At 41.7% G+C, this 221,974-nt stretch overlaps 2 protein-coding genes and 1 long non-coding RNA gene across 4 annotated transcripts; 2 read left to right on the top strand and 1 right to left on the bottom strand.

Annotated features, from left to right (window-relative positions):
• Positions 1 to 282: 282 nt before the first annotated feature.
• On the top strand, positions 283 to 184,074 carry ZNF609 (zinc finger protein 609). 2 transcript variants are annotated; one of them, XM_033108717.1, is made up of 10 exons: positions 283 to 389; positions 24,656 to 25,529; positions 134,153 to 134,378; positions 174,896 to 174,983; positions 175,726 to 178,057; positions 178,892 to 179,258; positions 180,704 to 180,879; positions 181,123 to 181,339; positions 181,825 to 181,888; positions 182,189 to 184,074. In XM_033108717.1, the coding sequence occupies exons 2-9, from the start codon at positions 24,783 to 24,785 to the stop codon at positions 181,881 to 181,883; spliced, it is 4,212 nt and encodes a 1,403-aa protein (XP_032964608.1). In that variant the 5' UTR covers positions 283 to 389; positions 24,656 to 24,782; the 3' UTR covers positions 181,884 to 181,888; positions 182,189 to 184,074. The 2 variants fall into 2 exon arrangements, with proteins under 2 accessions (XP_032964608.1, XP_032964607.1); XM_033108716.1 differs by having other exon boundaries at positions 181,810 to 181,888.
• Positions 184,075 to 187,852: 3,778 nt separating this feature from the next.
• On the bottom strand, positions 187,853 to 200,679 carry OAZ2 (ornithine decarboxylase antizyme 2). Its single transcript, XM_033108718.1, is given in 6 exon segments — positions 187,853 to 189,072; positions 189,331 to 189,416; positions 190,454 to 190,629; positions 191,788 to 191,868; positions 191,870 to 191,945; positions 200,469 to 200,679. Coding segments are annotated over 6 exon segments (570 nt in total). The 5' UTR covers positions 200,489 to 200,679; the 3' UTR covers positions 187,853 to 188,941.
• Positions 200,680 to 210,994: 10,315 nt separating this feature from the next.
• LOC117023920 (uncharacterized) lies at positions 210,995 to 212,804 on the top strand. The gene is made up of 3 exons (XR_004423280.1): positions 210,995 to 211,101; positions 212,093 to 212,186; positions 212,617 to 212,804. It is a non-coding gene; the product is annotated as an uncharacterized LOC117023920 (long non-coding RNA).
• Positions 212,805 to 221,974: the final 9,170 nt, after the last annotated feature.

Genomic DNA, 221,974 nt, shown 5'->3' with positions numbered 1-221,974 from the left:
GATTTGGCTCCTCCATCCAGGTTCCGGGTTTCCCTCGCGCGCTCCCGCTCCAGACTCCACACCAGCCCGGAATCCGGATCCGAGGGCCCGGTAGTCCAGTGTCCGGGCCTTCTGGGCGGCCTTGGCTGTCCCGGATCGCGGCGGCGGCGGCGGCGGCGGCGGCGGCGGCTGTGGCGGCGGCTGAGGGACCCGCGGCCCCGGACACAGCGGCACCGGCCGGGCGGGGCGGAGCGGCACGGGGAGGGGGCGGAGAGCCGGAGCGGAGGCGGGGTGGGGTGGGGGGGAGGGGCCGCGGGAACGGATGGCGGCCTGCACCCCGTAGCAGCGGTGGCTCTACGGCCCGGGGCTCCGGGCCAGCGGAGGTGGCGGCTCCCGGGACCGGCCGCGCGGTGAGTCCGGAGCTTTGTGTGTAGCTGGGGCTGGGCGAGGAGAGAGGCGGCGGTGCTGGTGGGGGGCCGGGGGCAGCGGCGCCTTTCGGAGGAAGTGGGGGTTGGGGGGCCGGGGCGGAGCGATGGGAAGGTGTGTATTGGGGGGAGGGGGGGTCGTTGCGTGTGTGGGGGAGGGGGCGTCGAGGGGAGCGGGGTGAAGTTCAAAGCGTGGCCGGGGCGGTTCAGGCTGAGGGTAGGGGTGCCGGAGAGGCGATCAGGGTCTGGCCAGGTTGTAGGGGCAGGCCAGAGAGTTTCAGAGGCCAGTGTGGGTATCTTGAGGGGGCCCAGGGCGACTGGGGGTAGTCAGAGTTAGGGGGGTTCAGAGCGAAGGGTTGGAGCAGGACGTGTGCGTGGCCCAGGAGGGGGAAGCAAGGTAGCTGGGAGTGTGCAGTAAGTACGTTGTGGGTGTGTGCTCCTTCCAGTCTTCAGGTCACATTTACTCTGTCCTTTTCTTCAAGATGGAGGGATCCCTGGGCCTGGCCCTTAACTGCTATCCTTGTACCCCCCGGGAGGGTTTGTGACCCTGTCCTGTTTCGAAAACCCACGCTGTCCTCTTTTTCCTTTATGTGTAATTACGGTTGGATCATCTCTGTGCTTTGCTCAGATTCTCCTTCCTCCCTCTTGGGGTTGAGGAGGAGGAGACACATCTGACCAATTAATGTGTGTTTGTGAAACAGGCAGCAGCAAACAGTCATTTCAGCTTCTAGGAATTAGGCTCACACAGGGTGGAGAGATCAGAGCCCTTCGGGGGGAATATTCCTGAGCAAATCACAGATGATTAAATTCTCTCAGAAACAGCTTCCTACCTAAAATGAGAGTGGGAAAGATGGGGGAGAAAGCCTGTCTGTTTCCAGCCATGTGTCCAGAGCCCCAGGGGTTGAGGAGAGTCCCGGTCCCCCACAGGCCTCTCTTTTCTGTATTAGGCTTTGCTCTGCAGCCTTGAGTTAATTTCACCCCTGCTGCTTTGTCTTGGGGGAGGGAGTGCTGGTTTAGGCTGTTGTGAGGAGATGACTGTTCTGCTGCCACACACAATAGTCGTGTCATTTTATCGGGAGTGCTACCCCAGGGCTGAGAACTGCTGCTGCAGAGATAAACCGGTCCCTCTCACCCGCCTATTGTGTACACAGTGAAGGTCAGAGGTTCAAGTCTTGTCTGAGAGCTTTGGATATGCTCCATCTCCCAGGGTCCTCAGTGCCATTTTCTTCCTTTTCCAGGCTGGGGCTTGCCATTGGAGGAGGCCAGACAGAAAGGCTCTTCTTTTTGAGTGAGGAACAATGCAGAGCTCATTGGCACACATTTTTCCGAAGAATAGGGGATGCCAGCCATGTTGTGCCTGCCTCTTTGGCAAGCCTGTACTAAGTTGTGGAGGAATTGTGTCTGGGAGACGCACTAACCCTTATGTTTATGTCAGACCTCCAAGGGAGGTTTCTACTCTTGTTTGAGCCATCACATTTAATTCTTTTTTTATAGACATGGGACACTCATACAATGATTTTTGTTCATTTGTTTAGGAATACCACTAAAAACCCGTGCAGGGTTTAGATAGGGAGTCAAGGACCTAGCACCTTTTTAATGGTGACTTCCTGGTGAGTAGTAATTGCACAACGAAAAAGCTACAGAATTTGCCTATCTGGTCAAGGGCTATGGAAACAGAACCACTTTCCTTTTAATCTTTAATTCTGATGAAAGGAGGTGACTTGCTTATTGTGCAGAAAGTACATATCTGTCTCTTTATTAGGGAGAAATGTGCCAAAGAGGTGAATATTGTAAAAGAATCATTTGAAGTCTTGAGGGTTATTAATAAGAACAAGCTAGAAGGAACCCTATCCTTGTATATATCTCATAGAAGTGCCCAAAGAGTACTATTCGTTAGGTAAAAAATTATTTGGGGCTAGAAATGAGGTTTCCATTTAGGACATTAAAGAAAACTTAAGAGGTTAGAAATCAAACTCGCGAGAGGGCCGTTGTACACAGTACACTATGTACACAATAGCCAACCATTTTCTATAGGGTTTTGTTGAATAGGAACTTTAGCCTTTGGTTTTGGGAAAGGTCTTTCTGGGGTGCTGAGAGTCAGGCTGTGTTGCCTTCCTCAGTCCTTTATTTCAATGACAATGAGTCTCTTAAAATGATGGCTTGCCACTTAGGTGTTGGACTTTGTTAGGAGGGAACAGATTGTTCTGACCTTTACGTTTTCTGATGACAGAACTGTCTTAAGGTCTTACTGGAGGTGGTGTCTGTCTTTAGGCTATTTCCTACTGTATATGTCTTAGGCCTCTGAGTGAAGCCTCAGCTACACAGAATGCAAAGCTTTTTGCTCTTGGGCTGTTGGCATTCATTTCTGAATCCTGTCAGGTGACGGTGAAGGCAGAAGCCACAGATTAAATTTGCCCTGATTAGATTTAGTGGTTTCAGATTTGGACCCTTGCCACTAGGAGTCATATGAGTCTTCCGATTGTGACCATCTTTCAGAGAGCACTTTGGATTTTCGCCCCCAGCTTCTTGGTAGAAAATGTTTCCTTGTGAGAGGTCTAGGATAGCTGGACAGATAGGTGCTTTTTTTGTGTGAGGATATGAAGCATAATTTTGACTCCTGGTAGTAATTACATTGCAATTAGCATATAGCAACTGAATGACTGGAACAGGATAATTTGTTGAGGGGTTTACTGATTGCTCTGTCAGGTGGATGTGCCACTCCTTGTTTATTTGCCTGGGAACACCGCAGGCTGGGTTCAGCCGTGGAGACCTAAGAAGTACAGGAATGGTGTGTGGTCTCCAGAAGTTCTTGCTCTGTGCCTTTTCTCTCTCTCCTCCCTCTTCTCTCCTGTCTCCTCTCCCTCATTACTGCCGGGTACTGTAGCATCTTCTACTGCCACTTTCTCCTGCTCCAAAGGTAGCCAAGCAGTTGTTATTTCCCATGTGGAAAACTGGTCATGAATGGGAATACAGCCAGACAGATGGGGCCACTCGGAGATAAGGCAGCCTTATGTTGTGTGGCAAGTTTTCTTTTTAGCAGCGGAATTCTCACTTTTTTTTTTATTTAAAAAATCGGTTTCCTTTAAGAAAACAAAACAAAACAAAAAAACAAGAACAACAACAACAACCCCCCCAAATACAAAATCACATAGTGTACTAAATATGCCTTCATGATCTCTCTCGGAAAAGTCTGTCTGGCTGTGACAGACAAAATGAAGATAGGTGAGGCTGACTGGCAGGTTCTGGGCCCATGAAGTGTCAGTGAAGGACTCTTTTCACTAGGTAACAGGTAATTCACCAAAGCACCTGCCTAGCTGAGCATGTGCAATTGGCAGCAGCTGTGCAGCTGAAGAGGGATTATTGAGCAGGTGGTTAAAGAATCACATGCCACAGTGACAAGAAAATACTTGGTCTTCCGTGGTTTAGGTTCAGTTCATATGTGTGAAATTGCTCTTTGTTTCACATTTCTTAGTGCCTGATACTAGCTTGTTAGTGAAATGATAATGGAATAGGGCAAAGAGATTCTTCTTTCTCTGTGTTTCTTTTAGATTACCGAGTAGCTTGCCTTAGACGTGGTCCTAGACGGCCCTGTTGTATTTCTCTGAGTTCTGGCTTTATGCCTTATGAATGGGAAGGAAATAGTGGTAATTCAGTGTTTCTAGTATTTGTTTATTAGAGAGAAATGGGAAGGAGAAAATTCTTTGCTTTCAGTGTGGTGAAATAGATTCAGCCCACTGGGAGGATACCCAGCAGGTTTTATGCAAAGGATGTAATTGACTTTTTTGTGTTAGGTCTATCTAACATTCCTTATTCAAGAAATTTGCATGTGTTTTTATTTTATGAATATAATTCTCCATATGAAGTTTGCATTTATTCGGTTGTTTGTTTGATTCCATTTTTAGTTTCTCCCAGCACCTTTATAACTCTTTTCTCTGGCATTGAGATTAACCTCACTTGTTAGAATCACGTCATCACCAGAGGGCTGCATCATGTTAAGGAAATATCTCAACTAAATATTTATCTTAGAAACAAATACGGCATTTTCTATAACTTGGGGGAGAACTTTCTATTTTGAGGTTTTCTGCAAATTCCCAGATTTTTCTTACAGGTTATCATCTTTATCTTCTGTTAATATGATTTTATTTTTCTTTCACATGTTCCCGCCATTATAGTAGGCAGTGCTATGGAGCCTAAAATTTATAAGCAAGTAACTTACTGTTTATTCTCTGACTTTTTAATGCCCTCCAGTCATTTTTTGTATTAAGTTGAGAGGCTGTGTGCTTCTTCTATTGACACACACACACAATCAAATTCATAGGGTAGGACCGTGTTTCCCCAAAAATAAAACCTAGCCAGACCGTCAGCTCTAATGCATCTTTTGGAGCAAAAATTAATATAAGACCCGGTATTATATTATATTATACTTGGTATTATATTATATTATACAGGGATCTTATGTTACATAAGATCGCAGTCTTATATCGGACTTATGTTAGTTTTTGCTCCAAAAGACACATTAGAGCTGACGGTCCAGCTAGGTCTTATTTTTGGGGAAACACGGTAATTAACAGTTGATTGAAGGGGAATAAGTGATATTAACTGTCTTAGAGTTCAGAAATCCCTCTTCCAAGAGGAATGGAGGCTCTGACCTGTTTGTCAGAGTGAGACAGAGAGAGAGATTTAATTAGGTAAGCAGGCAGGCATGTCGGTAGGTGGGTGATAGATGGGTGCGTAGATAGACAGACAGGAACATTTGCAAGAATCTGCTTAAAACTAGTTTGTAACCTAGCTTTAAGTGGGAGTCTTAGTTATTTGCATAGTATTCACTTCTGGGAAAGAATAGAAACTTCTTTATTCCCCTGTATGAAGCCATCACAGCTGTTTGTTTTAAACAGTTCACAAAGCACTATAAACTTTCCTAGCATTCTCAGTGGTTTGCTTCCTCATGCTTTTTTCTGTTTCCTATCTCCCATCCTAGTTCTCTGCTCTGAAGACTTCTCTAGCAGCTTGGAAACACTCTAATTACTGCAGCTATTATAGTCACAACCCAGATCTTCCACCTCCTTCCCACTCACCACTTTCTATCTTCCTTTCCCCTCCCCTTGCTCTAGCAGCAGGAGTTGAACTGCAGTCTCATGAGCACAGTCAGATCTATGAATGAGCATTATATCTTGTCAAGGCAGAACTCCAGATCCAACAGGGCTGATTTTTCATGGTTCTCTTGCTGTTTGTTCTTGGATCAGAGTCCCAGAAATAAGAGATGGCAAATACCTTTTAGGTCATATCTAGTCTATCACTCAGGAGCAAACCTACGATCTTTCTCTTGTCTCTGTGAGAATTTTTTCCCCTTCCTTCTTTTGTAGGTGAGAGCTGTCTGATGCCAGGCAAACTCTGAAACTGCATTCTTTGTATTGTGCTCTCTGGTCATTAGTGTCTGGTGAACTTTGCTCTCTTGGATTTTGATTCTTAGCCTATTTTCAGCATTACTTGCTCCCAGTAATATCTCCATCCCTTCATCTTCAGTCCTTTCTTGATTTTTGGCACCACCTTTGTAAGGGTTCCTTGTGTACCATCAGTTTTCTATGCCGGAAGTTACCATTTTTCAAATCTTTGCCGCAAGGGTCATTGTGGCATCCTCTTAAGGAAGTGCATTTGATGGAACCACAGGACACCCATCATTGAAAGTGGTAATTAATGAAATGGCTTAGAAAACATGTCCAAGGTTGTGCCCTTAAGAAACCCCTGTACTGTATGAACAAATGCTGCTTCTTTCTGTTTGATTTGGGGTACTTCCTGTTCTAGTCCTTTGTTCTCTTTATGTGGATGAATTTTATTTTTGTGTGGCTTTAGTTGCAGTTAACAACAGTTTAGTCATTGTGTGATTTTTAATAGTGTTATTATATGTTTTCTTTGCTAATACAGCTTTTCAAAGCACAGAGGGAAAAAAGCATAGAATCGGGACTCATACAACCCAGGTTCTCCTATTATACCTCTAAGAAGCTGTGTGACCCTGTGCTTGTCACAGCTTTGTTTGCACTTTTCCTTATCTGCAAAATGAGCACATTAGACAGGATCATCTCTAAGGGTCCATTTAACTGTAAAATTTTATGATATCAAGATTGTGAGGAAAGTAGGTTTTCCACTGACTGGAAAGTGACAGATGTGAGCAGTTTTTTATTACTGTGTTAAAAATATAGTTTGTATTCAGAAGGGCTAATGAGTGCAGCCTTCGTTCCCTGGGGCTTCACTCTCCCCTTTGATATGTTTTTAAAGTTTATGCTGTGCTTCTTTTACTAGACCATCTTCTTTTAGAGGGTCTTAGACCCGCATTCTGCAGGTTCACCAGCTTGTCAAATATATCTTTTCCTAGTCTGTTCAAGCCATAAAAATGAGAATCAGAAAGCTGCAGAAAAAGAATCTCAGCTTGTGAGAAGGAAATCATACCTGGAAGGATTTGCTAGATATCAGTAAGTAATTTTGTACATTCAGTCAGGGATCTAAGATCTTAAATTTCTTATAACTGAACTCTTTGAGCCAAATGAGACTGACTGGGGAGATGGGTTGGGCATTTTTCCATTTTTGACCAGTCAGTAGAAAACCTGCTTTGAATTAACCTCTTGGGATTGAATATGAGTTGCTCATTGTGTTGTATTTGGAAAATAAAATTCTCTTATTTTTAATGCTGAAAATGCCAAATTGGTGACACTTGGTAAAGTATGACTAACAAGGGGATCTCTGAAATACCCAGTAAAAGGGACTAAGGGATTGAAAGCAGGTGGGTGACTGTAGGAACTTAGAAGTTGACAGTCATGTTAGGAAATCTTCGCTTTTAAGACGTTTAAAGGAATAAAATTACATAAGTTAATACCCCAAGTTAGGTTTCTTATCAACATTTCCCATTTGAATCTTGGATTTGGGACTTCCAGTAGCAGTTATTCACTGAATGTAAAGAGGAGGATGACAGTCTTTCATTCTTTTTGTTTGTTTATTAATATAGCATAATCACATGTTTAATCTGCCTGTGAACATTGGAAGAAGCATCCACTATTTTTAAATTTGCACTTAAAACATCCATCAGTCTGTAGTAGAAAAATTTGGTGAGTGGAACTATTGTTTGTTTTGGACTCAAAAAAAAGTCCTGGGAGTGCTTTGCTTTATTCTCAACCGTCTGTAGCATATTACTAATTTTCAGGTAATCTAAAGGTTATTTTTGGGAAGTGCTCCACTTGAATGTGAGATTTTAGAAACCTTTATATAAGACATATAAGTAGTTTTTGTAGATAGTTGTTTTTGTTTTGTTTTGGTTTTGTTTAAGGTGGCAAGTGAAGCATACGGTATTGAATTGGACAGTGGCCAGAGTAGGTGCCATTCAACCCTTAGACATCAAACCACACCATGAATAAAATCCAGATCCTGGCAGTTAGGCCACATTGCATGCCTAGTACTGCACTGCATGCTGGTGCCACATTGAATGCTGGTACCTGTAGTTTCTTAGGCTACAGTTCAGTATTTGTAGAGGAAGGCAGTAAGTAGTGTCTGCTCTATTCTATTTAGAATACGGCCTGTAGGCGTTGGGTATGTTACAAGCGGTATTCCTAGTAACATTCCTAGGTGAAGCACTTTAGGTTTCCTTGGGATGAACTTTCATTCATGCAAGCAGACCTGCATGTTCAGGAATGTACCTTATAAACTTCAGTTACAAATTCTGAGGTTTGGTGTGAAGCCCAGCATTTATCTTTGTTTTGGAACTGAATGCTTCTAGAGCAGTCTTAAAGAATGGAATTAGAAATGGAACTATAGGAAGAGAAATTGGAATTGTGGAGCTTATGGGGTATATGAATCTGAAAGGTATACAGGGAAGGGGGAAATTTTTTTCTGCTCCCTCCGGTCCATCGTTTCTGAAATCTTCCTACCTTTTTCTCCCCTAAGCATTACAGTTCTTCCAGGTGATGTGGGACAAAACTTTGAACTCATATTTGGTTCTTCTTTTTTCTTCCTCACCACCTTATCTAATCATTCATTACATTTGGATTATTCTGGATATCTTGCCATTTAGCTTCAATTTCTCATTTGCCTCACCTAGTTCAGGCCTTCATCTGTGTAGTGCTGCAGTATTATTACAGTTTTTATTTATTCATTTAGCTAATATTTATTGAGCACTTACATGCCAAGCTAGACATGGTACCTGTCCTTTCAGGACTTATAAGTCTAGTGGGGGAGACCACTGATCAAGTAATGAAGGTGCAGTAATGCTCTGAAAGGAAAGAATTTGGTTCTAAAAAGGTAGGTAACAAGAAGGAACCCCACCTCCTTCCTGAAGCCTTTCTTAATCCCCTTCTTCCCCACCCACCTATTTCCAGAGTTGATTTCATCTTGCTCTGTATCTCTTTTAACCCTTCACTAGGATCTCTGTTACATAACACTTTATCACCCATTGTCTTTAATTGTAATGAAGTAATTATAATTATTTGTGAATATATTTTTTTCCTCCCTTACTCTGAACTCCGTAAGATACCTGTGTCTCGTCTCTTCCCATGGCTTCTAGCCCAGTTTTTTGAATATAACTTTATGTTTAATTAATGTTTGCTGAATTGAATTGGATTATGATTTTTGAAATAGAAACTTCTTGTGATTTTTTTCCCCCCCAGGCCTCCTTTTATGTTAAGGTCACCTCCTTTCTACACATTTTATCACTAACCGAATAACCTAGGAACAGGCAGAGTACGAAAGCCTTCAGAAGTCGTTTAGACTCAGGAACAAGCGCTTGTCGCCCTTACTGCCTGCAGTACTGTGGTGCCATATATCCTCGTGGATGGAAGCCTTGGGGGAGGGCGAGGGTGGTACATGGCCAGTGGAGGTAACGCAGGTCAGTCACGGGAACCAGACTGGTTCTGCTATAGGAGTGTAGGCCTTGTTGGGCCCTCTGGGAGGGCTTTTTAGTTTTTCTTATTTACTTTTATTCCATAAATATTTATTGGATTCCTACTGTGCGTGTGTAAGGTCTTGTTCTAGCTGCTTTAGATCTATCAGTGAACAAAATAGACGAAAAAATCCCAACCTCATGGATCTTATCTTTTAACAGATGGAAACAGAAATAAGCATAATAAATGATTATACGCATATAGTATTGAAAGAGTGACACAGTATATGCGGAAAAAATAGCGCCGAGTAGGGGGATTAGGAGTGTGGAGGAGGGATAGGTAGGGGAGGTCGGCCGGTTGCAGATTTAAATAAGATGGTCAGAGTAGGCATCATTGAGAAATGTGGTGCTGGTGTGTTACTGGGTGGTTATGCACTTCCCAGAGATTGCTGACCGCTCTTCCATCCAGCACAGAGAAAGAGGTAGTGTCTGCATTTGTTCCCGAGTCCAGCTGACATTTAAGGGGGAATTAGCTATTCGTTATTTTTTCTCCTGGGTGCTCCTCTGGTTGTCATTCCGGAAAGTTAATCATGTTGAAAATTGCAGTCAGTCATGTCTGGAAGACACTAGGGGTGGACTGGAAGCCTTGTACCACAGAAGGGTAAATCCCACCCCTCTGTGGACTGGGCCTTGGGTGCTGACAGTAATGGGTGAGTTAGGCCTCTGGGTTTTCTCCTTCCTCAACTGGAAAAGCCCAAAATCGTCACCTTCCTTCCCTCTTTCTGGTGAGGCCTCAGCAGCTGTATTTTGGGGTAGTTCTTTAAAACTAAGCTTTCAAGGAGTATGCACTAAAATTGAATTTAGCCTAAAAATTGAATTTTCCGATTTGTGGTATTTTTTACTTCCTCTTAGCACTTAGCTATGTTATAGAAATCGCAGTACCTAATTCATTAGCCAAAGGATGAAGATGTCTTAGGATGTCTAGGTGCTTTCTTGTCTGACTTGTGTGTATTGTAAATTTTCTTGTAATTTCGTTGCTTGCCCTTTACTCACCCTTCTACTTCTTCGTTATTTTTCTTCATTATTGGTCTTTCCTTTTTTTCTTTATAAAAGTTGATAGGAAGCAGAAATCCCTTTGGCTAAATTGCTGTTTTGGTAATAGGCTGCAAGCTAAAATTTCTACCTAATATACATGAGATAGAATGTCTTATTTCTGTCCTTGGGTTATGTAGAATGCAACTCGTGGTCAAGTTCTCAGCCTGTTAACACTCTATGTATTTGACAGACTGAAGTGCAGGGTACCTGAAGGTGCTATTTTTATTTATATCATCAGCTCGTGCAGTTACAGTACACAAGGAAACCTACTTGCCATTCTGTAAAAAATGTGTTCTTTTTGCGGTGTAATTTTAGAGTGAGGGTTCTTAATGAACTCGGGTGCATGCTAAGAAAAATCTGTTACTTTTAGGCAGATAAGGTTCTAATGTTAGGTGAGCTTCAAGGCAGATTTCACATGGCTTTTTTCTGGACTTGCTGTATATCAAACTTGAAGTCATATATTCTCACTACATATGCTTAAGTGGTATAATAACATAGACCTGATACTGTGAACTTTAAAGCCAGCAGCTGTTAATTCAAGTGTATGTTGTTTTTTTTCTTTAGTGGTTAAAAGGATCTCGTTTTAACCAAGTTGTATTGCTTCATTAGTGAAAAATGCTTTAAGACAGATAGCTTAGTTTGCTAGTGAAAACTGTATTTTTAGTAGTAATGTTTCTGTGGTTTGTATTAGTTGTCCCTTCCAGTCCTAGCAGAGCTAGAAATCCTGGCCGTGTAGATTTCAGATGAGTTCCATAACACTATCTGACAGAGAGGGAAGTTACAGGGCAGTATCTGGCAATATTCTTTTTCTTATGGAGCCTTTCTATAAGAAAGAAATGCAGTTTTAACAAGATCACATTGGGGTATGTGACAATGGCAAAGTGACATTTTCTTCCAATAACAAATCTATGTTTTTACCTGGATATGTGATCTGCAGCACTGTATTTATTTAAAAGTGTTACCAATGTAAACATGATTAGTGCCATTTCTGCCATCATTACATAATTTTTTTCCCTTTTTCGGTTGGCAACATAATGGTATCATGATTTAATTCACATCTTAGATACTTAATGGCAGGAAACTAATCCTGAAATGTGGTGTGCTAAGGTTGTATACCTCATAGGAATGATAGAGGCAGCCAGGGATTACATTTTTACAAGGATTGAAATCTTTGCTTAAGTAAAAATGTCACGTGCCTAATCAAAATAATGTGACTGAGTTCAATACTAGAGATCGGAGAAGCTGCAAAATAATAGGCCAGATAATAATAATTGGAAGTTTATACACAGATTAGTTAAATACTTCAGGGAGAGCAAATGTGAAGATGTGGTTTAGAGTAAGACAAACTACTACTTACAGTTGGCAGTTTGAGAACCTACAAAGCAAAGAAATAAGCTGGATTTTTACTTTAAGGAACAAACAAGAATTGATAAAGATTTCAGTAGGTCAACACTATTTAATAGTAATCATATCCTGATTAAGCTCAGCATTCTTCAGGGAGGGGAGAAAGTCTATCATCTGGAGATTCAATTTTAAGAACTCAAGCTGTAATCAAATGTGTACATTAGGAAAAATAGAAAGACAGATTTTAAAAAAGTAAATGACCCACTGGAAGTTTAAAGACTTAAAAACTATCATAATAGTAGTCGAGTTAAAAGAAAGCAAGGGATCAAAACAGCCATACAATACAGATGATTATTTGGCATAGTCTTAGAGGCTGTGGAGAGGAGAAAGTCATCTTTTAAAAAAATTAGAAACATTTTTAAGCACTGCCACAAGAAGCCCACAAAGTGATGATGGTTGAGTGTTACCTAGAAATTAGGTGAAAGAAAAAAAGATGAATTTGATAAGCCTCTTTGCACAACAGGTGGTAAGTTTTCTGTTTTTGTTTTTTTAAGAAGACATGTTAAAAATAGAAAGGCAGCTAGAAACTTGGTGAGACAACTTGATCATGGTATGAAAAAGCTGCATTCAGGGATGAAAATATTAGAGAATTTCCACTTCTGTTTTTCCCCCTTGCTAAGCAGATTAAAACTTCTAGGTCAAATGATGGTGGGTGCTTAATGTTTTCTTCCTGATTAGAACATGAATTAATCTTTTTTTTTCCCCCTTTCTTCCGCCTCCCCCCAGACACTCTGGTTCAAGCCATTGTTTCTCAGTCTAGTTGTGTAGGACACAGCTCCCTGGCCCATGCTGGTATTATGAGCCCTGCACTCCCCAGGCTGAGGCAGTCAGTTGCTGGTCGTTGGTCCACTGCTCACAGCAGCTCACGGCAGCTCTCGCCGCTGCCGGCCACTCATGCTGGCCACTGGCCGTTCATGGCAGCCCGTGGCAACACACGGCAGCCCATGGCAGCACACAGCCCACGGCAGCCCACGGCAGCTCACATCAACCTCCGGCTGCTCACGGCAGCCCAGCTCCAGGGAGAGCTGTTGTTCGCGATCTTAGCTGCAGAGGATGCAGCTCACTGGCCCATGTGGGACTCGTACCGGTGACCTCGGCATTAGGAGCATGGCACTCTAACTACCTGAGCCACTGGGCTGGCCCCCTTAATCTTTTTTTAAAGCACAAAGTACAGAAAAATATAAAGAAATTCCAGGAATTATCCCAGAAATGTTAACATTTATTTAGTATTTCCAACACATTTTTGTTGTTAGCTGCTTAGGCTTTTCTTGATCAAATCAATGATCTTGATGGGATCAAATTTATCTACTCAAAATTTAGCATTCAAGGATAAACTGTGGAACTCTAATGAGAGAATTATCACTTCAAGTTGCATGATCACGGCACTCGGACTTGTGTAGATTTCAAATGTGATTTGTCAATAAAAAGGGTTTGGAAGTAGAGGGACTGAAAACTATATTGGAAAATTAATAAAATGTAAATTAATGACGGAGATAACTTGGTACCATTCATATAACTTATTGGGGCCATGGCAGTGAGTTAGTTTACATAAGAAGAAGTCACATATGACAAATCAGTAACAGTTGTGTGTAGACAGTTGTTACCAGTGGACATTGGTTAGTTTGAAAAGACTTTTGTTAAAGTCAGGCCCGAGGCTATTTAAAAACTTGATTCACAGAATGGCAGACAATGGTTTGTTGTGCATTAGCAAAGCGATTTTCTGACAGTGTACACTTATAGGTCCACTGTAGCTCTAAAACCCAAAAGCTTTGAAAACAAAGTTTTTTTGTAAGGTAGGTACAAACCTGACTTCAACTAATAAGAGGCTACTTATAGTCTTTTGTTGTTGTTCTATTTCCAGTAAATATTTATTCATTTTGCTGTGGGAATATTAGTGAGTTTGATGTTGGGGGCTGTTCCAGTTTCTACTGAGAGTGTTACACTGTCTATGGCAGGGGTGTCCAAACTTTTTTCAATGGTTTTCACCAAGGGCCATATGCGATTAAATACACAAACAGCCGGGCCACTCACTCGAGGTGAAGTACGTATTGCCTCACCTGGTTTATTTAAGTAAACTAAATATATTTTTGGAATTAGCTGCGGGCCAATTAAAAATGGATTGCGGGCTGCAGTTGGCCCGCGGGCCGCAGTTTGGACACCCCTGGTCTGTGGCATATTAATTTCCTCAGCTTTTTACAGGAGAAATAACTGAGGCTCAAGGAAGCGGGTGATTGGCCTGAGATTGTTACACATCTAGGGAAGAGTACGGAGTAGGACTGAGCTTTTCTGCCTCCTCCCTTGTTTTGTTTTGTTTTCCATTGCACTGTGCTGGTTCCTCATGACGTTACCTCCAGAAACCATCTTGATGATAAGTCTTCTAGGCGGAAGAGTCTAAGTAGTGACCCTCATCTTATTTGACATTTTAATAAATGTTTTACGTAAGTGACATAGTTAGGTTTTCCTGTGACATTAAACTCAGGTAGTTAGGTTCCCAAGTTGTTTACATTATACTTTAGGAATATCTTGGCTGTTGTGGATGGATGTTATGCGTGAGGGATGAAAAATAGAAGATGAACTTCAGTGTGGACAAGTATTAAATTTAAAAAGAGGTAGAAAGTCCAAACCACTTTCTTAGCCTGGTTAACTTCTAACAATTGTAAGCCCTCAAAGGAAACAGGAATCTAGGTAAGCTATTCCTAGAAAAATTAGCTCAGTGTGTTGCCAGGGAAATGCTGGGTATCATTGGGAAGAGAATCAGAACTAAATAAAGGTAAAGATAAACTCCCCTTTATGCAAAACCAAGGTTTGTCTGTGTTTGTAATAATTATTCTGTTGATCCTTGAAAAATACATATCAAAGCTGGTGACCAAAGGAGGTGAAGGCTTTAATGAAGACATGTAAAACAAAACAAAACTTCAGCTTTTAAAGACAGGAAATTTTATCAGCCTTATTAAGTGAAGAGAAGAACATACCAATGTTTAGGATCCTGTATTGGATAGAAAGCCCATTCGAGTTAGAAATGGATTGAATTTAATTATTGAGTTGCTCTTATCAATAGTAAATAAAATGTGTTAACTCTAGACCAGGGGTGTCCAAACTGCGGCCCGCGGGCCAACTGCAGCCCGCAATCCATTGTTAATTGGCCCGCAGCAAATTCCAAAAATATATTTAGTTTACTTAAATAAACCAGGCGAGGCAATACGTACTTCACCTCGAGTGAGTGGCCCGGCTGTTTGTGTATTTTACCGCATATGGCCCTTGGTGAAAAACGTTGAAAAAACTTGGACACCCCTGCTCTAGAGGTAGTAGAAATTAAAAATAAAAGTAAGGTCAGGAAGGTTTTTGTGTTTTTTTTTTATTAAGCTTTTTATTTTGAGATAATTGCAGTTGTAAACATAATACAGAGGGATCCCTTGTACCCTTTACCCAATTTTCCCCAGTGGTAACATCTTGCAGAACAGATAAACTACACCTATCTTGTTCAAATTGCCCCAGTTTTACTTGTGCCCATTTATGAGTGTGTGTACCAGGGATGCCAAGAAAATGTGTACAAGTGGGTGCTTTGGTCAACGTTGCTCAAGCAGTAGTTTACCGTAATCAGAAGTGTCTGGACTCTGATGGTAACCACTTTGAGCATCTCTTGTAATTGCAGAAGTCAAACGGGACTTGTATCCATCTTTTGTTATTGGTATATATTGAGTATTACAATTTAATACAGTTTTTTCCTTTCTTAAAATGTGTATACATTTTTTTGGCACCCTCTGCATTTAGTTTTATGCAATTTTATTTCCACCACAGTCAAGGTAACAGAGCAGTTCCATCACCACAAAGGTACCTCCTGTTTCCCCTTTGTAGTCTCACCTACCTCACTCTTGCTGCCCCTCCTCCCATTTCCCATAGGTTTTTAAAAATTATTGAATTGATATATTTTATTATAAATAACCTATTGAGGGAAACAAGGGGTATTTTGAGGAGTACAGATACTCCCCAACTTAACAACGGTTCAACCGTCAGTTTTTCAACTTCAGAGCGACCAGATGGCTCAGTTGGTTAGGGTGCGAGATTTGAACAACAGCGTTGCCGGTTCGATCCCCACATGGGCCAGTGAGCTGCGCCCTCCACAACTAGATTGAAGGACAACGACTTGGAGCTGAACTGGAGCTGATGGGCTCTGGAGAAACACATGGTTCCCCAATATTCCCCAATTAAAAAAAAAAAAAAGGAAAACATTTTTTTCAACTTTACAGTGGTGTGAAAGGGATAACATTCAGTAAAAACTACTTTGAATTTTGATCTTTTTTGGAACTAGCAAAATGCCATATGTTCTCTCTTACAATGATGAACAGGAGCAGCAAAATGATTTTGCCCAACTATAGGCTGAGTGTTCTGAGCACATTTAAGGTAGGCTAAGCTAAGGTATGTTTGGTAGGGTAGGTGTATTAAATGCTTTTTTGACTTTTCAGTATTTTTAACTTCTGATAGGGAATATCTGTATATCCTTTTTATAAAATCATTATTAAATTAAATGTTTTATTTATCAAATTAATACATGTACTTTTTTGTTTGTCTCTTCACATTAACTTTATATTAAAATTCAAATAGTACTATGGCTTTTAATGAAAATCAGCAATCCACTATTTACTCCTTCCTAGTACCAAGTCTCACTCCCAATAGGCATGTGCTTTAAACTTTTTAATCTTTCTCTTGTATTTACTACCATATTTCTAAATAATAAATAATACACTCTCTTATTGCCCTCCCTTTCTTATCAAATCCTCCTAATATAGTTAATGTCACAAGTTTTAGTTAGATCAATATTTATTATTTATTGTGTTAAATATTGTTTATTGTTGGGCCACTTAGTATATACTGCTGTTTTCTTGTACAACTTTTGTTTTTTTCCAGGATGTAATATTACCTCATTTCTTTTGGTTTATTGTTACTGTCCTTATTACTAATTAATTTTTTCAGTCTCTCCAACAGATCTGTAAATCTTACAGTATAATCAAACATAGGCTAAGGCTTAAGTAAGTAGTTCGTTTCTTTTCTCCTTTCCCTGCCTTTCCTTTTTTCCCTTCTTTTCTTTCTTACTATCACTCTAAATATCTTAACCTGAGAAGATTTATGGCATGATTCCCTTTTACCATGTTCACATAAAATGCTAGTTTAGGATCAAGACCATGATCCAGTAATTCAGTGCTTTTGTTGATAAGTACTTACTATTTTATTCTATTTTTGGACATATAAATGAGATATAATAGAATGCATTAAGTACACTAATCATAAATGTACAACTCAGTTTTTCCATATTATACAGCCGTGTAACCACCACACAATTCAAGATATGAACATTTCCAGCACCCCATAGGTTCCCCTCATGCTGCTTCTCAGTCAGTAACCCCCACTCCCAGACATGACCCCTTTTCTGACTTCTGTCACCTTTAATTCATAGGTATTTAAAATGTGATGACTGGGTGGTTGAAGTCTGTTAGTCTGACTTACGCATTTCAGTATATACCTGAGGGCTCTCTGGATGTGGTTATGTCCAGGATACCTGATTTGTGGACTAGTCCTATTTTGAGAAGCAACTATGCGTAGCTGAGACTGTTTGAAGACTAAGAGAATACTCACAAGCAGTTAGGCATTTTAAGAAATGTGGGGGCTGCTTTCCTTTCTAACCTTCCCCCTAGACTTTTAATGATATCTGCATCCTTTATCCTAGAGAGAGTCATGCACACTCTGTTCTAGTAAGTTTGACAATTGTCAGGTAATTGAGACAGTTTATATAACTAGTGACAAATCAAGCTGAAGTAAGAATGGAGAGAAGTGGCAGCCTAGGCACAGTTATGATTCTGCCCATTGAGGAAAGCAGTATTCATTCACTCTCTTACTGACCAAAATATTCGAGGGTAGACAACCAAACACTGTTCTTAGGATAAAGTGGTGAGTAGGGTGTTTGCAGTCTAGTGGAAGAAACAAATATTAATCAAATCATCGCACACGTTGAGAATTAGCAAGTGCACAGGGAATGTCTTTCAGGTAAAAGCCAGGAGGCAGTCAGGTGGGAGTGGGCTGCAGAGGGCAGAGTGTGGCCATAGGACAAGGCTGGAGAAGTGGACGTGGCTGAGAGGTCGTAAGGATGCACTAGGAAGTCCATCATTTTTTATGGCTAGGCCAGCAACGTAGGTATCTTTCAATAGAGGTTTTCTTTTTAGAGTTGTTATAGAATAGTGAGGTCTGGAATATAAAAAGTGAAGGCAATTCCTGGAAAATGCTTAGTTTTTTATTTTTCCCCTATGCCTGTGAACTTGACCCATATTGTTCCCTGTTTTAGACATGAGGAGTTTGAGATACAGAAAAGGTTTGACATAACAATTCTGTGTGGAAGGCCAGTTTCTTAGATCTCCTGATTTCTAGTGATCTCCACTATTCCTTTTTTTTTTTCCTGAGAATTTGATATCACCCCTTTCTTTTTAGCACAAAAAGTTTACCTCTGGGAATAAGAACTAAATTATAAATGGCTACATAACCGTCATTATTAGGGGTGGGGGAAGGGTAGAGCTCTCTTGATTGTTTCCTTTAGATGGTCTTTGCCTTCTGCGTCTTGGCCTACGTACACATAGGCCTTGGTAAGGGTTTCCTCTAGTGTACTAGTTCCACCAAATGGATCCCTTTCGGGTTGGGACTGAATTATCTACATACTCAGTGTGCTGTTTAGCCTGTCGTGAGATGTATGCTGGCACGGAGCAGTACCCACAAACACCAAAGCTCTAAACCTGAGCACTGTTGAATATCTATGTCCTGGCGGCAGTGTCAGTTGCTTCTGTGAAATGAAACAGGTCAAGCCTCATAATCTTTGAGCATAGCAGCCTGTGAGGGCCATAAAACTATTCATGAGATGCAGCATATAAACACTCAGGGACTGAGAGATGCTACACTTTTATGTCCTTAGGTGACACATTGTCAGATGAGCCCTGTTGAATTGGATCCGTCTTCTTAAATTGGCACGTTAGTCTGTTCTTTATCTGATCCCCACTGGAGATATAAGCTGAGAGCTGTGGTACTTGAGGAGATGACACAGTTCCTTTGTTACAGTAATTAATGTAATAAATTAAAGGAGAGACCCAAAGGAAAGTTGATTGTTTCTCATTAGAGCCCTAGGTGGAAATTGAGTTGATTAGTGAGCTTCTATGAAGTGTAGCAGGTGGAAAAGGAGATGCCTTTTCTTCCAGCTGGGTAAGCTCAGCGTCACTGAGGATGGTTTACGTGTTGTACTAGCCTCAACTGAGGTTGGCTAAGTATGAAGTTATTTCAAGTAGCATCTGGAATTCAGGGAAGATGGTATGATATGGTTTTATTCTAGCAACCTTGCTGCATCTCTGTTTATTGAGAGTTCCCAGGGGGCATCAAACCCTAGGAACCTGTTCACACAGTTTAGATTTGAAGGCCTATCCTGTCAGTGAGGTCAACAACCTATTGGGTTGGAACAGTTGGTGAAGAGATAGTCCAGATGTTAAAACCATGAGCCTTGAGGTTGGTACCTTGGCCCGGAGGGATTTTTGAAGCAAGATAGTCTTTCGTCAAACACTGTCGTGTAGGGTTTTATGAGCCACATGTGAATGTACGTAGTAGTACTGTAAAGGGAAAACCCAGGACACTGAGTTTATGGACCAAGAAAGGATTGCCATTTTCTTTCATAGAACTGAAGTGATTATCAGTACTACCTGTAATTTAATTTGTAAAAAAAGAATTAAAACATTTTTCCTTTATTTTTTTAAATACCTTAGGTACTCATGGTGTAACTGTGAAACAGTCCTCTTTAGATACCAGAATTCTTTGAGAATGTTTAGGTCACTATATATATATATATGTGTGTGTGTGTGTGTGTGTGTGTGTATATATATATATATATATATATTTTTTTTTTTTTTTAGGTCACTATATTTTTGAGTTGTCTTATATTTTTCAGATTTGTATCCTCAATATGCTTAGAACCATGATGGATTCTCCTTCCATTTTATAATGAAAAAATTAACATTTGATGAAGCAACTTGGCTAGCAATCTGGCTGGGGTCAGTGGAAATTTGAGGCCAGAAATCACATCTCTTGATTGTAAGTTCTGTGCTCGTTTTCCTGCACCGTACTACATTCCTAGAATTAAGTATAGCATTTTTTTTTTTCTGTCCATACAGCTTTTGGAGAGAACTACCTGAGCCAGATAGATCATCCAAATGTGTGTGATCTATGTGGTCCCAAGTCGATCATACACACTCATACACAACTGTTACTTGCTCAGGTCAGAGCCTATAAGAAGATTGATTCAAAACCCATAAGAATAGGGGATGACAGATAAATTTACAGAACAGCATTGGACAATTTGCTACTTACACCAGATTATCTGTGGGTAGTTGGCAATTAAAGAGCCTCTGTTTGAAGCCCTCTAGGATGGGTACAGAGCTTTATTTGGGTGGAAAGAGAAATATTGTTCTCATTATGTTTGGATGTAAGTCAGGTAAGTTGCTGCTTGTGTCCCCTGGGCAGGGGCAGAGACCTCACCTGAGGACTTTTTTCGCATTCTTAGCCAAGGCCTGTTTATTCTTCAGTAGTGTGATCTATGGCATGTGCCCTAAAAAAGCATTTAATACCTGAAATGTGTGATTACAAGCCAGTCTACAGGCTGGGAGTCTGAGAGAGAGAGTTGGGTTCCAGAGAAGAAACTGGGATTTGAACTCCTGTCGTTATAGGTGGGGGAGTGATTGTCATGACTTCTCTTGGTCCCTGCAGAGAGATCAGATGCAGGAACAATGCACAAATAGTACTGACAAGGAATTCCAGAGTCTGGTGAATTGTGGTACTAAATAGGAAAGTGGTGGGGTACAATTAGGCAGAAGGAGAGAAGAGGGAGGAAAATATTTACAGAAGCTCTTAAAAGTTGAAAGTGCCTTGTGTTCACTGTAAGGTATTGGTTTTCCTGATTGTGCATTTTCTCTGCCACAGAAGCAAGAGGTCAGTGCTTTTCATTTCCAGCTAGCATGTGAGTTGCCCTACCTCCTGGGGTTAAACATCTTTGCAATGACCTGTCAGAGAGTTGATTATTAGCTGTAGAAAGCCAGGGATGCTGTAGGGAGCAGATGGAAGTGGTTTGGCTGCTGCAACCAGGCTGATTAAAGAATCTTTGGCAATTTTACAGTGTATCTTTGGAAATGTACCACCAGAGTTACTACTATGAAGCCTGCTGAGTTTGAAAAGCTGGATTTCTGAAGTCACCTGGTTGAAAAGTAGTTCTTACGAAAACTCTTAACACCCTTAAAAATAGTAGGACAGTGGCTCTTTAAAGAACACCAGTACCACTAAAGATCAGTCCTCATAATATGTTTTCTTTGTATCCTGGTCATTCAGAAATTCTGGGTAGTTTTCTAACAGGGAAACTACTTTTTTCTTAGCTATATTAATAGAATTATAGATTTGAAAAAGGCCCTTAGGCATGTCCAGACTACCCCCCCCACCACACATAGAGGAATTCATTATGTAATTTGATTAACAGCCGATTATACTTTTTCTGCTTACTACTTTCAATGATAAAGATATGCCTTCATTAACAAGCATTGTAGGCCATGGTTAGAAATCTCAGGTTATTAAATTTTTTTCCTGAGTTAAATATCTGTCTTTCTGTAACTTCTACCCACAGGTCCTGCTTCTGCCCTCAGCATCAGAGAATAAATTTCTCTCTTCCACATTACAATCATCATATATTTAAAGCTAACCAGCCTGTTTCCCTTCAGTATTCTCCTTTCTAAAGAATACACAGTTTCTAAGACCGTTTTTCTTATGAAATGACTTCTTGTTCTTTGACTATATACTCTTCTGGACATCTTTCCATTTGATGAATGAATATCTCACTTGAGATGTGGAACCTAGAAATGAGCACAGACCATTAGATGTTGTTTTCTCCAGCTCCCTTTTGAGAAGAAGCACAATTTATTTTTAATTCAAGTTTATTGGGGTGACGATTGTTAATAAAGTTACATAGATTTCAGGTGTACAATTCTGTAATATATCATCTATATATATGGAAGCACAATTTTTAAAAAATGTTATGGCAATATTTCTTGCTTATTAGAAAAAAACAAAACAATTTGCCATGACATATGGAATTGGGACAAGAAGAATTGAGGAAGTGTTTGTCCTTACTGGTGTTAAGGCTGAACTTTCTGAGGTTCTACATTATTATAATCACTGATTTTGCCTCATATCTTTTTTAGGAATGATTTTTTAATATCTACATTGAAGTTACTCTTCATATTACAAAATTCAGTTGGTATGTGCATTTATAAGAATTAAATTTATGCTACACTGAACTGATTTTAGTACTTCAGATAGTTTTTAACAAGGTGGGTATATGTGTTCTTACATAACTGAAAATCTATTGCTTCTACACACGACAAACAACTTGATTCAGTGTAAAACTCCTGACTGACAACCTTTTCTGTTGAAAATTCTGCATTTTTCATTCTCTTTTAACATTTGATACTGCAGAGCAGTCTGAGGTTGACCTAATTTTTGTCCTTAAGGTAGGATTTCTTCCTATCTCCATATGACAAGTCAGCCAGTACAGTAGAAAACTGTCAGAATCTCTCAGTGAGCACTGACATTTTTATGTACTTCATATTCTTTATATACACCTCCAGAGTCTCCCTTCCATTACCATCCTGTTTTCAAGAGGAAGTTTTGTTTTATTTTTTAAGAGGACGGTCTTTTGAAAGTTGAATTGGTTTTCCAAGGATAAACAAACATGAGGTTGTTTTAATGGTTAAATAATCTACTGATGACAGTGCACGCTGGAGGAAAGTGGGGGGCTGAGCCTCAGAGGAATGTGGGTTATGCTGTGAGCCTAGCCACAATTGCAAAGATTGTAGACGAGATAGATTATGATGTTAGGAAGACCTTTGCTTTAATAACCTTCTGTAGTGCAGATTCACTTGGCATTCCCTGTTCTAGAAATGCCCTCTGCCCCTCATAATAGAATTACTTTTCAGTACTATGTTTCACTGCGTTATTCACTGTCTTACTTGCTGCTGTATTCCCAGAACCTAGTCTAATGCCTGGCACATAGTAGGCAATTAATACAATTTTTTTTGAACGAATGAACAGGTAACGTATTTCACTATTGTTTCATGTATTATTGAGAATTCCAAACATTTTAATAAAAATTTCTTCAGAATTCTGGATTTTCAGAGGTATCGTTTCTCTGATTCTTCAAGGATTTTGTTTTTCTTTACCTTATGGGTGGCATTTTTTCATAGTTCCTGCATCATGTTCCCCACCGCCACACACACACACACACACACACACACTTTGCTTATCTTTTTATGAAATAAGATTTATGTAGACTTGATGCCAGCAGTGGTTGGTTGCTGTTGGCACTAAGCTCTCTTCTTGGGTGAAGGATGTGTTTTCTTCTCAGATCTATAGCTAAATGGCAGATTAATGTGCGCTCCATTCTGTCTCAAATCGTCGTTGCTATTCACTTGGTGCATTCACTTGGTGCAGCTCTGCTTTCCTAGGATGACATCTTTTCTTGTAACTGCACCCTGGTCTTTTGATACTGTTGAGAAAGTAAGTGGAAAGTTCAATTTGTCTTGTCTCTGTTCTATTTGTAGCATTTACCTGTGTTAGGAATCTACTTGGTAGGATTCGTTGTGCCACCAGTGGTTTGCTTTTTCTGCTCTGTTATCTTATGAGAGTTATTTTCTGAATGGATATAGGAAGATGGCGGACAGGGCAGTGAGCAGGAACAGAACTCTTGGGTTTTGTCATAAAGTAATACCAGGATGGTGTATGCTGGCTGTTAGGTTTTTCTACATGGTACACTCGCCCCAGGTCTTATGAGTTAGGAGACTAGATGGATATAAATTGCTTTTTTTTACTCCCCACCCTTTCTTTTTTTTTTTTTAGTCACTCTCTATTTCATGTGGTGAGGCCCTGCTATTTATAAAACAGTGCTATCAAGAATGTAGAGAGTTATCCAACATTCATTCTGGTGTTAGGTTTCTCAGTAGCAGTTTTTAGTAGTTCAGTTATTGACAGGGTAAAATATTTTCTGTGTGTGTGTGTGTGTGTGTGTGTGTCTGTCTGTCTGTCTGTCTTCATAGGTGTTTTAGTGGGAAGTGAAAAAGGCCACATTGAATTCTGCTGTTTGGATGTAATTTGAAACGTAAAGTGTAATAAGGTTGATATAACTGAATTTAAGCTGATTGGTTGAGGCCTTTCTGAGGCTATCTCCTCTAGTTGCAGTTTTTGTCACCTATCCTAATGTATTTGTCCCAGTTCTTGTTTTTTTATTTGTATTTACCCATAATTTGTATTTACCCATAATTAGACACCTACCCCCAAGAGTAGAACGACAAAGAATGTTTATTATTTTGAGTGGGTACAGGCCCTGTTAGTAAAGGACTTTTGAAAGCCTTTGCTAGTCCATGTTCTGATAATTCAAGAAGCAGCAAGGAGAAATGGGGTGTGACTAAAGTTGTGCTAGAACCTGAATCTGATATGCCAGGGCCTGTATTGATTGAGGGAGGAATGCCAACTGGCAGTGGTAGAAATAAGTCTCTTGGTAATGGGAAACTAACTGTAGAGGATTTCTAGTTAAGATTTACCACAGAATCTCTGGGCAGTTAGAAATATTATACTCTTCCCTGGGGAGATGGAGTGGGAATTAACTTTTTCCTTGGTCCAGTGTGACTTGGTTAGAAATACAGTTGAACTTGTTTGTCTTGTCCATTGTGATGTGATAGGCCCCTAGAAAGGGTCTGGTTTGTGTGGGAGTTTATTTCAGGCTGTCTCCTTGCCTGTATTGTTTCCTTTAACAGCTCTTGACCTTTTCTTTTTCCAGCAATGATGTTGTCCAGTGGGCATGTACTGACCAATGTGGCGGGTCTGAGAACGTAGCTGAAGCTGAAAATAGGAAAGCTGGGGGCAAGGAAGAGCCTTGAATCTTGAGGTGGGACGTTGACTCTAAGATGTCCTTGAGCAGTGGAGCCTCCGGAGGGAAAGGAGTGGATGCAAACCCGGTTGAGACATACGACAGTGGGGATGAATGGGACATTGGAGTAGGGAATCTCATCATTGACCTGGACGCCGATCTGGAAAAGGACCAGCAGAAACTGGAAATGTCAGGCTCAAAGGAGGTGGGGATACCGGCTCCCAATGCTGTGGCCACACTACCAGACAACATCAAGTTTGTGACCCCAGTGCCGGGTCCTCAAGGGAAGGAAGGCAAATCAAAATCCAAAAGGAATAAGAGTGGCAAAGACACTAGCAAGCCCACCCCAGGGACTTCCCTGTTCACGCCAAATGACGGGGCAGCCGTCAAGAAAGAGGGGCAGGGCCGCTCTGGGGACGGTGCCAATGCAGGAAGCCTGGTTGCTGCTGTTGCTCCCAAGGGCTCCGAAAAGGCGGCTAAAACGTCCCGCAGTGTAGCCGGCTCCAAAAAGGAGAAGGAGAACAGCTCGTCTAAGAGCAAGAAGGAGAGAAGCGAAGGAGTGGGGACTTGTGCAGAAAAAGATCCCGGGGTCCTTCAGCCAGTCCCCTTGGGAGCGCGAGCTGGTCAGTATGATGGAAGCGCAGGGGTGGACGCAGGAGCTGGGGAGCCACTTGGGAGTATAGCTATTGAGCCGGGGGCAGCGCTCAACCCTTTGGGAGCTAAACCGGAGCCAGAAGAAGGGGAGAATGAGTGCCGCCCGCTAAAGAAAGTCAAGTCTGAAAAGGTAAGAGGGGGCCAGATCTGGCTGCCCACTGCCAGTCGGTACTGCCCTGGACTAACTGCCAAACACTCTGTGCACTCTGTGGGGGGCTCGTTAGTTTGTGGGTAACGACCAATTACCAGGTCAGAGCAAATGGTAATGATAATGCAGTTTTGTTTCAAATCGGGATTCCCCACAGATTCATTGAAAGCAGGCCTGAACGTTTTGGAGGAGAATATTTGTTTTGGGGGGCCGCTACTTGTTCTTGTCCCGCCTCAGACACTTGCTGCTGGAGACGGGCAACAACCTTTATTTGTGTGGTTGCCAGCTTGACTGGCATTTCATCCTCAGAGTCATTGATAAATAGGCTTTCAGTGGAGTGCTGTTCTTAATGGGATAAATTGGGTCTCTGGGGGGACAAAAGCGGTTAAGTAAGCTTCATGGCATGATGTCTACCAGGTGTTCTGTTGGTGGTTACCAAAGAGCACAGGGCACAACTAAGGCAGGTGAACAAGGGGGCAGGGCGGACTGTACTATGAGCTACTTATTTAGTCAGGCCTTAGGAGTTAGTGGTTATGAAAGTTTCGCCTTGAAAAAGATTCTTTGGCCACTAAAGGGAAAGTTCTTGGCCAGGTATCTCCCTCAACTATTGGGACTCAGAGTCTCCTGGTGGGGTCCTAGATGCGAAACAGTGTAATGATATCATGCCTTCTGCTTGACTTGGAAGGACAGGTGCCTGCAGCCCCAGGAGGGGCTCCTCCTCTGGGAAGATGATCTTAGTTCATGTCTCAGGAAATGGAGCTTGCGGGGCTGGAGCGGAGTAGCTGTGAGTCTAGGTCAGCTCAGGCTGGCTTGAACTTCGGCAGCTTACAGTTTCCTGCAGAGCAGCTGGCCTGGTCATGAGCTGTTCATTGGCTCTTGATTCTCTGCTCTGTGCTCTGCTCGCCCTGTGCTTTCAGCTGATCCCAGCAGATGCAGTATAAATTGATTTCTCTGTAATTACATCAGCTGCCACAGGGAATACCTATTTCCATATGTAAGGGTTAATAAAGAGAGGGTGGATGTATTTGTTTGGGTGGCGGTGCCCTCTCAGTGCCTGGATTCCAGGGGTAGCTTCTGCTTTTTTTTGCTGAAGATATTTTGGTCTTTGCGCATGGCACATCTGTAGCTCTTAGCAACATCTGGGCTTCCCTGGTAACAGGGCTGTGAATTTTCTTCCACTAATAACACAGGGGTTCATTCCCTTTTACCGGTGGCAGCTGCCAGAGAGGCTGCTGTGTTGAGGTGGCAGATGCTGGTCCACCTCAGCAGAGGCAAGTTCCAGCTGCTGACTGGCTCCTGCGTGCTGGCTGTAGTTTCCCGTCTTCTCTGGGGTACAGATGGATAAGACTGTTTTAAAGAGGCATGGGAGTACCAGCCGTTCCTGCTTCTGTTCCAGGCCCATTAGGCTGTTCCCTGTATCTGGCTTCAGGAAACTCTTGCCCTCTATCCCTGTTCATAATCATTCTTCTTCCTGTGCTGAAAAGCAGCCACTTCTGAGGGTGGCCTTCATTTTGCTTTCGGTTTAGAACTCTTGCCTCATGTTGCAATCTTCTCAGCCCAGTGGTGGTCTATGGGTGAAAGGATTAATGATGCTTAGCTTCATGTTGGGTTTCATTCTAAATGTCCACGGTAGTCTCCAACAGAGAAGCAAATGGGACCCATTTTCTCTTATAGGTGAAGAGCCTGGTCGGGTGGCTGCCCTTCAGCTTATAATTGGGCTGAAAGATGCAGTCCATTCAGCTAAGAATACACCTGGGTGCCAGGGGAGTTTGCCCTTTAGTAATGTTGCTGTGCTATAAGCCTCGTCTCCCAAGGAGACTGAGAGTGGGGCAGTGGAATGAGAACGAGAAAGGGGAGAGACTGTTTCAGTTTTTGGAAGAAAGATAAAATTGCTGGGAAGTACTCTTAGCAGCATTTGTTGTGCAGTTGGATGTTACTATCAGCCAGAACCTGTTTTCTCAGTTCCTTTCCTTGTTCCCCCAACTCTTGAACAGTCTCGTGGTGAGGGGGTACTTTTACATAAAGCCTTTGACCATTGAAATAAATGATTATTTAAATAAATGTTTGGAAGTTGCTAGGAGGCGAAAACACTGCAGGGAGAGAGTATTTCTAGAATGGGAGGAGGGAAAAGACTCAAGGGAAAAGAAGGCTGGGAATCTTGCAATGGAGCAGCTTTTGAGAAACGCAGACCCCAGGGTTTTGGGCATAATAGGTGCTCAGTGTTTAACGATTAGTACGATAGCTTATAAGCCAAGTCTTTAAAAACTTCTTTAAGATTTTCTCTCTGAGACATGGGCCTGCCTGTGGCTTAACTGGTTTGGAATGTTCCTTCCATGTGGGGACAACCAACAGAACCAAAACAGCAAAACAGATGTTTTTATATAATCTAGGAATTACATACTCTGAGCTGGGAACTGTCATGAAGAGGGAAAACTCATAATATTTGGAAAGTGTCATGACTGTATGACTGGTCTACTTCCCACCCCCCGCCCCGGAAATAGGAGAGAAGACAAATGGAGTTTGCAGTGTAGGATAGAATTGTCACAAGTCTACCCCTAGTCTATGAGGGAGATTTGAGTATTTAAATTACCTCAGGACCTTCTCGCTCATCAAGGTAGGTATCTTAGGCTATGGCTGAGGGAATTTTCTGTCAGCCAAGGATGTAGATTTCCCCTCATGGGGTCCCACTTTTGCTCCACCACACCTCTCCCTGGCAGGACTTACTATGCTGTTTCCCGAGTTCTGGGAGAGATGGCTCTTAGCAACTGCTGCTGCCCTGAATTGTTGTTAAACACTCCTGCCTTATACTTCCTGCCAGCTGAAGAGATTGGGGGGGGAGTTGTTGAGGAATAAACAAGACGGAGCCTAATGGCTCCTGCCTGTTCTCTTGCCTGTGGTTTGATTGATAGGTTGTTAAGTTAGGGATGGAAGGGGAGGTGGTAGTGGGGAGGAAAGGCGCCTGTCTGAATGTCCTGAGTTTAGTGCTTGCATTGCCACTCTGACAGGCAAGAAAAAAAGAATTTATTTACAAGCCACAGAAGGCAGTGATCTATCTGTGCCGACTCTCTCATGCAGACTAAGTCAGGGCTTAAACCAGGAGTTTAAGGTGAGACTTTTTTTTTCCCCAAATCACGTAAAGTAACCAGTAGGCTCTAGTGGCTAAAGGATCTAGAAGCGTGCAACCAGAAGCTCCCGTCACCTCTTTAGCTGCTACTTTTGATCTTGCAAGGTAGGAACATTCTGCACTCACTTTCCCACATTTGTGTCTCAGCTTCTGGTGCTCTCAGAATGCTGTATATATGTACCACTTTCTCCATTACTCTAGGATTCAAAGAAAATTATAAAGTGTGCTCTTTGCCGTTTTGCCTTCTGATCATGCTTGCTATCATATCCTGTATTCTAAGAGCATCTTCCCTTGCCCTTGGTTTTGTTTTCCTGCTCTAGTTCAGGCCTTCCAGCTCAATTCTCTTGTGTTGAAATCCCTCATTGCCCCACCAAGGTCAGGGCTCTTTTATTCCTTCTGATCCAAGGCTTTCTCTCTTAACACTTTCCTCCTTCACTAGCTGTTCGTTCTCAGCGAGTGAGGGCATAGCAGTCAGCCTTGCTTCCTTAAGCCAAATGCCCTCAAGCATTTTCCTTCATGGAAAAAATTTAAAAGAAGTTGATATTTATGTGGGACAGAGATGCATTCACTAAATACAGTGGAGCCTGAGCTTAATTTATTTTTTCTTCAGCAGCTCTGTTTTCCATCTGGGTGTTGTAATTCAAGGAGGGCCCAAAGAAAGATTATCTTGTCCAATCTCCTCATTTTCTGGAAGAGGAAACTAAGACCAGCGAGGTCATGTGACTTGCCGAGGCTCTCCCAGGTAGTCGGCAAAGCCAGACGCAGAAACCCGGTTTTTGGTTACCACATTCTTCTGTCATGTTGTTACTCCAGGATTCTTCAGTCTTGAACGGTTCTGAGGGATACTCTGTTTTCCCACTTTAAAGCCTACCTCAGAAACACTGGATGTGGATGCCCACATGCCCTCAAGACCGCTTTCATTTGTTTTTCATACTGATTTTAACGTTGTGGACACTCAGTAAAAGGATCTTTGAGTTTAGATTTCTTTGGTAAGGTGGTGATGTTTGCAAAGGATAACCATTTACATGTGGAGCTGAACCTATCCTAGTATGTGTAAAAAGGGGAAAGGTGCTTTTAAACTGCTGCTTAGAACTTGACTTCTTGAAGGGGGTGTGTGTGTGTGTGTGTGTGTGTGTGTGTGTGTGTTCTGGAATATTGGCATTCAGTCAAATTTTCATTGTAATCATCCAGGCATTGTCAGTTCCGTCTTTATTTGGAAGTTGCAGGTAGGCAGGAAAAAAAACAAACCCTGCCCTTGGGTTTCTTGGACATATCATTAATTGGCAGATTTTAAATGTATTGCGGATACTGTTTCGTAAAGAGATGGTAGCCTGTGGGAAACCATTATTACTTTTCGTTCGTTCTGTGTATTGAGTGCATGTTAGATTCTAGGTGTTGTGTTTGTTGCTGGGTGAATCAGTAGATATTGTCTGCTCTTTGAGGAGCTTCCAGTTTACTCTCTAGAACAGTTTCTGAAAGTGTGGCCATAAAGCCATGTGCAATCACATCAGCTGCGTGTCCAAAATGCAGATTCTTAGACACTCCCCCACCTCTTCTAAATACATTTGAGGGGTTGGGCCCCAGAAATCTGCACTTCCAAAAGGCTCTCCAGATAATTGCTATAATCTTGAACATTTGAGAACCATTGTGAAGTTTCTTAATAAGGTGGGCATTGGGAACCATTTCTAACTTAAAACACCAGGCTTCTAAACTTAAATTTCACATCAACTCCTATGTATAACTTAGTGGTTAAGAGTTAAACTCTGGAGCCAGACTACCTGGGTTTGTTTCCCAGCTTTGCCGCCTATTAATTGAGCCATCTTGAGCAAGTTACTTAATTGTTCTACCTCAGTTTTCTCGTATGCAAAATGAGGAAAACAGTAGTTCCTAAGTAGGGTTGTTGTAGGATTAAATGAGTTAATCCATATAAAACACTTAGAATAGTGCTTGGCACTTGGGAAGCGTTCGATAAATACCAGAAAAAAAGAAAAACATGATTTGGGTCCACCCTAGGCAATAATGGGCTGAATTAGAACAACATTCCAGCTCTACAGGCAGCCCAGTGTGAGAAGATAAACAGACTGGTTAAGACTTTTCAGCACTGTGCTCAGAAGAAGTTCCAAATCTGGGCTGGGAAATTCGCATGCTTGATGATGTGTTCTAAAACCCCTGATATTATTTAGAGTAGGGTTTTTTTTGGGGGGAGGGACGGGCAGAAATTGGCTTCAAAGGCTATTGAAGTGGCCTGCTGAATTTCAGATTTCATATGAATTGAGTTTCCTTTCTGGCCATATCCCTGGTGTGGGGCCGGGTATGTTGGATAGAGGTTCCTGTGGGTTTGCCAGCATGTGCAATCTCATGGATGCTGGAAGAGCACGAAATGTTTTTGTTTCTGCACAGGAGTGCATGGAAAATCTAAGTCCCCGTCCTTAATCTTCCTCCCCAGTGTGAACTTACATTTTTGCTATTTGGGTAAAAGTGCTTTTTTACCTGCAGAGCTCATCCAGGGAGGCAGCAGGGCTCGGGCTTTCAGGCTGGAGGTGGTAGTAGCATACACAGCTGAAATCCTGCCACTGCTGCCTGGCTGAGCCCTCCTCTCTGTGGTTTTCACTCTGCAAGCCATGCTTGAGTAACCCGCCTCCAGAGCTGCTGACAGGGCCGTGCTCAGAGGCCTTGGAAATTACACTGTTCATTTCCTTATCATCCCCTGACCTGCAGTGCAGAGCCTTCTGGTGCAGGAACAAGGCAGAAAAAAATCCAGACGGCTCCCAGCCAGCATGTGTCAAGGGCTACAAAGAAGGAAATTGGACTTGCTCACTTAAAAACCATGGGGTTAGGCTTTGATTTTTGGTTCCTGCCGAGAGTTATTTGTGTGTGCGCGCATGTTCTGTCTCTGTGTGGATGTATAGCATGAGTCTGTGCATGGCAGAGCCGTTGAGGAGGGGCATCTGAAAGTCAAGAGCAGAGGGAAGATGGCTTTGCAGTTAATTTCTCAGTTGTGCCATTGGGATGGGCCTGGAAGGATTAGCAGCAGGAAGGTGCCAGGCCATATTAATATTTTAAAATATATTTCTCTCAGTGCTGTTTAGTCATGGTTGAGAGCACCCACCCAAGTAAGAAGCTGCCCTGGCTGGCTGAGGAGACATTTTAAACAAATCCTGTTTCCCTGAAGTCATTCATCCTCGATGACATTGACATAATCAGTGTTTAAGAACCTGAGAAAGTGTAGACTTTGGGTCTTTCTTGGATACGAGGAATAGCTCGTTTGAAGATGCCAGATAGTGTGACAAAGGAGAAATGGACAAGAGGAATGGATAGCATTTTGAGATTTTCTGTTTACAGGGCAAAATTCTATTATATTTTCAGAGCCCGTCCTTGCTTTTTTGAAGTATTACAAAACAATCTACTTCATTTTTGTTTTGGCGTTTCTCTTGCCCTAGGAGATCCAAAGGAAACACTTTTCAGGCTGAAGATGTAAAATGTGGATGGCAAGAGGTTCTTGAGCAGAGTTTACAATCATTCTGTCCTTGATTTTCCTTTTTCTGAATTTCCACTGCCTTGGTGACATTGGCGCTTTTGTGAAGTGGGAAAAAAAGAAGTCTTTTCGCTTTCAGACTCTGGAGGTGTTTCTAAATCCTAAGTGCCTCTCTTGTTGGAAGTACTCTGTAGAGAAGTGTTTTCCTGTGAGGAGGTGATAGCGAAGGTGAGAGGGCGTTACTTCCTTTTACCTTCTCATAAAACACTGGCCCCTGGACCAGCGGCATGACAGCAATTTCTGGGAACTGTTAGTAATTTGAATATCAGTCCCCATCCCAAGTCCCCACATCAGAAACCCTGGGGTGGAGACCTAGTGATTGGTGTTTTAACATTAGCCCTCCCGTTGGTCAGGGTGCACACTGAAGTTTGAAGTCCACTATTGAACAGCAGCCTTCCCTCTTAATAGTGAAGATCAAATTCATCAAATCTTTTTTGTTTTTATCAGATTTTTTTTTTAAAGATTTTATTGGGGAAGGGGAACAGGACTTTATTGGGGAACAGTGTGTACTTCCAGGATTTTTTCCAAGTCAAGTTGTTGTCCTTTCAGTCTTAGTTGTGGAGGGCGCAGCTCAGCTCCAGGTCCAGTTGCCGTTGCTAGTTGCAGGGGGCGCAGCCCACCATCCCCTGTGAGAGTCGAACCAACAACCTTGTGGTTGAGAGCCTGCGCTCCAACCAACTGAGCCATTCGGGAGGCAGCTTAGCTCAAGGTGCCGTGTTCAGTCTTAGTTGCAGGGGGCGCTGCCCACCATCCCTTGTGGGAGTTGAGGAATCGAACCAGCAACCTTGTGGTTGAGAGCCCACTGGCCCATGTGGGAAGCGAACTGGCAGCCTTCAGCGTTAGGAGCACGGAGCGCCAACCGCCTGAGCCACCGGGCCGGTCCCTCATCAAATCTTTAAGGGATAAAAAGAAACTATGGACAGTCAGTATGATTTTTTTTTTTTCTCCTGAGTGATGTTCAGATACATCTTTGCTTTTTGTGAACAACCTGACAGGAACCTAAAATTGGAAGGAATACCTAAGGGTTCGGGACTTTGAGAGCAGAAGAGATATTCAAATTATTTAACTTTTCTAAGACTTTTTTTTCTCATGTAGCATGTGGAAGTGAATAATAGTACTGACCTCAAAGGGTCAATGTGAGGATTAGATGAGATAAAGAAGCACTCAGCATAAGGCCTTTATATACTGTATTTTCCCGAAAATAACACTGGGTCTTATATTAATTTTTGCTCCAAAAGGCGCATTAGGGCTTATGTTCAGGGGATGTCATCCTGAAAAATCATGCTAGGGCTTATTTTCCGGTTCGGTCTTATTTTTGGGGAAACAAGGTAGTAAAGGCTCAATAAATGTTAGCTGGTGCTGATATTTATGTTATTAGCGATGAGGGGCAAGGTCACTGTGAAGTTAAGGAGAAAGGATATACTTAGAAACTTTGAAGAGTTAATCCCCTGAAGGTTTTGGAAAATAATGAGTTTATGATAGCTAATATTCTCCCTCCTGCCGATTTCCAGGAAGATTTGAGGAAAGATTGATTCGGAGCATTTGGAGCTGTATTGGGGTTTGGGGTTGCGTTGTTTGATTGATTGGTTAGTTTGGGAGGGATTGTTGGACTCCTTTTGGCATAGGGCTGATCTTAAGTTGAAGAACCACGGCTCTGTGATTATTTTAGTTTAGAAAGTTCTTTTTCCTCTGTTAATCCTTGACAAGTGCAGACTTTTAGCCTTTGAAGGGATTAGACTTCCTACAGGTAGCTGAACAGTCTGGAGAAAAATAAGGATTGAGATACTTCTTTTTGTGAATTTGTCACTAGCTGCAGGAAATAAAAAGACAGTTCTTAGATTTTTGGAGGTGTTGTTTTCAACTTGAAATGTCCTTTGGGAGAGTACAATTTGACTGTGTGCCTGAAAAATACTCTAACTGCTTTTTAAATTTGAGACCACTGGGTTCCAGCCTTAGTTATAAATACTAGATTGTGTTTAGATGAACCAGACCTGGCCATTAAATCCTTTCTTGGCCTCTTTTTTTTTTTAATGAGGTATAATTGACATAACATTATAATAGTTTCAGGTATACAACACAGTGATTTGGTATTTGTATATATTGCAAAGTGATCACCTCAATAAGGCTGTCACCATACATAGTTAAAAAAATTAGTTAAAAAAAATTTTTTTTCTTGTGATGAGAACTTTCAAGATCCACTCTCGTAGCTACTTTCAAATATACAATACAGTGTTATTAACTATAGACACCATGCTATATGTTGATCCCCAGGACGAACTCATTTTCTAACTGGAATTTTGTACTTTCAGCCCCCCACCCCCTTCACCAACCCCCAGTCCTTTCTCTGTGTCCACGAGCTTGGTTTGTTTGTGTGTGTCTTTCTTTGCTTGCTTGTTTGCCTTAGATTGCACATATAAGTGAGATATGGTATTTATCTTCTCCTGTCTGACTTATTTCACTTAGCATAATGCCTTCAAGGTCCATCCATGCTATTGCAAATGGCAAGTTTTCATTCTCTTTTTATGGCTGAATAATATTCACATATATGTATGTATACCACATTTTTTAAATCCATTTATGTATCCATTTATCCACCAGGAAACATTTAGGTTATTTCCATATCTTGGCTATTATAAATAATGCTGCAGTGAACATGGGGGTGCATATATCTTTTCGAATTAGTGTTTTCATTTTCTTAGGATAAATATTTGATGTGGAGTTGCTGGATCATTTGGTAGTTCTGTTTTTAATTTTTTGAAGAAACTCCATACTGTTTTCCATAGTGGCTGCACCAATTTACAGTCCCACCAACAGTGCACAAGTGTTCCCTTTTCTCCACATCCTTACCAACACTTGTTATTTCTTGTCTTTTTGATAATATCCTTTCTAACTGGTATTTGGTGATATCTCATTGTGGCTTTGATTTGTGTTTCCCTGATGATTAGTGATGCTGAAGCGTCTTTTCATGTACCCCTTGGCCATCTGTACGCCTTCCTTTGGCCTCTATTTTTGTTTAGTAATGGGTTCTCTTCATTGTAAAACATTTTTTTATAAATTGGTACCCAGCTTAGAGTTGATATTTCCTACCTGATATGTTTCTTCAGATGTTAAGTACTTAGCTCTGTACTGAATCAAACCTTATGAAAGGCAGAGAGTATTGTAGAAAGTTGAACACATTCATCACACACCAAGCAAAATAGCATGAAGTTAGAGAAATTACCATTCAGGCTGAAGAGTCTATTTATTGGTGCTAGCGCTTCTCAACTGGAGGTGCATATCAGAATTACTTCTGGAGCTTTTACAAATTAAAAGTGCCCTAGTGAAGTAAAATCTTTAGTGCTGTGGACCCCAAGCATGTTCATATTTTTTAAAAACTTCAGCAGGTGCTTTGAATGTACCTCTTGGTTGAAAACCACTACTGTTGTGGAAAGGGCTTCAGCTTCACTCTCCGGCCTCTGGGAATCCCTGTTACTCCCTCTGCCAGCGGAACTCTTGGTCAGCCTTGCTCTTTGCCATTTCCAGATGGAGCGACGCAGTGCCCGTCGGGTCATGTGATCCTCAGGTGGTTTACAGCAACTTGGGGTTCTCCTCCAGCTCTCCTTCCTCATTGCTCACTCATGTTGGGGTCAGTCCTTTAGGAAAACAGCTGTAATGAATCTGACTTCTTATTATCCTCTGAATCAGGAGAATTCATTATTGAATTTCTGACAGTAGAGCCTGTAAAGTAGAGCATCCGTATCAGCATTACTGATTAAATTTTAAGTTGTTGTTCCAGAATGTTTAGGCAAATTTGAGCAAAATTCTTGACTAGATGCATTTGCATGTATAGGCAACTTTTTTTTTTTGTGATTATTTTTTTCTATGTAAATCAGAAGGGAGAAGGCAGGTTTAGATAATCTAAATGTACTGCTAATCCAAAAGCAGTTTCTTTTCTCATTGATTTGTGAATATATTTCTGTGTTTATGTTGGACAATAGGTGTTCTTAATTTTCTGGAAACCTGTGATACCCCAAAATAAAATAATGCAACTATCCAGTAAAGACCTTATTCCCGAGCCTGCTTCTGGACACATTCAAATGAAACATGCTGTTTTAAGAAGAAAGAGCATCACCTCACAGAAATGGAAGTCCCCTAAGTTCTTTGCTTTTTTTGGTATAAATACATATTATTTCTTTGACGTCAAAAAGAGAATTAAATGTTTTTGAGTATAAAGTATTTCCCTGCTGGACTTTTAGTCTCATACGTAAGGAAGAGTAATTAGAATGCTTGTTATTATCAGAGATGAACACATACTTGAATATGCTGCAAACTCATCATTAAAAACACTGTGGAATATCATATTTTGGCCAAAATTATAATTACGTAGCCTTAAGTTTTTATAATAAAATTTAAAATATGTTTTTTAGTACTGGTACATGTATTACCTGTGCTCTCGTAATTTGCATAAATCTGTACTTTCGTCGGATCTTTTTAGCTTTTAGAGTATTTCAGATGCATATTCCACTGAATAAGAGGAGAAGAAATTGGCAAATGTGGGGAAGACATCATACAAGTAACTACACATTTATATACACCATGTTAGACTAGATCTTAGTTCCATCAGTATGCAGATTTCCTAAACATCTGGTGGAGTGTCTGTTTTAGATAAAATATGCCATAAGGCATTTTTCATTTTGATTATACATATGTGCTTGGATTGAAAATGTGGGGACTTGAAATCAAACAGGCTGACTGCTTATTAGAATTTCAGAAAGAGGCTGAGAAATTCTTTCATTTTTGTTTGTCCTTTCCCTTCTCTTACAAGGATCAGGTTCTACAGTTAGGGTACAAAGCATTCAGTCAGAAAGTACCCTGAAAATCACTTAGGATGATGCCATGCTGGAGGTTGACATACTGGCTTCATAAATTCAACAGTGTTTTTCTCCAGCATTGAAACAAAACCATTATTTCTTCAGTGGCGGTCTCATGTAAAAGCTGGCTTGTGTTTAAGAACTATATTGATAATAAATATGTATTTGTAAATACTAGAATTACCCTAACCCTAGCGAAATGCTTACACTATGAGAAGCACGTGGAAATGGAAACCAGGTAAGTGAATACCAGTTGGTCTCCCATCTGTGGCTCCCTCCAGAGCGTATATTCGATGAGTAAGAGGAACTGTGAGGCTGAAACCATTCAAGTTGTTCTTTTTTTTTTGCCACCCACATATTGTTGATTTGATTATGTTAAATGTATACGTCCGGTTATCTGTTTGGTGTATTTTCTGACAGTAGAGGAAATCACGGGGTCCAGATTCTCTCTGTAGTGGAAATTTACAGGTCCATGGATTAAATCCAGTTTAGATTATTCTTTTGTAGCATTTATTTTTCAATTCTAACTTTCATGACCCCTCACAATACCCACAGATTCCTTTTCATTAGGTTCCGCTGGTCACTGAAGAAATAAGGTCGTTTCTGTAATAACCACAGGTCTTACCCTTGAGTTAAACAAGAAGCACCCGGTAGGCAAACTGAAAAGCAGAGCTGTTCTCTTACCAACATCAATGTTCGGAGCCATTCTCTTTTTCGGGCCTAGTGCCTTTGGTAACTTCTTTGAGCTACTCTTCACTTTTCTATCCTTTTCTGACTTTCAGCTAGAATCTAAACCATGCTTTTAAAAAGTCCTATTGTTGTTTTATTTTTTGTTATCTCTGAGACTCACTTTTACATTTGTTATTGGTCCTGTCTTAACCAGATGGGATTATATTTAGTTATGCAGATTTAGAGAGGACTTTCCCCTCCTTCCCAATTGAAAACAACCAGGGAAAAGTAGGCGTGGTCGATGTTCTGTGGGCGTTCATCGCAGTCTGGCACAGCATTGGTTGTATCAAGAAAACCACTATACTATTGACAGTGAGGTTTGACCCATTTTTAAATTGCTATTAGCTGCTGCTTAGAGATGACACTGCGGTGAATAGTCCGTAGTTGTATACCTTATTGGAAGGTTTGGTGCCAGTCTATGCTTTTAGCTGTGTGCTGGTGGCAGCTTTCGTATAGAACATGCAACTGCCCTATAGGACTGGAGTGACGAAGTTTTCACGTTGAAGAGCTACGTACAAGTGATTCTGGGTGTGTGGGCCAATGCATCAGCGAGGAAGAAGAAAAGTACAGTTTGCCGCTCACTGGGAAGCAGTTTGGCCAGGGCAAAGTTCCCAGAAATGGTAATTCTAAGCTTATTGATTTGGGAAGCTCTGGGTTTCTGCCCCTAAGCCTTTGTGAAATGGAGATTCTTTTCAAAGGTGGGGAAGGGATTGGGATAAGGTAGCTTAAAGACTTACAATAAAGTCACTTTCAAAACCTCTAATGAACCCTTTAGAATTAAGCAGGTAGGTGACCTCAAATATCACACACACAGGAAAAGATTAGCTGTTGTTTAGAAGCCAAGTTAGGGCTATCCCTAGCTTCTGCCAGATTAGTGACCTGAAGTGGCATTCAGAGCAAAGTCTGGGAAGATAATTGGAAAATAATATGTATCCCAGTGACATTTTCGTATCTGACTAAAATTTTCAGAAGTTTCAATTTTTTTATATTCCCTAGTGACATTTCATCCTCAATTTCATATCTAATAACCAAAAGCAGGGAAAAAGAGCCAGGCAAATCCCACTTTAATCCTTCCCATTCCTTTGCCCTCATAGAGCTTTGGTACTGGCGAAACCTTGTTGAAATGAACCGGGAGCAGTGGGGAAAGAGTCTTGAATATAAACTTTGATGGTTTGTTTTTATTTTTAACAACACTATCCAAATTTTAGCACTTTCCCTACTACCTGTTTACTTGCTCTAGGCAAGAAAAACAGCAAATAACTGGTTTATCACCCTTTGGGGCTAGTTTGGACTAGGAATTGGAGATTAGGGTAATTTAGGAGTTGATAGCAAGAGTTGATGTCTTTCATCTAAGTAATACCTCCCAAGAAAGAAACAATAAGTATTTTTAAAGGAAACATAGATTTTAGTATGGTACTCTTGTGAAAATGATCTTTTCTTAAATGTTTTTATTTTGATCTTAGGGATGGTTCCTTATCGTTGCATTTATCCTGCTTATATGTTTGTGTATCTTTCAGAACCATTTCCAGAGTTCTTCGTGCAGGCTACTGAACAATAAGTCCAAAGGGGCATACAGTCTAGTAGGAGAGACAGAATGGAATCAAATAATCTCATGCATAGCAGGGTGGGGGTCTAAGAAAATATCCGTGAAGAAGTTTGAGTAAATATCTTAAAGGATGAATAGTAGTTAATTTGGAGGTGAGAATAAATGAGTGAATAGCCAAGTGGAAATGAAATGTCCCTTAAGGTCTGGAGGTCATGAGAGAGAACTGGAAATCTTAAGATTTAAGAGTTACTAATGTGAACAGATAAATTGATGCCATAGAAGTGTGTGAACTTACCCAGGGAGAAGGTATCTATCGAATGAGGTAAAAAGAAGGGAGCCCAGGATTGATTCCCGAGGAACACCAAGAAGATAGCTAACTTAGATAGCATATTAGGAAGTACTTCCCTGTGTAATGGAGCGCATACAAAATTACAACTGGAAACACATGTCTACAAAGCCATTTAAAAATCCTCTGAAAGAGCTTATAGAATGTGCTTGGTTCTGTAGTGAGATTTGGTTTACTGGATCGAGTCATGCTTTAAGGAAGTTTCTTTCCCATGCTACTTCTGAGTTATGAAAGAGTGATCTTTGCTTTCCACTTCCATCACTTCCTGTATTTTTCCTGCTTTTCACTGCCTCTTCTAAAACATTCTCAACTTTCATAATGGAATTAAAACGAAAGCATAGACTTTGTGATTAGACCTGTGTTTGAATCCCAGCGCTGCCATTTAGTTGATGTGGAATCTTGTCAATTACCTTCCTCTCTGAATCTCATTTTCCTTTTAGTGTGAATTAAAAGTACACTGTAAGTGCATAGTATGTGGTGATTTAGTAGTTTTAAGTCAGCAACAAATGTTTGTTGTTTTCTTTTCTCTTCTTTGCAGCTTCTCCAGTTTTCTGAGGTAGGTGAGTTTTTTCCATCTGTGATCTGTCTGTCCTGCCTCCTCATGGCGTCTTGTAACAGCAGCTTCTTTGCTAGGGCGAAAGAGTTTTGCATTTCAGTCCTTTCTGGAGAGGAAGTACAGGGAGGGTTTCTGGGTTGTTATAATCCAGGGTGTGTTTAAGCAGTAGCACCACTGGCCTTTGGGGCGAGGTAATTCTTTGCTGCGGGCTGCGTTGCAGGATGTTTAGCAGCGTCTTGCCTGTACCCATTAGGTGCCAGGAGCATTCCACCCAAGTTCAGACAACCCCGAATATCTCCTGCGATTGCCACATGGCCCCCAAGAGGTCAAAATCTCCATTTGAGAATCATTTGCCAAAAAGCTGCTTCTTGATGTGGGTGTTACTTACACAGCTGGGTGTGTTTATGAAAATGCAGACCTGTACGTATGTGACACGCAGTTTTCTGTTGTGAATTTTGTTTCCACAAAAACTTTTTAAAAATCCTTTTTTCGCCGAAGGCAGGAGAGAACCAAGCTTTAACCTATAACTATGTCTAAGTTTGTCTAGGTTTTCATTCTTCTCCCTCAATTCCTAAAAGGTAAGGTGGAATTAAGGGGAGGAAGGGTCCATGGTAGGATAGAAAGGCCATAGTAAGAAATAGTCTGAAAACCTGGCTTCCAAATGTCTCTTTTCAACTCCTAGCCAACAGGGTGTGGAATTCAACCTAGGAAAATTTCTATTACAACATTTTAGAAATAAACTCTGGGCACATGACAGAGTTGAATCGTCAGCCAAATAGGTATCTTCCTTCCCACCCTCTGTGCTTCATTCTGTGACAGCAAAGGAGAGGAGCGTCTGACTGGGGCTGCTTCGTGACCCCTTTCTTGAAGGCCCCTGAAGTTACCTTGGAAAGTGTTTGCTTTTACCTTTCACATAAAATCTTGAGTGTTTTTCTACTTCGTATGGGTGGGTAGAATGTCCTTTCATATTGCATGACATGGACTGCCCCCGAGAAGTCCGTGGGGAGGATCCAAGCTGGAAGCAGGAGGTTCAGTAACCCACCTCAGTGTCCTGCGAGGAGTCCGGGGAAAGATCCTGTTTTGAAGTTTGAAAGATCCTTTAAAGAGAGGGCAGGCCTTGGGCCAAGCAGCCTTTGAGGTGGTAACCAGCTCATAAACGAGAACTGGCATGTGCCAACAGAGCCTCTGAACCTGGCTCCAGAGTTGGCTGAGGGGAGTCATGTGTGGAAGGCTCTGTAAGTGGAATGATTGTTCTTGGCTTTGCCCGTTAGTGTGGCTGGAAACGGCGCAGGGAGGGAGCTTGGACCTGGTCTCTGAGGCCTGGGCATTGCCCTGAGAGGAAGCGTTTTTTTCCCCCTTCCTTTTCTTGTTTTATTCCCCCCCACCCCACCCCCCCTTAGTATTAACATTTCAAGGTACAGGAAATGGTTGGATATGGAGTGTTTTACAACTCTTCTAGGGCAGCATTCATATTCTGGTCTGCCAAAATGAAAGCCAGAAGGGTTTTAACTAGGTAGAATCCAGGCTCATAACTTTTACGGCAGTGCCCTAAGCAGGTACCCTCGGTTTATTTGAAAGTGTTTTAAGTTTTACCAAAATCCTGTCCTTGCCCGAGTGGTTTGTAAAAGAGGGTAGACAGCCATGGTGGCTAACCAAGGAGACCAGTAAGACGTGAAGTTGGCAGCGTGCGAGCCAGCTGAGGACAAAAGCAGAGCATTGGTGTGGGAAGGGGGTGCAACTATGCCTTGGACCTCTGCCCCCTTATTTTTCTTTACCGGCCCTGGCTGCTTCCAGAGCTTGCTCAATAGAGTGGGGGGCCGGGGGTTGTCTCTTAATCCCGGTATAGGAGTACCAAACTTCAGATGTGTTATCTAAGCTCTGAGCCTCTGGCACTTGGCTGAAGCACTTGCTGAGGCATCTGGTGACAGTAGACAAAAGCCTATTTTGTCAGAGAGAAGATTGGGGCAAAGTACAAGCATTGTTATCTGTGATGCCCTCGGGGCAAGCTGGCTACTTGGCAAAGGGGAATGTCTTGACCTTGTGATTACGTAACCTGCCCACTTGTCTTCTCTTTCTTTTAGATTATTTTCTACTAGTGAAGTTTGAGCATGCAAGTGTTAAAACCTACTATTAATGCTTTTTTTTAAAAGTATAAATATCATAAAAGTAATAAGTACTTTATTACAAAGATTTGGAAAATGCAGAATGGTAAAAGGAAGAACAGAAAAATCATATTTAATTCTACCATATTCATTTTCTTAACAGATAATTTCGTTAATGTTGTTGAATTGGCTGAGATTATTGGTTCAGGACTGGCTTAGACATGATCTATATATACCTCATGAATCTTAACCCTGTTCCCTTAAGGATTTTTAATTTACCCATTTGAGAACTGACCCGGTCTGGCCCTGCTTGGCTAGATTTTATTACATTTGATGAAATTTCACCCTGGAGTATGAAACTCTGTCTTCTATATTTAAGGGTTTTGTATGTGTGTGTGTGTGTGTGTGTATGTGTGTGTGTGTGTGTTTAAATGTGTTTTTCTAGGACCCATCAACTCCAAGTCAAGTAGTTGTTTCAATCTAGTTGTGGAGGGCGCAGCTCACAATGGCCCATGTGGGGATCGAACCGGTAAATACCTTTATAACTTGTCTCAAGCCACATTTTTATCTTCATCTGTGATTGTCTTTAGAAGTCTGGGTGTTTGTTTTTTAAATTAGTGATGATGAATGAATGTGTAGGGGGGAAATGGTTTTGCTATTTTTAAATGCTAAATGTTGACCTGCTTTCCTCTTTGGAAAGAGGTATCTGTGGTGTCAACATAATTTGCTTTCATTGATGAACTTCGTCAAAAGTCTTAGAAGACTTGTTTTAGAAAAACATAAGGGCTATCTTTCATGGAATCTTGAGACAAATCAAGGGACTTTTTCTTTTCATTTAGAGTAACATTTTAGTTAAGACAACTGCATAGAAACAAATCTTTTTCTATATAATTTTGTATCTGATTTACATGGACTAGTCTGGAGCTTCAGTTTATTAGATGTTTACATAGCTGTTTAGGTTTTCGTTTAACTCCTAGAGGTTTGTGATAAAGAAAATGGAACTCTTGGCCTAGTCGGGAAATGTATTTTGGACTTATTTATTGTTCCTCCTTAATGTTTTAATGTTAAAACGAGGCAGAGGCTACATGAGACTGGTATCTAAAAGTGCTCTTTGACATTGGCAATAGCAGGTGTAGCCATTCCCCAGAGACCTTCATTAATACGATACACCCTTAGGATCTTTTGGCAGGACGGAAATGGGGAGAGATGCTAGCTGGGGATTTTTAATTTATAGTCTCTGAAATTACGCATTCTATACTGATAGGCTATTTTGTAGATTTTTTTCCATTTAACATAGACTCTCTTCATATAATGGGAGCGAGAGCTTCCAGTTAAAATAATTATTCTAGCAGCTCTGAGACAGATCTTTGGAACTATCGTCAGCACTGGTTTGAAGAAATCAAATCAAGATTGACTACCTAAGAGTAGGCTTTGAACGAGAGCCTGGCTTAAGAATTTAAGGAAATCTAAGAAAACCTTCCGTATGATTAACTTAAATTTCAGATGAATGGAAGGTTGAGAAATGATGACTGGTGACCTAAGCTGTGGGCAGAATTGCTGCTTGTTTATCAGATGGCTCTAGTGTTCTTGCCTTTCCATGTTTGTTGTCAAAGAGTAGAAAAGAACCTGTTTCCAGAACCCTTTTTTTTTTTTTTTTAAGATTTTATTGGGGAAGGGGAACAGGACTTTATTGGGGAACAGTGTGTACTTCCAGGACTTTTTTCCAAGTCAAGTTGTTGTCCTTTCAATCTTAGTTGTGGAGGGCGCAGCTCAGCTTCAGGTTCAGTTGCTGTTGCTAGTTGCAGGGGGGGCGCAGCCCACCATCCCTTCCGGGAGTCGAACCAGCAACCTTGTGGTTGAGAGGACACGCTCCAACCAACTGAGCCATCCAGGGAGCTCAGCAGCAGCTCAGCTCAAGGTGCTGTGTTCAATCTTAGTTGTAGGGGGCAGAGAATTTTGGGGGAAGAGGTAAGCTAAACAGGTTATATATTGGGGATTTTTTTTTCCTTCCACAAGTTTTTAAAAATTAAGATACTCACATTTCCTTTTTTTAAATGTACAATTCAGTGGTTTTATAGTATATCCAAAAAATTGTACTACCATCACCATTATTTAATTCCTGAATATTTTCATCACCCCAAAAAGACGACTTTGGACCCATTTTGTGCATTCTTCAGGATTTTCTATATACAAGATCATGTCATCTGCAAATATACTTTTTTTTTTTTAAGTTTTTTTGTTTTTTTTAAAAGATTTTATTGGGGAAGGGGAACAGGACTTTATTGGAGAACAGTGTGTACTTCCAGGCCTTTTTTTTTTCCAAGTCAAGTTGTTGTCCTTTCAATCTTAGTTGTGGAGGGCGCAACTCAGCTCCAGGTCCAGTTGCCATTTCTAGTTGCAGGGGGCACAGCCCACCATCCCTTCCGGGAGTCGAACCAGCAACCTTGTGGTTGAAAGGACGCACTCCAACAAACTGAGCCATCCGGGAGCTCACCAGCAGCTCAGCTCAAGGTGCCGTGTTCAATCTTAGTTACAGGGGACGGAGTCCACCATCCCTTGTGGAACTCGAGGAGTTGAACCAGCAACCTTGTGGTTGAGAGCCCACTGGCCCATGTGGGAATCGAATCGGCAGCCTTCGGAGTTAGAAGCATGGAGCTTTAACCACCTGAGCCACCAGGCCGGCCCTGCAAATATACTTTTATTAATATTAACACTTCCTTTCTAACACGGATGTCTTTTTCTCTTTCTTCTTGCCTAATTGCCTGGCTATAGCCTTCAGTACAGTGTTGGATAGAAGTGGCAAGAGCGGACATCTTTGGCTTGTTCCTGATTTTAGGGGAAAACGTTCAGTCTTTTCCTTGAAGTATGATGTAAACTGTGGGGTTTTTTTCAGAGATGCCCTTTATTAATACGGAGTTTTGAAGGGAACATTTATACTCTTGTTTGAGATTTAAGGGTATTTTTATTTTTTATATCATGATAGTCCTTGAGTGTGTGTGTGTGTCAGGGAGATGGGTTGGAGAAACCTGTGGAAGGTAAAGCACACAAAGTCAAGAGCACCTGGGTTCTGGTGTTCATGCCATCACTTAAACTGTATAACTTTGGGCGTTCTGTTTTCATCTCTGTGACTCCTTCATTCATGCTTTCTGTTAATCCAGTTTGCTAGATATGTATTGGAGGATACAGGGTTTAAAAAGACTGAGATCTTTGGCCTTAGATATCAGTTTACATGCTATGCCAATAACTTCAATTTTTCTTTTATCTGTGAAAATGGAGGTTTTGGACATATGTTGATTTGTGGGCATGTGTTAAGCTCTGCTTCTTTTCAGAGTTCAGTATGGTCTCAGTGTAGACTGGCCTTATATGTAGATAGCATGCGTGCTACCTAAGTGTCAATCTCTTATACTCTCATTTTTTAAAACTCCTATAGTTATGGGGCTGCCGTATGGCTCAGTTGGTTGGAGCACGAGCCCTTAACAAGGTTGATGGTTCAATTCCCGCAGGGGATGGTGGGCTGCGCCCCCTGCAACTAAAGGTTGAAAATGGCGACTGGACTTAGAGCTGAGCTGCGCCCTCCACTACTAGATTGAAGGACAATGACTTGGAGCTGATGGGCCCTGGAGAAACACACTGTTCCCCAATATTCCCTAATAAAAAAAAATAAAATAAACATTAAGAAAACACAAAACCGCTGTAGTTACAGCAGTGACTTCCACATCTTTGTCCTCTACTCTGCCCTCTTTCCTGAGTCTGACCATGGTTTCCAGCTGCCTGACGGATTTCCTCGCTTGGTTTTCCCAAATATACTTCAGACTCACAATGTCCACAACAAAATCCTGATTTGTCCCTAAAGCCCACCTCTCTCTCCGTGCTTTCCCAGTTTCAATAGTGGGAGTATTTTCTTCCTTTCTTCCCAACTAGAGACTTGTGAGTGATCCTGGACCCCTTTTCCTCACTGCTCACATCTAGTGCTCACAAAGGCCCTTTGAGAAATCCCTTGTTACCTCTGCTTTTTCCTGCACTTGTTGCCACTTTCCCTCATCATTTTTTACTTGGACCAAACTCTATTCTCACTCCCTTTCTTTCCTACTTGGTAAATTTGTCATTGAGGATCCAGCTTAAATGTCACATCCTCTTTATAGCACATTCTTTTTAGCCAACTCCTCAGACTTCCAGGTTTAGTGAAACATCTTTCTACAGTTATGCACCACTTAATAATGGGGATATGTTGGGAGAAATGCATCGTTAGGCGATCTCGTCATTGTACAAACTTCAGAGTGTATTTAGACAAACCTAAGTGGTATAGTCTGCTACACACCTAAGCTATATGGTGTAGCCTATTGTTTCTAGGCTGCAAGCCTGTACAAAATGTTACTGTACAGAACAAATGAGATTAAATCAAACACAAGAGAAACTGATGCAATGAAGAGACACAGTGTACACAAATTATATGAGGCTGTTACCAGCATAACACAGCAGACTTTAAGGCAAACTTTTTTTTTTGTAAGTAGAAAGATTTCACTCTAAAATAATGATAAAAAATATAGTCTAGTAAATACATAAACCAGAAATACAGTTTGTTACCGTTATCAGGTATTATGTGCGGTGCACAATTATATGTGCTCTCCTTGTATCCCACTGGCAGCACAGGAGGCTTATTTGCATCAGCATCACCACAAACACGTCAGTTGCACTATGACCTTTTGACAGCTATGGCGTCACTAGGAAATAGGAATTTTTTAGCTCCATTGTAATCTGATGAAACCCACCATCGTATATGCGGTCCATCGTTGACCGAAATGTTGTTATGGCATTTGTATTAATGTTATGGAAATTTTGAATATTATATAGTTATTAATAGCATAAGTTGTAGAATCATACCGACTTGAGTTGGAATAGCTGTATGACCTTGAGTATATAACTCAGCCTCTCTGAGCCTCAGTTTTCTTATCTTAAAGTAAAGCGAATAACTACTTCATAAAGCAGGAGAAAAAATTAAGTGCAGTTATGAAGGTAATAATTATAGTAATCGTGGCCAAAATATATCGAACATTTATTATTTGCTAAGCACTGAGCTAAGTATAGTACTTGATACACATTGCTCATGAAAAACAGCTCTGCCTAAGGTATAGCAGACATTCAGTAAAGAAAAGCTAGTATGTTCTTTGTTGTTTTCTTCCACTGGGCTGAGCATCTGAAGGGCAAGAATCCTGTCTTGTCTTTGTGATAGACAGTGTGGTAGACCATTAGCCAGGTGTTAAGTTTGCATTTATTTAGTGTGATTTGACGAAATGCTAGGAAGTCTTCAAAATAATATTCCCTACTAACTTGACGGCAGTTCCTTTGGGATTTGAAGGTTTTGAGTTTCCTATTCAAGTACACCTACTACCCCTGTTGAGAGAGACTACTTGGTGCTATTATCAACAACTATCCTATGGGAATTAGTTGTTTACCAGCTGCTTTCTAATCTGAGAAAGACCTTACAGGGTGAGACTGGGCAGGAAAGAAAGGGGAGAGGAAGAGACCTGAACCCACAGTATCATGGGGAACAAAACTGCCATTTCTCATTTGCCTCAGAATTACTCTTTTTCCTAATTTGTAATGGGCATCACCCTACCTAGTACACATGGGTGACATGTGGTAGCCTTGGCTCTGCTATAGGATTAGATCATGTAAAATTGAGTCATTTCTGGTAGTTGAAGGTCTGAAATAGTTGGATTATGTAGCACTCTTTGATATTATTTGCATTTGTATACTCATTCCCTGTATAAACAGTTAATAGCTTTATGTTGAGTGTTGAGAGAAAATATTTTAGACCTGGTCCCTAATTTTGGCCAGCTGTCTTGTAAATGAATGTTAGCTGTCAGCTACCATATGAACTTCCCAGAGGATTATTGAGCACAAGATAAAATGATAAACCTGAAAACACTGAAAAGGCTACACGAATGCAAAGTGGATTATTCCAGACTTTAATACATGACTTTGGAAAACTCACTTAACTTCTTGGGCCTCGGTTTCCTTATCTCTGAAATGAAAGACTTGGAAAAAAGTATTTCCAAGGCCCCTGTTAGTTCTAAAATTCTGTGAGAGGTTTCATTCTGTCTCTCTTTACTGGTGTCCATTGCTTTCATGCAGTCTCCACACAGGAGCCATAGTTACTCGTTTAAAACTTGTTCAGTCCATATTACTCCTTTCCTCAGAACCCTTCCTTTCATTCAAAGAACAAGCCCGGGGCCTGTAGGCCCTACATGACCTGTGCTGCTCCCTGCCGTACTTCTGCGGCCTTACTCCTCCAGCCATACTGGACTCTGCTGTTCCTTGCTCATCTCAGACTTGCTCCTCTTTTCTTAGGACTCTTACACTGAAAAGCCCAGCTTCTAGAATTCTCTCTTCACAGACAGCAGCATTGTCAACTCTCTCTTCAGGTTTTTACTCAAATGTAACCCTGCTTTAAATTTACAACTGCCTCTGCACTGCTCCCCTCCTGCCCCGTTATTTTTTCTCAATGCAGTAACCTTCTCATTTACTAAGTGTGTCCTCAATGATTATGTTTATCATTTATTGTCTAACTATCTGCTAGAATGTAAGCTCTGCCAGGGAAGAGATTTTTGTTTGTTGGTTGGTTTGGTTCGTTGACCCTTGTTTCCCAAGCACCTTTAGTAGTACCTGGCTATTAAATATTCATTAAACATGTGGATGGCCTGTGCAGTGTGGTGAATACTATTCTCAGTTTTAGCTGATATGAGCCTCAGTTGACTCATTCATGAAATGCTGGTTTTGATCTCTATCTTTCCAGTTAGAGGTTTTCCTCAGATACCTGGTAGTCCTTGGTTGTCGGCTCATGTTTTAAACATCTTTAAGCTGGGGCACTGAAAGATTTGTTGGACACCGAGTGCATCAGCACTGCGTATTTACGGTGAACTTCACAGTGAGATGGCTGTTAAGTTGTTGAACCTTAAATGGCAGTTGGTGAACCCCAGATGTCAATATCTTTAGGTCTTTCCTCATGGGTTTACCAGATTGCTTAGAAAAGCCTCTTCTAATCCTCCTGGAAGGTAAGGACTGAGCGCCAGCTTTCTTTGTGCCAAATGAGGGGACCTGGGGCCTCGGCCTGCGCATTCAGTATCCTTCAGTCCACATTCAATCCTTTATTTTGGGTATGATCCTCACGACCTTTCCTGTGCCTGGAGCACCCTCGTCCAGAGAGCCTGTATTTGACCGTCTCCAGGGTAAACGTCTAGTCTCCAGAGTTGAGGAGGGGAGGGGATCTGAGTGATGAGGGATATAATTGCTTCTTAAGCAGTTTTTTGTTTTGGTTTGGTTTTTAGTTTACATTTGTTTATTGTTGTAGCATTTTGTTTTGAACATCCTACAGTGCACCCAAACATGAGCCATTTATCTTAAGACAATTGTCTTTGCTTAAACCATTTTCAGTCGGTCTCATTCATACTAAATCAGCAGCCTCCCCACCTTGAGTTATCTGATGCTGCCAGTTCCTGAGCTCTTGGGGGGAAGATTCTGTGGTGTTGATTGGTATAGTTGGAGGTTTTCACTATTGCAGGTTTAGTATTCAGCATTCTTATGTCCTCTCAGTTACCATTCTTTCATTTGCTTTCTAGGTCCCAAAATGTTACCGTTGTCTCCTCTTCTTTCCTTCTCTTGTGGGTTTAAGTCTTTAGAGAATCCTTTATTGTAGTTTTGGTATGGTTTAGTCTATTTTATTTATTACAGCTATTTTCTTGTCTGTCATTTGTCTTTTGTTTTTTTTAGGAAATTTTTTTTTTAATTGGGGAATGTTGGGGGACAGTGTGTTTCTCCAGGGCCTATCAGCTCCAAGTCGTTGTCCTTCAGTCTAGTCGTGGAGGGCACAGCTCAACTCCAAGTCCAGTCACCGTTTTCAATCTTTAGTTGCAGGGGGCACAGCCCACCATCCCATGTGGGAATTGAACCAGCAACCTTGTTGTTGAGAGCTCCTGCTCTAACCAACTGAGCCATCCTGCAGCCCCTCCATCAGCTCAGCGGCAGCTCATTGTCTTCAATCTAGTTGTGGAGGGCGCAGCTCACTGGCGCATGTGGGAATTGAACTGGCAACCGCACTGTTCAGAGCCCATGCTCCAACCAACTGAGCCATCTGGCCGCCCCTCTTTTGTTTGTTTTGAGTTGTACATTTTTATAGAGATGATTGTAGTGTCACATGCAGTTGTAAGAAACAATGCAGAGATCCCTTGTCCACTTTCCCCCGATAGTACTGTTTTACAAAACTATAGTATATCACAACCAGGACGTTGATGTTGGTACCATCCAGCAGTCTTTTTCAGATTTGCCATTTTACATGTGTGTGTAGTTCTGTACAGTCTTGTCACAGGGGTAGGTTTGTCTATCCACCACCACTGTCAAGATTCTGAATAGTTCCATCACTGCAGGGATCGCTGGGGCTGTCCTTTTATACCGTAGCCACCTCTCTCTTGTACGCCCTGCCCCTCAACCCCAGACAATCACTAATCTCTTCTCCATTTCTAAAGTTTTGTCATATCAAAAATGTTACATATATAGAATCACACAGTATGTAACCTTTTGGAATTGGCTTTCTTTCAGTCAGCGTAATTCTCTGGAGATTCATGCTGGTTGTTGCATTTATCAATAGTTCATTCCTTTTATTGCTGAGTTTCAATGGCATGGGTGTATATGTGCCACAGTTTGTTGTACCAATCACCTGTTGAAGGACATTTGGGTTGTTTAGTTTGGGGCTATTCTTTTAAAAATTGCTATGAACACGCATATGCAGGTTTTCATGTAAACATAAGTTTTCGTTTTTCTTGGATAAATGTCCCAAGAGTGCAATTGCCGGGTCATATGGCAATTATGTGTTTAGTATTTTAATAAACTGCCAAATTATTTTCCCAGATTGTCTGTACCATTTTACATTCCTACCAGCAATGCATGAGAGGTCCATTTTCTTTGAATCCTTGCCAGTATTTAGTGTTATTATTTTTTATTTTAGCCATTCTGATAGGTATGTAGTATTTCATTGTGGTTTTAATTTGCCTTTCCCTAATGACTAACAGTGTTGAAGATCTTTTCATGTACTTGTTTGTTATCTGTATATCTTCTTTAGTGAAATGTCTCTGAGTGTCTTTTGCCTACCTTCTAGTTGTTTACTGTTGTTTTTAGAGTTCTTTATATATTCTAGATCCTGTTCTTTATGAGATGTATGGTTGCAAATATTTTCTTCCAGTCTGTAGCTTATCTTTTCATCTTTATATGAGTTTTCATAGAGCAAACATTTTTAGTTCTAGTAAGGTACAATTATCAATTTTTCCTTTTATAGAATGTATTTTGGTGCAAGTCCAAAGAACCCTTTGCCTAGCTCTAGATTCTGAAGATTTTTTTCCTATGTTTCTGCTGAAAGTTTTATTTATATTGTACACTTAAGTTTATGATCCATTTTAAGTTAACTTTTATAGGAGGTGTGAGGTTTAGGTTGAGGTTCATTTTTTTGTTTGTGTGCCTGTGGTTGTCCAATTGCTCTGGCACCATTTGTTGAATAGATTGTCCTTCTTCCATTGAATTACTTTTGCACCTTTGTCATTTGGGCATAGTTGTATATGTCCATTTGTCAGTTCTCTGTTCCATTGATTTACGTGTCTATTCCTCTGCCAGAACCACATTGTCTGATTACTGTAGCTATTCAATAAGCCTTAATATATACGGTAGAGTTGATTTCTCCCACTTTATTTTTCTTTGTAAGTATTATTTTAGTTATACTTAGGCCAGTGCCTTTCCATATAAATTTTAGAATTAGCTTATCTATAGCTACAAAAAACCTTGCTAGGATTTTGATAGGAACTGCACTGTGGGAAGAATTGACATCTATTTATTTGTTTTTTAAGTTTACTTAATGTGTTTTTAGTCTTACAGAAGCTTGTATTTAATGAAATCTGTTGGTTTGGTTTTTTTTAATGATTCCTGAATTTCATGTCTAACTTAAAAACAACATCCTTACCCCAAGATTATAAAAATATTGACCTATATATATATATATTTTACTCTTAAGTATTTTGCTTTTAAGTTTAATTCTTTTTAAACCATTTGACATTTATTTTGGTGTGCTGTAGGAGTCTAATATTTTTTAAAAACCCAGTTGGCAAGTCATTTGTCTTCTCATCATTTACTGAGTATTATTCATAGTTTTTCATTGGTTTGAGATGCCATCTTTATCATAATCTAAATTGTTATATATATGTATATAATATTTGCGTCTATTGCTGGGCTTTCCTGTCAGCCTTATTGTATCACACTTTCCATGATCTGTTGTGGTCCTGTGAGATATTATCATGTCTAGGAGGAGGCATAGCGATGGATAGGTAAGAGCTACTTGGGGGTTAGACTAGTTGAATGCCAGCGCCGTCATTGCCAGCTAGATGATTTAGTGTGAATTATGTAAATTCTCTAGACCTCGGTATCATCTGTAAAATGAGGATTATTTTACATTATACATTTTTATTATTACATAATTATTACACACATTATAGGGTTGTTGTGAGGATTAAATGCATTAATACCTGTAAAGCTCATTTAATGCTATGTGACATAGAAAGTGCCATGTTAGATTATTGTAATGGCAAAATTGTTCTCAGATTCTTTCTTTCTAGAGCTGCTTTAAAAATATTTTGTTACGTTCTTCCCCAAATCCAATTCAGCTATTGATTAGAGTTACATTTACTTTATAGATTTGAGGGGAAAATGGTCTTTGTAATAGTATAATAAACTATTGCATTATTATTATATACTGTTGGCTTACCATCTAAGAATATGGTGTGTATCTTCATTTACTTAAGTCTAGAGTCAGGGCTTAATAGATGGAGAGATTGTTTTCTGTTCGTGTCCAATCTGAAATACAAAAAGAAAGAAAGAATTGGGGTCTATGTAAGCTTCAGGAGTGGGACATTATTGGCTTGTTCTTTCCCCTGAAAATGACAGCAATAGAAAAAAAAACATGATGCCATAGATGTTGTGTAGGTGTTTTGCACCTGTGCTGGTGGTTTAAGCAGGTCTTCTCAGTGCCCTCACATATCTTCCCTAAACTGCGTAAGTGTTTAAGTGAATAAAGAAAACTCAAGGACTGATAATCTTTGGAATGCTAATAATAAAACTCAGAATATATGTGAATATATATATACATATATATATATATACTATGAGAATTTTGAGTGAGTAATTTAAATGAAATATGCAAATGCAATTGTTTATTGGGATTTGCCTAAGGGAGAGCCCCCCCATCCCTGCTCTAGGAGAGAATGCCTCGTATACTCAGTTTTTTCAGTAACTATCCTCTTTTCTCTCCTCAGTCTTTCTTACCAGCTGCTGCTAGATTCTTTGTATTTCAGATTGGTCATTTTTAAAGGAGAAACTACTTTTGGTTGTGTGTAAATGAGATGCCTGAAACGCAACCCCCACCCTGCATGTATCAGTAGCTGCTTCAAGAAAATAGCAAGGAGGGCAAAAGACTGATTCCAGTGAGGAAATTCGTACACATGCACTTAAACCATGCTTGTTCCTGTTTTCCTGATTTTTCTCCCAGAATTGTTTAGATTTGATAGGTGGTTATGTTTACACTAGAAAAAGAGTAAAAATCAAAACAGCTGAATATTTTGACTATGAAGTGTTGAGCTGAAAGACAGATCAGTAGAGATGACAATCAAAATACAGCAATATACTTATTCTTTTGCTATTTGTATAAGTCTGAAGATTTTAATAACTTTTGGGGAGTACAACAGTATAGTAAAGAAATTAATAAAGGTAATAGTTGTCAATTATATAGAATAGTAATGTACTTTTTAAAAACATTATTATACATGCAAAAAATACACTAATTATAAGCTTACAGCTCGGTGAATTTTCACAATTCGAACACACTTATGTAACCAGCATCAGACCAAGAAACATTACTGGCCCCTGGAAACTTCCCTTGTGCTTCCTTCTAGTCACAAGCCCCCTAAGGCTAATCACTGTGCTGACTTCTAACAGCATACATTAGTTTTGCCTGTTTTTAATTTTTATATGAATGGGGAGTCATACACTTTTGAGCCTGTGAGAGTCATACACATAATTGCATGCAGTTGTAGTTTGCGCGGTCTCATTGCCCTACAGTAGTCCGTTGTGAGAATATATCAGAATTTATTTAACCATTCTACTGTTGATGAATATTTGAACATTTATACTTTTCAGATCACCTCTCATTCTTTTTTCTTTTCTTTTTTTTTTTATTAATTTATTTTTAATTTATTGGGGTGACAATTGTTAGTAAAATTACATAGATTTCAGGTGTGCAATTCTGTATCACATCATCCATAAATCACACTGTGTGTTCACCACCCAGAGTCAGCTCCCCTTCCATCACCATACATTTGATCCCCCTCACCCTCATCCCCCACCCCCCAACCCCCTTACGCTCTGGTAACCACCAAATTACGTTCCCCAGATTAATTTTCAAACCCCGTGGCCATCCTGTGGTCACCGACTGCCCTCCAATCCCCTCACCCTCCCCCCCACCCCCCACCCCTCCCGCCCATCTAGCAACCCTCAGTTTTTCCTCATTGTCTCCCAAATTGTTCTTTTTTCTTTTTAACATTGTAGGGGCTATGGACATTTTCTGAAGTACATTGATGAGGAAATCTGAAAATTTTTATTTATCAGTTCTCTATCTTAGACATTCCATAAGGTGAATATATACCTTTTATTTTAGAAGCTTGCTTGTACATATATTTTCCAAACCCGTTACCTATGTTTTTGGTGTATTAACAAGCCCTCCAATTTAATGGCTTAAGACAACCACTATGTACTTAGCTTTTTTTTTTCTTTTTCATTATGAGGGTTAGCAGTTGGGGCTGGGTTCTGCTCCATGGTTGTGATCTGTGCCAGACCTGGCTTCTCTTGGTTTGGACACCTGAGCCACCTTCTCCATATGTTCTCATCCTCCAGCAGGCTACAGGAGGGTTATTCACATGGTGGTCTCCCTCCCCAAGAGGAGGTGTGAAATGTGTGCCAGGCTTCTTGGAGCTCAGGCAGAGAGCTTGCACTACTCTGTTAAAGAAGTAGAATTCCATCTCTGATGAGAGAATTGCCAAGTGGGTGGGTTCAGGAAGAAATGTGACTTTTTTTTTTTTTTTTTTTTTTTTTTTTGCAATTTTCCGTACCCATGTTTTGCATTTGCTTTTAGGAACATAAATCCTAGTGATCCAACTTGACTGACAACTCCTTTTGTGTTTTTGATATGCATTCATATAAACTTTTATTTTCACCTCTGTTTTAAAACCGTGTTTAGCGGGATAAATGGAAGTAGGTCTGTCTTGTATCAGGGTGGTATTTTAATTCTGTCTATTCTTCCTCCCCGTCTTTTTTTTTCTGCACTATATATTTTACCATTCAAGATGCTTAAGAACAACTCTTCAACAAATCCTTTTCTGTGTCATTCTACCCCACCCCTACCCTGGTGTCTTTCCTTTGAACTCTCCATGGCAGTATTTAGCATCTGTAAGATTTTATTACATTCAGTTGTTTTCTTGTCTGTTTTCTGTTATTAGACTCTAAGCTTCTGTATGTATCCCCAGTGTCTGACGTGCAAATTTTTTTAAATGGATGAATTGTGAGAGAGCTGTTAGAGTTTTTTCTCTCCCAAATCTAGCTTCTCTAGTTTAGTACAGAATTGTTCATCCCTATGCTTCTATTTGGATGTAACTGTTGCTACTTTGACTAGATGAGAGTAATTTTTTTTTTTTTTAGTTAGAAATTAGAGATTTATTTTTTATTTTGAAAAAGACATAATAGACAAAATACAAAAATAAAACCAAAACAACCAGGCATATCAATATTTGTGATGACACGTTATGTGACATTACGTGTGTGTGTGTGTGTGTGTGTTTGTATGAAATCACATGAAGAGAAAGCATAGGAAAATATCTGAAACCAAGGCTAAACTTGAACAGACTTCTAATGAAATACAACTAAAAGTTTTGCTTAAGTGTTTAGGCAACGTTTAAGATATTATTACCACTCTTTACATTTCATTTGCAAAAGTCAGCAAAGTTGGCTTCAAAACATGATCCCTGGTTGTTTTAGTAGGATATGTTTTGGCAACGATCCTGCCAAAACAACTACTTCACTCATCCACTGTGTTGAGGTCTTCTTATCTTAAGGAGTGTGATGAACACAAGGATCTGTGAACCCATGTTTATGAAGATCATTTTCTTCAGCTAATATTTGGGGGATACAAGAGGAAACTTCTTGTTGTTCTCGCCACTTGAGTATATTCTCTAGATGACAGTAATTTTGATTTAAGTTACTAAGGAAGGTTAAATATCACCATCTTTATATGCAAATAATTGCTATTACTTTTTTGGTACTAGTGTTATTGATTAAATATATTTTTTTCTCCTAAGATACTGTGCTTTTATTTAGAATGTAGTATTTTACATAAATATGCCTTTAATACTTTGGAAGATGGAATAATTCAATATATATGAGGTCTGACAGTTAAGTTCGCGAACTCATCCTAGAAAAAGTGCTACATACCTCATTGCTGACTATCACTATGGTCACCTTCGAAGTACTCCCCTTGGGAAGCTATGCGCCAACGCCAGTACCTAGTCCACCCTTCAGAACAATTTTGGAACTCTTTTTCTGGAATGGCCATCAGAGCTGTCGTCGTATTACCCTGGATGTCCTGAATGTCATCAAAATGTCTTCAATATTTCCTTTATCTTCGGGTAAAGAAAGAAGTCATTGGGGGCCAGATCATGTGAGTAGGGAGGGTGTTCCAATGCAGTTGTTTGTTTACTGGATAAAAACTCCCTCACAGACAGTGCCGTGTGAGCTGGTGCATTGTCCTGATGCAAGAGCCATGAATTGTTGGCGAAAAGTTCAGGTCGTCTAACTTTTTCGCATAACCTTTGCAGCACTTCCAAATAGTAAACTTGGTTAACTGTCCAGTTTGTACAAATGCATAATGAATAATCCTTCCGCTATCAATAAAGGTTAGCAACATCATTGCAACAACAAGTTCACAAACTTAATTGTTTGACCTCTTACAACGAACATTTTGTCTTGTTTTTTTGCTACTAATTTGGGGGGAATTCCTCACCTTATAGCTGCAAACTCCAATGTACTATAAAATCAGAAAATGCCAGATGGCTTACTTTACCAACCGTCTTAACGAGTGTCTGAAACCTTAACCCAAGTTTCACCAACCAGACATATTTACTGTTTTGGTCCGTTGCAGACAAGGTTTGTCGGCCCCTGATCTTGAACAGTGTTTCTCAATCTTTTTCTTTATTATTGTTTCATAAGTAGCCTTTTCAGACTTTTTCTTCCCTAATTGCCTTCCCCTCCATAATTTTTTTTTCTATTTATTGGGGTGACAATTGTTAGTAAAATTACATAGATTTCAGGTGTACAATACTGTATTACATCATCTATAAATCCCCCATAATATTTTAATACCAAATGTATGCTGTGTATCTCTGTATGCCGTTGCCCTTGGGTGGAACATAAACCATCATAATGTCTTACGGATTCTCCCCCCCCCCGCCCCCGGTGATATCTCCCTTATTGAGAATGCACGTACTCTAATGTTCAGGTGAAAAAGGAGGTGAGAAAAATTTTCAGATGGGTTGGTATCGAGGTGTTCAAACAGTATGTGGGGACCTGCCGTTAGATCTCTAAGCTATTGGACTATCAGCACAGGACAACGAGATATTGCCATCTTGGCGTTAAAAATTGGGGGAAATTTTAGTGACTCCTCACTAGAATATGCCAGGCTTTTGCTTCAGTTCATACTCTGGTTTAGCATAGAGTTTATTAGTAAATTTGGCTATAAGCAGAGGCCAGAGAGTTTAATTTTTAAAAAGGTTGTCTGAAACGTGAGGATTTTTATCACCACTGCTTTATGACGCTAGCTCTCTGCATCTCTCCTGTGCCTCCTGATACATTAGAAGAACAGATTTCTTTTCTCCCATCTCCCCCATCCTCATCTTCTCTCCTTCCCGAGAGCATCTGTTTTTGGACAAGTAGGAGTAGGCAAGATTTTGTCAGGATTTAAAGGCTGGAGAGAGAGGAAGGGCTGGTCAAAAGAGAATACTCCAAAGCAATGGAACACATAAAACTACTTTTTGTCAGTAGGTGATGGCTTTGTGTTTAGAAATCGAGAATAGCAATTAATCTTGATGAAAACAGATCAGTTTTTAAAATATAGATTAAAAAAAACTCAAGTCTAGTAGCAAAACAAAGTCCGATTTAGTCCCTTTTCTCTTCTCCACCAAATAGGATATATGGAAAAGGGGAAAAGAGTTGCATTTCCCTGCAAGGAGAATAATTGGCAGAGTGGAACATGGCAAATGAATTCTACTGGGGCTATCACTGATTTTTCTGGAAAGGGAATTGTTATCGAGATGGAATCTCTTCTCTTTGCCCTTGCCCTGTGGGTCCTACTATTTACTGAACTGAGACATTTCTTCTCTTCAGTTTAAGTGGGTCCTTCTGTGATAGGTGAGTCCAGAACCTACCCCCCAGTATATGTTTTCTATGTTGTTTGAGAGTAGGAAAGCTTAGAAAACGGTCTAAAACCAATCTTTCTCAAACTTTGAACTTGTCTTACAATATTTGTGGGTCTCCAGGGAAAATTAAAAATATAATTTTGCCTGAATTTAATAGACTTGTTTGGCAAGTAGTCACTGTGAGAGAGGGAAGCAGAAATGATAATTAACCTCTTCCAGGTTCAACAATGAGATTTAAACCATTCTTTTTCTGGTATGTTCTTTCTGATTTAAGATTTCTCTTTTTTTCCTCCCATCATCAAATGGAGCTTCAGCCCTGTTATACTGAAGTAGAATTTAAATATTGTCAACTTTCAAGGTTCTGTGCACTGCAGTCCAGGACTCATATTTTCATTTGTGTGCTACAGTAGTTCTTATTTTTCTACTAAACCTGGTTGTCTGTTCCATATCTCGGAATGGATATGGAATGTCCATTAATGCACCATCCACTCAATTGCTGAAGCTGAAACAGAGAATTGTTCTAGACTCTCTCCTTTTCACTTATTCCCGAAGTTACGTGTCATGTGAATGACTCCTCTTAAAAACATCCTCTCTCTTCCTCTGCACCCCGACTTCTCTGGTCAGACCTTATCACTCATTACCTGCGTCATCCCAGTTACTTCCTAGTTGGTTTCCCTGCTTCTGATTTAGCGTCTCTCCAGACCATTCTCTACTTTGTTGCCAGGTTATCTTTCTAAAGTGACAACATGATACCAGTCTCCTGCTTAAAATCTTTTAATTACTTCCCATAACATTCTGGATTAAATTTCTGTTCCTTAATTTTAAGACACACAATCCTTCAGAATCCCGTCCCAGTCTGCTTTTTCTAGCTTCACCTTCTACCGCCTTTATTTCAGCCATGCCAAAGTGCTTGGACTTCCCTAGACATGCCATGGGGTTTCATACTTAGTATTGTTTCATATCACTGTGCCTTTCTCTGTGTTTCTTTCTGTGCCTAGAATACTTTCCTCTGCCATTTTTTGTTTTTAAAGATTTTATTGGGGAAGGGGAACAGGACTTTATTGGGGAACAGTGTGTACTTCCAGGACTTTTTTTTTTCCAAGTCAAGTTGTTGTCCTTTCAGTCTTAGTTGTGGAGGGCGCAGCTCAGCTCCAGGTCCAGTTGCCCTTGTTAGTTGCAGGGGGCACAGCCCACCATCCCTTGCGGGAGTCGAACTGGCAACCCTGTGGTTGAGAGCCGGAGCTCCAACCAACTGAGCCATCCAGGAGCTCAGCGGCAGCTCAGCTCAAGGTGCCGTGTTCAATCTTAGTTGCAGGGAGTGCAGTCCACCATCCCTTGTGGGAGTCAAGGAGTTGAACCAGCAACTTTGTGGTTGAGAACCCACTGGCCCATGTGGGAATCGAACTGGCAGCCTTCGGAGTTAGGAGCACGGAGCTCCAACTGCCTGAGCCACCGGGCCAGCCCTCCTCTGCCATTTTTGATCAAATAACTTCTAGTTGTACTTCAAGAATTAGTAGTTTTACTCTTGGAAGCCCTTGTTTCCCAAGACCTCATATGTATTTGTGTCATAGCATTTATCACACATACTGTATGATCTAATTCTCTCTTTTCCACCTAGACTGGAAGATCTTTTTGAGGGCAAGTATTTTGTCATCTTTATTTTAGGCTCCATGTTACTTAACATAGGAACTGGTTCCAAGTAGCTACTCCATGAATGCTCATTGACTGAATCTAATTTATCTTAAAAAGAAAAAAATTAAAATGGAGCAGAAAGATTTTTAACTTGAGCTCTGAACTCATTTATTCCAAGTAATGTTCATTAGACCCAAAGTCCAACAAAATCAAAAATTTGAAAGGCCTTTGGGACCTATTGGAATATAATTTGATGTGCTTTACCGTTCACTGGCTTTTGGTATCCAGATTCATGCAAAATGTAATTAAGGTAATTTTTGTCACCCAGACAAATGATGCTGAGGTTGGAGGTTCTCTTTTCAGGCCGGTGTTTCTTCGTGTTGAAAACAGCAGTCAGCATTCTTTTTTGCTTATGATACAGACTTGGTTTCTTGTGTACCCTCGTCTGAAACCCCTTTCCGAGGCCATGGGCCCCTGTCCAACTTAGCCCAGAGTATTCTCAGCTGCAGTGCCAGGACTAATCTTTTCTGGTAAATCCTCTAAGCTGTCCGCAAACAAACCCCTTCTAACCAGTCTAGCATGAAAGCCATGAGCTGGCAATGCAGAGGCAGGTACACTAGCTGTTAGAAGGCATTTGGTTTGCAGTCTCCAGATTGCCAGTCAGTGCTTTCTCCTCTGCTGTTGGCCCGTCAAGTTGTAGGTATTGTGCTGCGTATCTCAAGGTGGCCTTCACATGTTGAGCAATTGCAGAAAGCAGTGATTTCCATCTAATGAAAGAACTGTGTACCTGTGGTTTCTGCCATTCTGATTAGCTGGTAAAAGAGGTTAAGACTGGCTACTTATCAGGATTAATTGAGACTAGCAACCCACTTTCTTGAAGTCTTGTGTCTCTCCTGGAGGATACTTTTAAGTGTACAGATTGATGGTCTTTGACAAAAGAATGCCTCTGTTTAACCACCACCCCACTGAACATGTAGAGTATTTAATTTCCATAGAAAGTGCTTTTGTGTCTCTTTGCAGCCAACCTTCTCCCCTTATCCCATTACAACGAATCACTAATCTGATTTTTAGCACTATTCTAGTAGCGGTGCCCAGTCCTGGATTTTGTGTAAAAGGAATCATACAGTATGTACTTTTTTATGTCCAGCTTCCTTCTCTCAGTATAATGTCTTTGAAAATCGTCCATGTTGTTGCACGTATTAGCAATTTCTTTTTGTTGCTGGGTACTTGAGTTCATTATATGGATATACCACAATTTGTTTATTCACTAACTGAGGAGACGGGTTATTTCTAGTGTTGAGCTTTTATAAATAAATCTATAAATATTTATACATTTATTTTTTATGGGCATAGGGTTTCATTTTTTCTTGATTAAATACCCAAAAGTAGAATTACTGGGTCATTTGGTAAGTGCATATTTAACTTTATAAAAAAATCATCAAACTATTTTCCTAAGTGGTTGTACCATTTTATACTCTCACCAGCAACTTAATGAGAGTTTAGTTGTTGCAAATCTTTGCCATAACTTGATATTGGCTGTGTTTTTCATTATAACATTCTGGTGGGTTTGAAGTAGTATTGTGATCTTAATTTTTCATGTTTTTTAATGCTGCTACAAGTACTATTTTGAAAATTTTCATTTTCCATTTATTTGTTGCTAGTATCTAGAAATACAGTTGAATTCTGTGTTAACCTTATATCAGTTATTTAGCTCTTATTTTTAGGAGAGTTTTGTGTTTTGTTTTGTTTTGTTTTAGATTTCCTAGGTTTTTCTACATAGACAATCATGGTATTGATATTGCACTTATTCAACTTGAGGCAATAAGGCTAGGATCCACATAATCGGGATTTTTGGCTTGTTCAGTTTTCTGGATATTTGCAAACCTTATCCTCATAGGCCTCCGCATGCACATTAGGGTGACGTAATCGAAGTGTGAACCATGCATGTGAAGTGGATGAATACAGTTGCAGTAATAATCATATGTAGAATTGACATGGCAGATGGTAGACGAGGCTGCTTCGCCCTGTGGGCTTTTGAAAATTTAGAAAGAAGGTCCTGTGCTCTAAAGAACAATGAAATTTGGCTCTGGCCCAAAGGAAGCACTTCCTGAAAACTAGGTTACATTGGCTGATAACGGTATTACCTCCGGCCATTTGTGAAGACGGTTTACCAATTCATTTATTGTACAAATATTTAGTGAGTGAGTGCCCACCAGGTACCAGGCACTGTTTTGGTACTTGGCACACACCAGTGAACAAAACAGTAAAAAAATAAAATAAAATAAAAAATGCCTGTTCTGATTACATTCTAGTGGGAGAAATACGCAATACATATTAAGCTCTGTCTTTTTAGAGTGACGAGGGCTTTGAAGAAAGATGAGGTACAGAAGGGGGGGATATGGTGTGTAGACCCTTATATGTTTAAAGACTCTTACAGACTACTTAATTAAAGCTGCAAAGTCATCAGATTCACCTCACAGACCAAGTAGCAGGAAGAAAGGTTAATTCATAATTAATTATTCAGTCAGTGATGATCCTCTGATGAGGATGGTCTAAAGTTTAGCTGTGTATTCCCCACTGATTTTCTTCCCCAAACTAATCATCTTATTTGCAAGAAAGATTTCAGAAAAAATGGTTCCAAGCAAACTACATTGATCCCTCACCACAAAGCACCCCATTTTCATAGAAAAAGATTTGCATTTTTTTCAGCATCTACAAATACAGTACAGGAAACAAAGGTCGTAGCCTTTTAGCAATTGCAGAATTGTCCATTTTACCATCTTGCTTAGAAATGGTCAATATTATGTTTGAGATCAGTGAAAAAAAGGAAATGGAAAAGGTGCCAGTTTTTTTTTTGTTTGTTTATTTTTTTTGTTTATTTTTATTTATTTTTTTTTTTTTACTGGAAAAGGTGCCAGTTTTGAGTGATTATACTTGTGGACAATTGTAAAACATTAGCTGTGATAGAAACAAACACTACATCAGATGGCTGTTAAATCTGATCCTTTTCATTGCAGACTGATGAATCAATAGATGTTAGTTAATGTGCCCAGTTAATAGTACTAGTGAGAATCCCTGAAGATAAATTTTTAGAGCATAATTTGTTCTGCACATCTACTAAAACAAACCACTTGAGATGAAACATTCAAAATAGTAAACGAAATATTTGAAAAAATATTATGGAAGTCTTTCCTCAGTTTGCGTAAGTGGTAGTGCTGCTTTATATCAAGAGTTCACTGAAAACCCTGAATACAAGCACATGAGTTGTTTTATTCAATTTTGCATATAAAAACTCAATTTTGCTTGCAGGCCTGAATTCCACATTAAATTATGTTTTCAAAATGGTGAACCTAATAATAACAAACACTTAAAATAGGGCTCACTGCCTGCACTAAGACTGTTGTGAGAAGTTTACGTATATTTGTTAATTTAATCACCACAACAAGTTAATGATGTGGGTACTGCCGCGTTTCCCCGAAAATAAGACCTCGCCGGTCAATCAGCTGTAATGCATCTTTTGGAGCAAAAATTAATATAAGACCCGGCATTATATTGTGTTATATTATATTATTATATTATATAGACCCGGTCTTATATTATAGTAAAATAAGACCAGGTCTTATATTAATGTTTGCTCCAAATGACGCATTAGACCTGATTGTCCGGCCAGGTCTTATTTTCGGGGAAACATGGTATTAATGCCATCCCATCTATAGCCGAGGAAATGAGGCACAGAGTAGTTAGGTAATTTGCCATGGGTCACATAGCTAGGAAGTGGCAGAGCCAAGATTCAAAGCCAGGTAATCTGGTTCAAGAGTCGATACTCTTTTGTTTTTTGTTTTTAAGTTTTAAAAAATTGTGGTAAAACATACATAACAAAATGTATTATCCTACCCATTTTTAAGTGTACAGATCTGCTGATAAGTAGAATGTGTTAAATGCATTCACATTGTTGTGCAGCCGATCCCAGAACTCTTTTCATCATGTAAAACTGCCACTCCACGTATATCCATTAAACAATTCTGCAGTCCCTTCTTCCTCTGCCTCTGGAAACTGATTCTACTTTCTGTCTCTATGCATCTAATATAAGTACCTTATATAAGTGGAATCATAATATTTGTCTTTTTGTAACTGGCTTATTATACTTAGCATAATGTCCTTAAGGTTCATTCATGTTAGACCATGTGTCAGAATTTACTTCCTTTTTAAAGATGAATAATATTTCTTTCTTTCAATATTTCATTGTATGTCTATATAGCACATTTTGTTTATCCATTCGTCTTTCGATGGACACTGGGTGGCTTCCACATTTTGGCTGCTGAGAATAGTCCTGCTGTGAACATAGGCGTGCAGATACTTGCTTGAGTCCCAGCTTAAATTATTTTTGCGTATATACCCAGAAGTGAAATTACTGACTCATACGGTAATTCTGTGTTTTAATTTTTTGAAGAATTGTCATATTGTTGTCCATAGTGGCTGCACCATTTTTCTTTTCTTGTGCTTATTGTCTATTTATATATCTTTGGAGAATTATTTAAATCTTTTACCCTCTTTTGAATTGTGTTGGATTTTTTTGTTGCTGAGTTAGTTGTAGGAGTTCTTTCTATTCTAGTTATTAGTCCCTTAGTAGATCTATGATCTGCAAATATTTTCTCCCGTGCTGTAGGTTGTCCTGAACCTTTTGATGTGTAAAAGTTTTTAATTTTGATTAAATCCAATTTATTTCTTATCTTTTGTTGCCTGTGCTTTTGGTATCATAGCCAAATTCAGTGTCCTCTATGTCTTCTTCAAAGAGTTTTGTAGTTTTAGCTCTTATGTTTAGGTCTTTAATCCATTTTGAGTTATTTATTCCATATGGTGTAAGGTAAAAATACAACCTTTATCCAATGGCTTAATTTCTGGCCCATTGTCTTTACCTCCAAGATTACTTTCACCCTCAGTTTTAAAGAGTTGGCATAAAGGATTTAGGAAAAGTGGGTGGTAAGAAAGTGGCAGTAGCAAGTATAGACTATTTACTTAGATATTTTAGTAGATAGAGGGGGAGGGAAAGAAACGGAGTGTTGTATTTACTTTAAGTAGGGAATATTTTTAAAAATGACATGCTCATTCATTAAAATTCTGAGAGGTCAAAAAAGTATTAAGAAAAAAGGTATGCAATTTGGAAAACAATAAAATACTATGTTTATGGATATATATATATATATATATATATTAAATGCTTAATATCTATGTTTGGCATCACTAAACCATGAATTCATGACAGTGGTTTCCCTTGGGGTGGGGACTGAAGGAGAAAAATAGGATGAGGAAAGGGTACGTAGGAGACTTCAATATATAATGTTTTAATTTTTTTTATAAAAGGGATGTTTGAAATAATATAACAATATTAAGAGTCAACAAAGCTGGTTGATGGGTACCAGGGTTATTTATATTCTTTATTCATATCTGTGTTAAATATTTTATAATAAAATAATTTAAAATTTAAAACAAATAGAACATAAAATAAAGTGTATCAACGTTAGCCACATCAGAGAGAGGATTAGATCTTCCTCTAAGATAGGAGAGGGCAGAGAAAATAGTTTAAAAAAATGTTTTAGAAAGGAATTTTGAATTGAAAAGAATAGAACTTTAAGGGAGCGTAGGATAGATAAATCTTAGTCTCATTTTAGTGGCAAAGTATTTGTAGAGCATGAGGTGGGAATACTGTGTAGTAGTTTTGGGAGTTCCATCACGGTTGGTTGAAAAGTTTGACAGATTCAGGATAGGGAGTCATGTAGAAACAAATAAGTTGCTGAATAGCATTAAAGGGTTACCAAAGGATGATTATGAGGAATTTGTTGTTGGGTAGCGTACCAGTTTGTAGCCCAGGAGAAAAATAAAAGAATGAAAACAAAACAAAAACAGAAAAATTGAATGATAGGAATTAGATTAAGGTTGTATTAGGAATAATTGGGTTATAAGGAAGAGAAATCCACTCTAATAAAAATCAGTGGGGGAGTTATTTATTGTAAGGCTTCAGGAGACAATCATAAGGGCACCCAAACGCAGAAGTACAGCTAGACACCTCTCGAGTCCCTTCATCTCCGCATCTCTTCTCTCCTTTCTTGACTGGCCTACTTTGCTCTTGGCTCTACAGACCTGGCACAGCACTTAACTGCCTAAGTCCCCTCCCTCTTGAATTGAGGTTTGACTCATTAGTGGGTTATCAGATCAACTAACTTGGTTGCAGCCAGCATTTTTTATAAAAGAAATTCAATACAGTTAGTAAGGTTATTTTAAGTTGTGTTTGAACACATACGTATTGCAACATAAAATTAACTCATCACATTTATTGAATGCCTACTATGTGCCACACAGGGATACATTAGTAAACAAACCAAAGTCCCTGCCCTTTGCTTCCTTCTGCCCAAGACCTCTTAGAATGTACGGCAGAGTTCATTTGCTCCATGGGGAGCACAAGGGGGTCAGTGCCAGGGTAGGGATAGAAGGGGTACAGGAAACCTGCCTGAGCTATATGTAATAGATCTTGCACTGAGTAGGAAGCAGGTTGTCTGCCTGTGGGGTAAACTCTACCCCTCGTGTTCGGGTGCCCAGGGTCCACCTGAGACCGAAGCTGGAGCCAGAGAATCCTGCTCCCGCCACAGCCTGGCGTCGAGTAACAAGCAGCAGCAGCCACCGCTGTGCAGGGGCAAGAAGCGAGGGCCAGCTCTGGGCACAGGAGCATGCAGGCAGCTGGAAAGTGACCTTATCTGGGGGTTTTTCACAGATGCCCTTTATCAGATCTAGAACGTCCCTTCAATGCCTGCTTTGCTGAGCGTTTTATCTGGAATAAATGTTAGATTTTGCCAAGTGTTTTTGCTGTATTTACTGAGATTGTTATATATTTAAAAATTTTTTTAGTCTGTGCTATTTTATTCTCTGTTAGTGGTGAATCATACTGATTGAATTTCAGATGTTCAAGCAACCTTGTTCAATGGATAAAACTCACTCGATCATAATGTACAGTAGTTCCCCCTTATCTACGGGGTGTGTTCCAAGATCCCCAGTGGAGGCCTGAAATCACGTTTAGTATCAAACCCTATATATATTATGTCCCCTACGCCCTCAGACACATGTACCCTTTCACTTAAAGGAAGCACATTTCAGCTTCTCTTTGACATATCCAGAATCCCAGCCTCACTTCTCTTGTGCTTTGCAGCCATTATTAAGTAAAATAAGGGTTATTGGGACACAAGCACTACAATAGTCAATCCAATAACCAAGGGTTACTAATAGACTAACAGGCATGGAGTATATAGTGTGGAGATGCGGGACAAAGGAATGAGTCACGTCCCCGGTGGGACAGAGCAGGACAGTGCGAAATTTCATCACACTACTCAGAATGGCACACAATTTAAAACTTATGAATTATTTCTGGAGTTTTCCATTTAATGTTGGACCTCAACTGACCGCGGGTAACTAAAACTGCAAATAAGGGTACTGCGAAGTAACCTTTTTATATATTCTTGGATTTGATTTGTTAATTTTAAAAGAAGTTTTTGCATCTATAATCATAAAGGATATTGATCTAAAGTTTTTATAGTAATACGGCCTCACAGAATGTGTCAGGAAATATTTCCACCTCCTCAGTTTTATGGGAGAGTTTATAGAATTGGTATTTTTTTCTTCCTTTAATATTTAGTAGAATTTACCAGAGAAGCTTTCTGGGCCTAGAAGTTTTGGGGGGGCAGGGAGGATTAGGGAAATAGGAGTGGGAATCCTTTTAACTAAAAATGTAATTTCTTTAATAGGTGAAGGACTATTCAGATCATCTCTTCCTGAGTGGGCTTCGGTAGTTTGAGTCTTTCAAGATTTGCATTGTTTCTGACAAATCTGTAGTCACCCTTATATTTGTTTCCCTCTATATGAGTCTGCTTTTAAATTTGAATTTAAATTTAAATTTAGTGGTTTAAAAAATTTTTAAGCTTGGTTGCTTTAAATTTTTCTATCACGTGTTTTAATGAGGTTGATTTTGATGCTCCTTGACAGTTTTCTTCATGCTTCTTTTACTTGGGGTTTGTTGCAGTTCTTGTTTCTGTGAATTTATGGTTTTCACCAACTTTGGAAAGTTTAGCTGTTAATCAAGTATTTTTCTTCCCCATTTTTGCAGACCTGAATTACATGCTTATTATTCCTCTTGAAGTTGCCTTTTTTTTCCCTCAGCCTTTTTTCTCTTTCTGTTTCATTTTAGATACAAGTAGTTTGTTTCTGTGTTTTCAAGTTCACTATCCTTTCTTCTATAGTGTCTAGTCTGCCATTAATCTCTAACAGTGTCTGTTTCATTTGAATCATTATAGTTTTCATCTCTGGAAATTTTATTTAGATCTTTTGTATTTACAAAACCCCACTTAACATGTTTAATCTGTCCTTGAGCTTCTTGAATATATGGAATACTCGTATTACAAAAATTATTCTAATGTTTTTGTCTATTCTATCATCTGTGTCATTTCTGGGTTGATTTCAAAAGATTAATTGTTCTCATTATAGCTCATATTTTTCTGCTTCTCTGCATGCCTGTAAATATTTTATTGGATGCCAGACATTGTGCTGGATTTTTGTTTGTTTGTTTTTGAATATTCTTGAGCTTTGTTCTGAGTTGTGATTAGATTTCTCAGAAATAGTTTATCCTTTAAGCTTCTTCAGGTAGAACCAAAGCATTAAGTAGAGGTATTTTCTCCACACTAAAGCCAATACCTCATGTGGACCCTGTCTGATACTCTATGAATTGTGAGGTTTTCTTCTCAGGTGTGGGAACAGGCCCTATCTTGTGTGAGCTACAGGTATTTCCCCCTCTCCATTTTTTTGGATGGTTCTCCCCCCAGCCTTGGGCAGTTTCTCACATACGTGTGCTGACCAGAACTCAGCTGAGCACTTGAAAGAGTTATCAGATCTCCAGAATTTGTGCAGCACTTTTCTTTGTTGCACTGTGCCCTGCAAACTCTGGTTTTTGACCTTTCCAAACTCCCAGCTCTGTCTTCTGCTGGGTTCTGTTTGTGTTTTCCTTCCCCACCAGCAGCTTAGAAATTCTCTCAGGCAGTAAGCTGGGGCAGTTGTAGTAGAGCTTACTTTAATTTGATTCTCATCTCTCAGGTATCACTATTTTTGTTTTTGGGTCCAGTGTTTTGATAAGCATTTCATATATTTTTATTGGTTTTTTTTTTTCCTTGTTTCAGGCAGGAAGGTAAATCTGATCTCTATTACACAATCTTACCATTTAGTTTTTAACAGGCTTGCTCTAGCTGCTGTATTGAGAATAGACTGATGGTTGTCAAGGGTGGAAGCAAGGAGACCATTTGGGAGAGAAATACAGTAATCCAAGTCAGAGGTGATGAAATAAAAGGTAATTTTCACTATATGTTGCCGTCGAAGTTGAGAGCCCTTGATCTTTTATTTCAAATTTTCAAAAATTTGTTTAACTCAAACCATTTAGTGGTTCTCTTCTGGGTTAAGTCTTCAGTACCGCCCATCCTCCTACTCCCACAGTCCATTCAGTTATTGTAGATGGTTCTGGAGGAGGTTAGTTCTGAATAGGGGCAGATTTCTTAAAGGAGAGGGGAAAGGAAAAACCAGTGCTAAAGTGGAAAAAAAACGTCTTCTAAGAAGAGGTTCTAAAAGATTTATTCTGGAACAAGGTATCCTTATCTATTTTTTAGAGGTTTTCAAATTCTTTATCAGATATATTTTGTCATCTTCATGTGGATGGATGGCAGACGGCCCTGCAGCCTTGCCCAGACCTGGTCTGCTGTCCCAGCCTTTCAGGGGAAAAGTCCAAGTACTGCTGGGGAGCAGAGACTAATGTCCCTTAACTGCCTTCCGTTCACCCTGAAAATTGTGAATTGACAGTCAAGCTTCAATTCTTGTGGCACTACTAGATACAGCTTCACAATTTGACTTTTATGTAAATAATTACACAGAAAAAAATATTAGAAAGGAAACTTTAAATTTGAAAATTATGGATATTTTACATTTGAAAAACAATTTTTTTCTGTTTAAATTCTGTTTTCCTTTCTCCCTAGAGTGGCACTGTCTTTTATTTTGAGAGTGTCCTTCCTACTTTGAGTATTTAAAGGCCCTTTTATGAAATGATGATGATAGATGATAATGTTTGATTTTTGTTTTTACTTTCCTTTTTTGACTAAATAGAAAGTTGTCAACCCTATATTACTCTTCTAATTTATTTCCCCCCAGAATTGGTTGTGGTCTATATAATCCACCACAGAGAGAGCCTAATTTAAATGGTTGGTCTGAAAGTCAGGCTGAGTGGTGAAGGAAGTGTTGGCCAGGATCAGGGTGAATCTGGAATGTGACGCAGAGATCAAAGTACTGGAGCCCTCTGATGGGGCAAAGCAAGTGATTGTATTATAGGAGCCTGTGGGAGGAATGGGAATTATGTCAGCTAATATCCTAGAGGTGAGGCCGTCCGAGTGATGGCAAAATCCATAGTGCAGCAGTGTTTACGGGGATAAAAGGCATTGTGAAAAATTCGTTTTATATCTTGGTCATTTTTTTCTTTATTTAGTGAGGGCAACAGATTGTCAGGACTAAACCAAGTATGTTTAGTACATGTCTAAAACTAAAACAAAAACAAAAACAAAAGATCTCTTTCCCTCCTACTGACTGGCGATGCAAATCTAAACTCAGGATAAATCATCTGTTTTCTCTCCACTGTCATCCTTGCTACCTGCTTGTTCTTCCTTAAAAGATGTTTTTATTGGCGGTGGGCTGCAATGTGCTTTGGAAAACAAGCAAAAATTGTCACTTTAACTTACTATCAGCTATATCGTTGTTGGTCCTGACTTTGCTACAACTTTTTTTTTTTTAGTTTAAAGATGTGATGCCACACAACTTTGTAATAATTGCTTTAGTTGGAATTATTACAGGAATTATTACGTAGGAATTCTAATCATGTCTCTAATTCTCTGCCTCATGGAACCCTAAGATTCTGTTTTTCCCCATAAAAATGTTTAAATTTTTGGTGTTAAACTGACTTGTGTTTATGTAAATAACTTACAAGATAAAGAAAAGTGTAGAGAACCAAAACCATCCATATTCCAACATGTATCAATAACTATTTTTAACATTTTTAACATTGGGTACCTTCAATATGTACATTTTGCTTTGTACCGTTGAGCTCCTACTGCTTTTTTTAACTTACCCTTTTCTTTATTTCATTTAAAATTGTTTGTAAACATCTTTAGTTATTGCTAAATATTCCAGAGTCAGGGTGTATCATAAATTACCCAACCATTTCCTAACATTAAACTTTTAGGGCTGTTCTCAGCTTTTTATTTATAAATTAACCTTCTCAATTTCTTTTAATAGTTTAACCTACATTTATTTTTTTGTGGATAGACTCTTGGATATAAATAATGTTACAGTGGATGTCTTGATGTATACATCTTCATTTGCATTATTTTTTTTTTAATCTATACATGACTTTTATTGCATCTTTAAAATATCACAAATAAGTCTGAGGAATCACTCGACATCTTGGTGTTTCTGTAGTTGGACAACTTAGATCTTATTCATCAGCCTGCTGAACTGTTCCTTTTTCAGAAACATAGATACCATCCAAAATTTTTCTGATATCCTTGTTTTTAACTGTTGTGGCTTGTTGAATCAAAGCAGATGAATTTGATACAAGTTCAGTATCATTTCCTTCAAGAACTAACTCATCTTTTCGGGCTTGAGATACTAAACCAGCAATACCTGACCTCATCAGAACCCTTTGGATGTATTTTCCACCGAAGAAATTTCGGATTTTAACAACCATTCTCCTGAAGAACGACGCTGATGGGGAAGTGAGCATGCGCAGACCTCAGCTTGTATCAGACGCCCAGTGTAACACCCTTGATCATGTTCTGTGAGTGACTACAGAGAGTGCAAACAGGAGCCAGCTCCTTTCCATGTCCCCTCCGTTTGTCAACCTGGAGCCGCTTCTTTTTCCTCCCAAGGAGACTGAGTTCTACATGGATATAATTGGAGTCCCTCCGCGGGGCGCCTCTGGGGTGCTTCCCCGTAACCGGGGTCCCTTCACAGTGATGTCCACATTTTCTGGGACGTCCAGTCTGATTCCTGAGAATAGTCTTCATCCTCATAGCAGACGCAGCAGAAAGAGCTGCATTCTTTCTTTCTTGGGCAGATTCTTAGAAGTAGAATAATAGAGTTGAATAATTTTTCAAATGTTTTCTACCTATTTATATTTTTTTCTTTTGTAAATTCTGTTTTGGTTTTTGTTTTCATTTTATCTTTGGGACTTTGTAGATCTTTGTTTTAATTATTTGTATGAGTCCATTATTACAGCTTCTAATCTGCTGTCAATAATAGCAACAGCACTTACTAAAATGCCAGGTATTGCCCTAAATGCTTCATATACATCAACTTGTTTAATCCTCATGACAATCAGATATTGTTTTTTACAGAAAGGTTAAATAGGTGGTCAGTTTTTCAACCCTAACTAAAAATTTCACATAGGAATCTTTGACCTTCCCTCCTCACCGCTAATACTTAACACTGCTAGTCTCTGGCATGATACCAGTGTATTTCATCTGTTTATAACTTAGTGACATCATGTTGACCAGTACTCAGTTGTTATACACAGTGTGTTTAACAGTTGTACCATTACCTAGGTTTATTGAGATTTTTTTTGTAGTGAGTAGATTTAGTATGTATTTAAAGTTATTCACTACTTGAGATAATTTTTAAATTATTATTTATATCCTATCTGCTTTGAAAAGGGATTTAATGCAACGTACAATAAATGAGACATGCAATGGGATTTTTAAACATTAAAGATCAAAAGCCTTAAAGAGGAAACAGGATAATTATACCTAAAAATCTAGGCTCATTTAAGTAACCACAATTTAGTATTAAATTTAGTTCTTTTTTCCTGACAGTTTTGGTAAGAATGAAATTCTAGCTCTTGGGGATAGCCCAGATTCATTCATTTGAGATTATGGCATTTGGTATGTCATATATTATTCTGAATGCTAAAATATCTGCCACTGAATAAACCTGAAATGTAGTGCATACTTTTCACTAGTCAGTGGGCAAACTTTTGTCTATATATGCAATGATTTTAAGGAGCATTGAGAAATATTAAGGTACTGGTTCTATCAGCACAAAATCACTCTTCTCCCTCTGCACCCACTCAGAATTTATCAAACTGTGTAAGAGTGATAAATATGTTTGTAGGTTGAAGTATGACACAGGTGTGACATTGAAATGTTTCTTAATTTTTATTCAGCAATAAAAATTTGTTCCAAGGGCAAAAAATAATTTTATCTGGGGCCGAAACTTGTGGTCGGGATTGTTGGAAATCAAGAAAAAAGTTGAGAAGAGAGATGGAGGCTGTTTTGAGAAGAAATGGAGGCTCAACAATTGAGAATGAGTCCTGTAGTCGGTGGAGTGCTACTAGAGACCTCCTGAGCAGGGTAGTGATATCCTGAAAATAATGTTTTAGGAAGTTGAATTCTGGTAGTCGTGTCTAGAAAGATGGTTTCAAAGGAAGAGACACTAAGAAAGCACTTAATAGCCCACTGCTGTAATACACACACTAATGATTCTTGAGTTTGGTATTGACTGCCTTAATCCAAGGTGTACGGAACTCCAGCTTAATCTGGTTTCTCTTGAAATCCCATTCTAACCTCTCCTGAGAGCCCACCATACTGAACTTCCTTCAATTCTTGCTGTGTCCTTTCTCTAAGCTTTAATGCATACATTTCTCTGCCTGTCACATTTGCATTTTCCCTTCCCTTCCCATTTCTTTCCACTTCTCCCCTTCCCCTTTTATCTTAATATAGAGATAGAGATAGAGCCTCTAGATTGCCTGCGTTCTAATCCTGGTTCTGTCCCCTTCTTAGCCATGTGACCTTGGCAATTTGCTTAATCCCTCAAAGCCTCAATATCTGCACCTCTACAAGATGGATAATAATAATAGTTTCTAATTCATAAGGTCCTTAGGAGAATTAATGGGTAAATAGATGGAATACTCTTAAAACAGTACATGGCACTTATGTATCATATAAATACCGTGTTTCCCCAAAAATAAGATCTAGCCGGACAATCAGCTCTCATGCGTCTTTTGGAGCAAAAATTAATATAACACCCGGTCTTATATAATATAATGTAACAATAATAATATATTAATATAATATAATATAATATAATATAATATAATATAATATAATAAAGACAAGACCAGGTCTTATATTAATTTTTGCTCCAAAAGACGCATGAGAGCTGATTGTCCGGCTAGATCTTATTTTCAGGGAAGCAGAGTATTGTTATTGTTGTCTGGTCATGTTCATTTTTCTGATCTCAGCTTAGAGTTTTACTTCTGGGAAGTCCGCTGACCCAAAGCTAGGTTAGGTACTCCTTTATGTTTCCATAGAGTCCTCCACTTCCCTCGCCCTGCGTATTATCATGGCCTAGCTGTTTGACTGCCCCAAGTTCTTTTTCTGTTACCATCACGTCACCATATCCTCCTTGACTGACACATGGTAATTGCTCAGTAAATACTTGTTGTCTAGCACACGTATGTAGTTCAGATAGAAAACTCAAATTGACTACAGTGTGGGGAGATTTTGGTATTTGAACTAAATTGTTTATTTCAGAGTTTTATTTTTCAGATTCCTTTGCATAGCTTTGAAATCCTAAAACATTTCGTTTGTTTTCTTTTGGCTGTCGCCATTCCCTTTTAGTCAGCAAGTCTTTGATCTGGACCTTGACCCAAGAGGTTGAGGTTTTTCAGTTTCACCCTATTTACATCCCCCAGTCTATTGTGCAAATCGAGCTATTGTGCTAAGTGACCTTTTTAGTGTCCAAGAGAATTCATGCATTTACTGTTAAATTCACCTTTTTAGCTTTGGCTAAAATATGAAGAAATGCCCAGAAAGGATCATTACCAGGCTGGGCCCTAATCTGGTGAACTATTATAACATGAAGCCTCAGAGATGTAAAATTTTCATTTTAGATGAAGGACGTGGTTGTTATTCTGCCTTATTTGCAATGTCTGTTTGGAAAGAAGAGGTACTGTGGCTTAAAGATGGAATCAAAAGGTGATGAGAGTAAGACTCAAGTCCTGGAGGTAAAAAATAGCCAAAAGCTGACCTTGGTTATTCAGCCAGGGATGGGGTGGCGGAAAACCTGAAAGATTAAAAGTGAATGAGTGGTGGCCGGCCAGATGGCTCAGTTGGTTAGAGCGTGATCTCTGAACAACAGGGTTGCCGATTGGATTCCCACGTGGGCCAGTGAGCTGCGCCCTCCACAACTAGATTGAAGACAATGAGCTGCTGCTGCGCTGCCAGACTGGCTGCCTCTCAACAACAAGGTCGCCAGTTCAATTCCCGCATGGGATGGTGGGCTGTGCCCCCTACAACTAAAGATTGAAAATGGTGACTGGACTTGGAGCTGAGCTGCGCCCTCCACAACTAGATTGAAGGACAACGACTTGGAGCTGATGGGCCCTGGAGAAACACACTGTTCTTCTGTATTCCCCAATTTTAAAAAAAAAAGTGAATGAGTGGCAACAACCAAGTGGAAAGGTCAGGGGTTTATAGCAAGGACACCACCGGTGACCAAGTCAGAAACTTTGGAGGGGACCCTGTGGTGGAGTACTAGAATAGTCTGTGTGAAGTATTTCCAATACTGACATTTGTTTATCACCTGTTATGTACCAAGTGCAGTAGTTACCGATGGGGGGAATAAAAAGATGACATGGCCTCTTAGAGAATTTCATTATCTGATAAGAAATATAATGACTATCTGGTTGGATATGTAATAAAGAATTACAATTGACCCTTGAACAACATGGTCCACTTACACACTAGCTTTTGTTTTGTTGTTGGTTTTGTTTTTAATATGCAGTTGGTCTGCCATATCCATGAGTTTAGCATCCGCAGATTCAAATAACCACAGATCAAAGTTAGTATTTTCGATCTGTGGGGAATCCATGGATGCAGATGGCTGACTGTATGCATTGTTTGATGCCATTTTATATAAGGGACTTGAGCATACACACCTGTTGGTATTGACTGGAGTCCTGGAACCCATCCCCCATGGATGCTGAGGAAGGAATGACTGAGAGAGTCAAAGTTATACTTGGATTTTCAACTGGAGGGGTCAGTGTCCCTAACCCCCCACATTGTTCAAGGGTCGACTATATATTAATAATTGCTAACACTCCCCACCACCTCCAAGTATATAAACTCCAGGAAAACACAGACCATGTCTGTTTTGTATCTGGCACATAATAGTTGCTCAACAAATATTAACTGAATCAATCAGTTTGTTTAACCTTTCCCAGTTTACTAAGTGCCTTCACGGATATTTTGTTTAGTCTTCTACCTTTTCTGTTCACCCCCTTTGTGATGTAAGCTAGATGGATGATAGTATCCATCAGAATAACAGTATAACATAAAACAGAATAAATTGAGTTAAATAGAAATTCAAATATGAGACTGTAAAGGAGACAAAATGAATTCTGGCTTGGTAGGGTACCTAATGCCTCTCTAAGAACATAGTCTTTTATCTATGCCTTTTTAAGGAGAATAAGATTTTAATAAAAAGAAGAAAATAGGAGCTTGTGTAGCCATATCTTGCACCATATGAGTTGTTATACTCTGTCCTGGATCTGTAGTAAGCACATACTTTCATTTATCCTTCCTCTTGTCGCCTTAGTTTTTTGTTTTACTTTTTTCAACAAAGGATCCTTTGGCTTTTTACAGCCTATCAGATGCTATTCTATCTAGATAGAGTTTGTTTATTCCTTGTTTATATTATTCTCTTATCCAGTAAATCCCTTATTTTCTGTTCCAGGAAATGAAATACTACTCTTTCATACTCATTATTTAGATTCTAACATAGAAAACTTCCTACATAAATTTTCTGCCCATTTCTTTGCATTCATACACATGACCTTGTGTTTAGAAAAAGGGGAGGAGAAGAACAAGAGATGAAAAAGGGTGTCAAGTGAGATAGTTAGCAAAGGGAACAAATAAATGATGATTATGAAAAACAAATTGGCAGGACTTCTTAACTGATTGGATTAGGGGAGCAAGACTAGAAATAGGTCAGAGATGACTGAAATCCATAGAATGTGTATTTCAAGTCATGAACTTCCTTCCGTACATTTTTCATGAACTTTGAAAGGCTTTCTATGAACCTGTGAACTTGAACAGGAAAACAGCATCTTTAGATTTCGATCATAGACTTAATGTCACTAATTTCTCTGCCTAAAATACTCTAATGACTCATCAAGTTAAGATAAAATACAAATTATTTCACCAAGGCTGAAAAGTCCTACATATCTGACCGTGAGTGCCTATTTAACTGACCTTAACCATATACTATAGCCGCACACGCCTCGTACCTGGCCCTGCGATGTTTGTGCACTGCTGGCCCCTCAGCTTGGTGTCTCCTCCCTGATACCTGGTTTACTTATCATTCAGCCACCAGTTCTTCCAGGCCCACTCATCTAATGGTACCTACCTTCCCCCAGTTGTTTGCAGTCTAGCCCATTACCTTGTTTTATTTTTATTTTATTTTTTTAAGATTTTATTGGGGAAGGGGAACAGGACTTTATTTGGGAACAGTGTGTATTTCCAGGACTTTTTTCCAAGTCAAGTTGTTGTCCTTTCAGTCTTAGTTGTGGAGGGCGCAGCTCAGCTCCAGCTAGTTGCAGGGGGCGCTGACTACCATCCCTAGCGGACTCGAGGAATTGAACTGGCAACCTTGTGGTTCAGAGGACGAGCGCCAACCAACTGAGCCATCCGGGAGGCAGCTCAGCTCAAGGTGCCGTGTTAAATCTTAGTTGCAGGGGGAAGAGCCCACCATCCCTTGCAGAAGTCGAGTTGTTGAACCGGCAGCCTTGTGGTTGAGAGCCCACTGGCCCATGTGGGAATCTAACTGGCAGCCTTTGGAGTTAGGAGCACGGAGCTCCGACTGCCTGCGCCACCGGGCCGGCCCACCTTACTTTATTTTTGTAATAGCACTTACACTGCCTAAAACCATCTTATTTATTTTTTTGTTTGTCAGTCTTTCTCTTCTAGAGAAATCTTTGCAAGGGTTCCTCCTCGTCTGTTCTTCACTTACTGCTGCAGTCCCATTGCCCAACCTTCTTACTGTATCAGTCTTAATGTCACAAACCAAAATAGGATAGATCTTAATTTTAAAAAATGAATAATGAACAATACTACTTATTAAGATTTGATTGCTTAATACCTAAGGTTTCGGTATTCTGACTCCTTGTAATGCAAAATGGATTCTCTCATAATAGTTTCATTTCTTGACTCTCTCAGAACGGATCTCTAGAGAGAAACTTGTACCTACCAAGGCCTTATAGCCAAAAACCTATCGTGGGCATCAGATCAAGTGTTACCATTACGTTTCGTCTCCTCTGAGGCTGAGGACCAAGAACCAAACAATGTGTTTGGGTATTGTGAGGATGAAAGTCATTCGGTTATTTTTTAGATTAGGCTTAGGGCATGCCATTTTGTTAAGCTACCTTAAGAACTAGAGTTTGTTCAAATTCCAGTGAAATAAGGATGTACCTCCTGCTGCCTGTAATATTTTGATATTACGTTTAATTTTCTATCATCTGACATCTGAATTATCCTTTTGAGGCTTACAACCCCAAACTTCTTGCAAACTCCTGAGAATAAATCCCAGATTCTAGTATAAAACCTAATAATTTCAGTTCAATCTTTTCATTCTTGAAGGTCCACTTTTCATTCTCTAAATGAATGTCTGTTTCTCAGATTGGCATAGTTCCAAGGATATTGAGGAATGTTGGTTGCTAAATACATGTAAAAATTCTGTTCACTGAAAATGGTTGTAATTAGTAGTAATAGCGATCATTTATTGTGAGTGCCTTCAAAGTAGACAGTATGAGGCAACAACTTACCTTGATAATCCCACAACAGCCTGGACAAGTAGGTGATAAGTATTCGCATTTTACATTTGAAGCAACTTTGGCTTAGAAACATTTACTTCCCCCAAACCACACAACTAAAAAGGATCAGAAGTTGATTTATCACCTAGGTCCGTGTATAACTTCAAAGCTGGTCATCTTAGCACAATGCTTGGCTGCCTGTATCATTTAATTTGATGGAAGCACTAATATGACACCCACACTGGACTCACATGTTACTAATAATCCGTCTACATCCCAGCCACACACATTCTTGGAGTTCCTGCCTGCGATAACGTCTACGTAATTCTATTAAATTTCTCACGTTTAACTAATGGTGCTAGACAAGTAGGAAGGGGGTTTTACAGCTTTCATTTATTTGCAATAATCTTATGATTGTCATAATTAAACAATAACCTGAGTTCATGGTTTAGAAGTAGAAGCCAGCAAAGATTTAATCTTCATATTAGCAGCTTTGTGTCTGTGGGGGTGGGGGTGGGGGGGTGGGTAATTTGCCTAGAAGGAGAGAGAACAGTTACTATGCAAAGAGGTGAGGTCACTTCTGAAGTCTAATTGTCTAATCGCGGGGCTGGGGGAGTGGGGGTGGGTGGGAGGTGACCTATACTTATAAAAAGAATTAGGAGATAACGACACCAAACAATATATATGAGTCAGGTGAGTGCTATTCACAATAATTACCCCAGTGGCTCAGAGAAGAGAGAGCTGTGTGGTCAGGAAAGCTACTGGTTACGAAATCCACTCGAGCACAAGGAGCTGTAAGTACTGTACACTGAGTGTTCTAGCACTGCTTCTCTGGTCTTATTTAATTTGGGGGTGATATAGAGGAGAGGTTAACATTTAAAGGTTGACAGCACACAGTGAAGGTTTATTTGGACTTATTTTTATAACACCTGAAATAACAAGCATTTCGTTTTGTTTTGTTTTCCAGCGTAATGGTGTATGCATCCCTTAGAATTGCCTCTGTGGTATATTGTCATATTCAAGGCAAACCAGGGTGTGTATGTTTTGTTGTAGAGCAAGTGAAGAGAAATATACCCATTTCAGGGTGGCTTCAATCGTATGATCTGAGTTTAATGAAACCAGCTACATAGAAGAGCATGTTAAACTCAGACACTTCCCTTCAATCCACTTAGATTACAGGGAAGGCCAATATTGTCTCTGATGCATTGCTGTGCATATGGCTCACCAAACATATCCTTTTATCCACTCAGTTCCTTCATTTTTGTCAGTACTTATCTCTTTACTAGATAAAGTAAGTTCTTGATTAATAATTTGATTGAAACTGCTCCGTAGTTACCCATAATGTCATTGCTTAGGCTACTACGTACGTATGTACGTAAGAACGCCCACTAAGTTACATAAGCATTTTAGTAAATGAATTTAATGTCCTTAATTTTAGAAGCAAAATCAGGCAAAATGAGGTCTGGCAAAGGGATTTGAAGTCATCGCTGTGTTGATTCTTAACATCTCTTAAGAGAACCAAGATAGGAAGGATACTAGGATAAACCACCTTAATATTGAGCTAAGTTTCTTTTTTGTGTCCCTTAAAATTCACCATGAGTTTTGGTTAAAGTAAGGAGGGCAGTAAGTACCCATTTGAATAGTGACCTATATATTTATTCAGGCACTTTTCTGTTGACATATTTTAAATCAGTCTCCTGGACCAGCTGTAGAGAAAGAAGTAAGCATGACCAGTCAATGGCTGATAATTGAACTGTCTGAAAAGTGGACGTGGTTTTATCGGAACTTCAAATGAGACTCCATAGCTGGGTACTTTAGAATATGTATGTATGTGATACATATCAGAATCTGTGGCCATGATGTAATTTGAAAAGACTGCTAAGAGCCAGAAATTCTAGCCACTTCTTAAAAGGCCAGTTAACTAAACATATTTCATTAGCATTTAAAATTTATTTAGTTGATTCACAGCTTAAAACAAAATGTGAGTAAAGGAACAGATGCAGAAGAGATGGGGAAAGGTTTAGAATTAGAGGGTCCTAAGCTGTCAATGGAGGAGGGAGTGAAAGAGACAGTGTTGCCTACTTCCCAGTTTTACCTGGGGTGACCCTGCTTACACCTCACTGCTTTTGAGAGCTGGTGGGGAGAGATTGTATTACAGCCTAGTAGTGTGTAATCCAGTTCTGCTGGAGGCCAGCCACCATCCTCTTCCAGGTCATGGTGTGGTATCTCTAGTGTCATTCAGAGGTGAGGACTGTTTCATGGCAGGCAGCCTGAAGCTGCTGATAATAACACAGAAGCCTTAAGAGTGGTAAGCTTTGAGAAATCTGATTCCCAGAAAGAGTGAAACATAAATTCCATACAGCATGTAAATTTCACCTGTTAGGCAGTTATAAGGAAATACGGGCTAAAAACGATCTGGCTAAGGAGAATTGAGAGAAAATATTTATAAGCATACTGAAAATGTTTTTAAAATATTTTAAAAGCATGCTTTTATTTTACACTTTTAATTGGAATAGCATGAACTGATATCCTTTAAAGAGCCTGGAATTCAATCTCAAAAAATTATCAAGACAGCTTTTCAAACGTAATGGACTAACTGTATTGTGGCAAAATATTTTCCCTCACCCAGCCTTTTTTTCTGAACAATTTTAAATATACAGAAAAGAGAAGTAAAATGATTACCTACCACCTAGATTCGATAATTATTAATTAAAAGTTTTGCCATATTTGCTTTGTATATGTGTATTTTATTTGTTTCCATTATTATACTACACAATAATTTCCTAATATCATTTGTTATCCACGTGTAGCAAGATATTTAACCACCTAATTAAGTTTGCCTTTCCTCACTTTAGTAACCCTGCTCTTCCCAGGGCCTGTTTTTCCTTGTCTCTTTCCCATGGACCTGATGCACAGCAGCAATTGATGAAATTGTGTGAATGTTCATAAGTTTTAAATTTGGGAACCTCTAGAGTAATGGTTCTCAACTTGGGCTTCACGTTAAATAATTTGAGAAGCTTTTAAAAATCCTAATCCCCATTCCTCCCAACACTTAACTCAGAATTTCTGGGAGTGGGGGACTCAGGCATCAATATTTTGGGGGATCCAGGTTATTCTACCACATGGGCAAGATTGAGAATCTCAACTACAAAACCTAGTAATCTTCAATGAGTGTTCAGAAGCGTTTGGAGGGTCAGTTGACATTTTTCTGACCAGAACTGAGATGAAGAGTGACATGCATAGGTGGTTAGGCTTTTTCCTTTTTTTCAATAAACATGTAGTAAACATCTGTTAATACGATGTTTAAAACATGAACTAGATTCCATTCATAATGATGAATAAGATCGGTTAACTGTTGTGCCCTGGAAAGATCATAGGCTTGGGGGGGTGTCAGACGCCTATGGAGTGAAATTCTCGCTTTGCCAGGAACAAGTTGCATGACTTCAGCTAAGTCCTGACTCTATGAGGCTTTCGTATGAATGACCTCGCGTTTCTTTGCAGTGTCTCTACTGCTGTTACCACCACTCTTCATGCTCCAGCCACACTGGCCTTTCTATTCCTTAAACATAGGACATTCATTCCTGTTCTAGAACCTTTTTTCCCAGCTTTCTTCCCCCAACCCTATCCCCTGCCCCCCCCCCCCCCCACTCTAGCCTGGAGCACAGACTGGCTATTGCTAGTCATGTAGGTCTCAGTTTAAATGTCACCTCCTCAGTGAGCCTTCCCCTGACCACCTCATCTAACGTAACCTCCCAGAGAGTCCTTAGCATAACATCACGTTTGAGTTTCATTTTGGCACTTAGCCCTTATTGCTATTTTCTTGTTTGTTATGGTCTCCCTCCTCCAGTGTAAGAGCACCCCGGGAACCCGGACCTCATCTGTTTCCTGTATGCCCAGTAACTGTAGGAAAATGCCTGAGATATGGAGGAGGCCTAATAAATATCTGTTGGACAAATGAATAAAATGGTGACAGTAATCCTATCTTTTGTTTGAGATAATTTGTGAAAATCTCCTGGGACCGTCTCCTGTCAATCCCCACATGGCCTTTTTCCCAAGCAGCATCTTTTCTTGTAAATACTGAAAGCCTAGCAAATCGAAGCAGGTGGAGGGTACTTCTGCTGAACACGTACCAAAGTGTGTTGGCTCTGCCATTTCAGTAGCCCCCTCCGCAAGCTGAGGTTAGAGACTTCCTTTTGCTTGTAATGAGTCTCCTTGTGAAATAGCATCCACAGGAAGTGCTGTCTTAATAATTCTCCCTCTGAACAAGAATTTGCTGATTAACCTTTGGGTAATGCTAAAGAAATAGAATATATTAATCAGTCATTCATTGTTTGTGTGTATCACTGAGAGTCAAGAAGGAGGCAGCATTAGTCCACTGGTTAGCTTTCTGTGTTGTCTTTTCCAAGCTAAAAAGCAGATGCAGTAAATGCACACAGAATGTTCTTGACTTTTCTTTTTCTTGTGTAATTTTTGAAGCTTTAATTTATTGATCGTGTACTATGTGCCAGCGACTAAATGATTAGAACACATCTTACATCATTTCTATGAGGTAGGAACTATTTCTTATTTCCATTTTACATGTGAACATAGTGAACTTTAAGGACGTTAAGAAAACTTGTCCGAGTGGGTGATTTGTGGAACCAGCATTAAAATCCAGGTAGTGTGACTTGATCTTCCACAGTTTTAACCACACTACCTCCCATTATATCCTTTTCTTGCCTCATCTTTATCATTTAAATATTTCTATAAACTGCATTTGAGACAACTCAGGGTAAAAAAAGCAGCAGGTACCAGGAAAACATTTCCCACTTGCCCAGAAGCCATGTTCTAATTGGTCTTAAAGAATACTACCATGTTTCCCCGAAAATAAGACCTAGCCAGACAATCAGCTGTAATGCGTCTTTTGGAGCAAAAATTAATATAAGATATTATATTATATTATATTATACCTGGTCTTATAGTAAAATAAGACCGGGTCTTATATTAATTTTTGCTCCAAAAGACACATTAGAGCTGATTGTCTGGCTAGGTCTTATTTTCGGGGAAACACGGTAGTACCATCATTTGTTAATGTGTGTTAGTGGATGAGTCTGGAAAGTGGAACCAAAGGTCTGGACTTGTACTTTTCATTAAGCTTTCTAAGTATTTTTTGGTATCTAATCAAATGCTTGGATTCTAGGCTGACTTTAGCAAGGGATCCAAAAGGAGCGTTTATGTTTAATTCTTTTTTTTTTTTTGAGGTGTACTAATGTTATTTAAATGCGTTAACTCCTTTATTTTCATGTTGCATTTTGTGGGACAAGTAAAATTAGCCCAGAGTTGTATAAAATCATTACACTTTATTACTAAGATTAGTTTAACATGAGGAAAGCAGTTTTGTGTGACACTCTCTGAAGATGGCTGCTTTTCACATCTCATCCTGCAACTTGTGTGTGGTCTGCGCTGGTATTCAATTCCATTTTTTTTTTTGTAACGTAGCTGTATTAAGAGGAAATAGGTATTGATGGTTTTGAGTAGGACAGCCCAACTAAAAGATGCTCGCTTATTGGAGCAAGTGAAATTTAAGAAGAAATTCTTGTGCTACTAACATCTAGTGAATATCAAATTAAATGTCCTTCTTGCTCCCCCGTGATGCTGATGTCACTCTCAAATTAAATGCCCTAGTCCTGGATGTTAAGGTTATTTGTCATTTCATTTCTACACACATTTATTAGTGCCTATCACTGGCCCCAGCATTCGTGTCTCACGGTGCTGCAGAAGCTCAAATTTAATCCTAGGGCCTTATGGCGAAGGGGCCTACACTTCCCTGGTTGTCAGTGTTCTTAATATCTCCGTAATTCTTTCACAGCACATCTAGGTCAAAAGAATATCTAATGGTTCTGTTTATTAACTATTAGATCTAAACAACTTAATAAGTATTTATGTTCTAACGTAGTAGTCATTTGTAAAAATAATACCCCCAATTAAAAGAAAAATCATTTTATTTCATGTTTAAATCACCCTGGTTACTTATTAAGGAGACGTGTGCCCCTGTTTAGAGCTGCATAACTTCTCCCCCTGTGGAATCACATTGGACACCACCACCCTCGTTTCCCATCCCACACTGATTTTCATGTCCTTGCTTTTTATCACAACTGTTGAAAACCCAGTTTTGCAAAAGATGTGGCATCCTCAAAAGGAATGTAGAGTGATCTCCTGTTGAAACTATGAACTGCCTTGTCGTTTGTGGGGCGAGTTTGGTGTAGTTGGCGTCGCGCCCTACAGGTGTTGAGAATTACTTTGTTTCCCTCAAAATTTTAAAATATTTCGCAGTCCTCCTGAGTTTGTTGTGCTGCCCCAGGGTACCTCAGCACATAATTGGCAGGCACCACCCTGTGCATAAAATAGTCCCTGTGTAACCAATGTTATTCTGCACTGTTCCCCTGCTGAAACTTCCTGATCTATCCGCCCCCCCCAAATAAATACATATTTACTTCTGTTTATGCGCAACACACCCTTTTGTACCTCTGGTATATGGCGTTCTTTTCACCTCACACTCACCCATCTTCCTCAGTCACTTTTCCCCTTCTATTCTTCCAAATTATATTTCTTCCCTCCTGAATTCTACTTTAAGACCTATCTCTTTAGATTCTAATTACTACTGTTGCCATTTTTCACATTCTGCCATTGTAAGCTGGGAAAAAATGGTTCCCCCAAGAGATATCCACATTCTAATCCCCGGAACCTGTGCATGTTACCTTATATGGAGAAAGTGCCTTTGATTTGTGATTAAGGATCTTAAGAAAAGGAGATTATCCTTGATTATCTAGGTGGGCTCCAGACGCTGTCGTGTGTGTGTGTGTGGGGGTGGGGAAGACATGGATTTGAATACACAGAAAAGAAGGTGATGTGAAGATAGAGCAGACAGAGACAGGTTTGAAGATGCCGGTCTTCGAGATTAGAGTGATGTATTAGGTTGGTGCAAAAGTAATTGTGGTTTAAAAGGTTAAAAATAATTGCAAAAACCACAATTACTTTTGCACCAACTTAGTAGTTACAAGCCTAGGAATGCTGGCAGCCACCAGAAGCTTGAAGAGTCAAGGAACAGATTCTCTCCTACAGCATCCAGAGGGAGCCTGGTCCTGCTGACCCTTGATTGCAGCCCAGTGAACCTAATTTTTGACTCTGGCCTCTGTAGCTGTGAGAATAAATTTATGTTATTTTAAGCCACTCAATTTGTGGTAGTTTGTTATAGCAGCTATAGGAAACTGATAGATTTACCTTCTACATTATTAGTTAGCGCTTTTGGTGTACACTGTTTCTGGTGTATTTCTTCATAGAGCCAAACTCTTAAGAGTTTCACGTCCATGCTGACAAAAGTTCTCTTTGATCAGATTGACCTGCCTGAAAAAAGTAAACATGCCTAATTGGCTGATATTTATTCATTTACATGCTCATTCATTCAGTACAGTTTTGAGAATCTGCTATCTGCCAAGCACTGTACTTGGTATCATTTTCATGATTAAATAGTTCCTGAAACAGACATCCACTCGTAAGTTAACTGTTATACTTATTTGCTGAAAATCATAGTTAAGCCTCAGTAAATAGTAGTTCAAGCTGTCCCCTTTCCCTCTTTTCCCCCTCGTTTTTCAAACTGATAGCAAGCTGATTTTGCTAGAGCTTGTTTAGAAGGAAAATCATGTTAATCCTAAAATGATGTATTCTGTTCTGCATTTGGCCATAACTCCTAGATTGTTAATATTAAAATGTACCTTAGAAATAATTCACCTAACTCTCCCATTTTCCACGTGCAAGAACCACGTTCTAAGCAGGAAAAGTGATTTGCCTGAAGTCATAAAACATAATGGCAGAAATAGAATTCTATCCCAGTTTATCCTTCTTTCTACTATGGACAGAATTAAGTTTACTTTAACACAGGCTTAGACTTTATATTTAACTCTTGGAATTTTGCACTTGTTGGATGTTTCCCCCCAAATGAAGAGTACACTTTTTGAATATCCCACCTATACAGTCAAATACTTAACTCCTCTGGATTCAATCCTGTTGCCTTGGAAAATTTGAATCTGCGTTAAAGGGTAAGATTTCCCAATATTGAAAGTTTGTTTTGGACTTTATTTATATCTTCATTTGTTTCATCACTATTAGAATGACAGTATTAGAACAGAGAAGAGATGTCTATGGTGAACAAGTATAGTTCCCTTATTTTGCAAGTGGCCTCTTTGAACTGGTGGTTGTACAGAGTAATGGGAAAATTGATGGTTTGGGAGCTGACAGATGTAGATTCTGGTTTCAGGTATATAATGAACTAACTATAAGTAACTAGATAAGTTGGCAAATAACTTCCTTTCTCCGAATGTGGTTTTATTCATCTGTAAAATGAGAGGATTCTGTGAATCACTGAATCCAGAGACTTGACTTTCAGTGCCACACCACCTTCCTACTTGACCTCTACAGACTTTTAAAGTATATAATCCATAAGGACAGTCATAGGTCTTTTTATTTTGTAAAGTCTATGCCACTACGGGGAATAATCACTTTGCACAGAATGAGTGCTGAAGTTGATACGTGTATTCCTTCTATAGACTGTTAATACGAGAAGGGAAAAGAAGGAACTTTTGGGCATGGATTCTTCAGTAGAGCAGAAAATCAAACAGAGTGCTTAGGTACTTCGGTGCAATAGCTCATAATACTGCCACGATGATGCTGAGAATGAGAATGACGGTCAACATGTATATACCATGTGTTAAAAACAGTGCTAAGCCCTTTAAATGGATTAAATGAATGGATGAAATGGGTTGATAAATGTAGAACACAGAATAATGCCTGGGACATGGTGAGAGCTATATAAGTAATAGCTGCCATTATCATTTTTATTTTTATATTATTGTGGTGGTGGTCGTAGGTAATCTTCACAGCAACCCTATAGGGTAGGGTATTTTTATCTGTTTTGCAAATGGGAAGCTAAATGCCAGAAGTTAAGCCAGGAAATAGAATAGAATTCAAATCTCTAGTCTATATACCGGGGGTACCAAAAAAATGAAATGTATGCAAGTGGACACTTTGGTCAACGTTGCTCAAGCAGTAGTTGGCCGTAATCAGAAGTGTCTGGACGCAGATGGTAACCACTTTGAGCACCTCCTGTGATTGCAGAAGTCACACGTGACTTGTATTCATCTTTTGTTATCGGTATATATTGAGTATTACAATTTTAATACAGTTTTCTTTTCTTAAAATGTATACATTTTTTTTGGCACCCTCTGCAGTTGAGTCTTCATTTGGTTAGGAAATGCCTAGAGCTGTTGGGTAGCTCTTTTACTTCGAAGTAGCCAGGAAAGGCCCCTTTGAGGAGGTGACATTTAGGCTGACCTTGAAAGGTAAAAGCTAGCCATACCAAACTTGGGAGAGGATGGGTAGCACCAGGAGGAGTTCTAGGCCGAGAGGACAGTAAGGCAAGTGCAAAGGCTTGGAGAGGAGAATGGGTTTGATACAGTTCTAAGCATAGAGATGTCATCTTCTCACTGAGTCCTCTGAATATTCTAAAATTACACACCTACACACACTTTCTATTCCCTCTTTCCTGTTTTATTTCTCCTTAACACTTAACCACTGTCTCATATACCATATGATTTATTTTGGGTTTTTTTTTCTGTCTCCCCCACAATGGGATATAAGCTCCATGAGGAGAGGGTTTTTTGTCTGATTTGTTTGTCACTGTAACAAGGGGCCTCTCTTAGGCCATGGGGCTACTTCAGCAAATGAGGACAACCTCTCCTTCCCAAGAGGCTACAGGCTTACACCAGGACACGCAGTTTAGCTAGCAAAGCGTGATGTGGATTTGAGCCTCCTCCTGCCTCCTCAGCTAGGAGCCCTTAATACAAGACGTACTTGAACAGCCATTACATAATAATCCTCTATGCATAGTGCCTACAACAGTGCTAGCCTGTAGCAGGCCCTGAAGAAATATTTGTAGAAGGACAGAATCGGTTGGAGTGAAGGGTTATGGGATGAGAAGGTAGGCCAGAAACTGGATCTGGTAGGGACTTCTAAGGAGTGTTTTTGTTTTTTCTGTCCCTCATAGCAGTCAGCTGGGAAGTCCCCCGGAATACTTTTCGTTGAATCGTAATCTTCCATCTTTTTAATAAGCAGTATAGTAATTCTGTAGTAGGGAAAGGCTGGGACTAACTAAAGACCACCGTGCCATTGGACGCTGGCCTCAGGGATCTGTCTCCCGCCTTCTTTACGCTCGTTCGTTTGGCATTGCATTTTGTCTGCATATGTTGGTTTACCATGTTCTATTGAGCTCTGTGTGAGGGGCTTTGGGATAAGCTTTATCTAAAATAATCATTTTTTCTTGTAACTTCAATCCAGACACAGTAGGGTAGAACTTTTCAATCAGGATTATTGCAGAAAACCCAGGACCTCTGGTCCTTGTGATTGAATAGTGAGTGAGGGCGGGGAGTAAGGGCCCCCGAACATTATTCTATTTAGGAACTTCATACCTGAATTAGCCTAGAGCATCTCATTTTTCATCCGCTTCCACCCTCACCCCCCAAAGAACAGCAACGCTCATTGATGTAATTTAGGGTTCTCTGTTCACCGAGGAGATGACAGCTGGAATTTGGCATTAAATGACTGTTTGAGCTTTTGTTTCTCTTTCAGTGCTGATGTTTTTTGGCACCCACGGCCACATTTGAGAATTCATTTTTTCTCTGAGAGGATTTTGTTAGCAGTTGGTATCTTACTGCCTTCCTCTTCTGTGATAGGATAAGACTACAGCTTGGAAAAGAAGGAAACTGCAGAGGTTTATAGATGGAGTTCTGCCCCCACATGCCCGGGGCCTCAGATGTGCATGTTTCTGATGAATCACTGCTGTAGTAGTTAGTATTTACTGATCTTTATATCGCACTATTGTGCAAAGCACAGAATCTGCCCAAGGAATTGCATAGCTAAATCACCCACTTGATCTGTTGTTGGCTTTCTCCCTCCTTCATCTTGGTTGGTGGCTACAGGGAGGAAAATGGGAGATATAAAACTGTAAGCAAGAGGAAATCTAGGCTATGTCACATTATTGCTGCCTGGAAAGTGGCCTGGGAGTTCACATGCACATTTGATGCTTTGTGCAGCTGCCATAAATCACCTGCTCTCATTGGGGTGGGGATGAAATATTTCCACATGGTTGCTCAAGTCTCTCTCTCTTTGCCCCGGTGCGCCCTCCCTCTCTCTCTTTCATTAATTGCTTAGCAGTTGCTGATGCAATTAAAACGAGATGTGTCGGCAGCCTCTGTGCTTTGCTGTCAGGGCCCTCTCTCTAAGGTCTTCATCTTGCTGCTAGGGATGGGTGAGCATCTGATTTTGAAGCAAGAGGAGGGGGGGACCTGTGACTGCAGTGAAATGCATTTTCCTAAAAGCAGCAGCTTGCAGAGCTAGATTTCTCCTGACGTCTCATCATTTTACCACGCCAAGCCCTAGTCCCTTGTGCTGTTCGTTAATGGGGCTTATATTTGGCAGCATAGTATATGGAAATGAATCCTGCTGAATTGCTCTTGTTGGTGATATAGACAGTGCTTTTTATTTTTAAATAAGCGAGAATAAGACAGACACAGCAGCCTCAAAGTGCAGAAGAGTCAAAAACAAATCCACCTGGTTCCATGGGAAATAAGAACCGGGAGATGTTAAGAGAATTAGATGGCAACACTTCGTCTGTTTTGGGTCACCAGGTAGAATACACGCTACACCTGCTATTATTCGTGTCTCCCTCCCTGCTGCATTTGCAGCCTGCCTCTGACTTCTGCTCCCTTTGGCTTGTTCCTGAACTTGGAAATTACCACGAAAAGCTCAGATCTATCTATTAGTGTTTCTGGTCCGTTCCTGGTAGGGGAGAATTGACTGCTTGCTTTACCAGTGCTGTTTGGTAGTCATGTGGCAGGTGGGTTGCTGCGTGACATGAATTCTCCATCTGCCTACCTGTACCTGAGACCACAGTATGGGTTTGCCACCTTCACAGAGGGTACCACAGTGCTACTCAAACTTTAGCACGCATGGAGTCACCTGGAGGGCGTGTTAAAACAGATTTCTAGGCTGAACCCCCAGAGATTCTGATTCAGTCAATCTGGGGTGAAGCCCATTTGCATTTTTAACAAGTCCCCAGAAAGTGCTGAGGCTCCCAGTCTGGAGACACACTTGGGGTACAGGCCTAGGGATAATGCTGCACGTCTATGATTAGCTGAGACTCAGTGTTTGTTGGTTTGATCTGATTTTTCTAGTAGTTACTTCTCTCTCAGGATTAGATAGATTCCAGAGATTTTTATCTGCTTTTACTTTCAAGCAAAGCTAATCTGTTGAAATTATTATCTGAATTTTTGACTTTCAGTCCCCCTCCCCCACAGATCTTGTCAGATCGTCCATGTTCGTTGCTAGCTGTGGATCTGTTCGGGTGCTTGATTCTGATAGGCAAAGATATAGTGACTTTGAAACTGAAATTTTTTATATTATGATTAAACAACTGATATTATGTGCCTGAATGACAGGTTCAATATTTTTTCCTAAGGTACAGGGGAAGTGTGCAATGTGTTTCTTTGTGAACTTTAATTTACTAAATTCCTTTACCCACCGTGATTTGGTCAGATCTCTTTCTGACCTGGCAGTGGGGATCATTATTGTTTCTTCTTTGTAATAGACTTTATTTTTCACAACAGTTTTAAATTTACAGAGAAATTGAGGAGATAGTATAGAGAATTCCTATATACCCTGCACCCAGTTTTCTTATTATTAACGTTCCCTATTATTAGTATAATACATTTGTTACAATTAATGAACCAATATTGATTTATTATTATTATCTAAAGTCTGTATCTTATTTAGATGAATTTACTTTCCTTTTTCTGTTCCAGAATCCCAGCTAAGATACTAGGTTACATTTAGTTGTCCTGTCTCTTTAGGCTCCTCTTGTCTGGCCGTTTCTCAGATTTTTCTTGTTGATGACCTTGACAGTTTTGAGGAGTACTGGTCAGGTATTTTGTCGGATGCTCCACTATGGGAATTTTTCTGACGTTTTTCTCATGATAAGACTGGCATTGTGGGTTACTGGGAAGATAACCACAGAGGTACAATGTCAGTTTCATCACATCAGATCAAGCATACGTACTGTCAACGTGATTCATGACTGTGGATGTTGGCGGTGAGGTCGTGTTTGGCAGGTTCTTCACTGTAAAGTTCCTTTTTTTCCTCCCCTTTCCATGTTGTCCTCTCTGGAGGGCAGGCACTGTCCACAGTCCACAGCATAAGGAGAGGAGAGGTTGGCTCCCCCTTCTTGGGGGCAGGGGTATCTACATACATTATTTGGAATTCTACATGGGAGATTTGTCTCTTCTCTCCTATTTATTCAGTTATCTAATCATTTATTTATATCAGTATGGACTCACAAATGCTGGTTTTATATTTTGGGTTATAATCCTCTACTGCTTTATTTTGTTGCCCACATTATTCCAGCTTTGACCACTGGGAGCCCTTTCAGCCAGTGTTCACTTTTCTTTGACATATCATTAGTGTGTTCCCGTCCCCTATGCATACAGGCTATATGCTTTGTTGTTGTTTGAGTCGTCTTCACGTTCTGGCACCACAAAATGCAGTAGACTTATCTTGTATCTTTCTTGCCCCCGTCCTAGAGTCAGCCATTTCTCTAAGGAGCCCTGGTTCCTTTTATTAGAGAATTAGAAAACAATTGTATTAGAGAACAAGATTGAGCCAGTAGGCATGCTTTTTTGCTACTGGAATGGGACCATTATTTTTTAAACAAACATATTATTCGTTATTTTTGACAGTACAGTAGTTCCCCCTTATCTGCAGTTTCACTTTCCACAGTTTCACTTTCCACAGTTTCAGTTACAAATGGTCAACCACGGTCCAAAAATATGAAATGGAAAATTCCAGAAATTAATCATTCATAAGTTTTCAAGTAGTGTGTTCTGAGTAGTGTGATAAAATCTCGTGCATTGCACTCCCTTCAGCCTGGGATGTGCATCATCCCTTTGCCCATCCAGTGTGTTCATGCTGTACACGCCACCCATCCATTAGTCCGCTTAGCCACCTTGGTTATCAGGTCAACCATTGCTGTGTCATAGTGCTTATGTTCAAGTAACCCTTATTTTACTTACTGATGGCCCCAAAGTGCAAGAGTACCGTGTTTCCCCAAAAATAAGACCCAGCCGGACCATCAGCTCTAATGCGTCTTTCGGAGCAAAAATTAATATAAGACCCGGTCTTATTTTACATTATATAAGATCCGTTCTTATAATAAAATAAGACCGGATCTTATATTAACTTTTGCTCCGACAGACGCATTAGAGCTGATGGTTCGGCTGGGTCTTATTTTCGGGGAAACACGGTCGTGATGCTGGCAATTTGGGTATACCAAAGAGAAGCCATAAAGTGCTTCCTTTAAGTGAAATGATATGTGTGTATAGTAAAAAACATAGTATGAATAGGGTTTGGGTACTATCCGCAGTTTCAGGCATCCACTGAGGATCTTGGAACATTTCCCCCACAGATAAAGGGGGACTACTGTATTAGTAAACGAACAAATTTGTTGTTGCTGTTAAATTTAAATATAGTCTTACAGAGGTTAGACTACATTGTTCATATCTGTATTGATCCTTCAAATGCTTATTAATATTTTAGATACCCTTATGTAGTTGTATGTAGTTTAAATCAAATTTCTCCTTTTGAGAGATTTTCCTAGTACTAAGCCTCAACTATTGTGTTTGAGGACACTGGAGTGATTGTAGGCATTAAAGAGCGAGAAGAGACATCAGGGAACCAGGGAAAGACTAGATAGCATGTCCCCTGCTTACAGTTTTCATTAAGGGAGAAAAGGAGAGATTTTCCCTGAACACCAGTGCTTTGAACATTAACACCTAGAGGTTGGGTATGGGGAGGGGAAAAAGGAAGAGGGGAGAAGCAGACATTGCCTAATGATCAAAGAGGGAATTTGACTCTTCGGTGTACGAGTATATAGCATTTTGTGCTTACGAAATTTCTGCACCGTGAATCTTATGGAGACAGAATGGGAATAGCAACCATTGAGGAAGTTCTTTTGTTTCCTCAGGGAAGTTGACAACTTTGTTTTCTCCTGATACCGAATTCCCTTTTTTTATTCAGGGTTCTTGCATGCTATTAATTACAGAAATTACCGAGATCTTGGGCAGTATAGTTGTGGGTAGGACTGTGTGTTTACAAAAAGAAGGTTTTGAAATGTTGGCAAGATGAACTTAATGATAAAGCCACTTGAATTTGCCAATATTTGGAGTTTAATCTACATTCCAACCAAGCAAGCTGACTTTACCCAACTAAGAAAGTATTAACACATTAAGAATTACTTGATATATTTGAGAAATTAATAAAATTGGAGACTAATCAGGATTAGGCACCTTGAGAAACCCAAACTCCTGGTTTGGCTTCTTTTAGGTTGAATTTATCTATTTCATTTGTATCAGAATTTACAGATGGAAATATGGTTTTTGTTATTAATAACTACTGTTTATTCAGTACCTACTTGCTGTCAGTTTCACGAACATTTCTTTAAACATTAACACTGATTCGAGGTCAGCTTAAATGTATTATAAATTCTGATACAGACTTCCGTAGTTGTGTGCTTCTCAGTTCCTGTGGTCAATTGAGAATTCGTCATCAAATTTTTGTTATAAAAGTTGAAAAGAAAGTCATCATCGTCAGAATTATATTCAACAACAGGGCCTAGATTTTGTTTTGTTTTTTTCTTTTCTTTTCTTTTAATTCAGCCAAACTGTCAATCTTGTCTGAAAAGCTAAAATAAACTTTTGGTATCCCAGAAAATTTACTTCCCATATACTATTCTAGGAAGCTGATGGAAGATGTTCTTCACAAAATAAGGAAAAAACAGGAAAGAGGTAAACATGTGATGGAGGAAACAGGAACTCCAATAAAAAAAGGCTAGGGGATTCCTCAGAATAGTGGAAATTTCAGTTAAACAACTGTTCACCAGCACGGAGAGGGCAGCCAGTCCATTGGAGAAAATGCAAAGTCACCCAGAAGAGACTTATATAGGAAGATGAAATAAAATACTTAATGGGTCTGAATGTCTCGGGAGGAAATTTATACCAACTGACAAGGATTTTCTGGGGTGAAATATTGATGATACATAGAAATCTAAGCAAATGAATAAAAAATAATATTGACAGGAAAAGCAAAACGTAGTGCAGGAAAGGAAAACGAATCAGGGTTTACTCAAGTGTGAATAGGCTTACATAGTCATTATAGGGTACACTGAATATTGAACTAATCAAAATCATACTGTCATATAGGGTAGCTGGGGAAATAGAAAGGATGTATATGTATGATGGGTACAGAAGGAGAAAAGAAATCTGAATCAGTATCTTCCAAAGTGGAAAATCAATAGATAATTCCCCAAAGTGAAAAATCAACAGGTAGCAACACAAGGCATGTCATTTAGAAACATGGAGCTCTGTTCCAAAAGAATCACTTAAAAGATGTCCAGGTGGTTTGCCTCTAGGGAGTAGAAGTGGGACAGCAACAGGGGCGAGGGCTACTGTTTGTTAAGAACAAAGTTTGTTCTTAAACTTTGTAGAACTCTTAACACTTTAAACTATGTGCATGTTTCACTTTGATCTTTAAAAAAATAGTGGGGGGCCGGCCCGGTGGCTCAGGCGGTTAGAGCTCCATGCTCCTAATTCCGAAGGCTGCCGGTTCAATTCCCACATGCTCCACAACTAACATTGAAAGGACAACAACTTGACTTGGAAAACAGGCCTGGAAGTACACACTGTTCCCCAATAAAGTCCTGTTCCCCTTCCCCAATAAATAAAATCTTTAAAAAAAAAAAAAAAAAAAAAAAAATAGTGGGCCTAGGAGGAAAATGTTTTAAAAAATCTTAATTTAAAACACAGTTACTCTCTAAACAGTAAATTTCATTGTGGTTAGTTCAGTGCATTGATATTTGTCCATATTTCTGATTTATCATTTAATATGCTTTGACTGCAAATATAATAACAGAAACCCTGTTTTTAAATGGCTTAATAAGGAAACTACTTATCACTTATCAATATCAGAGGTGGGCCAGGTTTGGGGATTTCTTTGTTGTTTGTTTGTTTGTTTTGGATAATGAGATGACTACAGCTTTGTAAGCATTTCATGCAAATACCACAACATGAGGTTAAGACGGGAAATCTGCTTCTGTTTCTTAGGAGCAAGGAAACCTTTCCCAGAAGCTTCCAGCCATTTGATTCTAACATCTCTTTGACCGTAACTGGGTCATAAGCCCTCTGAAACTAGTCACTGACAAGGGAACTGGGATTTCAGTGATTGATTTAGACTAATCATCTCAGGTGAAATGGCTGTTGGGAGTCAACCACAATGTTGGCCACCCCCATCATTACCTGTTAAGTACTTACGGAGAACCCACTCCTCTTTCAAGAAGCTTTACTGTTTAAAGGAAAAAAGAAAATAAGTGTAAAGCAATTGATCGTCAATATGGACAGTGCCACAGGTACTTAGTAAATATTTATTGAATGAATTAGGTGAATGTATGTAAAGCTTTTTGACATAGATGTAAGTGCTTTAGGAGTTCTAAATTAGAGGAAAATACATGAAGTTTAGGCAAGACCAGGAAGCTTCTTGAAGAAAGAAGACTAGAACTACTGTTTACTCATCAGCTAGTCACAGAGTTGTCCTACTAAAGTAAATATACTTTTGCCCACTGGACAAAATATTTCACCAGTTTGGAGGAGGGGGCAGGGTTTATTTGTAGTGTTGACCAATTTCCATGGCATAAATAATCTTACCCTGGCCAATTTCAGTGTAACAACATGGAGTCAACTGCTTGCATACCCCTGCTTCTCTGTAACAGCATTTTTAAAGTTCTGATTAACCTGAGACCACATATTGATAAAGGCAATATTTAGCTTGTTTAACCTTCTAACTTATCAATAATAAAACCTAGATTATCATTATAAGGTAGTTTTGGTGTGTTGGAGAAATGAAGAAAGCCTTTCTGTTAGCTTTTGGTGCTAGATGAAATATTACTAATTCTGTTTTTACGGAGTGCCAACTATGTGCTCAGTACTATAAAAACAAAAATAAATGAGACCAGAATCCCCAGGGCCTCCCTTCTCAGTCTGTTAAGACCATTATCAACAGTTAACTTCCAATGGCAGAGGGTGAAGGGCTCTTGACTTTTACAGTGCCATGAGAACCCAAAGGAGAGGACCACTTAATTGGGGGTATTTGAATGAAAACTTCAAAGGAAATAATGGCATTTGCACTGAGGTGATGAAGGGAAAGGATCGTTTCAGGCAGTAGGAACAGCATGTCCCTGGTTGCTGGGGGATGAAAACTCTGACACGTTCCATGCTTTTCCTTTGTGATGTACAGGTAAAGCTCAGGATGGGTAGAGTATAGAGAAGAGAAAGGAAAGGTGAGCCAACGCCAGACTGTGAAAGGCCTTTAGTTATATTAAGGAGTTTGGATCTCCTTATTATAAAGTATGAAACTCTTTAAACAAGAATTTAATACACAAGTTTCTGTTTCTTCATATCTTTGCCTAAGCTGGGTGTTTATCATTTTTTTTAATTATGCTAGTTTGTTGGGAGACGAGCTTTGTCGTTGTAATTTGTGCTTTCCTACTTATTAGTGTGGTTGAATGTTACTTTAAAAATGTGTCTATTGGTCATTTGTACTCTGTGTATTGCTTGTTCATATTCTTGACTCATTTTTCTATTGAACTGTTTTTCTCTTAATGATTTGTAGGAATGATTTATATAAACTGTAGGTGTGAATCCTTCATTTTAAGCTTTTTTTAGGCTTATAATTCTAGGCTTTGTGGTCGATGGATTGGAAAAAAGAGAGACTGTTGTCACCTTGGCCAATTGGGAGACATTGCAATAACTCACAGCCGTAGACCAGAAATAGTGTGGAGCTGAACTGTAGCGATAGGAGAGGAGGGAGGTAGGTTAGAGACCAAGCTGCCACTCAGGGACTTCATAGTAGAGCTTGGATTAAATGTCGGCATTACTGCCAATACATTGTCTCCTTTCCTTTCGATTCTATGAAAGAGAAATAAGAGAGTTTTACACAGCAGAGTCTACAGTAAGGTTAAAATGAACTGAGGGCATAATTTAAGAATCTTGCATATAAAAGGAAAATGTAGATGAATATATTTTTATCTGCTCTCAGGAGATGAATAACTTTCTAAGCGTGAATGCAAAGGGAAAAACACAAAGGAAAAGAGTGATAGTTTTTACTAAATACAAATTTTTATTTTTTTTATATCTAAAAAGATCACAAACATCCCCCGAGGATCCTGCTTCACTATAGTCCCCTCACACAGTCTCTCTCCTTTCTCTCAGGTTCCTCAGACCCCTGAACCTAAAAGCAGGGTTGGGGTCCTTTTTCTTTCTTGCAAATTGCAGATCATTGTCTCTCCTTTTTCTCTAAAAGCCCCCAGGTTTGTAAGTCTTGTCATGTGTCTGTGTTACTCATCTTATAGACTCTGGGGTTACGTCCCTGCATTCTTTAATTGGAATGTTTAATTCGTTTACATGTAATGTAATCACTGCTGAGATTTATGCCTACCCTTTTGCTGTTTACTTTCTATTTGTCATGTCCTTTTTTTTTGTTCCCCCGTTCCTCCATGACGGTCGCCTTTTGTGTTAAATAGCTGTGTTCTGTGTTCATTTGAATTCCCTTGTTTCTTACAGTATTTTGAGTTATTTTCTTAGTGGTCGTCCCAGGAATTACAATTAACATCTTAATTTATGATAATTCAGTGTGGATTAATGCCCGTTTAATTTTAGTAGTATGCAAAGTGTTGGTCCTGTCGCCCCTCCTCTCCTTGGTGCTGTCGTCGTCATACAAATAACATCTTTAGACATTGTGTGGCCATCAACACAGATTGTAATTATTGCTCTATGCAGTGATCTTTTAAGTTGGATAAGAAAAACAAAAAGAGTTACAAACAAAAAATACATTCATACTGTGCTTTGTATTTACCTCATGGGGGGCGCAGAATAACGATCCCTAGAAAATCCATGTCTTAAAACCTGAAACCTGTGAATAGGTGACCTGACAGAGCCAAAGGAATTTTATAGATATGATTAAGCTAAGGATTTTGAGAGGGAGAGGTTAGCCTGAATTATGCAGGTGGACCCTATGTAATCACAAGGATCTTTGCAAGGGAAAGAAGCAGGAAAGTAAGAGTCAGAGAGAGATTTAAAGATATTATTCTGCTGACTTTGAAGACGGAGGAAGAGGCCGTGAGCCAAGGAATGCAGGTAGCCTCTAAAAGCTGGAAGAAGCAAGAAAACAGACTTCCCCCTAAATCCTCTGCAAAGAAATGCATTCCTGCCAACATCTTGATATTAGCCCAGTGAGAACCATTTCAAACATCTGAGCTGCAGAACTATAATAAATTGTGTTTTAAGCCTCTAAGTTTGTGATAATATATTGTAGCAGCAATAGGAAACTAACAGAACTGCGGAGTTAGCTTTCCTGTGCATTCAAGTTACTGCCTAGTATCTTTTCATTTCAGCCTGTAGGATTTCGTTTAGTAGATCTATAGGGCCGGTCTGCTGGCGTTGAATTCTCTCAGTTTTTGTTTATCTGAGAATAACTTAATTTCTCCTGGTTTTTGAAGACTAGTTCTGCTGGCTGTAGAATTTAACCCTCAGCTAAGCAGTCGGCAGCTCTGGGTTAGCCTTCCCTTTCTGCTTATGCAGAGGCTCCAGGTCACCCAGAGACGAGAGGTCAGGCCTGGGCACGCGCACAGCCTTGTGTGAGCGAGTGGCCTTCTAGACTCCCAGGGACACATCAGAGCTTTTCAAAGCCCCTATGATCATCTCCTGCCCCAGCTTTCCTTCATAAAGCCTTTTGGTTAGTCTATCGATTGTTCCAACTGTTATCCAGTGCCTCAGGCAGCCACAAAGTTAAACACTTGCCTGTAAGTATCTTCAGCCAATGCTCCTACCCCCAGAAGAGGCTTTTCACACTAGCCAGCTCTGAGCCTGGTCGAACAGACAACCTTGCAAGTGGGGTCTTCTAGGAAACCAGCAGAAAGGTCACGTAAGGCCAGTTCTTTGGGAAAGAAGCTTTGAAGGCACCCCAGCCCTGTTCTGCCCCCCCACTCCTCCCCCAGCGGCTGTCTGCTGTCACTGGGATTGTAGGCGTCTGATTTGCAGAGGAGGCGATGGGAATAGGGCAAGTTAAGATGCCACAAAAGCTCACTGTTCTTAATGAGATTCAGCTGTTTTCCCTGAATAAATGCTCCCCACATTACTACAAGCCTTTGGTTCATTTCCAGATTTCTGAAAAACTTAGACAGTTTTGCCCGTTGTTTTTATTGCTTTTATGGAGGAGCAAATTTTCAGAGATCTCTGCCGATTTTGCTGATACCGCCCCCGCCCTCTCTCATTCTTTAGAGGCTTTATTTCTTGGCTCACAGTCACTCTTCCCAAAACTACTCCCAGTTTAACTCTTGGTAAATTCAATGTCCATGGTAATGATCTTGCCGACACCTTCGCTTCTTAGTTCCTTGACCACCTCTGTCCCAGGGATTTTTGTCTCAGCTGTTCCTCCCACGGTCATATGCTAACCAGGGCCCTGGGCCAAGCTGTTTTTGTAAATAACGTTTATTTAAATACAGCCTTTGCTCCTTTGCTAATATATTATCTACAGCGTTTTTCACACTACACACTAGAGTTGAGTGTTGCAGCAGAGACCATTCATTGGCTCTTAAAGCCTAAAATATGTACTGTCTGACCTTTTATAGAAAAAGTTTGTGGACTTCTGCCCTAGACCTACTCAGACCTGCATCTCTATCTCAGTTTCGAACATCCTGTTCTCCAACCAGCTCCTCCTGTTTGTTTGTTTGTTTGCTTGTTTGTTTGTTTGGCAGTGGCCTTCCTCTAGAAGCTCAGCTCCATCAGTCGTTGACCTCACCACTTTTTGGATGGTGCATCTCATTTTTTTCAGATCTTCCCTCCTTACCCTTCCCTCCTTACATTACAGTCGCAGTAGTACCTTGGTTTTCGAATGTCTCCATTGACAAACATTTCGGTTTACGAACACTGTAAATTTTATGGATCTATGATATCATTAGATGGTAGAATTCATGCTAAATTTGCGGTTTTGGGGGTTGATTTTAAACGTCTGGAACGGATTAATCCATTTTGCGTTACTTTCTATGGGAAAACCGAGGTACCACTGTACTTCCTTCTATACATTCCTAAATTGTTCACTGACAAAACCCCAGCCATGGTTAAATCCAACTTTTGATCTACTCCATGCCTGCACCTGGGCATCTCAATGTGGCTAGGGAAAACCACACAGTTATTTTGCTTGTTCTCACTTTAAGTCCATGATTATTAGCCATACATGGGTGGGCCTCTAATACTTCACAGCAGTCCTGCTGCATTTCCCTGTGTATTTGCTCTCATACCTTCTTAGCTCTCAAACTTCCTGCACTCCTCTCCCATATTCACTCTCACATTGCTGACTCTTTCACTGAAAAAAATAGAAACACGCTTCCACCCATTCTACACACATCTTCCCATTTATTTTTATTCACATGTACCCATTTATCGGTCTTTGCTCATGAGCTGCTTGTGTACCGGTGTGGAACTAATCTCTCCTCTTATACACAAGATCTCTTAGTTTTGTCTACTCAAAGATCTCACTCCAGCATTTCTCCTTTTTCTCTATTGCAGAATTATTTCCTCCCCCCCCACCGCCCACATATAGGCTCATGCCCAGCAGCAAACATGCCCTAAATATCTTTAATCTTTAAAAAACAACCTCTCTCGATCCCACATCCTCATTTAGAAAGTGCCCTGTTTCTCGATTCCCTTTAGCACAACTTCTCAAAAAGCAGTCTCTCCTCCAGTTATAGTGTAGACCCAAGTATAGTCTGCACAGCCGTCTCCTCCCTTTCTCTCCGAAACCAACTCTACTCCGGCTTTTCCCTCTGCGATTTGCAGTAACTGCCCTTGCCAAAGCCACCAGTGACCTCTTCATTGGGAAATCCGATGACCAATTCTCAAACAATTTTTAAGTAGCTTTCTTGAGAATAAAATTCACATGCCATAAAATTCCCCTTTTGAAAGTATAAAATTCAGGGGTTTTTAGTATATTCCCAGTGTTGTGCATCACTGCTGTGAAATTTTAGACCATTGTCGTCACCCCAAAAAGAAACGCTATGGCCATTAGTAGTCACTCCACACTCCTGCCTTCCCTTAGCCCTTGGAAACCATTCTTCTGTTTCCTGACTCTGAATTTGCCTATTCTAAACATTTCATATAACTGGAATCAGATAATATATGGCCCCTGTGCCTGGCTTCTTGCACTTAGCATAATGTTTCTCTGGATCGTCCACATTATAGCATGTATGTGTACTTTCTTCCTTTTGATGGCCAAGTAATATTCCATCATGTGGATATACACCACATTTTCTGTATCCGTTCATCAGTTGGTGGACATATTTGAGTTTCTGGTTTTTTGCCTATTATGAATAATGGTGGACATTCATGTACACATGTGTATTCAGTTTTCTTGTGTATATACCTGGGAGTGGAATTGTTGAGTTATTTGGTAACTCTGTGTAACATTTTGAGGACCTGCCAAACTTCTTTCCAAAGTGGCTGTACCAGTTTATAATACCACCAGCAACCTAAGAAGGTTCAAACTTCTTCACATCCTCACCAACGCTTGTTACTGTCTTTCATCTTGGTGGGTGTGAAGTAGTACTGCATTGTGATTTTAATTTGGATTTCCCTAATGACGAACCATTCTGAGCATCTTTTCGTATGCTCATTGGCCATTTGTATATATTCCTTGGAAAAATGTCTGTTTAGATCCGTTGTTCATTTTAATTGGGTTGTTTGTCTTTTTGTTGTTGTGTTGTAAGAGTTTTTGTCCCATAAACAGATAATGTGATTTGGCAAATATTTTGTCCCGTTTTCTAATGGGATGTCTTTGCCTTCTTTTTTCTTTTCTTTTTGCTTTCTTGGTAGTCCTCAGTTCTCAATCTTTATCCTACTTGACCTTTTAGTAGATTGGAAAGTATCTGAAAAAATATTTTCCTCACTTGATTTCCAGAACTATATTCTCCGATTTTTTTTCTCACCTTATTGTGTGTTTCACCTCATTCTTCTTTGCTGCTTATTTTTAATCCCTCCAACCTCTAAACATTGAAGTGCCCCCGGCTCAATCCTCAGACTGCTTATTCTGTCACAGCACTCTCTCTGTTATCTCCTCTGCTTTCATTTATATGTTGACAATTTCGAATTTACCATCAGTTTCACATATTCATCTGCCTACTTGACATTTTGACTTAGACGTCTGTCTGTTAGGCATTTCAAACTTAATATGTCCAAAACCATATTCCTGCCTTTTTTCTCCAGAACCTGTTCCTCCCTCAGTCTTCCTTATCTCAGGAAGTAGCAGTTCCATTTTTCTAATTACTTGGGCCAGAGTCATTCTTGACTCCTCATTCTCTCCTTCTCCACATACAACCTACTTGCCTTATCTTGAATATGTTTAAAATCCAGCCTCTTCTCACCACCTCTTCTGCTACCAGCTGGTCCAAACCACTGTTTAACCTCTTTTGGATTATTGTAATAGCCCTTCACTAGTCTCACTGTCTTTGGTGCCCTGTAATCTTTTCTCCGCATAGCAGTCAGAATGATTCTTTTAAAGCATGTCAGATTACTTCACTCCTCTGCTTAAAACCATGTAGTAGCTTCTCATATCATTCAGAAAAACTCAGTTCTCACTTACATCATCTGATCCCTGTTTTCATTCTGACCTCTGCCTCTCTTTTCCTGTCACACTAACTTCCTTAATATTTCTCAAACACTCCAGGCACATGCCTGTCTTACGGCCTTTGTGTGCTGTTTCCTTCCGTTTGCAATGCCCACCCCTCTGTTAGCCTCAAGACTTCAATAACAGTGCCATGTGGAACCATATTGGAGCCAAAGGCAAAGGAAAAAAAATCAATAATATCAATCCAATCTTTATTTCAGTTGTAATATTTTGTTCATTGTGGATTTTTGCATTAATTTTGACTTTTAAAAAATTGCCTTAACATATCATTTCTCTTGATTACTGAGATTTTTGTTGTCCCTTTAAATTTTGCACCCAAGGTTGAGTACTTCTTTTGCCTGGTTTGCCTCATTTGCCTGACCCTGCTCAGGAAACTGAGAATAGAAGGGAATCTCTTTCTGACAAAGGATATCACCATAAACCTACAGCTAACATTGTAGCTAATGGTGAAAAAAAAAAAAAATGGGTGCTTTTGCCTTAGGATAAAGACCAAGGTAAGTGGTGTGTCCTGTCTCACCACTTCCACCCTCGTTACACTGGAAATTCTGGCTAGTCCACTAAGGCCAGAAAAAGAAATAAAAGATATCCAGATTGGAAAGGTAGAAATAAAACTGTCTTTATTTATAAATGATAAGATCATCTATGTAGAAAACGTAAAGGAAGCTGCAAAAATGCTAAGGAAAATGCAAAGGTATCAGAACTAATATATGAGTTTAATAATATTCCAGGATAAAAGTTCAGTGTATGGAAATTGTATTTCTGTATACGAACAAACACGTTGAAAGTTTTTTACATTGTAATTATTAAAATACGATTTATAATAGCACTAAAAATTTGAAATAGGGATAAACCTGACCAAAAAATATGTAACACCTGTACACCGAAAACTATAAAACCTTGCTGAAAGAAATTTAAGAAAAACTAAATAAATGGAGAGATTTACCAAGTTCATGGATTGAAAGACTCAATAGTGTTAATGATGTCAATTCTCCTGAAAATTGATTAATAGATTTAGTGACTAATTTTGAGCAGGGTTTTTAATAGAAATTAGCAAAAAGATTTAAAATACACTTACTTTAGTTTAAAATACACTTAATTTACTGACTTCAGTTCTTATTATAAATCTACAAAGATCAAGACAGTATGGCCTGGTTATTGAGGTAGCCAAATAGATCGATGAAAGAGAGTCCAAAAATTGACATATATATAAAGGCTCAATTGATTTTTCTGTAGAGGTGTAAAGGCAATTCAATAGAGCAAGGATAGTTTTAACAAATTGAATATCCATGTGCAAAAAAGTGAAGTTCTGTCTATACCTCACAACATACATTAATACAACATTTAATTCAAAATGGATCTAGACATACATGTAAAATCTAAAAGTATAAAACTTCTGGAGAAAAATCACAGAAAACTTTTATGACCTTGAGTTAGGCAAAGATTTCTTAGATATAAAAGTACAACATATAAAAGGAAAAATTGGTAATTGGACCTCATTAATGACAGGAAGTTTTGCTATTTAAAAGACACTGTTAAGAGAATGAAAAAGCAAGCGATAGATTTGGGGAGAAAATATTTGCAAATCACATAACTGATAAAGGACTTGCATCCAGAATGTATAAAGAAGCCTTAATATTCAATAGTAAGAAAATAACCCAATAAAGAAATGTACAAAATGTCCAACATCTACAATTAAAAAGACTGATGATACCCATTATTTTTGAGGAGCAGCTGGAACTGTTTGACACTCTTAGTAGGAATATAAAGGATAGAACCACTTTGGAAAACAGTTTCACAATTTTTAAAGAAATTAAGCCCTTAACTAACATAACCCAGCCATTCCATTACACCACATAAAGTCTTGTACGTGAATATTCGTAGAAGCTTTATTTGTAATAGTCCAAAAATGGAGACAGTTCAGATATCCATTAACAGGTTAATGGGTAAGCAAATTTTGGTATAACTGGGCATTAAATTATTACTCATTAACAAAAAGGAATGATCTGTTGACAAATACGTGAATGACTCTCAAAATAATAATCCTGGGTGGAAGGAACTATATAAAATAAAGAGTACATATTATATAATTATATTCATATAAAATTATAGAAAATGAAAATTATAGTGACAGGAAGCAGATCAATGTTTGGCTGGGAATGGGATGGGGAAGGGCAGAGGATTTCTGGAAGGACTAAAAATCACCAGGAAGGAAGATTACAAGGAGGCATGAGGAAACTTGAGTGTGTGATTGATATGTTCACTTTCTTGATTATGGTGATGATTTCACAGTGTCATACAAGTCAAAACTTTGAGACCTTACAAGTCCAAAAAGTTGGTCTACATATTAAATTCAAGACCGGAAATACTAGGTTGAGCTATAAGAAATTACTGTTGACAGTTTTTGTCCTATAAAAATGGTAGTTTCATATATGTTTAACCTAATAATTTTACCTCAAAAGGTTGAAAGTATTGTATTATCTTCTTTTTATTCTTGTTACTCTGAAATTTTATTGTGATGTGCTTTGGTGTGGGTTTCTTTTCATCTGTACGACTACATAGTAGGTAAGTTCTAGACAGCCCTTCAATCTAGAAATTGATATCTGGACTTTCTTTTGTTTCCTTTTTTAGAAAACATTTTCCTTTATTCTTTCCTTTCACAATTCTATTAGTTGCATTTCAGCCCTTCTATATACTGTTCTTCGCAGTTTATTTTTTTCTCCATTTTGCATCTTTTTTCTAGATTTCTTTAGCTTTAGTCTTCAACTTTTGTGTGTAGGGGGTGTGTGTGTGTGTGTGTTTGTGTGTATTTCTACAATCTTTTTAAACTCTGAATACTTTTAGATAATCTCTTCTTGTTCCATGGATGCAAAAAATTACATCTGACAGGATAGTGTTTTTATTTTGTTGTTTTTCTGCTCCCTGCATTGTCTCTATTTACTGCAAGTTCTTTCATTGTTTAGTTTAGATTCAGAGGGTTTATATCAAATGTCTTGTCCTTCTTGATTATCCACTTGTATTTAAATGTGAGACATTCCAGTCCTTTTTTTTAGAAACTCTATTTTTCATTGCTGGGGCTTTATCAACGGGTGGGCATTACTGTAGGGGGTGATTGACCGTTTGGGTGGCGTCTCCCAACTGCCAGCATCTGTAGGCTTTTGCCTACTTTTACAGAACGCAGTAGAGGGAAAATGGTTTTGTGTTTCACTGTTGCTGTCAGTACTGTCCTTTTCTCCCTGTTTTCAATTGTGCTTGGTGTGGGAGAGGACAGAGCCTGCCTGGTTAACATCTCCAGAGAGTAAATCCTCGGACTTCGGCTAGAATCATGAGGGGAACGGATGGAGTGGGAGATGGGGAACCTGCATTGGGGGTAGACATGGTCTAGAGGTCTGATTGTATCTTGTAAAGACTTTGAGCTGATCTTCCTGTTTTGAGTCCTGCCCTCTTTTCAGAAGTGCCTGATGCCACTAAGCTTTTTCTGGGTTTTGAATGTTTGCTAGCATAGTTCCTCCACTTTCACCTTACAGGCTTTCAGGTCTCTTACAGGCTTAGGTTTCATTTCACACTGGTAGTAGCCCTGGGTGTCTATTTGCTGCCGTTATCTTTAGGAAATAACTTGAATCTGACATGTAGTTCTGCTCTATTTTTTCATTCTATAGCAAATTGTGAATGTTTTTTACTGGGTTAAGTTACCCAGTTTTTTTGGTAAATATCTCTAAGAGTTCCCTTTGAATACACTAATAAATAAGTTATTTCTAAAAATCTTCTTGACTAGTTTCTGGCATAGCTACCCAGCGCCTATTTGGGTGCTCTCGGTGTCCTTAGTTAATACTCATTTGCCTTTGGCTTCTTGACCCCTGTGCCAACCATGCTCAGTAGATTTGGGCTTGACTGAATTATTTCAACATTCTCAGTGCTAAGTTTTTCTCCCCTAAATGACGACTCACAGAGGAGGAAACAGGATCTAATGCATATTTTTCATTGAGATAATGTGCAAAAGGGAATATGCCTTGTGAAGTCAAATTACTGATGACCTTGTTACATTTTTAGGAAGAAGTTAACCCCTTAAGAAGGCAATAGAAACCAAGTTTGTTTTGTCCTCTTCCTGTCCTACCTAATTACACTGCTGTTCACTGTCTTGATTTCTTAACATTTAGGTTGGCTTAAGGAAGAGGGAGGAAAAGGAAGGGAGTCAGGGATAACGTGAGCTGATGACGGGTGCCAGCAGCATTTTGTCCTGCGGCCTTCAGGGAATGCTGGGTAGAATGATGATTATTGGAACAGAATGGAAGTCAGCCAAAGCCTTGAGTTTTAGTAAAATGGAATAGTTCTCAAGTTTATTAGAACCCCCATTTAATGCTTTTTCATTAGTTGTCTCTAATTTTAACCTTTCCCATAAAATGTAGCAGAGAGGCGGCTGTAATGTGGCAACTCATGGCCCTTTTCTTTTATCTCCACAATAGAGATGTTTGTCTTCAAGATGATAATTTTTCTTTATAGCTTTTCTTCCTGAGTCGTTGTCTCTGCCTGTTGCATTCTAAAAGAGGTTCTAGAAGGACAATGCTTTACAGTTTATTCAGTATTGTAGGAGAGGCTACTGTGCAGAACACAGAATGATACCATTTAATTCACAAGGATGGCGGAGACTAAAGGAATTAGTTCATCCTTTAGAGAAGCTGAAGGAACTAGCAGCCCGTTGTTCTCCAAAGTGGATCTGGCCACCCACCAGTTACTGAAATCTCAGTCTTGTCTCTGTATGCATTTCAGTGTCCTAAGCAGTCAGGGGGAAAATCCTGTCTTCCCTCTCTCCTTTAGACATGGAGGAGCTATTTTATAGATCAATGAGACTGTATCAGTCCTGTCAGAGCCCTTTTTTTAGCACCTTGCTCAGCGCCTGCTTATAGACGGGCCTTAGGAAACTTTGGTGCATAGATGCTGAAATAACTAAGTTCTGGGCCAGTGGTTCAGGGAGCCACATTGAGTTTCTGGAAAGTTGTGTTATATTGTCCTACATTTGTGGAGAGACTAGTAAAAGTTACCCCAACTTAGATTCTCTAAGTCATTCATTTATTCATTCATTCAAAAATATTTATTGCGTACTTTCAATGCGCAGGCACTGTGCTAGAGACCCAGGGATAGAGTGTCGGAGCCGGGAATACCCTTCTTCGTGGAATGTCCAGTTTATTGTGGGAGGGACACATGACAAAACTAGTCTTTTGGTATGAGATAAGTGCTACAAAGGGAAGTGATACCTCTAAAATACTATGGAAGTGGAGTGTGTAGTTTAAGTTTTCTGAAAACTTAATGTGGTTATTAGTAAAATTTCTTCACTCCCTGAAGAGGTCATCAGGAAAGTTTGGCATGTTTCCTCACTGTAGCAATGTGCAGGTACTAGATAATAAGGACTGTTTTCCCTTAGGGTGTAATTTGGTTCTTTCCCTTACTTTTAAACTGAAATAAATCCTGTGCAGTTTAAAGAATAACAATAAAAAGAACACCTGTAACTATTAACCCACCTTAAGAAGAAAAGCGTTGACATTTTAGGTTTAGAACCTCCTGATTCTTTCCTCATTGCACCCTCTCCTTCCTCTTTACCTCCCACTGGCATTTTATATTAATCTTTCACCTGCTGATCTTCATATTTTTCCAGTTGTCTGTATTGCCAAGCAGTTTTGCTTAGTTTCACCTTATTTTTTTGTTCTTGATGTAAATGGAATCACAATGTCACGCCTTCTTTGGTGCCTTGCTTTTTCCTTGTCCACGTTGATATGTACACTGTAGTTAATTTATTTTCCCCTCTTTTCGTGTTTCACAGTATGAATATATGAAAATCTCATCAGTGTGTTGGTGGACATTTGGGTTCTTTTCAGCATTTTTGCTATTGCAAACATTGCTGCTGTGAATAGTGTGTTGTCCCCTGGTGCACATGTTTCTCTGGTGCAGGGTTTCTCTGAGGTACACACCCCGAAGTAGAGCTGCTGGGTGATGGGGTGTACACATGCTCTACTAGGCAAGGCCAACCTATGAACGTGGTTGTGCCAGTTCATGCCTCCACAGGCTTGGCTGAATTGGTACTTATATTGTCAACTTTAAAAATGTTGCCAGTACGGTAGGTACACAAAACTGTCTTAAATACGGCCAGTAAGGGGTTAAGAGCCATGTGAACACCTATCAGTATGTTGTGTACCGAAGCCTCTTTTCTTTCTTACTCTCGTTCTTTAAAAAGAAACAAACCCAAAAAGAATACAGGATGGGAGTTTAAAAATTCTCAGAGCTAACGGCAAGGTTTATAAAGTACAAAGGCTCACTTCCTCTGAGTACTGAAGCAAGGACAGTGAGCTAAGATAGCATCCTTCTAAATATATGTGACTAGAGACTTTTCTCCTGAATGGACTGTCTAGACTTATTAGGATGGTAAGGAAATAATTTGGTACTTTGCCACATGGCTTGAAATACTGTATATAAAATGAGAACTTCTTAGAATGTGACTTCATTTTTTTCTTTTTCTGCTGGAGATTAGAAAAGGAATTCTTTGATTTATTATTAGACAAAACCTTAGTTTTGAGAGAGGACAGAAAGATCTACTTTGGGTCTGTTGGTGTTGATCGTAATATAGCACAGAATGGTATACACACAGTGAAATTTAGTAGGAGTTTCTTCTTAGACTAGTGGAATAATTGCATGTTGATTGAAAACGTGAGGTATACAGTGAAGTTGAAAAGCATGTATTTCTGCCACATGTACTTGTTAGAAATACAAAAGTAACATTTCTCTTCTGTACCCATCTCTTCCTTCTGCAGTTGTGACTTGGTTTATTTAATTTCTTGCTAGTTCCAGCGTGTGTGTACCTGTTCTCTTACTCTAATCCTTTGTTCAATCAGATCAGTCCAGCTTTGGGGCTAGAAATCCATTGAATCTCATCTAGCAACCTGAGCAAAACCCATAACAGGGGGGAAGGGGAGAATATCTTTAGAACTAAGTTCTGGAACACTGGAGATATGAAAATCATACCAAAATAGACCATTTCAATGAAATATTAAAATTGTCATTTAAGATTGAAAGAAGATATCTCTTTGCTTGACGAGTACATGAATCTGACCTATTTCACCATTTATTATACTTGAAATATACGTTATCTCTATGGAGCTCAAATATTGTGAATCTTCTAATACCTGTCATGCTTGGACCCTAAGCCAGTCCAGAGCCACTGTGATTTATGTGCAGCCTTTATCTCATTTATATCATTTTGAAGAGGTTCCTGGTTGGCAGTGTTTTCGTTTTGTACTGAAAATGCTGTCTGAATGTAGAGGTTTTCACTTTGAAGGGTCCCCTTGTAATAAAGCTCAAGTTAAGCAACAGTGCTATTAAGGATAGCTGCCCCTTGACAGTCATACCAGTTTGGGTTAGAATTTAGAAGAGACTAAAATGCTAGTATTTTATTAATCTCATAAGGAAACTGAAGCCAAGAGAACCTAAGTGACCGCAGCTAATGTCTAGAAATGTCTCGAGGGTCCTAGGAACCGAGTAATAGGAGCCAGGAAAACTCCCTTTGCAGAATTAAGGTCAGCTTGTTACAGAGGTTAGGGGAAGAGCAGATAGTGGGGGTCTCCCCGAGCTTTTTAAAGACTGAAGTATTTGTGCTGTAGGCATTTTCCTCTTATGAGAAGCCATCTCACCCATTTGTTTTTCCAAAGGTTTCTTCTCAAGCCAGTGATTAGCCACATGCCTCATTGAGGGCGGAGATTAAGTGCTTTCTCTCTAACTCCTTTGAGAATTATGGGATTATTACCACTTTGTCACCTGCTGACCAGTTTTATCTGCTTGGGGAAACTGGGTTATGCATTCTGTTCTACAAGGAGAGGAAGATTGTACAGACCACTGGAATTTCTGGCAACCTCTTTCCCAGTCTTAATAGTGCGTGGAGGACATGTTTCAGCTATCCAGATAGGGCGAGTGGTTTAACTACACATCATAATGTCATTCGGGGACTTCCTCTCCTAGGTTTCTTTCTGGCTTGCTCCGATGAACACTAGCAAATTCCATGTTAACTCTTCTGATGGAGCCCCGTATAGAGTAGAATAAGAATTATGGAAGGGGCACTCACCTCACATGCACATGTTCCAGCCTCAAATAAGGATGGGCTTAAAAAGCTAAAAAGGAGCACTCGATATTTTAAATTGATGATTTAGTAGCCAACTCCTGACCTGTTCTTAGCCTGAAAAGAGTTGCTCATATCTCCGGCTTGTGAACCTTCTATTCTTTGTTCTGAAGGTAAGGGTCAGTGGATAAAGCCCCTTTGGAGGATTCCTAGGGCACATTTAATCATAACAGAAACTGCAGCAGCAGCATTTAGCATTTTTAGGGTATGTGCCAGGCAACAAAGCTAAATGCTTTTTATATGATACTTCATTTAATTCTCATAATAGTTCTGTGAGATACTTACTAATATGATTTCCATTTTACTAATTGGATAACTGGCTTAAAGAAGTCCAATGACTTGCCAAAAATTGCACAGCCGGTACTGGTGGGTCTTTCTGAACCCAAGTTGGCTATCCTCAAAGGCCGTTTCTCTTAATCATTATCTCCTACTTATCTTCACCCTGTACTTCTATTTGAAGAAGTCTTTCTTCCCTTATCTATCCATTCTTAAACCAAAACCCTCTTCTACTAATTCCTGAAATATTCCCCATCTGTGAGATTTTTCAGGGATTATTTTATGTGAGATTTTTTTTCCTACAAGGTTAAAATTATAAAGTGGTTAAGAAATTTCACATATTGGAAACAGACCCAGAAACTTAAGAGGTTTGTTTATTACAGAGATTTGGCAGGAAAAACTCGTATCCTTTTGAAAAGCTCTTGATGGTCTTCACAGATAAATGACTGAAAACTGAGACTGACGGATACTGTAAAAATTTAGATGGTATGTGGTTGATTATACTGGTTATGATAAAAGCTAAAGCATTATTCTCATTTACTAGAAAGTCAAAGAGCTGCCAGAGAAGTTGCAGAGAGGAAGAAAAAGCACATACTGTGCATGGCCCCCATTTAATTTATGAGCTCAAATCTTAACTGTCTGCCAACTACTTGCTGATTAGACATCTCAATTCTCAACCTGTATCTAACAGATCTAGCCTTTCATTGTTCTGGCTTAAGAGGGACCCAGACTCTGCTCAGTATTCTAGCTCTTGGGCCTGAACGGTTTAAACATTACTGTGGATAAATATAAGGCCATGCATATGGGGGAGGGGGCCTGAGGTAAATTGAACTCGATATTTAGTGCATATTATATGTTGTGTATTAAATATTATATACCAGAGTTAATTCTAGAAAACCTGAGAGTTGATGAAGCACCAGAACCAAAAAGCCTTCAAATGTACATACATACCCTTTCACTCCCTAATTTCATATGTAGGAGTTTAGCCTGTGGAAATACCATGTTTCCCCGAAAATAAGACTGGGTCTTACGTTAAGGTTTGCTGCAAAAGACACATTTGAGCTTATGTTCAGGGGACATCATCCTGAAAAATCATGCTAGGGCTTATTTTCCGGTTAGGTCTTATTTTGGGGGAAACATGGTAGTGAAACCAGGTACAAGAGGTTTAGCCATTAAGATATTTCTCTCAGCTTTGTTCATACAAGTGAAAGTTGAGACAACCTAAACATCCACCTGTAGGGCATTGGTCAGATAAATAATGGTTTATTTGTCTAAAAGAATACTATGCAAACATTTAAAATTGTGCTTTAAATTAATAGCTAATTGACACAAAAATGTTCATGATACAGTGAAATTCTGGTAATCTGGCTTTTTGTGATCTGAAAATTCCAGTTGGTCTTCAAGAAAGTTCCCACATTCAAGAATAATCCAGAATGTTCTGATGATCCAACTATAACTCATTCCTGTAGTAAAATTGAGTGGATAAGAATAGAAATGTAGAGTCAATTGTGATAGAATTGAATTGGATAAGAAGGCTTGGTGTTTACTCTCTGGCCATAGTAATACTTTTGCAGTGGAACTCCTTGGCTATCATTCAAGTATTTTATTTAAGGGAGATGCAAAAATGTAATACTTTTAAGAGTAGGAGAGGTTCAAAGAGTTTTATATCATGAACAGGATGAGGCATGGCTCCACCTTCTAAAAAAAAAAAAAAGCAAAATATTCGCTCAACAGCTTATTTTAGGAGAAATGAATAGGTTGATGTTGAAGCTCCTCCCGAGCCGGGTGGCTGGGGAAGCACTGTGATTGCCCATCTTACTAGGAACACGGGACGGACAGAGGGTCGGTCCATTTTCCTACGGAAAAGAGGGATGCTGAGCAGCTACAACTACATGTACACTGTGGTTTTGAAAATGAAAACCAGAAAAGGCAAAGACTTGCAGGGAATATGTTGAAATAGTTATGAAATATAAAAATTATAAAGATTTCACGGGTCGTTGGCTCTTAAACTCCAGAAACTGGATCAGTCAGAATGAATTTCAGGAGGTTTGTTAGAGTGATCAGAAAAGCCTTCGTCTTTCCACTGGGCTTGTAAAGCTTGAACTGCTTCAGCTGCCCTGCCACTCAGGAAGAGAGCCTGTCTGAAAATGACGCTGGACCAGAAAAAACAGCACCAAGAGAGGGAGGGATAGAAACTAGGTCTCAGTGACATCACTTGAAGCCCCTACAACAGGGCATGTCTGATTTGGACTTATGTTATTTGAGAGCCACTAAATTGTCTTTTTGTTGAAGCCAGTTTGGCTGTGGTTTTCTGTCAGTTGTAACTGAAAAAGCCCTAATGCAATTCCTTAGAGATTGTCAAGTTCAACCACTTCATTTCATAACAAGGTTGAAGTTTGGAGAAGTGAAGGGACTTGCCTAAGGTTATACAGCGAAGAGGTGGGAAACTGGGACTAAAACCTGGCCCTTCTCCTTTACAAGCTCATCACTCCAACGCAAATCAGTTCAGTTAGGTTTGACGTAAAGTCTGTGGTGGGTTTGAGGATGCCATTTAAGATAAACTAATGGAAATCAGCACGACTGTTGCACAGCGTGTCTTTTGGAATGACAGTTGACTGCTATTGTCGGAGAATTGACCCCAATAGTCTAGCTCTTATTTTTCTAAACTATTGGATAAGAATTCTGTCCACAGCATTTCATAATTGATAATAACTGAGTCATCTGTGAATTTAGTGGATGATACTTGGGCAGCGGTTCTAATGTTGCCCATTCCCTGGTCCTCCTAAGCTTCTAGAATCATCAGAGTCAAACATTTTTCCATGGGTGTGTCCAGTAATATGAAATGAAATACGGACCGCAAATATATGCCAAGCTCTTTCCTGCCTTAGGGGCTTGCATATGCTTTTCCCTTTGCCTGCATTGCATATCCCTGGGTTCTCACGTCTTCTCATTTTCAGGTCTCAGCTGAAATCCAGCCTCTTCAGCGACACCATCCCTGACCACCCTGGGTAGCTCACATTGTTTCTCTTCTCACTTGCCCTCTTTATTCCTCAATAGGATTCTAATTTACGTTTACTTACCACTCCATACCCAGTGTCTAGCACAGGACCTACAGAGGGTACTCAATAATTGTTTGTTAAATGATTGAATTTGAGGTATCCAGGCCTTGAAAAGAAACAATAAAAAGCACTAAGTATATGGACCCTCCTAGCCTGTCCCAGGTACCTTACTTGCCCTCACACCTCCACTGACTGGACACCCGGCACAAATCCTGAAGAGAGGAAACTAAGAGCTGTACTTAACTACTGTACTGATCATTGTCTCAGACATTTTTGAGTTCACATTTTATTACCTCTGTTATTCAGCTCATCGTGCCTTGTTCTTTCTCTTCTCTGTGACTTCTCACCTACCCGCTTGGCTCTGACCCAGATTCCTCACACGAAAAGGGTATATCCGAGAAGTGAGGTGGCCCTGAGAGCAGGCGAGGAAGGATGGAATGACAAGGGCCACCAGAAATCTCTTTCAGGACTCTAATCGCTCTGAGGTCACCGTTTAGAGTGTAGAATGAGAGGGAGTCTGAGTGCCCTTTTTTCTTGCTCAGTGCCCTCCACTTGAGTGCTTAGCTGGCAGGCGGGCACCTTTTCCTCCTCAGTTACTGTCAGAGCAACATGAAGGTCAGGCAGAGAGAGACAAATGAGAGCAGCTCAGAGGAGGGAGGTTACCACGGTAACAAGCAGGCGGGACTGCTATTTGGAAACTGGCCTAATCTTTCTCCTCCTCCTCCCGCCTTCCCAGCACATGAAGATGGGTATTGTTTAGCTGACCTGCATCCTTGGGGTGGGAACCGTAATCCCTTTCTGGCAGTTCCCAGTGACACTGGAGTGAGCTGCTTTGCATTTTAATTTGATAAGCAGCAGCGGCAGTTTTCTCAGAAGTGCTGGAGACATGGCTTTTTTTTTTTTTTTTGGCCCTGTTCCAGGTAGGATTTCTGGTTGCCACAGACAGGCGTTTGGGATTGTTGTTTATTTCTCAACAAAGATTTTGCGTGTTTGTACATGCGTGGAAGATGCCACATAGTTCTCAACAATGAGCATCAAATGAATACAGGCAGCCACCAGGTCCTGAATGTCTGCTGCGTGAAGGTCATAGAAATGTTCATGTTGTACTGTCCTTGTCCTTAGGAACCATAGGAACCAGCCAGCAATTTGGGGCCAGTCCTACTGCCCGTTACCTGTGCAATAGATGTACTGACTTAATGTCCTTACCCTTCTGCCTTCCCCTCTACTGATATGCCCCACACTTCTTACTCTCTTCACCTACCTGCTCATTTCCTCATATATAATAGTAAACCTAAATCACATACGTAAACATCTTTCCGTTTTCCTTTAAAATGAGAACAGCTTTTTAAAAAACTAGAATAATACATTCTCAATATAATGAAAAATCAAATACTGAAAGATATAAAAGAGAAATTAAAACTCATTCAGATTCTCACTCCCCAAAGATGACTATAAGAGCGTCCTTCCAGATCTCAACTTCTCATCTACATGTTGTCTAAGAATCGTATGTACTCATTACTCTGATACCAAAACCTGGTAAGGGTAACACAAAGATCAGTATCTCGGATGAATACAGATGCAAAAATCCTAAACAAAATTCTAGCAAATCGAATGTAACAATGCATTAAAAAGATTATACATCACGACCAAGTGGGGTTCATCCCAGGGGCACAAGGATGGTTAAACATACTCAAATCGATCAATATGATAACACCACATAAACGAAGTAAAGGACAAAAATCATATGATTATATCAATTGATGCAAAAAAAGCGTTTGATAAGATACAGCATCCATTTATGATTAAAACACAATAAAATGGATATAGAAGGTAAATATCTTAACATAGTAAAGGCCATATGTGACAAACCCTCAGCTAATATCATAATTAACGGTGAAAAATGGAAGCCCTTCGCTCTCCATTCAGGAACACGACAGAGCTGTCCCCTATCACCTGTGCTTTTCAGCATAGTATTGGAAATCCAAGCCAAAGCAATGAGGCAAGAGAAAGAAATAAAAGGCATCCAAATTGGGAATGAAGATGTTAAATTGTCACTTTTGCAGATGACATGATACTATATATAGAAAATTCTAGACTCCACCAAAAAGCTATTAGAAACAATAAACGAATATAGTCAAGTTGCCAGCTATTAAATCCATGTTACAAAAGTCCATTGCATTCCTATATACTAACAATGAAATCTCAGAAAAGAAATAAAACAATTCCTTTTACAGTTGCAACAAAAAGAATAAAATACCTAGGAATAAACTTAACCAAGGATGTGAAAGACCTATACACTGAAAATAATAAGACATTTTTAAAAGAAACTGAAGACACAAAGAAATGGAAAGACATTCCGTGTTCATGGATAGTAAGAATCAACATAGTTAAAATGGCCATATTACCCAAAGCAATACACAGATTTAATGTAATCCCCATTAAAAATCCCAATGGTATTTTTTTTTTAAGATTTTTATTATTATTATTGGGGAAGGGGAACAGGACTTTATTGGGAAACAGTGTGTACTTCCAGGCCTTTTTTCCAAGTCAAGTTGTTGTCCTTTCAATCTTAGTTGTGGAGGTTGCTGTTCAGCTCCAGGTCCAGTCGCCGTTTTCTAGTTACAGGGGTAGTAGCCTACCATTCCTTGCAGGAGTCGAACCGGCAACCTTGTGGTTAAGAGCCCACTGGCCCATGTGGGAATCGAACCGACAGCCTTCAGAGTTAGGAGCCCGGAGCTCCAACCGCCTGAGCCACCGGGCCGGCCCCCCAATGGTATTTTTTAAAGAAATAGAACAAAAAATTATCAGATTTGTATGGAACCACAAAAGACCCTGAATAGCCAGAGCAATCCTAAGAAAAAAGAGCAATGCTGGAGGTATCACACTTCCTGACTTGAGCTTGTAATAACAGGGCAACAACAATCAGAACAGTATGGTACTGACAGAAAAACAGACACACAAGCCAATGGAATAGAATTGATAACCCAGAAATAAACCCACATAAATATGGACAGATAATTTTCAACAAAGAAGCCAAAAACATGCAATGGAGAAAATATAGCCTCTTCAATAAATGGTGCTGGGAGGGGCCGGCCCAGTGGCTCAGGCGGTTAGAGCTCTATGTTTCTAACTCCAAAGGCTGCCAGTTCGATTCCCACATGGGACAGTAGGCTCTCAACCACAGATTGCCAGTTCAATTCCTCGTGTCCCGCAAGGTTGCCGGTTCGATTCCTCGAGTCCCACAAGGGATGGTGGGCTGTGCCCCCTGCGACTAGCAACGGCAACTGGACCTGGAGCTGAGATGCGCCCTCCACAACTAAGACTGAAAGGACAACAACTTGACTTGGAAAAAAACAGTCCTGGAAGTACACACTGTTCCCCAATATAAAGTCCTGTTCCCCTTCTCCAATAAAGTCTTTAAAAATAAATAAAATAAAATAAATGGTGCTGGGAGAATTGAAAAGCCACATGCAAAAGAATTAAATTAGACTGCTATCTGTCTGTCACCGTGTACCAAAATTAACTCAAAATGGATCAAAGACCTAAACATAAGACGTGAAACAATAAACTGCATAGAAGAAAACATAGGAACTAAACTTAATGGACCTTGGGTTCAAAGAGGATTTTATGAATTTGACTTCAAAGGCAAGGGAAGTAGAAGCTAAAATAAATGAATGGGACTATATCAAACTAAAAAAGCTTCTGCACAGTAAAAGAAACCATTGACAAAGTAAAGAGGCAGCCAACTGAACGGGAGAAGATTTTTGCAAACAACGCCTCCTATAAGGGGCTAATATCCAAAATATATAAGGAACTCTCAAATATATGGTGATGGAAAGAGAACTGACTCTGGGTGGTGAACACACAATGGGATTTATAAATGATGTAATACAGAATTGTACAACTGAAATCTATGTAATTTTACCAACAATTGTCAACCTAATAAATTTATATATATATATATATAACATATATAACTCATATAACTCCACAACGAAAAAACAAACAATCCGATTGAAAAATGGGCAGAGGACCTGAAAAGACATTTATCCAAATGGCCAATAGACATATGAAAAGATGCTCAACATCACTAATCATCAGAGAAATGCAAGTAAAAACCACAACGAGATATCACCTCACACTGGTTAGAATGACTGCCATCAACAAGATGAATAATAACAAGTGTTGGAGAGGCTGTGGAGAGAAAGGAACCCTTATACACTGTTGGTGGGAATGCAGACAGGTGCAGCTGCTATGGAAGGCAGTGTGGAGGTTCCTCAAAAAATTACAAATAGAATTACCACATGACCCAGCAATCCCTCTCCTGGGTATCTACCAAAAAAATCTGAAAACATTTATCCATAAAGATATATGGGCTCCGATGTTCATTGCCGCTTTATTTATGGTGGCCAAGACATGGAAACAACCGAAGGGTCCTTCGATAGATGAATGGATAAAGAAGATGTGGTATATATACACAATGGAATACTATTCTGCCATAAGAAAAGATGAAATAGTGCCATTTGCGACAACATAAATGGACCTTGAGATTATTCTGCTAAGCGAAATAAGTCAGAAAAAGTAGAGAACCATATGATTTCTCTGATATGTGGTATATAAAACTGAAAACAACAAAGGAACAAGACAAACAATTGAAGAAACAAAAACTCATAGACACAGACAATAGTTTAGTGGTTACCACAGGGTAAGAGGGGAAAAGTGTGGGAGATGAGGGTAAGGGGATCAAATACATGGTGATGGAAGGAGAACAGACACTGGGTGGTGAACACACAATGGGATTTATAGATGATGTGATACAGGATTGTACACCTGAAACCTATGTAACTTTACTAACAATTGTCACCGCAATGAACTTTAATTTTAAAAAACATCGTATGTACTTACATAGAGATCAATTTAGCATTAATGAGATAATGAAGTACATGCTGTGTTGTAACCTTTTCTTCACTCAAAAATGTGCTGTGGATATCTGCCCTGGATGATAGAGATCTATGCAATGATGGCCATTTAGATTATTTCTGGAGTTTTTTGTTTGGCTATTAAAAGCAGTACTGAATCAAAACTGCATCATACATCGTTGTGCACCTGTCCTGTTACCTTCCTGATAAAAATTCTAGAAATTGAAGTTTTGGGCAAAAAAGTATGTGCATTTTACACATTGATACATATTGCCAATTGCCCTCTCCAGAGTTTCTACCAATTCATATTCCCACCAACTATTAATACTGTGTAAGACTGCTGTTTTTTCCATACTCTTAACCAAGTTGGGTATTGTTCAACTCTTTCACCTTTGCCAGTCAGATAGGTGGAATATTATATTGTGTTTTCATTTGTGTGTGTGTGTGTGTGTGTGTGTATATATATTTTAAATAATTATTTGCAAATCCTTATTTTATTTTATTACTACTTTTTTATTTTAAAGATTTTATTGGGGAAGGGGAACAGGACTTTATTGGGGAACAGTGTGTATTTCCAAGACTTTTTCCAAGTCAAGTTGTCCTTTCAATCTTAGTTGTGGAGGGCGCAGCTCAGTTCCAGGTCCAGTTGCCGTTGGAATCAAACCGGCAACCTTGTGGTTGAGAGCCCACTGGCCCATGTGGGAATCCAACTGGCAGCCTTCGGCATTAGGAGCACCAATCGCCTGAACCACAGGGCCGGCCCCGTATTTATATATTATTCTGAAGTCCTTAAACTCAGAAGACCCCTTCAGATTGTGCACTGGAGACCTCCCTACTTCTAATATATTTCCAGTCTTCTTTTCCTAGAGTGCTAGCAACTAAGCAAAGTAAAAAAACCAAACTAATCAACTCTCATCTTTCTCCAAATCAAAATTAAAATCTTTCCTCCTCTTTTTTCTTTTTTTTTCAGCAATGGAATACCATTCACTTGAATTTAAGCTCCAGAGACTAGGATTTTGGTCTGTTTTGTTCATAACATAGCCTTGGTATCTAGAATAGTGCCTGGCATGTATTAGGTGCTCAGTAAATATTTGCGGAATGAAATCATCTCCTAACCATCTGTGTCAGATGTTATTATCATACCTGACTCCTTTACGGATTATTGACATGGCCGATACTCATGAAGTCAGATTGCTTATATGTCCTGAACTTCTCCTGAGCCCTTCCCATTATCCCCCTATCTCTGACTTACTGGGTGTGTTACAGCAAGCATCTAGCTAGGAGCCCTCCTTTTCAATCTCTTAGTCTACTCCCTCCTTTCCATTCATTTTACTTTAAATATAACAGATGTACTTTTAAATCGGAGAACATCACTCCTTTGCCTTACTGCCTCAGTAGTTTCTTAACACCTGCTAAGTTAAGTTCAGATCTTACTCTCCTTGCCCTCTACTCCAGCTTGTGGTTCTTTGAATATATTGTGTGTTCATGGCTGTGCAGCTAGTTGTTGCTTTCCTCTTCTTCTTCTCTTGGGAGACTCCTAACTTACGTTAGGTCCCCTCCAGTATGAACCCTTCCCTATTCCTTCTGTCAGTCACTACCTGGGTAGGATACCTGTAGGTCTTTGTTTATCTCTCTCTTGTGATTATTTATCAGTTACTATCCTAATCTAACATGGAAATTTGCAAGCAAGGATATAAACTTTGTATTGACTCTACAAGTACAGGATACCTGTTTTGCTGAACCTTGTAGAATTGTGTGATTCTCCATTTTACTCCGTTGAACGGATTTGTGAGTATTAGAATAAGGACCATATTTAAACGGATTTGTGAGTATTAGAATAAGGACCATATTTAAATAACGAAGGCATTAAAAATCTGTTAACTAGAATACAGTGACTCTTATAACTGGGTGAATCAACTTCATGGCTTCTGTTACCTGCTGCTCTGATCTCCTCCTGAGTTCCAGGCCTGTCTCTCCAGCTGCCTACTGAGAACTTGTGTCCAGAGCTGAACTAGTTTTCTGATTCTGTCCCACCAACAATTTGTTACTATCGCTGTTGTTTGCTTATGTCTCCTGTCTAAGATAATGGCACCGGAAAACTTGAAATCAGCTCAGGTTTTTCTTACCTCTTTGACACTGCGTCAACCACCAAATCCTACGTATCCCACCTCTAACCCATTCCTTTCTTTCCATTACAACTACCACTGCCTTGGTTCCAGCCATCATTATAGATTACTTGGACTGTTATAGTGGGCTTCTGATTGGTGCCCTAGACTTCTGATTAATCTCCCTCAGAGCCAAAGTAAAAATTTTAAAAGCATATTGGATCATACCACTATCCTGCTTAAAACTCCACTGACTTCCTTTACCCTGACATGTAATCTCCCACCACTCCCTCCACGCCCTCCCTGCCAAATTGTGTGGTTCCCTCTCAGGCCATGTAGTTGGTATTGCATCTGATGGAAATAACCGAATTTTCCTTATCTTTCTGTTGAACATATTCCTCAAGACTCAGGTAAAGTGTTACCTGACTCTCTCAGGTGGACACAAGTTATGTTGCCCACTTTGTATTTACCTCTTTTGCATCCTTATGACACTGCTTTAATAACTTGTTCACATTTGTTTGCCCCACAGACCTAGAAACAAGCTATTTAATAAACACTAGCTTTAAACAAAGTATAGGCTTTTCAGCTGGTATCTTTAAGTTTCTATATATACAGCAAAGAGATAATTTAATTTTATGTGCATAGCCATTTACCTTGTGTTTATATTCATATTAAAATTCATCACTTGTCATAGTACAATGGTTAGACCATAGTATTTAATGTTTATGAATGAAGAAAGGATGTATAAAAAGAATGCTTATTAGAAACCAAATTAAGTTCTAAAGCAAAGCACTCTAAACTCTTTCTTCCCAATAGAGTCGTTGGGTGGATAGACTGGATGGAATGTCTCTATTTCTTCAAGGTGTTTGAAAAAGCCTTTCTGTTATTCTTGATGTCATGTCAGTGAAATGTGGACTGGCTGGTAATACAGTTGTGTGACTTTATAGCTGGCTGAAGAGCTACAGGTCAAGAGTATTGATTAGTAGATGTTTGTCAGCTAGGGTAGAGGTGGTATACCACAAGACTCTGCCTTTGGTCCAGTCTTGTTTGACAATTTTAGTATAGCTTCGGTGACTAAATAGAAAGTATGCATATAAATATGTGGGTGATATGTAGTGGTCGGGACTTTTTCAGTTGTGATGGAAACCTGGCTCAAGCTAGTTTAAGCAAACAAGGAATGAAGATCCTTGGTTTCAGGCAGAGACTCAAATAAGTCATTGGGATTCTGTCTTTGCTCATCTCCCTATTCTACTTTCCTCTGAACTGTCTTTATTCTTAGAGAAGCCTTCTTCATGTGTTAGGAGAAATGGCCCCTGGAAGCTCCATATTTGATTAGTACTTCCAGAGAAAGGGACCAGATGAGGAAGGAATCTCCATAGCCTGTGGGGAACTGATTCCATGTAGTTTGGGTAGAGTTGGGCCACTCCTGTAGTAGAATGAGGTTGGGGGAATGGATTTCCCAAGGAAAGAAAAATTCCTCTACCAGAAGAAGGAAGGGAAAGCATGATGAAAAGTCAAAACTGACTATCATGAACCACTACAGATGGATGGCTGAAGCACTGAATGTCTGAATAGAGATTGCCAATGTCATAAGAGACTGAAAGATGGAATAAAATTAACAAGATACTGTTAATATTATTCTCATCATCATTAGCTAACATTCATTGAACTTTTATTGTGTCTTGGACACTGTACACTAGCACTTTGCATGCAGTTAATTGCTATACAATGACTGTATGAAATAGAGGTACCCTTGATGTTTTTATTTTACAGAAGAGGAAACTGAGGTTCAGAAAGATTACATAACGCGTCTGTGGTCGCCCAGCTATTAAGTAATAGAGTTGAGATTTCAACCAGTCTGTCTTGTTGAAATAAGCACTTAAAGTTTAAAACAGTTTCCTACATTTTTGGTACATGAATAAATAAGGTACAGAACAGTGTATACAGTGCGCTGTCATTTGTGTAAAAAGAATAAAGGGAAGGTATGTAAAAACAAGGAAATACATGTGCATTGCATTGGTTGCTTCTGGGAAAGAAAACGGGGGGGTCGGGGATTGAAGACAATCTTTTCAAAGTTTGATTAGAAAAGATCTAGGGAGCTTTAATGGATATGAAATTCAATGGGAGCTTCTGAGAGTGACTTGACTCTTAGAAGAGTTGGTCACAGATACCATTTGAGATTGCCAGAATCCTGTAGGCACACTGCTAGGCGCTTGATGTGTGTTAAGGAATTCAATCTTTTAAACCATCCCAGTAAAGTAAGGGTTATTTTCTCCCCCCGCACGGATAGATGAGGATGGAGTACAAATAGAGGTTTTATGAATACCTATTATAGACAAGATTTTACCCTTGGGTGGTTAGTTAGATGATGTTTAAGGTTCTTCCATGCTATGATTTGGTCTTACATCTTCTTTTAGGAACATATACATGATACAAAATGAGAGGCTATAATATAAACATGCTCTCTAGCAAAGCAAATGAGCTTTGCTGCTGCTTAAGGTGCTTTTTTTAAACTAGAATGACCTCTCATTGGAATTAACCCATAGTTTTCTGTCAAATTTATGAGGCTTATGTGGAAGTTAAACAAAATCAGTGGATATTCTGTGACCTTCTAGAACACAACATCACCTAGGAGACACTTGGGCAGTGAAGCCTATCTAACCAGATGGCCATTTCCCTCCTGGTTTTACAGTGCTAAGGTGTCCATAATCACAAGTAAATACATACTTGTACATCACCCTTCAGACCAAGGTACAGTTTTATCTCTATACCTTTAGCTCATGTAGCAAAGACCAGGGAGAGTTCTGTAGGAAATGATGGCTCCTGGCTAAAGATCCATTTTTAAATTTCTTTTAGATAATGGCATGTTTCTGAACTACTAAGTTATAATTTCAGAGAAGTCTTATCCTTGGCAATTTTAAAACAAGTAGACACTCAAGGGAATGATTTCCCCTCGTCCCCCAGCCAAGAGTAAGGGTCAGTTTTGTCAGTAGTTAATGACCATTATTTGTTTGTCCATTTTCTAAACAATTAACTGAGCTCTTCATTCTCCCAAATTTTTTAAATACTTATTACTCAGTTGCTGAAATTTATTAATCCCTAATCACAAATATCCCTTACTTATGAAATAATTAGCATGTACATTTTAGGAGTGTTCTTTCCTACTCCACTCTTGCTAATAATTTTCCTTGCCTTCATGTCTGTTTCCTTCACCCAAACTAGAAACTCTTGTTTGCCCAACGAATAATCTCCCTCAACTCCTTGCTACCAGAACCCCAGTTTTGTTTAGGAATCAGATGGGTATATACTTCTAGAGAAGCTGAAACTTGTTCTCGAAATATTATCTGTAGACCCCGAGGTGTCTCTGCGACCTTTTCAGAGGTTCTGCTAGGTCAGAACCATTTTCAGAAGAATACTAAAACATCATTTTCCCACTCACTCGTTGGCTTGGTACTGGTGGTGCAGACGCAGTGAGGCGTACAATGGCTGGCCACCTTAGCACGAATCAAATCAGAGGCACCAAATTGTACTAGTAGCCGTCACATTCTTCATTGCTAGGCCTTTTAGTAAAATATAAAAAATTTTATAAAGCCAGTTTCACTTTAAAAATATCTTTAAATAAAGCAGTAAAAATTATTATTTATTCAGTCTCGGCCTTTGAGTACATGTCATTTTATATTTTATTTGATAACATGGGGAGTACACATAAAACACTTGTGGAATTGAGTTGTGAGCTGAACTAGCCAGTTTTTTCATGAAATGCCGTTTTTTTACTTGAAAGAACAACTGACAAATTATTCAGACTTGGGTATTTGGCAGACGTTTTCTTGAAAGTGAATGAAATGAGCCTATTACTCCAAGAAAAACAACTGACGGTATTTGTTGTTAATGATAAAATTTGAGCTTTCAAGCAAACATAATTTGGGGAAATTTGTTTCTCCTCCCTCACTCCCCAGGAGTTTTACAGCTTACCAGTACTTAAAGACTTTTTCTGATGACTATGACTTTTTCACATCAATGAAATGAAATGTGTCCATATTGGAAAGCGTGGTATAACTCAGTGAATTAATATTTTCCAAATGACTAATGCATGCTGTTAAAAAATCATGCATGGGTAAAAGAAACTTTCAAAGTGCAAGACAGACCAATGGATTATAGTGTAAGGTACAAAAAGTTCATTGCAAATAGAGTCAGATTTCATATTGCCACTAACGTTTAAGAGTTGACACTTGTTGGGTTTTGGTGTTATATCAAAGAAAAATATCCACAATTATTTGAAAAGCCTATATATATATAACCTATGTGAGGCCCTTTTCTTTATGTACTTCAACCAGAACATTTAACCAAGATGGAATGCAGAAACAGCCATGAGAATCTAGCTGTCTCTTAAACTAGATGTTGAAATTTGCAAAATAGAAGTAAATCGGTGCTGCTCTTCTTTTGTTTTCCTTTTGAAAAATTGTAGTTCTTTTTATTTAAAATGTTATATACGTTAATGCATAATAGGTTTTTAAATGTTACTTAAACAAGTCAATGCACATTAAAATATTTCTTTTTAAATTCTAGTATGGTGAATATCAATAGATATAAAAAAAAGGTCTTTGGGTTCTCAATTTTTTGTTAACCTTTTTGAGATAATGTAGTGTAGTGATTCAGAGAGATGTCATGGACCCTTTACCTGGTTTTCCCCACTGGTAACACCTTGCAAAGCTATAGGACAACATCACAATAGGGATGTTGACATTGATGTTCAGATTTCCCCGGTTTACTTGTTCTGTGTGTGTGTGTGTGTGTGTGTGTGTGTGTGTACGTGTGTACGTGCGTGCGTATGTACTTCTGTGCAGTTTTATCCCATGTGTAGGTTTGAGTATTTACCCCACAGACAAGGTACAGAGCTGCTCCATCACTGCCAGGGCCACCGGCGTGGCCCTTTCCTTATCACACCTGCCTCCTCCCTTCTGCCTCTCACCAGCCGTGTTCCTGGCCACTGCTTATCTCTTCTGCCTCTCATTTTGTCACTTCAAAATTGTTAGTTGATTTAAATAAGTTAATTAGTACATCTTAAAATCTTTGTTTTAATTTCTAACACAGTAAATATCAATAGCGAGAGCCTACGTACATAAAAGCTGTCAGGTTCTCAATTTTTAAGACTGGAACGGTTTCCTGAGACCAAGAAGTTGGAAAACAGCTGGTTAAAGCAGGGGGCGTCATGCCCATCTCTCCTCCCCAAGCTACTGCAGAGCCAGATGTGGTTGCTTACGTCTCAATTTAGAATTCTTATGCTTTCTCGTAGAACCATCCATGTGAATGATGATTAGGTTCTTGAGTACAGTTTGGGCCATTCATGTTATAAGTAAATTGAGACTTTTCTTCTAATATCTGTGATTCTGAAAGGATCAGAAAAAGGCTTTAGCTTTCTGTGTTCACCTTATTTGGTTTGTGGGTTGTTTGTTTGTTTTTATATCCTAAGGGGTAAGAGAATGGAGTAGAAATGACAAGCTCCCCTCTGACTTTTTAGGAAATGAGTATGTGAAAGGAGGTAAGACGTGTGTTCAGGAGAGGAAGTAGTTGCAGGCAAAGAATGAGTTTTTCTCAAATTCTTTATTCTTGAGAAGCTAATTCCAGTGCTTTTTTAGGAACACTACAGGAATGGGAGGGATTATCAACCTTTTAGGGGGCGGGGGGTCAGTTTCAGAGGTCCCCCACCCCCCCAAATACTTAGGCCCCTATCATCACTCATCAGCTGCAAAGTTAATAGCTTTTCTAAAGGAAAATTTGTGAATTTGAAGCAGGCAGAAGATTGCAGAATGAGAAGATTTTAGACGAGCAGAATAGACACTTCATTTGGCAAAGCCTTTGCCATGTAATGGAGTAATGGACACTGCCATGTGATTGGTGGCGTGTATTGGTTTTGTTTGTGAGATGTCTTTTTCCTTTGTTAAATTTCCAGCGTAATTAATCCATTCTCACACAGTAGGAATTTAAAGAAGCTTGAATGTTAGGATCGTTGGATCCACTATCTCCTCTTTACCCAAAAGAGGTCTTCAGGGTCTGCACCTGACGCTGTGTAGAGATCTTTGCAGGAGAACGCCCTATAGTTAGTCTGTAGTCTTGAAATAATATTTTCACTGCACTTACATTTTCTAGTACACACTGGAACAGCCTTCACTGCTGACCTTGACTAGGTAGAGTGTTAAAGTAAGTCTTCTGTGAATAATAGAATATGTAGCTTCTACAAACTGTTTGATGTCTGGTTGCGGTGCCAGCTACCATGTCTTTCTTTTTCTCGTTTTCCTCCTTGCCTTCTGCTACAAGATGTCTTGGAAATTCACCAGAGTTACAATCAAATTCTTTTTCAGAGCAGCCTAAGTGAAATCTGGAAGCTCAACCGGCCAGCAGCCTCTTTTTCCTTTTTCTTTTTCTTTTTCTCTCCCTCCCGCTCCCTCTCTCCTCCTTTTCTTCTTTTCCTCCCTCCCCCCTTCCCTTTCCTTCCTTCCTCCCTCCCTCCCTTTCTTTTTTTAAAGAGAGGCTTAGTGTATTTAGTGTTTCACTTAGGGTCAAAGAGTACTTAGTGTTTGAAAGGAGCTGACTTCCTTCTTCATTAATAGTTAAATGTGTGTTGTTTTAGGATTGACTCTCAGAATATTCTATTGCATTTTGACAAGAGCTTTGCTGGAAAGAGGAATTCATATTGCTCCCTCCATCCTTAGTTATTCCATGATATCTACCTGCCAGGCTCTCACAAGGAATCACTGGTATTTCAGAATAAGCAAAAATAATCCTTAGTTTTTTTTAAAAATACAGTAAACTTATTTTGTCTTGAAATCCCAGTTAACAGGAGGCAGCTCAAATGACTGAAGATATTTGCCTCTGTATTTTATTTATTTATTTTTTTTGGGGGGAAGGGGAACAGGACTTTATTGGGGAACAGTGTGTACTTCCAGGCCTGTTTTTCCAAGTCAAGTTGTTGTCCTTTCAGTCTTAGTTGTGTCGGGCGCAGCTCAGCTCCAGGTCCAGTTGCCGTTACTAGTTGCAGGGGGCACAGCCCACCATCCCTTGCGGGAGTCGAACCGGCAACCTTGTGGTTGAGAGGATGCGCTCCAACCAACCGAGCCATCCGGGAGCTCAGCGGCAGCTCAGCTCAAGGTGCCATGTTCAATCTTAGTTGCAGGGGGCGGAGCCCACCATCCCTCGCGGGACTCGAGGAATTGAACTGGCAACCTTGTGGTTGAGAGCCCACTGGCCCACATGGGAATCGAACTGGCAGCCTTCGGAGTTAGGAGCATGGAGCTCTAACCGCCTGAGCCACCGGGCCAGCCCTTTCCTCTGTATTTTAATTTGAGAGACAAATAACACAAATACATAAACAAATAAATGTGATTTTAAAAAATACCTGCTTTTTCTAATAACCCACAATAAAAACTTTGTGAGCAAGTCAAGTTTTATATAATGTGTCGACAGGGGAAGTACTTACGTGTTTGTCCATGAATCGGGAACCTCTATTACTGTTAGTATTGCCAGTGCTGAGTCACTGTAAAATCTTGAAGGACCTTTGCAATTATTAAAGAAAGAACATCTTATTAACATAGTAACATAGTAATATTAATAAGATGTTCTCTCTTTAATAATATATTTGACATTCTACTTTCTACATCATCTTCTCTGATAATTCTGAATAAATCTGAACGTTCATCTAACCATTACCCCCAGTTATCTTTCATTCTTGGATAAAAGGGAGTTTCTAGAGCTACTGCAGTTGTCAGTAGAACCAACTTCCTTTCTACCTTTTGGCTGTGAAGGTGAAGATATTAGACTCATATTTGTGAAGGGAAGAAGGGAGAGTGTAAATCAAATATTTCTTTACTGCATTTTCTACCCCCAAAATTCTGTTGCAGCCTTGAAATTTTCCCTCCATCAATGCGTCTTGTGTGGGAGGCAGCCAAAGTCAGTGTGTAATTACTTCTTGCAGGGAGTTTAATAGCTTTGGCCTTTCTTTATTCTCTCCAGTTCGCATTTCTGTGTCACCTGCCTGTCAGCACTCAGACCCCTAATAGGTGCTGTTAAGACTAATATCTAAAGGTGAATTGAAAAGAAGTATCATTAAAAGATAAAGAATATAAATTGTTGGGAAACTTAAGAGATTTCCATCATTAAATTCTCTGTGAGTCTCTTTGAAGGTTTTTGTTTTGTTTTGTTGTTTACCTCCCCATTCAGTGAGCCCCAGAATCCATGGTGGCATTTTTTAGCACTTCAGAGAGTGAGAATTTGCCCCGCTTTTATTATGGTCCTGGTTGTTAAGATATTTAATTACCTTAACTTTTTATATTCTTGCTCTTTATTTTCCCTGCTGGTACCAATCTCCTGACAATCCCTGCTCCTATATCCTAGGTATATGGGAAAGGTGGCAAAATGAATCCTTTCCTGATTTTCATTCTCTCCTAGAGAATGATAAATGAAGCTCTGTTTGTTCCAGTGAGTAGTAGAATATGAAATCCCATAAAGCCACCTAGGTTATTAGATGAATATCACAGAGCTGCTTATTATGCACTATGGCTTAGTGTAGATTATAGATGTGACCAAACGGTAATTAGAGCTGGAGCTGTAATTAAACATTATTGTGCTGCTCTGTGATTTCTCCTTAGATTTGTTGCAAAGTGGAAGGAAACTGAATAGTTCCAAACCGATAGGTGGATTTCTCCCCACCTCCAAAAATCCCTTTTAATTAACTAAATAATTAAATAAAGCAATCCTCACAAGACATCCTGAACTCTACTACGTAACTCTGATCAGTAAGGTATATAGTTTGATGCAGACACGTGTTAATCACCTCCTCGTGTGTATCCAGTTATTCTTAGTGATCAGCTATGTTTCTTCTCTTCAAATGTCGTATCGCAGGGTTTAATTGGACAAAGAGCTTGATTGCAACAGTGGTGTTTCCTACTTACATCTTAGATGTTGTTTTCTGTATCTGTCAGTACAGAACTGGGGGCTTGGCTTTATCTAGACTGTGAGTAGCTTATCTTCTCCCTGGACTCCAGCAGCACTGAATAACCTAGCAGGAAATGAAACCACTTCCAGAACAGAGCCGTCCTTGCTGGCTGAGAGGGAGAGTAGTGTGGAGGTGACACGCCGGGGACTCACCTCCTTCTGTGCTTGGGATCCTGCCTCTGCAGTGGAACAGATTGGCAACGGGACAAGCCAATCAGGCAAAGCAATCTGAAAGTTCACAGGAGTGACCTAGAAGATGCGGGCCAATCTCTGTGAGGAAAGAGGACCTTGCAGGAATTTTTCTTGCTCGTAGAAGAAAGGTATAGAAAAAGGAACAAACTCCAGGCAAGGGAAATGCACATGCTGATAGTGAAATTGCTTTTGTCTTGCCCAAGAGAAAGAGCGGAGAAACAAGGGGAAGGCCAGGAGCGAAGATGATCTATACTCTGTCTCTAATTTCCCCTTTCTAGTAACTCTCAAGGGTAAACTCTCCAGGAAACTTGCTTTCCAAAAAGTTATGAGCCACCTTCTCATAGCATTCCCGAAAGGGCTTACTGATTAGAGCCAGATTCTAGCACAGCTAGTAGTAGTTTACTTTTTCTGTGGTGTTTCTACCTTCAGGTCTGTGCATGTACATGTTTACAGGGTCTTTCAAGGATCTACCACATCCCAAGAAAGTTGCCAAATTAAATTATAAATGCCTGATTTTCAAGAGTGCAAAAGAGAGTGAAAATGCCTTTTGGCGTTTACTATCATGCAGCAGATTCATTACACAGGCTTCCACTTCGATTTCATTTTATGAAAAAAGCAGCGTTAGGGAAGTCCAAGGTGTGTGTGAGTGTGTGTGTGTGTGTGTGTGTGTGTGTGTGTGTGTGTGACAACAGGCTGATAAAGATGATGTTTTGGCAGCTTTTCAGGGACCAGAATTAATCAGAATGAGTGTTTAGCATTGTGTGGACTCTGACAGTGATGATCTGCAAACAGCAGTGACTTCTAAGCCAAACGTCAGAGCTAACTGCAGAGAATGGATGCAGTATGCAGGTTACAGTTTCTAGAGTAGTATTCGAGGCCAGCAAGGGTGTGTGTGTGTGTGTGTGTGTGTGTGTGTGTGTGTGTTAAGAGGAGAAAGGTGGATTATAGGTAGAGCAGTGATCATGCAGTAAACTATTCCAGAACCAGAGGTATGTTGCAGAGCTGTCCAGCAGCTTGGATTATAGGTTCGAGGTGTGGCTCTCTCTGAATGTAGGTCTGTTTAAGGAGTATATTCAACCTGGACTAAAAAAGTCTTTAACAAGGGGAAGAGGGTCCCAATCCTTGACTCTCATTATCTAGGTCTGCTGATTGGTATCATTTAATCTTCAGGGAAGATCCATCTGTGTGTATTGAGTGGCTTTGCATACGCAAGACACTATGTTCAGTTAGGATTTGGGCACTGTAGATTCGGAGTTGGTACTCTGCCACCCTGATAAATGCTGGGATTTAAAGAGTGAAGGGATTGTTACCCTCTATTACAACTTTTCATTTAACACTTGATGTGTTGCATTCTTCTTGGAATCTAAATAATTGGGATCTTGTGAGAGGTTCTAGATTTGGAGGTAGATTGACGGTCCTTATGTTCAACTACTTCGACCTCTGTGTGCGTAATCAATGTCATCTGTAGACTGTTGTGGATTGGCTTCTGGATAGTAACAGCACCTCCTGTTTCTTACAGATAAATTTGATGTTAGATTTACATTCCAGAAAGCCATTCTCAGTAACCAGTTTCTGTTATAACAGAAACCCCCGTCACGTTGCTTCCTGGTCTCCTATATAACTTTTAAGTAGATTTCCTTCTAGCTAAAGATGAATGAAAGCTCCAGTCTTCTTGAAGTGGCATTCCTAGGATCTGGATATTTCTCCTGCCTTTACGCCCTCCCGTGTTCTTGGATTTACACCTGGTTAACGTATTACTTGTTGAAGGATAGACTGTTGGGAAGCATCGTGGCAGCAGTAGAACATGACTCAGAAGCTGGTCCTTTTCTTCCTCTGTTATTGTTGAAATCTGGCCCTGGTTCTCTTTCATTAGAGATTTTTAAATGAGATGAGATTTTTTTTTTATATGCTTTTAGCCAAGCACAGTTTATGAGGAAAATTGTTAATAAGAAGAAGAGCTTCTCCTAGCACAGGGTGCACTCATCTGTAGTGGTATCGTGCCCTAGAACTTGAAGGGAAGGGTCCGTCCTACACTGAGAGCCCTCCACTCTTGGGCAGGAGAGGACGCAGGACGTGGCGGAGTACAGAGAAGGTGTTTCCTCTGAGTGTTCTCCCTGTAATCAGTTCCTCCTTTCTCTCCCCGCAGATGGAGTCCCCCGTCTCCACACCCGCGGTGCTGCCACTGCACCTTTTGGTACCCGTGGTCAGTAATGACATCTCCTCCCCCTGTGAGCAGATCATGGTGCGTACCCGATCAGTCGGGGTCAACACATGTGATGTGGCTCTAGCCACCGAGCCTGAGTGCCTGGGCCCCTGTGAACCTGGGACAAGCGTCAACCTCGAGGGCATCGTGTGGCAGGAAACCGAAGATGGTAAGTGCTACGTGTGGTTTTCCCACTGCTCCTCAACCTGCTTCTGCCTGCAGGCGCTGATGACTATAAATAATACCAAGTATTTAGTAGGATTCTCAAGCGACCGTAGTCTGCTGGTGATACCTCGGCAGAGGATTACAGCAAACTTCTCAGTGAAATTGCCCAGCTTCTAAAGATTGCCTGTTGTGGGGGTTTTTTTTAACGAATTATCTCCCCTGCATAGCTATTGAAGTGTTGGCCCTGGTACGCAAGCAGTCATTTGATAGGCGTTGGCCAGGTAATTCAAACTGTGTCTATAAACTCTATATCCTCTCGATCATTTTATATGAGAGAATTCAAATATAAATAAACTTTTGGGCTTGAAGAGAAAAAGTAATAAAAGGGCAGCCGTGGGAGTCAAGGAAATGGAAACCATTTAAATTGACTTAGTGTTGGCTCATTGCATGTGTAACGCTTGCCTTTTTGAACACCTGGAGGCGCCGCCAGTTCCTTCCCACTGGTTGCCTCATTGCCCAGCCACCCACGCCACTTCATGCATCTGTCGCTTAGTACAGATTTTATAGGCCTAGGCAACAGGGACATGTTTACGTGGTCTTGTTCTCAGGCATCCACCAGGCAGTTGGCTCGCTGTAGGGTACCACGGCCCAAGGCGGCCATCCGGGCTTCTTACATGTTCCATTTGCCCCTGAGAACAGGATTTCTTCTGTTTTAGAAGTTCATAAAGCTGAAAAAATAGGAGTGCAAAGGGACTCAGCCAGGTATCTCAGATCCCTTGGTACCATCTGTGGCAATTTGATTTCAGCAAATACATTCTTTTTGTGAAAAATCCAAGTTCTCGTCACCGGCCGTGTGGTTAGAGAGGCTGGGCCCCGGCGGCCCATCAGGTCTCTGCATCGATAACCAGACTCGCAGCGCATCCCCACTTGGAGGGGTTGAGAGGCCCCGAGGAACTCGTTCTCTCTGATTATCATAAGCTGCCTCGTCAGGCTCCTGTGGAGATTCAGGCGTTTCATTCTGGCCATTCTGATAAAGCCTGTTCCTCTGCACATTCTGTTGGGATTCAGTATTTAGAGTCTACCATGCAGTCAGCACTGATGTGATACAACTTAAGAATTCTGTGTTCTGGGCTCTCTCATCATTAGTTATGTAGGAAAGCTTCAGCTTTTAGAATAATATTGCTGATGAGGTTTCATTATATACCTGAGACGACAAAAGCAAGAAGAAGAAAAAAATCCTATTGTGTTAGACACTGAGGCAGAGACCGTGGAGAGAGAGCCTGGCGCTGGGGGCTGACTCGGGTACATGTATACATGTGCCATCTGGAAATCAGAAGTGGCTGTCTCTGATTTTTAAAATGTCATTTGCCTATGGCCAAACAGCTGAACAGCCACAGTATCTGTTGGAATGACAGACACATCCAGACCACAGCCTGTGCCATCAAGCAACCTTCGGGGTCTGTCCCTCAATATACCGAAGATAGAAGACATCAGTTTCCTACCTATTGATTCTAACGATCTTTATGCTAGTGAATTTTCTCCGAGGGTGAAATGCTTTTCATGTATGTGAACCTGAGGAAAACTGCGAATGTGAGGCTAACCTTTTACTCTCCTGAGAACAGTGAACAGTGGATCCCTTTTTATCTGAAGATTCCTGTTCTCTCGCCCTGCCAGGAGGATGATAGCACAGAGACAGATAGATAGATAGGTAGGTAGGTAGGTAGGTAGGCAGGTAGGCAGGTAGGCAGGCAGGTAGGTAGGCAGGTAGGCAGGTAGGTAGGTAGGCAGGCAGGCAGGCAGGTAGGTAGGTAGGTAGGTAGGTAGGTAGATAGATAGGTAGGTAGGTAGGTAGGCAGGTAGGCAGGTAGGCAGGCAGGTAGGTAGGCAGGTAGGCAGGTAGGTAGGTAGATAGGTAGGCAGGTAGGCAGGTAGGTAGGTAGGCAGGTAGGTAGGCAGGTAGGCAGGTAGGTAGATAGATAGGTAGGCAGGTAGGCAGGTAGGCAGGTAGGCAGGTAGGTAGATAGATAGGTAGGCAGGTAGGCAGGTAGGCAGGTAGGCAGGTAGGTAGGCAGGTAGGCAGGTAGGTAGATAGATAGGTAGGCAGGTAGGCAGGTAGGTAGATAGATAGGTAGGCAGGTAGGCAGGTAGGCAGGTAGGCAGGTAGGTAGGCAGGTAGGCAGGTAGGTAGGCAGGTAGGTAGGTAGGTAGATAGGTAGGTAGGTAGGCAGGTAGGCAGGTAGAAAGAAATCGTTTGCTCTGAAGGTTCCTCTGGTTGTCACTGGCAGCCTATTACCAAGTTCCTCTGTTACATATTTTTAATGCACCTCATTACAATTATATACTATTTCACAGCACTCGTTATAATTTGCAATGTTGTATGTAAAGATGCTCCTTGACTTACAGTGGGGTTATGTCTCGATAAACCCATCGTGAGTTGAAAATATAGTAAGTGGAAAACGCATTTAATACACCCAACCTGTCGGACATCATAGTGTAGCCTGGCCTGCCTGAGACGTGCTCCGAGCACGTACATTAGCCTGCAGTCGGGCACAGTCACCTCACTGCTGCCCAGCTTCACAAGAGAGGAAGGTACAGCATATCACCGGGCCAGGAAAAGAGCAAAATTCAAAATACGATTTCTACAGAATGCATATGGCTTTCACACGGTCATAAATTTGAAAAATCAAAAGTCAGATCATAATTAATCGGGGACTATCTATAATTATATTTTTCTATTAATGTATATCTCTTCCACCGTTTTAGAAATTCTGTCAGCTCAGGAACTGTTTTGCTCACCATTATATACCCAACATCTCACACCTGTGGTAGGCCCTCTAAAATATTTATTTAATTAAATCTGTAAGATTTTTAGTTCTCCTACGTTTAATACCATATTTTATCCCACTTAGCATATTGTGTTTCAGGATTTAGTACCTCTCTTCCTTTTTCTTTCTTTCTTTCTTTTTTCATCCCAAGGGAAAGAAGTGTTCTGCAATTACATGCACACTCTGCTTTCTGGCCATCCCAGAGGGCCTTCTCCTGAACTATCAGTTGGCAAAGTCTGAATTGGTTCACATTCCTTTTCATCTTCAAGTAACAGAGATTTCCTGCAAAGATCATTCTTTGCAGATCTATAAGATCTAGTACTGAGTCAGTCCTCAAGTTAATAAGAATTATATACAGATCCTTAAAAAAAAAAAATCTTCCAGCCTTCTAGGCTTTTGTTTGCTACCTGACTCTTTGTACTTCTGTCTATCTCATTGCCCAGCAAACTACTATCTTACCACTTACAGCTCAGAGAGAAGCTGTGAATGCTTGGCCTCTGAGGGGAACAGAGGACCCCAAGATCCCTGTAGAACTGAGCTACCTTGTGAGAACAGGTGTAGAGATCATGGCCTTAGGTCTTCTTGGTTTCTTTGCTTACCTGTCCTGCAGTGTTGCTTCTTTGTTCCCTACTGAAAAGCTTGCCTTGGAGGTGTTTTGAAATTCCTGCGGATCCCATCTCTTTTTAGGCAGCCCATAATTCAGCCAGCACTGCAAAGGTTAGGCTCAACCTTAGGACTATGAAGAATCCCCAAGTGTAACCTGGAATGATTTCCCTGGCTTTTGATATGTATTATTCTCAGCACTTACACAGAGGTCTGATTCCACCTGATTTCACTTTGTCTCACCTCACTTCAAATAAAAATATAACAGGTTCCAAGTCAATTCCTGGTTCACAAGGCTTACCTTAACCCAGATCCTGGAAACAATGTATAAAAAGCCTTAAGGCACACCATACCTTTTTTGCTGAGGCAAAATTGCTTATTAGCTTCTATGGTGTTTTAAAGAAAGACATGGCTGACTTTAGATAAGAATTCCAGGAGATGCTGTAGGTTCTCCTTTTTAGACCACAGCACTAAGTGGAAGGCCATATACGTAGTGATGTATTTTACTTTGGCAGTGTGCTTTCTGGAAGAATTGGTGGTAGAGTGGAAAGAGCACTGAAGTGAAAATCAGGACCTCTATAGCTCTGCCACTGTCATTGTGACCTAGAGCAAGTTCCTTAACTTCTTTGGGTCTTAGTTTTCTCATCTCTTGAACTAGGTGACCGATAATGACCTATCCAGCTTTTAAGTTCTGAGCACTGTGGCTTAAATCTTGGAATCAGCATAGATCCAGTACTAGTTGACTATGGCATCTTGAAAATGAACAGTTGCATACACCGATCATGGGAATGAAAACTGAAGGATATTAATACCAATGATTAAATTTCATTATACACTTGTTACATAGATTTGTTTCATCAGAACAGTGAACCTATTCACCTTGCGAGTCTCAGATTCAGGAAATCTTTTCCTCCCGGTTTTCACTTCCTGATCCCAGACTAAGTGGAAGAATTCATAGAACCTGGCTGTTTTTGATGCAAGGGTATGCTAGCTGACATAAGCTGAGCTCACAGTATTGCTTAGCGATCCTTCATCTCCCTGTTGCATTCACATTCCTCAAAACTTGCGTCATTCTCAAGATTCATTAGCCCAGTTCATTCTCTTTATGCTCGTAAAATAGGATCAAAGATACACAGCTAAATTCCCCAGCTTCCCTCCTCTCTTTCTTAAAATATATTTTTCTCATCCTATTCTTTTTTCTCCTCTTATTCTTAAGATTCTTTGAAACTTTATACCATGAATTTTATCTAGTCTTCCTTCATCTTCCTTCTTTCCCTTCTGTTTAAACTCTTTACCCTCTGCAACACTTCCTTATAGTGAAAATATTTTCTTCATCCTTGTTCTACCCTGTTGAACTACTGACCTCTCTCCTTTTCTTCACTAGTTGCTATTGCTGTTTCCAGTCTCTTTTTACCGGTCCAGTATCATATAACATCTTGCCATCAGATTTCTTCTGCCACTATTTGAAACATTTCTTATACCAGTGATCATTTATTTTCCAAAAAATCTTTTTTTAGTCCTTCCTAGACTTTTAGAAGCTCTACTGTTTCTTTATTCTTGAAACTCTTTTTTTCTTACCTTTGTCATACTTTACTTCCCTAAATTTCCTCATTTCGTGAAACTCTGGACGGTGTTTAGGATGCTGAAATGGTCCATTCGGTCCTGTTGGCCTGTATGTAGGTGGGGCCTGTAGCTGCTGTTGCCCCACTCCTTTCCCCCCAGACAAACCCCCTTATCCACAATGTATTTTTCATTACTGTGTGTGCCATAGTTGGGGAAAGTTGAGGAAACACTGAGTTAAGACTGGTATTTGGCTGCTGGGAACAGAAGATGAAGTAATAATGATTTAATGTAGGAGTATTCTGAAGGTGGGCAGTTTAGAGGTGGTGTGGTGGCTTCACAATGTAATCAGTGCTCCAGGCTCCTTGAAGTTAATTGTTTGTTGCAAACTTGCTATTGTCGCTCCAGCCATCACATTCACTTTTCAGGCAGGAGAAGAGGAAAACAGCATCTGCCTCCCCACCTAATGTTTCCCTCTGACAAGCTTTCCCAGAAGCCACACCCTACGGCTTCTGCCTACGTCTCATTGGCTTCCCCTTCTGCAAGGAAGGCAAGGAAATGTATAGCTTTTGTGCTGGGTACATTACTTCCCCACACAAAATAGAGGCTCATGCTCTGCATAGCCGTCACACATAACTCCCAAAAGTCGCTACCTTAGCAGCCTTCTTTTGGTAAATGCAGTCTTATATATTCATGGCTTTAGCTGCCTCCCTTGCATGAACAACCCCCAGAACTATAGATTGTAACATATGTATTTAACTTTTCACAGTCTACTTAAAATTAGTATTTTTACCACCTCAAGTAGAATGTAGAAATTTTATCACCATATAAATCCCTTTACTTTCCCTTCTTTATGTTGTAATTGTCTTAACAAGCCCATTGCATGTTTTTGTATGGCCTATTGGTTATACAAAAGTAGGCAGTGTTTTTTAATGGTTGAAAATGGTTGGAAAAAAATTTCAAACAAATATTGTGTGGCACGAAAATTATATGAACTCCAAATGTCAATGTCTATGTAAAGTTTTATTGGAACTCAGTCATAACTCACGTCACGTATTTTTAGCCACTTTTTGCACTAAAGTGACAGAGTATTCCAACAGAGTCCATATAATCTGCAAAGCCAAAAATATTTAGTATCTGGTCTTTTACTGAAAAAGTTTTGCGAATACCTGGTCTTAAATATTCTATCTAATACGTTGATAACCCCATCAGATAACTTTTTAAAAATTTTCCCTTTCAATCATCATATATACTTTGAAGAACTCAAGAGAATAGTTTATTATATTTATGCATATACTTAACATTTCTTTTGCTCTTCCTTTATTCCTTTTGTTCCAAGAGTCCCTCTATTGTTTCCTTTCTGTCTGAAGAATTGTTTGGTAATTCGTTCAGAGCATGTACATTGACTGTTAATTCTCTGAGAATGTCTATTTCACCTTTATTCCTGAAAGATTTTTTTTCTGAATACAGAAATCTAGGTTTACCTTTCCTTTTTTAGGAGTTTTCAGCTGTATTTCTTCAAACATTTTTCTCTGCACTGCACCACCCTCTTCTCTCCTAGGATTACAGTGACATAAATATAAGCTAGTCATTATTCGTTTCCACCCAGGATTCCTGTGTGTCTTTTCTCCTTAATTACACTGTAAGATGGCTGGGGCAGGGAATTGCATTTTATATATCATTTTATTTCCCCAAGGACTAGTTCACTCTTTACACAACAAAGTAAAATAATCAGTAAATATTTAATTAATAAAATGGACCATGCCTTGTACCCATGTGTTTCAGGCATGTAGGTAAAAGTGGTAATTTTTTGGTAAACTCTCTTAGATTCATTTACTATGTATTAACTAAACATAATGAGGGATTTTGTAATGTACTTGCTTTTTTTTTTTTTTGGATGTTCCATATCAATTTTTATTTATTTTCAATGTTTTTGTTTTTTAAGATTTTTATTAAAATATAGCCAGCATATGTTATATTAGTTTCAGGGGTCCACCATAGTTATTCAACATTTGTATACCCAAAGAAGTGATCACCATGATAAGTCCAACAATCATCTGACGCCATACCATGCTGTCACAATATTATTGACTATATTCCCTATGCTGTACATTAGATCCCCATGACTTATTTTTTTATACCTGCAAATTTGGACCTCTTATTCCCACCTTTTCACCCTTTTTTAATTTTTCAATTACAATTGACTTTCATTATTATTTTATATTAATTTCAGGTGTATAGCATAGTGGTTGGACATCTGTATAATTTAAGAAATGATCCCCCTGACTAGTTTAGTACTTGCCTGGCACTATACATAGTTATTACCATATTATTGACTATATTCCCTGTGCTTTACTTTACATCCCCATAACTATTTTGTAACTATTAGTTTGTATTTCTTAATCCCTTCACCTTTTTCACCCTGCCCCCCAATCCCTTCCAATCTATCCCCCGAAAAATCTAGTACCCATTTGACACCATACATAGTTATTACGATATTATTGACTGTATTCCCTATGCTATACCCTACATCCCCATGACTACTGTGTAACAACTAATTTGTACTTCTTAATCCCTTCCCCCCTTTCACTCACCCTCAACACCCCTCCCATCCAGCAACCATCAATATGTTCTCTGTATCTATGAGCTTGTTTCTGTTTCATTTATTTTGTTCTTTAGATTCCACATATAAGCAAAATCACACTGCATCCATCCTCCTCTATCTGATATACTCCACTTGGCACAGTTCTCTCCAGGTCCATCCATGCCGCCGCAGATGTCAAGAACCTTTCCCCTTCCAACGCCGAGCAATATTCCATTATATATATGTACTATCTCCTCTTCAGCCATTCTCCCATTGACAGACACCCAGGCTGCCTCCACATCTTGGCCATTGTAAACAATGCTGCGTTGAACATATGGATGCACATGTCCCCTCAAAGTAGCACTTTGGGTTTCTTCGGATAAATACCATGAAGTGGGTTTACTGGGTCTTTCTTTGGGTCTTTGTCTCTTATTACAGCCTTTGTTTTAAAGTCTATTTTGTCTGGTATAAGTATTGCTATCTCAGCTTTTTTGTTGTTTCCATTTTCATGAAATATCTTTTTCCATCCCTTTACCTTCTGTCTGTGTGTGTCTTTCAATCTGAAGTGAGTCTCTTGTAGACATCATATGTAAGGGTCTTTCTTTTTTATCCATTCAGCTCTCCTGTGTCTTTTGAGTGGAGGATTTAATCCGTTTACATTGAAAGTAATTGTTGATAGATATGTAGCTATTGCCATTTTATTATTCATAAATTTGATTCCCCCTTACCCATCTTAAAGAAGTTCCTCTAACATTTATTGTAATACTAGTTTGGTGATGATGAACTCCTTTAGCTTTTTCTTGTCTGGGAAGCTCTTTATCTGCCCTTCGATGGTAAATGATAGCTTTGCTGTGTAGAATAACCTTGGTTGTACGTCCTTGCTTTTCATCACATTGCATATTTTGTGCCAATCTCTTCTGGCCTGCAAAGTTTCTGTTGAGAAATCAGCTGACAGTCTTCTGGGAGCTCCCTTATAAATTACTAGTTGCCTTTCTCTTGCTGCCTTTAGGATTTTCTCTCTTTAACCTTCGCCATTCTAATTATAATGTGTCTTGGTGTGGGCCTGTTTGGGGTCATCTTCTTTGGGACTCTGTGCACTTTCTGGACTTGTATGTCTATTTCCTTCGCCAAGTCAGGAACGTTTTCAGTCATTATGTCTTCAAATAGGTGGTCAATCCCTTTCTTTCTTCTCCTTCTGGTACCCCAATGATGCAAATTTTGTTACACTTGATGTTGTCCCAGCGATCTCTTAAACTATCCTCATTTTTGGGGGCTCCTTTTTTCTTTTTGCTGTTCTGATTGGGTATTTTCTGCTACCTTGTCTTCCATATCTCTGATTCTATCCTTTGCTTCATCTGGTCTGCTGGTGATTCCTTCTAGTGCATTCATTTCAGTTCTTGTATTCTTCACTTTGGACTGGTTCTTTTTTATGGTTTCTTTTATATGCTTGCTGTCTTTGTTGAAGTTCTTACTAAATTCCTTGAGCATCCTTATAACCATTGTTTTGAACTCTGTATCTGGTAGGTTGTTTGCCTCCATTTTGTTTAGTTCTTTTTCACAAGTTTTCTCCTTTTATTTCATTTGGGATATAGTTCTTTGTTTCCTCATTTCAGCTGCCTGTTTGTTTCTATGTAGATCTGCTACATCCCATAGTCTTGGCTGGGTGACCTTAGGTAGTATGTGCCATGGCACAGTCTCCCTGGTCACCTGTACCAGGTGCTCCAGGAGTGTCCCTTGTGTGGGTACTGTGTGACCTGCTGTTATAGTTGAGCCTTGTTTGCTATTGGCATGTCAGTGGGTGAGATAGATCCTCAGGCTGATTGGCTATGGGGTTTAGCCACATCTACAACTTGCAGACTACTGTAGTCTGGGGTGGGATTCGCACCAGTGGACTCTGGTGCCTATTGAGACCACCCTTTGGGAGTGCCATTTGTGGAGCTAATTGGGCAGTGTTCTACTTTGGTCTGAAGCCACCCTCCAAGTATGTTGGTTCTGGAGCCTCTTGCGAGTGGCTCCAGTGCAGGCTTAGGTCACCCACTGCCTGTGACTGGTTGGGGACTACCCAGTAAGAGCTACAACGTGATCTGCAGTTGTTGGCTGCCTGTACTAACCCTCGAGCATGTGGGAGAGGGCACGCTGCAAACCAAGGACATCTGCCATCAGCACCAGGCCTGGGGAGGCCCTACAAAATACCAGGACATCCCAAGGCCTGCTGCCACCTGCCAGCTCCCTTAAGGTTCAGCCACTGGTAAAGCCTTGTGCAGTGTGGTATGCAAGTTGGGTGAGGCAGGGAGTCAGTAAAATAGGAAGAGTTGTGGTTATCAGGTTAATGTAAATTCTGGTTTAGTGCCAGTGCTGAGCCTGAAGCTACTCAGCAAAAGTCTCAAGAGCACACTGAGGCCCGTAGCCTCCAGCCTGGGGTCTGTGGACTCATAGCTTTGCAAGAAACAGTGCAGTGTGGGTGGGGCTGGCTGCTGGGAGAAAGTGCCTCAGGTGTTGGGGGCGTTGGGTGGGGTGGGGTCCCAGTGAGTCAGCAGTCGGAGTTTTGGAGCTCAGCAGACCAATCAGATTCAGATTTGGACGTAAGCGTAGGGGGCGGGCTCAACACAGGAAAGATGGCGCACAGGTGCCGGAGAGGAAAACTCCACACAGGGAAAATGCCGACTGTCCTCCAGCCTTTCTCCCCGAAGCCACACAACTCAGTCAGCTGCCCATATGTCTCCAACACCCGGAGTCACTGTCCTTCCACCACAGCCCAAGGTGAGTGCCTGCGATCGAGACAGTCTGTGTGCGGGACTGGTAAGAGGACACCTGGGTTTCCCACAGCCTTCCATCCCACTGGGATGGTCCGAATCCCCACTGTTTTACAAAGCCAGATGTTGTGTGGCTTTTCTTCCCGGCACCCGTTCTGGGGCTGGACAGTCTAGTGTGGGGCTGGGGTCCCTCGCTCCTTCTGGGGGAACCTTTGCAGCCGATTGTGATTCTGAACCACCACACGGAGCTTTGGGACCCGTTCTGTGTCTCTGCCCTTCCTACCAGTCTCGATGTGGCTTTTTCTTTATATCTTTAGTTACAAAACTTCTGTTCAGCCAGACTTTCAGATGGTTCTCCAGGTTCATTGATCTGTAATTTATTTGCAATTTTAATTTGTTTACGGAAGGAAGCAGGCACGGTGTTTATCTACTCCACCATCTTGGATTTCCCTCCTTCCTTTCCTTCCTTCCTTCCTTCCTGCCTTCCTGCCTTCCTGCTTTCCTGCCTTCTACTACCACTGTTTTGAAATTACAAAAGTCAGAGGTAGAGGCTTTAGATCTTTTCAGAGGAAATGGTTTGAAGTTACACTCGGAGGAACTTGAGCATGGAGGAACCTCAGAAGCAGTCATAAGGAATGAGGAGTGCCGGGTGTAGGCCCCAACCCCGCCCCTGCTACCCCACCAGATGCACAGAGCAGTTCTTTCTACCTTTGGGTGATTTGTATGTTAGGCTCCTTTGTAAAACTATATTTGAAGAGGATGCCGCTTCAGATACAGTTCACCCTCCCACTCCGTGTAGAGATCTCTCATAACAGCTCTGAAATTTGTCTGCTCTTCTTTTACCAGAATATCAGAAAGACAGACGTTGTAGTGCTATATGACCAGGTTTTTGAAGCTGAAGTGAGTGCAACTCCCTTGTATGCCAGAGGGTATAAAAAGCTATGTGATAAGCTTGACCTGTCCTGTGAAACTTAATTCTAACTTAATAATAGTTTAAGTTTTCAATTTTTGCCCTTGGTAAAGAAAGGTTTGATCATATACACGCACATGCAAACAGAAAGGTGTATCCCCCACCTGCAAATGAAGGTATACATTTTTGTTCCAACAACTAGAGGTATCTGGCACTATTTGAGAAGTGTGTTTCAAGGAATAATAGTGCCTTAAAAGCATAGTTCAGAACAACTGTCTCTGAACTAGAGTCAGGAGAGTTGAATTCTACAACAGTTCGTACGTTTACTAGCTGTGGGATCTTAACTTCTCTTGGCCTTAGAATTCGAATTGGGTGATGGGGGTGGGGGGGGTGGAGGCTTGGGCTAGATCTGCACTGTTCAGTAGAACTTGTGTTAGAGATACGTTGTCCAAAATGGTAATCTAGTTACATGTGATACTGAGCACCTGAAATGTGGCCTATGGAACTGAGGGATTGAACTTTAAATTTTATTTAAATAATCAGAGGTAGCTAGTGGTTTACCATTTTGGACAGCATAGGGGCTAGGTGATCTTCTCTGAGGTGGAAAGAAAAATAATTGTATGGGACAATGAAGAGGGTGGGTAAATAGCCGACATACCCAAGGTGGTTTCTGTGCACTCTGGCTTATGTTACCTGGGACAGCTTTCGGCCCTGCTTCAAACTCTGTGGTTGAGCCCTGTGCTTTGGTCTGTGGGTTGCAGTTTTCTCATCAGTGTAATAGGCAGTGGTTTTGCTTAGCAGGAAGTTCGTTTGCCTGTGGTAATACCGCTAAGGACCTGCCTCAGCTGCTCTTCATCCTCATCTGATTGCAGATCCCGGCTGTGGGTCTTTATCTTTCTCACTAAAAGGAAGGGGCTGTCCATTAACCTTCTTCATGGAAATAGTAACCTTGGGAGTTAGCCTTGGTGATTCTGTGTGGTTCTGATGTAGGAAAGTATGTGTGTGAACTGTGAAATAATCTAATTTTTGGTGTTTATACTGGAAAGTGAAGGTGATACCCAGCTACTGTTTTTTTCTGGTTCCTTGGCTGTATATAATTAATACTCCTTCACCTTCAGTCTTGCATCACTTACCTGCACAGAGATGCTTCACAGTGACCATGCTTTCTCCACTGCTGAGCCAATTGCTTACTAGCCTGACTCCCGCAGAATCCAATAGCACAGTCATAAAGAGCCTAACAGCCATTGTCTGGTACCACAAATCTTCATAGCAACAGACCCACCGCATGGCAACAGCAGCCACACAAAGAAAACAGTAGGAAAATCAATACTTACTTTCTCTTACCCTTCCCCCACCCCAAACAACAGCCAACACATTCTTGCCACCTTGCACCTTACTCCTAGGGGATGCTTTAGCCACCTCCTCTCTTTCTCCCAGCAAAGCAGTCAGGCAGTACGGTTGGCCAGGCTGCAGGCTTGCCAGATAGGTAAGGTTGTTTCAAAGGAGATTCTTTTGATATTTCAGTAACAAAACCATCTCAGATGGGCTCAGAGACAGACCTGTTTTATTACTAATGCCATCCTTTAACAAGTAATTTAGTTCCTGATACTTATATATGAACCCAGGTTAGTGATACTTAGACAGTAAATATAGTTCTGGTATAAACTGGGGCTAAATACTAGCCCCAGCTAATTTAGCTTTGGCATATGATTCTAAGAGGAAAAGGCCCCTTATTTTCTTGTCCTGTTGGTAAGGTCACTTAACTTGGTCTGAGCCTTAGTTTCCTCATTTGTAAAATGAGGAAATTGGATTACCTATCTCTGTGATCCTTTCGCCTCTCATATTTACAATTCTGGGATCATTTGTGTGGGACAGAAGAGAGAACTGTCTTTGTTAATCCTTGGTTGTGGCAAGGTCTGCAAGGTTCAACAAGGAAGGTGTCGAACGCTCCAGTCTCAGTGCTTACACTGCTAAAAACAGGGCCTGGCCCTGCCTTGGTGGGTAAAGCTGCTGTAACAGTGATGGGCAGAAGCTATTAGCAAGGTTGGCAACGAGCCTTTTCTCCCACAGCAGTGGTTTCAGACCCGTGCAGGCAGAGAGCTTTGCTCCCAGAGCTGCTGCCTCGTAATGATGCCAGTGAGAACTAACTCTCTCTCTCTCTCTCTCTCTCTCTCTCTCTCTCTCTCTCTCTCTCTCTCTCTCTCTCTCCTCCTCCTCCTCCTCCTCCTCCTCTTTTTTCTCTCTCTTCTGACTACCTCTGTGAAATAAGGGGCTGTTCTCCACCTCTTGTGATACTTCATTATCCTCTCTCCCTCAGGCTTTAGAGAACAAAGAAATCATAGGGCATCAACTTTATAATTTAGGCAGCTGGAAATAATTTTCCCAGGATAGGGTGTGTAGGTAGCTGATCCCCCTGGCATGAGGCAGCATTGCTAAATGGCCTGTGTTCTGTCTGCCAGGCTAAGGCTTTGTTAGGCCCACTCAGGCTTCTCTGTATTTGAGTTAAATTATAGTGGCAAGCCAGGCCCATGTACTTTTAGAGAGATTGGGGTTAAGGAAAAATGGAAAATGTGTCATTTATAGGCCCTGCTACTTGCTAATTGCTCAAGAAATTTTTGTTTAATCCACTGTCCCTGTGCTTACTCCTGCCAGATCCTTTATTTCCCTTAGTCGCTGCCTTCATGACCTTCTCCATAGCAACAAGCTCTATGACAAAAAGGCGATGGTGAGAGATTGAGTAGTCTCCCCTCCCACAAGTTCTACTCTGTTTTCTCTTTAGGATATCTAAAAAAAGGCCTAAAAGACTGCTATCAAATAATTTTCTACTTCCATTAAACTCATAATCAAATGGAACTTTTAACCCTGAACTAATTCAGTGAACAACTTTCCTTCTGATTTGATTACGATTATCCTCATCTTTTGAAACATGTCCCACACCATTCAGTACATTTGAAATACTGTGCATCTTCCCATTTACCTAGCTCCCCTCTGTGTTTTGGCTTTTAGCCTGCTCTCCTTAGAATTACTATTTTTTAAAAAAACCAACACCTCCCGGAATCCAGAATCAGTGGAGAAAGAATGGATATAGAAAGTGGGACACCACCTCCGCCCGCCGTGGGCTGTTACATTAGATATTAGACTGGTGTCTACCCTGGAGACGGGGCAGAGTGCCTGAAATACAGAACTTCCCTGTGTCTCCGCTGATGCTGGTGCTGACGTACAGGCGTCACAGACCCAAAGGTTTTGTTTTTGTTTTGATGTTAGTAGGTTTTACTGAACAATCATATAAATATGTATACAAATCATACGCATGCAGATCATTGAATTTTCTAAGTGCACACTCTGTGGTATCAGCACCTAGGAGATGAAGAAAAGCAGTATTACCAGGACGCCAGAAGCCCCTTCATACCTCCCTCCAATAGCTAACTTCCTCCAAGAAAATCAATTCTGACTGCTAACATCATACGTTAGTGTTATCCATTTTGAACATTATATAAATAGAATCATGTCTGGCTGTTCAACATCCATGCCAGTGAAGTTCATATTGTTGCATGTAGTTGTACTTTGTTTATTCTGATTATAGTATTTCATTATGTGAATACAGTAGCCCCCCCCCCATCTACAGTTTTGCTTTCCATGCTTTCAGTTACCTGTGGTTAACTGCAATCCAAAAATATTAAATGGAAAATTTCAGAAATAAACAATTCATGGGTTTTAAATTGAATGCCATTCTGAGTAGCGTGATGAAATCTTTCGCCATCCAGCTGTATCCTGCCCAGGTCGTGAATCATCCCTTTTTCCAGCGTATCCACACTGCACATACTACCCATCCAGTGGTCACTGAGTAGCCCTGTGGGTTATCAGATCTACTTTTTCTGTATTGCCGTGCTTGTGTTCAAGTTACCCTTATTTTCCTTAATAATGGCTTCAAATCGCAAGAGTAGTGATGCTGGCAATTCAGATATGCCAAGGAGAAGCCATAAAGTGCTTCCTTAAAGTGGAAAGGTGAAAGTTCTCGACATAATAAGGAAAGAAAAAATTGTGTGCTGACGTTACTGAGATCTACAATAAGAATGAATCTTCTCTCTGTGAAATAAGATATTTTGAGAGAGAGAGAGGGGGGGAGAGACCACATTCATAGAACTTTCATTACAGTTATAATTGTTCTACTTTATTATTAGTTCTTGTTATTAATCTCTTACTGTGCCTGATTTGTAAATTCAACTTTACAATAGGTATATATGTACAGGAAAAAACATGGTATATATAGAGCTTGGTACTATCTGCAGGCATCCACTGGGAGTCTTGGAGCATATCCCTGGTGAATAAGAGGGGACTAACGTACAATAGTACCTATTTATTTAAGTTGTTTATGAGGATTTGGATTGTTTGCAGTTGGGCGCTTTTGTGAAAAATGCTGCCGTGAAAATTCTTGTACATGTCTTCTGGGGAATATATGTATACATTCTATCTGTATATATTTAGGAGTGGAATTCCTGGATCAGAAGGTATGCATATGATCAGCTTTAATAGATATCGCCAAAGTAGAACCAGTTTATACTCCTACTTCCAATTAGAATCCTAGTTGCTCTGCAGCCTTGCCAACACGTGACCTTATTTGTCTTTCTCATGTTTGCCATCTTCGTTGGTGTGTGGCGGTGGTATCTCATCTTGGCGTTAATTTGCATTTCCATGATGAATCCGGAAATTGAGTCATGAGCATCTTTTCATGTGCTTATTGGCCATTTGGGAATCTTTTGTGAGCTGCATGTGCAAACGTTTTACTCATTTTTGGATTGGGTTGTATGTTTTTTTCTTACTGACTTTATCAGATTTTTGTATTGTAAATATCTTTTATCCATATCTTGCTTTTCTCTTAATAGTACCTTTTCATGAATGGGTCTTCATTTTTATAAAGTCTAGTTTATCTTTTTTTCTTTTAGTTCATGCTTTTTGTATCCTGTTCAAGGAAATTTTGCCTTTCCCAAAATAATGAAGATATTTTTTTCTTCTTTTTTTTCCTGAGAATTTTATTGCTTTTCATATTTGGATCTACAATCTAGCTGAAGTTGATTTTTGTTTAGGGTGTGACTGGAGAGTCAAGTTTCTGTTTTTATCAGTCTTATACCTGATTGACCCAGAACCTTATTGAAAAGACCATGCTTTCTCTGACTGCACTGCACTGTCACATTTGTCATAAATCAGGTGACATATGTGCGGGTTTATTTCTGGGCTCGCTCTATTATTCCGTTCATCCATTTGTCTAGTCTTGTGTCAGTACTACACTGTCTTAATAACTATAGCTTTATAAGTCTTGATATCTAGCACACTAGCTTGTACTTCGAGGTTGTCTTAGATAGTTTCGGCTTTTGGCATGTAAATTTTAGGATCAGTTTCAATTTTTATGGGAAAAACCTGCTGATTTTTTTATTGGGATTACATTGAATCTACAGATCAATTTGGGAAAGACCCAAAGTTTTATCCTTTTTTATTTAAGCTAGTGTTACTCAGTCTGAGGGAGGGAAGGAAGGAGGATCAGAGCAAGTCAGTGATAGCACTTGGGAGAGCTGGTTTAAAATATGTCAGCTATCCCCCACTCGTATTCTGAATCAGCACATTCAGGATGGAGCTTCGGCATGTTTTTTGTGAAACAGCTCCCCTAGAAGTTATGTTTTGCTACCATCACCACTATTCTTCACCACCCTATTTGAGAACCAGTGACCTAGACTGCAATCTCCTTGGCTATTATATATAATATATTATTATATAAGGCCCAGTCTTATAGTAAAATAAGACTGAGTCTTATATTAATTTTTGCTCCAAAAGATGCATTAGAGCTGATTGTCCAGCTAGGTCTTATTTTCGGGGAAACACGATAACTCACTGAGGCTAGTTATGGTAAAATCTGAATGATTTAGTCAACACCAGGTCTGCTTTGGAGGTTGTATTAGTTTCCTAAGGCTGCTATAACAAAGAGCTAAACACTGGGTGGCTTTAAACAACAAATTTATTGTCTCCCAGTTTTGGAGGTCAGAAGTAAGAAATCATGGTGTTGGCAAAGCTATGCTCTCTCTGATGATTCAAGGGGAGAATCCTCCCCTGCCTCTTCTAGCTTCTGGGGGTTTGCCAGCAATCTTGGCGTTCCTTGGCTTGTAGGTGCCATCACTTCAGTCACATGGCTGTCTTTTCCCTGTGTGTCTTCACATCTTCTTTCCTCTGTGTGTGTCACACTGTGTCCAATTTTCTCTTTTTTATTAGGACTCCAGTCATATTGGATGAGAGCCCACTTCAATGACCTCATTTTAACTTGATTGCCTCTGTTAGCACCCTATTTCCAAGTAAGATCACATTCTGAGGAACTAGGGGTTAGGGCCTCAGTATAACTTGGGGGGACGCACTTCAACCCATAACAAAACCATCCAAATTTTCAAAATAATTATTGTCACAAATTAGAGACAGGAGGGAAATCTAGAACTGTACGTAATAGTGAGAGGCATTGCTTCCTAAAGCCAGTCCGGGCAGAAGAGCAGCCAGCCTCTGATCCCAGCTGTCCCTTTCTTTACATTACTATTTCCCCTGCCCTTGGCCCTGAGAGCCACACTGTGTTGTTCAGTTCTACTCGTAGCAAGTCCTGAAAATGCCAAGTGGAGGTTAACAGAAAGAACAAGAGGTTTCAGCAGTTAGCTGCATCTGTGAGCCTCTTGCTAAAGAAGGCGGAAAGGAAAAGTGCCCTGTGTGGGCCAGCCCCTGCCCGAGTTGTTACCCCGGTTCTTCCTAGGGCTTGCTACGTCATAAAGCAGCAAAACTGTGGACAAGTGTGATTCCATCTCAACCCCAGGCAAGCATTTCCTCAGACCTTTCCCGCTGAGATGATACTGTCCTTCTTATTTCCAGTGGTTTTCAGACAAGGATTCCCACTGGACAGCTCAGGGCATGGTGACCTCTGCTGAGCCGTCTCCCGCTGTGGGTACAGTGTGTGGTTACCTCAGCAAGAGGAAAGGGAGGATGTGCGATTTAATGGTGTGGTGAACCTGCCTTTTTTTGCCCTTGTGCAAAGTTTCTGGGTGGAGGAACGATATCAGATCTTGAGTATTTCTCCCAAACCACCCCACAGCTTGGGGTGGGGGTGGAGCGGTTTACATTTGATGGCTGTTCCACTTTGGCCTTGCATCTCTGCCTGTACTAGTGCTTTTCCTCCTTACAGTTTTAGCAGTAACAGATCTATTAACCACTCCCCACATTGGTACTTGCTCAGTGCATTGAAATTCTGTGGAGAGAATACCATAGTTATGTGGAAATGGTTCCAGGATGATAGGTGTTACCTTTGTGCATTCTTTGGCTCATTCAGCCCCAAAAGATCTCAGACATAAGGACTCAGGATTTTTGTTGCCTGTCAGTCCTAGAACTGAAGGCAGAAAAATTTGAAGATACCATTTTCTATAGCACTGGTTCCCAGATTTGGCTGCACGTTAGAATGTGGGGCCAGAGATTTTAAAAATCCTGATGCCCAGGTCTCACCCAGTTAAACAGAATGTCTGTGGGATCAGGAGTCGTTAAAGATCTCCAGGTGCATCTAATGTGCAGCAAAGTTTGGGAACCACCGCTCTGTAGGCTTCAGACATGTCTGCACCAGACCCAATCCTCAATTGCATTATTGGGTAACCTCAGATTTATACTAAGAATATTTAAAATATTCCTGGGAAATACAGATTCTCTTTGAAAGTATCCTCTCTAAAGGAATACTAACCACATTTCTATCTTGTGAACCAAAAGATACATGATTTGATCCTTCCCTACAGTCAAATCCATGACTTGTAAATGAATGGATTGCCAGGATAAGTGAGATAAAAACTGGAGGTGTTGCTGTTAGCTTATTTGAGGTCCTGCCTGCATGAGGTTTCCTAGCAAAGCATTCTCTCTAGTAACTTTCACTGCAGTAGACACATTTGGGGCTAGGGCTTTCCCTGAAATATGTCACTCTTTACCAAAGTTCCTGACATTAGTTACGTGTCAAACCCATACAAGGGGGAGGAGGGGCGGGAGAGAGAGAGAAAGAAAGGTTTTCAGAATAACAACCAGTTTGCTGGGGAAAAAATCTTAACTAGTAGATGAACCACAGATGGTCCTAATTTCTCCTAGTCTCTTCACTTCTGGAGGCTATTCACTCATGAATTTCTGATTATATTTACTCTCTATCAACATCTCTGGTTTGAACTTTTGTCCTGGAAAAAACAGTGCTCAGAAATTTGCATAATTTCTAATCACATGGCAAGATTAACTATTAATAATATACCAGAGATCAGCTGTGGGAAGCAAACAATTACTACCTTCCCCCAGTTGGGGCTTCCACAGAGGTAGTACGTGTTTCCCTGAAAATAAGATCCAGCCGGACCATCAGCTCTAATGCGTCTTTTGGAGCAAAAATTAATATAAGACCCGGTCTTATTTTACTATAAATATTATATCTTATAGTAAAATAAGACCCGGTCTTATTTTACTATAAATATTATATCTTATAGTAAAATAAGGCCCGGTCTTATTTTACTATAAATATTATATCTTATAGTAAAATAAGGCCCGGTCTTATTTTACTATAAATATTATATCTTATAGTAAAATAAGGCCCGGTCTTATTTTACTATAAATATTATATCTTATAGTAAAATAAGGCCCGGTCTTATTTTACTATAAATATTATATCTTATAGTAAAATAAGACCCGGTCTTATATTAATTTTTGCTCCAAAAGACGCATTAGAGCTGATGGTCCGGCTGGATCTTATTTTCAGGGAAACACAGTGGTACCCAGAGGTCCAAACCAGACTTCCTCACAGGCATGCTCTTGTAGCGCCCTTCTCTCTCAGTTCTAGCGTTTCCTGCCTGATACTGCTGCAAGCCAAGATGCAGCTATGCTTGTAGGTTTCCAGAAACTGTGACTTATGTACTTGAATGTGATCTTGTTCCACGGCATCTCTAAGAGGACTAGGAAACCTGAAACTCTTACTGATGGGGAGCTGAGATGTTTGTTACAGATGCATCCTCTCCTTGCCCCTTCCACTGCTAACATCAGTAGACAAACATGTGTGTTATTCTCCTTGACAAAGAAATTGGAACTACACAGAGCCCATTAACAGGCTCTTGATCATTTAGTAGTAGCCAAAAGGAGCTTAACCCATATATAAGTGGTTTGGGGAGAGTAAAAAGGACTTTTTACCAGGAAAGTGGAGAGCCCAGCTGAAGGCATATTCAACTTCTAGAGAACAGGACTAAATTTAACAACTTTGGCACCAGTGTAAAGAGTGTCAGCATTAACCATTAGTGTTTATTGTTAACCACTCCCATTAACACTGGACATTAGGCTCAGCACTTTTTATTTCTCTAATCAAGCTAAGGAATTACAGCTTCCAAGGGAATCTTTTTGAAGGTGACAAGCTTTTTAGAAAAGAAGAACAAAGGAAAAGAAACAGGGGTCTTTAAAAAGATAACAGATGATAGAACTGGCATTTACACACTCAGGAATAAATCCCTTTCCCAGAGCTTCTGCCTTGAGATGTGAGTCTTAGGGGTCAATTGTAAATTGCATAAAATATATAAAATGGCTTGGTGCCAAAAGACTGTTGCTGAGTCTACTAGTTTTTAAGTTCAAAGTGGACACTATGTAAATAATCTGTAGATGGTGTGCAAAATTGATGAGCTCTTGATCCAGTTGGTAGCTTTGTTTTTGTTATAAAAGTTGATAAATCGAAAGTTTGAAGTAGAGCAGTTTTTATACATATCTTTGGACCAGTAGATCCTCTACTAGATCACAATGTAGTAACAGGAGGAATGGGTATGCTTGAAAGTCTTTGTTTTAAGCTGTGTCCTACTGTGCTTTGAATTCAGAATGAGAGGCAGTAAATTGTATCTCCTCCTACATTTTCTATCCCACCTCTAGCAACTGTTTTTTCTTTTGATGTTTTTTAAAAATTACATTCTTTTTTACTTATTTAAAAAGTAATGACTGGTTTCTTGGAAAAGACACGAAAAGCTCAAGCAACAAAACACTGGATTTCATCACAATTTAAAACTTTTGTTCATCAGAAGACACTATCAAGAGAGTAAAAAAGACAACTCATAGAATGGGAGAAAATATTTACAAATTTTGATATCCAGAATATATAAAGGGATTGATATCCAGAATATATAAAGAACTCCTACAACTCAAAAACAAAAACAAACAAACAAAAAACAACCAACCTAAATCAAAACTAAGCAAAGGACTTGATTAGACATTTTGTCAAGAAGATATACAAATGACCAATAAGCACATGAAAAGATGCTCAGCATTATTAATCGTAAGGGAAATGCAAATCAAAACCAACATGGAGATACCACTTCACACCTACTAGGATGGCTATTATCAAAAGAATGGAAAATTACAACTGTTAGGATGTAGAGAAATTGGAACCCTTGTGGATTGCAGGTGGGAACATAAAATGTTACAGCCATTGTGGAAAACAGTTTGGTGTTTCCTCAAAAAGTTAAGCATAGAATTAACATATCTAGCAATTCCACTCCTAAGGTATACACATATACCCTAAGGAATTGAAAACAGGTATTGCAACAAAACTTATACATAAATATTCATAGCAACATTATTCGCAAGACGGAAACAGCCCAGTAACCATCAACAAATGAATGGGCAAACAAAATGTGGTATACGAGGTTTGCCAGTTAAGTTTGCGAACTCATCCTAGAAAAAGTGCTGCAGACCTCATTGCTGAATATCACTCGGTCACCTTCGAAGTACTCCCCTTGGGAAGCTATGCACCGACGCCAGTACCTAGTCCATCCTTCAAAGCAATTTGGGAACTCTTTTTCTGCAATGGCCATCAGAGTTGTCATCGTATTCCCCTTCATGTCCTGAATGTCATCAAAATGTCTTCCTTTCAATATTTCCTTTATCTTCAGGTAAAGAAGCCATTGGGGTCCAGATCAGGTGAGAAGGGAGGGTGTTCCAATACAGTTATTAGTTTACTGGCTGTAAACTCCCTCACAGACAGTGCCGTGTGAGCTGGTGCATTGTCTTGATACAAGAGCCATGAATTGTTGGCAGGAAGTTCAGGTCGTTTTCGTCTACCTTTTTCACGTAGCCTTTTCAGCACTTCCCAATAGTAGTCTTGTTTAACTGTTTGTCCAGTGGTACAAATTCATAATGAATAATCCCTCTAATATCAAAAAAGGTTAGCAACATCGTTTTGACTCTTGATTTGGACTGATGGAGCTTTTTGGTTGTGGAGAATTGGCTGACTTCCATTGTGCACTTTGATGCTTTGTTTCAGGGTCGTATTGGTGCACCCATGTTTCATCACCGGTGATAACATGGCCCAAAACATCGTCTTCCCTCTCCAAAAGGGCTTGGCAAACTTCAACTCTCTTTTGTTTCTGTTCGTGGGTGAGCTCCTTCAAGACCATTTTGCACACATCTTTCTCATGATTTTCAGTTAAGATTTGCTTGTTTCTCTATGGATGTTTACTTCGTCTGCTGTGCTTCTCACAGTCAGCCAACGATTTTGATGCACAATTCGATGAATTTTTGCAATGTTTTCGTTAGTCCTGCTCGTTACTGGCCGCCCTGACTTTTCATCAGTGACACATTCTCTCTGCTCAGAAAAACGTTTAATCCATTTGTATACTGCCATTTTCTTCATGGCATTATCCCCATAACCTTGGACTAACACATCCCTGATTTCACTTCCCCTCTTGCCAAGTTTACAAAGAAATTTAATGTTTGTTCATTGCTCTAATTCAGGCTCAGACATTCTCATGATCGCACACAAAAACACGCAACAACAATAATGAACACCACTCAGCAAGACACCGGCACGTGTCGACACAAACACAGCTGTGAGACACTGATATACCAAGTTTATGAGACCTTAGCGAGCTGTTTGTACAGTGCAGCCAATGTAAGCACACGGTGGCAAGTTCATGAACTTAATTGTGAGACCTCACATACTTATAATGGGATATTATTCAGCGATAAAAAGGAATGAAATTCTGATACATGCTACAATGTGGATAAACCTTGAAAAAAATTATGCTGAGTGAAATAAGCCAGACATAATACAGTAAGTATTGTATGATTTCACTTATATGAGGTACCTAGAATAGGCAAATTTATAAAGACAGAAAGTAGAATAAAGGTATAGGAGCTAAGGGGCAGAGAGCATAGGGAGTTTCTGTTTTAGGTGACGAAAAACTTTTGGAACTAGATAGTAGTGATGGTTCCACCAAAGAAAAAAAAATGTAATGACTTTTATTGATGAAAATTTGGGAAACAAAAAGAAATCATAAATCACCTAGAGATAACCACTATTAGGATTTTGTTATGCAAACATTTTTTTTTATTTTTAACAAATTGGGACCCTTTGTATATTTGTAATCTGATTTGTTTATAAAGGAACATATGAACATTCTCCTGCAACATTAAATGGTCTGTAACAGTTTAAATAACCACACATTACTCCATGTTAAGGATGTATGGTGATTGATTTAGTCAAGTTCTATCCTTTTTATCAATGGCTTCTTGCCTGCCTTTTGCTTGCTTTGACATTTTGTTTCTTGCCTCTTCTGCATTATGTATCTTTCCCTTTGCCACCAGTGTGCAGCTCTATTGCTGCTTCTATTGTTTTCTGGTAGAGAGAGGTCAAACATAACATCAGTAACCTTCATCTAAGCCAAAAATAAACCTACAAGTGTTGATGTCTTTCATTCTAGTCTACAATTGTTATTCTCAAGTGCAGTGTACGGGCCATTTAGTGTTTCACACCTGGAAATGTGAGCTGCTGAACACCAAGAAAGTGTATCCTCATCTTGCAAGCCAGCATAGTTAAAAATACAGGCGTTAGTTTGGGGTCAGACTGATTGGAATTCAGATCCTAGTGTTGCATCTTATTTAGCTATGTAACATTGGAACAGAATGCTCTTAGCGTCCATTTTTCATCCATAAAATGGGAATAATACTTTGGTGGTTGTTGAGAGGATTAAATATCAGATAATATGTGGAAGACTCTTAAGCACAATAAATGGTAATTATTACCTTGAAAGCTGGCAAGGCTTCACAGAAATACTGTATACCGCCACTCCCATTCCCTCCCCTCACAAATCAGAGAAAGCAACAAGGGATTGAGCCCAGGGTGTCTGAGACTAAGCTTTTTGTATCATTAGGAACTGGGAAACCTCTTCCCTGGCTTTAGGGGGTTGATACTGGAGTCTCAGTCTTAATTCAGTCGCAGCTTCAGTGTGTGATGACAGATTAAGGCCTAGGCTGCTCTTACTGACGGTTCATCTCAGAGGTGGTAGAGGAAGATAGATGCTTGTTGCAAAATCTACAACAAATTTTGTCTGGCAGCAAGACATAAGTAAAAGGTAAGAATTTGAACTGACTTCAGCTTTGGTTGAACAAATTCAGAAATTTACTTTTAAATGTGAGCCCAGTGAAATAAGATACATATGGTGGATTTGGTTTTTACAGTCAGTGTTAACTCTTAGGTGAAATTTGAAGAAGTAGAATTGTAACTTTAAATGAAGCATCAGAAATATAGGACTCGGTTTAGTTGTATTTATGGTTTAAAACAATTCTAAATCTTTACACCACATTTTAATACCATAAACTTACTGCCATGGAGGATGTTGTCACTTAGGTTTACTAACAGTACTCTTTCCCTGAACCCCAACACACACACACACACACACACACACACACACACGTGCTGCTAGAAATTTGGTGAACCACACTGGATAGAGAATCGCAAAGTAACTGAGATTCTTACCTTTGAAAGAAGGAAGAATAAGTATAAGTAGTTGAGAAGGTCCTATTGTGCTGGCAGCTCATCAGCCAAAGATGAGACCTGGTACCTATGCAAACCCTGCCTGAAGGGCTAAACCAGTTCTGGGGGCTGTTTTTTCTGTTTACCTGCTAAGTATTTATGTATTGAAAAGAAAACAATGAAGATGTTATCTCTTCTAATACAGCATCATTGGAGGCTTGGGGGGCCGGGGGTTACTTTTTATTTTATACATGCATACATGGAGTGGCACAACATTCAAAGCGTACAAAAAGGGTATACAGTAGAAAGTAAATCTTCCCCTGTCCACTAGCCTACCTATCTTGAGGCAACACAGTTACAATTTTGAAGTACAGTTATTAATATCATTTTTAAAATCAATATTTAGCACGAGATAGAAATAATATAGCAGACATGGGGATACATTTGGGGATATCAGATAAGAAATTTGGTAAAGTAAATCAGTAATTTCTAAATCAAATAAGCACAATCACAATAGACGGCATAAAATTTGTATCCAGAAGTCTTGGTGCTTAGCTGATTGAAGATAGATTACATTTAGAGGAGGTTAAAAAACTTGTAGGTGAAAGATGCCTGTACTAAGGCAGGACATCCAGTGAATCAGAAATGTGTTCAAGGGAAAGAGCCACCCAGTTTCAGTAACTTGGCTTTAGCATCTCAACCTCTTGAAAGTAGTAAGCTGGGGAGTCGGGTAGAGGGAGAGGGAGAGACCATTGCACAAGATAGAACTTTGAGGAAAAACCTTGCAGAGTTTACATCTTTACCTAAGACTAAGAATAGCTAATATGATTGTGAAGTAAAATATTCGTTTAGTGTATTTAGTACGTATATTGGGGGTTAATGGGGGAAATTCTTTTGCTATTTATTTAAAACTCAAAAAGAAAAAACCTATAAAAGTACTGTTTGGTAATGGCCCAGTAGAACCAGTTTAGTAGTCCAGAAACAGATCCTAATTTATAAGCAAGCCAAAGGAAATGGGAAGGATTTTTTAATACATAATAGGTATTGGGGAAGAAACCCTCTGTAAGGGAAAAAAGTTGACTTAGAAACCCATCTAAAACTATACATCTCTTTTTTATAAGTTTATGTAAATGTACATGTATCTCAAATCATCATGTTGTACACTTTAAGAATCTTACAATTTTGTAAATCATACCCTTAAATAAAAAAATTTAAAAATAATAAAAATAAAATATTTTCCAAAATAGAAAAACATAAGTTTGGATGGATAGATAGATAGATAGATAATACATACACATAGATAAATGCAAGGTTTATTAAACAGGTACATGTTTGTTTGATTTTTGTAAAGCTGTTCAGTTAAAATAGTGCATAAATAAACATCCAAATTTCTAGATGAAAAACCTAAGCGTAAAAGTGCAATGAAAGAAATCACAAAGAAAAAGATTGACAGATTTGGTTACATTAGAAATGTAAACCTTTGCTAAGTTAAAGAACATCTTAAACAACTTTGCCTAAAGCTAGTGCTGTTTTACTTTCAGATGGGCTGGAATGAAAAGAAATTCATACCCTGTCACATTTTTGCCCTGTAATGCCAAATAGGCAGCTTTGTTTCCTAAGATTGGTGGAATTGTTTTTTCACATTTGCTTTGTATATGGGAGCTCTCTCAGGAAATCTTATATAACTGAAGTATCTTCAAATACATACATGCAAATAACTATCCCACCAAATACTGTGTATTAAGAGCCCTGTTAATTATTACAATCAGCAGATGCCATATAATTGAGAACCAAAAGAGGTCACTTTTAGCTAAATTACAGAACTCAGTTTGTTTTCAGCTTTTCCTGAAAGGGCATCTCTGGGTAAGGCACCTGAGCAGACCACAGCAGCTCTTCTTCAGCCTAGTTATTTTTAACTAGGAGACTGCAATAGGTGCCTGTTACTACGAGGGGTTAGTTAGGAGCAGTGAGCCTGGGTTCAGCTTCTGTTCAGTGCGGGGTTCCCCAGCCAGTTCATTACCGGCATTTGGAAGGGAAAGATGATGACAGGAGCTGTCAAGCAGGCTATCCAAGGAGAAAGCATCCTTGATACAGCAAGGACATAAAATGACCTAAAGGTTTGTAAGCTACTCTGGCAATGACAGCTGATGGAGAAGGCCTGATGAGACGTTTCTCACAGGTGTTCTTCAGACACCAACGCTGTAGTTTTCTACAGTTGCAACCCTCTTGGGTTTTGTTTCTGTTCGCATGTTGTGTGTTAGAGCCCTCGCACCTTACTCTCATTAACCACTGCTGTCACCACCATCCACAGCTCTCTGTGCACGAGAAGTTCAGTTATTCGGAATTTCAAAAACAAAACCAAAAGAACCCTCATAACATGAAATGTTAGAGCTCTCAGTTCACACCTGTCATACCATGTTACCTAAGATACTGAAAATCTCTACAGACTGACTGCACAGTAGGGCAGCTCCTGGGCGGGGCCTCCGTCTGGGACAGCTGCCTGATCTGACAGACTTGGGTAGCTGCTCGGCATGCAGCCAGCAATAATTTCATTTTAGCTAATCTTTCAAAACTTACGGGTCTTTATTAAATAACCCCTTATTTCCTTAGGCAGGTGAGGATATTCTTACCTACCCTGTGCATGCCTTGGAGCTTTTGAATTAGTCGTGGCAAGAATTGCTGGTGATGCCTTCCACTTTATATTAAGAGGTTTTGTCACCTTTACTTCCTTAGAGATTATAACCTTCCTGGAATCAGTCTGAAAATTATTCAACCCCAATTCTCCACCCACAGACCTGTACAAACAGAACATTGCTTTAAATTAATAGCTTTTTGTAGATTGGGTGAGAAGTCATTGGTGTTTGAGTAGTTGTCTGTGATTTTAATTTCTTAGCAATGCCCAGCATCTCCCACAGTCCAAGACTGAAAACCAAAGGTCAATAAAAGTGGTAGAGAAGCCATCAGGTTGCTAATGAGCTATAAATTCTCTCTTATTCTTTATAATGTTGAAGGAACCTTGAGTTATAGACAATGTGGTTGCTCTAGCACCATCTAGAGAAAAGTCTCAAAAAGTTTAAAATGTTATTTTACAACTTCACCATACCAGTTCATTTAAATCTAGATGCTACATTCTTCCTGTCTCCTTTTTTACGAAATAAGTCATGATATGGTAAGGTGTAGTTCACTCGGCCAATCAACCAGACTTTACTTTGTCTTTATCAACTGCTGCTGATAACACGTTATCTTTTTGTGTCTTTATCTGTTCCAGCTGGATTATTAGATACCTAAGGATAGGATAGGGACCATGGCTTCTATTTCATGTCTTTTATCTCCAGAGCCCTGGAGATAACTACTGATAAGAATCTACTAAATGTTGATTATTAAATGACACATACAGACATTACAAATAACCTATGGGTTAGTTACAATATAGCAATATGGATGACTCTTAACAACACAGTGCCAAGTTAGGAAACAAAAAAAAAAACAGAATGAGATCTATAACAATATTATATATATAAATTAAAATACATGAAATCAAAGCCGTATACGTTTTATACAACATATACAAACAAAATGTGTACATTAAGCATGAAGAACGGCTACGAGGGGGATGGAGCATGGGAATTGTACAACCCAGCACACCAATCAAAAGTTGTTATTTTCTATCTATAACTTTTTTGTTTAACTTTTGTTTATTTTAAGTGTGTTTTTCCAGAACACATCAGATCCAAGTAAAGTAGTTTCAGTCTAGTTGTGGAGGCACATCTCACAGTGGCCCATGTGGGGATCGAACCGGCAACCCTGGTGTTATGAGCATCATGCTCTAACCAACTGAGCTAACCAGCCACCCCTCTATAACTTATTTTATAATTCATTAAGGCACCAACTGGTAACAATTAACAAATATTTATTTAGCATCAAGTATTAGACTAGCTTCTTCAAGTTCTTCGTTCTCTCTTAACACACAGCCTCAGCTTATCGTCATATGGTCTCAGCCTTTCTTATGTGTGCCACGCTCATCCCAGGTCCCATTACTATTTACAAAATCCTACCTATTCTTCCTTGTCTGATGTGTCACATGGCTGTACCATACATAGTATGTAGTATATGTATTTTTTTAACTAATGATTTTATGTATATTCATTTCCCTCCCCCAACAGAGTAAAACTTTCAGTTCAGGAAGGTTTTGAATCTCCATTAGCACTTGGCACAATGATGGGGTATAATAAGTAATACGTTTACTGGCTAATTGTGTGAAAAGCATTGTTTGAGGTAGATTAATCTGACAGTGGTTTACTGGCTGGATTGACAAAAAGAAAGACGAGAGTTAGGGAGCACAATTCAAAGGCTGTTGGAATAGTCTAGAAGTGAGTTAATGAGGACTTTGAACTCTGGTAGTTGTGGTGGGATGGAGAAGAAGACATTATTCAGGGAAAATTCAAAGGCAGAATGGATAAGCCATGGTGACTGGCTCTATCCAAATGCCCCAGAAAGCCAGCTCTGCTTCCTCCTCTAGCTCATGAGCCCTTCTGGTTATGCCCCGAGCTCCCTGCTTCCTTTACACTTCATACTTCATCAGTTCCACTCTTCAGGATCCAGAATTCTCAGAACGTAGGAGAATTCCAACCGGGCAAGCAGATCCCCAGAACACAAAACTGACAGCAGTGATAGAACTGGATGGTCCCCAGCTTTCTGTCTCCCAGCATGAAGGTAGTAGCAGCTTATTTAACATCTCGATAAAAAGGCAAACGTAAAAACAATGCTTGGCTTTTATTCCTTAAATCAGCAGTTCAAAAACTTTTTAGATTCAGGACTCCTTTCCACTCTTAAAAATTATTTAGGACCTTTAAGAGCCTTTGTTTATATCTGTCGTAGTTTATTTTATTTACTATAATAGGAATTTAAAAACTGAGAAACTTAAAATGTGTATTTATTAATCCATTTAACAATAACAACCCTATTACATGTGTTAACATAACCTGTATTTATGAAAAATCACTATAGTTTCGAAACAAAAATATTTAGTGAAAAGGATAGCATTGTTTTTACATTTTTACAAATCTTTTTGATACCTGACTTAATAGAAGACAATTTGTTGAAGTATCACATGTCATGTAGCCTTTGGAAAACTTAGGTGTACTCATGTGAGAATGAAAATAAAAAGATAAATTTGTCTTAATATAATTATGAAAATAGTTTTGACTTTGTAGACCCCTTAAAACTACAAAGTCTTCGGGGACTTCCAGGGGTCCCTGAACCACACTTTGAGAACCATTGCCTTAAGCAATTCTAGTTTTTTTTTTCTGTCTAGCAGAGCCTTAAAGTTGTATGTTTCGTTTTGTAGCTATGGCTAGGTGTTCTTGGCACCTGGACCAAGACATAAATTACCCATTGGAAGAAATGGCACTTAAAAGAGGGAAAAAAAATCAAGTCTTCGATTAAAAAAAAAATGTTTATTGGACATTGACCACACCCCCACACACACTGCATTCAAAGCTCACTGACAGATTAGTTGTGGGGAGTTATCAAAAATGGTTTGTCTGACTGATTCCTTTGGCTATTCGCTACAGAATTTTTCCCCATGAACTTTGAGTTCCAAATATAATAGACTCTTCCGAGAATCATGGAGTTAATGGATGTGGAATGTATATGGCCATGAAGTCAGATAACAGGACTGAAGGGCCTGATGGTAGAGCGACTTTAGTATTGAGTGCGTGATTTCCTCATCTAGGGTCGATTACAAGAAGGAAGTTGGATATGATATAGAGATTGGCAATAAGGGAAAGACCACTACTGCAAAAGGCGTAGACATAGTAATAAGAAAAAGTGAGAGGAGACTGAAAAGCAAAACACAAAAATTCAACAGATCAATTTGGTCACCATTAATAGAGGGCCATTAACCCGTAGCTGCTCAGTAACCTTTAAAGAAATACTTACAATACCACAGGGTAATCATATCTAGAATAATGTCCCTGAGTTATCAAGGAAAGGATTAAAATATCCTCTTTATATGGAGAGTCCTCAACTTATGGATGGCTTGTGTTTCAAAGTTAATTTAAATTTCAAAACAGTTTTTGGAACTCAAAACATTTTTCTGTAGAAACAGTTAAATAACTGTTATTTTGGGTCCCAGATAAGCTGCTTTGTTTTATTTTGTTGTTTTTTTTTTTGTTTGTTTGTTTTATCTGTCATACAACTTCTGCGTGCCTAATATTATTAATGGAAGTATTTCAGTTGGTTCTCATTATAGGTTTGTTTCAGTGAGAATGCTTTCTGAGGCCAGAGCCTGGGCATAAACTATTCCCCTCCGGTCTCCATCATTTGTCCTGCAAGTAGTTCGATGACCTATATCAGGGGTCTGCAAACCACAGCCCTAGTGCCAGATCCAGTCTTGTACCTGTTTTTGTAATTTTATTGAAACACAGCTATTCCCATTTGTTTACATATTGTCTGTGACTCTTCTTGTGCTGTAAGAGTTGGAAAGTTGCCGCAGAGACTGTGCGGCCTGCAAAGCCTGAAATGTTTACTTCGTGTCCCTCAGATTAGAAGCCCGTCAGCCCCGGTCTGCATACTCTGGCCCGCCCTGGTCTCTGACCTCATCTCTTCCCCTCACTTACTCCACTGTGCCTCTCTCGCTTGGTTGTTCTCAGAACCTGCCAAGCACATTCCCCACTACAGGACCTTTGTACCTGCTGTTTCCTCTGCCTAAAATGTCCGTCGTCCTCATTTCCACACGGCTACTCTCACCTCTCTCAAGGTTTCTCTGCTTGTCACGTTCTCTGAATGTTACCTTCTCATAAAGCTATTCTTGACTGTCTTTTACAAAATAGCTATATCCTCACCCCTCACATCCTCTATTCCTCTGCTCTTGCTTTATTTTTCTCCATCGTGCTCACCACTCCCTAACATGTTTATTTATTGTCTGTCTCCTATCACTTGAATATAAGTTGCGTAAGAGCAGGGACTGTCAGTTTTTGTGCATTGCTGTATTCCATCACTTTGGAACCGTGTCTGGCCCAGAGTAGGTGTTCATTTGTTGAATGAATGAATGATGGATGAATGAATGAATACAAGCCAGCATATGTGCATGCTAACCTGCCCTTTCCAGGGAGTAGTTGTCAGCATCAACTGGGATTGAAACAAGATTCAAAAGCAGCATGTAGGCAAATGCTGATGTTTCCATTTGAAAACTCAGTTACTGGAGTATTCGGTCACACGTGACATCTTCCCCCTACCCTTCCAGTTTTTCAGTCCCTTATGTTGAGAGCAGGCAGCTGGCCTTATTTATCTTTGTTCTCCAGTGCCTAGTCCAGAGAATTCCACAAAGTAGATTCTTAATAAATATTTGCTCCCAGCCCAGGAATGGATGGACCTTCATATCTTCTTAGCTGTTTTTTTGTAACTTCACTACTTAGCACAATGTCTGGCAAATAATACAAGCTCAGTACTTACTTGCTCCAGGAAGGAATAAGTTAAATTATTTGTCTACTCAGGATAAGACACTGCTCCAGGTTAACAAATTACCCCCAAAACATAGCAGTCTAAAACAGTATTTATTATGTCCCATAGTTTCTGTGGGTCAGGAATTCTGGAGTGGCTTAGGTGGCTGGTTGTGTCTCGAGGTCTCTCATGAAGTTACATTCAAGATGTCAGTTGGGGCGGCCATTGTCTGGAAGCTTATTTGAGGCTGAAGGATCCACTTCCGAGTTGGCTCAGTCACATGGCCGTTAGCAGGAGGCTCCATTTCTGGCCCCGTGGACCGGAGGCTCCCTAGGGTGTGCTGCTGGAGTCCTCACAACACAGCGGCTGACTTCCCCAAGAAAAGCAAAAGCAAGGAGGAACCCACATGGCCATTTCTCACTTAGCCCGAGAAGCCATGCACATCACTTCCACCACACTGGGTTTAATTAGAAACACATTGCTAAATGCAGCCCACACTCAAGGTGAGGGGAATTAGAACCTACCTTTTTGAAGGGAGGAATATCAAAGAATCTGTGGACATAGTTAAAAACTGCCACAATCACTCATACTCCTAATTGCATAGAGAAGTTGCCGATTTAAAGAAATAAGACAGGGTCTTGGAGATGGTATCTATTCTGCCACTTGAATGCCCTTTTCAAGTTCAGTAGTTTTCAGTAGTGCCAGCATTCTTTCCTAAAAGGAACGTTTTTTAAATTTTTTTAAATATTCCTACCAAAATTAATAACTATTTCTGTCTTTGTTTTTTGAGTAGGTAAGACATGCATAGAATGAAAACAAGTTTTCTTCACCTGCATCCCAGCCACCCGGTTTACCTCTCTGGCAAAGACCACTATTCCTAGTTTATTTATCCTTCCAGAGTCATTCTATACACTTATAAATACAGATTCATACACTTATTTTTTATACAGATAGTAGCATTCTATAGTTACTATTCTGTACCTTGCTTTGTTTTTTACTCACATGTATATCTAAGTATTGGTTCCATTAACAGTTTATAGTTCATTTGTTTTCACAGCTGCATAGTGTTTCATTGTGTGAATGTACAAAAATATATTTAATGGGTCCCTCATTGAAGGACATTTAGTTTGTTTCCCATCTTTTGTTATTAAACAGTGTTGCAGCAAACACTTTAGTTTTTATACTGAGAACATTTATGGGTAAATGCTTACAAGCATATTTGTTGGATCAAAGAATTTGCTTTTTGAAAGATAGTGCCAGATTGCCATCAAAGGTTGAACCAATTTTATACATAGGTTGAACCAATTTTAAACACCCACCAGCAATACTGTGTTTCCCCAAAAATAAGACCTAGCCAGACCATCAGCTCTAATGCATCTTTGGAGCAAAAATTAATATAAGGCCCGGTATTATATTATATTATACCCAGTATTATATTATACCGGTATTATATTATATCATATCTGGTCTTATATTAAAATAAGCCCAGGTCTTATATTAATTTTTGCTCCAAAAGACGCATTAGAGCTGATGGTCCAGTTAGGTCTTATTTTTGGGGAAACATGGTAGTAACAGTAGAAAACTTTAGAGATTTCACAAGTTAACTGTCTCAAGCTTATTTATTAAAACAGGCTGGAAAAACCATGAGGAACAGTGTTGTCAATAAATAAAGCATTATATACATTTTTTATACTTTGTGCCCAACGTAATCCCCTGGCACATGTTGATGCCCAATAATTCTTTGTTGATTAATCTCAGGGGAGATGGTCTTTCTCTGTGGAAGTTAACTGATTGAGTTGGTCACTATATTCCAGAGAGTTTTTAACTCTTGGAGTTGACTGCTACTGAGAGAGAACCCACTGCCTGCTGCAGATCACTTTAATATTTTATTGGTGTATAACATAAATAAAATGCACAAATATTAAGTACATGGTTTGATTAATTTTTACATATGTGTATAGCTCTGTGACCACTACCTATATCCAGAATTAGAATGTTATCAGTATCCCTGGAAGGTTCTCTCATGCTCTCTCCCGTCAATACCACCCCAAAAGGTAACCACCATTCTGATTTTTATCATCATAGATGAGTTTTTCTGTCTTCAAATGTGATCATCTAGTATGTACTCTTTTGTCTGGCGTTTTTCACTTAACATTATGCCTGTGAGATTCATCCATGCTTCAGCGTGTAACAGTAGTTCATTCTTCAGTGCCGTATAGTATTACATTATGATTATACCACAATTTATCCATTCTGCTTTTTATTGACATTTGAGTTATTTCCAGTTTGGGGCTACTAGGAGTGAAGCTACTATGTATGAACATTCTTTAATGCCTCTTGTTGGATATAAGCTCTTATTTCTAAGAATTGCTGGGTTATAGGATAGGTGTATGTTTAGTATTAGTAGGTCTGCTTAGAAATACCTAAGTTTTGGTAGAAATAAAATAGTTTTCCAGGGTGCTTTTACCAATTTATACTCCCACTCGGATAAAATTTTTTTCTACCAGGTAAATAATGTCTGAAATGACATGCCTTATACTTTATGCCTTGTATTTTCTTCAGCTTAAGCCTTTGATCATTGTTAAAACTCCATGGGAAATGGCATTTTATCATTTATACTTTTAAGTGCTTGAGTGTCATAGCCTTTCATAGAATCCCAGAATTTTAGAGTTGGAAGGAGGCTTGAAGGTTATCCATCTATTCCAACCCTCTCGTTTTACAAATGAGGAAATTGAAACCCAGGAAGATAAAGTAGCTTGCCCAGAATTATACAGCTAGTTACTGACTCATTTGGATGAAGGAGATGCTTACTCAGCCCACAAAATAAACCATCATTCATTTCAAACACTAGTAAGCCTCCTTAGACTCACGTATAAGGATGGAACTATTTTTAAATTTTTATTTCCTTGAACAGTGTTTCTGGAGAGAAATAAGGAGCATTCATTCATTCAACATATATAGTGTTTATTGAGCACCTACTATATGCCAAACATGTTTCTAGTAGTTAGAGATACAGCAGTGGGAAAAAAACTGATAAAAATCCTTGCTTTCATAGAAAGTTTCATTCTAATAGCACCAAACAGACAATAAACAAGATAAATAAATAAAAGTTCTTCTTTGTTACATACTGATAAATACTATGGATGGGGAAAAGAAGGAAATGGAACTAAGGAGTATATAAATGAAGGGGTGAGAATTAGCCTCACTGAGATGCCTTTTGAGAAGAGATTTAAACGAAGTTAACGGAGAGTAAGCTTTGCGAATGGGGGGGCTGTGGGGGGATGTTGCAGGTAGATGGAATGACAAGTTCAAAGGCCCTGAGATGGGAGCATGCCTGTTGTGTTCAAAGAACAAGTAGGTCACTGAGCTAGAACAGAATAAGGAGCAGAGCCGTAGGAGATGACATTAATCAGAGAGGTAATACAGGTCAACATCATGTGAGTTCTTTAAGGTCACAATAAGAATTTAGGCCTTTAATCTGAGTGAAATGGGAAGCAGGCTTTGGAAGGTTTTGAGCCAGAGGAATTATAGGATATGATTGAGGGTTTAACAGGCTGTCTCTGGCTCCTGTGTTGAGAATAGGTCAGAGAGGGATAAGGATGGAAGTAAGCTAGGAGGCTGTTGCAATAATTTAAGGAGTTCTTGGAGCTGGAGAAGTAGAGATTGTGAGATACGGTCAAAATCTGGATATATTTTGAAGGTTGAGGCAACAAGATTTGCTGACTGTCAAATGTGGGGCTTGAGAGTAAGAAAGGAGTCAAGTAAAACTCCCAGAGTTTTTGACCTAAAAGGATGGAGATGCCATTACCTGAAACAGGGAAAACTTAGCCAGTTGTTGTAAAAATGGGGGGGGGGGTGGCTGTTAAGGGGAAGGAGAGTGGATATCAGGAGACCAGTCTGGGTCATGTTAAGTTTGAGGTCTCTATTTAGACATCAAATGGAAATGTCAAATTTGAAATTAGATACATGAAACTGGAGTTCAGGGCAAAGGTTGGAGCTGGAGATAGAAATTCACGAGTCATCAGTTAGACAGGAGGAAGCAGAAGATGCTGATTTGTGACCAGAAAGATAAGAGGAAAACCAGGAGAGTGTGGTATCCCTGTCCTGGAAGCCAAATGAAGGAAGTGTTCCAAGGAGAGTGGTCAACTGAGCATGACGGTACCAGATCCCTGAGAGAAAGTACCTACCAACAGAATGTATTCTTTCCACTACTGTGACTTGGATTGTCTTGAATACACAGCTGTTTTGAGGCTTTGAATTGTCCTCTGAAGCAAAGCAGGGCAGCTTTGGGAGTAGGTTTTGTCTCAGCATTGCACGTTTCCTGAGACCTGGGAGAACTTGACCGATGCCTTATACCTAAGTAATTTCTCCTTTATGTTGTTCCAGTGTTGCTCCCCTTTAAGAAGGAGAGCACTCAGCACTCTACAACTCAGCGTTTAATGAGATTATGTTTGTAAGACCCTTGATAAATACGAAACTGGTTAACCACCTAGAGAAACACAAAGCACTATTTAGTACTGCTATTTTTAGCATTATTGTTACCATTATCTTCAAACAAGCCAAGTCTTTCCCTATTTTGTGAACACTTATTCAAAATAGGAAGCTTTCTAAAATGAAAACCAATTTTTCTTTCTCTTCAGCCTGCTTGCTGCCCTAAAGCTAGCCCCTAATGGAGAAACTAGGTCTGTTAAGTGTTTTTTTCCGCTCTTTCTTTCCTGTCCTCGTATTCTCCCAGCTGTCTCAACTCAGAACCTTGTAGGGAGAGAGTTACACTTCAGAAAAATGTGTTTGCTTTGACATTTAAACAAGCTTTCATTTTGTTTTTCCATACAGAATTTTTCCTCTTCCCCTCTCCCACTTCCAGCACTCTATCTGACCTGTCTTCTTTTCAGCTCATTCATTATTCCTAAGGTTTGCAGATTATAGCAGAGGAAGAAGACAGATTTATAAATACGTGTTCCTGCCCAGCTGTTTCAAGACTAGGACTAACAGGCATTCATCTTCCAATTGTATGCCTGCTCTCTATATACTGCTTTGCTCATCTACCCTTCTTAATCAGTTGCCTATCTCTAAGTCTTACCTTGTGTAGAAGTAAATGGACTCTGTTCCTGTTCAAATTGATTATGCAGTAATCAGAGCAGCCCATCACTGGAAGGAGACATCCATTTGAATTCACTTTGCTAATAGCCAGAGAAAATTTAGTCTAATTGCTTTTTTAGGAGGTTTTCCATTTTCCTTAAGATGCCAGGACCCTAGAAAGGATAAGAATCCTTTTTTCCTCTGGATGCACACCACCCCCCCGCCCCTTCGGCAATCTTGTATGTGTGTTTTTGAGGGGTTTTTTTTGGTAAATCCTTAAGATAAAGGGACATCTTAAAGAAATTGTGTAAAAAGAATCAGAATCCACTAAAGATAGCTGTGTGACGTCTTAAAGATCTGACCACTAATAAATGAGACCTTTGGTAAAGTACTTAACTTCTGGGCTTTCATTTTCAACTTTGCAAGGTAGCTTTCACAACCTCTATAAGACAGTATTGTTGCAAGGACTGTTTTCTCTTTGTGGCCTGATTTGTTCAAAAAGTGGTTTAAGGCTGTGGACTATTCAGTAAGATCATGAAAACACCTAGCACGTAATAGATGTTCAATGAATGTTTGAATTAGGATCCAATTGCCCAAACCAAAAGTTTTTCCTGCCCTAATTTCATTAGATTGAGACTTTCTGGAAGGATAATCCTTTTTTATTTTCCCAGTTCCCTTGTCTGCTCTAGTTTTATGATAGAACATCCTAAAATCTGAATCCAAAGAGAAAATTCCTGAGCAGTAATTAGAAATACCCCTAATGAGATAGAACTTGAAGCCAGGGGAGTGAAATGCCAACCCCCAACCAGATTCATAATAAGAGGCTTTAAAAAGTTAATTGAGGGCCGGCCCGGTGGCTCAGGTGGTTGGAGCACCGTGATCCTAACTCCAGGTCACTGGTTCGATTCCCACATGGGCCAGTAAGCTGCGCCCTCTACAGCTAAGATTGTGAACAACAATCATGAGCAGCCAGTGAGAGGTGCTGTGAGCGGTTGGTTGCTGCCTCAGCCTGCGGGAGTGCACAGCTCATAATACCAGCATGGGCCAGGGAGCTGTGTCCTACACAACTAGACTGAGAAACAGTGGCTTGAACTGGAGGGGGTGTGGGAGGCGGGGAGGCGGAAGAAGGGGAGAAAAAAATAAAGTTAATTGAATAGGGAAGGAGGGAAGCCTAAGGAGTTGTGAAGCAGTGTGTCACACTGCCTGCTGGTTCAATGATGAGAACTATGATATCCTAAATTTCTTCTAACAGCACAGGCCATTAGAAGACCTGTTCAGACTAGGTTGTTAGGGTACTAGATGGAAGAAATTGTAAAACTATGGAACAGAGAAGGGGGAAAATTAGTAACAAAAACATCCCACTCAAAAAAAAACCTGCTCAAAAAATTTTATATAATAGAAATCTAATGCTAAGAAAGGTAACCAATAAAATTAACCAGGACTTCCACTTTGGGGAGGGTGAAATACACATAACCTCTCCCTACTTCTCCCACCAAATACAACTAAAAACCAGGTCTATTACATATAAAACATAACAAGCCTGTAAAATGTGGAGAAAAGAAGGCAGACCAGCTAGGAACCTCAGGACCTGAGGAATGACATGTGGTGAGTTCCTTGGGTTATATTTTTGCCTCATATATCCCTGACATGGAGCTGAACATTATACTTAATGATGAAAGACTGAACGTTTCCTCCCTCAGAGCAGGAACAAAGCAAGGATGTTTTCTCTCACTACTCTTACTCAGCACAGTGCTGGAAGTTCTAGCTAGTGCAATAAGGCAAGAAAAGGATTTAAAAGGCATAGAGATCAGAAAAGAAGAAATACAACTGTACTTACTTGCACAGTACATGATTGTCTACATAGAAAATCCCAATGAATATGCAAAAAAAAACCTCCCAGAATTAATGAGTTCAGCTAGATCATAGAAGACAAAATAAATATACAAAAATCACTTGTATGTCTACAATCTACTAGCTATGAACACACGGATACTGAAATTAAAAATACAGTACCATTTAAAATAGCTCAAAAAAATGAAATACTTAGGTGTAAATTTAGCAAAATATTTACAAGATTTGTATGCTGGAACTATACAATGCTGATGAAAGAAATCAAAGCTCTAAACAAACGGGAAGCCCATAGTAAAGATGTCAAGTTTTTTCCCAAATGGATACATAGGTTTAATGCCATTCCTGTCAAAATTCCAACAAGGTATTTTGTAGATACAGATAAGATTATTCTAAAATTTTTATGGAAAGGCCAAAGGAACTAAAACAGTTAAAACAGTTTTGAAAAAGAAGAAGTGGGAGGAATAAGGCTCCCTGATTTCAAGACTTATTAATAGCCACAGTAATCAACCATGGAACAGAACCGAGAACCCAGAAATAGACACACAAATGCACCCAGCTCATTTTGACAAAGGTACAAAAGCAATTCTTAGGATGAAAGATAGCCTTTTCAACAAGTGGTAGTGAAACAGCTGGTCATCATAGGCCAAAAAAACGAATCTCGTGCAAAAATTGACTCAAAATGGATCAAGGACAAACCGAAAACTGGAAAACTTAGATGACAATCTTCAATGGGCAAAGAATTCTTAGAGTTGACACCAAACACAGGATCCATAATTGACACAAATCTTATAAATCATTGAACTGGGTGTTGGGTACATGGGTTTTTGGTAGGTGTTTCTTTGTATTTTTTCAGTATGTTTGAATTTATTTATTTATTTATTTAATGAAAATGTGCCTTAACTGGACCATGAAATCTTGGCAACTATTGCCCATCCTAAGGGCAGTTCCCATAGAACTATTAGCCTAATTCTGTTGTCTCATTGGGACCCAGAGTACTCCTTAAACTCTCCTACGGGAGCCAGAATGCTACTCAAATGGGAAGTATATTTCTCAGTGGCCAAAAGGGCTTCTGTCATCTATATCTGAGTCGTCTTGTCTTCCAGGAATGTTGGTGGTGAATGTAACATGGAGGAACAAGACATACGTAGGTACCCTTCTTGACTGCACACGGCATGATTGGGCACCACCCAGGTAAGCACTCTACAGCTTTTTAGTTTATGTTAATGTGAACCACCCTAATCAGTGATGGCTTGTACCTTTATCCAGCTAGAGTTGGTTAGCTTTTAAAAGACACCCAGCTTTTAAAGGACATTGTGGTGTAGAGACAAGGAAAAGCACTACATTCATCTGACAGAAGAAATGAATTAGGTGTTCATGGGTTGGGTAGGAATGGGGAGAAGGTCCTATTTAAGCTTTTGTCTGAAATTTGAACTCCGACGGGTAGTACCTATAATCACCATAAGACCGAGGCCATAGAGTCTAATGATGGGTGAACACGCATTCATTGGCGATACTTTTTAATCGTAGCTATCTCTTAGAAGTTTAAACGCAAGAACACTTCAGTTTTATAAACTTCACTAGACAATGGGGATCTGTTTCACAAGGGCCTTTTCAAATTGCGATTTGATCTTAAGATTGACATTTCAGTGAATGGCACGTTACAGCTTATTCATCATGTTAGTTTCCGGTTTGCCAGGGTTGGAGGAACCCAGATGTTGGGGAATAATCTACAGCTAGTATTCAGACAGCCTCCTAGAACTCACCGCTTAATGCAGTTCCCACCGCTTAATGCTTTCAAAAGTTCCTTTAACAAATCATATTCATTGAAAATGATAGTTACCATCTGGACAGTTCTTCTGGAGACTGCAGCTAAACTGGTTTGAAGATGTGTTCTCTTTTTAATAATATCCTGTTGTGTTTGTCTATTGCCAAGGTTCTGTGACTCCCCCACCAGTGACTTGGAAATGCGAAACGGTCGGGGGAGAGGCAAACGCGTTCGTCCCAACAGTAACACACCTGTCAGTGAGACAACCACAGCCTCTGACAGCAAAGGGACCAGCAGCAGCAGCAAAACCCGAGCAGGAGCCAATAGCAAAGGCCGTCGAGGCAGCCAGAATTCTTCAGAGCATCGCCCACCTGCCAGTGGCACCTCTGAAGATGTCAAGGCCAGTCCTTCCTCAGCAAATAAGAGGAAAAACAAACCCCTTTCAGACATGGAGCTGAATTCTAGCTCAGAGGACTCCAAAGGGAGCAAGCGTGTCCGTACGAATTCCATGGGCTCAGCCACTGGCCCCCTCCCTGGGACGAAGGTGGAACCCACTATTCTAGACAGAAATTGTTCCTCCCCCGTCTTGATTGACTGTCCCCACCCAAACTGCAACAAAAAGTACAAGCACATTAATGGACTTAAGTACCACCAAGCTCATGCCCATACAGATGATGACAGCAAACCAGAAGCAGATGGAGACAGTGAGTACGGAGAGGAGCCTGCCCTCCATGCAGACCTCGGCAGCTGCAATGGTGCATCTGTCTCACAAAAAGGTTCCTTATCCCCTGCCCGCTCAGCTACCCCCAAAGTTCGGCTCGTAGAGCCTCATAGCCCTTCAAGCAAATTCAGCACAAAAGGCCTCTGTAAGAAAAAGTTGAGTGGGGAAGGGGACACAGATCTCGGGGCCTTATCCAATGATGGCTCTGATGATGGACCCTCAGTAATGGATGAAACAAGCAATGATGCCTTTGATTCTTTGGAAAGAAAGTGTATGGAAAAAGAAAAATGTAAAAAACCCTCTAGTTTGAAACCTGAAAAGATTTCTTCCAAGAGCTTAAAGTCAGCCCGGCCCATTGCTCCTGCCATCCCCGCACAGCAAATCTACACCTTCCAGACAGCCACCTTCACAGCAGCCAGCCCTGGCTCCTCCTCGGGCCTGACCACCACGGTGGTCCAAGCTATGCCCAACAGCCCCCAGCTCAAGCCCATTCAGCCCAAGCCCACTGTGATGGGGGAACCTTTCACAGTCAACCCTTCCTTGACTCCAGCCAAGGACAAGAAAAAGAAAGACAAAAAAAAGAAGGAGTCTTCAAAGGAACTTGAAAGTCCTCTGACTCCTGGGAAGGTGTGTCGAGCAGAAGAAGGCAAAAGCCCATTCAGGGAATCATCCGGAGATGGGATGAAAATGGAGGGGCTCCTAAATGGCTCATCAGACCCCCACCAAAGCCGACTGGCTAGCATCAAGGCCGAAGCTGACAAGATTTACAGCTTCACGGACAATGCCCCCAGCCCTTCCATTGGAGGCAGTAGCCGCCTGGACAGCACTACCCCTACCCAGCCCATGACTCCCTTACATGTAGTGACCCAGAATGGCGCTGAAGCCAGCTCGGTCAAAACCAACAGCCCCGCCTACTCGGACATCTCCGATGCTGGGGAGGATGGGGAGGGCAAAGTGGACAGTGTCAAGTCGAAGGACCCCGAACAGTTGGTTAAGGAAGGTGCTAAGAAAACTCTTTTCCCCCCTCAGCCACAGAGCAAAGACTCACCGTATTACCAAGGCTTTGAGAGTTACTACTCTCCAAGTTACGCACAGTCCAGCCCAGGGGCTCTGAACCCCAGCAGCCAGGCAGGAGTGGAGAGCCAGGCCCTGAAGACAAAAAAGGATGAGGAGCCTGAGAGCATAGAGGGCAAAGTAAAGAACGATGTCTGTGAGGAAAAGAAGCCAGAGCTAAGCAATTCCAGTCAGCAGCCCTCCGTCATCCAGCAGCGTCCCAACATGTACATGCAGTCCCTTTACTACAACCAGTACGCCTATGTACCCCCTTATGGCTACAGCGACCAGAGTTACCACACCCACCTCCTGAGCACGAACACAGCTTACCGGCAGCAGTATGAGGAACAGCAGAAACGGCAGAGCCTGGAGCAGCAGCGTGGCCTGGACAAGAAGGCAGAGCTGGGCATGAAGGAGCGGGAAGCCGCTCTCAAGGAAGAATGGAAGCAAAAGCCGTCAATTCCACCCACTCTCACCAAGGCCCCCAGCCTGACAGACCTGGTGAAGTCAGGACCCGGCAAGGCCAAGGAGCCAGGGGCTGACCCTGCCAAATCAGTCATCATTCCCAAGTTAGATGACTCTTCCAAACTCCCCAGCCAGGCCCCAGAAGCACTTAAAGTGAAGCTGAGTGAGGCCGGCCACCTAGGCAAGGAGGCTTCTGAAGCCAAGACAGGTGCTGAGTGTGGCCGACAGGCAGAGGTGGATCCAATTCTTTGGTACCGACAGGTAACTAACTATTCTGGGAGGAAATAGAAAGACTTGTTTGATAGTCTTTCTCTCTTCCTCACAAATCAGGGTTTTCCTGATGTCGGGGGTCAACAGAATACAGATTAGCAGGAGAAATCTGACATTTTAGGGATTTTTTACTTTTGTGAATCATTTTAATGTTTTTAAAAAAGCACTTTTACGTGAGTAAAAGGTGTGTTTCCCATTTGACAAGCAAGTCCCAGGTAAGATAGCTTGATCTGTGTAGGGTTACTTGAGACTTCACTAGCAGAGCCGGAACTGGAGGCCTAGTCCAGTGTTTCCTTCGCTGTTTGGTTCCTCTGGAATGAGTTAGTGGTGATCCCTCCCTTTTTTAGACTCGGCCAAAAGTACACTACTCAGACTGAGTTACTTTCAAAAAGATTTTGTAGGTAGCGTTAGAACTAAGAACTTGGTCTGACATCTTGCGCTGCTCAAGAGACTTAGAAACAGTCAGACCTTCTACCCCCCTGAGCTTGCTCTACAGAAGTGAAGCCACCATAACGTCCTTGGAAAGGGAGCGGCCTCTTCTATTCAAGGAGTCATTTCCCCAGAATGCTTCTTCCTTTCCTAGAGAAGACTCACTGATGGATTTCCCTTTTCTCCCCCCACATCTTGTTTCCTTTCAGGCAGGGAGGGGATGGGCTTTTAAGCAGAGGGACTAGAGTTCATTATAAACAGAGGTCAGTAGAGGCCACTGATCATACTCTGTTCCAGGTGTGTGGTACGATCTGCTCTGGTGTTTCTTCTGGAACTGTGGGCTTGAAATTTCTCTCATCTGTACAACCCTGATTGCTCATTCTGTGATTGTTGTAGGAAGCAGAGCCCCGGATGTGGACATATGTTTACCCTGCCAAGTACTCAGACATCAAGTCAGAAGATGAGCGGTGGAAAGAGGAACGGGACCGCAAATTGAAGGAGGAAAGGAGCCGGAGTAAGGACTCGATCCCCAAGGAGGACGGGAAGGAAAGCACAAGTAGTGACTGCAAGCTGTCCACGTCTGAGGAGTCCCGCCTTGGGAGCAAGGAGCCCCGACCAAGTGTCCACGTGCCTGTGTCGTCCCCCCTCACCCAGCACCAGTCCTACATCCCCTACATGCACGGCTACTCCTACAGCCAATCCTATGACCCCAACCACCCCAGCTACCGGGGCATGCCTGCTGTCATGATGCAGAACTACCCAGGTACAGCACTCCTTCCAGCCCGCGTGGCATTGATCGGGAAAGGAAGGGAAGCAGAGCTTTCAAAACCAGAGTTTTCTTGCTCCTCCCTAAAGCGTATGGAGGCTCAGGTAGTTGACAGCCCTTGTTTGAGTGTGACGTTCTATGAAGTGGCCACTCTCACCCCGTGCTTCTTGAATGATCCCTAATTACAGTCTGTGGGACCACCTCTGCCTCCCTCTCTCCAGCTAGAGGGTTGCCTCTACAGTCTCCTTTCCTGGGTCACTAAAGGTAAAACCCCTTTCTTCCTCTGCCGTCTTCTCTCTGCTGGGATTTTTTTTAAAACACATATTCTACATTTTTCAGTGTGCTTGGTGCTGTGGGGAATATACAAGAAAGAGGGAAGACTAGTGGCCTCCCCTCAAGGAGCTTACAACTTAATTGTAGCAGGAGAGACACGTGGAACAAACAACATTCAAACCAGGGCAATGCATGTGTTCGTTTGCAAGTTTGCAAGACCGTGTACGGTTGGAAGGCATTCGCATTCGGGAAAAGTAGGTTGAAGTCAGATTCGGGGAAAGTCCAGCTACAAAAGGTTCAGCTTGGAAAAAAGAAGCTCTTTACACTGCCATCCATGAGTTCTTGGGGAAAGGGGCACAGAGTAGGAGTTTTGTGTTCCTTGTTAGAAGAAAATGCTCTTATTCAACTCTACTCACTGGTTTCTGTTGCCTAAAGAGCCATTGTGGGGTACCTGTGGGGTAAAAGAGAACTTCCACTTCTTAAAGCTCCCACCTCCCTACAGGAGAGCAGTCTAAATAGTCTTGAGATTCTGTCGTAACATTATAATGCGTCGTCTAAATAGGACAAGTAAGCTTTTCAGGCAGATAGAAGATTGTCTCACCCTGTGGTGTTTCTTTCTCCTGTTACCCCTAATTCGTCTATGTAAAAATAATAGTTCCATTTGATGAGTGCCTGCTCTGGGCCAGGCACTGTACTAGATGATTTATGTACATTATCTTATTCAGTCGTCCCCATCACCCTATGAAATAAGTATTGAGATCTTCTTTTGATGGCGAAGAAACTAAAGCTCAAAAATGTTGTCGGTTTGCTCCAGGCTACCCACCTGGTAAACCTCAGAGGTAGGATGTGAGCCCAAGGCCATCTGCCTCCAGATCCTCTGACCTCTCCACTTTATCATGTCGCCTGTCCAAGATGAATCTCCAAGACGGGGGCTCTGGGGAAGTTGTTTCCCCAAAAACTGAGGGCCGTGTTCCTAATGTCCTTGAGCTAGTTGTGCCTCTAGAGCTCAGTAAAGGAAGACAGACTAAGTCTCAGCCCGAAGACAGCATGGTGGAAAACATCTCAGCCTGTGTGTGCCTAGGGAAGCTGATGCCATCTCGCCAAGCTCACTGAAGCAGACTTTCTCTACCTCTCCCATCTCCTTGACTGCTTTGTTTCTCCCTCCCCAGGTTCCTACCTACCCTCCAGCTACTCTTTCTCCCCATACGGCAGCAAGGTCTCCGGGGGTGAAGATGCCGACAAGGCCCGAGCCAGCCCCAGTGTCAGCTGTAAGTCCAGCTCAGAGTCCAAAGCCCTGGACATCTTGCAGCAGCATGCCAGTCACTACAAGAGCAAGTCTCCCACGGTAAGGGAAGGGCAGTGATAACTGACGAGGAGCAAAGACCCACAGGGTCAGCGTCAGGTCTGGGAGAAGGTGGGCACGTGCGGCCCTAACCGCAGTGCGTGTGGCTGACTTGACATCGGCTCCTCCACGTACCAGTGGATACTTGGGGGTCCTGCATGTTGAAGGAGACATGATGTGGGCTCTGGGCATCTTGCTGTCTTGTGTGTCTCATAATCGTGCTTTTGTGTCTGCTTCCCTTTTCAGATAAGTGATAAAACTTCTCAGGAGAGAGATCGGGGAGGCTGTGGGGTAGTTGGGGGTGGAGGCAGCTGTAGCAGCGTTGGGGGAGCAGGAGGCGGTGACAGGAGTGTAGACCGGCCCCGCACATCCCCTTCCCAGCGCCTGATGTCCACACACCACCACCACCACCACTTGGGGTACTCCTTGCTCCCGGCACAGTACAACTTACCCTATGCAGCAGGTAAGCCTCCTTTCCCACCGCCTGCCCTTCTAACCACCCCTTAGCATCGCCCACAAAGCAAGCCCCCCACTCATCCCGGGCAAGATTTTTTTTTTTTTTTAGCTTCTACTCTGTCAGAAGCCTAGCCTCCTGCAGACCATCATTAAAGCAAATGACGTTTATTTCCCCCCTTGGAGCTTGGGGACTCTCAGACTCCTCTAGAAAATTGGCTTTGATATTTAGAAGAATAAGGAACAGGTGTTCCCACAGCCAAAGAGAAACAAGCAGCTGAAAAAATAGAGCCTTACTATCTATCCCCAGCAACTACATCAGGCCAAGTACCAGATGTTTTTTCTGTCAGCACCCCAAAACTAAGTGGAGCGAGGAATTCACGGAGAAACTCCTTCCAATACCCACCCAGCTGGTAAAAAAAGTGCTTAAATCGCAGGGTTCTGGGAGTGCTACACTGACATGTCCTCCTTCTCACTCAGGGCTTTCTTCTACAGCCATTGTTGCCAGCCAGCAGGGCTCCACTCCCTCACTCTACCCACCCCCCCGGAGGTGAGACCGGTAAGTAACTTTTTAATTTGGTGCAACACATAGGGCAGGGGTAGTTGATACCTGGATCACAAAATCCCTGGGGAGCCTAGGTGAGGGATAGCTGTCTGGGGTCAGCGGTCTGGAAATGGGGAATCGCTGGCCCAGCCTCTTGTACAAGTGTTCCATGAAGCCACGTGCTCAGATACGTCCCCTGTCCCCTCTGGAGCCTGGTACCAGCCTCCCCTGCTGTTCATTTTCGTGGAGCGCCACCTTGTGGTTGTTATGCCAGCTGGCTGAATGCCTGGTTATCTGTCCGTGTTTCCCTTGCAGAACCCCAAGTGCCCGGATAACGTCAGCTTCACAGCCCTGACTGGCTCGCCCAAGGAGGTGCTGGAGGTGGCATTTAGACATCAGTTCAATGGTGTTGATCATCCTGTTTGCCGTGTTCCCACCATGACCGAAGGCAGACCCTGGGCGATCTCGCCTCCGCCAGCCCCCCGGACTCCCCGACCCTCCCTCTTCCTCAGGAGCTGGAGAGCTGGTACTTAGCAAAAATATTTATTCTCTCGGCCACAGTTGTGACTGTCGTGGCCTCTGTGGAGATGAAGGCATGGGGAGCAACCAGAGGGCTCAGCCCAGAGAAGTCACTGCTCTGTTCCCCAAGTCCCTGGTCAGCTGCCGGAGGAGTACCGACCCCTCCCCCATTCCCCGGGGAGGGACCCCCAAGCACTGGGTAAGGTCTGAAGACAGCACAACAGCCATCCCCTCTCTCACCATCATTACCACCATCACCAGATCCTGCATCTCCCCAGTGGTTTGGGCCCTGGGAACTGACAGCACGAGGAGGAATTAGAATCTCAGGAAAGAAATTGGGGGCTGTTTTCTCTGTAATTGTGAAAACGAGGTCTTCAAACATGAAGACTTCTCCCCTCTCACATGAGCACATATAAATGCTCAGAGCCCAGCCTGAAAAGGAAAACCCAGGTATTTGCCCCACCATGGCCTTGGGCTCTCCCTGTCAGGCAGAGGGCCAGGGGTCTCCACACCAGCACAGGGCCCCCCAGGGATACTGGGGGTGAGCTGGAGCATGAATGGAGTCTGTGAATAGAACCTTCATCCCCACTGAGTCCTGCTGCTTCTTAGCCCCAACCCCTTGCCCTTGTCTCTCTTCCCTCCTCGCCCCTCGGTGCCTTTCCCAGGGGGGTCCCCACGCTGATCTCTCCTCCTCTTTTCCACTACTTGGCCCTTACAACTCAGGCAGGTAAAAGAGTATTCCCCAGCATCGGGAGCTGCAGAGCCTGCAGGTCAGCTGAGGCCCAGGCCCAGGAGACAGGCCCTCAGCACACCCATCCATTCTGAGATGTCCTGTCCAGGCAGCCCGCTGAGTGTCCTCCTCACTTGGGGCCACAAGCATGTGGTTCTTCGGTACACAAGTACATGATGTTCTATAGCTCAGTCTAGAACCCCGTGTGTGCCAATACAAGCCGTGTTTCTTTGTAACACATGTTTTTGTTTAGGGGCCACTGACCATGGGAGGTTATGTGTTCCTTAGAGACCCTGTGATGACACATCCACGCCATTACTGCTCGGAGCCAGAGGGTACCCAGTGGAGCTGGGCTCTGAGGCGGCAGACGTTTCTCTGCTCTCCTTAGCAATGCAGTCTCCCAGGCCAGGCTCTGTGCTCTTTGTACTGGGAAAGGGCCGAGAATTTGGAGGTTTATTGGAGTCACTTCTTCCCCACGATGTGGGGAGCGTTAGCTCTTACTTTGCTTTTGAGTTACCATCCCTTTGTTCTCTTCCTCTCCTATCTTTCCTTGACCTTCTAGATTGAGAGAGACTGACAGACACCAGCCGAGGCTAGAGAGGGATGTTTGTGACCAGAGTGCCAAAGGTGACCGTTTAAGAAAGAGCAGAAGGACTTGGCTCTGACGTGTGGGGCGTGGAGCTGGAGGGCAGTAAGCACAATGTCCGCAGAGGCCGCGTTCCAGGCCCCCGGAGCCCTGCTGTAGAGAGGCTCAGGGTGATTTGCCCAAGAGGAGCCCCTCTGCCCTGTAGACCTTTCCTTTAGGCTTCACGTTCTTGTTTTTGTTCAAGTTGGGTTTTGAGCCCATGCAAAAAACTCAGTTTTACACCTCTTAGCAGGCCCCAAGCAGCCTCCCTCCCCCATCCTTCCCGCTGCCTCCTGCTGCCCCAGCAGGCGGTGCTCTGAGCAGTGAAAACCCGTGGAAATAGTTGGTGTGGATTCCTTCATCCCACCTAACCTGAGTCACCCCCACCGAAAGGATGACTCTGAATTTCAGCCTGATTTTGTCCTCCCAGACTCTTGTGGGGTGGAGCCAAGGACCCATCTCTGTTCCTGTTTGTTTTTAATACTGTTGTGCGTTTTGTATCTGTGGCGCTGACTCACAGCGTGCTCTGTACATATTGTAAAGAAACCGTTTGGAGTAATTTTTTCCCATTGGTTAGGCCTGGCTCCACATTCCTGCCCTTTCCACTTTGTTCTGTAACACAGAGAAGAGGAACTTCCATATTAGCAGGGCAGCCTTGGGTTCTGCAGAAGGGAACAGCTTTTTTTCTTTTTTTTCCCTTATAAAACATTTGGCTCTTGAACCCTTATATTCACGTCTCCCTTGAAAAGTAGGCATTGCACTGCCCAGAAGAGCAGGTGAAAGTGACAATGGCAGAATGGCCCTCCCTTTTCCTGATCCCTGATCCTCCTGGTCCCAAATCCTTGCCAGGTCCAGTCTTCCCTCTCTGAAATAGCACTAGCATGAAGCAGCAGCAGCAGCAATGGGAGACACAGATCTTTGATGAGTGCTGGAGTGAAGGATTTTGCTGTCTACCTCCAGCCTCTCTGCATTAGGAGGAGCACAGGTGGGGGTACCTGTGGCACCCATGACCTGGTCAGAGGGATGAGACACGCAGCTAGGATCCCCCCCACACACAAGCAAAGGCTGGAAAAGTGCACTGCGAAGGGCTCAGCCCACCAGACTGAGGCTCTCTCTGAGCCAGCCTGCCCAGGCCTCTTGCTAGACATCGCTCATCGGGCACCCCAGAGAAGCTAGAGGGAGAGCCTCGTCCCCAAGGCTTGGAGAGCTGCTCTCCAGCATTCACACCCATTTCTTCCTCATTTAAGGTGTGTCAGTTCCCTTCATCCCTTTTCCCTGCCTATACATGTATGTTACATGTATGAAATTCCCTTCTCTTACCTCACCCTCTCCACACATCTCAAGGTCAAAGGACCACATGCAGAGGGGTTAAGAGGGCACCCCATGAAATGAAGTGATTCTTGAATCTTTTCTCTCCAGGCTCCAAGGTGGGGGTGGGAGGACTTAGCCTCAGGTGTGGGCGGATAAGACTGCAGAAGGCCTAAGAGTTGTGTATGGGCTTTGAGGTCACCCATGTCACTAATTATCCCATCGCCTGTCACCATCCAGTGTCTACTCTGATGCCCCTAAGGTTCAACTGGGCAGCTAGTTGGCCCTGTGAATTCTGGGCCTTTGTTACTTGTTTTGTTACTGGGGCATCCCAGGAAGCTTCCTGATGATCCTCTGCCATGGGGCCCTCCTGGGATTGAGCTCCTCCCAAGCCCCATCCCAGCCCCTCCTGCCCCAGCCCACCCGCTTGCCTTGGTGCTCAGCCCCCCATTGGGAGCAGGTTGGGGCGAGCTGGAGGCCCGGGCTGGAGGGGCAGTGTTGCTGTTCATAGCTTTTGTTCCATTGGCGTTGCTCTGTTGGATTTGATTTCAGTCTTCCTGATTCTTCCCTTCTGTAAAGTGTACATTACCAAGTTCCTTGTTTTTTTATATATATATATAAATATATATATATATATATATATACAAACTGTACTCTTTTTGCCTTTGTACATTCAGGCAAGAAGAGAAAATAAATCTTTTTAAGAGACAATCACAAATCTGTGAGGGCTGCTGGTTATTTCTCCTGGAGTTTGCTGCTGAGCTGCTTCCTCCTTCCTCCCCACCTTTCCGTTCTCCTCAGCCTTCCTGATCTTCCTGGTCCTGCTCCTTCCGCATCCTCAGCTCCACCTTCCCTGGCTGCTGGCAAGCTGTTAAATCCAATGTCCAGACTGCCTGCCCAGCAGCTTCCCGGCTTCACCACTGGCTTACCCAGGAGCTTGATCCTGTGCCCCAGCCTCTCCCGTCTTCCCCCTTAGATCCCATTCACCGAAGTGGCTTTGGACCCCTGGGTGCTCTGGGACCTTCCAGAAACCCTGGCTTAGGACACTCACCTTGGAAACTATGCAGTGGGAGCTCTCTGCCTAAGAGTTTGCACTACTTCAACCTGCCTGGGAGTTAGAACAGGTGGTTTTTTTAAGGAGTGGGAAACTCTTGACTCCCCCAGATTCTAGCCTCCAGAGTGCTCTGATCCAGAGCCCAGAGAATCATTCCTGGCTGGTGGGCTCCTATGGCTACGCCATCAGAACAAGTGCTAAGGGTGTCTGGGTCAGAGCATTCAATCAGAATTTCAAAGGGTGGTACGTTCTGAAACAGCCCAACCAAACCATTGTTCCACCTCTTGAACTTTCTCCTTTCCCTGATTTCCTCTCCCTTCCCCCACCTTTTCTCCCTTTCTCTCTACTTTCTTTTCTTAATTGGCTTTGGATTGAAGTATATTTTTTAAATTATTTGTTGTATTTATTGAATAAAGTTTTTAATATCCCTGTTCTTAAATTTAGACTTAGTTTGCCTTTCACGTCTCCCCTCCCACTCCATCATCCCCTCAAAATATTCCACCTTCTAAGTTGCTTTTTTAATAGGAGTGCAGGTTTTGGGTACCATATTTCTTTCCTGTAAGTGGTATTATCTAGCAAAGGTTTTTTCTTTTTGAAAGGGAAATCTTAGAACTGAGTGCCTGGGTTTCCAATGCAACCTTCTGACTCTGGCTGTATTAAAGAGGATCCACCAGCAGAGGGCAGCAGAATCTCAGGCATGTTTCCTGTCTGCTGGCTTTGGGGATGATAAAAAGGACTGAGTTTTGCCTTGGTTCCCTGTCTTGTAGATTCCTTGGCCATTGTCACCATTCACACGGATCTGCTGTAAACCTCACTGTAGTGACTTTTTTTTTTTTCAGTCACTGCCTCTATGCCGCCTCTGGGGGTTATCTGCTCAGTGGAGGACACCTTCAAGCCTTTCTTTCAGTTGAATATCTCTAGGTCAGACCTACTAATACTGTGGAGGGGTGAAGGTGCTGAGCTCACTTCTTTTAAAGAATACCAGGTGGGGGTCCAAGGTTAAAGACTTGGCCCAGTGTGAAAACACAAGCAAGCTTCACACACAACAATGTAAAAATGGCCTAAAGACTCAGAGAAAGTAAAGACAGCCACAGCTCAGCAGCAGATAGTTCCCAAACTGTAGAAGGTGGAAGAACAGTCCCAGCACTTCACTTGGGAAAACAAGCAAAAGGAAAGAAATTCTAGTAAGCCACTGAGAAATTTTGAGAGAGAGAGAACATCGATCAAGAGGATTCTAGCCCCCTCCCGTGGCACAGAGGGCTTATTCATCAGACTGATGGTCCAAGAGGAATGGCAGCCATGCCTCAGGGCACTTGGCTCCAAAAGGAGAAAACTGTCTTCCTAAGGAAGGTGTATGCTGCTTCCTTCAGAAACCTCCAAGAATGGAAATGTCAGCTCCCTGCAAAAGCCAGAACCCGGTTTCAGGACTCAGCTGTCCATACGAAAGGAAGAACTGAGACACTTGGCTCTTGGTATGTGTAGCCTCTGTTCTGGATGAAGCTGCTATGTACACATCTGTCTCTCTAGGGGGTTCTGGCAGTGTGGCCCAGACTCCTAGCAACCCCATATTTTGCAATGTAATGTGGTCCCCAGAGACCTCAGCCAGTTTATCTGTCCAGATGCTCCAGGATTTTTGCTGAGAGGCACGTATCACACCCCTACTAAGTTAGTTAGGCTCTAGATTCAAAAGACAGTAGTGGCAGGAAGCTGGTCCCAATACAGGAATAAAGAGCAAACCAAGCACAACTTGAAATCAGTTTATTGACACAGTAACACAACACACTTGCCTCCCTAACACCCCCACCCCCTCACCCAATCTAGATCTCTCCCCCTTGGAACCAGCTGTTCCTTAAAAACAGAAAAGGGCAGGCCACTTCCACCTCCCCAGCCCCACCCCAGCCCTGTGGAGCAGGGTCTCAGGCACTAGTCAGACCTGTCGGGGGGCGGGTGGGGGTGCATGGTTAGCACTACATCAGCCAGGCAGAGGCAGACAGTCCTTCAGAGCAGACCCCCCACAACCCCCAGGCCCTGAGTTGCTATTCTTCCTCTCTGCTCTTTGTGACCCTGGGAAGGAGATACACTGGGGCCTGGGCCTACAGCCAGGAGCAAGAACTCCTGCTGTGATTTGAGAATTCTAGTTTGGCTAGTGTTTTGTAAGGCCCAGGCACCTCAAAAAAAGCCCTGGTGGTGGGAGTGAACTTCAGTGCCCCTATTTAAAATGCATTGATAACAAGAAACAGATTAAGCCAGCTTAACCAAATGCCAGAATAACACTAAGCTGTAAAGGAGGGACCAGACCTGCTTTCTCCAGGCCAGACGCAAATGCACACAGAAAAGCCTAGTGTTAGAAAACACAAGGACACTGCCCAGGGGCTGAAAAGCCTATACTCAGGAGCCCCTGGGGTGACAGGAAGCAAGGAAAGAAAATACACAAGTCTTGAAAACCAGAAAAGAAAGCCCAATAGCTGGGGAACCTGAGCCTGACAGCGCTGCCCTCCAGGCCTTGCCCCGACCCAGATGTCCCTCCCCCTCTAGGCAATGCCCTCCCCTAGGCTAGATAGAGCACATCACACAGCGCGGTTTAAAAAGCTTCTAATGCCAGTTCATAAACATCTTCATTTACTATTGGTGATTACATGTGAATAATATGTTTATACTGTTCTTTATGGAAAACAATTTCAACGAGTCAACTCCAAGAACACAATAGGCAACCCTCACCCTGAGCCCCTCTGCGTCCTTCCCTAGACAGCCAGGAGCCCCCTCTGTCCCAGGGCTGCCTAACTTCCCCTCTCTCCCCACTGCGGCTCTTGGGCAAAGCATCCTCTACGACCCTTAGTCCTCATCGGACAAGTTCTGGTCCAGGGGGTAAACCATGAACATCACATCTGGCCGCGAGGGGACACAGGGATGGCCTGGACGCACAATCTCAAAGCCCAAGAAGCTGAAGGTCTTCAGGAGTGGAGCTGCAGAAGATGAGAGTATAAAAAGGACTTTGATAAGAAATACAAGAGGAGGCTCAAATCAAGGAAAAGGCCAAAACATAAAATGGAATAAATAAGCTCTAGGCCTTGTCTAAAGACAGGTACTTCAGGTACTGCCCCCCATGACTGCCAGGTTTGTAGGGCAAACTAAAAGGGCCCCCCTCACTATACAGGAGCCCCCTTTTCCCGTCCCCTGGCCCCCATTTTCTGGGAAGGTCTCAGACTGCTTTGACTCCTCACCTCTGTCTTCCCGGCCCTTCCTGAAGCATATGAAGACGTAGTTCACTTTCATCTTCTCTTCAGCAAATTCTAGCAGTGCTAACAATCTGCAAGAAGCAAAGAAAACTCAGGCCCACTACCACCTCTACACTTCCCAGCCACCCACCCCCAAAAAGGCTTATACACAGAGAAACTTCAGGGAGAAGGTTCCTATTTCAAGACCCCAGGAGCCCTAAGTTCAGAAAAAAATAAGCCACAATCTCTAAGAAAAAGGTTACTGGGGGCAGCTGAATGGTTCAGTTGGTTAGATTTCGAGCTCTGAACAAGGTTGCCGGTTCAATTCCCGCATGGGATGGTGGGCTGTGCCCCCTGCAACTAAAGATTGAAAACGGCAACTGGACTTGGAGCTGACCTGCGCCCTCCACAACTAAATTGAAGGACAATGACTTGGAGCTGATGGGCCTTGGAGAAACACACTGTTCCCCAATATTCCCCAATAAAATTTTAAAAAAGAAAAAGGTTACTGAATTCTCTCTTCCTAGAATTAGGGGTTCTTCCTCTGAAATTAACCGACTTAACTAATGCAGTTCCTAAGACAGTATGGGACCTAGGGAGGAAACCCAGTTTTTCAAGGGCTTTCCAAAGATGCCAAGTTGGATAATGATCGCCTGCCACAGAGAGGGACTCTGGGTCCTAACACTGCAAGAAGGATTTCCTCCAGAGGCTGCAGCCACTCAAGAGAACTCCCTCCTCAGGACTTTCTCACACACCTGGCTGCTTGGAGGGTCTTGCCCAATCCAATGAAATCCCACCGGATCTGAGCTTCCTGGCCTTTTGAACTGCACCATTGTATGGTGGCTCAAGGAGCATTTACTGTCCGCTGGGAAGAGTGAACTATGAGGCGATTAATGACAGGGATTTGGTTAATGTGATAATGATCTGCTTTAATTATAACCCAGAGCAGGCCTGTTTTACTGGCTAAAAATAGCCTGCCTGTCACAAAATGGTATCTGCTTGGGAGGCCTAGAGCTCAGGATGAAGGCAGAGGACTCTGTCCTCCCCAGGAAGCACATGCCCTTGTCTGAAATGCGACCTCCTTCCTTCCCCATTTGCCCCATCCCCTTCCCCGGCCCTTGCTCCTTACCCTTCTTTGCTCCCATCAGCTAATAATCCATCTGGGATTTCTACAAACAGGCTCTGGCTGGACAGGACTGCATCCCAGGAAGAGACCTTCACCTCGGTGACCTCATACTGGAAGTGGACGATGTGAGGTTTCCCATCGTTCACGGGGAGGTCCTGGGTCACAGTGAGCTTCTCGTCCTGGGAAGAGACCAGGTCAGGGGACACGTCACTACTGCTTCTGGCCACATCTAGGCTCCCTAACCTAGGCGGTACTGGGTAGCATGGGACAGGGCACGCTGAAAATACAGAGCTGCAGGCTGGCTACACGGGGCCGGCGTTCATCAGCCACTAAGACCAGCTGATGTCGGCTAAAAGCCCCTGTGATGGGAAACAGAAATTTTACCAAGTGTCCACTGGATGCCAGGTACTGTGCAAGATGCTTTCCCATTTCTCAATCACCACGATAAGCACTGGCGTAGGCATTAACACCCCCATTTTAAATCAGACATTAGGGGCTCAGAACAATTAAACAACTGATCCAAGGCTCCACAGCTAGTAAATGGCAGACTTGGGATTCAAACCAGGAATCCCGGACTCAAAGCCCATGCTGGTCCCCCCACCACCATGCTCTTTCCCTTCCCCCTCGGAAAGAGAAATACTAGAAACAAATGAGATATGTGAGGGCTTGGCTGGGGCCCAGACTGCTTCCAGGTGGACCACAGGGCCCTCAAGGGACCAGAACTCAGCCACCCTGCTACCTTTCAGGGTCAGTCTTAGGGAGCAGCCAAAGCAGCTTGTGGGCCTCAATCACAGGACCTTAAAAGCCAGCAAAGGGCAGGCTGCCCCAGCCCGGACCATTCCCAGGGCAGAGTCCAGTGTTCTCTAAAGCCCTGGGCTGTGCCCTGTGCTGCAGGGTGACAGGTGATTGAGACACAAGGCCCCCTCTCACCGCCACCTGCACTCTACCCTCCCCCTTCCTAATCTGGCGCGACTGAGGCCAGGATGCCAAGGGTGAGTGAGGACAATGGGAAAACTCCGGGCCCTTGGTGTTTCTCAAGGGAAACTAAGGAAGGAGTCGTTACAGGAAGCGCTCTCCCATTCCCCCCTTCTTCCTCCCACTCTGGACCCTGAACGAGCGCTAACATGCAGCCACCAGCTAAGAAGATGGCCGGATGTTGGCTTGGTGCCGATGCCCTCCCAGTCCTCCCCAAAAGCCACACAGCACCCTCAGCTCAGAGCCCTTCCCAGTGCCCTCTGGGCCCGGCCTGAGTCAGAAGACAGGAAGATGCTCACGGCCCGTCAGCGCAGCAGCCCAGCAGGCTCTGCTCCGGCCTGCCGCCCCCCAGTCGTCCTTACCTTATATATTAGAGCTGAGACAGAAGGATCCCTGCCGCCCCCTCGCCCACCGGGGATCTTCGACAGTGGGTGAGGGGCATCAGGAGCACCACAGAGGCCCCGGAACAATGTGCCTGCAGCACTGGAGCTGGGGACAGTTACTCAAAGGCAAAAGACTACTGCAAGAAACAAGGTGCGAGGAGGAGCTGTAACTCAGTGACACGAAGATGTACCCCACCATCCTACCCACCCCCCGCCCCGCCCCGGCCTTCCCAAAACAGTCGCTCTGAGGCTACAGCACAGGCGCAGGCCCTGGACTTCAGCCCGCAGAACCACTGCTGCGCTCAAGGGGCAGGAAGCCGCTGTCCTGCAGACGCACAGGGAGGCCGCCTGCATGTGTGACCCTGAGCGCCTGTCAAACAACAGACCTCTGCTGGCAGACCCCGGGAGGAACCAGATCCGGGCCGGCTTCTAGGCCTAGAGCCCTGCACCCCCCAGCACCCCTCTCCATACCCCACCTGTGTCCACCACCTACGTGGCAAAATCACAAAGCCTACACAATCGATGTAGGCTGAAGAGGCAAACAGGCCTCGGCAAGTCGCATGGGATGGGTACCGCGTCCCTGAGGAACTGCCAAGGCCACTTTTCCAATGATGGCCTCCTCCCTGACCTAGAGGAACTGGACAGAAATCGCATACCCATATCTGTCTAGGGTCAAGAACTGAATTAAACCGGGGATTTGGCTCCCAGAGAGGAGATCACTAGAGCATGTGAGTTGTAATGTTGACACGGTGAGAATGGACACTCAGGTGCGTAGTGTTGGGGTGGGAAGGGGTGTTGCTGGGAGGAGGTGTACGTGCTGTGACCTAAGCAAGGAAGCCAGTCATCACCTGGTACGTGCCCTTACTGGCCACCGTGCCTTTCAGGGGAACCCAGCAGGATTCCAAACCTACTCCACTGCCTTCTTTGAATCCAGTTTCATGGCTCCTTAGGCTGAGATGTAGCTCACACAGGCCAGGGGCAAGTGAAGCAAGTAAAGGGGTAAATTGTCTGTGCGTGTACACCATGACTCAGCCAGCTCACCCCGCTGTGCACGTCTTCCCAACGAGGCATGTAATGATGTCATTTTGGTAGCTTGAGTCAGCCATAGGCGGAGTATTTACACCACAGCAATCAGCAAATGCTATAAATCAAGGCTGTTTTTCCCCCTGAAAACCAGATGTAAAATAATGCAAGACACCATCCTTCACACTGTCCTGTGCTTTATATGGCACAGCATGGCAGATTTGGGTTTTTCACTTAGGCTCAGAGCGACAGAACTGAACTCACACCTACCATGGCAATGGTACAAGAACCCCAGGAGCAGCCCGCTGAGCCCCTCAACAGTAAGAGACCTGTGTAAGCCTCCCAGCTGAGACAGGAGGTCCAAACCCATCAATGCTCTAGCTCGGCTTCTCTCTTCCCTCCAGGATTTCAACCGGGGCCCTGAAGTCACACTTGGCACTTTCCCTGGGAGACGGCGTCCCCGGGGCAGTGTCAGTGGGCCGAGAGCAGCGGCAACATCGGGGTGATAACCACATGCGCCCCCTCCTGCCTCCGGGCATCCTCAGCTGCCCCACTCCTGGCATCACCAGAAGACACGAGGAGAAGGCGCACGAGAGAGCACTAGGCTACTGTTTTCAAGGAGGGGACTTCCACGAGGGACAATTAGTTGTCATACTCCCCCTCCCAGTGTGTTAAGGGATAAAATAATAGTGTCCAGGCTGGAAAAAATAAGGCAAGGGTTGGAGTTGCCCCAAGCAAAGGCACACACACCCCACGATCCGGTTCCCCTCCCGTTCCCTAGTGGCCGCCTCCGGCCCCCGCTGGCTTGTATGGGTGAGCGGAGCCACCACGGCCCGGGCAGACCTCTGGGGCAGACCTGAGGGCAGCCTCATACACCAGAACAATGTGCAGGTCACAAAATGACCAGCTCACCAAAGCCCTTGCAGTGCTAGAATTCTGGTGCTAACCAACTTCACACTGCTACTTCCAGAGGAATTAATCTTCCACGTCTTTAGATGGGAGTTACATTCAACCCCTGACCTGCATTCCAACCACCATCTTGAGTCTAAGCTAATTTTTACTCGCAAATGGCAGAAGCAATGGGACCAACCCACTGAGAAGATCAGAATAAGGTGGGTTTTCTTTTTTTTTAAGATGCAGAATCCCCTTTGTCTTTCTAGAAAGAATCCCTAGGGCTGCCCTGCGTCCAGCACTAATCTGTGAGCTCGTGGTGTATCTGACGTCCTCACCTCACTTCTCCTCAAATAAATGCAAGAAGTCTATTCCATGGTAACAAATCATTTACTTCCCCACTCACACACAAGCATCCTGGAAACTTTCCTCGTCTCCCACAAAATCTGCAGAGAAAGCAAGTGTGTATGTGAGTGGGGGTGGGTATTTTAGGCCCCCACCCTGGTATCCAGTTCCAGTTCCCGAAGAGAACCAGCTGGGGTTTGGGATGAGCTTAGTAGCTAGATCACAATAATTATCTCCATCGTCCATCATAATGGATGTTTTTAGTTACTTGCTGTCAATGGCAAATCGCTTCTCTCAAAAAACCTGATTGTCATTTATGAAGCGAGAAAGAAAGGGCTATGGGTACAAATGTGGTGGTTAAAGAAATGAAGGGGCATAAAATTGCCCAGCAATGGCCTTCTTGTATTGCCTTTAGTGTCCGAATGGTATTGTGACACAGTATGCCACCAACCTCAATAGGAAAAGTGAATCCGGGAGGAACTTAAGCACAAGAGAAAGTGGCTTCTAAACACAAGTCTTCCTGTCACAGGATCCAAACCAGGTTAAGTTTCATATTCAGTTCAGTCCTGTTTCTACCGGCTCCAATGCCCAGCTTTTCCACTCCTTCCTCACATCCCGCTCACTCCCACGCGGGGGCAGGACTGGTTTAACCTCTACCACCAAAAGAATGATTTAAGAAGCTCAGCCTAGAGGCTGAAAAGATCACGGCTGATTAAATAAGCAGCAGCAAATGTATCAGACCGAGCCCACACATCCAGCTGGGCTGCTCCTGCTTTTGGAGAAGAATAAAATACACCGTTGCTGGAAATGACGGCGTCAGGTATCCAAGTCAATTCGGAAAGGAGATGGGAGATTAGAGCCGATCTGTTAGTGCCTTTTATTTTCTCAGTCGTTATCAGGCATGCCCCGTGGAAACACTCCTCAGGATACATGAGTGCTACCGACATATCACATCCTGCTGCCTCTAATTTAAAGGATTCTGGGACTGTTGTCTGAAATGTCCTTAGCAGGTTATAATTTCATAGACTGGCTACAGACAGGCAGTGTAGGGAGCAGATGTATTCCTGAGGCATGTTGCTGGTAAATCAAATTTTTATAATTCAAATCCTATTTTTAATCTCCAGGGTCCTTGCTATTTAAAGAAAATAACCATACATCTCTTGATAATGTAAAGGATCTCCTGTTAAAAATCGCTGCCAGTTGACTTTATGTCAGTTTTGATTTTTATACTTACTGTGCTCAAAGCACAGCCTGCTACATAGAGATTTAATATAAAAGCAATTCTGCGGCTCACTGCCATTCAGTTCAATCTAACAAATACTTGACTTCATATTCTCCTTCACTTACTTTTGATCATGTTTCACTTCAATCAGTGACCCGAGCTTGTTCAGGTCTGCACCCTTTCTCTCTGGTTTCCATTACATGTCAAGAGGGCGGTCAGATGGCTTTCGTAGTACCGACTTTATGGTATCAGGTGAAAAGTCATAAAAACCACATTCCCAAGCATTCTCCATTCACTCCCCTCTTGCACCCTCTTCTGACCCAGTCCTGGCTCTGACCCTGCCTCACAGAATACTCCCTAGGGTGCCCTGACTTCCTTCACACAAGCTGCTCTTACTCTGAGACTAGGAAGGTCTCTGGTGTCTAGTCCCCACACACAGAGGGACCAATCCACGGCTGCCCATCACACTTGGTTAAAAAGAAACAAGAAGAAAAGAATAGGAAGAGGTGATGGCCACCTCCAGTCTAGTGTGAGTAGAGAGGCCGATTTCCAGTTGCCAGTTCCCTTTCCATATGACAAAGGTGCCCTGGTCAGACGCCAAGCATAAGTCACTTCACTAGGGCAACTCTGTGTGCCAAAGGGAGTCTACTTGCTAATAAGCACAATTATAAAGAAAATGACATCACCCGATTATAAAGAAAATGACATCACCACTCTGAATCACAGACTAAAAGCAAAACTGGGTTTTGGTTGATTCTCCACAAGAAACACACTTATGGTGGCAGCTAAAATATCTGTGCCTCAGGTTTGCTCATCTCATTACACTGCTGGTACTGGTACATCTTCCACCAAAGGAAGGCACAACTACTATATAGGCTATCAGAGGTCGATGGATAGCTAAATCATCATGCTTTCAAATAAGACCTGAAGTCTCCATTTTAAGTACCTCCATCTAGTTTGTATAGGGAAGTCATCCATCACCCAGTTCCAGCCTCTTCCCAGGGCAGAGTCACTTCATTGTTTATATACATCAAAGGCCTAGGAAATTTCCTTAAGGTTTATCTTATACAAAGCATTTTATTCTGCTGCTGCTAACAGGGAACTACCTGTTTTGTTCACTTCATGTAACAGAACTGCTCACCTACGTGGCCATTCCTGGTATGTAGCTTTCAATTAGGCTTCACTGCTTCCAAATCATGGCACCAACCTGAATCAACACTGTATACTGTATGTTTCAAAAACGGATGGATTACTCTTTTTTTTTCTAGAAACACACATAGGTAACATCCCTCCACCCTACTCCTCAGTCCTTTTTTGTATTTCTGAGCAACTCTGAGGCTAAATTTGGATTTCTTGGCAGAGTGAGGAATTACTATTCTTAGTTAACACTGCTTTCTGAAGCATACCTCCAATTTGGGGGGATTCTTGACTATACTAGGAGTCTCTCTCTATAGGATGATCTTGAAGGCACATCGTAGAAAAACTTGCTCTCCCGATCACCCCACACCCAACAAGCCATAGTGCCAAAAAATAAGGGTTAACCAAAACCAAATTCTTAGGAGGAGAGACAGAAATTCCATTACCCAGAGAACCGTTCAGTGAAGATGCTCAAGGTAGCTCTCACGTGCTCTTGTATCCTGCGCACCCCCACACCCCCCCACACACACACAAACCACCTGTAGGACCAAGTGCTTCTCCTCAAAGCCCACCAGACACAGATTGGTCCTACTATGGCGATCCAGCCAGGAACAGCTCTTCTGCTCATGCTGTACTGTCACAGTTCTCAGCAAGACCTAGACAGACTGTCTTCCTGCCCCTGCAAATCTAGGAAGAGAAAGGCCATGAAGCTTGATTTCCTTGGATTTAAACCTCATGTTCAAAAACTATAATGAAAGTGCTTGCACATGTGTCTTCTTCCTTCCCCCACCATCAGGAATTTTGACATTTTGGAGGTACTCATCAGAACAAAACTGGAAAGGAAGAGCCTTGTTTTCAAAACATACTGTGGGCTCCTCTGCAACTATTTCTTCCAGGAAACCAAGCCTCCACCTCTTGAGTATTTCACTCGAGCCAGGGAAGCTGGAAAGCCCATCCCCCACCCAAAGAGAGCTCAGCTCCCAGCCAGCTCCCCCCTCTGCGGATATAAAACACCAAGAACACTAAGGGGGAAGAACATCCGGCTCTTATCACAATCCCTGGTTAGGGCTCTACCAGGATTCCTTTTAGAAAGTTAGGGGCAGGCCAGAGGAGTCGGGGAAACATGCTATGGAAACAGGATTGCCATAACTCAAAGAAACCAGACACCCTGCACACACCGCCCCACCCCCAGGCCAAAGTGGAAGAGCCTGATCCGAGGCCATGCTCCAGCCCAGGCCCTGGCAGGCCAGCTGGCTCCTTCCTCCACCTGCCTGTCACACAGCCAAGCCCCTCAAATTACCAACACTCTAAGCGAGGGCCCTGGAGACAAGCAAGCCTGTTTTGCCACTTAGGAAGCTGGAAGGAATTTGCAAGTTAAGCGAACCCAACCCCCTCCTTTTACATGTAAGCACACTGGCTAAGCCACAACTAGAACTCAGGTCTCTCAGCCTCAAGGTCAGCGAAGACTCATCTGCTGGTCCCATGTGCTCATCTCTCAGGGTTCAGCCTGCAAAGGACTTGGCTCCTAGACCAGCTCAGTTTCGAGGACTCCAGAGAATGCCTGCTGAGACCACACCACCTTCCAAACCCACTGCCAAGACAAAACCGTAAGAATAGAAAAGAAAATCCAGCTCCCATATCCCTTTCGTGGGTTTTCCTGTGGGTTCCTCTGCTTCCCTCCACCCCGGCCCTGCACTCCATCCTGCCCTCTCACGCCGGTCCTCTATCCTTGGAAAACACACAGCCTTCTCTACAAGTAACGCCTTTTGCATGCAGACTAAATATATATCCACCTCCTCAGCTCCAGAAGGCGGGATTAGAGGTGGAATATAAGAGGGGAGTGCAAACAGAGATGGACATGGGAAGTCTCAGAAAAGGAAAATGTAAGAGCAGACAGGGACTGCAGGTAAAGAGGGCTTGGGAGTTGGGGTAATGGGTCACGTGGGACCATAACAAACCAGGAAATGAGTGAATTCTCTTTCTGTATGTAGGGAATAAACAAGAGGTGTAGGGACTAGATAAGAGTCTGAGAATGAAAATGGCTAATGACTGAGAACTGAGTAACTCGAGGTAGGAGAATTTAAAAGGCTGTTGTGGGTATCTTGGGTTTTTCTGGACAGTTCCTGGAAGATAGTACCTGAAGACAAAGCCCTTTTCAGTAGAGAAAGAGCTGACATCCATGAAAGGAATATGATGGAATGGGTCTTCTGGGGGGAAGAAAAGGGAGGCAGTTTCTCATCCGTGGCTGCGCATTAGAAAGAATTAACCTGGAGAAGCTTTAAAAATGTATCCTAATAGCCAGGTCCCACCCTAGCACAATTACACAAGATCTTTGAAGGTGGGGCCCAGATGATTGATTTTTCAAATGTGCAGCCCAGGTTGGGAAACATTGAGACACAAAAAAAGCTGAAAACCCAACTGGACTATTAAAGAATGGTGCTGCTAAAGGAGTGAGAAATGGCAAAGTAGAGACTATTTTAGTGAGAAGGGAGCCCAAGTTTGAGAGGAACCTTGAGGGGTAATTAAAGCCCTGTGTGAAGAAAAGCAGTAAGCAAGGCTGTATCTGTAAGAGGAACTGAAGACTAGTTTTGGACAGACCAAGGCACAATTTAAGGGGGATTTGCAGGGAATGGATCTGCTTGCAACACAAGGAGGCCCAAGTGAGGGGCAGAGGCCATAAGGCCAAACGTGGGGACAAAGGGTCTGGTGTGGGGAACGAATGGGTTTCAGACTCATTTTGGAGGGGGCAGTAACCAGTCTAGGGAAAAAAAGAGGAAGACAATTAGACCTAAATGTTAAATGGAAGCCATTCTGATCTATGAGAAACAACTGGGGTTAGGAATTGTGGGGAATCAGGACGTTTCAAAGAAGAGTTTGGGGTAGAAACAGAGAGTGTGTTTGAAGGAGGGAAGGAGGACAAGGGCCGCCCTGGTGAAAAAGGAGGAGAGGGGAGGTATGGAGAGGAAAACTGAATGATGACTTCTGCCTAGTGTGAGCAGGGGGAAGTATAGATGATGTAAGTTTAGAAACCATTGGTGCTGTTTCAGGAAGATGTGCAGCCCTACTCTCCAATTCACAGGGTAAGGCGGGGTCGGGTTTTGAGGGAGGAAATTTGCAAAGTCCCAGTGTCCAGAGTATGGAGGCACCGGAGGTAGGAAAAGAGAAGCCAGGTGGGCTGAGTTCTGTAACGTGATGATCTAAAGATGAGGGTCAGTGAAGACGGGAGGAGTGAAGAGTAAAAACGAGTGCCAGTGGGGAGTGTTTAAAGGGCAGGAGTGTTTAAAAGAGTGTCGGGGGAACCCCATTAGGGGAATAGGATGGAAAACAGTCAAGTCCAAAGGGTTTGAGAAATAAAAGGAATGAGGTTGGGAGACAGGGAAAATGGGGCCTCACTGGGAAAGGGGTGCTGAGGGAAGGAGGGAAAAGATGAAGCCGCAGTGAGGGACGGAGAGGAGGGCTGGGCGTCATTGTAAAGGCTGTTAGGCCTGCGGACAGCAGTGGAGGGTGACGGGTGGGGGTAATGGGTCCAGTGGAGAACTGAAGGATGGAGCCCGACCTGGGGCGCAGGGGACAGCAGTGATAACACACGAGTCTGGTTGGAGGGTGCAGTTTGAATTAGGGAAGGATTCAAAGGGCAGGGTTAAGTGATTTAAAGGGGGGGTTAGATTTGAGGAAGATGGGAAACAATTTGGAGAATCTGGATGAGGAAGAAAGCCCACTTTGGAAATGGGGCACCGTTCGGCGGAGCTGAAGGGAAATGGGGACTTGATTGGAAGGTTGGGTCCCGATTTGTGGGGGCTTTACAGGAGCAGGAGACCCGGATGAGGGGGATGGGCCAGGCTGGCGGGAGGGGGGCTAAAGGACGGAAGGAGGCCCCGTTGTGGGGCTGGGGCTCGGACTGGGGTGGCTGAAGTGGGGAAGGGACCCAGGGCCGGGCGGATGGGGCCCTTGGCGGGACTGGGACCGGCTGGTTGGTGGGGGAGGAGGCCTCTGGAGCAGATATGGGGAGGATGGGGGCGGGGAGCCTGGGCCGGGCCGTTACCTGTCCTGGGTGTTTATCATCCTCGGCGGCTCTGCTCAGGGTGGGAGGAGGCGGCGCAGGGAGTGGGTAGGTGGATGAGTGGGTGGGTGTGGGGTCGCGCGCGCGGGGCCGATCTCTGCGGGCTAAGTCCCTGTCAGGCCGCGGGCCCAGGCCCTCCTCCTGCCTCAGCAAGCGCCTGCCTCCAACTGACCCTCCCCGGCCGCCGCCGACGCCGCCGCAACCGCCCCGCCCCCAAGTGCTCATCTGCATAGCCCCACCCCAGTGCCGCGCGGTGTCCTGGGAAACTGGGGCCCACAACAAAGGGCAAAGTACCGCCCCACCTCTGCGCAGGCGCACCAGGAGGGGTAGCGGCGGGTGGGGAGAGGGTCCGGGTGAGGAGCAGTTTTGGGGGTTGGCTGTGGCCATGGCTGTGGCAGCGCTGCCCAAAGGTGCGTTGTATTTCAAATAGAGTTTACTGAGCTTTGACCCGATCTACACTTCGTCCCTACGCCTTGTTTGCGTGGGGCCAAGCAGGACTGTGTCTTTTGTATGCCCTGAGAGGATATTTTATTAAAACAAAATCTAAATTCTAAGAGTACTAGACACATATTAGCGCCATTCCCAGACGAGGCCCAAGCCCACAGATCTCATTTACCTCAGCTCACACTGCAGGTCAATAACCTCAGCTGTCAGCTGGGATCAACAATCTCTGCACCTTGAAGATACACATCTCAGGTCAATAGTTAAGGCCTGACACTGGCTGGTGGTCATCTGAAGCCAAATCTCTGTGGGTCAGCATCACAGTCACCTGACAGCCGCGGTGGAAGCCATCACTAACTTGTTCAGAGTCACTTTAGATCCCAATCACTCAAGGTGACATCACCGCCACTGGCTATCGGTGCTGGTCCTTCCCACAGATCAGTGACAATCTCTGGTGCAGGAACTCTCCCAGCACACTCCCTGCAGGCCACAATCACAGGCACTTCAACACAATCATCAAAGCTCCCGACTCTATTCATGGTCAATCCAGATTGCAAACAGCAGGCGTCACATTGTTTTGCATCACAATGAAGCACTGCCACCTCGAAGCCTATTCACTTATTCAACAAATAATTATTGAGCAGCTACTTACTGTGTGCTCCGTGCAACGACCAGAGTCCAGGAATACTCCGTGATCAACTAGGCAAAGTTCCTATGTCACAATCTGGGCAGAGGGGAGACACAGAGAGGCCATCACAATATAATATGAGGTAAGTGCTCGATCTGAGGGAGACCACAGAGAAAGTAACTAGGGAATGAGTGATCAGAAAGTCTGATCACAAACACTCCAGATCAGAGATCACTATGACCTCCAGTGTAACAATAGCCCCAAATCACAAATGTCCCACATTAGAACCATCTCAGGACACCGTTACGCTACTTGACAAACAACATGCTTTTAGTTTTTAGATGATGGGGATGTAGGCATGGAAGAAAGTTTGCAGCTAACAAACTAAGACTTTTTCAGCAAAAATGGAAGTGGTAAATGATACCAGAATATCACTAGACAGTTAAACAAGGCTGGTCCCACACCCTGGCTCACTTTAGGTCCTCCAACTTGGCCCCTTGGCTCTCCCTACTTTTCCAAGTTCCAGCTAGCTGTGTTCCTTCATTAGTACCTCCTGTAGCAGAACTGGACAATTAAACCCAGCCCCAATCCACCCTATCTCATAGTCCCAGAGACCTGGGCGGTTTTCCTGGCCTTCAAAGGCAGCAGGGATGGCTCATTTCTGCTAGCCCATCTCCAGACAAATAATCTTTTGGCCTGAAGGGCAGTTTTTAACCAATCGATCAGCAAATATCAAGATCTATGTCAATAATAGTGACCACTTATTGAACATCATGTTAAAGCAATAATTTTTACAACGGCTCCCCACTCCCATTTTACAGCTGAACATAATGAAACCTCAAGGAGATTTTGCCAACTAGTATTTATATGTACTAGGCAAGTTAATTTATTTGCTCTAATTGAAAGCTAGTTAAGTGGTAGAGTTCAAGTTGTCTGATTCTGTGCTTTGTCTAGACTCACATGGTAGAGGAGTGAGAAGGTCCCTGCCACAGCTTGCTGTTTGAAAGGGTGACCACCCTGATGGCCACCTGACAAGCAAATGAAAGCATCACAAAAATGGGGAGCCTCCTTCCTCTAACCTGTGCTGTCCAGTATGATAGCCACTAGCCACATGCAGCTATTTAAATTTAAATTAATTAAAATGAAATAAAATTAAAAATTCAGATCTTCAGTCCCATTAGCCACAAGTCATCAGCTTAATAGCCACATGTGGCTGGTGGTTACAGTATTGCACAGTGCGGATTTTCCAGCAACATAGAACGTTCTGGACAGTACTGTATCCCATCGTTTCCCTATCCCTATTTATCTCCGTCATCACCACAGGTTTGAGCTCTGTCTCATTCATTATCACTTACATACTTGTCCTCACACTGACAATATGCCTGCCTTGCTCCCAGCTCCCTTGCCCCCAGCCACTTCCTTCCCTTGTGCCCTCAGCAACCTGTGATCAGCAAATTCTTCCGTATCCTCACCCTTTTCCCAGGATGCTGCCTTCACCTCTTCGCCTGACCTGACACCTGGCCATCCCCTACAGACACACTGCTTCTTTAGCAGCCCTCTTAGGTGAATGCTATTCTCCTCTCATTCTCAGGTACCTCGGTGTCAGGGAGGGGTCAGTATAGACCCCTGCCATCCCCAATGCCATTTCTAAAACCCTCCTTCCTACAGCACTTCCCCTCCTTCCTACAAAAGCCCCAGTTTGGCTCTTGGCTCACGGCCTCTTTCCCACCCTAAATGTTGTTTTATTTGGCGATCTCAGCATCCATGTGATGGCCTCTCCAACATCCTCTTCTCACTTCCTTGACCTTCTCACCTCCAGTGATATTTTCCACACTCCACAGCAGCTGCTCACTCCTGTAGTCACACCCTCAACTTTGTTTTCACCCACTCCAATATGTAGACTGACCGCAACCTTTTCCTTAATTAAGCCTCCCTCTGTCATTCTTTGACCCTTCTCCTGAGCTCTGAAAGCCTTGACCCCACTAATTTCTCATTCATTGGCCCCAGTTTTCCGTCATCCATTCCCTCCCTTGGTACTTGCCTGGCAAAACCCCTACTCTGGATAAATCCACCATCTGCCTTCTCAGTGCTTTTGCTAGAGCAAAATCACACCACCAGGCAAATTATCTTCACTCCATGTTCATGATCCTCACCTCAAACAGCCTCTCAACACTGCCTCCTGGAAATTCCTACTACATTTTCCCCATGAGTTTGCTTTTCCACTCTCTAACAAAACTTACATACTTATTCTCTCTCTGCAAAACCTCTACCCCTCATCTTAGCTGATGACCTAGCCTCTTATGTTTTTTTTCCAGTTTTATTGAGATATAATTATAGCATTGTATTAAGTAGTTTTAGGTGTACGACATGATTGTGTGTGTGTGTGTGTCTGTGTGTGTGTGTGTACCCTAGCTCTTATGCTATTGAGGAAATAGAAGCAAAGGGGAGCTTTCTCTCATTCCTAACACAACCTGCAAACCTATCTACCTCTCCACCTGTATCTCTCCCCTCCTGGTACTGAGAAGTGCCCCCCACACACACAAAAGACCAGGTAATACCTCCACAGAAGCCATATGCTCCAGGCATGTGCTACAGCCCATCTCCTCTCCCCTTTTCAAGAACCTGGCTCCTACAATCTAATCGTTCCCTTCAGCACACAAACATGCTCTCCAATCCTTAAAAAATAATAACACAGCAATTCTGAAACACTGTTTGGCAGTTTCTTAAAAACTAACCATGCAACTACCAGATGACCCAAGAATTGCACTCCTGGGCATTTATCCAATAGAAATGAAAACATGTTCACCAAAAAAACTTGGACACATATGTTATAGCAGTTTTATTCATATAGCCAAAAATTGAAATCAGCCCAGATGTGCTTCAGTAGGTGAATGGTTAAACAAACTATGGTACATCCATACCATGGAATACAAGTCGGCAATTTTTAATTAAAAAATTATATATATATATATATATATATATATATATATATATGTGTGTGTGTGTGTGTGTGTGTATATATATACACACATATACATATATGTGTATATATATATATATAATGTCATAAGTTTACACTTAGGTAAAATCACATATGTAAATATAATAAAAATGTATTTAGCAACAACAACAAAAAGCTATAAGTTAGGTTACAGGGCAGAAGAGTATGCTATCTCTAGGAATTGCTTGTGCAAGTATGAGAGGGACAAACTCAAGGGAACCAAAAGAGGTAACTGAGGAGAATATATGACAAGAGGTAAGATGGAGATTGGAGGGGCAATCAGTGGGCCCCGTTTAGGGACTCAGTGTCTATAGGATCTCATCCAAAAAAGCTACATGGTGCCATGTGGTTCAGACAAACCTGAGCTTGGCCATTGGCTGGCTGTATGACTTTGGACTAGTCACTTGGCTATTGAGGGCCTGTCTCCTCAGTGAAAAATAGAGGCCATGGCGCCTGCCCTTTAAGACTGCCATGGGCATTAAATAAAATAGTGTATGTGAAAGCACCTAGCCCAGTGTCTAGAAAATGTTCCATAAATGTAAATTCAGTCCCACTTCTCTCTATAAAAATCTGTTCTCCAGAAAAGATCCGACAAAAGCTAATTTATAATGATAAAGTTCATGAGTGCTTACTACGCTCAAAAAGAGAGAGAATGGAGAAATAAAAGAACAAAACATCACTGACCACCTTTAGAGAGTTCGAAGAAACCACCTCAGTTTTCTGAAAACTGCTAAGTAAAGGGAGGGAATCAAGTCAAGCGTTTAACTTGTCTTTCTTATATGAACTGTATGTACTTCAGGATAACAAAATCGTTGATGTGAGATAATTATTCTGAAAACTGGTAAGAGTAATAAACAAGCATTCCCCTTGATTTTCTTACAAACATGCCTCAAGGGAACCAATTAGGTAATAAATGAAGAAGGAATAGTAGAACATCACCATTTTGCAAACCCGTAATGAGAGCATGATCACCGATAGCTGTTGATGTTACAAAGGAGAGACACACGTGAAGGTTATCAGCTTCTTGATGACAGGCTCCATCACCACCTGTCGAGTACTCTAGACAAAAACATTAACCTGAATCAGAGCAAGCCTTTATATCGAAATACAGTTTACAGAAAATAAAAGGAGACGAAGGGATTTATTAAATGGTACCACAGGAATACAATCAGCAAAATCTGGAATGTAGGAAATTCCTAAAGGACAAAAATCGCTCTTCACCAAAAAGGGTGGAGGGGATCTGTAGATTCAAATAGATTTAAGAGATTTATCCACCAAATGTTACCAGTGGCACTTTTCGGATGGTGAGTCTAACTGTAAAATATATATTAGGGAAATTTGAACACTGATTTACTGATAATTAAGAAATAACTATTGTGGGGGTGGGCAAAAATGGGTGAGGTAGTCAAAAGGTACAAACTTCCAGGTATAAAGTAAGTCCTGGGGATGTAATGTACAGCATGGTGACTATAATTAACAATTCTCTATTGTATATATAAAAGTTACGAAGAGGGTAGATCTTAAAAGTTCTCATTAAAAGAAAAAAACTGTAATTATGCATGGTGACAGATGTTAACTAAACTTACTCTGCTAATCATGTCACAATATATACATATATCAAAGCATTATGTTGTACACCTAAAACTAATACATTATGTGTCAAGGATACCTGAATTTTTTAAAAAGAAATAATTATTAGTTTTTTAGGTCTGATTGTTTAAAAAAAGAATGCTTATTTTTTAGTGATACACACCGAAATATTTATGAAGGAAATGATATGCCTGAGATTAGCTCCAAAAGAACCAACTGGGGGAGGGTATATGGATGAAACCAGTAGCTATGAGTTGATGCTTGGTTGAATCATGCCTTTAACCTTTATGTATGTTTGATATTTTCCATAATAAAAATTTGAAAAATAAAACACATCATAGTAGCAACAACAACAACAAATCTTAAACCAGGCCAATCACATCCGCCTGCCTCTCCCCACAGGAGTTGGCTTTCTGCCCTACTGTTTGACTTCAGGAATGTTAAAGAGTTGATTACTCCTTTCCTCTTGGGACACTTTTGTCTTCTTTTCCATGACAATATCCTCTCCTGAGTGGCTCCCTGGTTGCTGCTTTCAATGTCTTTTTCCAGTTTCACCAATTCTACTGACCTCTACATGTTGAATTTCCCCAGCTTCCAGTCCTGGAGACTCTTCTCTATGTCCCTAGATGATCTCATTCATTCCCATGAATTCAAATACCATCCATGGTCTAATGGTTCGTGTCTCTAGCCTAGAATCCTCCTTTAAGCTATAGATACCTAGGCCACATGACATGACACATGACAACGCCAGCCTGACATCTCTGTTAAATGGCTCTCTCCTCACATACCCAAACCCTTGATTCCACCTGCCCCCTCAAACCTGGTCTTTCCCCCATCTTTCCCATCTCCAGAAATAACCCCACCACCATCTGCTGCTCAGGCAGGTACCTACGTAGGTGTTGTTAGGATTCCTCTTTCCCTCACCCCTCCTCCCTTCTCATCTAACCTATCAGAACAAGTCCTGTCATTTCTGTCTCCAGAATGGATATATTTGTTCTCCATCTCTCCTACCCTGCTCCAAACCACCACCATCTTTTGTTCAAATGACTGCAGCCTCCTAGTTGTCGACTTGGCTCCTTTCTTGTCCTATTCCAAGTCCTTCCCTTCAAAACAGCCAGGGTAATCAATATTTTAAGTATTTGTAAAATGTAGATTGTATCACTGTGGTACTTTGAACCCGCCAATGGCTCCCCACCTCACGTGTTTCTCCTGACCTTTCCTGCACATGCGACCCTGCAGGATCTGAGCCCTCCTACCGTCAACTGCAGCCCATTTCCCTCTCCTTCCTGGAGCGACTCTGCCTCCTTTCAGGGTCTCAAACGTGACAAGCTGCTTTCTGCCTCAGGACATTAATTCCTATTATTGCCTTGGCCTGGACCATGCTCATTCCAGATCTGCACGAGGCTGGCTCGCCATCCTGAGACCTCACCTAAAAGCCACCTCCTCAGAGAGCCCTGGGAGCTTTGCTATACCCTGGGCATTTCCTTCACAGCAACTGTCACATCTGTAATTATTTAGTCAGTTGTTTCCTTGTTCATAGTGTCTTTCATCCTTTAGACTAAAAGCTCCATAAGGGTGAGAAGCAAAGAGTCTGGGGCATAGTAGGCACTCAATGAATGTTGGAGTTTTTTGGGTTTTTTTAATCGTAAAATTCAATGAATAACTTTTTTTTTCAATTTTTATTGGGGAATATTGGAGAACAGTATGTTTCTCCAGGGCCCATCAGCTCCAAGTTGTTGTTCTTCAATCTAGTTGTGGAGGGCGCAGCTCACTGGCCCATGTGGGAATCGAACCGGCGACTTTGGTGTTATGAGGACTGTGCTCTAACCATCTGAGCCAACCGGCCACCCCAGTGAATAATTTTATGATGCAATGTTTACAGTAGAGTTGGAGAGACATGATTTACATGTATGAAACAAGTGGGAAACAAATGCAGGTGGAAATTAGTGCAAAAGTGGGTTGCTCAGCCTGAGAGTACGGGAGTGTAGAAGACTTAGCATTAGCTTCTTTGTTCAGAACAAAGACAATTCAAACACCACCTTTTCAAGGTGGAAATGGAGCCTGAGTTACTAAAAAAAAGAGATTAAAAAGAAAGGTTGTAAAAGTCCCAAGCAAGAAGATCAGGACACCAAGAAATAGATGTTTTTTTCTTCTGTTCCCTTCCAGGGTTATGCCAAAGCTGCCTTTGGAAATCGTTGGTTACAGAAGGACATTACCTAAGAGTCAGAAAACCTGAAAGTCCCAGTTCTCCCCCCTTTTATTGGTTGTTGATCTTGGGCAAGGACATGTGCTCTTTGCACCTCAGTTTCTCACCTAAATTTCGAGGTTGGGAGCAGGCCTTGAAGGCTTTTTCCCACTCTCAAGACTTTTTAGATTTCCAGGTGGTCACTTGTATATGGTCGAGCTACATAGGCAGAAATCACTTACAGGGTTAAACGAAACATCAGGAGAAAGAGATTGGTTTTCAGGACCCATCTCATCCAGGTGCTGGAACCACACTGGGTGTGGCAGGAGAAGGATATGAGGGGTGGCCTCTTGTCCATGGAGCCGCCTCGCAGGGTCTGGCTTCCATCCCACTCCCCACTCCCTGAGTCAGGGTCCAGGGAGAAGAGAGGAGTCGGCTTTTAGAAGTGGCAAAGATGTGTGAGGAGCCCTGCACAGCCCTTGGCTCCATAGGCAGGAAATGCCTGGCGGAAGGCAGAGCCGTTGAAAGCACTAGAAACCAGAACGAGCAAGGGGCCTGACTGCCGGGGGCGTGGGGTTCCGGTCCCGGGCAGAACATTATTTTAGACTAACAGGAAAAACAAAAGTAATGGTTCCCACCAACTTCCCAGCTCCAAGAAATTGGAAATGACTAGCGATTCCTTTCTGTTCCTCTGAGAATGGCCGCACGGTCCTGTGAGCACTTCCATCCCTGTCTGCCCAGCAGACATGGCTCCGCCCAAAAGAGAGGAGGGCTCAGGGCCCAGGTGGTCTGTTCCAGCATTGTCTACATTTTCATGACTGGCTTTCACCTCAGGAGGAAAACTTTAGGAAAAAAGTGACCCTTTCTTCCACCCACTGACTAAACTCTCCATCAAAACCTGGCTGCAGCCCGTCAGACTAGGAAATACACCCAAGCAGGAATGGGCTCACCAATGGCTACCACACAGTTAGGTAGGGGCAATCCTAGGAAGAGGGGACAGAGTTGTCAGCCATCTGAAGTTTCGAAGGGATGGCAAGAAGGTAGGGAGAAAGGTCTGAGGAGGGCCAACCTTCAGAGAAACCAAGGGAAAGGGAGGAGTGTGCGGTGGGAGTAGGGCAGCCAGGGGTTGGAGCCCACAGCCTGCCAAGGACCAGTGCTGGGCCCTGGGCTCTGTGCCCGTTCTCTGATCTGCCGCATTGTTCAGCTATTTCCTTCCCTGGAAGTAGTAAGCGGGTGGAGAGGGCCAGGGATTGCATGGCCAGGAGTAAATGGAGCAGGGTGGAGCTTCCAGTGGGGGAGGGGGCCTCGGGTTCATTCCCATGACCAGCTGCCCTTCCGGCAGCCCGCCCTGGGACCGCGTGGGAAAAGGCCTTGGAAGTGCTGGGGACAGTGTGTGTATGTGTGTTTTCATTTATGTCTGACTGCCTTGCTTGGCTTTAGTCACAGGACAAAGCCCTTTGAGAAATAGTCACCAGTCTGTATTCCCACTAGGCTCTGCCCTGGGAGAGGCCTATGAACCCACCCCCAGCGCCTGAGAGAAGGACACTGGAGACCTTAGGTCCAGCTCCCTGGAGAAGTCTTGGCTTCTAGTGAATCTAGATTGGCTGACTTCCTGGATTTATGAGGATGCTTCTGGAACCTTCTGCTAAGCTCCCAGCTTCCTGGCAGAATTCTATTACTACTAGCTAGGTGTTGGAAAAGGAGTGGGAACCAGACATGGGGAGTGAAGTCAGCCATTCCCACAGCATCTATCTAAGAAACCCAGAATCCTTCATAACCACATAGACCTTAGAGCCAAGCGACATGCCAAGAAATTATATGACGGTCCAGGGCTCTGCCTTCAGGCAAGAAGCCTTAAAGCAGAGATCACACACTAGCAGCCCACAGGCCAAGCCCATCCTTCAGACACATACCTTGTTTGGCTAGCACAGCACTTAAGAAATGTTTGTGCTAATACTGAAAGATTTCACACAAAACTCCCAATTTCTATAGTCTCTTGAAAAATCAGAAGATATGGCTAATGTTGATTCCATATTCCACCAAGACAGCAGTTGGTTGGATGAGTAAGATTGCTCCCTTCAATAGGCTATTGGATTAAAAAAAAAAAAAAAATTGCTCCTTTTAGAAAGAGCTTGGGTGGTCCATTTTGCCACGGTCTCCACCACTCCCCATTGTATTCAACACCGAGGCTAAGTATCAATTGCTGTTGCTCATCACACTTGCATGATTATTACATAGTTTTCTGTGCACTTGTCTCTATCAAAAGGGATGGCATAAAAGAAACCACGAGGGTGACGGGTTTCTATAGAGAATGTTTCTACTCAGCCAGGTGTATCTGTGAGCAAATAAAGATGGGATTTAGTGTCCTCCCACCACCTTTTCTGCCCCATCTCCTCCACCTTCCATTGACATGGCACTTAATGCCACCTTCTGACATTACTATGTCACAGGCTTTGTGCCAAAATTACCCCCAACTCCTTCCCTCACCCCAAAATCACAATTCTCATTTTCTCAGTAAGCAAATCCCAGTTGCAAGGCATGAAAGAGTAATGTCTTGGAGCAATCCCCAGCTCCTCGCCCAGCCTCGTTGCTAGTAATAACCCTGAGTTTCGGTGATAAAGGGTTGATCGCCGAACCTTCATAGCCTATGTATTCTCTCATGCAGAGACCCGCAACATGTGCATGTGAATACATGGAAACACATCTGAAGGAGCCAACACTGAAAATCAAGGTCACCTCTGGAGAGATGTGAAGGGGACCAGAAATAAAGGTGATGGTCCCAAACCTATCCATAAAATTTTAACGTTTTACAAAGAGATTATAATCACGCATAACCCACATAATTAAAATTACTAAGAAGCAGAAATGCCTTAGCATAATAAGTGTTAGGCTCACCCTTACTTTTCCAGCTTATCTCAGATTACTCCCCACCTTGAACTGGTCCACTCACAGTTCCCTAAACATGCCCTATTTCCACTTCCAAACCTTTTTCCTCTCTTCTTTTTACCCAGAATGCCTTTCTTCTCCTCTACCAAGCCAAATTCAGCCCATCCCCCAAGGCAGTAGTCTTTCAATAAGTTAGCTCAAGCACACCCTAAACAAAATTTTAAATGATGTACCCCTCAATAAAGCTGACTTTTAAAAACTATATTCTCTTGAAATTTAAATTAAAAATGTTTTTCCAACCAGGGTTAAATACTTGCAAAGGACATGATTTCTGGTGTATTGGAAATACTGACATTTTAAAATAAAACATCTTAAATGTATCCAGTGGAATCACAGAGATTTGATACCCATCATCAACCATTTGCAAAATACATAAGCAAGCACTTCTTCAACAAAGGAAAATTTGCATCATTGCACTTTTCTCCTTGAACTCACATTTTCTTTCCATTTCCCCCACATAATGCTATCCTAATGTAATATAAAGTTTATGCTTGGAAATATTTTATTGATCATCAAACCATACTTATCTGCCATAAAAGTATATATATGAATTAAAATTGTATTTTTTCTTATTTTTTTGTGTCCATAAAGCTCTAGAGTTTAAAATTTTCTTCTGGATTGACCTATCATTACAATTATTATTAGTTCACTGTTTGTCAAAATAATATAAACATATTGCAAATGTTGATAGAGAATTATTAAACACTAGAAGTAACTTTTTAATAGGAAATACAACTCGTATTGAGATAGATATGTACATGCTAGATTGAGACAGTGATCAGCATTAATTGTATTTCCACATTTCATTTTTATAGATATTAAGCTGAGAAATCTTGTTCATATAAATAAGTACAGGGGAACGGAAGAAGTTCTGGCAGAGTCACTCAATACCACCCAATCATCCAGCAGGTAACAACTGAATTTGTTTCACCTCCTTCAATTGTTGAAAGCAAAATACTGGGAAATCTATGATTTGCAAAAGGATGTATTACCCAGTCCTTCTGAGTCATTCACTTTCTCAATATTGAAATCACTCTTTTAAATTGTTTCTTGGTTTGGAGCCCCAGAGATTTTTACACAAGCAACATAGCAAAGTCACATTTAGGATGGGCAAGATGTAAGTCCTTTGTATAGCATAAGCTAAGTTATGCTGTACTAACAAGCAAGCTCAAAATCTTAGTTGCTTAAACAAACAAAGGTTTTTTTTCTCCTCTACTCCTTCCCCCCACCCCAACTCACGATTCATGTCCATTGCAGGTCAGAGGAGGTTCTTTTTTTTTAATTGAGGTATAGTTGACATATATAGTTGGAGGTTCTGATCCATGCCATTGTCACCCAGGGATCCAGACTCCACCATTTGAAATGTCATCGGTCATCATGGCAGAGAGGAGACTCATACACTGGCTCTTAAATGTTTCCACCCAGAAGAGACACACTTTTGTTCATCTTTTGTTGGCCAGAGCAAGTCACACGGCAATGCCTAACTTCTAAAAGTTGACAAAGTACCTGGAAGCAGGAGAACAAAGAAAATGGGTGAGTAGTACCAATGGATACCACACCTTTCTTTTGTAAAGAGGGAGACAAGAAATTGTGAAAATGAGGGAGGAGAGGTCTTCTCGGGCATAGAATACTACTTACTGAAGATGTGTTCTGGAAATTGATTTCTTTCAACATAACCCTGTCACCTACCCTCAGAAAAGCCTTTTGTATCTCCAAGGGTGACGACCACTGCTGACTTTGTGAAGCCTTCTCCACTCTGTAGATCCAGGGACCTATCCAGGGACCTCTCCTGGGTTCCTGCTGTCATTATTGCTTGTTCTATCCATTTGCAAGCTACTGGGAGTTAGTTATTAGGTTGGTGCAAAAGTAATTGTGGTTGAAAAGGTTAAAAATAATTGCAAAAACCGCAATTATTTTTGCACCAACCTAATATCTTTTTATATATGTTCTCATGTTTTCCTAACGAGCTGTAGTCTCTTTGAGTATGGGAACCATATCTTCAAGTTTTTATACTGCTTACCCTATCTAGCAAGGACAGTCAGAAAACACATGAGTTCTGCTGGATGGCCAAAGTGGTCACTTTTCTCTGTGTGCTTCAATCTCCTCAGCTATGAAGCTGGGATAACAAAGCTCACCCTTACAATTACAACCGAGATGATAGAAAAGCTCCTCCCCTCCCACTCTCCTTTGCCTACCAGGGATCAGCATCTTGACACTGAACTTCTAAAAAGCTGTATATGATGATAAGCCATTGAAGGCTCTCAAAAGTGTCTGTGAAAAGTAGGTTTAGGCAGATCATCAGTGATTGCTGGGTGGTTGGGGAACATGAGAGATGCTGTGTGTGGGGGGGGGAGGCGTGGGGGGTGTCAGGGGAGCTAAGGGCAGGAAATCCAGGTAGAAAGTTGTTCTTCTGATCCAGAGGTGAGGCGTGGCACCCACCAGGAGATGAGGCAGGGAATGGCAAGCCACACTGCACCGGCAAGAAATGACCCCAGATGTCTTATTAACCCCCAAACCTGGATTCAAGACAGAGCCTCAACCCTGGCAGAGGGTGATCACAATCCGTATCCTCTCTGCCAGCCAAAAACAATCATTTTCTGTATCTGACCCTACCCCCTGGTGGCGTGTGGAGGCATTGCTGATACATTCTGGTTCCTCATGGGGAGATCAGCGATTGACCGTGGTGAGGGGAAGATGGCCAATGCTGCTTCTGTTGAAAAAGAAGGGAACCAAGGAGGAAGAGGAAGGGGCTGTACCCAGGGGTTGGGGGTAATCGAGCACGTGGGGGCAGTGTTTGTCTCCAGACTCACCACAGAGAGAAAACTAGAAGGAATCTTTGAGATGCCAACCAACAGCACATGGCCTTGGTTTTAGCCCATGCACTGGTTTCTACATTTTTTGGTTAGTTGTCAACATGCAAAATCAGGAATTTTAACCTTAAAATCTGAATGTCGAGTTTCTCTTGAAAACTCAAAGCCACGTGGGGCCCCCAGCCTGCTGAGCAGCTGCTGGCGGGGGCTGAGAAGCTAATGCCCCTTTCAGTGGGGCACGAGGTGCCCTGCCTGCCACCCAGTAACCTAGGTGCCTTCCTCAGTCCCATCACCCCGACCCCTGCACTAAGGCCAGCCTTTCATAACGGAGAGCAAAGTCAAAAAATACCAGGATGGGGTCCCCCAGTCACCCGTGTTTGACTTGCCTCCCGAACATTCTCGCTGAGCATCATCCGGCATATACTTGAAAGGGCAAGAAAGTCATGGGCTGTGTGGCAGCTCATCGCACCTTCGAATATCTCTGACCGCTCGCACAGGCTGGGAACATCCATCAGGGTTGTGTTCCCATGAGGACACATGTCTAGAGAGGAGAAGAGACTTATCTGCAATGTGTCTCAAAAACGAAATAGCCAGGGGAGAGGGGTGGGGGAGCTGGATAAAAAAAGTGAAGGGATTAAGAAGCACAAATTGGTAGTTACAAAATAGTCATGGGGATGTAAAGTACAGCATAAGGAATATGGTCAAACTGTTACAACAAGAATGTATAGTGCCAGGTGGGTACTAGACTAATCAGGGGATTACTGTATAAATTCCATATGTGTCTAACCACTACGCTGTTCACCTGAAACTAATGTAATATTGAATGTCAACTGAAAAAAATAATTTTTTAAAAATGAAGTAGCCCGTTAGTAGGCATGTGTGTAGCCAGTTAGCAGGCATGTATTAGGTACCAGCAGATGCCCTAGACATGGTGAGTGATGATGGCAGGACCTACGCCCTGAAGGAACTTCTAATCTGGACAGAGAGCAGCAAGGTTTACGCAGATGAGATCAGTGCCTGGCAGTGAGCACTGGTCTGGTGACTCCTGAGAACAGTGCACTGAAAAGGAAGAGTCCAAATTTGAGTTCCCAGATGTGAGAGAAATTAGACATGTAAGCTCTGAGCATATCAACTGTGGTTATTAAGCTCTGTGCCATTCCTTGCACATTACTATGGTCATCTAGGAGTTTACACCATGAGATGGAAGGGCATACAGGTTAACTGACTTGGTCTTTACCGTGTTTCCCCGAAAATAAGACCCAGCTGGACCGTCAGCTCTAATGCGTCTTTTGGAGCAAAAATTAATATAAGACCCAGTGTTATATATTATTATAGTATATTTTTATATTATATTAAAGACCCAGTGTTTTATATTATATTATATTATATTATATTATATTATATTATATTATATTATAGACACGGTCTTATATTATATAAGACTCGGTCTTATATTAAAATAAGACCGGTTATTATATTAATTTTTGCTCCAAAAGACACATTAAAGCTGATGGTCCAACTAAGTCTTATTTTCGGGGAAGCACAGCATGAAACACAGGACACCTGAGTTTTATGGCAATTCTGCATAACCAAATGAGACTGGGCACATCTCTTCGCCTCTTAGGGCCAAGGCTAAGCTTCTGCATCCGTGAACTCGGGGGGTTGGATCAAATTCCTCAAGGCCTCATGTTCACTTTTGTATCCCCAGTGCCAGCACAGGGACTGGCTATCTACTGGGGTGCCAAAAAAATGTACACAAAATGGACACTTTGGTCAGCGTTGCTCAAGCAGTAGCTCGCCGTCATCAGAAGTGTCTGGACGCTGATGGTAACCACTCTGAGCACCTCTTGTAATTGCAGAAGTCACAAGTGACTTGTATTCGTCTTTTGTTATCAGTATATATTGAGTATTACAATCTTAATACAGTTTTTTTTCTTAAAATATCTACACATTTTTGGGTCACCCTGTGTATGTAAGGAATCCAGTAGGTGCTCCGTAAATGTTTGTGACTGACAGCTGACTCTACCTGTAAGGGCACTACCCAGAACACAGGCCCCCAGACAATCCAGAATAAATGGATCCTGGAGGAGCCCCAGGCAGTTCCTCCCGGAAGATCAAAAGGGAAAAACATCTTTGTGAGGCTTGAGTATTTTTTACCGCAAGAGGGCGCCCCAGCCTCACCCCGCCCAGCCCGTCCCTGCGAAGAGGGCGGCCCCATCGCAGGCCACCTGTGTAGTGCGGGGTTAGGTGAGCAGAAACCTCGCAGTGGGCACCACTGGGCCAAGACAAGACATCTGAGATGTAAACACAGGTGAACAGCGGGCAGAGGAGCAAAGGAGGATGCGGAAAGGCAGGACAGGCAAGGGGCCAAGGAGAGAGAAGGACTTGCGGGAGTCACAGAGCATGCCTAGAGATCCATCAGGACGTGACCTGGGGTCAGGTCACACAGAGGTCCCCGGTACCTTGAGGATGCTTAGTTTCATAGGGAAAAAGCTCTCCCTGTGATTATCTCAGACCCTGCACAGTGGGCAGCAAATGTCTTGGATGCACCGGGTAGAAGGGGCCAGAAGCCAGATTGGGGTGGGTCCTGAATGCCTGAATCTGGCCCACAGGCTCTAGAGAACTATGAAAGTTCTTTGAAACTGTGAAATGGTATTTTGGCGCAATTCATCTGGCAGATGTAGACGAGAGATTTAAATATATACGTCCATGGAAAGTATACGCAAAGCAGTATTTGGGAGTATGGTCTTTGGGGAAAATTCTAGTGGAAATCACTGCTGTGGGGGCTGTTGCTCCCTCCTTGTGCCCTTTTATGGTGCTTCTCCCTCCGTCCCTTCCCTGAGACCCGAGCTAGTTTCCAGGAGGCATGCTCCGCTGGTTCCAGGAATACGACGCTGGGTCTGAAGAGAGAAACAGGCACAGCTGAGAAGCCTCTATCGTGAGGGATTGGCTTCACCGGGGGCTGGAATGAGTGTTCTGCTCTGGAAGCTGAGTCGTGGCCTTGGGGTCAGACGTGGTGCATCTGCCTCTGTGCCCACCTCCTAAGACACCCACAGAGCTGTTCTGAGAAGCCAAGCACAGATCCACAGTGACATGGGCCCAGGGTAGGGTCTAGACTCCTGAGGGGAGGGGCACAGTAGGAAGGCATCCAGGGACAAAAGGGGAGACTGAGCCATTTGGAACCACTGACGCCTAAACCTTCCCCTTCCCCGTTACTACCCACGTAGGCAGCTGCACAGCTCAGACCCCTAGAGCCCAGGCTGTGCCCTGAGAACAGAAACTATGCCTCAGCCCCCACCTCGGCACCAAACACGCTCCAGTAGAGAGCAGATACTCAGCAAATGTTTGCTAGAAGGAAGAATGACCGGAGAGAGAGAATGAGGGGGTCAGTGGGTGTGGTCCTTCCCCCGGAGTGACCAGAACCCAGAGCTCAGGGCCTTGGCTTGGCTCCTCAAGGACTCTCTCCAAACTTCTAGTCCACGAAATGGAGAAGGCTGTTCTGTTCCCCAGACCAGGTTGTCCCAGGGCAGCAGTGAAGATCAGGGACAGCAGCGCTTTGTGGCTACAGACTATGGACTCGGCGCCCTCCTTCTCTCCTAGCACCATGATGTTCAGTTATTGAAGACAAATTCTAGTAGTTCATCCTGAGTAAAAATGACTCATTTAGGCAGTGTTGTGAAGACACAGTTGTTCGCAAACTCTAACGAGATAATTCAACTCAGACAAAGGCAGCTGATATAGACACATGTATAATCCTGCTCTGGCCAAGTTAGGAAACGAATCCACCTAAGAGATTTCTGAGCTCTGATCACCGGTGCCCAGGTTTTTATCCCTCCCACATACTCCAATGGTTGTAGCCTTTGGTTTTTGTTGGTGGCCTATTTTGTAAGTAGGTTACTAGAGAGGTTTGGGTAACCACGGGTTCTGGTCTCCCAGGAACCCTGGCCTTGGTGGGACCCTGTGACTCAGAGCTAGAGAATCATTTCACCCTGGAGGGGACACCAGAAAAGCTGGGTCTTGAGCCTTCTGCTTTCTGTGGCACCTTTTTAACTTTGGTTTCCATAGCTACAAAAAATTAGATAATAATACCCTTTCCTGCTTATCTCATAGGGCTTTTATGAGGATCACCACAGATAACTGTAAAGCAGTATATAATGTATTACTATTAGATTGGTGCAAAAGTAATTGCGGTTTAAAAGGTTAAAAATAATTGCAAAAACTGCAATTACTTTTGCACCAACCTAATACTACTACTGTCAGAACTCTGAAATCCCAAATGATTGGCTCGAAAGGCTAGGGTTAGAGCCAAAGGTGCCAAGGTGCCAAAGCCAGCTCTGGAGGCTTGTACATGTTCCCTACGATTCCCGGGCCCCTGCCCTCACTCCACTTCCCCTCCAGGTAGACTGAGGGGTGAAAAACCTTTTGAGGACTATTGAGCCATTGGAAAAATAACCAAGGAGCGCATAAATTAGGATCAACTCAATTTCAATTGTTAAGCATGAGAAATATGAAAATGTTCTTTTTAAGATAATGATAGCAAACGTTTGTTGAGCACCTACTATGTGTTAGGCACGTCCCTATATTATCAGTAAGCCTCACAATAACCCTGAGAAGGGCACAGGTTCACGAAGAAATATATACACATTTAGAGAAAAGATGGGCTTTCATGAAATGATACTACCATTCCTTACCTCTTAGACGCCTCCTATTAAATTGTGTTGCATTTTCTCTAGCACAGGCAGAAATGGAGATACACTGTCTTGGTTCTTGCATAAACTGAGGACCTTTGGGTCCTGCAAGCCCAGTGACCCTAGGTTAAAAGGCCAGAGAGCCTTAACAGGGCTGGGCTGAAGCTGGACAGGTCACTGAGGGCCTTCTCTTTGTCCCTTAATCAGGGAGCAGCACCATGGCTCAGGAAGACACCAGGCCAGGGTGTGGTCTGACAGGAAACCCCGAGCCGCAGTCCTGGCTTCTGGAATTGCAGGGAGAGGCTTCCGAGCCTGTGGCCATCCTGTGCCTGCTGCCTCTCTGCCCGTGTGCTAGAGGGTGTGCATGAGGTTCTGGAATGGCCAGGTGGGGTGGTGGCAGGAGTTGGACTGGACTCAGGAGAGTGGAGCACGCCTTGGCCATTGTCTGTGACTAGAGCAAACCACTTCCCCTCTGAACTTCAACTTCCTCATCTGTAAAATGGGAGAGGGGGCTGGACTCCACACGCTCCATGCTACATTCTGATGGTCAAGGGCCCGTGGAAAACCAGGCAAAGTGGTTTGCTCTAAGGTGTTGAAGATATGGCTGAGGGGCATCTGGCCTCACTCACTGACCTCCCTCTCAACTCCTGCAGGGGCTCCTCCTCACCCAAACAGAAGCCAGAGGGCGAGGGAGCGCCCGGATGTTGTCCACACTGACAAGTGGGTGTGGGTGGGCTGGGTGAGGGTCAAGGAGGCTCAGGGGAAATGCCTGGAGCTCATGCCCCTTTCCTGTCAGCCCCAGAATAGTGCCAGGGCAATGATCTGCCCAGCCTCCTTCCCCTCACAAGTCTGGGCCCTCAGCTCCTGTAGCTTCTCCTCTTCCCGAGGGAACAGCCAGGGAGCAGGGCCTGCCCTCCTAGAGGTGGCCCACGGGGGGAGCCCCACGGGGAGAAGCCTAGCAAGGAAGGACAGAGGTAGAGAAGGCTGCAGCTGGGTGGCTCCCTCCTCCTAATACTTCGCAGGAAAGTCTTCCTTTCCCCATTTTCACCTTTCCCTTCCAGGGTCCCCTTCTGGCACTTTCCTTAATCTTACCCTGATGAGCTTTACCCAGTTTCTCAGGGATACTTGCATTCTGACAGAGAGCTCCTGGAGATTAAAAAGGCTTTATCTAGGCTTCAAAAAATGGAGCTCTTGCAGGGCACATGCATGGCAGGCAAGGCAGGGTGGAAAGGGTGAGGAATGGGGGAGCCTCGTCCCTCCTGAGACCTCTGGGGGCCCATGGAGCCTGAGCCTTTACCCTGCACTGATTCTCAGGAAAGCTCAATGTCAGGACACACAGCCTAGAGGCTCCAAAGGCAGCCTGGAAACCTGGTCGCCTGTGAAAGCTGCAAAATTAAAGTCACGTCCCTAAAAATGCTGGCCAGGAATGGCCCAGTCAAGCTGCTGAGAATCACCTCTGTCCCAGGAAGCAGAGGGTGTGAGGCCAGAGCTCAGGAGCAGCCTGGGCCCCCAGGGCATCGACAAGCATCCTCTTAGCACCAGCCTCACGTGTGTGAAGGGGTGGGAGGCGCCGGCAACTCGTGAGGATGCCTTCTGTGCCCTGGGGCAGATTTCCGTGCTGCTGGGAAGGAACCCCTGAGCAAAAGTGCCCTGCGTCTTCCCAGGTGCCCAAAATCCTTTTCAGAAAGTCCACTTGTCATCAGATCAGGATTAAACACCTCTGGAAAGGAATAAGGTGCTTTCTGGAAAAAAGCATAGAAATGGGGAGTCGGGACCTGGCTTCCTGTGTCCTTGCCAGGAAGCCCTTTAGCTATTTGAGGCTCATCAACTCCACAGTTCAGTCCAAACGTGACTGTCCACTAAGGCCCTTCTGCAGAGGCCTCCCCGTAAAAAAGGCCCCAGTCCAGCTGGCGAGCCCCTCTGGGATGGCTTCCCTCCCCTGCCCCGCTCCTCCTCTCAGACCCAGGCCTGGGCCCTGCTCAGTAAAGCGTGAAAGAGACCCCCCAGGGAAGCCAGAGTAGCGGGGGGGCCTTTGAATTATGGAGCAGCTTTCTTAGCCCCTCTCAGAAACCCAGACGCCCCAGCTAAATAATTCACCACCTCAAGAAAACCCAGTGGCTCCTGACACAGCTAAAGTAGGTCAGGCATCGGCCTGGCCCCGGTGGGGGCTGTGGGGCTCGGCGCAGCTTCCCCACCTGCACTAGGAGGGGCTGCAGTCTAGTAAGGCCTTGTTTGCTAGGCAAGTGCTCAGCTGATCCAAATACAGCATTGGGGTGAGGGGTAGAGCCGAGCCGAGCTGGGAGGCAGCCACACCCTCCTCTTGCTGGCACAACACAACCATCAAGCCCCTCCTCCCAGAGCCTCCCTCTGGGGTCCAGACAACCCACTACTTGACACCCAGAGTTACCTACAGGGCCTGTGCCTGGCCAGGCTTCTCCTCCCTCACACATCTGGGGGTGCTGTGTCCTCTCTTCACAGGCGGGTACCAGGTGGGGCTGCAGATGTCATCCCTGAGCCTTTAAGAGCTGACATGTTCATCAGCAGGATACTGTAGACCCAAGTAGCCCAATGCAGTCCTGGGGTTCAGGGGAAGGGGTGAGGCAGGGAGTGGAGAGGGACACCAGGGTCAGCCTCCCCAACCCCGCAGGGAGGCTTTGGGGCCTCTCCTGCCCTCCCTTTCTAGGCACAGCTTCTGAGTCAAGCAGTGAAGGGTGTGGGGTGAGGACATAGACAGAAAAGACAAACAGTAAAGCCATTAGGTTAGTGCTCCCACCCTCCAGAAGGAGCTGAGAGGACTTCAAACCACGGTATCACACAGGAGGAAACAGGCCCCAAGTCACATAAAGGGAAAATCAGGGCCAGCTGCAGGCATCCCAACTGGGCGCAGCACAGCCCAGGGTCCTGGCACCACAGCGTTTCCCAGACCTTCATTTCAGACACCTTTACTCTGGCTCCCTCAGGAATCAGAGCTGCAGATGGGAGCCCAGCAGGGCAGGTGAGCTTAACCCTTTCTGGGCCAGATTCCTGGGTCTTCTCCTTCCCTAACAGCCTCCCAAGACAGGCACCAAAGACACTGCACGGAGGAGCCCAACCTCCCAAACCGCAGCCCTTCTTGGCTAGAGGACCCGCAACGCCACAGGCCACGAAGGGTTAGGCCGGCGAGCTAACAGCCCTGGAGAAAACCAAGGTCCCCTTCTGG

Source organism: Rhinolophus ferrumequinum, chromosome 6 (genome assembly GCF_004115265.2).
Source record: "Rhinolophus ferrumequinum isolate MPI-CBG mRhiFer1 chromosome 6, mRhiFer1_v1.p, whole genome shotgun sequence".
Lineage (NCBI taxonomy): Eukaryota > Metazoa > Chordata > Mammalia > Chiroptera > Rhinolophidae > Rhinolophus > Rhinolophus ferrumequinum.
The sequence above is the reverse complement of the archived record's forward strand: the minus strand, read 5'-3'. Positions and strand labels throughout refer to the sequence as shown.

What these genes read in the sequence shown, in the direction of transcription:
- ZNF609 (XM_033108716.1), top strand. Translation starts at nt 24,783, where the DNA reads ATGTCCTTGAGCAGTGGAGCCTCCGGAGGGAAAGGAGTGGATGCAAAC. An exon ending in CAATTCTTTGGTACCGACAG is followed by an intron (nt 178,058 to 178,891) that starts GTAACTAACTAT and finishes TGATTGTTGTAG; the next exon opens with GAAGCAGAGCCCCGGATGTG. An exon ending in CAACTTACCCTATGCAGCAG is followed by an intron (nt 181,340 to 181,809) that starts GTAAGCCTCCTT and finishes CTTCTCACTCAG; the next exon opens with GGCTTTCTTCTACAGCCATT.